The 288358-nt window shown below is 43.0% G+C and overlaps 5 protein-coding genes across 8 annotated transcripts; 3 read left to right on the plus strand and 2 right to left on the minus strand.

Moving 5' to 3' along the window:
• Positions 1-10245: 10245 nt before the first annotated feature.
• On the plus strand, positions 10246-70973 carry HCN2 (hyperpolarization activated cyclic nucleotide gated potassium and sodium channel 2). Of its 2 annotated transcripts, none has more exons than XM_075825458.1 (8): positions 10246-10745; positions 30232-30655; positions 40042-40203; positions 42335-42553; positions 47593-47739; positions 56244-56484; positions 61441-61605; positions 69181-70973. In XM_075825458.1, exons 1-8 carry the CDS (start codon positions 10288-10290, stop codon positions 70071-70073), a joined length of 2709 nt encoding a protein of 902 aa, XP_075681573.1. In that variant the 5' UTR covers positions 10246-10287; the 3' UTR covers positions 70074-70973. The 2 variants fall into 2 exon arrangements, with proteins under 2 accessions (XP_075681573.1, XP_075681574.1); XM_075825459.1 differs by lacking the exon at positions 10246-10745 and adding an exon at positions 10898-11306.
• Positions 70974-72946: 1973 nt separating this feature from the next.
• Positions 72947-147569, minus strand: POLRMT (RNA polymerase mitochondrial). Of its 2 annotated transcripts, XM_075825460.1 has the most exons (21): positions 147374-147569; positions 137744-137839; positions 135128-135699; positions 134828-134958; positions 122420-122603; positions 119544-119693; positions 94881-95048; positions 92253-92423; positions 90881-91120; positions 87334-88119; positions 87130-87252; positions 85963-86085; positions 85692-85871; positions 85460-85546; positions 84384-84497; positions 75917-75969; positions 74668-74766; positions 74484-74556; positions 73536-73621; positions 73341-73405; positions 72947-73186 (listed from the first exon to the last, which is right to left on the minus strand). In XM_075825460.1, the coding sequence occupies exons 1-21, from the start codon at positions 147471-147473 to the stop codon at positions 73137-73139; spliced, it is 3651 nt and encodes a 1216-aa protein (XP_075681575.1). In that variant the 5' UTR covers positions 147474-147569; the 3' UTR covers positions 72947-73136. The 2 variants fall into 2 exon arrangements, with proteins under 2 accessions (XP_075681575.1, XP_075681576.1); XM_075825461.1 differs by lacking the exons at positions 137744-137839; positions 147374-147569 and adding an exon at positions 126072-126225 and having other exon boundaries at positions 135128-135216.
• Positions 147570-179113: 31544 nt separating this feature from the next.
• FGF22 (fibroblast growth factor 22) lies at positions 179114-214931 on the plus strand. Its single transcript, XM_075855216.1, is given in 3 exon segments — positions 179114-179345; positions 190114-190178; positions 214735-214931. Coding segments are annotated over 3 exon segments (468 nt in total). The 3' UTR covers positions 214906-214931.
• Positions 214932-219480: 4549 nt separating this feature from the next.
• RNF126 (ring finger protein 126) lies at positions 219481-253563 on the minus strand. The gene is made up of 9 exons (XM_075825462.1): positions 253440-253563; positions 243946-244001; positions 239879-239936; positions 239542-239780; positions 233148-233216; positions 230121-230190; positions 229913-230006; positions 223913-224028; positions 219481-220068 (listed from the first exon to the last, which is right to left on the minus strand). Exons 1-9 carry the CDS (start codon positions 253512-253514, stop codon positions 219913-219915), a joined length of 933 nt encoding a protein of 310 aa, XP_075681577.1. The 5' UTR covers positions 253515-253563; the 3' UTR covers positions 219481-219912.
• Positions 253564-259597: 6034 nt separating this feature from the next.
• Positions 259598-285677, plus strand: LOC142741812 (derriere protein-like). Of its 2 annotated transcripts, XM_075851146.1 has the most exons (4): positions 259598-259764; positions 279767-279930; positions 281128-281302; positions 284021-285677. In XM_075851146.1, exons 2-4 carry the CDS (start codon positions 279886-279888, stop codon positions 284827-284829), a joined length of 1029 nt encoding a protein of 342 aa, XP_075707261.1. In that variant the 5' UTR covers positions 259598-259764; positions 279767-279885; the 3' UTR covers positions 284830-285677. The 2 variants fall into 2 exon arrangements, with proteins under 2 accessions (XP_075707261.1, XP_075707258.1); XM_075851143.1 differs by lacking the exons at positions 259598-259764; positions 279767-279930 and having other exon boundaries at positions 280739-281302.
• Positions 285678-288358: the final 2681 nt, after the last annotated feature.

Consider the following 288358-nt stretch of genomic DNA (forward strand, 5'->3'; position numbering starts at 1 on the left):
GCAGCATCAGCGTTTGCAGGTAAGTAGTTACATCGACTTACCTGCAAACGCTGATGCTGCTGCAGAATCAACTGTAGCCTCTGGTGACAGAGCCTCTTTAATAAGGCTTTGGAGCCCCTGGTTAGAGATTTGGCAGACATTAAACAAGATATGAAGCAAGTGGGGCAGCGGGTAGAGAAGTTGGAGGCTACTCAGGCGGCAATGCTAGATTTTAACACGGCAGTCACACACTGCTTCTCCTCGTGTCAAAAGCACTTTAATTCAGTATTCCGGGCCCTAGAAGACCAGGAGAATAGGAACCGCAGGAACAACCTGCGTTTTAGAGGTGTGCCAGAATCCATCCCTTCTCTGATGGAAACTATCAAGGGACTTTGTCGCTCGCTGATCGGCCCTAATACGCCTGCGGACATTGTTCTGGAGAGGGCTCACAGAGCTTTGCGCCCTAAACCAACAGCCTCTGATCCCCCGCGGGATGTAATATGTCGATTTCTGAACTATACGAATAAGGACGCTGTGCTGACTAAAGCGAGAAACACGGATGCTCTTACTTTTCACGGTTCTGTTATGTCTATATATCAAGATCTGGCATCTAGTACCCTTCAAAAACGTCGTCATCTGAAGCCACTTACTGATCATCTGAGGAATAAAAATATTATGTATCGCTGAACATTCCCGTTTGGATTATCATTCTTCTATGAAGGTCGTCGCATGCTTGTTTCGTCCACGACGGACCTGGAGTCCGTATATGCACACCTGGATATAGAGCCTCTGGATATAGAAGACTGCGATCCGGTCCTGGATTTGACGTCTCTCCCTGCTACAGCTCACTTGACACCATGGGAAGATGTTCCAGCTCCTAAACGTCAACGCAGCAAGAAGAAATCGGGACGATTGGGCTCACGCAGATTAGTAGGGGAGAGAGAGGATCTGCCTTGAATTGCGGCGTGGTAACTCACGCTTTATATTCCTATATTCTTTATTTGGCCATGGTGTGGACTGCTATGGCTAGATGAGCTGATTGTGACAATACATGGTTAACTTACCAGATTCCCCCCGGTGGAAGGTTCTGTGTGAACCGTTACTGTAATTGTTCTCAGTTTTGGGGTACTGTCCCCCATCTTTGTTATCTATGTTTGGTTTCCCCTTTCCCGTCATGTCATTGGTACTTTATGTCCTGTCCGCGTGCTTTGTCTATGGTCATGCAGTATTATGGAAAATGTGTAATATATCTCTCGGCTCGCCTTCATACGGTAGCAGAAAGATCATATGTTGTGTACTTGCCTGTCAGGTTTGGAGACGCGATAGTGTAACCTGCCTCTGCACTGTAATATGGCTGCTTTGAAGATAGTGTCATATAATGTGAGGGGCTGCAACTCCCCCTCAAAGTGATGCCAAATTTTTTCTTTTATGAAGAAAGCAAAATGTGATGTTCTTATGTTGCAGGAAACACACTTTAAGAAGGATCATTATCCGAATCTTTCCTTTTCTCATTTCCTGGTATGGTTTCATTGTGGCAGCAATAGTGGGGCCTCCAGGGGGGTTAGTGTGGGTTTTGGAAAAGCCGTACCATTTGTCTGTTTATCTACCACTCTGGACCCAGAGGGCAGATACATTATATTGAAGGGTAAGATAGGCACTCAAATGGTCACTTTTGTAAATTTATATGCTCCTAATGTTGGACAGGTATTGTGGTTGAGTAGGGTCCTACTGGTGGTGGATTCCGTGGCAGAAGGTATGACTATTATAGGTGGGGACATCAACCTGGTTATGGATCCTTTAGTGGATTCGTCTGTTAAGAAATCGGCTTTATCGTATAGAGCTCTGAGGAGGGTTAAGACTTCTTTGGAGGATCGTGGCCTGGTTGATGTCTGGCGATGTTTTCATCCAACGGAGGTGGATTACTCCTTTTATTCTCATGTGCATAATTCCTATCAAAGATTAGACCACTTTTTTCTGCACAAAACTAACCTTCAATACTGTAGAAACACAAGTATAGGTTCCAGAGTGCACTCAGATCACGCACCGGTTTTTCTGTCATTGCAGTTAGCTAACACACAAGGCAGATCGCCAAGGTGGAGGCTAAACGATTCGGTATTAGGGCGAGGAGACGTAAAGGAGAATATTAAAGGAAAGTTGGAGGAATATTTTAGACTTAATGCTTTACCAGACACTTCCCCCCAGGTAGTTTGGGATGCTCACAAAGCCTTTGTAAGAGGGCACCTGATCAGCATATGTTCTCATATAAAAAAGGATAGAGATAGAGCTGTAGAGGTACTTCTGTCCCAGATCCAGAAATTAGAAAAACTCCATAAACAGTCCCTGGCTAGCCGACACTTGACTGAACTGAATGACCTTAGATCCCAGCTTAAGAACTTACTTAACGCCTCGTCGGCTAAATACTTTGAGAGGTCCCGACAAAATTTTTACGCTCATGGCAACAAGGCCTCTAAATTTCAATCCAAAAGGGTCAAACAACGGCAGGTTAACAATCACGTCCATATGTTAAAGTCACCGGATGGCAGCTTGACTTATTCGGCCCCTAGAATCGCTACTCTGTTTAGGGACTTTTATCATAATCTTTATAATCTGGAGAAATCGCTACACTCGGAGTGTCTGGCAGAGAGACCTGGGCTCATATCCTCCTTTTTAGACTCTCTCTCTCTTCCGGTCATCTCCGAGACGCAGGGGGCAGAGTTGGCAAAACCATTTACTTTGGCGGAATTGGAGATAGCAGTTAAGCAGTCCCCAGTGGGTAAGTGCCCGGGGCCAGATGGTTTATCTATAGATTATTATAGATCTTTTGGAGAGATTCTCCTCCCTCACTTATTATGCATTGCAAATCTTACCACTGAAGGAGTGCCTCTATCTGTAGATATGTCAAGGGCATATATTTCCCTCATTCCCAAAGAGGGGAAGGACCATACGATCTGTGCTAACTTCAGACCCATCTCACTTTTGAACACGGACCTGAAGCTGATAGCAAAGATGCTGGCATCTCGTTTAAAACAGATCCTTCCGGACATTATTTCGCCATATCAGGTCGCATTTGTGATGCAGAGAGAGGGAAAGGACAACTCTACGAGGGTACTGCACATATTACATCACGCACAAAAAAACAGGGTTCCAACTGTCCTTCTCAGCACAGATGCGGAGAAGGCCTTTGATAGGGTTATCTGGAATTTTATGAGACAGACTATGCTGGCATTCCACCTCCCTACCCCATTCATTAATGCTGTTTTTTCAATGTATGCATCCCCCTCGGCGGTTATAACCGTAAATGGGGCCCTGTCCTCCCCTTTTGAAATTAGCAATGGCACCCGGCAGGGGTGTCCTCTTTCCACCCTGCTGTTTGTCATGGTTATGGAGACTCTGATGCAGTCTATACGTTTACAGTCAGATATAGCGGGTATGTGGGTAGGGGGGGTGGAACATAAGGTAGCAGCCTACGCAGATGATCTACTACTGATTGTCACGAACCCTATCACTGCACTCCTAAAAGTAAAAGAAGTACTGGACTCCTTTGGTTATATTTCTAATTTCTTGATTAACGCGAGTAAATCAAAAGCGATGGGTATAGCGGTGTCGCCGGAGTGTAGAGAAAAATTGAGGGCCAACTCGGCCTTTGACTGGTCGTCATCCCATATAACCTATCTAGGGATAAAGATGTGTGCAAATTGTGATGAGTTGTTCTCCTTGAACTTCTTACCGCTACTAGCCTCTTTCCCTGACTCGCTACAACGATTAGTACTGCCTTATCTGTCGTGGTTTGGTAGGAAGAACATTGTCATGTCCTATGTCCTGCCTAAGCTTACTTATTTGATGCAGACATTGCCGGTAGCTATTCCTCGGCTATATTTCTCACGTATAATCAGACTATTTGCTAAGTTTATCTGGAAGGGGAAAAGGGCACGTATTGCGAGGGCCATTCTGACTCGGCAAAAAATAGCAGGGGGCATTGGTTTTCCAGACCCAGAACAATATTATAGAGCAATACATTTAGCTAGAGTGCTAGATTGGGTGCGAGCCCCTGGACATAAACTATGGGTGTAGTTGGAAAACGCACTATCCCCGTCACCGCTTAGGACTCTAATATTAATGGACCCCTCCCTGCTTTCGGATAGCGGCCCCTCGAACCCCTTTACTCGGGCAACCCTCTCAGTCTGGAAAGGGTTTGTAGCTAGCTTAGGGGGACAACAGCTGCCATCTCCTCTGATAGAGGTAAGAGATATTATGGGGGCGGCCACAAAAGCAGTAAGGGATAGCGCTCCATTGCATGTCAGTAGCTCTCAGATGTCGCTGGCTCAACTGCTAGATGATGAGGGTTGTCCAATTCCCCATTCGGCTCTAATGTCTAAGTTATCAATTACCAAGGGACATTTTTTACTTCTTGCATATGTAAAATCTATTACTCTGTTATGTTGTAGGTCCACCTCGTTTCACAGAGAAGCTAACTGGTTTGAAACGCTATGTTCGCAGAATCGCACGCCAGTTAAAAGTATATCTCAGATTTATAGGAAGATCTCTGTCCCTCTTGCAACTAGACCTCCATACTTTATAGGATTGTGGGAAAGGGATTTGGGAAGGAAATTTACTGAGGCTGAAATATCCCGGATATTGATCGCCCCACATAAAGTGTCCAGATGCATTAAGATTCAGGAGAACAGTTATAAAATACTATCCCGTTGGTATAGGACGCCAGATAAGACTTGCATGTTTGGCTCCACACATCCGGATACGTGCTGGCGTTGCGGGAGGGACAGAGGCACTTTTTATCATGTGTGGTGGGAATGTGTCCCGCTGAAAGAATGGTGGGACAAAATTTTCTCAATAAGTAACTCCGTTTGCAAGGTAACAATTCCGGTATCACCGGAAATTGCGTTACTTTCTATTGCGGATTCTTCAGTCCCGGTAGTCCCATCTGCTTTATTCAAATTGCTGATAGTGGCGGCTCGCCTGTTAATACCCCTTCATTGGCTAACTGATACAGTTCCATCTTTAGATCACTGGACTGCGAGGGTGGATCAGATCTATAGGTTTGAGGAGATGTCTCATTGGAACTCGCATTAGAGGGACAAATTTCTCAAGATATGGCATCCATGGAAAGAGTACCGTAAATTTGTGTGATGTGATTTAATGTGAACTAAGAGGTTAAGTTATACCTTTGTATGTGGACAGTACTGCTTGTCGCGGATGTACCAATGTTTTTCCTTCTTTTTCCCCTTCCCTGGGTTTTTACCCTGTTCAATATTCTCTTCCCTGTTTCCCCCCCTTATGGTCTGTAAAGTACTTATAATATGGCATGAGATGTAATGCTTAACTGTTCAGACAAATGTCCTCTGTATTGTTGGAAAATTCAATAAAAAATTTAAATATAAAAAAAAATAAAAAAATAAAAAGAATTGGGATGTGAAAATAAGTTGATATCGCTGCGGGGCGGCTTGTTTTATGCGTGACAAACTGTGGTTTCTATTGGTACCATTCTGTGTTACTTGCAACTTTTGATCACTTTTTATTAAAAAATTTTTGAGACAAGATGACCAAAAAATAAAATGCTGTCATTGTTTTTTATAAAGGCCGTTCCGAACACGGCGATACCTATTATGTATAGTTTTTTTTTCATGTTTTCATTTTTTATAAAGGAGTTGATCAGGGAAACAGGGCAATTATTGTTTTTATTAGTTAAAACTTTTATTTATTTTTCTTTAATATATTTTTTTACCTATTTCACTTTTTTTTTTTTACACTTACCTGGGGACTTGAAGATCTGGTCCTTTGATCCCCGGTACAATATTGTAACTGTCATTCTTCATCTGACAGTTAGGCCTTATTCACATGAACGTGTATTACGTCCGTGATACGCGTGTGAAAATCACGCACGTCGCACGGATCTGTTAGTGAATGGGGGCGATCAGACAGTCCGTGATTTTCACGCAGCGTATGTCCGCTGCGTAAAACTCACGACATGTCCTATACTTGGCCGTATTTTGCACATCACGCACCCAATAAAGTCAATGGGTGCGTGAAAAATCGCGCACGGCACACGGAAGCACTTCCGTGTGACGTGCGTGATTCGCGCAACAGTAGATAAAACCACCTCCTTCATTTATTTTTCTAAACATCAAAACCGCGTGTCATAAGCATGGCATATGCGTGAAAATCACGCAGCCACGCAGCACATAATGATGACACACGCAAGTGCAACGCGCAAAAAATGCAGCGCAAACGTTCGTGTGAATAAGGCCTTAGCCTAATAGGTCCTGCCTTGGGCAGGACCTAATAGGCTTCTGTACCTGGACAACCATTAAGCCTAGCAACGGCTTCCTGGTTGCCATAGCAACCACCACCACCCGCGATCCATCGTGGGGGTGGCCGGGAGGGTACAGAGGGAGCCCCCTTTCTCTGTCAACCACTTCAATGCGGCGGACGATCGGAGGTAACTGCCATCGCTGCCGTTGCAGCGGGATATCAGCTGTATTACAGCTGATAGCCGCTGAAGATGAAGCGTGCACAGCTCATGTGCCGGCTTCATCTACAGAGCGTGACTGTACGACTGTGTGCGGGAATGCACTGTAAATCAGGACGTACAGTCACGCCCAATAGCGGGAAGGGATTAAGGTCCTAACCCGTAACAATATATCTACAATCATAGGGAAATCTAGTATGCTGTATGTAAATGATGCTTCCCACAAGTCACTGAGCCATGACATAGCAAGAGGTTTCATGTGTATGGCCCCATGCACACGACCATAAAAATTCTGGACCCATTCACTTATATTGACCACGAACACATTTCCCGTATATTTGCGGGAAGGTGCCCGGGCTGTAGAAGTGTATCGCAAAAAATAGGACGTCCGTTCTTTTGCTTTTTACAGGCTTAGGGCGTAATTGGTGCCCTGCTCCCTAGACTTGTTCAAAGTAGCAAATAAATTATTCTCTGAGTCTCACTGGCTGAATGAGTTTACATACACTGTAAGCTAAATTTGAGGCCCCTATCTGTTTTTCTAAATAGCAGACTAGTGAAGCGCTATGCTTAGTTTTGGGTTATTTTAAATGGGATTTCCATCTGGAATTAAAGAATCACCAGTATATATATCTGAGGAGGGGGATTGGTCCTATTTCTTTATATTAGAATTTTGGGGGGTACTGCGTTTTTACGTTGGAATTCATAGAAGGAACAGTCATAACAAAAAAAAATGGAAGAATAGAAAAATGGAGGGTTTTTATACATACTATACTGTATATATATATATACACACACACACCAGCAGAGAAGACAGCAGCACTCAACTAAGGAAAACCTTTACTTGTAAACGGGTGCCAAACAAGTAGTCCCGATGCAAAGACTATACCGATATCCAAAAATAAATCTTGCAGCACTACAGTAGGGTAGATGAAAAAAGTGTGGTTTATTTAGGCCAACATATGAAGTTGCAACGTTTCAGTCCAACATTAGGACCTTTTTTTCAAGCATGTCCTAATGTTGGACCTTGATATGTTGACGCACGCACACCACTTTACTAAAGACATCTGCCCTTTCATTATTGGAGCTTTCCTGTATGGAAATTAGACACATAACCCCCAGAGTGCAGCATAAAAATCAAGTGAAAATGAGCGATCTGAGTGACTTCAAACGAGGCGTGGTCTATTGGTGCTAGGGTCAGTATTCCAAAACTGACAAACTTTTGGGGGTTTCTCATGCAACATTGCCGAGACTAAACCGAGAATGGTGTAATCGAGGAAAAACATCCAGCGAAAGGGGATCCTGTTGATGTAAACAATTTGTTGACAAAAGGGGTCAGAGGAGGATGTCAGGAATCGTTGTGACAAACAGGCGGTGAACAGTCAAGCAAATTGCAGCTGAATACAACGCTGGTGCGCCAACTAGTGTCCGATCTCATTTAGCACGGTTGGGCTATAACAACAGATGACCAGTTCAAGTGCCATTACTGAGAAACAGAAAGGTAATAATCTAGTGAAGAAAAGAGCACAAAAGTTAGATCACTGAGCAGATGAATCCAGATTTCTGTTGCACCATGTTGATGGGAGGGTCAGAATTTAGGCGCAAGCAGCATGAATCAATGAACCCTTCCTGACAGTTGTCAACAGTTCAGGCTGGTGGAGATGGAATCATGGCGTGGAGAATGTTTTCTTGGCACACCCTGGGTCTTCTGATACCTGTAGATGGACATTTTAAAAGTAGGACTTAGGGCTCGTTTACACGAGTGTGTTATTCGTCTGTGCGACGTGCGTGAAACTCACGCGCGTCGTACGGACCTATGTTAGTCTATGGGGCCGTGCAGACAGTCCGTGATTCTTGCGCAACGTGAGACCGTTGTGTAAAACTCACATGTCCTATATTTGTGCGTTGTTCGCGCATCACGCACCCATTGAAGTCAATGGGTGCGTGAAAATCACGCATGCCACACGGAAGCACTTACGTGGGACGAGGGTGATTCGCGCAACAGCAGTAAAACTATGAATGTAAACAGAAAAGCACCACGTGCTTTTCTGTTTACAAACATCCAAACGGGGTGTCAAAATGATGCCGGCTGCGCGAAAATCACACAGCCACGCATCATACGCTGCTGACACACGGAGCTGTTAAGTGCCTTTTGCGCACGCAGAAAACGCACACGCTCGTGTAAACCCGGCCTTACCTAAACATTGTAGCCGACCAAGTTCATCCCTTCGTGGCAGCTGTTTACCCTATGGCAGGAGGAGACTTTAGAGGCAACTGCGAGAATCTATCCTATATGCATGGGCAGATTGCAGAACAATTTCAACACCTAGTGGAATCTATGGCCCCTGAGGAAGCCCCGTTTATGGCGATACGCGTGGGTCATCCAGACCTTTTATCTCCTCTTATTGGATACTCCATGATTTCACAGGATATATATACTTCATGGTTTGATGCAATATTCTTCCTATCCAGATCTACATTATTACATTTGTTATCTGAGGAGTCTTTGGGTAGGTCTATTGCTGGGGTTGTTTGTGTTTGGCCACTTATCAGGGTGGCATTCCCCAGGAGGCCAGCTCTAGCATGTATTTGCTTTATTAAGTGATTTTATCAATGTCCATGTGGTGTATTCATTATCCATACATTTATATAGACTTTTTTTGCCATATACCCTTGTGTGCGTTTTGTCTTGACTAATTGCTGCGGTTCTGAAGGTCAAAGTTGGTCCAACGCGCTACTAGATAGGCGTCTCTAATAAAGGGGCCATTCATTGTACATATACTGGTTTTTTGGGAAATAAAATAAATAATATAACTAACAATGTCTATGATGGGACAAGCTGGCCAAGAAATAATGTATGAACATGATGTCCTGACGGACATCTGCTGATAAGTCAGTGGGTCACGTTGGATTTTTTTGGCGTCTGCAATGGTACGTGTATGGCGTGGTTGGCAGAGCGCAAAAACTAGATCTTGTTTGTAAAAGGAGAATTACTACTAATACAATTCCCTCACAGGTGATATTCCTGGGTCTAGCACATTCAGTAAGGCAGTCTGTTACTATTCGCCTGTTACCTAAGCCCTCTGTACGCTTGGGCTACATCCACTTTTCTCATGGTTACATTTTAAATCTTTCTCAATTCTTTTGTTTCATACAGCATTCCCATAAATCCATTTAAATCCTCTGCAATCCACTTTAGCAAACATAACATAACATTACTAATGCAGCCACAGGATTAGTCTCTCCAGCCCAAAATCCAGGACAACACGTTCCCCCCATCACACACGAACTCCCGCTCCCCTCCCTGCCCGCACTCTTTATACATGTTTCCACTGACAAACCCCGCCCTCTGTATGACCACGCCCACAGCACCGCCTTACGCATAGTGACACCTCCTCCTTTGTCCCCATGCCCCGCCCCTTCATAAGTCCCGCTGTCTTTTTCTCCAGTCAGCCAATCCCTGACCGTCATGCTGTCATCTTCCGCTTCTTATTGGCCAGGATGCCTTGTTCCCGACCCCAAGCACGCTCCGTCCTATCATTACTGTTGTGTATAAAGTACACGGTTCAGGCTCAATATCTATCGGCCGCTGTGGTGGTGCCGTCAGGCTCTGCGTTCCAGCTATGTCCCCGCCCACAATACGATCGACTGGCGCATTTCAACCAAGTAATTTCCACCTATACGCCTTCTCTGCGTTCATTGGCCATTACCACAAAATACCGGCCCACTTCTCTCATCTTTGGCTTGCTCTTTAGACGTGACACGCCTACTGGAGTTCCCCCGCCCCGCGGTCCCTCCCACTGCTCACTCCGCAGGTCCCCGCTGCCATGGACGGGCGGGGAGGCGGCAGCGGCGGCGGTAGTACTGTTTCGGTGATGAGGGGAGTGGAGGCAGCTGCGACACCCGATGAGCAGCAGCCCCGGACTGCAGGGAGAAGAGGCACTCGCAGCCCTTGTAGCTCGGCGGGTACGCCCGGCACCGGGAAGGGCAGCCCGAATGGGGAGTGCAGGCGGGAGCTTTCCGAGGCGCCGCCCCGGGAACACAAGGTATCCTTCTCCACCGAGCCTCCGCGGGGGTCCTCACCAGGCAAGGACAATGAAGATGGTGAGGCCGGGGAAGACGAAGACCGCTCCGGGTTCATGCACCGCCAACTCTCTGCCATGCTCCAACCTGGGGTCAACAAGTTCTCTCTCCGGATGTTCGGCAGCCAAAAGGCGGTGGAGAGGGAGCAGGAGAGGGTGAAATCCGCGGGGGCATGGATCATACACCCCTACAGTGACTTCAGGTACATACCCTGTACTAGGGGTGGGGGCACTGCGATACTTGGACATAGTGATGGGGTGGGCGAGACATCAGGAAGGGGTGCAGTGCGAATGGGTGCCTGCCAATGACAATGTGGACGATAGTGCCCGTACAGTAGTGACGTGTGACAGCTCCATTCTAGTGCATGATTGCCCACCAAGGACCTTCTGCCCGCTCTTTATACCAGGCTGTGGCACTAGTACAGCTTTATATCCCCTGAGGTCGGAGTGGTGTTCTGCAGCAGTCCCACTTACATGTTCTAACTCCAAGGTTTTGAAGGGACACCAGAAGGTCATTGGGCTTGTCTTCTTTGTGTGGGACATATAGATGCTGGGAGAGGCGGCATCATCATGAGACGGCCTGTATGGCAACGCATGCCTACGTTTCATACCAACTTCCTTTCTGGCATGACTGTCCTTGCATGCAAATTCCTCTATCAATGCTGAAGCATGCCACCAGGCACAGGAGCAAGTTACATCTTGACATCACTAAGCAAAGTCCTTTATAGAACAGTTTGAATGGACACATGAGTGGTAAACCTATTGTAAGGAGTAACTATGTTTTATTTATAGCTAGGAAAGCTTCCAAGGCAAGACATAGAAGGAAGCCTGATGAGGGGTGTGCATCCTCTGCTGCAGTTAAGGCCTCCTCTACAGGTCCTTCCAGCATTGAATGGGTTAGCAGCTCTCTCCTCCCTCTCATGCCGCTGTTCAAGGTTGCGATGTACTTGATGTTTGTATAGGCTTCAGCCATGTATCACCTGGTTTCCAAGCTCCATCCTTTGCTTCATCTGTTGATCACCCTTTTTTTTTTTTTTTTAACAATGTGTTTTTTCTTTGGCTGGTGTAACAAACTGATTCAGGTTAGTAGGTGCCAGGGTCATTCATGTAGGGTAGAAATGTACCAGCACAAGAGACTTCTTATTCCGCCTGGGCTTTTTGTGAGTTTATTAGCCCAGTTATTACATTTGGTAACTTGAAGTCACCCAGCAGATGGCCGTAAAATGAAATGCTTGGCCGGTTATGTAACTTTGACTGAGATAATGTTATAACATATCCTGTGTTTGCCCCATCGCCCTTGCAATGTATATTTGTTAGTTAAACATATTTGTGTAATACTAAATGGTCTGAATGTCAAATATTATATTATGGAAACAATATGAACCATAAATATGGGCACCAGTTACATCTGAAGGCAAGACTGGGGTAATGCTGCCATTGAAAAGGGCAAAAAATGTGTGTGTTGATGATCAGAATTTATATCCATATTTCCATCCAAGCACATTTGTATCCTTGTTTGTGGCAGACCTGGCAGTACTCATGTTAGTGTTGTCATATTCAGAACCCTGTTCCATCCCATATAATTCTCTTGTATGTAATGAGATCCCATGTAACAGGATTTTGCTACTAATCCCTATACTTATGTGTAAACAAATATACATGTATTGGAGCTGTCCATGGTGCTGACTACAGAGGTAAACAGCTGAAAGCTCTAAGTGTGGCCTGGTGATGAAGTGACAGCTTAGTTGAGTCACTTCATATGATACCTAAGTGCCCTTAGGCTCCTCTACCACTCCGGTGTAAATCTGTAGCCTTTACAGCACGAGAACAGCAACTCTTTGTCTTATTATAAGTCATCCTCTAACCTTACCACTTACTGAGAACATTTCTGGAATTAAAAATATTCCTTTTAAAATCTCTTAAAGAAATGAAACACCAGCCAAGAGAAAGAGTAGTAGTTCCATACCACCCCTCCTCCATGGTAAGAATTAGTATAGGAGTCTTTAGTCTGGGGTCTTTTCATGGATTCAAAGTGGATAGTATAACTTTTATAACTAAAATGTAGCATTTCCTTCAATAAGGAATGTAAGCAGCAAACCACCTAATATTATCATAACATGTACCCAATAGAAATCACAAATCTCTCGCATGACCATAGTCATCTATGCTCAACACTACTCAAAGTGAAAAAAAACCCTGATATTCTAAGAAAGAGTGCATAGGTTTTACCGTGGTACCAATGTGTCCTCCTATATCTTCTACTGCCATGTATGGGAGGATTGGCAACATTTCTATTATGTAGATCAATTGGCGGTTTAATGTAATTGTGACTTTCTTGACACCGCATCTATGTACCAGGACCACAGTCAACCATGAACGATAGTCACACTCAAAAACTGTATGTCATCTATTACATACCTGATATTCTAACTTATTTCTCTGTTCGTGGTCTTTATGAAATCATAGAATCGGGGACTTTGGAGGAAACCGGTCGAGAGGCTAATATGACATTAATGGAGCAGTGAGTGTATGAGAGTCATCCGGATCTAGGGGACAGCTCTGTGTTACAGTGACAAGAACTCTCTGCTATGTTTAAGCCCTAAAGACCTATTGGTGTGCTGAAGAATATAAGCAGATCCAGTCTTTGTTTATGAGGAGATTATATTTTGGAGTGTGTGAAGGATATATTATGTATATCTCTGTGGGGGTGTTTGTCCAGTAATGTGTTCGCTTTATGTAGTAGTACGTGTTTCTGTACATGTCATGGTCTGTAGATGTCTTCAGCTATCTGCTTATGTGTTCATCACATTGAGTATATTGCTGCAATTCCACTCTCTTTATGGAGGTATCTTTGGCAGTATGTGTTGTCCTTCTGAAGTCAGCTAGACAAAGGTTTTCTCTGAACTGACCCATGAAGAGTCATGCATTCGGATATCATGAGACTCTAGTCTCCGACCTTGTAGGTCAAGTAACATTGGGAAAATGTTATTATTTGTATTCTATGTTCAATTGTGTTTGGCCCTGAAGGCATCTTATCCACAGTGTAGGTGATACATTTTAGATTGCTGGTAGCCCCACCATTGAGACCCCCACTAATCACTAGGACAGGGGGTGCAGGGGCATGCTCCACTGGGGATTCATACGAACTCCTCACTGCTTGTGTTGGTAAGAGAGAAAGGGGCACTAGGGACCCCATTACTAGAGATTGGTGGCGGTCCCAGTGATCTAGCATTTGTCACCTATCCAGTGGATAGATGATAAATGTTCACTGTTCGAAAACCCTTTAATGGTTAAACCTACTGCTGTACTTAAAAGGGCTTTCCCAATTGGACAACCTCTCCTTACAATGAAAACACCCAACAATCATCAGATCATTGTGCGCCTGGCTTCGTTCAACCGCTTCTTTCCCTTACATCGGCAATTTTAGATATACAGTTAGGTCCAGAATTATTTGGACAGTGACACAATCTTCATAATTTGGGCTCTGCCTGCCACCACATTGGATTTGAAATGAAACAACCAAGAGTCAATTGAAGTGTAGACTTTCAGGTTTAATTCAAGGGGTTGAACAAAAATATCCTATGAAACGTTTAGGAATTGCAACCATTTTTCTACACAGCCTCCTCATTTCAGGGGCTCAAAAGTAATTGGACAAATTAACATTACCATAAATAAAATGTGTTTTTTAATACTTTGTAGAGAATCCTTTGCATTCAATGACGGCCTGAAGTCTGTAACCCATGGACATTACCAAACGCTGGGTTTCTTCCTTTGTGATGCTTTGCCCGGCCTTTACTACAGCTGTCTTCAGTTGTTGCTTGTTTGTGGGTCTTTCTGCCTTAAAGATGCTCTGCCACAACATTATAAGTGCCCTGTCTCCTACATAAGGAGATGGGCGCTATAATGTAGGTGACAGTAGTGCTTTTTATTTAATAAAACGATCTGTTTTCACCACTTTATTAGCGATTTTAGATTTATGCTAATGAGTTGCTTAATGCCCAAGTGGGCGTATTTTTACTTTAGACCAAGCGGGCATTGTACAGAGGAGTGTATGACGCTGACCAATCAGCATCATGCACTCCTCTCCATTCATTTAGTCAGCGCATAGGGATCCTGCTAGATCCTTATGTGCGGTCTTATACAAACACATTAACGATACTGAAGTATTTAGACAGTGAATAGACATTCCACGGGATGTCTATTCACAATCTCTGCACTTCGTTACTGTTTTTGTGATGGTTACAGCAGAGCAAAGCGTAATCTCACTGTAACCTGTCATCTACCGCGTAATCTCGCGAGACTACGCTTCCTCTGCTGTAACTACGACAGACAGAGTAACGAAGTGCAGAGATTGTGAATAGACATCCCGTGGAATGTCTATTCACTGTCTAAGCACGTCAGTATCGTTAATGTGTTCGTATAAGACAGCACATAAGGATCTAGCAGGATCCCTATGCGCTGAGTAAATGAATGGAGAGGAGTGCATGAGGCTTATTGGTCAGCGTCATACACTCCTCTGTACAACGCCCACTTGGTCTAAAGTAAAAACACGCCCACTTGGGCATTAAGCAACTTATTAGCATAAATCTAAAATCGCTAATAAAGTGGTGAAAACAGATCGTTTTATTAAATAAAAAGCACTGCGGTCACCTACGTTATAACGCCAATCTCCTTATGTAGGAGATAGGGCACTTATAATGTGGTGACAGAGCCTCTTTAAGTTTTGTCTTAAGCAAGTCAAATGCAGCTCGATCGGGTTGAGATCTGGTGATTGACTTGGCCATTGCAGAATATTCCACTTCTTTGCCTTAAAAAAAACTCCTGGGTTGCTTTCGCAGTATGTTTTGTGTCATTGTCCATCTATACTGTGAAGCGAAGTCCAATAAACCTTGCTGCATTTGGTTGAATCTGAGCAGAAAGTATATCCCTGAACACTTCAGAATTCATCCGGCTGCTTCTGTCACATCATTAATAAACACTAGTGACCCAGTGCCTTTGGCAGCCATGCATGCCCATGCCATCACACTGCCTCCACCATGTTTTACAGAGGATGTGGTGTGCTTTGGATCATGAGCCGTTCCAAGCCTTCTCCAGACTTTCTTCCTCCCATCATTCTGGTACAGGTTGATCTTAGTTTCATCTGTCCAAAGAATGTTGTTCCAGAACTGGGCTGGCTTCTTTAGACGACGTTTGGCAAAGTCTAATATGGCCTTTCTATCTTTGAGGCTGATTAATGGTTTGCACCTTGTGGTGAACCCTCTGCGTTTGCTCTCATGAAGTTTTCTCTTTATGGTAGACTTAGATACTGATACACCTACTTCCAGGAGAGTGATCTTCACTTGGGTAGATGTTGTGAAGGGGTTTTTCTTCAACATGGAAAGGATTCTGCGATTATCCACCACTGTTGTCTTCTGTGGACGTCCAGGCCTTTTGGAGATCACCAGAGCACTCTCTTTCAAGAATGTACCTAACTGTTGACTTGGCCACTCCTAACATTTGTGCTATCTCTCTGATGGATTTCTTCATTCTTTTCAGCCTAACGATTCCCTTGCATTGAGAGCTCCTTTGACCTCATGTTGTGGGTTCACAGCAACAGCTTCCAAATGCAAATGCCACGCCTGGAATCAACTCCAGACCTTTTACCTGCTTAATTGATGATGGATTAACGAGGGAATAGCCCATGCAGCCTATTAAATAGCTTTTGAGATAATTGTCCAATTACCTTTGGTCCCTTGAAAAAGAGGCAGCTACATATTAAAGATCTGTAATTCCTAAACCCTTCCTCAAATACGGTGTGAATGCTCTCAAATGAAAGCTGAGAGTCTGCATTTTAAGCTCATATTGATTATATAACAGTATATTCAATATGTTTTGGTAAATCGCTAAAATTCCAAAACTTGTGTCACTGTCCAAATAATTCTGGACCTAACTGTAAATGATGTATATGGAATAGGGTTATTTCTGCAATAGGTCTGCCAGTGCAGCTATAATTACACATTTTTCACATGAAAATCCTTAAAATGTGATACATTAAGTCCGTCTTAGGGCCGACTGACCCATGTTCATTCATGGTTGCATTGAGTCTGCCAAAGCTCATAGGAGTCTTCGGTGGACCACCCCCCTCTATGATATTAATATGCCTTGTAAGGGCATATGGAAAAGGGTTGTCCTGAGGAGACTATCTTTTTTTAAAGGTAACCAGTCACCAGGATTCGTCCCTTTTACGTCTGAAAATATAATCCTGAGCTTGCCATGTGACATGTCCGGGGTTAATATTGGTGCTAACATCTTCTGGCCCTCTATTGGCAGTTCTAGGGGCCATTTAGTAGTTGCAATTGCACAGACTAGCTCAGCTATGATAGGATAGTGTACAGACAATCTAAATGAGGCCTATGATAGTGCTTTGGGCCAAGTATTTTGCACCATGTAGAATCGTAGGTCAGGTATAGAAATGCATATCCAAGGATATCTTAACACGTTATTGCCTAATTTGGCACAGATTGCTTGGTTACTAGAGAAAGTTGACTATATATTATGTGACTAAAAGAATATAAACACCATAATATCACAAGCATATTTGCTTGTTCAACATCTTATTATAAAACTAAGGACATTAACATTTGTGTTGGTCTCCTTTGCTGCTCCTTCTTCTTCTTCTTTTTTTTTTTTCAGATGGCTCTCCACTCGATAGTCCGTTCCACCAGAAGACTATTAGCCTGGATTCGCACGAGCATGTTACGTCCGTAATGGACGGAACGTATTTCGGCCGCAAGTCCCGGATCGAACACACTGCAGGGAGCCGGGCTCCTAGCATCATAGTTATGTACGACGCTAGGAGTCCCTGCCTCTCTGTGGAACTGCTGTCCCGTACTGTAAACATGATTACAGTACGGGACAGTTGTCCCGCAGCGAGGCAGGGACTCCTAGCATCGTACATAACTATGATGCTAGGAGCCCGGCTCCCTGCAGTGTGTTCGGTCCGGGACTTGCGGCCGAAATACGTTCCGTCCATTACGGACGTAATGTGCTCGTGTGAACCCAGCCTTAGTGAGGTTGGGCACTGATGTGGCAAATAAAGGCCCTTTTACACGGCACATACATAACAATATAGCATGTTGATTGGACTTTGTTTGTTCCATTCAAACAGAGCAATGATTGGAATTTATGGGGACGAACAATTGTTAATGTGACCTAAGGTACCCATACAGTTTGCACATTGTCAGAAGAACAAAACCCTGTTTACAAACGGAGATGTGCTGCAACAAGCGACCATTTTTCTAGCCACCTAAAGAATAGTTTGTCGGCTGATTGCTGCCCAATGATCAAGAACGAGAGCTTGTACAAATGCTTATTCGCTCAATCATTGGTCAGTGTTAAAGGGCCTATATCCATGTACTAGAAAATCATCAGTTTTATAGCCCTAGCAAAGTTTGGTAATTCTTTTATTTTTATTATGCGTTTTTTTTAATGTTTTGACAACAGGAAGTGAAGCCAGATTAGTTGTCATGTCTTAATTATCTTATAAATTGATGCTAAACTATCATTCTGTCAGCATCCTCAATAACAAAATTACAGTTTACCATCACAGGATAATTCATTCACTTTTTGTCACTATCTTTCAGCACTATCTTTAGTTTTTTTACCATCACATTCCGAAGAGTAAACTTGTATATTTTTATGTCAATATAGCCGTATGAGGGCTTGTTTTTTGCGGGACGAGTTGTATATTTTAATTGCATAATTTTTGGGTACACATAGTGTATTTAACTTTTTTAGAGGAGGGAATAAAAAAAACAAACAGGTATTCTAGCATTGTTTTTTGCGTTTCAAACTTTCACAGTTCACTATGCGGCATAAATAGCATGTTACCATTATTCTATGGGTCGGTACGTTTGTAGCGATACTAAATATGTATACTTTTTTTTAATGTTTTTACTATGTTTGCACAAAAAACCCCTTTAAAAAAAATACTTGTTTTTGCATCGCCGCATTTCAAGAGCCGTAACTTTTTTATTTTTCTGTTTATTATGCCCCCGGCTGCCATGGCAACCCATGGGCTGATGGGGTGACAGAGGGAGCTCCCTCCCTCTGTCAAACACCTAGATACCGCGGTCGCTATTGACCGCGGCATCTAAGGGCTTAAACGGCCAGAATCGGACTACTCTTCAATTCCGGCAGTTGCAGCAGGAGCCTGGCTGTGTAGAACAGCCGTGCTCCTGCTGCTGATCTCCTGGGTACAGTGGCAGTACCCACGAGATACGTGCGACAAATATATCCATCACGTAGCGGGAACCGGCACCTAATCGTAACAGATATATCCGTCGTTAAGGGGTTAAAAAACGGCTGCTACAACAAAACAGTAAAAAGTCGATGGGGCAGATTTAATATTAAACTTAGACAGCTTAAAGCGGCTCTGTCACCAGATTTTGCAACCCCTATCTGCTATTGCAGCAGATAGGCGCTGCAATGTAGATTACAGTAACGTTTTTATTTTTAAAAAACTAGCATTTTTGGCCAAGTTATGACCATTTTTGTATTTATGCAAATGAGGCTTGCAAAAGTCCAAGTGGGCGTGTATTATGTGCGTACATCGGGGCGTTTTTACTACTTTTACTAGCTGGGCGTTCTGACGAGAAGTATCATCCACTTCTCTTCAGAACGCCCAGCTTCTGGCAGTGCAGACACAGCCGTGTTCTCGAGAGATCACGCTGTGTCGTCACTCACAGGTCCTGCATCGTGTCGGACGAGCGAGGACACATCGGCACCAGAGGCTACAGTTGATTCTGCAGCAGCATCGGCGTTTGCAGGTAAGTCGATGTAGCTACTTATCTGCAAACGCTGATGCTGCTGCAGAATCAACTGTAGCCTCTGGTGCCGATGTGTCCTCGCTCGTCCGACACGATGCAGGACCTGGGGCAGGAAGTGAGTGACGTCACAGCGTGATCTCTCGAGAACACGCTGTGTGTCTGCACTGCCAGAAGTTGGGCGTTCTGAAGAGAAGTGGATGATACTTCTCGTCAGAACGCCCAGCTAGTAAAAGTAGTAAAAACGCCCCGATGTACGCACATAATACACGCCCACTTGGACTTTTGCAAGCCTCATTTGCATAAATACAAAAATGGTCATAACTTGGCCAAAAATGCTCGTTTTTTAAAAATAAAAACGTTACTGTAATCTACATTGCAGCGCCGATCTGCTGCAATAGCAGATAGGGGTTGCAAAATCTGGTGACAGAGCCTCTTTAAAGCCAGACCAGGCAGGCAGATGATGCGCCAAATTTATCACAGTGGTGCACACTGTAGGATAAGTTTGGTAGACAATGTGCATTTTTGTTGCGTTTTTAGCATGCGTTTTTTTTTTTTCGTTTTGGTAAAAAGTTCAACCAAAACAAAAACCAGCCTTAGGGCCCCATGCACACGACCGTATTTTTGTCCACTCGTAAATACTGGCGTAAATACGGGTCCTTGGTCACACGTATTCGACCCGTATTGCACCCGTATTTACGGGCACGTTTTTGGCTGCAAAATTGCACTGCATTAATCGTCAGCCCCTTCTCTCTATCAGTGCAGGCTAAAGAGAAGGGGCAGCCCTTTCCGTAATAAAAGTAAAAGAAATTCATACTTACCCGGCCGTTGTCTTGGTGACCGTCCCTCTCTTGACATCCAGTCCAACCTCCCTGGATGACGCGGCAGTCCATGTGACCGCTGCAGCCAGTGATTGGCCTGTGATTGACTGCAGCGGTCACATGGGCTGTAACGTCATCCCAGGAGGCCGGACTGGAGGAAGAAGCAGGGAGTTATGGGTAAGTATGAACGTCTTTTTTTTTTTTTTTTTTTTTTTTTTTTTTTTTTTTTTTTACAGCTTTATCTATATTGTGATCGGTAGCCACTGTCCAGGGTGCTGAAAGAGTTACTGTCGATCGTTTAACTCTTTCAGCACCCTGGACAGTGACTATTTACTGATGTCGCCTAGCAACGCTCTCGTAATTACGGGTGCACACACATAGTCACTTCTATGGGCTTCCCGTGCCGTAATTACTGCCTGAAACAAGACATGTTCTATCTTTTTCAACGGCACGAGCACCTTCCCGTAAGCATACAGGGAGGTACCCGTGGCCAATAGAAGTCTATGGGCCCGTAATTACGGTGGGTAGCGATAGACCATGCACGAACCAGTGTAGATATAGATGGTCCCGATGATGCTAGTAGTTCCACGTGTATGCAGCCGATGAAACAACGTCTTCCAATCTGGAAAAAAAAACCTTTGTCACCGATATGAAAAGAAGGAGAACAAATAGTGCAATACCCTTCAACACTGTGTTTGTCACGCAATTTTATTCCATACTTACAAAATAGGACAAATATTCAAGCTCCTAAAAATACGATAAAAGCATATGCGGCACGCCAAACTATCTCGTCCGACCCTGGGTTTCGGCCTTCTGGTTTCCTCTGGGGCATTTTTAGGCATATTTTGGCTATCTTACTTTACAATATTTTGTGCCAAATTTTGGTGCGCATTAAAGACGCCCTCTTCTTGCTAAGCCACTCCCCCTTTTCTAGACCCTTTTTAAAACTGTCTAGTGAGGCGCAAAAAGTGTAAAACACATAATAAATCTGGGACAAGGCATGTAAGCCAGTCTTTTGGCGCAAATTGAGCTAGAATTCTGGCGTTGGCTTAGAAAATCTCCACCAATAGTAAGTAAATAAATAATTTTGGCTATTGCTCTAGCATTAGATTTATGAATATATGATATTTTTTGTGAAAATGGCCTTTAAAGGTGGACATTAAATAAGTCTCCGCTTAACCAGCACGATCGGTCAAGTTATTTCTCCTAATTACCTCATAAACGTGCACACTTGGTCGAGCGTGCGTTTTTATTTTAATGGGGAGTTGGAATGAGTCGCTGCTAGATACCTCTGGCGGAAGCTTCTCTCCCATGGGACCAAGAGTTAGAGCATGTTAAAATCCAACATACCTGATCTATCTTTATCCCTACATGTCCCATTGGGGAAGAGACAGAAGGCATCCATTCACATACGATTGGTGGGTTCATATGGGCATCTTAAAGAGGCTCTGTCACAAGATTTTGCAACCCCTATCTGCTATTGCAGCAGATAGGCGCTGCAATGTAGATTACAGTAACGTTTTTATTTTTAAAAAACGAGCATTTTTGGCCAAGTTATGACCATTTTCGTATTTATGCAAATGAGGCTTGCAAAAGTACAACTGGGCGTGTTGAAAAGTAAAAGTACAACTGGGCGTGTATTATGTGTTACATCGGGGCGTGTTTACTACTTTTACTAGCTGGGCGTTGTGTATAGAAGTATCATCCACTTCTCTTCAGAACGCCCAGCTTCTGGCAGTGCAGACACAGCCGTGTTCTCCAGAGATCACGCTGTGACGTCACTCACAGGTCCTGCATCTTGTCAGACGAGCGAGGACACATCGGCACCAGAGGCTACAGTTGATTCTGCAGCAGCATCAGCGTTTACAGGTAAGTCGATGTAGCTACTTACCTGCAAATGCTGATGCTGCTGCAGAATCAACTGTAGCCTCTGGTGCCGATGTGGCCGTCACGATGCAGGACCTGTGAGTGACGTCACAGATCTGCACTGTCAGAAGCTGGGCGTTCTGAAGAGAAGAGGATGTTACTTCTCTTCAGAGCGCCCAGCTAGTGAAAGTATTAAAAACGCCCCGATGTACGTACATAATACACGCCCACTTGGACTTTTACTTTTAAACACACCCACTTGGACTTTTGCAAGCCTCATTTGCATAACTACAAAAATGGACATAACTTGGCCAAAAATGCTCGTTTTTTAAAAATAAAAACGTTACTGTAATCTACATTGCAGCGCCTATCTGCTGCAATAGCAGATAGTGGTTGCAAAATCTGGTGACAGAGCCTCTTTAAGTTTAATGGGGAAGTAAAACTCAACAACAAATCCGCAGCAAAAATCGCAAGTAGGGAAACAAATAAAGCCCTATATTCAGTTTAAAATAAAAAAAAATACAACTATACTCCTCTCCCCTGGTTTCCCATAGTGCTGCCGGTCTCCTGGGATGAAGTTTTGTCCCGTTTTGATAAAACGTCATCCCAGGAGGCTGGCAGCACAGAGACCAGCCGGGGGAGCAGGGAGGCATCGCTCCAGGGGAGGTGAGTTTTTTTTTTTTCATCTCCTCTTCTGCAGCGGCAAAACCAGCCGAAAATCTGAACCAAATTAAAACTATTTGGTGCAGACTTTTAGCTGGAATTCCCTGCGGAATCCGGGTAAGATTTTCCACAAAATTATCCGAAGCAAATCCAACCTGTATGAACATAGTGGCATACTGGAAAGGTGGTATCATATGAAATTGACACTTTGAATGAAACCAAGCTCTTTAGTGGGATTTAAAGCATTGATGGTACAAGTGCTCACCAGTGTGATAACATAGGAGTGGAATATTGAATTCGATGTGGTTGAGGCATACTGCCCATATGTAACACACAGCAATGATGCAATGTATGGTTGTTTTCTCCTTTTCTCGAAGACTGAATGTAGCAGCTCCCGTTGCTTTCCTCTTTAATCTCTCAGGGAAATGTTTCTAATTAACTAAGGTATCTAATTAATAAGATGCTAATGCAGGCAAATGATGGTGAAATCCAATTAGTTGAAGTGAACTGCTATGAAAACTAAGATCGTTTCCCATTGCACAATATACAGTGCTGAGAAAGTATTTGCCCCTCACCTGATTTCTTGTACTTTTGCTAGTTTTTCACATTTTAGATCATCCAACTAATTTTACTATAAGATAAAGACAACATAAATAATCACAAAATGAAGCTTTTAAATGATCATGCCATTTATTGGGATTAAAGATTTTAATCTATATCACCCATGTGAATAAGTAATGCCCCCTTAATACCTGGTTGTGCCACTCTCGGCAGTAACATCTGCAATCCAACGTTTGTGATAACTTGTGATGAGTCTTTTACGTGTGGAGGAATTTTGACCCCTTCTTCTTTTCAGATTTTGTTTTAATTCGGCTACATTGGAGGTTTTTCGAGCATGAACTACCCGTTTAAGGTCTTGTCACAACATCTCAATGGGATTCAAGTTAGGACTTTGACTCGGCCACTACAAAATCTTAATTTTGTTTCATTGTGCCATTAAGAGTTGGACTTGCATGGGTGCTTCATATCATAGTCCTGCTACATAACCTAACTGGGCTTGAGCTTTAAGTCATGAACTGACAGGCGTACATTCTCCTTCAGGATTTTATGATAGAGTCCAGAATTCATGGTTCCATCAATTATGACAAGTCCTGCAGAATCAAGGATTTATCAGTCCACAGAATATTATCCCAAGTCTTGGGGGTCATCTAGATGTTTTTTGGCAAATATGAGACGAGCCTTTGTGTTCTTTTTGGTCAGCAGTGGTTTGCGCCTTGCATCTCACCAATGGATGCCGTTCGTGCCCAATGTCTTTCTTGTTGTGGAATCATGTACATTAACTGAGGAAAGTGAGGCCTGCAGTTCTTAAAGAGGCTCTGTCACCAGATTTTGCAACCCCTATCTGCTATTGCAGCAGATAGGCGCTGCAATGTAGATTACAGTAACTTTTTTATTTTTAAAAAACAAGCATTTTTGGCCAAGTTATGACCATTTTTATATTTATGCAAATGAGGCTTGCTAAAGTCCAACTGGGCGTGTTTAAAGTAAAAGTCCAACTGGGCGTGTATTATGTGCGTACATCGGGGCGTTTTTACTACTTTTACTAGCTGGGCGTTCTGACGAGAAGTATCATCCACTTCTCTTCAGAACGCCCAGCTTCTGGCAGTGCAGACACAGCCGTGTTCTCGAGAGATCACGCTGTGTCGTCACTCACTTCCTGCCCCAGGTCCTGCATCGTGTCGGACGAGCCAGGACACATCGGCACCAGAGGCTACAGTTGATTCTGCAGCAGCATCGGCGTTTGCAGGTAAGTCGATGTAGCTACTTACCTGCAAACGCTGATGCTGCTGCAGAATCAACTGTAGCCTCTGGTGCCGATGTGACCGACACGATGCAGGACCTGGGGCAGGAAGTGAGTGATGTCACAGCGTGATCTCTCGAGAACACGCTGTGTGTCTGCACTGCCAGAAGCTGGGTGTTAACGAACAGAAGTGGATGATGCTGATTCGTCAGCATCATACACTCCCATTCCTAACGCCCAGCTAGTAAAAGAAGTAAAAACGCCCCGATGTACGCACATAATACACGCCCACTTGGACTTTTACTGTAAACACGCCCAGTTGTACTTTTGCAAGCCTCATTTGCATAAATACAAAAATGGTCATAACTTGGCAAAAAATGTTCGTTTTTTAAAAATAAAAACGTTACTGTAATCTACATTGCAGCGCCGATCTGCTGCAATAGCAGATAGGGGTTGCAAAATCTGGTGACAGAGCCTCTTTAAGATGTTTGTCTGGGTTCTTTTGTGAATTCCTGGATGAGTTGTCGGTTAGTACCTCATGCACAACAGTGTGAGCCGGCCGAGTCCCGTCAGTGATCCGAGGAAATATAGGACATGTTCTGTCTTTCCATAGATCGGAGAATCGGGTCAGTTTTCATGGACCCGATTCACCCGCTAAAGTGAATGGGTCCGTGAAGACTATCGGGTGCCACTCAGATGCTGTTAAAAACGGCCTGAGTGGCACATTGGTCGTGTGCAACTGGCATTAGTTTGGTAGATCGGCCACCCTTAGGAAGGTTCACCACTGTTCCTAGTTTTGTCTATTTGTGGATAATGGCACTTAGGCTAAGTTTACACAGGATGGATACGCTGCGTAAAAGCACACAGCATATCCGCCCTGGGTGCCGCAGGGAATTCCAGCCGAAAAACAACACTTAATTGTGGTGCAGTTTTTCGGCCAGAATATATCCGCTGCGGAAAACTGCACATAAAAAAAAAAAAGTTTCATACTTAAAGAGGCTCTGTCACCAGATTTTGCAACCCCTATCTGCTATTGCAGCAGATAGGCGCTGCAATGTAGATTACAGTAACGTTTTTTATTTTTAAAAAACGAGCATTTTTGGCCAAGTTATGACCATTTTTGTATTTATGCAAATGAGGCTTGCAAAAGTCCAAGTGGGCGTGTTTAAAGTAAAAGTCCAACTGGGCGTGTATTATGTGCGTACATCGGGGCGTTTTTACTACTTTTACTAGCTGGGCGTTCTGACGAGAAGTATCATCCACTTCTCTTCACAACGCCCAGCTTCTGGCAGTGCAGACACACAGCGTGTTCTCGAGAGATCACGCTGTGACGTCACTCACAGGTCCTGCATCGTGTCGGACGAGCGAGGACACATCGGCACCAGAGGCTACAGTTGATTCTGCAGCAGCATCGGCGTTAGCAGGTAAGTCGATGTAGCTACTTACCTGCAAACGCCGATGCTGCTGCAGAATCAACTGTAGCCTATGGTGCCGATGTGTCCTCGCTCGTCCGACACGATGCAGGACCTGGGGCAGGAAGTGAGTGACGTCACAGCGTGATCTCTCGAGAACACGGCTGTGTCTGCACTGCCAGAAGCTGGGCGTTGTGAAGAGAAGTGGATGATACTTCTCGTCAGAACGCCCAGCTAGTAAAAGTAGTAAAAACGCCCCGATGTACGCACATAATACACGCCCACTTGGACTTTTACTTTATACATGCCCACTTGGCCTTTTGCAAGCCTCATTTGCATAAATACAAAAATGGTCATAACTTGACCAAAAATGCTCGTTTTTAAAAAATAAAAACGTTACTGTAATCTACATTGCAGCGCCGATCTGCTGACAGAGCCTCTAAGTAACCACGGCGACGCGTCCCTCTGCCATCCTGCAGGCCGGCCTCCTGGCATGACGTTTCTTCCCATGTGATCGCTGCAGCCTGTTATTGGCTGCAGCGCTCACAGAGGATGAAACGTCATCCTAGGAGGCCGAGCCGGACGAAGAAGATCAGTATTCTGAGTGGGTATAAGGCTTTTGTTTCTTAAAGGGTTATTCCCATCTTCATAAATGTAGCTAGGAAGCTCACCCATCTAAAGTTAAGAAATTTTCTAATTACCTTTCTGTAGCCCAGCGATGTCGTTTTCTTGCTGTTGTTGATTGAAGTCCACGTCAGTCCCTCTGTTTGTAGCTCGTTGTCTAGGGATCCGGCCACCGCTATTTACCTTTAGCGGTGACGCGCATGCGCAATGACATCCTCTCCGTCCTCAGTAGAGGTTGTCATTAATCGCGTGAACGCGCATCTCGGCGCATGCGCAGTAGATGCAGGGCAAGGCACCCGTCGCAAGGAGAAGTCTGTGGTCCGCTGAAGGTACATGTACAATTGTATATGTGTGTGTATGTATATATATATATATGTTTGTGTGTGTGTTTATGTGTGTGTGTTTGTGTATGTGTGTTTTTGTTTGTATATGTGTTTGCGTATATGTGTGTGTTTGTCTGCTTATGTGTGTTTGTGTATATCTCGGTGTGTTTGTGTATATGTTTGTGTGTATATGTGTGTGTTTGGGTGTGTGTGTGTGTGTGTGTGTGTGTGTTTTTGTTTGTATATGTGTTTGTGTATATGTGTGAGTTTGTGTATGTGTGTTTGGGTATGTGTGTGTTTTTGTTTGTGTATGTGTGAGTTTGTGTATATGTGTGTGTGTGTGTGTGTGTTTGTGTATATCTTGGTGTGTGTTTGTGTATGGTTGTTTGTGTGTGCGTGTATATATGCGTGTTGGTGAGTATAAGTATTGGTATTGTTCACATTGATAACTTCTTTTTGATGTTGTTGCAGATTTTGATGTACCAATTGGACTACATCTTCGATTCTTTGGACTACTGCGTAGATCTACGTCGTTCTCAAATTTTAATAAAATGGTTAACGAGGGTTTTGTTGGGGATTTCTTATTTAAATAAAAAAAAATTGTATTTGTTTTTTTTTAAAAACTTTATTAGTGCCTAGATAATGTCAGTTGGCTGATTGACAGCGTCCATTATTAAGGCGGTACTTAGTGTTAGCCGATGCAGAGGCTAGCACTAACCACCCATTATTACCCCGGTACCCACCACCACCAGGGGTGCCGGGAAGAGCTTGGTACGATCCAGTACCCGACCATCTGTTGTGATGGTCGCGCACAGGGGCGGCCGCAGGCTGGTATCATGAGGCTGGGAAGGGCCAAAAACAGTGGACCTTTCCCACCCTTGTAATGCTAGGCTGCTGCTGCTGTGTTGTATCGGGCTGGTTATAAAAATGGGGGGGGACTGGGTCCGGGCACTGGGTCGTACCTGGCTCTTCCCCGCACCCCTGGTGGTGGTGGGTACCGGGGTAATAATGGTGGTTAGTGTTAGCCTCTGCACTGGCTAACACTAAGCCTCACCTTAGTAATGGACGTTGTCACTCAGACAGCGGCCATTACTAAAGTGGTAGTAATAAAAGTTGAAAAGAAAAGACAAAGATATAGATAAAATATTTTATTGAAATAAAGCACCCCCAACACAACCCTCATTAACCATTTTATTGTAGTAAAAAAAGCCATCATCAAAGTAGTCCTCGAAACCGACGTAGTCCAACGACCAAACCTGTAAAAAAAAAAACACTATAAAAAAAAAAGTGAATAAAACATGTCGTAGGCTTAGTTTCAGTTTCATGTGTGATACTGACTGTTATACCATGTATAGAAGCCTGCCGCAAAGTTGGCTTAGATACAGGGCGCCAGCAGACAGTATCATACATGGCCATACAGACATATATACAAACAAACAAACATACATACATGCAAACATACATACATATATACAAACGTACATACATGCATGTACATGCAAACATACATACATGCACATATATATATACATGCATACATACATGCCAACATACATACGTGCAAACTTACATACACGCATACATACAAACATACACATACATACATACATGCACATACATACATACATACATACATACATACACACACACACACATATATACATACATACATGCACATACATGCATACATACATACATACATACATGCACATATATATACATGCAAACATACACACATACATACATGACACCATATAGTCGTTATTCCATTGTCCATGCTCCCAGGTTTGGGGAATTCGCTCCAATGAAAATAAAAAAACTCACATAAGAAGTTCCCACGAAGATTGAACGGTCCCGTCACTTTTCTTCTTACTGCTCACATTCACAATAACAAAGCGGTGGGCACAGATGACGTAATCACGTAAGCGTGATATGATTACGTCATCTGCACCACAACGCATTGTTACTATGAATGCGAGCGGCGCCAAGTGGCAGTAAGATGGCAAGTGACGGGACCGTTCAGATCTCCGTAGGAACGTGTGGTGAGTTTATTTTTTTTATAGATTTTATGTTGTTCGCCGGGTGCTGATGCAGCACCGGTGCGGCAGCTAGAGAAATTACATGTAGTGGGTGGGTGGGGGGGAGAAGTGGCTTGCCGAAACGGGGTGAATATAGTGTAGTGTTGTTGACATTGCCCGGTTGAGACGAACATTCTCCCGATGTTGCTAGAACTACAGTATCTAGCAACGTCGGGAGCGCGCACACTGCAGAGCGGCTTGATTGACATCGAGCCGCTCACGCCCCTTTTTTTTAAAAGATAACTAGCACTAGCTGAGTTATCAAGTGTAAAAAAAAGGTAGTTAGGGAATGAATTTTTAACAGCAAATGTTTTAATATTAAATTCCAGCTTGGAATGTAAAAAAAAAAAAATTTGACTCAACTTGGGAATAACCCTTTAATTCCTGAGTTGCGATTTTTGCGGCGGAATCGCAACTCTGAGTCTTTCCCTGACTCTACGGTCCCAGAAGCTTTTTTACGGAACAGAACACCGTAAAACCCATTGAAACCAATGGGCAGATGTTTGTAGGCGTAATGGAGCAGTTTTTTCAGGTGTAATTCGAGGCATAAAACGCCAGAATCACGTCTGAAAACACTGCGTGTGAACATACCCTTAGATGAATGGGGGTCCAACCACTAATTCCCTGCTCCCGCCAGCTGCTTGCCAAGAGGAATAGAATGGAGTGGCAGTCGAGCATGTGTCCTGCCAATTAATTCAAACTTTAAGGCACTGCTGGAAAACGGACTGTTTCTGCCAGTCCCGTAGACTTTGAATGGGTGCCAAAGCGCATTCAGGTGTAGATTTAGATTTTTGCCGTATATACAGCCCAAGATGTGGCAAATTTATTATGACGGACTCTCATCCTATGGAAAGAACTCACCTATGTTTAAAATTTTTGGTCGGTAGTACTTGACTGTGTATGGTACAATCGCCCGTTACTCAAATGATCGCTCCATGATTAGAATGTTCCACAATGAAAGATCATTCATCCTTCGACAGGTGTCATTGACCATGTATGGCCAGTTGTAATGACTGTAATATCCAATACTGACTAAAATGTGTATGGCTCATCGGCGTAACAATCGTTTACAAGATTATCGTTCATTCAAAGGATGTTTAGCCATCAATCTACTTGTGTATTGCCATTGTATTTTTTACTTTAATGGCCACATTAGTCAATCCTGTTCTGGTTTTATATTCACGTTTTCTTGTCTGCTGATGTATTCTTGACATATCCCCCATAATGTGCGCAATAAGTGTTAAAATAAATGGGTTACAATTTAAGTTCACAATTGTTACTATTCTCTCTTCTGTAGGTTTTACTGGGACTTCACAATGCTGCTCTTCATGGTGGGGAACCTCATAATCATCCCTGTGGGAATCACTTTCTTTAAAGATGAGACAACCACACCATGGATCGTATTTAATGTGGTGTCGGACACCTTCTTTCTTATGGATCTGGTCATGAACTTCCGCACAGGTATTGTGATTGAGGACAACACTGAAATCATCTTGGATCCACAAAAGATCAAGCGCAAGTATTTTCGCACATGGTTTGTGGTGGACTTTGTATCCTCCATTCCTGTGGACTACATATTTCTCATTGTAGAAAAAGGTATTGACTCTGAAGTCTACAAGACTGCCCGTGCTTTACGTATTGTGAGATTTACCAAAATCCTCAGTCTACTTAGGTTACTTCGACTTTCCAGGCTCATTCGGTATATTCATCAATGGGAAGAGGTAAGTGCCATTATTTGATGTTATTTTGTACAACACTAGGTTTCGGTGCTTGGGTCTTGCGATAAACTGTTCTTAATGGAACCAATGTTCAGGTTTTGAGATGTGTATTTTTGGTGTAGAAATGCCTTTTGATAGACCAGAGTCTACAACACCAAACTCTTAGGCTCAGTCCAGAGGAGCAGAACAACATAAATACTGGAAGCGCTGGTTTCGTTGCACGATGGACAACACCGGTGGCCGACATAACCCAGCATTCTGATGATTTCGGATGATATTTCCACAATGCAGTAGAAATTAACCCTTGCATAGGTTGGAACCATAATTGATGGCAGCGCCAGGCCCCACTATGCTTTTACCATACGATGTTTCATACCATGGATCCCAGATAGGTATAACTTCGGGGTACAGGAGAAAATAGCCTTGGAAACACTTCTGTGCATATTACTAGGTTAAATGTTCTAATATTTAATATTTAGAACTTGGATTGAACTAGATACATTCATTATTGGGATCAGGTATGTCTGCCACAGGCTGGGCTGAAGCTTGCCCAGCTCATCAAAAATGAGCCAGCAATGGCATAAGATAGCCACATTTTATGTCAACGACTTTTAATCAGCAACTTTTTACATTAGTCAAAATAACATCTGCGCCCTCCTATGCGTGTCATTGTTGTCCCCTGCCGCGTTTCAGGAACTGTACACTTTCTATGTGTATGGTTTCGCTGCCTATAACTTTTTTTATATCGCTTGGCTTTGTCTGCACAGAGCGGGTTTATTATGGACACATTTTTGATCGATTTGATAGAGCAAGCTAGCCAAACATGAGCATCTAGAAACATTTCACATGTTAAAAGTGTTGAAAGGTAATAACTGTGAAGTCTACAAGACTGTCAGTGCTCCAAAATCTTCTGTCCACTTAGGTAACTTCGGCTTATCTGGTAGGGGGAAAACAAAACAACGTAATTGCTTCTGGGTTCCACAATTTCTTTTGTGTAATGGGGGGATGTTAACTCTAAAATATGTCCATTTTGATGCATTATTAGTGATCTTTAATGTCTTGTATCTGGAAGCCTGTTTGAGCATGGCTATGTTATTTTATTTTATTGTATCCTGTTGCCTGAAATGTTTCAATTATGTAATTGTTATTATCTTAATTACTCTCCAGGAGGTTGCTGCAATATAAATCATTAAATTACTTCATCTACAACAGAGCTGGCACTCATTAGAGCTCAGCCACTACATTCCTGTTTAGTCATGTGCTCAATCTGTAGGTTGCATCAAATATAGGAAAAAAAAGTCCATGGTTCTCATAAGCTATATAATAAAGAAAATTCTACTACAGTGATTTGTGCTTGTTTTATTGTTAAAGAGGCTCTGTCACCACATTATAAGTGCCCTATCTCCTACATAAGGAGATCGGTGCTATAATGTAGGTGACAATAATGCTTTTTATTTTAAAAAAACGATCTATTTTCACCACTTTATTAGCGATTTGAGATTTATGCTAATGAGTTGCTTAATTCCCAAGTGGGCGTGTTTTACTTTAGACCAAGTGGGCGTTGTACAGAGGAGTGTATGACGCTGACCAATCAGCGTCATGCACTTCTCCCCATTCATTTAGTCAGCGCATAGGGATCCTTTTAGATCGCTAAATGCTGTGTTATACTAACACATTAACAATACTGAAGAGTTTAGACAGTGAATAGACATTCCACGGAATGTCTATTCACAATCTCTGCACTTCGTTACTCTGTCTATGGTAGTTACAGCAAAGGAGGCGTAATCTCGTTGTAACCTGTCATTTACTGCGTAATCTCGCGAGATTACGCTTTGCTCTGCTGTAACTACCATAGAAACAGTAACGAAGTGCAGAGATTGTGAATAGACATCCCGTGGAATGTCTATTCACTGTCTAAACACTTCAGTATTGTTAATGTGTTAGTATAACACAGCATTTAGCGATCTAAAAGGATCCCTATGCGCTGACTAAATGAATGGGGAGAAGTGCATGACGCTGATTGGTCAGCGTCATACACTCCTCTGTACAACGCCCACTTGGTCTAAAGTAAAAACACGCACACTTGGGCATTAAGCAACTCATTAGCATAAATCTAAAATCGCTAATAAAGTGGTGAAAACAGATCGTTTTATTAAATAAAAAGCACTGCGGTCACCTATGTTATAGCGCCGATCTCCTTATGTAGGAGATAGGGCACTTATAATGTGGTGACAGAGCCTCTTTAAAGGTTGTGTCAAGAATTAGACAAACATGGCTACTTTCTTCCAAAAAACGTGCCACGTGCCCAACGTGCCAGCTCATCCACATTCACTCCAATAGAGCTGAGCTGCAATGCCAGAAACAACGTACGGACAGGTGTGGAGTTGTTTTTGAAAAAAAGCAGCCATGTTTTTTAATCCTAGACAACCCCTTTAAGCAGTTGGCTCAAATGAGGTGATATATTGAGGTATTACCATACAACTAATGACCTATCCACCAGATAGGTTATCAGTATATGATCAATGGGAACAAACCTCAGACTGATCAGCTGCCTCCGGGCACCGGACGTCCAGGCCGGAAGCAGATGGCTCCAGTTACAGAATAGCTGCCTTCTACCCCTATTCAAATGAATAGGAGCAGAGCTGCAGTTCTGCAGCACGGCTGCTATGCAATGTATGGAGCCAACTGCTTCCGGCTCCGTGCATTGCATAATGTGCAATGGCATCCTGTGCCCGCAGGTAGCTGAACCAACTGATCGGTGCGGGGTCCGGGTGCTGGACCCCCACCGATTGTATACTGATGACCTATTCGGTGGATAGTTGTCATCAGTTGTCCGGTAGTGGACAACCCCTTTAACCCCTTCAGGACACAGCCTGTTTTGGCCTTGTGGACGCAGGCGATTTTTTTCAAATCTGACCTGTGTCACTTTATGTGGTAATAACTCCGGATTGCTTTTACCTATCCAAGCGATTCTGAGATTGTTTTCTCGTGACATATTGTACTTTACGTCTGTAAAAAAATTTGGTCGATAAATTCAATATTTATTTGTGAAAAACACCAAAATTTATAGAAAATTTGCAAAAAATTGCATTTTTCTAAATTTGAATGTATCTGCTTGCAAAACAGATATTAATACCACACACAATAGTTACTAGTTAACATTTCCCATATGTCTACTTTATGTTTGCATCGTTTTTTGAACATCCTTTTATTTTTATAGGCCGTTACAAGGCTTAGAACTTTAGCAGCAATTTCTCACATTTTCAAGAAATTTCCAAAACCTATTTTTTCAGGGACCAGTTCACTTCTGAAGTGGCTTTGAGGGCCTTATATATTAGAAACTCCCCATAATTCACCCCATTTTAAAAACTTCACCCCTCAAAGTATTCAAAACAGCATTCAGGAAGTTTCTTAACCCTTTAGACATTTCACAGGAACTAAAGCAAAGTAGATGTGAAATTTACAAATGTAATTTTTTTTGCAGAAATTCATTTGTAATAGAAAAAATTCTGTAACACAGAAGGTTTTACCAGAGAAACGCAACTCAATACTTATTGCCCAGATTCTGCAGTTTTTAGAAATGTCCCACATGTGGCTCTAGTGTCCCAATGGACTGAAACACCGGCCTCAGAAGCAAAGGAGCACCTGGTGGATTTTGAGGCCTCCTTTTTATTCCAATATATTTTAGGCTCCATGTCTGGTTTGAAGAGGTCTTGTGGTGCCTAAACAGTGGAAACCCCAAAAAGTGACCCCATTTTGGAAACTAGACCCCTCAAGGAATTTATCTAGTTGTATAGTGAGCATTTTAACCCCACAGTTTTTTTTTGCTGAATTTATTGGCGTTAGTCTGTGAAAATGAAAATCTACATTTCTTCTGAAGAAACATAGACATTTTTTAATTTTTGCAAGCAATAAAGGAGAAAAAGCACCCCAACATTTGTAAAGAAATTTATCCTGATTACGGCAATACCCCATATGTGGTCATAAACTTATATTTGAACACATTACAGCCCTCAGAAGGGAAGGAGCGCCATTTGGGTTTTGGAGCTCAAATTTTGCTATAATGGTTTTCGGTGCCATGTCCCATTTGCAACGCCCTCGAGGGACCAAAACAGCAGAAACCCCCCAAAAGTGACCCCATTCACTATCAGAATCCAAGAGAGCAAATGCCTCTTAAGTGGTATATAACTTGCGTGCCATTTTTTTTTTTTACTTATTTTTTGTAACAGTTTTAATAAAAGTAACAAAGAAAAAGCCCACTAATCCATTGATCAATAAATTTATGAACAACCCTAAGGCCCTGGTCACACAGAGTTTTTTTCACAAGTTTTTCGGCGCGGAAACTCGTCAAAAACCGCCCGAAAATGTCTCCCATTGAATTCAATGGGAGTTGGATGAACTTTTTTACCGTGAGCAAAAAAAATGCATCGCGGTAAAAAGAAGCGACATGACCTATCTTGAGGAGGTTTCCGCCTCCAAAACCCCATTTCAATCAGTCAGAAGGGTAAAAAAAACACCTCGACGAGTGTTTTGACGAGTTTTTGGCAAACCACTGTGCAAAAACCGTCCGGAGCAGTTTTTGCAGGAGGAATTTTCCTCCTGCAAAAAATTCCGTGTGAACACAGCCTAACAATGAATCAATGTATTTAGAATTTACAGACGTGTAAAATATATGAAGATATTTATATAAGTATATGTGTGTATACGTATATATTACATGTACGTATATATCTATATGATGATATAGATATATAACATCCCTAATTATTTTTAGTATTAACAAATTTCAAATATATGTCTATATATAATCTATATTACGTGTGTGTGTGTGTGTGTGTATATATATATATATAATATAGACGTGTAAGTATATATATATATATATATATATATACACACACACAGTATATAAATATATATCTATATAATTTTATAGATGTAAATATATAGAGAGAGACAGATATATATCTGTCTCTCTCTCATATATATATATATATATATATATATATATATATATATATATAGTATGTGTGTGTGTGTGTATATATATATATATATATATACTTACACGTCTATATTATATATATATATATACACATACACACACACACACATTATAAGCCCTAATTGATTATTAACTAATTAATTGTCCTAGTCTGAGTACTATCTACCTAAACTATAGCTAGCTGCCTACTCTAAACTATGTGGAGGTGTTATTTGTGTGTGTTTTTCACAGTCGGTGTGTCTTTATAGGAGACACACAGCAGCTGCTCGGCACAGCTTCTTCTCCCCCACTGTCTCAGAACGATCTGACAGGGAGGGAGGAGAAACAGTGTAACAAACAGCACGAAAGTTTGTTGCTGCAACAAACTTTGCTGCTGCAACAAACTTTGCTGTGAACACCATGATAGCTTTATCATGGTGATCACGTCATAAGGACCGACACCAATCCGGTCCTGATGTCTTCTCTCAGCATTTAGGCTGCTAGTAGCAGCGTGTGCTGAGAGATTCAGAGCACAGGGAGAGCGCTGTGCACTCTGTTCTGGCACCACGTGAATTAACGGGCTGCAGGAGAAAAGCCCAGCACGGCAGCCCGTTAATCTACGTGGGCTGGTCGTGAAGGGGTTAAGCAAGAAAGCAAAACTATGACCCATGGAGCTTAGCAATGCGATGGGGTGCACCATGCAGCATAAGCTGCTGCTTTTTATATCACTGAGCATACCTACTGAGGTTTCCCATTTCTGAAGTAGTCCTGAACTAGGAAGACCTAGTTGTCATGGAAGATATTCTAGTCTCTATTGTGTAATGGCTTTTACGGTAAATGAAAATTGTCCGCCACAACTATGCTGAAAATTGGAGTTAAATTGGAAAAGCAGAGCCATGTACACGGAGCCTGTACGGCAATGCACGGAGGTAGTACACCCTAGTACGGAGCCGTATTTCCTTTGTGTGCTGCCATAAATGCCTGGTTTGGTGCTGTATGTACAGAGATTCTCCTGTAGAAGCAATGTTTCTATGAGAATACGTTTGTACATATGGAGTCCGATGGAAAATGCCTGTTTATTCTAAAATGTCTTGTCATTCCATCTTTGTGGTTGGACCCAATGAAGCAAGTCAGAATTGTTGCTAAATAGCTTATATATATTTTAGGTTCAGAATTGTGTGGTAAATGATCCTGATTTTTAATGACTCTGTAGCAGTAACCACAACATGCAGTCCATGAGCAGATGCTGTAATGGTCCCTCTGGCAGGCCCTTGATCTAGACTGTCAGTGTAAGCGACACATAGGGCCCCAAGGTGCCTGCTAGGATGTGTCAGCCAGCGCTCCGCAGGGAACTGCAGCATTCGGGTTATTAATCCACACACAATTTAGAGAGTCCGAAATCAGGAAGACAATAGCAGGAAAACAAGGGTAGGTTCTGAGCATAGCTACCTTACTGGGAGTTGGACATCTACACGGTACTGATGTACAATTGTATGTTGAGGGGCAGCGTTTTACTATCTGAGCCTGAGCTGCTGTCTATACAATTTGGCAGCCACACATACAAGTCGGAGCTTGCCAGTATCTTTTTGTGAACTCTTAGCATTTCGGGCTATACTGTTTTAATTATTATTTTTTTTTTACCAAACTGATGGGAGACCGTAGCCAAATTTCAATAACCAAGAAAGTACTTATTGTACATTCTTTTGACCGTAATTAGATATTCAGTAGAAAACCATTACTATAACAGGACATAGACCAAAATGGTTTTATCATTCCATAGTGAGAAGTTTATATGGAGTCCTATAGATTGTTTGGTGGCAAATAGTCACTCTGTCTAAAACAATATGAATATTCCTTTAGACATGCCTCTTAAAGAGGCTCTGTCACCAGATTTTGCAACCCCTATCTGCTATTGCAGCAGATAGGCGCTGCAATGTAGATTACAGTAACGTTTTTATTTTTAAAAAACGAGCATTTTTGGCCAAGTTATGACCATTTTTGTATTTATGCAAATGAGGCTCGCAAAAGTACAACTGGGCGTGTTTAAAAGTAAAAGTCCAAGTGGGCGTGTATTATGTGCGTACATCGGGGCGTGTTTACTACTTTTACTAGCTGGGCGTTGTGTATAGAAGTATCATCCACTTCTCTTCACAACGCCCAGCTTCTGGCAATGCAGACAGCGTGTTCTCGAGAGATCACGCTGTGACGTCACTCACAGGTCCTGCATCGTGTCGGACGAGCGAGGACACATCGGCACCAGAGGCTACAGTTGATTCTGCAGCAGCATCGGCGTTAGCAGGTAAGTCGATGTAGCTACTTACCTGCAAATGCTGATGCTGCTGCAGAATCAACTGTAGCCTATGGTGCCGATGTGTCCTCGCTCGTCCGACACGATGCAGGACCTGGGGCAGGAAGTGAGTGACGTCACAGCGTGATCTCTCGAGAACACGGCTGTGTCTGCACTGCCAGAAGCTGGGCGTTGTGAAGAGAAGTGGATGATACTTCTCGTCAGAACGCCCAGCTAGTAAAAGAAGTAAAAATGCCCCGATGTACGCACATAATACACGCCCAGTTGGACTTTTACTTTAAACACGCCCACTTGGACTTTTGCGAGCCTCATTTGCATAAATACAAAAATGGTCATAACTTGGCCAAAAATGCTCGTTTTTAAAAAATAAAAACGTTACTGTAATCTACATTGCAGCGCCTATCTGCTGCAATAGCAGATAGGGGTTGCAAAATCTGGTGACAGAGCCTCTTTAACTCCTCCACTTAGGAATCTTACTTTTCTTGATGCAATATTTCAAATTTGTCCCACATATGTTTTTATAGGTTACAATTTCCTGCCTTCACAATAATAAATTGTGCTTAAACATTCTTAAAGCATTTAAAGGGTTATTCCCATCTAATTTATGGAATATCCATAAGATAGTCCATAAATGTCTGATAGATGCGGGTTCTAGCTCTAGGACCTGCACCGATCTCGAGAACCAGGGTCACCCGACCTCTTCCCACCTGCTGAGGTGGCCACGGCATCCAGGTGGAGAGTCAATGGAGAGATGGCCGCGCGTCTCCATTTATTTTTATGGGAGTTATGGAAACTGCCAAGAAATTGTCTCTCTCCTATATATGCAGCACAACGGAGTTGACAGTGTAAGATGGCAAGTCAGCATAGACATTACACGTGTTACATTAAAGTAAGTTTTTTTTATCCGATGACAAATCCACAAGATTAATATAAATAGGTCCACCTACAAATAGTCTGCTAGGTATACTGGGTGTAGCAATAATGAAGAAAAGTGTTAATTTTTTTATTTGTTGCACTAAAACAGTATCCAGGATACGATCTTAGTAAAGCAGTTTGACTCTTCTCAACCTCCCAAGAATAGATGTCAATTTACACGGTTTAACTGCTGATTCCGCATGGAAAAAAACACCAGATTAGACCCACGTGGATTAGCTCCGTTGCATTGAATGGGGCTAATCCTCGTAAAGATCCATGGCACATCAAAATGCACATCCACGGCAGTAATCCTCAATTGGCCAAGATTTTTCTTTTCCGTCCTAAGAACAGAAAAACTAAATTAACGGAAGTACCGGATCTGTCAAGATAAACACCAACAGTACCTTCTGGAACCCATTGGGGTACATTTATTAAGATTGGCGTTTCATACGCCAGTCTTTAATATGAAGATAGCTGGAGTAAGATGCACCTAATTTAAGAAGAGGCACACGTCTTTAAATAACGGAGGCACATCTTTGGCCGTCCATGCGTCTGAGAGGGAATTCTAGGTCAGTTACGTGCTAGCGTAGATTTCCGCTACAATTTACGCCAGTTTCTAGTTTAAATTATAGTACTTTTTTTTGCCATGACCGGACACATCCCCTTTCACCAAGCCCCTACCACGTTTCGGAAAAGGCAAAACTTGCAAATTGCGACTTTTCTATGCCAGAAATCCCATGTAATTACCTTCCGTGTGCTCCCGTTCTATGCCGTCTGCTGGCAGAAAGCTCCACATTGTTAGCTGCTATATGTAGCTTCCTCCACCAGTCTCTGCTACCAGAGTACTAACGGGCACATTCGGTGGTGCCATTTCTGCTTAAGGGGTTTTCTGGTCTAAGCTGCACATTCTCAGGAGATGTTTTCAGTCTCTGAATGTAAACCAAGCAGAGATCTTGAAAATAGTGAAGAATTAAAGCATAAAGTATATAAGAACGTTGAATCATTTTTTATTATACCGTGATTATTATTTTTTTTAGAATTTATTGTAAAAAAAAAACTTGCATATTGATACATCTGCACGTGCTGTTTCATGCACTCAAGTTGTTTGTAAATGTTTTAGCTCTTATTCAAGTCTGTGACATTTTTGGTAATTTTATGAGTGTTTTCCTATTATGTTTTCAGATTTTCCATATGACCTATGACCTGGCTAGTGCAGTGATGCGGATTTTTAACCTGATTGCCATGATGCTCTTGTTATGCCACTGGGACGGATGCCTTCAGTTCCTCGTCCCAATGCTTCAGGAATTCCCCAGTAATTGTTGGGTGTCCATTAACAAGATGGTTGTAAGTAGCCCACTCAGATTTCATGTATTTGTGTATTTCTGACCACAATTTATTCCATAATTGTAAATTTTAAAAATAAGAATGACAGGCAAATGAAACATTAAAGGGTAACAAACTTTCAGAAAACTTCTGGCATGCCATAGTGACATGTCAGAAGTCTTGATCTGTGGGGAATCCAGCACTGAGACCCCCACTGAACGCTAAAACGAAGCGACAAAAGCACTCGGGTGAGCACTGAGCCGCTTTGTTTCTGATCGACTTTTCTCGCAAATCCGAGCAGTTGGTGTACGGACTCCTAGACTTTCTATTGAGCCTGTACACCAACTGCTCTGCTTTCCGAGAAACGCCGATCAGAGGCCAAGCGACTCAACGCTCATCCAATCGGTGGGGCTCTCAGCGCTTGTATCCTCACCGATCAAACCTTCTGACATGTCATTTTGACATGTCAGAAGTTTTCTGAAAGTTTAGTGACCCTTTAATAACTTGTATCAGATATCAGATCTTCCATTCTAGTTGATCATTCGTTTAAAGACTACCAGATACCTGGGCACAATGCCGGTGTGGCTCTTCTAGGACACACTTCAGCCATAAATCTCAATACATACTACTACTTCTATTTCTAAAATGGAAGGAACTTCGCACATAGTTTTGAATAAAAATATCTGATCGTTTTGTGTATACGTCTCCTATGCAGATTTCGGTCACTCTGTTACCAGGTTTTGCTCCCTGCTTATCATGGGTTCGGTGGCCAGGTATTTTTCTTTCTTGGATCCAGCTTGGATGCTGTCTCAGCGCTGTGTGCGCCTCCTGTATTGGGCGATGTCAGCATAGACTGATGCAGGAAGCAAAATACAACAGCTGGAATACAGCAGCACATGACTGCAGGAGGAGACTGCTCACAGGGACTGTTTGTAGTCTGTATCCATGGAGACACAGATTTGCCTAGGAGCTGTATACACAAAATGGTATGATATTTTAACGAAAACTGCAAATTAAAAAACACCTTGTCCTCACGTTTACAGGGTTAATCCAAGGGCATAACCCCATATTCTTACCTATTTACTGCATTGGATAACCGATATCTTCAGTTCCCTAGAATCTAGTACCATTTCTCATAAATGTTACATAATTTATTGTTAAACTGTATATAAGTGGAAGGGGTTAAGTCCTTGAAGCTCTCTCTGTAACTCAGCTTGGCACAGAAGGCCGGTGCCAGTTGGCCGCAAAGTGGCACATAAGAAACCACGGAGGGGCAGGAGAGAGGGATCAGTGACTTGGTGTGCGTGTCAGCTGGAATCGCATGGCTCAGCACAGGAATAATAATAGATTTTTCTCTCTTCTGTCTCTCTGCACTTCACCTCCTTGTTGCGTCCTTTCTGCTGTTGTATGTTCCTGTTTTCTATTTTTGGATTTTATTCCATTGTCTTGCCTTTGGTTTCTCATTCTAACATCTGCTTGTAGTCTCTTGAGCTGCCATTTCAGATCTCCGTCTCCTTCATTTTAATTTTCCACCATCACAGCCTTTGCGTTCGGTTTATTCCCTGTCTGTTCCACCGGTAACCTTTAACACCATATTTTTCTCCCGCGTTCACCGCCATATCTTAACCTGTTTATCCTTGCATGCACTGCTTACATCCATCTCACGGTCTCTACTTTCTCTGGCTCTCTCTTCTTACAGCCCAAGTGAGGTTTCTTCGTTCTGCTACTTTGGGTAACGTGTGTTCTAAGCAGTGTCTGTAGTAGGATCCTTTGATCTGTACGTATTTAGAGGGTTGTTTATGGGACACGGCTTAGAAATGCAATATAATGGTGCATGAATGTGTAGCACAGTGTTTGCACACGTGCGTGGGTGCACTTTGATGCTCGCTCCTCGAGGGTTGCAGCATGCATTGTTACTTAGGGACATGAAGCTCGTGTCCTTGCACAAAACATATATGTACACATCAGTGGCATGCTTCATCCATGCCACCTTTCAGCACGGGCACGAAAAATTGGGATGTGCACTGCTACTATAATTATGAAAAAGGGGTTTAAAACACTATATGAAGGCTCATTTTCAGCCTGGATAGCAGGATGGGGATGGGCAGCACTTAAGAGCGTGTTTAATCTTGCTTTTTGTGCTCTTGCACAGAATGACTCGTGGAGTGAGTTGTACTCCTTCGCCCTTTTCAAGGCCATGAGCCACATGCTGTGCATCGGTTATGGGCGCCAGGCTCCAGAGAGCATGTCTGATATCTGGCTCACTATGCTGAGCATGATCGTAGGTGCCACGTGCTATGCCATGTTCATTGGACATGCCACTGCTCTCATCCAGTCATTGGACTCTTCTCGCAGACAGTATCAAGAAAAGGTGAGTCTCTCTGCATGATTTACAACTCCTCTCTTCTACATGGCACATGTTTGTATGATGACTTCCTTCTGGTCTGTGTAGATTCCTGCTTTCATCTTACCAGTGCAGATTAGAAAGTGAAAGCCAAAGTCTCATTTCTTTTTGAGTTATGACCCAGTCTGTATTACCATGACTCTCAATCATCTAATTTTTTAACAGGCCTCCGCTTCAAATGTGCTCCAAAATGGGTGTTTCTGGGAGATTTTGTAGACTTTCCTGGGCAAATCCGGGATGGGGTTAAATATCCTTCCAACGGGGATTTAAATGTTGGGAGGTATGTGTATAGATCTAGGGCTCCGCAGCAACATTGGTTCTCCCATGAGACGCAGTAAAATTGCAGCATTGCTACGACTCCACTGAAGTCACTCGACAATTGAGAGAATTCTTACCTGGTTAGAACTTTTGCAAATCAAGGACACTCTCGTGTGGCGCTAATGCCATAATTTTACTGTGACTCATTGCCTCACCCTTGTTACTGTGGAGTCCTAGCCTTACTATTGCCATTTTTACCCAGCCACGATAGTCAATCATACTGGAAATTTCATGCTATGCAATCGTTGCCACTGGTCCTATTTCCTTTATTTGTTTTTCTTTAATCAACCTTTTTTTTTTTTTTACCTTTTGAGTGTTGTCATGTTCTAATGTCTGCATTACATGTAATGTGTTCCTCCAATTCATTTACACTAGTTAGTAGTAGGGCACAATGAGCAGCATAATCCTTAAAGGAAACCTGTCATCCACATTACGCTATCCTCGACCAGGGCAAAATAATGTAGTGACAGACACGCTGATTTCAGCGGTTTGTCACTTATCTGCTAACCCTTTTATGAGAATTTTTATTCAGGCTCTGAATGTAAGTATTCGGAAAAGGGTTCACATTAGCACATAAGTGACAGACCGCTGAAATCTGCATGTCTGTCACTACATTATACTGCCCTCAGTGAGGATAGCTTAATGTGGATGACCGGTTCCCTTTTAATATGCTATAGTAGTAATACACCAAATGCCATCCTTGTTACTCCACTAAGATTTTATTCTTCGGTTTGATTTTTTTTTAAGCGCCACTTCTGTATCTGTTCTCCTAAGTAAAGAGTCTTGCTAAACATTAAACGATCAAACAAAGCAAAGTTTATATTAGGGGGTTGCTGTTTATACATCTGTATAATATATTAGAAGGTTCACCACCTTCACTTTTAGAGATTAATGTATACAAATGTTGCTATAGCACTTTATCCCATGAGTCTCTTGCATAACTTAATGTCTGGGTCAGGGCCATTCATACTTTTTCAATTTCTATAATCTCCTGCTAGCTCGCTAATGCCAGTGGTGTTGAGTGTGAGATAATCCTTTGACAATATAATAGCTGGGAACATGGCCTACTGCAAAGAATAATGGGTGGAGCATGATGCCATTAATGGGTCAGAAACAATTGCAATCATTGCATATGGGGGGAAAAAAAGAAAAAAAACAGCCGACGTGAAATTCCTTAAAGGGAATGTATCATTAGAAAATGACATAATTAAAGTTTTTAGGTTAAAGAGGCTCTGTCACCAGATTATAACTTGACTATCTTCTACATATTGTGATCGGCGCTGCAATGTAGATTACAGCAGTGTTTTTTTTATTTCGAAAAACTATAAATTTTGACGGAGTTATCCCCTTTTTTAGATTTATGCTAATGACTTACTTTATGCCCAACTGGGCGTATTTTCGTTTTTGACCAAGTGGGCGTTGTAAAGAGAAGTGTATGACGCTGATCAATCAGCGTCCTACACTCCTCTCCATTTACTCAGCACATAGTGATCTTGCTAGATCATGATGTGCTGTCACTTACTCACACATTAACGTTACTGAAGTGTCTTGAGAGTGAATAGACATCACCTCCAGCCAGGACGCGATGTCTATTCACAATCCCGACACTTCGGTAACATTTGTGTGGGACTTACAGCACATTGAGATCACGCTGTGCTGTCATTTACAGCGTAATCTCGCGGCAAGATAGGCCACTTATAATGTGGTGACAGAGCCTCTTTAAACAATTGTTTTTGCATTTTTTTAAATGTTTTTAATTTTCCATGTCACTATCTGTGCAGACAAATTTAGAAATATTGTAGTTTTCCCTTTGGCCACTAGAGCATACACAATAGACACACTTCCTATTAGGTAGCTGAGTTTTCACTTGTGCTGTGTAGGCTAGAGTTGTTTTTTTCAGAATCCCCTTATCACTGGAGGGAGAGATATACAATGACAGATGACCGCTATATTGTGCTGCCCAGACTATACAGCAGAGGTGTATTTTATTTTTTAAACATATACAGTATAAAAACAGGTGCATTTTTGTATGTGCTCAGTATCTGTTTAATACTTCCCTACCTTTTTTTTCTTTTCTTTTTTTTTTCTTTCTTTAGATAACAGGAATTTTTTATTTTTTATTTTGGACAGGTGCAAAGCTATGGCATAAAAATAGAAACCAATATATACAGTACTGAGCAAAAGTTTTAGGCAGTTGTGGAAAAATGCTTCAAAGAAGGAATGCTTTCAAATATAGAAGTGTTAATAGTTTATTTTTTATCAATTAATAAAATACAAAGTGAATGAACAGAAGAGAAATCTAAATCAAATCAATATTTGGAGTGACGACCTTTTGCCTTCAAAACAGCATAATTTCTACTAGGTACACTTGCACAAAGTCTTGGATTTTGTATGATTATAGTCAGGTGTATGATTAACCAATTATACCAAACAGGTGATAATGATCATAATTTTCATGTGTAGGTTGAAACACAGTCATTAATGGTAACAGAAACAGCTGTGTAGGAGGCTTAAAACTGGGTGAGGAACAGCCAAACTCTGCTACAAAGGTGAGGTTGTGGAAGACTGTTTCATGTCACAGGTCCTGGCAAGACTGAGCACAGCAACAAGACAGATGGTAGTTATACGGCATAAGGAAAGTCTATGCCAGGCAAAAATTTTATTGCAGACTGGGGTTTCAAGATGTGCTGTTCAAGCTCTTTTGAAGAAGCACAAAGAAACAGGAAACGTTGAGGACAGTCGACGCAGTGGTCGGCCAAGGAAACTTTGTGCAGCAGGTCAAAGACACATCGTGCTTACTTTCCTTCTAAATATGTCCAGCAGTGCCATCAGCTCAGAACTGGCAGAAACCAGTGGGACCCAGGTACACCCATCTACTGTTCGGAGAAGTCTGGCCAGAAGTGTTCTTCATGGAAGAATTGCTGCCAAAAAGCCACACCTTTGACGTGGAAACAAGGCAAAACGACTCAACTATGCACAAAAACACAGGAACTGGGGTGCAGAAAAATGGCAGCAGGTGCTCTAGATTAAGGAGTCAAAATTTGACTGGAACAGAAGATACTTATTCATTATGCAATACCACCAGGGAGACGTTTGATTTGCTCCAAATTTATTCTGGAGCTGGACAACAACCCTGAACATACAGCCAATGTCATTAAGAACTATCTTCAGCGTAAAGAAGAACATTGTGTCCAGGAACTGATGATCTGACCCTGACAGAACCCGGATTTCAACATCATTGAGTCTGTCTGGGATTACATGAAGAGACAGAAGAATTTGAGGAAGCCTACATCAACAGAAGATCTGTGGTTCGTTTTCCAAGATGTTTAGAACAACCTCCCTGCGAGTTCCTTCAAATACTGTGTGCAAGTGTACCTAGAAGAATTGATGCTGTTTTGAAGGCAAAGGGCGGTCACACCAAATATTGATTTTGATTTAGATTTCCCTTCTGTTAACTCACTTTGTATTTTGTTATTGGATAAAACTATTAGGATCAATGCACACGATGCGTATTAGGTGTGGTTTTGCTTCGTGTATTTGAGTGCGGCAAAACCGCAGCATAATACAGTACCAGGATAGGCAATGAGATTCCAGGAAATCTCATGTACACGCTGCAGTATTTTCCCGCACGTAAATTGGCCTGCGGTGCGGATTTTAAAATACACAATGTGTGCATGTAGCCTTAAGGTTATGTTCCCACACACTGTATACGCTGCAGATTTTCTGCAACACAAAATCTGCAGCAGAATCTCAAGAAAAATGCTGGTAAATTTGTCACAAAAATCCTCACCAAATAATGTGTTTTTCTTGCTCATATTTCTGCAGAAAAGCAGTGGTTTTACCTGCGGATTTAGTATTAAACATTGGTTATAGCAAAGTATATGTGCACCTGCGGATTTCCAGCGGTTTTTACTGTGTTTTCACTGCGTAAACGCTGTAAAAACCGCAACGTTGCTGAATTGCTGCTCCCCATTGAAGTCTATGGGCCAAACACACAGCATCTCCGCACAGAACAGGCAGCGTAAATTTACATGCTGCGGAATTGAAAGTCAGACGGCAGAACATTTTCCACACAACTTTTCTGAGGTTTATTTCGGCACCGTGGGCATGAGATTTTATAAATCTCACTCACTTTGCTGCTACTGTACATGCTGCGGAATTTCCACACACAATTCCGTTGCGGAAAATTCCGCAGTGTTTACGCTACGCCTTACACTTTTATTTTTGAAACCATTCTTACTTTGCAGCCTTTTTCAACAACTGCCTAAAACTTTTAAACGGTACTATATATGTATCCTTTTTTTTTGTAGTCCCTATAGTAATAGCATAGCAGGGTATTCTATTCAATATAATTAAAAAAATGTCAGGTGCACCCATAGGTCACTAACCATTATGGGCAAATCTGTGGATGGCAATTATGCGGGCATCTGTGGATAGTCACAGATAATCCCATAGAAGTCTAGATACAGATGTCCCCATATATGTCCAGTAACCGTTAACCCCATAGGTATTAAGCCACTGATACCCCTATAATTGCCAGCCACAGTTTACCCCCATAGCCTTTATAGAAGGATGGCACGATGCATGATGGCCACTGTTGGAGGCACATTGTAGTATAATGTTGTGATTAAGTGATTGTCTTTTTCCTAATGTCTCCTAAATGATATTGGATCTGATCATATTCACAGTACAAGCAAGTAGAACAGTACATGTCCTTCCATAAACTGCCTGCAGATTTCCGCCAAAGGATTCATGATTATTATGAGCATCGATACCAAGGGAAGATGTTTGATGAAGACAGTATCCTGGAGGAGCTGAATGAACCTTTGAGGGAGGTATGAAGCTGTAGATGGATAAAGTAATTTTTATAAAAGAGGCTGGGACACATGTATTTCACTTCTATATACTAAAATGTGATTTAACATTTCGCTGCCAGGAGTTTCAGTTCAGTTTTCAGACTTTTGGCATTCAGAAATAAAACCTGAATTCTAAAATAAAAAATTATTATACCTCTATACCCATATATTTTCTCAAAGTAGACGCCTGGCACGTTGTAAAAATGCCACCCAGCACTTTACAATCATTGACGCCTTCATGCAATTTTGCATCAAACTGTACGGTATTGTTAAAAAATGAATCTATGTGAAAAGTCTGACTGACGCAAAGCCTAAGATGCACAACACATTTTAAAAATAATCGTTCAAGATGTGCAGCATTTACCCATTCAGCTTATGTCTTTGTCTACGTGCATATATTTTCACAAAATCATCCAAACTGAAGAGACCAGAAATCTCTGCGTTCCAGATGCCGGTAAACATTTGAGTCATGTTAAGTTAACAAATGTCCTGATTTGGTGCAGGGGGTATTTTAGATATGCAACAACTAATCTTCTCACCCCTCTCTCATTGGTAACGTGAAGAAAAGCTCCTGTATCACACCCCAGGTCACCGGAGGCTGTGCAGGAGGAGATGACCGTAAAGACCCTTTTACACGGGCCAGAGATCGGGTACATGAGCGCTCATATGAACACTCGTTCCCGATCACTGCACTGTGTAAACAGGGCATTGATCAGCCGATAAATGAGCTCTTTCATTGGCTGATCTGCTCGTTTATGCGGCCAATAAAATGGTGGCTAGGCGGCAGCACATGTCCCGGTGTACACAGGGATGTGTGTTGCTGACATGATGGAAATGTATGAGGGCGAACGATGGTAGTAACGATCGCTTGTCCCCAAAAATAACCGATCATTGTAAAAGTAGCAAACGAGCTCCGATTGGCAATCCATATTTCATGGATCAGTTGCTAAAGAAATGCACGAAAAAAAAGTAAAGTGAAACCAGGAATTGCTTGAAGAGGAGAAAAACGCGTGAGAAAATTGGATGACACACGGAAACCACGCGGACGCAACACAAACATTCATATGAATGAAAAACGTGAATAAGGCCTTACACAGATACAAAACCAAGTAACACTTCTAATACTGATCCCCAACTTAAAACAAGTGCTGCGCTCTGAATATTGCAGCTTTGATCCTGGTATCATTTGAAAGCTAAGATTCTGGGCTTTAGAATGTACACTAATCAAAGCCCTAGTCCTTGGCATTGAAAGGGTTAAAGGGTTATTAGTTTCCGCATGAATTACCTCATGATTTTTAGGATCTTTGCTTGCTGTCATTAAATGAGAACTTTCATTTTTCCAATGAGTACAGATGTCACTTTTGCTTACTTTAGTCCTTGTTCAAGTGTTTATTGGCAACAACATTAACAGATGCAGGCTTGAGAACATTCTGTCCGACATCCTGAAAAAAACACATCAAAAGTAAAGACTTGACCAAAACTGGTTTAATTAGAAAACCGTATGTTATAAAAATATTTTCAGATATAAACAATAGAAAAATAGATGTTGTTTATGGTTAACCCTAAGCCCTTATGCACACGACAGGGTTTCCCGGCCGTGTGACAGCCGGCTGCAGTAGGAACAATAGACCCGTAATGGGGTTATTCACACGACCGATTTTTTTGATGGCTCGGGAAACCCGTCGGTCAAAAAATGGGACATGCCCTATTTTCGGCCGTTCTCCCGGCTGCCCTGGCTCCCATAGAAGTCTATGGGGCCGGGTAATACACGGCCATCACTTGAATGTGCTCCAAGTGACGGCCGAGTCTTCCGTCTCTCACTCTCTCCTTCTCTTCCTCACAGTGCGAAGTGCATGTGAGGAGGAGGAGGGTATGTCTTTTGCTCCCTGTAGGAGCTTCGGCAACGCTGTGGCCGGGGATTGGGGATTCCGCTCCAGCAGAAGTCCCTGACATCACTGTGTCCATATATGGACCCAGTGACGTCAGGCACTTCTGAAGCGGAATCCCCGACCCTGTGGCCGGTGTCCCCACTCCAGGAGAAAGAAGTCCTATCTACAGACAGGTAGGGGGGGGTTTGCTGTGTAGAACTACCTGCAGGGGGCTGTGTGGCATTACCTACAGATGGCTGCGTGCCACTACCTACCGGGGGCTGCGTGCCACTACCTAGAGGGGGGCTGTGGCAGTATCTACAGAGGGAAGTGTGTGGCAAAAATTAATTTCATCCGATTTTTAAAACGGACAGGGAAAAAAACGGATGCAAAATGGGTCAAAATCGTGCGTTAAAAACGGCAACACGGAACGGAATCGGAACGGATGCAAACCGGCTGGGAAAAACGACCGATTTTATCGGCCGACACTCGGACCCTCTCGTGTAATGCCTAAAACAGCTCCGACCAGGACAGGCATATATATAGATATATATATCTATATAATGACAAACCAATATGAAAAAAAAAGTAGTTCGTCCGGCGATCAGCTGATTGCTGTGGGTCCTGACCTGGCGTCTGGCTATACATTTTCCCTGCAGCGACTCATGTAGCAGTCAAATGAATGTCCGTCTATGTAATGCATGGAAGCCTTCGCGACACTTTTTTTTATTTTTTTTTTATTTTTTTTACAGAATGACTCTGCTCTGGCTCATACGGTTGGTCCTGAGCGAGATATTAAAATATGACATAGCTATGCAAATTTTAATGCATGATTTGTTGAATTCATTTTAGTGGGAAAAAAGGAAGCCTAATGTTTGACATGTGCAAAACTTTGGGCACCTGTTCAGGTGGTCCGATACTTTAGGCTTTATAAGATTTAAATATATATATATACATACATATGTGTGAATGTTAGTGGTAAGATTTAGAGATACACCATTATATTACTCATAAGAATAATATGGAAGGTTATTGACTTTAATCTTTGGGCAACTATAGATGTGCAGATGTCTCATGAACTTTAATAGCCAGTGAGACATCCAAATATTCTAAAGGAAGGAATGGTGGCATCAGACGCAGACTTGTTAGAATACCTTCGTTATTGTTGGAAGTTTAGAAATAGTGATCTGTAATAGTAAAAGATATGGCACTGTATAAATAGTGGTAGATCTGTAAAAGTAAGGCTACATTCACACAAGCGTATCAGATTCACGCGTATGAATCTGGTTTGTATGTGTTGCGCTATGTATCGAATGGCATGCGTTTTTGTCGCACTCGCAAAGCACATCAGTTTGTATTTTTATTTTTTTTTCAATCTAATTGCTGCACAAATCACGCACCACACATGGATGCGCATACAGGTGAGTGAAAACGCACCAATATAGGACATGCAGTGAGTTTCACACAGCGGACTCTCGCTGCGTGAAAAGTCACTCCTGTGTGAACGGCCCCATCAATGGGTCAGTTTGCTGCGCGTGATTTCCATGCGTAGCACACGAACGTTATTCCCACTCGTGTGAATGGGCCCTAAAAGATCTGGCGCTGTAGCACTAGTAGTAGATTAGTAATAGATCTGGTGCTGTAGAAATAGCACTGGATCTGTAAAAGCTCTAGCGATAGTGGTAGATCTGTAATAGAAATAGATCTGGTGCTGTAAAAATAATAGTGGATCAGTAGTAGTAGTAATAGATCTGGTGCTGAAGAAATAGTAGATCTTTAATAGATCTTTGGCTGTAGAAATAGTAGTAGATCTGTAATAGTAATAGATCTGGCGCTGTAGAAATAGTAGATCTGTAACAATAATAGATCTGGCGCTGTAGAAATACTAGTAGATCTGTAACAGTAATAGATCTGGCACTGTATAAATAGTAGTAGATCTTCAATAGATCTTTGGCTGTAGAAATAGTAGTAGATCTGTAATAGTAGTAGATCTGGTGCTGTAGAAATCGTAATGGATCTCTAACCGTAATAGATCTGGCACTGTAGAAACTAGTAGATCTAATATTAATAGATCTTACGATGTAGTAGTTCTGTAATAGTAATAGACCTGGCACTGTAGAAATAGTAGTAGATCTTGAATAGATCTTTGGCTGTAGAAATAGTAGTAGATCTGTAATAGTAATAGATCTGGTGCTGTAGAAATAGTAATGGATCTTTTTAATAGTAATAGATCTGGCGCTGTAGAAACTAGTAGATCTGTAATATTAATTGATCTTACGATGTAGTAGGTCTGTAATAGTAATAGATCTGGCACTGTAGAAATAGTAGTAGTCCTGTAATAGTAATAGATCTGGTGCTGTAGAAATAGTAATGGATCTCTAATAGTAATAGATCTGGTGTTGTAGAAATAGTGGTATCTATGTAATAGATCTGGCGCTGTAGAAATAGTAGTAGTCCTGTAATAGTAATAGATCTGGTGCTGTAGAAATAGTAATGGATCTCTAATAGTAATAGATCTGGTGCTGTAGAAATAGTAATGGATCTCTAATAGTAATAGATCTGGTGTTGTAGAAATAGTGGTATCTATGTAATAGATCTGGCGCTGTAGAAATAGTAGTAGTCCTGTAATAGTAATAGATCTGGTGCTGTAGAAATAGTAATGGATCTCTAATAGTAATAGATCTGGTGCTGTAGAAATAGTAATGGATCTCTAATAGTAATAGATCTGGTGCTGTAGAAATAGTAATGGATCTCTAATAGTAATAGATCTGGTGTTGTAGAAATAGTGGTATCTATGTAATAGATCTGGCGCTGTAGAAATAGTAGTAGGTCTGTAATTGTAATAGATCTGGCACTGTAGAAATAGTAGTAGTCCTGAAATAGTAATAGATCTGGTGCCGTAGAAATAGTAATAGATCTGGTGCTGTAGAAATAGTAGTAGAATTGTAATAGTAGCAGATCTGGCGCTGTAGAAATAGTAGTAGATCTGTAACCGTAATAGATCTCGTGCTATAGAAATAGTAGTAGAATTGTAATAGTAGTAGATCTGGTGCTGTAGAAATAGTAGTAGCTCTGGTGCTGTAAAAATAAATCCACCGTCCACATTTGTGTATCTCTCGTATAATGCAGCTCATATACTCCTGTTCGCAGCACTTTGCCATAACTTCAATATATATATAGAAGACCTTTTGGGGTATGAGTCACCTAGATGTTACCGATGTCCGACAAGGATCTCCACTGGGTTATTCATGTCCGACAGTGGATTCGGTTCGCTGTTACCCTGGGATACATGTCCCCTTTAGGCACAACCCAAGCCACATGCTCAATATGGTCCATTATTGGTCTACAAATAAATAACACATCAGTATTTAGCTGTGTACAATACAAAATAGTCGACAATACTTAAAACTTAATTGTCCCATTAATAATTGAAGTTCTTCCGTGCGTGATAACATTATCATATATATCACGTATATCTTCTTCTGAACTTCACAATGGAGCTAATCTGGGTGTGGATCAGCAAGCCAATCCACATCAGAAATAAGCGTTTCAACGCGCTTTTCTGCCACACAATTTTTTACAAATCCACAGCGGATTTTTCTAGTACAAATTTTGACCGTGTGAACCTACGCTAATAGATCTGGTTCTATAGAAATATCAGTAGATCTTTTAATAGGTCTGGTGCTGTAGAAATAGTACATCTTTAATAGATCTGGCGCTGTAGAAATAGTAGTAGATCTTTAATAGATCTGGCGCTGTAGAAATAGTAGTAGATCTTTAATAGATCTGGTGCTGTAGAAATAGTAGTAGATCTTTAATAGATCTGGTGCTGTAGAAATAGTAGTAGATCTTTAATAGATCTGGCGCTGTAGAAATAGTAGATCTTTAATAGATCTGGCGCTGTAGAAATAGTAGTAGATCTTTAATAGGTCTGGCGCTGTAGAAATAGTAGATCTTTAATAGGTCTGGTGCTGTAGAAATAGTAGTAGATCTTTAATAGACCTGGTGCTGTAGAAATAGTAGTAGATCTTTAATAGACCTGGTGCTGTAGAAATAGTAGTAGATCTTTAATAGACCTGGTGCTGTAGAAATAGTAGTAGATCTTTAATCTGGCGCTGTAGAAATAGTAGATCTTTAATAGGTCTGGCGCTGTAGAAATAGTAGTAGATCTTTAATAGGTCTGGCGCTGTAGAAATAGTAGTAGATCTTTAATAGGTCTGGCGCTGTAGAAATAGTAGTAGATCTTTAATAGGTCTGGCGCTGTAGAAATAGTAGTAGATCTTTAATAGATCTGACGCTGTAGAAATAGTAGATTTTTAATAGGTCTGGCGCTGTAGAAATAGTACATCTTTAATAGATCTGGCGCTGTAGAAATAGTAGTAGATCTTTAATAGATCTGGCGCTGTAGAAATAGTAGATCTTTAATAGATCTGGTGCTGTAGAAATAGTAGATCTTTAATAGATCTGGTGCTGTAGAAATAGTAGTAGATCTTTAATAGATCTGGCGCTGTAGAAATAGTAGTAGATCTTTAATAGGTCTGGCGCTGTAGAAATAGTAGATCTTTAATAGATCTGGTGCTGTAGAAATAGTAGTAGATCTTTAATAGATCTGGTGCTGTAGAAATAGTAGTAGATCTTTAATAGGTCTGGCGCTGTAGAAATAGTAGTAGATCTTTAATAGGTCTGGTGCTGTAGAAATAGTAGTAGATCTTTAATAGACCTGGTGCTGTAGAAATAGTAGTAGATCTTTAATAGACCTGGTGCTGTAGAAATAGTAGTAGATCTTTAATAGACCTGGTGCTGTAGAAATAGTAGTAGATATTTAATAGATCTGGCGCTGTAGAAATAGTAGATCTTTAATAGGTCTGGCGCTGTAGAAATAGTAGATCTTTAATAGGTCTGGCGCTGTAGAAATAGTAGTAGATCTTTAATAGGTCTGGCGCTGTAGAAATAGTAGTAGATCTTTAATAGGTCTGACGCTGTAGAAATAGTAGATTTTTTATAGGTCTGGCGCTGTAGAAATAGTAGATCTTTAATAGACCTGGTGCTGTAGAAATAGTAGTAGATCTTTAATAGATCTGGTGCTGTAGAAATAGTAGATCTTTAATAGGTCTGGCGCTGTAGAAATAGTAGATCTTTAATAGATCTGGTGCTGTAGAAATAGTAGTAGATCTTTAAGGGTATGTTTACATGGCCTATTTTCGGCCGTTTTTCGGGACCGTAAACGCCCGAAAAATCGGAAGCAGAACGCCTCCAAACATCTGCCCATTGATTTCAATGTGAAAAACGGCATTCTGTTCCGACGGGCCGTTTTTTTACGCATCGGTTCTGAAAAACGACCGCGTGAAAAAGAAGTGCAGGTCACTTCTTGGGACGATTTTGGAGCCATTTTTCAATGACTCTATAGAAAACCGGTCCAAAAACGGCCGTGAAAAACACAGGGAAAATCGCGAGTGGCTTAAACTTCTGAAAATCAGGAGCGGTTTTCCCTTGAAAACAGCTCCGTATTTTCAGACGTTTTTAGTCTAGCGTGTGAACATAGCCTAATAGGTCTGGTGCTGTAAAAACACAGTGCCAGATTGATTGGATGAAGCTGCTCTTCGTACAATGTATGGGGAATGGGGCAGTAGCCATGTATGTACTGAGACACAGCCACAATGTTTTCATGAGGGGATGAGCAGCAGTAATAAAAAGGTAAAACATTTATAATTATTAAAAGACTATTTAAGAAAAATGCTAGCAACCCAGAGCAAGCACATCAAAGCATAAATCCGCAAATAGATTTATTTTCAATCAATTAAAATCTGAAAATCCAGTGTTTGGCACCCAACACTAAAATTTGACCTTTTTCTCTCGAGTTCCATGGGGTTCTTCCAGTAGGCCGCTACTGCAGCCTGCAAATGTGTCCAGGTTGCGGGAAGCTGTAGGGTATTTGCACACGATAGCTGCCTTTTACATCAGAAATTACAGACTGTTTTCAGGAGAAAACCGCTCCGTCGTTTCAGACGTAAATGCTCCTCCTCGCATTTTGCGAGGCGTCATGGACGCCCGTAATCTTGAGCTGTTCTTCATTGAATTCAATGAAAAACGGCTCAAATTACGTTTCAAAGAAGTGTCCTGCACTTCTTTGACGAGGCAGTCATTTTACGCGTCGTCGTTTGACAGCTGTCAAACGACGACGCGTAAATGACAGGTCGTCGGCACAGTACGTCGGCAAACCCATTCAAATGAATGGGCAGATGTTTGGAGCAGTATTTTCAGACGTAAAACGAGGCATAATACGCCTCGTTTACGTCTGAAAATAGGTCGTGTGAACCCAGCCTAAGCCCGTTTAGGATGTAACACTCTACTGGTAGGTCATAACCGCTGCCTGTCCGGGTAGCAGCCTGTAAGAACAATGCCATGGATCGACAGGGAAAAATGGAAGTCCAACTTTGAGGATGGGCACCTCCACTCTCGGCAAAAGAAGGGTTTTTTTAACTTAAGCCCAGAGTGTCACTTTAATTAAATTAAATCAAATAGAAAAAGTTGACATCTGAAAATAAATATTTCTTAGTAAAATGCATACTAACCTATATCCACATCCTTTTTCATCTCTTGCATTTCTGTTCTTAGGAGATTGTCAACTTTAATTGTAGGAAACTGGTTGCATCTATGCCACTGTTTGCCAATGCTGACCCCTGCTTTGTCACTGCAATGCTTACCAAGCTGAAATTTGAGGTTTTTCAACCTACTGACTACATCATTCGTGAGGGAACCATTGGCAAGAAGATGTACTTCATCCAACATGGTGTGGTTAGCGTGCTTACCAAGGGCAACAAGGAGGTCAAACTCTCGGATGGCTCTTACTTTGGAGGTGAGTGAGCACTATTTTTAAGCTAACATTTTTACTTCATTTAATACAGTGTTATGCTGAACTAGAAATCTTAATGCCGTTTTCAGGCACATTTTTTCAGCGAAAGCCATAAGTGTATACAATAGGAAGGCAACGTAAACTGGAAAGACTCGTTGGTATCCATTCCTGGCTTTGGATTAAAAAACTGCATCAAAATCCGCCCTTCCAACCATTCTTCTCTGTCAGTGACCATACCATATCTGCACAAGCGCATGCAGATCAGGTGATGTCACCCACAGACTGCACCGGCGCTTGAGAAGCAGCGGCCTAGACACTATTGGTCTGCTGACTAGCAAACAGCGCAGCTAAGAATTTAACCATTATTAATGTCTTAAAGAGTCTAATGAATACTTACAATGGGTTACTGTTAACCCATTAAGGACGTAGCCTATTTTGGGCTTAGAGGCTCTGTCACCAGATTCTGAAACCCCTATCTCCTATTGCATGTGATCGGCGCTGCAATGTAGATAACAGTAACGTGTTTTTTTTTTAAAAAAACGTTCATTTTTGGCCAAGTTATGAGCTATTTTATATATATATGCAAATGAGGTTTGAAATGGACAACTGGGCGTTTTTTTTTTTCGTTATGTCCAACTGGGCGTGTATTGTGTTTTTAACTGGGCGTGTTTACGTGTATGATGCTGACCAATCAGTGACCAGTCAGCATCATACACTCCTCTCCATTGATTTACACAGCAGCGATGTGCAGCCACATACACAGATTAACGTTACTGCAGTGTCCTGATAATGAATACACATGATCATCCAGCCTGGACGTCATGTGTACTCAGAATCCTGACACTTCTGAATCTTTTCTGTGAGATTTGCAGCAAGGGAAACTAAATCTCGTTTATCTCCGAAATCTCGCGAGATTTCGTTTCCCGTGCTAGAAATCTCAAAGAAAAGATTCAGAAGTGTCAGGATTCTGAATACACATGACGCCCAGGCTGGATTGTCATGTGTATTCATTATTAGGACACTTGATTAACGTTAATCTCTGTGTATGTGGCTGCACATCGCTGCTGTGTAAATGAATGGAGAGGAGTGTATGACGCTGACTGGTCACTGATTGGTCAGCGTCATACACGTAAACACGCCCAGTTAAAAACACAATACACGCCCAGTTGGACATAACGAAAAAAACACGCCCAGTTGTCTATTTCAAACCTCATTTGCATATATATAAAATAGCTCATAACTTGGCCAAAAATTAACGTTTAAAAAAAACAAAACTTTACTGTCATCTACATTGCAGCGCCGATCACATGCAATAGGAGATAGGGATTTCAGAATCTGGTGACAGAGCCTCTTTAAGATCGAAGCGATTTGTTTTTGTTTTTTCACTACCGCATTCAAAGAGCCATGACTTTTGTACTTTTTCATCTACGTAGCGGTATGAGGGCTTGTTTCCTGCGGGACAAGTTGTATTTTTTTTAATGGTACCATTTTAAGGAACCTATTTATTTATTAACGTAAAATTATTGGGGGAGGAAAAAAAAGAATACAGTAATTCTGACAGGTTTTTTTGTTTAATTTTTTTCTATGGGGTTCATCGTACAGTATAAATTATTTAACCTTTATACTATGCGTCATTACATTTGCGCCAATACCGAAAATATGTATAGTTCTTTAATTTTTTTACTACTTTTGCTCAACAGCATTTTTCATAGAAAAGTATTGTTTTTGCATCGCCACATTTCCGAGAACCATTATTTTTTATTATTATTATTAAGTCTGCATGAAGGTTTCTTTTTTGCGGTAACAATTATATTTTTCAATTGTACCATTGTTTAACTTTAATGATTTTAGGGGGTTAATAGAAAAAAAAAAAAAGCAATTCCACCATTGATTTTTGGGATTTTCTTTACCGTGCAGTATAAATAACATTTTAACTTTATTATACAGGTCGTTGACAATGCGGTGGTACCAAATGTTTTTTTTTTCTTTTTACATTTTATTTGTTTTGCTTTAGAAGTGGATTTTTAATGGAAAAATTGTTGTTTTCTTTTTTTAGTCCCACTATGGGACTTAAACGTGCAATCCTTTGATTGCTTCTACAATATTGATGTGTATTATTCCCTGACACCTCCCTCTGCTAAGTTCCCGTGGTGCTGCGTTTTCTATTGAACATGACACTTAAGGGGTTAAGCAGCCGGGATCAGTGTTATCTCAGATCCCGGGTGTTAGAGAGGGATGTTGTCAATAGAGCATGTCCCTACACACTGACACTTTCCAATGAGTGTCTGAGTGTGCATGGACAAACTATATTGACAAGGGGAATGGTAACACCACATTTCCTGGAGGAATAGCAGAAATGCAGCGTTCTAAGAAAAGATATTCTAGATTTGTTATTTCATGGGGATTGCAAGTATGTACTAAAAAGACATGCCAGGATAGGTGACAGGTCCTCTTTTTAAAGGAGTGTCCCTTTAATTGATGTCCTATTCTAATATAATAGACGACCTGCACTACAAGTGAATTGCGTCTAGGCTGGACTACTTGAACTCCCCTGTATCTGAATGTTTTTAATAAATTAACTGATCCGATTTTGAATAGAGATCTCTTTAAGGCCATTCCCACAAATGGAAACTCTTCTGGTCATGAAACTACCATTCGTTGTTCTTTATGTTCAGACTCCTTAATAATTTTAATCTCCTGTATGGCAATTATATTTGGATCATCCTTTATTTCGATAAACCATGTTGACACAGCAGTTGTACTACTTTGTCTAAGGCCTTGTTCACACCGTGCAGATTTGATCCAGATTTTGCGTGCATTTTTTTTTTTTTTAGACAAAACCAGGAGTGGAGACTCTTTTTAAGGCCTTCCTTTTATATATTTCTTCTGTTTAGGTTCCGTTCCTAGCTCAAAAAATGCATGCAAAATCTGCATCAAATCAGCACTGTGTGAACAAGTCCCTTTAAAGTGTTGTGGAAAAACATTTTTCTTAGATCTGTATTTGTGTACCTTGAGAGTTCGTTGTTAGCAGATTTCTTTACTGCTACTATTAATTTCAAGCCAGCAAACGAAAAAAGACCCCAAGGAATGCAATTGTCCTAGATGCATAAATATATCAATTAAATTTATTATTACATCCAGTATCAAAGAATGATTACAATATCACAATCCCTTAAAAGGAGAGAAAAATGGGCATTATGATATAGCCCACCCACTGAAAATCACAGAACGCACCTCTAAGAAAACCAAAACACAAAGTAAAGGTCAATATCTATGTATGATGTCATAATGGCATTGAATAGGTAGGTCCTGTAACTAGAAAATCAAATATAGGGTAACCTGTTAAAAAAAAAAAAAATAACACATACATATGAAGCCAGTATAGACATGTGGTGAATCAAAATAAGGTATAATATAATGGCGTTCAAAATTAATTGCCTAATTCATACGTGCACATAAAGTTGATGTACATGTATAATATAATCCTGACTAAGCTACTTGGCTAGCGAAACACGCGTCGAGGTGTTTGGTCTCCTGGAAACCATTCACAGTTAAGGAGGTTTAGGGGTCAGTTCCCTAGAGTTTTTAAAATCTTGTTGGTGCCTATTGGGTACTTACACTATTGGCGATGTATATTTATTTGTGATTTGTGTGGGCTAATTGCTGATATTTGCATATTGACCTGTTTGTACGGCCACATGCCTTAGGCCCCATGCACCCGACCGTAGAATTACGGACCCATTCACTTCTATTGCCCACGGACACCTTCCCGTATATTCACGGGAAGGTATCCGTGCCGTAGAAAGGCTCTGCAAAAGATAGGACACATCCTATTTTTTGCTTTTTATAGACCGTTCTCCCATACTTCATATGGGAGCGCGGCCGGCAAATGCGGGTGGCTGACCGCGGCCGGCCGTGCCCGTAATCACGGAGAGTGATTATGGGCCCGGTCGTGTGCAGGGGGCCTTTAGGCATTTCAATTTAAACGCTATTTTATAATTGATTGCCATGTCTATATATTTTTTTTTCTAACATGTGTCATTTTCTAGTTACGAGACCTACCTATTCAATGCCATTATGACATCATACATAGATATTGACCTTCACTGTGTGTTTTGGTTTTCTTAGAGGTGCGTTCTGTGATTTTCAGGGTGTGGGCTATATCTTATGCTCATTTTCTCCTTTTAATTTATTTTGATATTGTAAACATTCTTTGATATTGGATGTACTAATACAATAAATTTATATATTTTATAAACCTTGGGCAAGTGCATTCCTTGTGGTCTTTTTTTGGTTTGTCAGTATGTAAAGGAGCCTGCAAATTTTTGGCAAGGTTTGTTTTGTAGGTTGAATTTCTATTTTCAAGACCTGCTTTCTCTGACATGCCTGCATGTGAAGCTGCACGTTTAGATCACAGTGGGCGTTCTCTGTGAAGCATGCTATATCTCGCACTCAATGCTCTAGCCTGTATGCCTGTGTCTCCTTCTGCTTTTATCTCACTAATATGGCTGTGCAAGCTCTGATATCTTTGAGAAAATGCAGCTCAGCAGTCTCATTGGGAATGTATTACATGCTGTGTGTAAATAACACTAACCTGCTCTCTACACTGCTCAGAAGTAGGTTCGCAAGAAGTAAGGTAGAGGAGTAATATAGGACTAAAGGAAAAGACTACACACAGGGTTTGTTTGTAGTCTGTATTCATGGAGCAGCAGCTGCACCAACCTGCTGCACATAGATCTGCATAGGAGCTGTATACACAAAATGGTAGGATAATCAAGACTTAATTTTTTATTATTGTTTTAGATTCATTGAATTAAAAAAAAAACTTGCAAAAGTGAACATTGCTCTTTATTGACATACTGCAGGCGTGAGTTATCTTAGCCCACTTCCGTTACTAATACGTTGCGGAATTGTGTCCAGTTGTTTAGAAGACTTGCTTAACTAATTCTATCTTTGCAGAAATCTGTTTGCTGACACGAGGACGGCGCACAGCTAGTGTCCGAGCAGACACATACTGCCGTTTATACTCCCTTTCCGTGGATCATTTCAATGAGGTGCTGGAAGAATATCCCATGATGAGACGTGCATTTGAGACAGTTGCCATAGACAGACTGGATAGAATAGGTGAGATTATTTTATGCTTGACAAAGGTGGGTTTGCCTGCTAAAACGTTGCAGCTCTATATGCACTTTTTTTTGATGCACCGGTCTGAAATAAATCTACAGCAACCTTTTTTACACTGCTAAAGAGTCTCCGTGGTGCTGTGTCCTCCTTGACCATATTGAGATTATTTTACCATATTCTTAATTAAGCTACCCATACATATTAGATAGCTGTCGGCCGAACGCTCAACAGCTATTCATTTAGACCCTCCCATCCCATAATACACATTTTAAAGGAATCTGTGTTATGCTTTATATATATATATATATATATATATAAAAAATCTGATACAGAGATAAAGTATGGACCCAAAGCATGCTGTGGGTACCATATGTGAAACAGAATGAGGCTTAAATATGTGTCTAATATAGTATTTGTCTTCAAATGTTGCAGTATCTGCACTTAAAAGGGTACTGAGCAATGACGTTGCTTCCTAAATCGGTGAGCCTGTGTTCTTCTGGACACTAAGCATTGTGGAAATCACTGTAATTCCTCAAGGCTCTGGATGCATCACAAATAGGCCATATGTCTGGTGTGTACTCCAAAAAGTACACAAATGTATAATGTAACCCTCCCAAGGGATTCTATAATAATTAGATATAGTTCTGTTATTTAACTAGTGCTATTTGTAAATTAAATTAAATAGAAACGTGCTCACTCTAAGGGGCCTTTTATATGGGCCGCGAAAATGAGCGCCGATCAACGAGATTGGCGCTAGTTTGCTCCTTTCACAAGGAGAAATGAATGGTTAACGATCGCTCGTCCCTATACATTTCTATCATGTCGGTTTACACAGGGAGATGTGCTGCTGACAACGACAATATTTAATTCTGCATAAACGATACAATAAATAGTGCTGAGTTGCAATACCACACAGCCCATGGACCGATGTTATGTTCTTTCTGGAAAACACAATTCCTGAACAGAAAATCTGCAGCAGAATCTAGAAAAATGCTGGTAAATCTGTCACGGAAAGCCACACCAAATAATGCATTTTTCCTGCTCATATTGCTGCGAAAACTCTGCGTTTTTCCCCGCAGCGGTTTTACCTGCAGGTTTAGTGTTAAACATTGGTTATTGCAAAGTATATGTGCACCTGCGGACTTCCAGTGTTTTTTTACTGCGTTTCCGCTGTAAAATCCACAACAACCTAAATCCGTTGCAGAATTTCTGCTCCACATTGAAATCTATGGGTCGAACACGCAGCATCTCCGCACAGAACATGCATCATAAATTGAAATGCTGCGGAATTTAAAAACGCACCGCGGAACACTTCCCACACGATTTTTGTGCAATTTTTTTTCCGCAGCATGGGCATTAGATTTTCTAAATCTCATTCACTTTTCTGCTACTGTAAATGCTGTGGAGTTTCCACACAGAATTCCGTTGTGGAAGTTCTGCAGCGTTTATGCTACATGGGAACCGAGCCTTAGGTCTATACAACATAATAGGAGACTAACACCACGCACCCCATCCTTTTTGATATTTATCACGACATCCTCTATCCTTGTACGTTCATTTCTCATACAGAATAGCATTAATCATTGCCCTGTATTTAGAGACCGTCAGAAGCCTTAAATCCATCCATCGGATCTTTCTACCAATAAACAAGAATTCCCTCAGAAAGCTTCTAATGTGGTGTGGCCAAACCTCTTCCTGTAGGAGTCTAAATAATCAAATTCCTGGTTACAGTGGGAAAGAAACGATAGCAGATAAAGTATCGTTAGCGTCTTGCCAAAATGACGGAACATATGAGCATTCTCATATTATATGCCAGAAATCAGAAGGGATTGTAATGATGGCGTTCAGTCGAAGGCTACCTACCCATCCTGTGTAGCCTAACCGGAGTCAGATAACGGTTTGATTTTATATAACGGTATAAGTTTGGTGCCGGGGATAGATGAGGTCAAAATATCTGACCATCCCCCACTAGAATGAGTTGAAATGTTATATAATCACTTAGTTTCTACATATAAGGTGGAGAGAGTGAGCTTAGCCTGTAAAAGAAAGGTATACAAAACAAACACCAGCCCAGCATGTCTCACTTGCAAAGGCATATAAAATGCTTCTCTAGGGATGTCATCAGATTGCAACTGCTGAAACAATTGAAAGACTTTATCGGTATATGGATCACCAACAGTTAAGACCTGGAATGAGGACCAAAATACAGGGTCTAAGTTAGAGGTAATTTGGGGGAGAGAGCAATTATCCCATAAGGGAGTTTGTCATAGTTGCATTGTAAGATTGAATCTTTTTTGCCGCTATCCATACTTGAAAGGCAAATCAATGGAGCGGCAGAAGTTTCTTCGGGAACCTAGCCAACTTCACCTGTCGTAAACACAAACCCTGGTGTGCCACTGCAAACAATAGGGGCAACAGCGGACATCCCTGCCGTGTGCCTCTGCTCAGCAAAAAGAAAGGGGAACACACTTTATTAAGCAATACCCAAGCTCTAGGGGACCTATATTATTAATCCATTTTATAAAACGGGGCCCAAGGCCAAATGTATGCAAAGTTTCTAATAAATAGGGCCACTCAATGAAAGCTAATGCCTTGGCCGCATCATGTGAGACCAAGGACCACTCCGTTTTCCTATCTCATCCCTGTCTGGGTGACTACATGAAGAGTCCAAATTCTTTCCGGGTATAGAATGCCGGAAATTATTTAATTCATGCGATTGTCAAATATTTTAGTCAAGATTTTGTATTCTATATTCAACGAGGAAATGGGTCGATTCGACCCACAATCTTCAGGGTCTTTATCTGGTTTCAGAATTATAAGGGTAAAGGCATCATAAAGAGACTCTGGCAACCTTCCCTGAGAGAACGCTGTCTGGTCCGTTTTCAGGAGGAGAGGAATCGATAGATCTAAATATTTACAATAGAGCTCAAGGGGGAGGCTGTATGGCCAGGTGGTTTCCATTTTGCCATATCTATTAACACATCAGTAATCCTCTTATCTGTGACATTGTCCAGAAGCTGTATCTCTTCTGAAGAAAGTTGTGGAAACTGTAAACTATCCAAATATTGAACTAACTCAGAGGAAGCATAGGTGACTTGGAAAGTATAGAGATCCTGATAGAATTTCAGAAATCTATCAGCAATAGCCAAGGTGTGAGTATGAGGTCACCCGCCAAAGTTCTAATTCTAAGAATGAGGGGAGCGAATGAGTTTTGATGTACAATGTGGACCAATAACATACAAAATTGGTTGCTCAATTCAAAGTAGGTTTGTTTAGTAAAAAACAATTTCCCATGGGTCTTGTCTTGAAGGTACAATAGGTATTGTCGACCCACTGATCACCATTGTATTCTAAAAAGGGTCTTGAAAAAAATTGGGATTCTAAAAGGGAGCACTGGTCATCACTGGTCTTCTGACCGGGCGGATTCTTTTTTTTTTTTTTTTTTGACAACTTTTTATTGAGGTTTTTCATAAAGGCAATAATGCAATTACAATATGTGCAAGAGCGGCAGTGTACATAATATACAAATAATTGTTAGTATTCACAATTAGAGGACTTGTGTGTACAAAGCGGAATCTCTACATTAGACAATAAAAACAGACCAATAATGTATTATAACTATATGGTGTATGGTCTTGTCACAATCACCGAACGTCAGAGGAGGGGGGGGGAGCAAACCTACAAGGAGAGAGGTCTCCGACAAACACCAGGTCTGGTAGGTCTGTCAGACCTTAGTCCCGGAAGAGAAGGGAAGCAAAAAATCTATTGACAATATCAGACATGAGTGGGTCTTCACACCAAATATGTTTAAAGGAGTCATTTTTACAGAACGCAAACCAGGGTGCCCAATTCTTTTAGTATTTGGCATGAGAATGATACTCAAGATGTGAGAGCTCCTTCATTCTCGCAATAACCGGGTGAATTCTTAATGAAAGATATAGTGGGTTGAAGGCACCCTCTAAGGTTGGCCTTCAATGTGTCCCATAAGACTGTGGAGTCCTCAAAATATACATGATCGTATAAAAATACAGACCATTGATCGGGAATGCAATCATTTGGACCACTAAAATTGAGCCAAAATGGAAGAACCCGCCATTTTAAGGGACGAACTGACTGGGACAAGTCTAAAATAATGGGGGGGGATGATGAGAAATTCCTCTGGTTCTACATGACACTTCAGACACTTGGGATAATCTAGTATTTCCACACATTTTCTATCCTAGAGAAGGCTTGCCTTCCAATTGTGTGGAAGGAGTATTCTCAGTGAAGGATATTTATTTCTAAAGATATCTATGCAACCAGGAAAAGTGAGAGTAGTGGGTTTGTCGGAGTGGCGATTTCGTAGGCAAATCAGATAACTCCCTTGATAGATTTACGTCTAAGACCAGATTAAAGTCCCCCATACATAATACCATAGCATCAGGAAAGTTCGCTACAAGGGCTACAGCCATTTGGAGAATTCTAAGCGAGGCAGGACGGTTCAATATGACAAATAAAATATTGTTAATATAAGGCCTGATTCACACGAACGCTGTGCATCTCGGTCGTGCAAAACTGCAGTTTTTCACGTCCGAGGTGCATCCGTGCTCAGCACTGTGGGACGCGATGTCACGCATCCCCCATAGTTGAGTCTATGGAGTGATGCGTGAAAAGATAGGACATGTCCTATCTTCCCACGGACCCTTTACACGGTCCGTTGAAACAACGGCTATGTGAACAGCCACATTGAATTACATAGGTCCGTGGGACCGCTGCTGTTTCAACGGCCGTCCCACGGACGTTTAACATGTTCGTGTGAATCAGGCCTAAGTATGCATAAATATATAACCACCCTTAGGGTCATCCAATTTTTACTAGGTCTGGGTCCCAATGTAAGGAGCGATTAACTAGTATCGAGACACTTCTGGCATACGAGGAGCAACAAGTATTTTGCCTGTTGAATCCAGGGCCTGTTTAGTAGTTTGTTTGTCGGGTAAGAGAGGAGTCTCTTGGAGACCAAACGTGTGGATTAAATTTACGCATCTGAGACAATATCATAACTCTCATTCTAGGACTCCCTATACGTCGCACATTTCAGGACATAATCCGTAAAGTACAGAAGTGTTCTAGAATATACGGATAAGTAACCCGATATCCAGATGGTATATCGCAGATACCAACTGGGAACAAGAGATAGTAAATAATATAACTGTCCCCAAAACAATGAATAGAATCACCTCGCTGAACGTAGCACCTAAAGAAAACCAATAGGTAGTCCAAGGAGCAGTGAAGTAAACATCCTTGCTAATATGCACCAAAAATTGTAGCAACAAAACATATCTGGGTTGAGCCTGTGTCTCTGAAAAGAACTCTGCTCATCTCTTAACAAAAATAATCAAATAAATGTATATTAATACAGAAGTAATATAACAAGGAGCATGTAAATTAGAGTTCACCGGTAGGGATTATCCAGTTGAGAACGCAGCAGTCCAAACAGGAATCTCTTTAGCAGGGACCAAGATATGTTGAGACATCAGGGGCATCTCAGAGAATCAGGGGCAAGAAGGTCAACGCTGTCTGCTTACCCAATCATTTGCATCTTGTGGGGAGGTGAAAAAAAATCACCTCTCCATCTCCAATCTGTAAACAGGCTGGATGCCCCTTAAAGCAAGGGATATTTAAGTCCTGCAATCTACAGTTGAATAACATGGAGGAAGCTCTTTTCTTCTGCATATCCTCTGAAAAATGAGGGGGCAAGGAGACTTGCATTATTGAAGGTGATAGTGTCAGCCTTGTGGGCCCGTCGTAGGATCAGTTCCCGGTTGTTGCCGTTCAAGAGTCTAACTAGCATAGGCCTGGGGCATGCTCCAGTGGAAAGAGGTCTTGCCAGCACCCTTTGTGCTTGCTCAACTGCAAATGCAAGGGAGAAATCAGCATCAGGAAACGCCTTCAACCAGCGCTGCATAAAGTAGCCTGGCCTTCAACTTTCTCTGGGAGACTAATTATGCAAACATTATTCCAGTGTAATCGGTCTTCGAAATGGTCAGATTTTTGCTTCCAGAATTCTGCCGCAGTTACTAAAAAGACAATGGCTGCTGGTAAAGATTTGGTTCTATCAACTAGCCCAGAGACTCTGTCCTCTGTCTGGGTTATCCTTTCCCTCACGGCCTGGCGCAGGAGGCTCAAATCAATCTTAAATACCTCCAACCGTCCGTTCAGCGTGGTTTGGCGGGTAGGAATAGCAAAAAGCAGCTGTGTAGTTACCTTCTTCAAGGTAGGTTCAGTATCCTCTTCAGGGGTATCAGTGGCAGACAAACACTGTGGGTACAAGGGGGAGAGAGAGGAGAGTGGGCGCCATTTTGCCCGGTTCATGCTGTTCCTCATGTGCCTGCCTTTAGTTCTGGACCGTTGGAACGGACGTTTGAGAGCAAAGGTACTGTTTAGGATATTGAAAGCAAGGGCTCAGAGCGGAGCTACTCGGACAGTCATCTGCTCCACATTAGGCCACACCCCCTCATTAATTTATCAAAATTAGTCATGACAATGTGACAGTCTACACAGCAAAGCTAAGAAGAGAGCTGCGGAAAACAGGAAATGTCAGCCTATTGTGTGCGCTCTAGTGGCAAGAGTGAAAACTAGAATAATATAGTTACATAAACGGTACATTAAAAAAAATGGTCATTTTTATGATATGTCTTATTATTCTGAGCTTGTGTGCTTGAAACATATAAGCTTCTACTCGGATGATTTCCCTTGCTCAAGATACAATTTTTACTGCAACTGAAGCACTGGATTTCTAACTTTAACTTCCGAGCACCCGCAGAGGATCATGAAAGCATACTATAGAGTTGATAATTTACGGTCTTTGGCAGGGGCTGCGTCTACAGCAACAGCTTGGTCTGCTGCTACATTACATTTATAAAGGGGCACTCTTGGCATACATTTGACCCTTTTTGTGACGTGTATAGTTCACTAATAACTAGGGCAGCTGCATTGTAGCTCACGAGCCTATGAGGATTGCAAGCCTCCTCAACAAGTGTCTAGGACTTAGAGACCATCCTGGAACACCAGACATCTGCCAGACTTAATGCGTGACTGAAGTGACTGGCAGAGAGAAGGATTGCAAGAATTGACTGCCTGCTAGTTTTCTGCCCACATGTAAAATGCTGTAAGTAGAGAACTTTGCAGGAGTACCATGACGGAGACATATGCATTCTATTTATAGTTGGGCTCTGTCTGGCACATTTTAATGACCACTGAAATGTAATTATTTTATGGACTTTACTATGTGACTGGCACTGGAGTTTGCATGTTCTCCCCATGGGCTTCCCCTGGGTTCTAAAAGCTCCTACAGCATTCCAAAAAACACACCGATGGATCAATGGGCTTACTCTTAAATTGACGTGTGTGCGTGTGTGAGAGAGAGAGAGAGAGAAACAGGAATTATAAGGCTAGGTTCTCACGCTGCAGTTTTGAAGCGATCTTTGCAAAATCGTGGCAAAAACCACACCATGAACAGAGACAGCAGTGAGAGTTTTGAGTGTGAAATCATTATAAAATGTGTAATTGAACAGAAACATCTGTCTTTATCCACAGGGAAGAAAAATTCCATATTAATGCACAAGGTACAGCATGACTTGAACTCGGGTGTTTTCAACAACCAGGAAAATGAAATTATCCAAGAGATTGTGAAGTATGATCGAGAGATGGTACATCAGGCTGAGCTGAACCAGCTGAGTGGAGGGATGTATGCCACATGCAATCCTCCATCTCCACAACCACAAGTCACATCTGCTATTGCAACCTTACAGCAAGCCGTGGCTATGAGCTTTTGTCCGCCAATGGCGAGCCCATTAGTGGGATCTCCCCGAATCATGAGACGGCTCCAATATGCCCAAGGAGGGCCTGGAGCCTTTTCTGTATCCCCAGCTCTTTTCCAACCACCCCTGCAGCTCTTACAGCATCATCCACCTCCCTTCCAAGGTCCTCGTCGCCAATCCACAATTGTGCCCAGTCCTCCAAACCAATCACCAAGAGTGTCTCAGAACTTTGCCTACCCAGCCACACGTCTAACAGGCTCCCAACTTTCTCTCACCCATTCTGGGGCTACTGCCTCTCCACAACGGCTCTCTGTACACAAGAGTACACATTCTCTGCATTCTGGTACATTAACACGCGAGTCTCGTCCTCTTTCTGCTTCGCAGCCCTCATTGCCTCAGGGAGCATCACAGCTCCGCAGTCCACCAGCTCCCCCTCAAGTAACTGGCAGCTTGACCTCCACTGCGGCCAAGGGGGGCTTGGGGCCACAGGCAGGCTCAAGGGTGTCTGCCTCTGCAAGACTTGCCCTCTCCCACCAGTTGTCCTCTTCTGGTACACTTGGTGGTGTTTCGGACTATGCAGTGGGATCGTCATTCGGCGGTAGGAAAGATTCTGTGGTTAGTGCCCCAGACACTGATCCAGTTAGAGGGAGGCTGTCTGCAAACTTGTGACAGTGAGAACACTTAACTACTTCTGTTTTGGGTCGTACTTGATGGTACATAATTCTTGAGAAAGTAAAATGTGCACTTGTAGTCAGTAGCTCCTTGTCTTTTGCTAATTTCTTAATATTTCCACTGCTTCATGATGAGCAAAATGTTGAGCAGTGGAGGTATTAATATGTGAAAATGTCAGGGGAATTAGTAGTTAACTCAGTAAATGCCTCCTCTGACAGCAGTCTACCACATAACTCCTCTGCTGTTTACAAGAGTAGGAAAATGTGGCACTGTTCCATGTCAGAGATCTGTGAAGAGCTCTGCATGAAGTGGAAGAGTGTGTAAATCTTCAATTAAACGGGACCAAGGCAGCCGGCCTGCCTGCCTTTCATTAGAGAAGAGGCTGTTGGATGCTTAGGAGTTTTTGGTTAACAAAAATCTGCAAGTCAAAAGCTATAGCTCTTGTCTGCTTGATAGATCCTCACTCTGAGAACAAGAAATTAAAATCTACAAGTTTGTTACTAGTTAAACCCAAAACGTACTAAGCCAATAGTTCTGTGCAAACTGCAGGCGGTTTGTGTCAGCTATAGTCCTCCTGGACTACATTAATCCAGTGACAGTGTCACATACGGATATCATGTGAAGCACCTATATTTATATTATCTTGCATAAGCAATTTAATTTATCATTTTTATTTAAAGGGGGAGATACATTTCTATGTGATATCACATGTATGAACACTAGTTCTGCACACTTAGTGCTGCTTTCTCCCTTTGAGTCAAACTACCAAAATGCTATAGATCAAGGATAGGTACGGTAAGTCCTAGCGACATATTGTACTAATAACTGTATGCATAGCCACAATTCTGTAGGTGTGGTATTAGATGTATCCTTACAGCAATAATGCAGCCACTATCTACGGCTAACTCTTTCAATGGTTAACCAGTATAACTAAGAAGGCTGTGTCAACACTTGATTTAATATATAAAAAAAAAAAAAAGGCAAACAAACACTGGTGGCCAGTAATGACATGCATGCTCTGGCATTGCAGCTGCTAGTTTACAACTTACTCCAGGTTTATCTGTGGTGCCAAGCAGGCCGCCACCTCTCCTGGGCACTCCAATGACCATGGATCTGCCAGATCCCATGCACCAAAGGACCTGTGTGTGTTTATCAACTATGTAAAAGCTTTTTGTTTTGTTCTTTTTTTCCCTATATCTCACTGGTGTTTGTCAATTCCATGGATTGTATTTTAGAAAGCCATATTATGTATATCACAGCTGTATATTGATATATATAACTGTATAATCTGTACACTATACATCCTGTTATAAAACAGGAATGGGGGTTGAGTGTCTATCTTATAGCTGTAGAGTCATAGAAGCTCCACATACAGACTTGTCACGTGTCCTGAAGGACGAATGCTGCGGCAAAGCACATTTGGGACTTATTCACTTCTTGTGATTATCTGTGGGTTGGTGCCTGGGAAATAAATGATGGTCTAAGATGGTATTTGGAAAAATCTTCTATCGTGTTTCCATTTGAAAGCTGGTCATAGATGGGCTGTAGTTCTATTCTTTTCGGCCTGTTTTCACAATGGAAAAGTAGGGATTAAAATACAATAGTAGTCCTGACGTCACTGCAATGCTTGCTGGTAGAAGACGAAGCCGAGTACTGAGCCAGAGGAGGTCTCAGACAAGATGCGAGTGTCATAATCAGCTTTATATAGCATGTCCTCGTCATTCGAGTACACTGCAGGGTTCTTCCTTTTCCATGATAATTTACTAGGTGTCTGCACCTATTCTACAGGTAAACCACAATGTGGGAACAAGTCCTTACCACTGGAGTGTTGCTTTATTAAACATCCTAGCAAGGGGCAGTCCCATCCAGATGGCTGTATTTAGGTCCGTATCAGTATTTTGAAAGCCAAACCAGCAGTGGGTCCAAAACACATTAGTGCAAATCTTTCCATTCGAATTCTTTATGTAGGTTCCACTCCTGGTTTTGGCTTCCAAATACTAATGCATAATACGGCCCTAAACACTGCCGTCGGAATGAGGCCTAATACGGTTTGTTTCAGTGATTTGATTAACAGTAAAATTCCATTCTGCCGTTCACTGGCTTGTGGCTTTGTGACAGAATACAGCAGGTACTAGTGAAGCAGCAGCTTGTGTCAACATTGCATAGAACTAAAAATATTACAACTTTCCATTTGTCTCTAAATGTAATTAAATATGAAATATTTTTATTAAATAGCTTACCAAAACATTGTCCAGAGATGTGACATGTATTTTAAATGGGACTGCCCCTGTACGATAACACATGTAATGCATTTTAATTTATTTACGGAACGTTTCCCAATTCCAAGAAAGAAATATACATATTTATATCATTTGAAGTAGAAGTTACCCCTCTACTCCATGGTGGCAGTGCCACCATGAGTGGCTGGCAATGTCATTGATGAATGTATTTTGGAGGTGGGGGGGGGGGGGGGTTGATATAAAAGTGCAGAGTCTCCTGTCTCTGCAGAAGCTGCACTTTACTAAGAAAATGATTCCAGCTTCTCTGTGTGTGCAATAAACAGATATTTCTGAACTGCGTCTTGTTTTACTGGTCAGCAAGGAGATCATCTGGAAAATGACAAGTTATCTCCCCGTGTTTATACAGAACGCTTATGCCTTTTAACTGCAGCAATGAGGAGTGGGTCTGACGCATCAGTAATGGGTTGCTGATAGATGAAGATTACTCATAGGACACTGGAAGGAAGGAAGGAAGGAATTCTGCAGCGGAGGAGGGAAGATTGACATAGATCACTTACTAAACCTTAGGACTGATTACTTCATGAGCATGTCTCACATATGATGTACAAGTAGACAAAACCTCAAAGCATATAAAAACCAACTCATTATTTATTTATACACCAACTTCTCAGACCACAGCACGCAAGGCTCCTGAATAAGCAAATGGGGAAAGACGCTTCCACAGGAAGGATAGACAGTCAGGAACTTCTATACAGAACTAGATCAGGTTATTGAGCACGTCCTCTGCTGCGCTCCACCAATACTCCATGCAACAGTAGGATCAGCTGAAGAAATAGGTAGAATCCTTCACATGCTCAAGGTTAAATGTTCCTAGAGGGGGAAAAAAACAAAAAACGAAGGCATTGTAATTCATCTTAGTATTAAAACGGGACAAATGAAAAGGCGATTAGTTGCTATGGGCAACTGCTCCACTTTTCTGCACCAATTATGATAAATCTCTCCCTTTTTATCACTCGTTCCTTACCTGTCTCGGGAACATCCCTGAAGAGACTCAACATTTTGAGATTTTCTGTGTTAGTGGATTGTGCACTGGAAACCATAAAATGAGAATATTAGCCACCGCCAGACACTGGAATACTTTGCAAGGTGAAGAAAATGTCAACCACCATGGCCCATGAGACCGTATTCTCCCCAGCCCCTCTGTAGATACAGTACTTACTTGTGACAGTATTTTTGTATTAAGAAGTGTGAGAGATTCTGTAATATAGGCTGACCGTGCAGAGACACAAACTGTTCCCGGCAAACCTGTGGACAAGTACTATGGTTAGAGTTCTGATTCATCGGCTTTAAATGCTAGGGTACTCGTACACAAAAGCATTCCGCTGCAACCATGGTGACGGACTACAGAGTTCAAAAATACAACTACTCAATAACACAGACTGACAAACCAAACTTCACTTGAAAAGGAAGCAGGAGAAAATACAGCTCAAAACTTATCCCTGAACTGCTTCAATATGACAGTACTCAACGTGTTCCTTGGCATCGAGTGCCAGTAAGCCTATAGTAATCTTGTCATGAAGTGCTTGTAGTCAATTAATACAATGCTTATCAGCCATCAAAAGAAGAAAAAAAAAAATTAGGCCACTGTAGACTAAATGTAGTGCAGCCAGAAATGTGTCTTTTCTATTCCTTCTGCTGGTTTCTGTAAATGCATGGATTCTCTCTCCATGCTTTGTCTGGATGGGCTCTTGTTGGTGTGATGTAAGATCTGTGCTGTGTGCTCTGGTTGATCTAATGCCCCTCCCCTCCCAATCTGCTTCATTGAAACGAGTTAGAAATTGCAGCTGCATATCCCTCCTCCCTATTCTATTTATTGCTTTACACTAGACACATTTTGGGAACTTTTAAGACGACCTGCAGAGAGGGAAAGGTGAAGGTAAAGAAGATGCCACTTTCCCCTTAGATATATTACAAAGATTTATGTATTCACGTGTACCACGAATTGATTGAAAAAAGATATATATATATATATATATATACACACACACACACACACACACACACACACACACATACACAAGGATTTGTATTTTAGAGATTACTAAAAAGTGGTCATTTACATTGTCTGAATATTAAGTTAAATCAAATGTCAGAAAAAAGGTCCCACCTTGTTCATCATGTCCACAGTATCTGCATGTGTCCAGAAACAGTCATGAACAGACACAAACGTAAGTCCACGTCTGTAATAAATGAATAAAATGTTGAAGCATGACAGTATGTGCTGAAGAAATTCTTAAAGTCCAATAATATAAGTTTATCTACGGTGTGGCTTTAAATTATGTCAGGCCTACCTGTGACAGTGCAAGGCAGTGAGCATCATGTGTGTGGAATCCAAAGAGTGGATAAAGTTTGGGGGGAAAGCATTCTTCTGTTTCATGGTATCTGGTCGTCTAGAAAAGGAAACATTGAGAAGTTATTAAACATGGCATGGGATAACACACACACACACTTTACTAAAAAAACGACACCCAAAATACTTGAATACCAAAAGCATTTTCACAACTGCAGTTTAATTTTTATGGTACAGAGAGAATAAGGGTTAATCAGAACAAACATAAATTGGGCAGAAGTGAGTAATATTTTATTATTTTCTCAGGCTCATTCAAGTAAACCTTAAAGCAGATGCTGCATATTATAGACACAGATACGCTGGGCTATTACACCACAAGCATATTGTATACACCAGAACTATCCATCATTGGTGAGGAGGGGAAAAGGGAGCGCTCCTCTCACGAATGCAGCGGAATCAGAACTAGGAGTCCTCTGTATTCTTGCGTAGCTTTTTACCAAACAGCACAATATATATTTTTTTTTTGTGCCACTTGGTCTAATAGTAAAGCAGACCTGTCACCATAATGTGCTGCCCTTAAATAGGGCAGAATATTATTGTGGCAGATCCACCTCAACCATTTTTATTTTGGGTGGAGCCATGGGAAGGAGACTAGCTGGCTATGGTTAAGGGAAAGCATAACGGGATTTATGACTACAGCATTTCATTTATTCTCCTGATAACATTAAAGGGTAACTAAACTTTCGACAAACTTCTGACATATCATAGTGACATGTCCGAAGTTTTGATTGGTGGGGTCCGAGCACGGAGACCCCCACTAATCACTACAACGAAGCGACAGAAGCATTCGTCTGAGCACTCAGCCGTTTAGTTTCTGTTCGGCTTTTTCCAGAAAGCCGATGTAGCGGTGTACGGGCTCATAGACTTTCTATTGCGCCTGTACACCGCTACATTGATTTCTGGAAAAAGCCAAACAGAAATAAAAGAGGCTGAGTGCTCACACGAGTGGCGCTTCTGCCGCTTGATTTTAGCGATTGGTGGGGGTCTCAGTGCTCGGACCCCCACCAATCAAAACTTCTGACACGTGACTATGACATGTGAGAAGTTTGTTGAACGTTTAGTTACCCTTTAACAACAATTACATAAAATAAACTGACAATAAGTGGAGCAGGACAGCTAGTGTTAGCAGTGTGTCATAATATATTAGGGAGATACAGTATTAGAAGAAAAAAAAAAAAGTACAAACTCACTCATTCGCATCATGTTTATTTGCCATGGTCACCAACTGCAGGTTACTTTGGAACTGCAATGAATAACAGCATAACACAGTAAACCAACAGGTTGAGGTAAAGAGTTCCCCTAGGGGTAGTACAAAAGACTATTAGGCGAAGATATTTGTTGCGAGTCAGAATAAACCTAGAATTAAAATATTTATTGTAAAATGTTTATCTACAGTATATTCAATGATTATAGTTCTTGTTACTTCTACTCATCACAACTACAGTTCAAAAATGAGATAAGGGCCTATGCACATCACATTTTTTTTCTTCCGTCGGAGGAATGAGAGGAGGAATCCCAACTTATAACTCCAAGTGAAGGCAGCGACGTATCCCACTGTATAGGCATTCAGTGGAAATAGTCACCCAATCTCCCCAGGCCGACCGCTACTGGAAGAGATGTAACAAAACCTATAACTAGGAGTCTGACACACGAAAAATGGGTTAAAAGATATGAAAGTTTATTGAATCAATTTAAAATAAACACGTATATAAAATTTGTAGAGATGCAAACCACAAGAAAAAATGGACAACCAGAACACATGTCACACAGAACAGCACTGTGTGAACAGGCTGAATACACCTGTGTTAAGTAACAGTCATAATGGTGTTTAAACAGCCAACCATGGGTCACTGAGAGGTACTGGGAGACAAATGCATCAAAAAGTGTATACACATAGGTAATTAGTCTATACAATATGTCTAAAACAGTAGTACATCACAGTTCCAGAGGGAACAAGTATATCAAGTAACAGGAAATAGAGATATATCCTAATGAGCTGTGCATGATATGCACATGTCTCTTACCCATGGCAGAGTGCAAGTGACTGGCGTCCACCCCGACGCGCGTTTCGGCCCGGAAGAGATGTGCCCGGAAAAGTTCCTGACGTCACTGTCCCGGCCACAGCAAGCGCTCTGGCCGGGGACTACGATCCTGGGGAAGCCCTTGACGTAACTTCCTATATAAAATCTCCTATACAGCAGCGGCGGAACTATTATTTAGACACACCGCATTCAATTTTTAATAAGTGTAATTAAAGGGGCATTCCCATCTCTGACATTTATGGCATATCCACAGGAAATGTCGCTGGGCTCTGGCCGTTGGCTGACGAGATGGCCGGGTTTTTCCATCAACTATCTTACCAATCAGAGAGGATATGTGTTCTCTGCATCCTGCACATCTTGAACTTTTTCATTTAGGCGGTGTTGTATAAATAAGGCTCTGCATTAGTTAGACTTTAACCTCTTAAGGACACGGACAATTTTGGCCTTAAAGGGAAGGTGTCATGAATTATTTTTTTTTATATAATATTGCTTTTAGTATGATATTAAAATACGTTTTATTTATTGGTGTTCTACTTTTTTCTTACTTTTACTACTCTATGGGGGCTGCCATTTTTTTTTCCATCTCTGAATGTGTCGATTAACGACACATACAGAGATGGAATACGGCACATACATCCCCCATAGAGAATGCGAACGGGAGCCGTTCCATTCTCTGCAGCGTACGAAGCTCGTTAGCAGAGCAAAATCCGCGCCATTTTCATGTGGACCGGAAGCCTCTGATGACTACTTCCAGCCGCGGCTTCCGGCCATATGTTCAAGGAAGCAAAGGCGCAAGGCAAAGGAGCGGAGGCGGCAGGAGCAGATAATTTATGTTCGTGTTATACTGTCTGCTTAGTACTGTATATAATCCTCCTACACTGTGCAGTCGCTCAGAAAATGGCGGCACACAGTGTAGGCGCTTTGAATATTCAACCCCCTCCTTCTCCTGGCACTAGCCAGAATAAGGGAGGGGGGATTGTGTGAGGACACTAGAGCGAGTGTGTCTACCTCAAATTTGCAGCATAAAGCAATGAGGTTGCTTTACCACAGTGACCATGCTGCAATTTTGGGAACTGCTCCCTCTAATGACCAGCACATGGAAATGTTATAAATTAGAATCTAATTTATAATATTTCCTGACTTGTGAAAAAATGTAAAACGTTAAAACAATGTGCAATCACTTAAATAATAATTGTTTAACTAGAAAAAAAAAATAAAAAATTCTAGCGACACATTCCCTTTAACCCCTTAAGGACGCAGCCTGTTTTGGCCTTCAGGACACAGCCAATTTTTTCGAATCTGACGTTTACCTATCCAAGCGATTCTGAGATTGTTTTCTCGTGACAAATTGGACTTAATGTATCGAGCAAATTTTGCCAGTAACAAAGTATTTAATTGTGAAAAATACAAAAATTTAGCGAAAAATTAGCATTTTCTAAATTTATATGTATCTGCTTGTAAGACAGATAGTAATACCACACAAAATTGTTGCTAACTAACATCCCCCATATGTCTACTTTAGATTGGCATCTTTTTTTGAACATCTTTTTCTAGGACGTTACAAGGCTTAGAACTTTAGCAGCAATTTCTCACATTTTCAAGAAAATTTCAAAAGGCTATTTTTACAGGGACCAGTTTAGTTGTGAAGCGGATTTTAGGGCTTTATATATTAGAAACCCCCCCGATAAGTCACCCCATTTTAAAAACTTTATCCCTGAAAACTTTACCCCAAAACAGCATTTAGAAAGTTTCTTAACCCTTTAGACGTTTCGCAGGAATTAAGGCAAAGTAGATGTGAAATGTTCAAATTTCTTTTTTTTTTGCAGAAATTCATTTTTCAGCTATTTTTTTTTTTTAACACAAAGTTTTACCAGAGAAACGCAACTCAATATCGATTGCCCAGTTTCTGCAGTTTTTAGAAATACCCCACATGTGGCCCTAGTGCACTTATTGACTGAAGCACATGCCTAAGAAGCAAAGGAACACCTAGAGGATTTTGGGGCCTCCTTTTTATTAGAAAATATTTTAGGCACCATTTCAGGTTTGAAAGGCTCTTGCGGTGCCAAAACGGTGGAAATCCCCCAAAAGTGACCCCATTTTGGAAACTATACCCCTTGAGGAAATTATCTAGGGGTATAGTGAGCATTTTGACCCCGCAGGTTTTTTGCAGAAATTATTGGAAGTAGGCCGTGAAAATGAAAATCTACATTCTTTCAAAGAAAATGTAGGTTTAGCTAATTTTTTCTAATTTCCACAAGGACTAAAGGAGAAAATGCACCACTACATTTGTAAAGCAATTTCTCCCGAGTAAAACAATACCCCACATGTGGTCATAAACGGCTGTTTGGACACACGGCCGGGCTTAGGAGGGAAAGAGCGCCATTTGGCTTTTGGAGCTCAAATTTAGCAGGAATGGTTTGCAGGGGGCCACGTCGCATTTGCAAAGCCCCTAAGGGACCAAAACAGTGAAAACACCAAAAAAGTTACTCCATTTAGGAAACTACACCCCTTGAAGAATCCATTTAGGGGTGTAGTGAGCATTTTGAACCCACAGGGGTTTCATAGATTTTATTAGAATTGGGCAGTGAAAATTTAAAAAAAAAATCCTTTTTTTTCCCCAATAAGACGTAGCTTTAGCTCAAATTTTTCATTTTCTCAACAAATAAAGGAATAAAAGAACCCCAACATTTGTAAGGCAACTTCTCTGGAGTACGGCAATACCCCATTTGTGGTCATAAACTGCTGTTTGGGCACACGGCAGGGCTCAGAAGGGAAGGAGGGCCATTTGGCTTTTGGAGCACAGATTTTGCTGGATTGGTTTCTTGACACCATGTCACATTTGCAAAGCTCCTAAGATACCAGTACAGTGGAAACTCCCCATAAGTGACTCAATTCACGAAACTACACCCCTTCAGGAATTCATCTAGGGGTGTAGTGAGCATTTTGACCCCATAGGTGTTTCATAGATTTTATTAGAATTGTGCAGTGAAAATAAAAAAAATCCTTTTTCTTCAATAAGACGTAGTTTTAGCTGAAAATTTTTCATTTTCTCAACAAATAAATAAAAAAAGCACCCCAACACTTGTAAAGCAATTTCTCCTGTGTACTGCAATACCACATATGTGGTCATAAACTGCTGTTTGGGCACACGGCAGGGCTCAGAAGGGAAGGAGGGCCATTTGGCTTTTGTAGCACAGATTTTGTTGGATTTGTTTCTGGTCGCTATGTCGCATTTGCAAAGTCCCTGTGGGATCAAAACAGTGGATCCCCCCAGAAGTGACCCCATTTTGGAAACTACACTTCTCAAGGTATTCACCTAGTGTTGTAGTGAGCATATTAACCCCACAGGTGATTGGCAGAAATTGGTGTGCACTCGATGTTGCAGAGTGAAAATGGGATTTTTTTTCCATAAATATGCCAATATGTGGTGCCCAGCTTGTGCCACCATAACAAGACAGCTCTCTAATTATTATGCTGTGTTCCCCGGTTATAGAATCACTCTACGTGTGACCCTAATCTGTTGTCTGGACATTCGACCAGGCTCAGGAGTGAAAGAGTACCATGTAAAATTAAGGCCTTATTTGGCAATTTACAAAGTATTGGATCACAATTGCAGAGGCTCTGATGTGAAATAATAAAAGAAACTGCTGAGAAGTGACTCCATTTTGGAAACTGCACCCCTCAAGGCATTTAGTAAGGGGTGTAGTGAGCATTTTCACCCCACAGGCCTTTTCCATGAATGATTGCGCTGCGGAAGGTGCAAAGTAAAAATTAAAATGTTTCCCTAAATATGCCATTTCAGTGACAAATATGTCATGCCCAGCTTATGCCACTGGAGACACACACCCCAAAAATTGTTAAAAGGGTTCTCCCGGGTATGGCGATGCCATTTATGTGGAAGTAAACTGCTGTTTGGGGACACTGTAGAGTTCAGAAGGGAGGTAGCGCCATTTGGCTTTTGGAGCGTGGATTTTGCTTGGTAGTAGTTTTGTTTGGAGTCTTACTGGTGTTTCCGTTTATAATGTGGGGGTACATGTAAGCCGGGCGGAGTATATAAGGGGCATAGTCAGGTGGTATAATAATGGGGTAAAAAAAATAAAATAAAAAATAATCCATAGATATTTGTTACGCTGTGACACAATCCTTTCTGCACAGGCCGGTGTCGCACTAATAAATGGTCCTTACTTATCCCCCTTTTGGTCCACACTCGGCATCTTTGCAGTTTGCGGAATTTTGCTGGGAAGTGTTGTCCTGGTATAATACGGGCACCGTCGCTTCCAGCAGATATGTTTGGGCCATACCCTTCCTGGTTCCCTAATTTTAGGGGCCTTGATAATTCGCCACTTGAAACAGAAGAAATGTTCCCCTCGGGTCGGCACAACTGCATATTATTTCTTTCCTTAACTCATTTTATTTTTTCATAGACGTAGTGGTATGAAGGCTGTTTTTTTTGCGGGACGAGCTGTAGTTTTTATTGGTACCATTTTGGGGTACATACGATTTTTTGATCACTTGCTATCTTTTTTTTGGGAGGCAAGGTGACCAAAAAACAGCAATTCTGGCATATTTTTTTAGTTCTTTTTATACAGCGTTCACCACGCGTTATAAATTACATGTTAGCTTTATTCTGCGGGTCAGTCCAATTCCGGTGATGCGGAATTTATGTTTTACAACTTTTTGCACAATGAAATAACTTTTGTAAAGAGAATGGATTTTTTCTGTCGCCAAGTTGTGAGAGCCGTAACCGTTTTAATTTTTTAGTCGACGGAGATGTATGAGGGCTTGTTTTTTGCGAAACGAGTTCTAGTTTTTATAGGTACCATTTTTGGGTACATGCGACTTTTTGATCACTTTTTATTTAAATTTTTGGAAGACAAAGTGACCAAAAAATAGCAATTATGTCAGTATCTTTTAGTTTGTTGTTTTACGGCGTTCACTGTGCGGAATAAATAACATAATATTTTTATAGTTCAGGTCGTTACGGTCGCAGCGATACCAAATATGTATGGCTTTATTATTTTTTTCAATAATAAATGACTTGATAAGAGAAAAAGGGCGATTGTGTTTTATTTTATTATTTTAAACTTTTATTGTATTTTTCACAACTTTTATTTTTACTTTTTTTTTTACACTTTTCTTTAGGCCTCGTTTACACGAGTGTGTGCATTTTGCACACGCAAAAAATGTGGCGTTTTGCGTGCGCAAAAGGCACTTAACAGCTGGTGTGTCATCACCATAAGATGCGCGGCTGCGTGATTTTCGCGCAGCCGCCATCATTATGACACTCCATTTGGATGTTTTCATTCATCCTTTTCACTGCTGTTGCGCGAATCACGCTGTTCGCACGGAAGTCAATAGGTGCGTGATGCGCGAACAACGCACAAATATAGAACAGGTCGTGAGTTTTTTCAACTGACTCACGCTGCGCAAAAATCACGGACTGTCTGCACGGCCACATAGACTATTATAGGTCCGTATGACACGCGTGAAAATCACGCGCGTCGTACGGACGAATAACACGCTCGTGTAAACAAGCCCTTAGTCCCACTAGAGGACTTGAAGCTCCAACTGTTTGTTTGATGTTCTAATACATTGCACTACCTATGTAGTACAATGTATTAGAATTGTCAGTTGTTCACTGACAGCAAGCCGATCAGGCTCCGCCTCCGGGCGGGGCCTAATCTGCTTCCGTAATGGCAGATAGGAAGCCATTTTTAGGCCTCCTGTTGCCATAGTAGCAGTCGCCAGCCTTACCATCGCATGGCAGGCTGCCGATTTCATACAAACCACTTTGATGCAGCGATTGCATTGGACCACTGCATTGAAGGGGTTAATGGCAGGAATCGGAGCTAGCTCCGGTTCCTGCCTTTACAGTGGGATGTCCTCTAACATACAGCGGACACCCACTGCTGATGAGGCCGGCTCAGCTTCTGAGCCGGAAGCTGAGCCGGCGCCATCTTGCCGATGGTACCGGAAGCGTTTTGGGCCCCGACGACGACGGCGCATAGGAGGATTCCATTACTGGCAGACCGGGAGGTAAGTATTAGGCCTCCGATCGCCTTTGCAGCCACCGGCAACCTAGCGATTACGTTGCCAGTGGCTATAAACTCCTCACATGCTGCGATCTCTATTGAACGCAGCATATGAGGGGTTAATCGGTCGGATCGGAGGCTAGCTCTGGTCCTGGCCGATACCTTAGGGTGCCAGCTGTAACATACAGCGGTCACCCGGCGGTGATGTCGCTGGCTCAGCTCCATCTCTTTCACGTACAGTTACGTGGAATTGCGGGAAAAGACCAGTTCCCATCACGTAACTGTACGTGAAAATGCGGGAAGGGGTTAAGGACTGAACAATTTCTTTATATTTTCCTCTTTGCATCCCGGCGCTCATAACTTTTTCATTTTTTGTCCAACGTAGCTGTATGAGACTTTGTTTTTTGCAGGACGAGTTGTACTTTATGTAGGTACCATTTTTCTTACATTTACATTATCATCCTATTTCTATGCATTTTTATTTTGGCAAAAATGTAGGAAAAAAAAAAAAAAAAGCAGATCCGCTGCAGTTCTCTTTCTTTTTTTTTTTACACAATACACCGATCATAAATAACGATATATATTTATTGTACAGGTTGTTATAGGCATGGCCATACCAAATATGTGTATATTATTCCATGTTTTGGGACTTTTGTTTTGAAAAGTTTATTTATTGTAAAAAACGTGCATTTCTGTGTATGTTTTAAAAAAAAAAAAAATGTTATTTAACAAAAAACTTGAACATTGAAGTACTGGCATATATCTATATGCCAGTACATTAGCCTGTGTACTGATTGTACACAAGCAGTTGTTGGGACATACCTTAGTATGCCCTAACAACAGGAAATACAGTCAGGCAGACCTGGGGTCCTTCAATGGACCCTGGGCTGGCTGCCTATACCAAGTATAGCCATTGATCGCGTCACAGGAATTTCCTATGACGCGATCAAAGGGGAGACCCCCTCCTCACTTTAGCTTTAAATGATGCTCAGCTTTAATCGCGGAAATCAAGGGGTTAACGGTGGAGAGAAGGTTCTCTTCTCTCCGCCGATAGAGCGGGTCTGCGGCTGTGTATTACAGCCGTTGCCACGCGAACACTGGCTGTCACACAGGACGAGTATACGCGTCCTGATGCGCCAAGTACCCGCCGCTCAGGACGAGTATTCACGTCCTGTGTCGGCAACCAGTTAAGCCACAAACCTGAATTTTTTGCTTTGATGCAAAATAGTTTGAATGTGCACATGTGTGTAAAGTGCTGAGTAGCAATTTCATAACGGGCCAAGTGCTTATAGGAAATATCTGGGGGGGGGGGGGGGGGGGGGATTATTTTTTATTCAGGTTTTATTTGTGCATGTCAAAAGTGTGAAACTTGTCTCAAAAAACCTGCCAGTGAAAGGGCTAACAGAAGAATAGAAGTGGATTAGGGATTTACTGTAAATGCAATTCTCAGACAGAAAAATGTAGGTTCAACAAACAAATGGTTCTTGAGACTCGTATTAGCAGTGTGCTTACATAGCTCATAACACTTTTAGTCTAAATAACCTCAGTTTTTATAATACAGCAATAGAAGAGAACTCTCTCACCATGACATTCCTGCTACGGTGGTAAGGCTGTATGATGGGCAGTCCTAGAGGTGTCACCCACTCTACCGTGTTTCCAGACTTCGAGATCAACCGAGCACTTTCTGTCAGCCAGTGCTAAGTACAGGGAGAGAAGAAGTTGCAATTGGAAAATAAATAACTTACCTAAAATTGTCTATGTTGTAGAAGAAATCGCTTTACTTTCGGACAGAAAAACTGGCCTCTTTGCTATAGCAACCAACCAGATCTCAGCTTTCATTTCTCAAACTCGTTTGGAGAAATGCAAGCTGCAGTGTGATTGGTTGCTATGGTAAACAAGGTTAGTTTTTCTGTTGGACAGTCTTAAAAAATTAGGCGCATTGGCTAAGATTTACATTGAGCTGAATTTATGCCTAAAAACTGACACACACACACACACACACACACACACACACACACATTTATTGTGTTTGACACTTTATACTCCATTTTGTTATAGGCTAATTTTTTGGTGTAAAATACGCAAGTCATTAAGTGTCTAACATCTAGAAAGATGCGTCATACAGTGTGCATCACTGAGACTAACTTAATCCAGTTTTATCCTGTCTGACTAAGAATATATTAATAAATCTGCCCCATTGTTGCCGGTTTGTTCCTTCACATCTTATTCCAATTTTTTGGTACTTTTGTCCCATTGCAATATCCTACTTATATTATGCCCACCTTGTATGCATTATTGGGTTTGTTGGTTAAGCACACGACTCAGGAAAGTAGCGTCTTTAGCCTTGTAACGGCATTCCCGTAAACTCCCTCTACAGCCCCTTCTATTCACTTTTACAAAGTAGTCATTGGGATTTTCTATCAATAAATACAGACTTTATATGCACATTTCCTGATCACTCTAGGCAATCCATCAACTTGGCAGACAGATTGTAGTCTCTTGGGTCGTCCCTTATTATTTATTAACATTGACAAGTTTCTGGGAATGATATGCCATTTGCACACAATTATTCCTTCTGGTCACTAGATTTCTTTAAGGAGACGTGGTGGAGTACAACTTCTTTTGACCTTTACAATCTTTGATTGGAGGGTTATGGTACCTGAATGGATCTTGTGCCAGAAAACATTTCTTTTAGGCCGCTGAACACTTGCTGGACCAGATAATGGGAGGCCTCCCAGACATATTCCTAGTTGAAGAGAAATTATTTTAGTTTACCCATTTAACCCCAAACATAGGATTGTACATAGAATATGTGGGGCAAGTATATAAAATATAAAAAGAGGTCACCCTGAATGTTGTACATTACACCAGTCCCAAAGCACAATACTGACCTGTGGGAAAGATTCCAACTCTCGTAGCCTTTTTTCAATCTGAAGCCTCCCTCCATATCGAGTCACTCCGTACACCACCGTCATTACTGTCTGCTTTACCACTTTACGTCCAATGAACCCTTCAAGAACCTGAGCAATTTTAATTCCTTTCTTGGCATCAATTTTGCGGAATTCCTCCACCTGAGGACCAAAGGCAGAAACAGACAAATGAAACAACGTCCTCCAATTTTATGCATAGGACTTACATCACAACGGTCAAGTAGTATATTACCTGTTGAGCAACCCCACTATATACATCTTGAGGAATCTCACTGGGCATAAGGTTTACAGACCTGGCTCCAATTTCATCTCTTCCAAGAGCAGCATAATGTTGGAGACCATTACATGATCCATCCTACAGAAATGTTTTTTATATAAATTCACAGTCATGCAATCTTTAATGAAACGGTTTAAAACTTCAAGGAAGCCAGTCATGCAATATTGAGGATACACGGTTGTCGAACATAAGTACAACTCTACTTTATGAAAATTATTGAAGGCAGGGTTAGAAGATTTTTAGCAAATCTGACGAGTTAGGGGTATGGTCACAAAAAGTAGAAGTCAATAAAGTCAAATGCATGAATTTAATTGTATATTCTACACATACAGAAGGCATTTGACTCAAAGTCTCATGGGTTGTGTCTGGTACTGCAGATCCGTTCCATTAAAGGGGTTTTCTCAGAATCAAAAGTTATCCACAGAACAGGTGATCCTTTCCTGATCACTGGGACCCCCACCGATCGTGAGAACTTGGGTTCAGATTCCCCTTTTCTTCCTCAGTGCACCCCCTTTCCTCGCAGTGAGGAGGAGCTTGAATACAGTGGTGGTCAAGCATGCGCCCGCTGCTGCATTCAATGTCTACAAGAATGACGGAAACAGCCGAGCTCTGTACTCGGCTGTCTCCGTCACACCCCTAGACTTTGAATGGAGCTGCACGCGCATGCTCGACCACGGCTACACTCAATGTCCTCCTCACTTCGATCGAGCAGTGAGGAGAAACAGGGGGGGGTTCGGGGCCGCCGTTATTTTTGCAATCGGTGGGGGTCCCAGCGATGAGACAATTATCACCTATCCTGTGGATAAGCAATAATTTTTAATTCTGAGAAAACCCCTTTAAAGTAAAATGTGGCACTATTTTTTTAAAGAAACCAGCCATGGTTTTGTTATCATCTACAACCCCTTAAAGCAAGAACACAACTCTGTCTGTGAACTACTGCTTAGCTTTTTAACATGTTCATGACACTTTACTCAATGTTTTATGTAGCTCTGTCCGAATAAGATTATCTAAGATGACTAAGATGACACTGCCTTCCACAAAAGCAGCATAGTCACCTCCTGTGTCTCTGAATACAGACTGCTACTAAATGGGCTACCCAAAAGTCAGGGCTGTCAAAACTACCTGGTGAACAGGAAAAGAAGATATGTATTTAGTAGGATCTGAAGAGCGGGATGCATTTGCAACTTCCATGCAACATGCCAATGTTTGCCAAGGTTCATCTGCTTCCATCCACCATTTCTTCCCCTAAAAAAAAGAAGAAAAAAAGGAATATGAAAAATAGTAAGAGAAATGAGGTGATGGGAAACTAATTTTCTGAAAACTCACAGTTAGAGGTCTATCAGCAGAATCCAGTATGTCATCCATGATTTCATCTACATACTGCTTCCTTTCTTGGAGAGAGTTTTTCTTTTTGAGGCCAGTAAGGTTGATGAGATGAGTCTTCAACCAATCCAGACCATTTGGACCAAGGGGTCGGCCTTCGGCAAACAACAGCAAAGCACGGGTCACATCACTTCCTAAATGATTGAAATATGGAGGGCAAGGATAGGTACGGCCACGGAAGTCCATGTTGTGAGGGAACCAAAAAATTTGATCCCTCAGGTGATTGGCAATAGACAGTTTATAAAGGGAGTCCATTCGAAGACTAAACATTTCTGCTGCTTTCTTCCTGCATCGTGCCTGCTCTTTTTGATATGTCAACTTGTCCCAAGAGCTCTGTGCCCCAAGATTTTGAACTGGAAGCGAAGGAACTTCCGAGAGAGGTAGAGGAATGTCCAGTTTTTCACTGCCTTTATCATTGAATATGGACACAATGATATCAAGAACAGGTTGGTTAATCCGCCATGCACATATTCCAAGCTGGTTAAGAGAATCTAGCACTGGAAACAGTTGCCCAGGGGCACTTTTTTCCAAGAGCAATTGATGCTGTACTGCTCCCTCACTGCAGCGCATAAGTTTGGCAGGAGAAAGCAGGTAGGCTCCAAACTGGGGCGATGTCCAAGGTAATGGAGGGCACCGCATTGGCATTACAGCGGATTCAAAAGTAAGGAGTGTCTCACCGGCATCCAACAGTATTTGGCTGTAAATTGGGTGTGGTTTAATAAGGCCAATCTGTGGAAAGCAATATATGGGTATATCAGAGGGAAGAAAGATAACACAGAATAGGGGGAGAAAATCAGGCTATTCTAAGCAGCAAGTTTTTTTTCTAGAGTTTGGGGAGCATTCTATGAGTGTTATTTTCTATTACACATACTAGCTTAGTGTTATTAGGACATCTAATAAATCTGTTCTAATTTAGAGATCTAACTGCCTGTTAGATGAATTTGTTGAAGAAAATCGGTCAAGGAAGCACCTTTTTAAACAGCATGTAAGTACTTGTCCCCTCACCAAGAAACGGTTTAGAACTTTTGACATAAACATACGGTATACGAACACTACATATTGTAAGGTCAGATAATGGTGGATAGCATAATAATCTAGTGATATCAATAAAGGAGTAATCCCACAGATAACTTTTAAGGTGTATCGATTCGATACACCATAAAGTGTCTGATTGGTGGGGTCTAACCTAGTGGACCACAAGCAATCACTAGCATGAGGTTGCCTGGTCCTCATTTGCTGAAAATAATTGGCTGTGCATCCATGATCCATTGAGCCCTAAGGAAGATATGAGAATAGTCAAGTGAGTGCCAGAGACCTTTTTAGGTCTCCCTTTATGTAATGCCATAGGAGCTGGTCGAGCTCTCACATCTAAAGCAATAAATCACTAACGTATAAGGCGGCGTTGGATCAAGGTATTCTAAAAAGGCTACTGCGCAAATACATGTGAATGCATGTACATATAAATAATTTTTTTCTCTTTTAATACATAATCTGTTAAGATTATGGAAAAAAAAAACATACCTAGAGCATACTGGGTTTTGGAAAATAAAAAAAAATGCTTTGTGTAAAATCATTCCTAAAGTGATTTTTGTATTTTTTTTTTCGTGAAAGATACAGGGGCTTTATTTAAATAGTATAGTTGAAAAAATACATGTCCATCAAGATCAACCAGGAGAAGTTAAAGATTAGGGAACATTTTTTTATATTGTTAGCCCCTTGAGATACAGAGGAAGGCAAAAATAAACCCCATAAGGCATGACACAATCTGCCCTAAAATGGAACAATTTCCTTCAAGTGGCGATCACACTGGATCAACATTTAAAAAACAAAACAAAAAACAATTGACGATTACTGCTAAAACCAGCTTCTGAGGTAGACTATTCAACAGGTTTATAGCTTTTATGGTAAAGAAGGCTTGTCACCTCTAAAAGGTTGAACGTTTTTTTCTCCACATGGAACAACAACTTTTCACCATATTTTTGGTATGGGGCATTAATATACTTGTGTAGAATCATCATGTTCCGCCTTAGACATCAAGATTCTCCATGCACCTCATCAATTTTGTGACTCCTCTTTGTACCTTTTTCAACTCCAGGGCATCCTTTCTATGAACCGGTCCCTAGAACTGAACTGCATATTCCAGATGAGGCCGCACTAATGCTTTGTAGTAAAGCGGTAATATGTCCCTGTTCCGTGAGTCAGTCTTAATACAGGACAGTATCCGAATGGCTTTAGATGCAGCTGATTGACATTGCATGCTGTTTAGTTAGTATATGATCTACAAGTGCACCTAGATTCTTCTCTGCAAGTCATTATCCCAAATTGTACTACTCCTAGAACATATGGTACATGCAGATAAATATAAAAGTTATGCACCTGGCGTGCTAATTATCAACACAGAATTTAATTTGCCAAGTGGATTCCCAAACACTCTGTGTCCAAGTCAGCTTGTAACTTATGAACATATTTGACAGACTGTACTATATTACATAACTTGGTGTCATTTACAAACATAGAAAAACAGTGCTATTAATATCATTAACAAACAAGTAAAAAAATAGTGGTCCCAGCACTGAACCCTGGGGTACACCACTTATAACCGGGGACCATTCAGAGCAGTAATCATTGTCCACAACACTCTGGATACGGTCATTGAGCCAATTTTAAATCCAATTGCAAACCTTACTTTCTAAACATATATTGAATGTTTATTTTGATCTAGAACATATAGAACATGGCCTTGTTAGTGGAATTGCAGTTTCAAACATGTTTTTTCTGGGGGGGGGGGGGGGGGTTATTAGGGTGTTTTTTCTTTTTTTAAGTAGATTATAATATATTATGGTTCCTACCATCCCCAGATATATATGTAGGCTTAGTCCCAGTTCTGGGTGTATGTGCAGCGTAGGTTCCCACCTTACAGAGGTCGCCTTGTCGTGGCAGGTGGGCTAACACTTTTTGATCAAAATGTGCACTAAGAACCTCCCTATTTGTAAGTAGATTTAGCAGTAATGCATTTATATTTGTGGGTTAGGTGGCATTAGTGTTCGCAGTGTGCGGTTGCCATTTCTTTTTCATATGATGCCGACATACACTTCTATTCACAACGCCCAGCTAGTAAAACAAGTAAACACGCCCAGATATTACAAACATAATACACGCCCACTTGGAAATAAGAGAAAACACGCCCAGTTGTCCATTAGAAAGGCTCATTTGCATAAATATAAAATTGCTCATAACTTTGCCAAAAATGATCGTTTTTTAAAAAAAAACAAAAAACTTTACTGTTATCTACATTGCAGCGCCGATCACATGCAATAGGAGATAGGGATTTGATAATCTGGTGACAGAGCCTCTTTAAATGCAATATGAGACAGAATAGGATAGGGGAATATTGGGTGGGGAATTGCGAAGATAATTTTTTTTGTGTATTCTCTACATTACATTTTCACATAACAAATACTAACACAAGTACATTGTAAAATATACATACCTGGCGTGTGCTACGAAAAGAATACATGTGGTACAGTACTGGTATGAGTTTTGGTTCACTCCTAGGACTGAACATGTTGTTTTTCAATTTTATTGTTTGGACCATTAGCTCTACCAGGTGTGTTCCCAACTGCACTATCAGAGACCGAGGCCATTGGGAGTGTACACGTGGCGAACATGAGCCTCCAAATTTTTCGTGTTCCAAGTTTTCCCACAACTCCCTTGGAAGAAGGGAAGAGATCTGCATGTGAAACACAGGTATGACGTTAAAATGGGTTGTCCAGGAATACATTTTATTTCAATTTTAACTTAGACATATTTAATAACATTTCTAATGTAGTGTATGCTTACCTGTGCCAGCGTTCTCCTGTTCTGATCTGCGGTCACGTGTCCGCACTCAGGATAAATTTGTAATTTCCTGTGACGTTCCGTGTCTTTGCTCAGCCAGCACTTCCGGCTGAGAAAGGCATGGCATGTCAACTACATTTACAGGCAGTGGGCCGGGCGGATGTTTCATGAGCTCTTCAGAGCTCCGCCTCCTCTGGTCCCGCCGCCTGTAGACATTATTGATGGCGCGCCGTCTCTCTACACAGCAGCAAGTGCTGGCTGAGCAAAGACACGGAGCGTCATCAATCATAGTACACGCCGCCTCCTCCTCCTGTCTTGTTGTCCACGCCTCCTACTCCTTCACTCTTGGAGCTCCCGCACTGAAGTGCATGTGAGGAGGAGGAGCGGAATCCCTAATCCCCGGCCACAGGGCCGGGGATTCCGATCCGGGAGAAGTCCCTCACTTTACTGTCCCACAGGGGGGGGGCCGCGGGGCAATTGCCTACAGGGGGGGGGGGTGCGGGGCAATTGCCTACAGGGGGGGGGGCCGCGTGGCAATTGCCTACCGGGGGGGCCAAGTGACAATTGCCTACCAGGGGGGCCGCGTGACAATTGCCTACCAGGGGGGCCGCGTGACAATTGCCTACCAGGGGGGCCGCGTGACAATTGCCTACCAGGGGGGCCGCGTGACAATTGCCTACCAGGGGGGCCGCGTGACAATTGCCTACCAGGGGGGCCGCGTGACAATTGCCTACCAGGGGGGCCGCGTGACAATTGCCTACCAGGGGGGCCGCGTGACAATTGCCTACAGGGGGGGCCGCGTGACAATTGCCTACAGGGGGGCCGCGTGACAATTGCCTACAGGGGGGCCGCGTGACAATTGCCTACAGGGGGGCCGCGTGGCATTTTCAGAGGGCAGTGTATGGCAGAAAATTAGCAAATGAAATTCATCCATTTTTACAAGCATGTACCTTATGAATAGAACAGTAAAAGTATCTGTCTCATCAGAATTCCCATAAGTGGTCATCAGATGAAATACAACTTACCTGTCCCTCTTCGGATAACAACTTGCTGTACTCTTTATATAAACCCCGAATCCTGTCCATATGACTTCCCTGTAACTGTCTGCGGATCGAAAACCGATTGTAAATTTTCATTCCAAGATCTTGAGACAGCAATAAGAACGATTCTCCTGTAGGTGGAATCTTGAACAAGGTCTATGGAGAAGCAAACTTAATTTTAAGAAGAGATACAAATTACAAGGTACAAATTATATCTAGGTATAGAACTAGCACGGATTATGCTTTTAATGAAGCCTTTTTTCATAAAAGAATCATTTAGAGTTCATGTGTATTCCTAATGGTATATTCACACATGGCAGATTTGATACATTATCTGAATGGGACTTCCAGAAACCAATGCACGTGCTGCAGAAACAACCCCACACACATTTCTGCAACTAATCTGCCGTGTGTGAATATATCCTTATTGCAGAAGTATACCTCTTCTGCGATCAAATAGGCATGTTCCCTTATGTTGAGCAAAAATAATAGTACTAATAGTCCCACTCAAGATAAACATGTACAAAAAGGATATATGACCGAGAAGAGAACAAATGCCAATACACAAGAACATTTAGAAAAATGAGCAAAATATTTTATTCAAAATAACATATACATACAAGAATGATAAAAAGAATCCATGAACCAACAGGTTAAAAAGACCAAACCGCCATACAATGTATAAGGAAGGTAACGTCTGAAGTTGACGTGTAATAATAACAACCAAGAGATATGATCTAATAATCAGGGTACATACATGCATGAGTATGAAATGAAACATTAATGAAAAAATGCAAGAAAATATGTGAACATCAAGCACATACCCATAGATCAACCGGATGGAAGCACGGCGATGTGTCTGCCCCAACGCGCGTTTCGGCGCAACTGCCTTCGTCTGGGGGTAGCGAAGGCAGTTGCGCCGAAACGCGCGTTGGGGCAGACACATCGCCGTGCTTCCATCCGGTTGATCTATGGGTATGTGCTTGATGTTCACATATTTTCTTGCATTTTTTCATTAATGTTTCATTTCATACTCATGCATGTATGTACCCTGATTATTAGATCATATCTCTTGGTTGTTATTATTACACGTCAACTTCAGACGTTACCTTCCTTATACATTGTATGGCGGTTTGGTCTTTTTAACCTGTTGGTTCATGGATTCTTTTTATCATTCTTGTATGTATATGTTATTTTGAATAAAATATTTTGCTCATTTTTCTAAATGTTCTTGTGTATTGGCATTTGTTCTCTTCTCGGTCATATATTATGTTTTGGATGCCTTATGGGTATACACCCCTGGATCTGGTTCATATTTAACATGCTTGCTGACAGCCGCATTCTTACTTTATTTTGAACCATTCTGGATCCATGCTGTGCTTTTTGGTCATATCATGTACAAAAAGGAGCTCATGCACACAGCAATTCCATGTGCACACAGACCTACAGCACTGCACGAAGTACCCTACGGGTCTGCAGCACCGAACTGTATTTCACTACCTATGCCACCATATGTTGTCTCTGTAAGGAACCGTATTCTTCCCTGGATGCAATACCTCTAGGGTAGAATGCACTACATAATATGTATGCACGAACCTCTGAGGTTCTGTGTAAATTCGGAGGCACACATAGATAAAGTATGGGCCCATAATATCCTTTGAGAGTTGTATTCAGAATTCGTGTGAATGGAGCGCAAATGTGCATGCTACCATTGGTGCTTACATAACTGCAAAACATCTGATATGTTTTAGTACCTTCCTAAAGAATAGTCTATAACTTTACAGGGGTAGCTAAGGTAAAACATGTAACATAACCTTTATTCATTATTCAGATTAAGAGTAAGAGTAAGAGTAAGAGTAAGAGTAAGAGTAAGAGTAAGAGTAAGAGTAAGAGTAAGAGTAAGAGTAAGAGTCTATGTAAGAGTCTATGTAAGAGTCTATGTAAGAGTCTATGTAAGAGTCTATGTAAGAGTCTATGTAAGAGTCTATGTAAGAGTCTATGTAAGAGTCTATGTAAGAGTCTATGTAAGAGTCTATGTAAGAGTCTATGTAAGAGTCTATGTAAGAGTCTATGTAAGAGTCTATGTAAGAGTCTATGTAAGAGTCTATGTAAGAGTCTATGTAAGAGTCTATGTAAGAGTCTATGTAAGAGTCTATGTAAGAGTCTATGTAAGAGTCTATGTAAGAGTCTATGTAAGAGTCTATGTAAGAGTCTATGTAAGAGTCTATGTAAGAGTCTATGTAAGAGTCTATGTAAGAGTCTATGTAAGAGTCTATGTAAGAGTCTATGTCTTGATACACAAAAAAAATACCCCTGATTCAACCAGCGTTGAATCAAATAAGCAATGCACAATAATCACCTAGAGTAGCCAGATAATTATATCTAGATGGCGTGGTACCATACACTACTTATGGACAAACTCCAGGGATAATGAATAAAGGCTATGTTTTATTATGAGTTCCCACTCTGTGATACTACTTGTTTCTTAGAGGAACCCAAATATTGATTACAGTAATAAAGGTAAAACATGTACTGTATGTTGAATGTTCTCCTTCACAACCACAGTTTAGGCTTTCCCACTGCTTTTTATTTTTAAAATACATCTCTACTAACTTGTAGCATAATGTCTACATAATTCTCCTCATCCAACAGACATAGATAGGGGAATAGGTTTATTCTGCGTGAATTCTTGCTGATTTTTGCCAGGTGATTCTTTGAGTCATGGAAAGCATGGAGCAGGTCCTTTTGCCATCCAGAACGTAGACCATTCAGCACTTCCCTCTGAAAAATAGAGAACATCAGTGTTATAATCCATCAAAATGATAGTCAACGCTCACCAAATGCAAATCTGCACATTTTAACCAGAGAAACATTCTGAGGCGGGACACCTAGAACAGGCAATTGATAGACATTCTATAAATTAAGGCTTCCGATTGCCCAAATAATATACATGTTTGGCTCAGCAGGAAGATCGGAGATGTTGGTAAACTAGATAAAAGATAAAGAGTAGGTAGAATTGTTTTTTTTGTACTTGCTATAAAATATTTTTCTTGTGGAATTCATTTGGGGCCACTGCACCATGGGTGTAGGCCCTTGCCAGTAGGAGACGGACAATAGGTAGGAAAAAAAACTAAAAAAAAACAAAAAAACTGTTGGCACCGCCCATGCAGGCCATACTCTTACCACAGACAAGACTTATAGTCTGTATAGAAGCAGTAGAAGATCAAAGACCACCACCACATCCAGGTCCCGGGAGAATACAGCAAAGAACCAGAACAAGAGTCCGGGGCCCAAAAAAATTAGGGTGAGAGCTGTCCCCCCCCCCCCAATGAATTCAAAAGAAGAAATTATTTTACGCGGAGTACAAAAACATAATAATTTTTCCATAGAAGTCCCAGGGGACGGGCAGAAAAAAAATTATCTGCTGTGCCACCTGCCTAACGCACAGCAGCTTGGAGTACTTCGCAACTCAGGCTGGCATCGGAGGAAGCGTTTGTATGAATCTTGTAGAACTTCGAACGTATGCACCGAAGCCCAGGTTGTAGCCTTTCAAACCTGGGAGCCCGACGCTTGGTGCCGTACCACCGAGGATGCAGTAACGGCTGGTGTGGAATGGGGGAGTATCCTCAAAGAGAAAACCTTTACCCTTGCACCGGTAGGCTTAAATAAATGCAGCCAGAAGCCACCAAGCCAAAGAAGCATTCAAAATCGGCCAAACCCCTGCACTGCTCTGAGAATCACAAATAAAGTGTCATAGCATCTGAACCATGCATTTAGGTACTTGCAGCCGACCCTGCAGAGCGCGCTCCTGCAGATGGGAGGAAGAGGCGAAAAAGAAGCGGAAATGGCCTTGATCTAAAAAGGCAGAAACCACCTTCGGCACCGCACCATATCCATTTGGATATCTAGAATGGGAGATTTACAGGAACGTTCAGCCAGCTCAGAAACCCGTCTAATGTAAGAAATGGCCACAAGAAACTCAACCATCCAGAAAAGCTGAAGCAAAATGTCATGCAATGGCTTGAAGTGATAAGCCTAAAGTGCTTTCAGGATAAGGTTAAGATACCAGGGCTCAATGAGATGTTGACAGGGAGGGGCAGTATGAGCCACACCCTGCAAAAAGCTTTTTATCTAGGAAAAAAGCCAGCGTTCACTGAAAAAGGAAAGCGAGCGTAGACTTGGCCCTTGAGAGAGGCAAGGCCAAGCCCCTGATCCAGATCGGATTGCAGAAAGGACAAGATGATGGGGGTGGAACAGACCAATGGATGGAAACTGTGCTGCTCACACCAATGGAAAAAAGCCTTTCATGTGCGGTGATATACTTTGGCCGATTGTGGTTTACAGGCTTTGAGCATTGTCTGGATAACCGATTTGAAAAAAACGCTGACGCTTAACACCTTAGCATAGACAGCCATGCAATTAAACGCAACTGGAGTAAAGTGGGGTGAAACAGCAGATATCGCGTCCGCAAATAGATTGAAGAGGACGGCATTCCAGGCCTGATAAGTCCAGTATGGAGCCACCAGATCTGCGAAATGCCCTCTGTCTTGATCTACCCAAGAACCTTGGGCAGCTGCGGAAGAAGAGGGAAGAGATAAAGAAGGGAGAACCCTTTTCAAGGAGTGACCAGGGCATCTACAGCTAGAACCATGGATCCCAAGCCCTGGCCACGTGGAGGGGAACTTTGTGGTTAAGCCGAGATGGAAAGAGGTCCACATCTGGAGAGCCCCACTTCTGTCCGATTTGGTGGAAAATCTAGAAATGGAGCACATGGACCACAGAAAGAGCTGGGACATGATGCTCTGCGAGTGCAGAATCCTGGACTTCCACATTGCCACCTGGCTCCTGGTGCCATGATGGTTCAAATAGACGACTGCCGTGGCGTTGTTGGTCAGAACCCTGAACGGATGATCCTGGAGAAGAATGGCCCAATGTGAGAGGGCTAAAAAGATGGCCCTCAATTACAGAGGATTAATCTGTAACAGAGCTTCTTCCTTCAACCACCATCCCTGAAACGTGTTATGGTCGAACACTGCCCCCCCCCCCCCCAAACCGGAGAGGCTGGCATCCATCGAGATGACAAGCCAATAGAAAGGCAAGAAGTACCGGCCCTGAAAGATGATTGGGGAGGTTCTCCACGAGAGCAACTCCTGATGAACCTGTGGGGGCAGGAGGATTGACTTGTCCAGGGAAGTCTGTGATTTGTCCCAAAGTGCGAGAGTTTTCTTCTGGAAAGGCGCGTGTTAAGGCTGACACCAACTTGCCTAGCACATGCATGCAAAAGCAGATGGAACAGGCAGCATTCTGGCAAAAAAGAGCCACCTTTTGAACCCAGTCATCATTCACGTGAGCAAGCTATATCGCCTAATAGAAAATAGGTATTCCCCCCACACAAGGAGAAGGCTCGAGTGGGGAGACCGCTTCGGACTGAAGAGGTTTTGGAAGTAGAGACTTTCAGGGGCCTACATCCAAAATGAGCGGGTCGGCGAAACTTCCTCTCTAATGTCTGAGAGGAGGAAATACAAAAGGAACTAAGTCTCTGAGAACATTGGGAAGGCTGTTGTCATTGAGGACGGTTCGGAGGAAAAAGAAAATTTTTTTTGCCAGTGGTCTCAGATATAATTTCGTCCAGGTGCTTGCCAAAAAGTCTACCCCCAGCAAAATAAAAGCCATTGAGGGCCTTTAATGAGGCAGGGTCCGCTGCCCAAGATTTAAGCCACACAGAACGGCAGATAGCGACCTAGTTTTAACTGTTGCACTGCTGACAAAACAGGACTCCTCAAGGGAGTCCTCACACAAAAACTTTTTGAGGCATGTAGTACTGGAGAGGCTAGATCATTTAAGTCTTCCTGCGATGCTCCCTCAAGCTTTGCTGACCCAGGAAAAAGCCAATGCTGGGCGCAGGGTAGACCCTGCCACCACAAAAACAGATCTTAACAGTGAACCCGATCTTTATCGGGTGAAACACCGATGAGTGGTGCTGGAGGGCACTCTCTCCTCCAGTGGTTCCGAAACCACTGGAGGAGAGAGTGCCCAATTGGTGACCAAATCCTCTGGAAATGGGAAAAGCATATCTGTCCATTTGGAGACTGTTAAGTACCTTTCAGAGTGCTTCCATTCCTTTGAGAGGAGCTCCTCGAGTTAAAATGTAGTTTGCAAAAAACGAGGATGGCATCGGTGGCAAGATACTTCCTCCTGGGACGGAGTAGGGTAGTTATCCCTAATATGTAAGGTGTTGCTGACCGATTTTTGATCGTCTCATTTCAAAAGTTCAATAACTTTTTTATTTTTGTGTAGACTTAGCCGTGTGAGGCTTGTTTTTTGTGGTAGTATGTTTTTTGAAGGCACCATTTTCGGGATCATATAATTTATTGATTAACTTTTATTAAACTTTTTTTTGGGGGGGGGGGTAATGTAAAAAAAATAATAATTTTGCCATTCTTATTTGCATCTTGAATTTATACAGTTTACCATGTGGTATAAATAATATAATTTTATTGTGCAAGTCGTTATGATTGCAGCAATACCAAAATTTATAGTTTTTTTTATGTTCGACTACTTTTGCACAATAAATACACTTATTTAAAAAAAAGTTTGTTTTTGTGTCGCCATGTACTACGAGCCATACCTTTTTTATTTTTTCGACGTAGCTATATGAGGGCTTATTTTTTACAGTAGAACTTGTTTTTATTTATATAATTTAGAAATACATACCACTGGTTTTTTTTTGGAAGCAGGATGACCAGAAAAAAAAAAAGTAACTGGCGTTTACTTTATAAACGTAATAGTTCGGGACATTACAGATGCAGCGATACCAATAATGTGTAGCTTTTTACATTTTTTTCTATAATGAAGCCTTTTGTAAGGGGAAAAAGTGTGTTTTTAATTATTTTTTTTACTTGGGATTTTTTACTTATTTATTAGTAAATTTATGAACATTTTTTTCCTTTTTTATTAGTCTTACTCTGGGACTTTACTATACACTGAAGGCAGACCTGGAGACCCTTGTTAGGCCCCTGGCTGCCATTGATTTGCGGGGTTGCCAATGGGGTGACAGAGGGAGCCTCTTCTCTCTGAAACCAGTTAGATGCCACAGCCGCTATAGACAGTGGTATCTGAACTAACTTCGATCCCGCCCTTAACCCCTTAAGGACGCAGCCTAGTTTGGGCCTTAAGGCTCAGAGCCCATTTTTCAAATCTGACATATTTCACTTTATGTGGTAATAACGTCGGAATGCTTAAACCTATCCAAGCGATTCCGAGATTGTTTTCTCGTGACACTTTGGCCTTCATGTTCGTGGTAAAATTTGGTCGATATATTCAGTCTTTATTTGAGAAAAATTGCAAAATTTAGAGAAAATTTAGAAAAAATAGCATTTTTCAGAATTTAAATGCATCTGCTTGAAAAACAGACGGTTATACCACCCACAATAGTCACTAGTTCACATTTCCCATATGTCTACTTTAGATTGGCATCGTTTTTAGAACATTATTTTATTTTTCTTGGACGTTACAAGGCTTAGAACATAAACAGCAATTTCTCATATTTTTAAGAAAATTTCAAAAGCCTTTTTTTTAAGGTACCTGTTCAGTTCTGAAGTGGCTTTGAGGGGCCTATGTATTAGAAACCCCCATAAAGCACCCCATTTTAAAAACTAGACCCCTCAAAGTATTCAAAACAGCATTTAGAAAGTTTTTTAACCCTTCAGGCATTTCACAGGAATTAAAGCAAAGTGGAGGTGAAATTTGCAAATTTCGTTTTTATTTCTGAATTTCAATTTTATTCTATTTTTTTTCTGTAACAAAGAAGGTTTTACCAGAGAAACACTACTAAATATGTATTGTCCAGATTCTTCAGTTTTTAGAAATGTCCCACATGTGGCTCTAGTGCGCTCGTGGAATAAAACACAAGCCCCAGAAGCAAAGAAGCACCTAGTGCATTTTGGTGGTGCTTTTTTATTAGCATATATTTTAGGCAGCATGCCAGGTTTGGAGAGGTGTTGAGGTGCCAAAACAGTAGGAATCCCCCAAAACTGACCCCATTTTGGAAACTACACCCCTCAAGGAATTAATTTATGGTTATTGTTACCATTTTGACCCCGTAGTTTTTTCACAGCGCGTATTTGAATTGGGCTGTGAAATTAAAAGAATGACAATTTTTCCAATAAGATGTCATTTTTGATCAGAATTTCTTATTTTCACAGGGAACAAAATGCCCCATTTTGTTGCCCAATTTGTCCTGAGTGCGGCAATACCCCATTTGTGGTGATAAACTGCTGTTTGGGCCCATGGGAGGCCTCAGAAGGAAAGGAGCGCTATGTGTTTGTTGGAGTCCAGATTTTACTGGATTGGTTTTCGGGTGCCATGTCGCATTTGCAGAGCCTCAGAGGTATCAAAGCAATGGAAACCCACCAAAAGTGACCCCATTTTGGAAACAAAACCCCTCAAGGAATTTATTTATGGGTGTTGTGACCATTTAGACCCCACAGTTTTTTCACAGAACTTATTTGAATTGGGCTGTGAATTTAAAAAGAAAAACTTTTTTCCAATAAGATGTAGTTTTGGCTCAAAATGTCTTATTTTCACAACGAATAAAATACCCCATTTTGTTGCCAAATTTGTCCTGAGTGCGGCAATACCCTATTTGTGGCCATAAACTGCCGTTTGGGCCCATGGGAGGTATTAGAAGGAAAGGAGCGCTATGTGTTCTTTGGAGCACAGATTTTGCTGGATTGGTTTTCGGGTGCCATGTCGCATTTGCAGAGCCCCAAAGGTATCAAAGCAATGGAAACCCACCAGAAGTGAACCCATTTTGGAAACTACACCCCTCAAGGAATTCATTTATGGGTGTTGTGACCATTTAGACTCCACAGTTTTTTCACAGAATTTATTTGAATTGGGCTGTGAATTCAAAAAAATGAATTTTTTTCCAATAAGAGGTAGTTTTGGCTCAAAATTTCTTATTTTCACAAGGAATAAAATACCCCAATTTGTTGCCCAATTTGTCCTGAGTGCGGCAATACCCCATTTGTGGTGATAAACTGCCGTTTGGGCCCATGGGAGGCCTCAGAAGGAAAGGAGCGCTATGTGTTCTTTGGAGCCCAGATTTTGCTGGATTGGTTTTCGGGTGCCATGTCGCATTTGCAGAGCCCCAAAGGTATCAAAGCAATGGAAGTCACCCCATTTTGGAAACTACACCCCTCAAAGAATTTATTTATGGGTGTTGTGACCATTTAGACCCCACAGTTTTTTCACAGAATTTATTTGAATTGGGCTGTGAATTAAAAAAAAATTTATTTTTTCCAATAAGAGGTAGTTTTGGCTCAAAATTTCTTATTTTCACAAGGAATAAAATACCGCATTTTGTTGCCCAATTTGTCCTGAGTGTGGCAATACCCTATTTGTGGTGATAAACTGCCGTTTGGGCCCATGGGAGGGCTCAGAAGGAAAGGACCACCATGTGGCCTACTGGGAATTTTCTGGTGCTAAGTCGTGTGTGCAGAAGCCCCTGAGGTATCAGTACAGTTGAAACCCCCGAGAAGTGACCCCGTTTTAAAAACGACACCCCTTAAGGAATTCATCTAGAGGTGTAGTGAGCATTTTGACCCCACAGGTATTGTGTAAAAGATAATGTGCAGCAGTTGGTGCAGAGTGAGATTTGCAATTTTCTATATATATGCCATGTCAGTGTCCGATATATTGTGCCCAGCATGTGCCACCGGAGACCTACACCCCATAAACTGTAATGTTGGCTCTCCCGGGTACGGCAATACCCTACATGTGGCTGTTATCAGCTGCCTGGGCACACAGCAAGGCTCAGAGGGGAAAGATGAGGAGGGGTAAGCTGTGCGAAGTGGATCAGAGCGAGTAAAACTGGGGTAAATTAAAAATAAAGGGATGGATGATAAATTTGAAAACACTCTTTCATACAGAGCTCTGGTTTTTCGGGACACGCGTCACATTGATATATTGTGTCCTTCCTTATCCCCCTCTTATAGCAGACTCTGCACCTCTTTTGACTTTTTCCCTTCTTGCCAGTTTGGGGAACTTCTCCTAAAAAGTGTTGCCCTGGTACGATGCCTGTGGCCCCGCTTCCAGAAGTACTGTAAGGCTTCAGGACTTGATCTGACAAGTCCACCCCTCCCATGTACCTATTGTAGTCCAGGATGCAGTCTAGTTTGGGGGTCCCTGTACTGGTACCTCGTACAGGTACATGGGTACTGGTGTGGCATCTCCCTGGTCTTGTACTTGACACACAATATGTTGCTGCTAGATTTTGCCCTGCTCTCACCCCTTCTGAGTGTTTGCCCAAGCAGAGTCGTAGGGAGGCCTCTCAGGTTTCTTCTAGCAGTGCCGCATGCCGCAGGACTTCTGGAAGCGAGGCAGTTGAAGAGTGGGACGCTGGTATAAAAATTATCCAGGTAGAGGTGGTAACCCTGGTCCAGCAGTGGGTGCACCAAATCCCACACAATTTTTGTATTAACTCCCAGTAAGGGGGGGCATTCTGGGGGCTGAGAACTGGTGTCCTTCCCTTCATATATCCTAAATTTGTAGGTATACCCGGATGCACTCTCGCACAGCTTATACATCTTCACGCCATACCTTGCCCTCTTACCCGGCAGGTACTGGCGGAATTGAAGCCTCCCTTTCAATACACTTCTCGGGGGTGAATGCTGGGAAAACCGGGCACTGAAACGGTCTAATAGGGGTCTCCGTTTATACAAACGGTCAAAACTGGGGTCATCTCGGGGTGGGCACGGCTCATTATCAGTATAATGTAAGAAGCGAAGTATTGCCTCATTTTTATTTTATTTTTTAGTTTCCAGCTCAGTTCTGAAGTTGCTTTGAGGGGCCCATATATTAGACACCCTTATCAAACACCCCATTTCAGAAACTAGACCCCTCAAAGTATTCACAACAGCATTTAAAAAGTTTATTAACCCTTTAGGCGTTTCACAGGAATTTAGAGCAAAGTAGAGGTGACATTTAATTAATTTAATTTAATTTATTAGGCACCATGTCCGGTTTGAGGAGGTCTTGTGGTGCTAAAACAGTGGAAACCCCCCAAAAGTGACCCCTTTTTGGAAACTAGACCCCTTGAGGAATCCATTGTAGTTTTCTTGGGGTGCATGCGGCTTTTTGATCAGTTTTTATTCTATTTTTAGGTGGCGTGGTGACTAAAAAAACAGCAATTTTACTATTGTTTTTTATTCAATTTTTTTTACAGCGTTCACCGTGCGCTATAAATGACATTCACTTTATTCTGCGGGGCGATACGATTACGGCGATACCAGATGTTTATAGTTTTATTTTATGTCTTATGGCGTTTGCACAATAAAATACATTTTGTAAAGTATAATTTACTTTTTGTGTTCCCTTATTCTAAGAGCCATAACTGTTTTATTTTTCCATCAGGAAAGCCGTGCGAGGACTTATTTTTTGCGTAACGAACTGTAGTTTCGATCAGTACCATTTTTAGGTACATGCGACTTTTTGATCTCTTTTTATTCCATTTTTTGGGAGGTGAAGTGACCAAACAATTGTGATTGTGGTACGGTTTATTATTATTTTCTCTTACGGCGTTCACCGCGCGGGATAAATAACGACATCGTTTTGTAGTTCAGGTCGTTACGGACGCGGCGATACCAATTATGTATAGTTTATTTGTTTATTTATATATTTTTATTAATAATAAAGAACTGATAAGGGAAAAAGGGGGACTTTTACTTTTATTACTTTTAAATCTTTTATTTTCTTATTTTTACACAACTTTTTTTTACTTTTTTACACTTTTTTTACTTTGTCCCACTAGGGGACATGAGGGCAGGAGGCTCTGATCGCTATTCTAATACACTGCACTACATGCGTAGTGCAGTGTATTAGAGCTGTCAGCTGTTCGCTGACAGCAAGCATAGTGGGTCCTGATTTTGTCGGGACCCACTAGGCTTCCGTCGATGGCGTAGCCAGAGTCCATTGTTAGGATTCTGGTTGCCATAGTAGCCATCACGGCCCGCTATCGTGTAGCAGGCCGGCGATGGCAGCTTAACCCCTAAGAAGCCGCGATCGCTATTGAACGCGGCTTCTAAGGGGTTAATCGGCGGGGACCACCGCGATCGGTCCCTGCACACTAAGCTGTGATAGCCTGCTGTCGGAAACAGCAGGTATCACAGCTCAGACACGCGCCGGGGAAAGATGGCGCCGTGTTTACTCAGGTCAGTAATAGTACTGACCTGAGCGCGAACGTTCTACTTAGCAGGACGTACTATTACTGACCTGAGCGCGAAGGGGTTAAAAGCAGGTTCCTAGTGTCCTGTACTGGGCTTATGTGCTGTGGCACAAGTAGCCTTAATGACCGCCATGAAAAAGTGCAAGGACAGTCATTAAGGGATTAAAATAAAACTATGAAAATAGTAAAAAAAAAAAAATAATTTAGTATGGTCACGTCTGGAAAAGTCTGAACTATTAAAATATAACATAATTTATCCCGCACAAAGAATACAGTAAAAAGTTAAAAGCCAGAATTGCTATTTGTATTCCAATAAAAACGACAGCTCAAACCGCAAGAAACAAGCCCTCACACAGATCCATCGAGGAAAAAAATAAAACAGTTATAGCTCTCAGAAGATGCCGACACAAAACAACATTTTACTAACGGCTTTTATTTAGTAAAAGTAGTAAAGCATAAAAGTATGTATATTTGGTAGCACCAAAATCTTATTAACCCACACGTCATTTTTACCACACGGTGAATGCTGTAAAAACTAAACCCCCCCCAAAAAAAAAGAAAATTGGAGTAACAGCGTTTTTTTCCCATGCCATCCCACAGAATCATTTTTAAAAGTTTCTCAGCACATCATATGGTACCATTAAATAATAAAACTCATACTGCTAAAAACAAGCATACGGCTGTGTCGATGGAAAAAAATAATAAAAAAAAAAAGTTATGGCTCTCGGAAGAAGGGGAGGAAAGAATGAAAACGAGAAACCAAAAACAGGCCTGGTCCTTAGGACGTTATAGTGAATCTCCATCTTTTCTTATCAAGTTATTTTTGGTTTCAAAGATTTTTATTAAAGTATTTTTTTTGCATGCAATGATACAGTCCGTTTCTTCATGAAAATAAGATATGCCATCAAAATATGAGCACACGCAGGGGCAACATGTGGAAAAGCAAGCGATACAAAGAATTTAATACAGGATTGTATGTCTAAATGAACATTGCGTTAAAATATATAGTAAAAGAAAAAAGAAAGTAACATGTGGAAATGCAGAGCATAGTATGCAGGAAATTACCTGCCTGGAGAAGGTTTCTCTTGGTGGCATGCAGTGTACCCTCAAGAAATACGGTGAAAACAAGATTGTACACGATCGACCTTGACAACCTTCAGAGACCAAAAAACAGTAGGACAAATTTATGGGAGTGTATTCCAAACAGGACAGATTGAAAATCGCTTGTAAGATCCGTGGTGCTGTGATGGAAACGAGGAAGAAAAGCGTGTCAATCGCAACTCTCAAATGCCGCCTTGTAGTCAGTGGCTTTAAGGGATGTGTTGCAACCTGAAACCAGTTGCTTTGGCCAATCAAAGAAGAGGCTATTGTGGGCGAAAAAGAACAGGAGCTGGACCATTAGCCAGTGGAAGAAGGTTCTTTTCACAGACTAATCGAAGTTTGAAATATTTGGGTCAAAGAGACGAAAGTTAGTTTGTCGTGTTAGGGGATGTTCACTCTGGCTATTTGAAGCGGTTTTTCAGGCAAAAAACGCCCTGAAAAATGGCTAAAAATGCGGAGGCTGAACGCCTCCAAACATCTGCCCATTGATTTAAATGGGAAAAACGGCGTTCCGTTCCCATAGGGCGTTTTTTCCGTGGCAGTTTTTAAAAACGGCCGTGTAAAAAAAAAAAAAAGCCTCGTAAAAAGAAGTGCATGTCTTGAGCAGCTTTTCATTGACTATAAGAAAACAGCTCCAAAAACAGCCGTAAAAAACACCGCAAAAATCGCTAGTTGCTTAAGAAACGGCTGAAAATCAATCAGGAGCCGTTTTCCCTTGAATATAGCTCTGTACTTTCAGACGTATTTTGTTAAGCGTGTGAACATACCCTAACAGGTGAGCGCATGCTTCCTGCTCACATTCAGCCCACAGTCAAGCATGGAGGGTGTTACGCGGTATGGTCTGGGGATGTATCGGAGGTGATGCAGTTGGTAACTTACTAAAAATCGAAGGAATCATGGACTCCAAATGCTACCACAACATCTTTGTGTGCCATTCCATCCCTTCCAACCCCCGTTTTATTGGTGGTGGTTTCACACTACAGCAAGATAATGATCCAAAACATACCTATTGTCATTGTAAAAAGTACGTTCAGTCAAAAGAACGACGAAAGGTGCAGAAGAGCATGGTTTGACCACCACAGAGTCCTAATTGCAATTGAACTCCTTTCGGATCATCTGGACAGGTGTTGCTACAAGAGAAGTGTGCTGCAATCAGAGCTGAAGATTTAGGGTATGTTCACACGAGGGCGTCCGTAACGGCTGAAATTACGGGGACGTTTCAGCCTGAAAACATACCCGTAATTTCAGCCGTAACGGCACGTGCAGGCGCTTGAACGCCGCGTCCATTACGGACGTAATTGGCGCTGCTATTCATTGGAGTCAATGAATAACGGCTCCAATTACGGCCAAAGAAGTGACAGGTCACTTCTTTGACGCAGGCGTCTATTTATGCGCCGTTATTTGACAGCGGCGCGTAATTTACGCCTTGTGTGAACAGACAAACGTCTGCCCATTGCTTTCAATGGGCAGATGTTTGTCAACGCTATTGAGGCGCTATTTTCAGATGTAATTCGGGGCAAAAAAGCCCGAATTACGTCCGTAATTAGTGCGTGTGAACATACCCTTATACAAGTTAACCGACAGAATGCCCAGAATTTGCAATGCTATGATGGCTGCTAAGGGTGGATAATTTGTTGAGAGAAAACTTAAGGAAATCAATTAATTTGTAAACAATGTTTATGATAACAAAACATGTTTATTTGGCCAAATAAAGTAAATCCATATTCATCAACATTAATATTAAACCGCCGGGTGAACGCCATGCAAAAAAAAAAACACAAACCAACGGCGTAAATGCTTTTTTTTTCCATTCCCCCCCACCACAAAATAAAAGTTAATCAGTAAGTCCCATGTACCCCAAACTGATACCAATAAAAACTACATCTTGTTCCGCAAAAAACAAGCCCTCATTTGGCTACAGACAAACAAAATAAAAAAAAAGTTACGGCTCTTGGAAAGCGGCGATGCCAAAACAAAGAATTTTGTTTAAAAGGGTTTTAACTGTGTAAAAGTAGTAAAACATGTAAATCCTTTACATATTGGGTATCGCCGTAATCGTACTGACACATGGAATAAAGTTAACATGTTACTTATACCGCATAGTGAACGGCTACAGTTTGAAATGCGAAAAGCAATGCTGGAATAGCTATTTTTTTTTTCAAATCCTTCACTAAAAAAATGTATTAAGGTTAAGCAATAAAATATATACACCCAAAAATTGTGCAATTGAAAAATACAACTCGTCCCGCAAAAAACAAGCCCTCATATGGCTGTCGACATAAAAAGTTATGACTCTTGGAAGGAAAGGAAAAAAATGAAAAAGAACGCTAGGTCATTAACCCCTTAGCGCTCAGCGACGTAATATTCCGTCGCGCTGACCATCCCATTCGCGCTCAGCGACAGATTACCTCGCGGGAGTAACGGCCATTTCGGCCGTCTTCCCGACGCCTACAGGAGCTGTGACAGCTGCTGTCTCGTACAGCAGTTGCCGCAGCTCCTATAGCGGAGACCGATCGCTGTGTCCCCGCTGATTAACCCCTTAAAAGCCGCGTTCAATAGGGATCGCGGCTTTTTAGGGGTTAAGCTACCATCGCCGGCCTGCTACACGATAACGGCCGACGATGGTGACTATGGCAACCGGACACCTAACAATGGCGTCCGGCTATGCCATCGACGGAAGCCTAGTGGGTCCTGTAGTGCAGTATATTAGAATTGCGATCAGGGCCTCCTGCCCTCAAGTCCCCTAGTGGGACAAAGTAATAAAGTTAAAAAAAAGTTAAAAAAAGTTGTGTAAAAATAAGAAAATAAAAGTTTTAAAAGTAATAAAAGTAAAAATCCCCCCTTTTCCCTTATCAGTCCTTTATTAATAAAAATATATAAACAAATAAACTATACATAATTGGTATCGCCGCGTCCGTAACGGCCTGAACTACAAAATTATTTTGTTATTTATGCCGCGCGGTGAACGCCGTAAAAGAAATAATAAACCGTACCAGAATCACAATTGTTTGGTCACTTCACCTCCCAAAAAGTGGAATAAAAAGAGATCAAAAAGTCGCATGTACCGAAAAATGGTACTGATCGAAACTACAGTTCGTTACGCAAAAAATAAGTCCTCGCACGGATTTATTGATGGAAACATAAAAACGTTATGGCTCTTAGAATAAGGTAACACAAAAAGTAAATGATTTTTTACAAAAAGTATTTTATCGTACAAACGCCATAAGAAATAAAAAAAACTATAAACATACGGTATCGCCGTAATCGTATCGCAGAATAAAGTGAATATATCATTTATAGCGCACGGTGAACGCTGTAAAAAAAATAGAATAAAAAAACAATAGTAGAATTGCTGTTTTTTAGTCACCATGCCACTTAAAAATAGAATAAAAACTGATCAAAAAGTCGCATGCACCCCAAAAAAACTACAATGGATTCCTCAAGGGGTCTAGTTTCCAAAATGGGGTCACTTTTGGGGGGTTTCCACTGTTTTGGCACCACAAGACCTCTTCAAATCGGACGTGATGCCTAATAAAAAGAGGCCTCAAAATCCACTAGGTGCGCCTTTGCTTCCGAGGCCGGTGTTTCAGTCCATTACCGCACTAGGGCCACATGTGGGATATTTCTCTAAACTGCAGAATCTGGGCAATAAGTATTAAGGTATTAAGTTGCGTTTCTCTGGTAAAACCTTTTGGGTTATAAAAAAAATAAAAATGGTATAAAAAGGATTTTCTGACAAAAAAAAAAAAAAAAAGAAAATGTAAATTTCACCTGTACTTTGCTCTAAATTCCCGTGAAACACCTAAAGGGTTCATAAACTTTCTAAATGCTGTTGTGAATACTTTGAGGGGTCTACTTCAGAACTGAACTGGAACCTAAAAAAAAACTAGGCAATTCTTCGCTTCTTACATTATACGGATAATGAGCCGTGCCCACCCTGAGATGACCCCAGCTTTGACCGTTTGTATAAACTGAGACCCCTATTAAACCGTTTCAGTGCCCGGTTTTCCCAAGCATTCACCCGAGAATTGTATTTCTATTGATGTGTCCTTGGTACATTTTAACCCTTTCAAGACCTAGCTCCTTTTGGCATTCAGGACCAGCCCCATTTTTTCAAATCTGACATGTGTTACTTTATGTGGTAATAACTCCGGAATGCTTTTGCCTATCCAAGCGATTCTGAGATTGTTTTCTCGTGACATATTGTACTTTATATTAGTGGAAAAATTTGGTCAATAAATTCATTGCTTATTTGTGAAAAACACCAAAATTTAGAGAAAATTTGCAAAAATTATGCATATCATTTGCAAAGCCCCTGAGGTACCAAAACAGTGGAAACCTCCCAAAAGTCCCTTTAGGGGACTGGAACGAGCGATCATTAGGTCGCTGGTACAATACACTGCAGTACTAATGTATTGCAGTATAATATAATTTTTACAGGCTCCTGTAACAGCGCGGTCGCTGTTCCTGTCCATTAGTCCCGGGTGTCAGATGTAATATACAGCGGACACCTGCAGAATATGGCGCGGGCGCAGCGCATGAGCCCGCTCCATATATAACCCCCCGCACCACGACATGCTATTAAGTCGTGGTGTGCGAAGGTGTTAATGCGCAGCGGATGGTGCAAAGTGAAAATTTAAATTTTCCACTGATATGCCATTTTAACGCACAATATGTTGTGCCCAGTTTGTGCCACTGAAGACAAATACCTCATACAACGTTGAGCGGGTTCTCCCGAATATAATATATCATATATGTGGACGTAAGCTGGTGTTTGGGCACGCTGTGGGGCTCAGAAGGGAGGGAGCGCCATTTGGCTTTTGGAGCGCAGAGTTTGCTTGGTAACTGTTCTGTTTGGGGTTTTGCCGGTATTTCAGTTTATGATGTGGGGGTATATGTAAGCTGGGCAGAGTACATCAGGACATAATAAGAGGGTATAATAATTAGGTAAATAAATAATAATCCGCAGATATGTGGCCAATGTCGCACTGATAAATGGCGCCCGATCTTATCCGCTTTTGGACACTGCACAATTTCTGTCGCTATATTCTGAGAGCCAGAACTTTTTTTATTTTTTCTTCATCGGAGCCTTGCGAGGACTTATTTGTTGCGGGACAATCTGTAGTTTTCATTGGTACCATTTTAGGGTACATGTGATTTTTTTATCACTACTTTTTTTGGCAAGCAAAGTGACAAAAAAACAAATTCTTTTTTACACTTTTCACTGTGCGCTATAAATGAAATTTTACTTTATTCTGCGGGTCGATACGATTACGGCGATACCAGATGTACATAGTTTTTTTTATGTTTTGTGGCATTTGCGCAATAAAATCACTTTTCGATAAAATTATTTATTTTTTGTGTCACCATATTCTGAGCCATAACTTTTTTATTTTTCAGGCAAAAAAGCTGTGTAAGGGCTTGTTTTTTGCGGGACGGGTTGTCGTTTTTATTGGTACTATATTAGGGTACATGCGACTTTTTGATCACTTTTTATTCTATATTTTTGGAGGGTTGATGACCAAAAAAATTGTGATTCTGACATCGTTTCTTAATTATTTTTTTTGCGCCGTTCACCATGCGGGAAAAATAATATTATAGTTTGGGTCGTTACGAACGCGGTGATACCAAATATGTGTACTTTTTTTTAACATTTTCATTTTTTTCCTATAATAAAAGGAAAAAAAGCATTTTTGTTTTTGTAACTTTTATTACTTGTTTTTACACTTTTATAAAACATTTTTATTACTTTATTTTTTACTTTTTACTTGAAGACTGGCAGCACTGATGGCTGCTATAATACATTACACTACCTAGGTAGTGTAACGTATTATAAACGGTCAGTGTGACGCTGAGCGTCACACTGACAGGAAGCTTATGAGGACCGGCCTCCGGCTGGTTCTCATAGGCTGCTGTGCATGGCAGACCCGGGGGCCGTTGTATGGCCTCCAGTTCTGCCTTATAACCGATTGCAGAACCCGCAATCGGTTCCCGGGAAAGTTTGTTGTTCCAGTTCTTTGCTACAACAATCTTTCCCCGCGATCACATGACCGGGACTTGAACCAATTAGGTCCCGGTCATGTCTCCGGGACCAGAGGCAGGTGTTAACAGCGCGATCTGGGTGTCAGCGCTACTCTGAGACACCCGGATCGCGCTTTTAACACCCACAGTGAATTCACGTCGGCGCTGCACAGAGCCCAGCAAATGCCGACGTGAATATACAGTGGGCGGTCGGGAAGCGGTTAAAGGGAAGCTTCAATTCCGCCAGTACCTGCCGGGTAAGAGGGCAAGGTATGGTGTGAAGATGTATAAGCTGTGCGAGAGTGCATCAGGGTATACCTACAAATTTAGGATAAATGAAGGGAAGGACACCAGTATTCTGCCCCCAGAATGCCCCCTCTTACTGGGAGTTAATGCAAAAATTGTGTGGGATTTGGTGCACCCACTGCTGGACCAAGGTTACCACCTCTACCTGGATAATTTTTATACCAGCTTCCCACTCTTCAACTGCCTCGCTTCCAGAAGTCCTGCGGCATGCGGCACTGCTAGAAGAAATCTGAGAGGCCTCCCTAAGACTCTGCTTGGGCAAACACTCAGAAGGGGTGAGAGCAGGGCACACTCTAGCAGCAACATATTGTGTGTCACGTACAAGGACAAGAGAGATGTCACACCAGTACCCATGTACCTGTACGAGGTACCAGTACAGAGACCTCCAAACCAGACTGCATCCTGGACAACAGTAGGTACATGGGAGGGGTGGACTTGTCAGATCAAGCCCTGAAGCCCTACAGCGCCATGCGGTGTTGTATAAGAAGCTGGCCGTGCACATCATACAGATGGCATTATACAATGCGTATGTGCTACGTCGATGTACAGGCCAGACGGGAACTTTCCTGGAATTTCAAGAGGTGGTTATCAAGAAACAAATTTTTAGGGACCAGGAAGGGGGGCACCCAGTACTTCTGGAAGCGAGGCCACACGCATCGTACCAGGGCAACACTTTCCAGGAGAAGTTCCCCAAACTGGCAAGAAGGGAAAAAGTCAAAAGAGGTGCAAAGTCTGCTATAAGAGGGGGATAAGGGAGGACACAATATATCAATGTGACACGTGTCCTGAAAAACTAAGGCTCTGTATGAAAGAGTGTTTTAAGATGTATCATAAATCCCTTGAATTTTAATCTACCCCAGTTTTACTTACCCTGATGCCCTCTGCACAGCTTATCCCCCTCATCTTTCCCTTCTGAGCCCTGCTGTGTGCCCAGGCAGCTGATAACAGCCACATTGAGGGTATTGCCATACCCGTGAGAACCCACATTACAGTTTATGGGGTGTATGTCTCCGGTCAAAATGCTCACTATACCTCCTAGATGAATGCCTTAAGGGGTGTAGTTTTAAAATGGGGTCACTTCAAGGGGGTTTCAACTGTACTGGTACCTCAGAGGCTTCTGCATACATGACTTAGAACCAGAAAATCCCCAGTAGGCCAAATGGTGGTCCTTTCCTTCTGAGCCCTCCCATGGGCCCAAACAGCAGTTTATCACCACAAATGGGGTATTGCGGCACTCAGAACAAATTGGGCAACAAAATGGAGTATTTTATTTCTTGTGAAAATAAGAAATTTTGAGCTAAAACTACATATTATTGGAAAAAATTAATTTTGTTTTAATTCCCAGCCCAATTCAAATAAGTTCTGTGAAAAAACTATGGGGTCAAAATGGTCACAACACCAATAAATGAATTCCTTGAGGTGTGTAGTTTCTAAAATGGGGTCACTTCTGGTGGGTTTCCATTGCTTTGATACCTCTGAGGCTCTGCAAATGCGACATGGCACCCGAAAACCAATCTAGCAAAATCTGGACTCCAAAGAACAAATAGCGCTCCTTTCTTTTTGAGCCCTCCCATGGGCCCAAACGGCAGTTTATCACCACAAATGGGGTATTGCTGCACTCAGGACAAATTGGGCAACAAAATGGGGTATTTTGTTCCCTGTGAAAATAAGACATTTTGAGCCAAAACTACATATTATTGGAAAAAAATATATATATTTTTTTTAATTCCCAGCCCAATTCAAATAAGTTCTGTGAAGAAATTGTGGGGTCTAAATGGTCACATTACCCATAAATGAATTCCTTGAGGGGTGTAGTTTCCGAAATGGGGTCACTTTTGGGGGATTCCTACTGTTTTGGCACCTCAACAGCTCTTCAAACCTGGCATGCTGCCTAAAATATATTCTAATAAAAAAAGAGGCCTCAAAATGCCCTAGGTGCTTCTTTGCTTCTGGGGCTTGTGTTTTATTTATTTTTTTATCAATTCTTTATTTATAGAAAGAAAAATTCACAATAGTTTGCATAGCAAAGGAGATAGTGAAATTTTAGAGAAGCTCTACAAGTCATATGCCAGCAAATAACAGGTACATACAGCAATGTGAAGTACAGAAGAAACATAACCTAAATGTAAAAACTATGTACAGGGAGAGAGTGAGAATTGTGCTCATTAAAGACCATGCAAGTTAAGGGGTTCAGAGACAAATGGTAGAGAAACGGAAGTAAGCAAGGGAACGGACTAGGTACATGGGGGGGGGGGGGGAATCAATCCAAAGCAATAGCGTCCCTGGCAGCCCTCCAAGGACCCCAGGTCTTCTCAAATCTAGCATGAGTCCCATCTTCCCAACTAGCAAGCTCCTCCATTCTACAGAGATGATCAACCTTATCAACCCACATTCGAATAGAAGGTGGGTCAACAGACCTCCATTTAAAGGGGATACGTAGTTTTGCCGCGGTAATCATGAAAGTCACTAGATCATGTTTTGCGGGTTGAAGTGTTGGATCAGGTTTCCACAAGAGAACTAAAGCGGCTGACAAAGTCACATGTTTGTTGCATACAGCTAGGATGGAGGAGGGGATTGCCCCCCAGAAAGGAATAATCTTTGGACAGCTCCACCAGATGTGCAAGAGTGAACCGGTGTGGGCTCTGCAACGCCAACAGAGATCATCTGGTGAGAAACCTAATTTGAACAAAAATTCCAGGGTCCCATACCACCGAGTAAGGGTTTTAAAGGAGTTTTCTTGAACTCTCACACCTAGTGAAACCATGAGAGCCCCTAAGTATCTGGGCTAAGTCGGGTTCGTCTATAGTCATCCCCAATTCCACATCCCACGCCTGAATGAAATTCGGTTTTCCGCCTGCAGGAACTTTACGTATCATGATATCAGAATGAATTTTGGACAATAGTTTTTTAGGGGGTGAGGGAAAGCGGGTGAGAACATCTAGCCAGGAGGCTGCACGGAGCACAGGGAAGATATTTTTGAAAGTTTTACAGGAATGGTGAAAACCCAACAAATGCAAAGAGTTAGTATGGTGCGATGGTAAAATGGATGAGACATCTGCGGAAATCAGGTCATCAAAGACCTCTGAAATAGGGACGTTCCCCAATGAGTCCCAGATGCCCTCCAGTGGGGGTTTACGCCCAATATAATAGGGACCATACGCAAGGGGGCGTGCGGGGAAAACTGTGTGGGCGGATCTAAAGAGGCAAGATAGGAGCGGAAAGCTATTATAGTGCCTCTGGAGAGTGGACTGATGTTTTTGGGGACAGGAAGGTGCGGAAACAATCCCAACAACAGCGGGGAGTGTATATCACCCAATAAATGGCGTTCAAGTGCAACATGTGGGGGGTATTCACCTCTTCTGCACAAGGAAACCCATCTACTTAAATGTGCCGCCTGATAGTAATCAAACGGGTCCGGCAAACCAGCCCCACCCTGGGCAGTTGCAGAGACAGTGAACGATACGACAGCCTGGGATGTTTTTTGGACCACAAGAAAAGCGCGAACACTCTCCTTAATTTAATAAAAAAGGACCGGGGTAGGAAAATGGGTACTGCCTGAATTAAGTATATGAATTTGGGGAGAATGTAGGTCTTAAGAAAGTTTTTCCTACCCAACCAGGCCACAAAGGGTAAGGTTAGACCGTCCAAGTGTGTTTGAATGTGTTGAATGTGCTAAAATTGAGAGAATATAAAAGGGCCGGATCTCTAGGTAAGAGTATCCCCAGGTGTTTAATTGCAGTATCTGGCCATTTAAAGGGTGAGCTTCTTCGAATAGGATCTGGGGCTTGTGTTTTAGTCCACGAGCACACTAGGGCCACATGTGGGACATTTCTAAAAACTGCAGAATCTGGACAATACATATTTAGTAGTGTTTCTCTTGTAAAACCTTCTGTGTTACAGAAAAAAAAATTAATACAATTGAAATTCAGCAAGAAAAATGAAATTTGCCAATTTCACCTCCACTTTGCTTTAATTCCTGTGAAATGCCTAAATGGTTAAATAAACTTTCTAAATGCAGTTTTGGATACTTTGAGGGGTCTCGTTTTCAAAACGGGGTGTTTTATGGGGGTTTCTAATACATAGGCCCCTCAAAGCCACTTCAGAACTGAACAGGTACCTTAAAAAAAAAAGGCTTCAATGGGAGGCAGAGAAAGCGTATTTCGCGGCGTTTTATGCCCGCAGTGCTCAAAGGCCGCGGGCGAAAAACGCAGCGAAAATCGGCGTGCAGGGAGAGGAAAATCTGTCTCAAACTTCCAAACGGAATTTTGAGGCAGAAATTCCGCCCGCAAAAAAACACAGTGTGAACATATCCTAAGGTGACTTATTTATATATTAAAAAAAAATATTTTTTAAAAAATTACTTTGTAAGCAAGATACACCTTATACAAATAAAAAAAAAAAATATATATATATATATATATATATATATTATTTTTTTTTGCTACAAGCTCCGCCCCCAACGTTGTAGCAGACGTGACGCGTGGACGTCTGTTACGGGTACCGCCCGGCGCTTCCCACTAGAAGCCTGACGGAGGGAGAGGAGCCATTAACGCTGGGCAGGGTAAGTGTTTTTTTTTCTTTACTTTGTTAGCAGTTGTGTGAGAAATGGAGCCAGGGGAATGCCGGAAGTTGTAGTCCTCTCCTCTTATACCTCCTCCTGTAATGTCCTCTGATATCCCATAACAACAGCCTGGACATGCTGGTAGTTGTAGTCCTCTCCTCTTATACCTCCTCCTGTAATGTCCTCTGATATCACATAACAGTCTGGACATGCTGGGAGTTGTAGTCCTCTCCTCTTATACCTCCTCCTGTAATGTCCTCTGATATCCCATAACAACAGCCTGGACATGCTGGTAGTTGTAGTCCTCTCCTCTTATACCTCCTCCTGTAATGTCCTCTGATATCACATAACAGTCTGGACATGCTGGGAGTTGTAGTCCTCTCCTCTTATACCTCCTCCTGTAATGTCCATTGATATCCCATAACAGCCTGGACATGCTGGTAGTTGTAGTCCTCTCCTCTTATACCTCCTCCTGTAATGTCCATTGATATCCCATAACAGCCTGGACATGCTGGGAGTTGTAGTCCTCTCCTCTTATACCTCCTCCTGTAATGTCCTCTGGTATCACATAACAGTCTGGACATGCTGGATGTTGTAGTCCTCTCCTCTTATACCTCCTCCTGTAATGTCCATTGATATCACATAATAGCCTGGACATGCTGGGAGTTGTTGTTCTTATACCTCCTGATTTATTCCTTCCCCAGGAGTAAGCACACTTTCTCTCTGTGATGGTCACTTTACTAGAGGGGCAGATGGCCATTTTATCGGGGGGACCGGGGGGGACGGGGACGACGACTGAGACTGATGGTGGCTTTACTGGAGGGGGCTGATGGTCATTTTACTGGGGGGGGGCTGAGGCTGATGGTGACTTTACTGAAGGGGGCTTATGGTCTCTTTACTGAGGGGTCATTATACTTTGAGTGGGGGGCTGATGGTAATTTTACTGTGAGTGGGGGGCTGATGGTAATTTTACTGTGAGTGGGGGGCTGATGGTAATTTTACTGTGAGTGGGGGGCTGATGGTCATTACTGTGAGTGGGGGGCTGATGGTCATTACTGTGAGTGGGGGGCTGATGGTCATTACTGTGAGTGGGGGGCTGATGGTCATTACTGTGAGTGGGGGGCTGATGGTCATTACTGTGAGTGGGGGGCTGATGGTCATTACTGTGAGTGGGGGGCTGATGGTCATTACTGTGAGTGGGGGGCTGATGGTCATTACTGTGAGTGGGGGGCTGATGGTAATTTTACTGTGAGTGGGGGGCTGATGGTAATTTTACTGTGAGTGGGGGGCTGATGGTAATTTTACTGTGAGTGGGGGGCTGATGGTCATTTTACTGTGAGTGGGGGGCTGATGGTCATTTTACTGTGAGTGGGGGGCTGATGGTCATTTTACTGTGAGTGGGGGGCTGATGGTCATTTTACTGTGAGTGGGGGGCTGATGGTCATTTTACTGTGAGTGGGGGGCTGATGGTCATTTTACTGTGAGTGGGGGGCTGATGGTCATTTTACTGTGAGTGGGGGGCTGATGGTCATTTTACTGTGAGTGGGGGGCTGATGGTCATTTTACTGTGAGTGGGGGGCTGATGGTCATTACTGTGAGTGGGGGGCTGATGGTCATTACTGTGAGTGGGGGGCTGATGGTCATTACTGTGAGTGGGGGGGCTGATGGTCATTACTGTGAGTGGGGGGGCTGATGGTCATTACTGTGAGTGGGGGGGCTGATGGTCATTACTGTGAGTGGGGGGGCTGATGGTCATTACTGTGAGTGGGGGGCTGATGGTCATTACTGTGAGTGGGGGGCTGATGGTCATTACTGTGAGTGGGGGGCTGATGGTCATTACTGTGAGTGGGGGGCTGATGGTCATTACTGTGAGTGGGGGGCTGATGGTCATTACTGTGAGTGGGGGGCTGATGGTCATTACTGTGAGTGGGGGGCTGATGGTCATTTTACTGTGAGTGCGGGGCTGATGGTCATTTTACTGTGAGTGGGGGGCTGATGGTCATTTTACTGTGAGTGGGGGGCTGATGGTCATTTTACTGTGAGTGGGGGGCTGATGGTCATTTTACTGTGAGTGGGGGGCTGATGGTCATTACTGTGAGTGGGGGGCTGATGGTCATTACTGTGAGTGGGGGGCTGATGGTGATTTTACTGTGAGTTGGGGGCTGATGGTAATTTTACTGAGAGTTGGGGGCTGATGGTCATTTTACTGTGAGTTGGGGGCTGAAGGTCATTTTACTGTGAGTGGGGGGCTGATGGTCATTTTACTGTGAGTGGGGGGCTGATGGTCTTCGAGTGGTTCCCGCCTCTGACCTCCCATTGAAATTAATAGGAGGCAGAAAAAACCTGCGGCGCTCGTTTGGTGCTTTTTTTTTTTTTGTCTGCGGTTTTTGAATTCGCTTCAACGGCTTCAAAAAAATGTGGGCAAAAAACACAGCAAAAAAAAAAAAAAAGTCAAACAACGCTGTCAATTCAAAATCTGCCTCAAAATTCGTAAATGAATTCGGAGGCAGATTTTTAGTTTCTGCCTTACAAAAAAAACGTTGTGTGAACATACCCTAAGAGTGCAGTGCTTGTTTTTAGCCATTTTTTGTTGTTTTGTAAACAATTTTTGGTAGGGGTGCCCTGAGAATTTTTTTTTTTCCTGGGGTGCCTCGAGCCTGAAAAGGTTGGGAAACTCTATTCTATAGTGATGTTTACATTATGATAAGCAGAGCCAGTTCTTTATTTTAACTTAGTTGGCCTAACTACAACAGGTCTTAAAGTGTTACCTCAAATCTGGAGGAGCACAGAATATTATATTGGGAAACTGCAATTTCCCAGCAATTCCCTACAGTTACCAAACGATTCCCTTTAAACATCGAGCGGGACAAATAAAAAAAACACTTTCTGTGCAGACTGCAGACTTATTAGCAGCATATGTGCATGCATCGTGCCTCTTCCCTTGCCCTCTATGAAGACATCTTAACCTTTCAGTGTTATTGAAATGATAAACGTATTAAACTCCAAATGAACCTACTATATTTAGAGTATCAGTCACCGTCAGGTTGGTGGTTTATCTTACCGCTTTGGTTCTCCCCTCATGCACTGGTTTAACAGCCTCCACAGAGTTTATCGTCAATGTTTCACTGCTCTCAATTTTCAGCTGCTCTTCAAATCTTTCCTGCAAATCAGACACTGTGAAACCCATTTTTGGGAAGTAAGGAGGTGGTTCCTGCCAGAGAAAACAACATGTAGATTCAGACTTTACAAGCTCTGACAAACATAACGGACACATCTATGTGGCCATGCAGGCACTTTAGTTAGCTCCACCTCTGCCATAACCCAACCGCAGAGGGAGCAAAGGCGATCCTGTCCGCACACCCAATTTATATCCAAGTCACAGGTGGAGTTTTACTTTAATCAGAGTAGTCGGCAGATCATGATATTTTATATTTGAATAGCTTTTGTTGAAAAAACAAAAAACCCAATGTGAAATACATATTGACATAATAAATCAAGAAAATATAACCCCACTGTAGGGAGCAAGGTAGAGCACATAACAAGCAGAACCATATCTGTATAAGGAAAAGCATTTATGGACCACGTAGTTGTCTCAAAAACGACATAGAAAACATACACAGGAGCGGAAAAGGGAAAAAAAAAAAAAAAGACGACGTGGTGGGGAATGGAGGGAGGGGTCCAAGCACGGAGACCCCCACCGATCGTTAAAACAAAGCGGCAGAAGCGATCGGGTGAGTGATGAGCCGCTTGGCTTCTGATCGGCTTTTCTCGGAAGGCCGAGCGGTTGGTGAACAAGCCCAATAGAAAGTCTATGGACCCGTACACAAACTGCTCATCTTCCCAAAAAAAGCCGGTCAGAAACTAAGCGACTCAATGCCCACCGAGCACTTCAGCTGCTTCGTTTTAGCGATAGGTGGGGGTCTCAGTGCTCGGACCCTCACCGATCAAAACTTTTGACATGTCACTAGGACATGTCAGAAGTTTTCTGTAAGTTTAGTTACACTTTAAGTCAAGGAGAGCCCAAATAAAAATAATGTTCATCAGACCATCAAGCAGGACCAGAAAGAAATCTCATTTCCGCATATTAAATTATCCAGTGGGACCAGATCTCAAACAACTTATCCTAAAGAATGCTAGAAAGTTTCTCATTGACCATAATCCAGGAAAACTAACTTCACACGATCTAAGATAATCGAAGAAGTCTTTCATGCCCCCATTATCGTGATTCTGGCAGTCAGGAACTTAAGTTAGATACATTTGGTACTATTAATATATATAATTTAGTACGTCTGGAAATATAATATAAATATACTATACATGTTTATTTAGTAATGCTTTCGAGGGAGATTTACTATGAGAGATGTGCGTCATCAGATTGTAAAAGATAATAAAAGTGTATCCAGAAACAGTGCACACTGGGGCAAGTCCACCAGTAATTCAGCAGTGAACCCTCGACACTACAACCTCTGAAACAACGGGAGTAGGACTTTGTGCCAGCCTCTGAGGAGTTAAATACTATTTTATGAGAAGTTTATAACCGGACTCTGTCAGGGCCATATTGATATATAGCTTAGCAGTAGATTCCGCTATATCTTGCTAGTCCCGAAATGAACGCACATTTCCAAGAGCCTCCTCCCATTATCGAATATAAGAGAGTTTGTCCTTCAGGGAAATAAATTATTTTTATAAAAAAGGTAGATATTGCCACCCGGATTATTAGAACATATGTGTTCAAAATTCGTTTTAGAGTTAAGGTCACCATGCTTAACTGGTTCCCGACCACTGGCTGTGTTTTTACGGCCAGCAGTCAGGGTCCTTAAAACCTGCGCCACAGACTTTTTACGGCTCGGGTTTTAACTTGCTGCCCGAGCGATCGGGCAGCTCAATGTCGGGTCTCCGGCTGTCAGTGACTGCCGGGGACCCTGGGGAGAGGATAGAAGCAGCTTTCGCTGCTTCTGTTTTCTCCGATCTCTTTTACACAGCGCTCAATGAACGCTGTGTATAGGAATAGGCGCAGCGGCAGCGCCGCTGTGTCTATTGTTCCCGGTGATCATGTGACTGGTCACATGATCGCCGGGTGCCGTTAGTGGCAGGCTGCTGCTGGGTCTAACTAGACCCAGCACAGCCCTATTAGTGACAATCGTCACTATGAGAGGGCTGATTTCCCCTGTAACTGGGGCTGCTCCAGATGTTGTGGCTTACCGTCGAAGTTGAGCTTCGATGCCCAAAGATATCAAATATTCTAAGAACATTAGGGAAAGAAGTAATTGAAAGAGTAAACAAAACAGAATCCACGAAGAACGCACATTTGCGCTCGAGTGTACTTCTGAACACACCATGAAAATCAGGGTCCCTACGAAGGAGGTTGGCCAAGGGTTCGATCAACTGCGAGTATAGCGTCGGAGACAGAGGTCCCCCTTGTCTCTTACCGCGTTGAATAGAAAAGGTCAGACTTGATGTTCGGAAGATAGGCCAGCAATAATGTCAGGAAACAAGACTATCAGCAAAAGCTTGAGGGAAAAGTAGCAGAAGGGGCATACAATTGGGTATTAAAATTATTACAATTCTTTTAAAATGCGTATGGGGGTTTGAGTGAGGTCACCTCCCGAAGTACGCAACCTGGGGGGTGCCACCGGTCCTACTCTAAGAGAAGGCACGAGCGGGACAGGTATTGGGTTCATCTCTCAACATATAAAACCTAAAACTAGTCAAATGTAAGCGCTCTTCTGAATAAGTCACCAGACAAACATTCAGATCAGTGAGAGCCGCCTCAATGTCTGATCGCAAGTCTAAGAAAGTATCAGCCTTCTGTGACCGAAGTAAGTCTTTCAAATGAGATTCTTTTTTCAATATTAGAAAATTGCTACTTTTAAATCATGATATTTTAATATAGTTTCTAAGTGATATTCCTCCCTAAAAGTTTTGCCCCAGGCTTACTTTACTGTAGAAATTCTTGACCAATGGGGAGCTGCATACAATCTGAACATTAGGAGGAGGCATGAAGTCTGGTGTGACTCGCTGAATGGCTTTCAGAACCATATCCCGCTCATCCTCAACATAAGGCAGACCCTGAAAGAGCTTGTCAGCAGACATCCCTTCTTCTTCCATCTGATTCAAGCACCTATAACGAAACAAATAATGAGAGCAGATCAAAAGGCAACCCAAGCTCTAGAACATGCAATTCCACTTTTAAAGAAGACCTCCAGTGGTAACACAACTTTCCATTCTTGCACCCCCCCCCCACCACTGCCTGTCTGTATAAACACATTCTGCACTTCTTTTGTGTATACTGTACTTAACTTTTTCTACTGCTGCCCTTTCTATGCTTAGAAAAAGACACCATCTTGATTAGATTTCCCCAGCTTTCCCTTCCTCTCTGCTTTGCTATCAATCCCATGATGCTTCAGCACAGCGTCACATGACCAGCTAAAGATCATACCATTTGTGCATGCTGGGGGACATTGTGAATCTGTGGAAAACTAGTGTGGTACAGGAACTGCTAAAGCCTGTAGTGGGTGACACATAGATCTCCATAGACTCAAGTAGAGAAAGCATGTCACCGAGCCTGATTAACACTGCTGCTAAGCAACCATCCCAGTCTGATATATAGCTAGAGAAGTAGCAAGAAATATAACAGAGGAGTGACGCATGGAATACCATAATGGAGAACATGGGAAACGTTCGTTTTTGCTGGAGTGTTCCTTTAACAATATAAATAAAATAACTGAGAATTTACCAATTTCACATCTGTCTTTCTATATATTTATTAAAATAAATAAAAAATGTTTTTATAATATATACACACACACACACACACACACACACACACACACACACACACACACACGTCCTTCTCAATGAATTGGATAATCAAAAAGTTAATTTCAGTAATTCAATTCAAAAAGTGAAACTCCTATATTATATAGATTCATTACACACAGAGTGATCTATTTCCAGCATTTTTCTCTTTTAGTGTTGATGATTATGGGAACAGTTCATGAAAACCCAAAATTTTGTATTTCTGAAAATTAGATTATTATATAAGCCAACTTCAAAAATGATTTTTAATACTGAATTGTAGGCTTGGTAATACTTGGTCGGGGCTCCTTTTGCATGAATTACTGCATCAATGTGGCGTGGCATGGAGGTGATCAGCCTGTAGCACTGCTGAGGTGTTATCAATGCGGCGTGGCATGGAGGTGATCAGCCTGTGGCACTGCTGATGTCTAATGGAAGCCCAGGTTGCTTTGATAGCGGCCTTCAGCTCGTCTGCATTGTTGGGTCTGGTGTCTCATCTTCTTCTTGACAATACCCCATAGATTCTCTATGGGGTTTAGGTCAGGCGAGTTTGCTGGCCCATCAAGCACAGTGATACTGTGGTTATTAAGCCAGGTATTGGTACTGTTGGCAGTGTGGGCAGGTGCCAAGTCCTGCTGAAAAATGAAATCAGCCTCTCCATAAAGCTTGTCAGCAGAGGGAAGCATGAAGTGCTCTAAAATGTCCTGGTAGACGGCTGTGTCAAAGATATTTTAATTATCTTTATATGTGTGAACCTAAAAGTGCTATAGACAGTTGTCACTGGAGCTCACAGACCTGATGAAACAAGAGCCTACATGGGGGGATGGCTATTCTATTTCAAGTCGTTTAGTTTATGGCTTTGCATTTCAGCTGTTACAAAGGCAACGTGAGAAAACGTGCCGACATTGTATTTCTTATGGCTAAAGATATATGTGGAGTTTTGGGACATTACCATATTTAGAATGCTCATGCTTTGCAAGTATGAAGTTACCACCTACTCTCATTTCTTATAAATAAAGATGGATCCGCCCCCTGTGGGCAGAGACTGTTTGAACACTGAAGCTGCGTGTCATGGTCTCTCTCCGGCCGGCCTCTCTCAGATCCACCATTGAGAGAGCATTCATTAATTTGGAACTCATAGACAAATGCAGATAATGTCCAACGTTAATGGACAATGTAAATTCTGCAGCGACTGCTGCGTTGACTCTGGACTTGATATAACACAGTGGACCAACACCAGCAGATGACATGGCTCCCAAACCATCACTGAACACTTCACACTGGACCACAAGCAACTTGGATTGATGCCTCTCCACTCCTCCTCAAGACACTGGGACCTTGATTTCCAAATGAAATGAAAAATTTACTTTCATCTGAAAACAGGACTCTGGACCACTGAGCAGCAGACCAGGCTTTTTAAAGGCTTAGGAAACCTTTGCAGGTGTTCTGTGTTGATCAGCTGATTAGAGTGTGACACCGTGAGTCTACAATCTTCAACTTTTACCCAATATTAAAATTTTCTGAGAGCCTAAATTTGGGGTTTTCATTACATATTAGCCATAAACATTAACAGTAAAGAAAAATGCTGGAAATAGATCACTGTGTGTAATGTATCTCTAGACTATGTGAGTTTCACTTTTTGAATTTAATTACTAGAATGAATTAACTTTTTGTTCACTTTGAAAATAGTTGGAGTGTTGCCTGATATGTTGAAGTGTCTACGGTAGGGAGGAAAATACGAAAACAAAATAATGAATACCAGCCTGGTCCTTATACGAGCACTCCCAAGATAACATTCATGCCACATGGTACCACTTCAAAAATCATTCATGTTTGCAAATACAATTAACTTTCAAAAATGCCTGTGTCAAAAGATCTGAGCCCCAAAAGTAGCCCATCCTCTGAGATCTTCACCACTATGTCGGCATAGCGGGTCTCTTCCCCTCTATGTGTAGTGCGATGCAGCATGTGTGGCTGCGCCGTTCTTATTACACACAAGGTAAGCATGAGCAGTTCAGTAGTGCTTGCTTTCCCTGTATGGTCAGCTACCAGGTTTGTATGGGAAATGTAATTTTGAGTGGGGAAGTGGGTGGTCCTGTGCTACAGAGTGTTGTATTTCCCATTCTGCCATCCGAGGAGGGAGTCATGGGTGTGCAGATTAGGAAACAGAAAGCAGCTAGCAGTTGGTTGAACGAACATTTAGCGCGTATTTTAATATCTAAATGGTTATGTGACTTCGCAAAAAACATGTAAAGTTGGGACAACCCCTTTATGGGGTTAAGGAAGCAATCCAAGCAAAACGGTTACTGTATTATGCCTAGTACAGGCCTAAGTGTGTACTGCATGACTGTTTTAGTGCTCTTTGTATCACTGTGCCATGCACTAGTCACAACACAGTGTATTCGTTTTATGCAGAATGCTCCTTTAAAGAGTACTCCCACCTGAGACCTTTAGGCTAGGGCTATAAGGCGACTTTGGCCGAAACAGGTGGCGCGGCCAAAGAGGGCTGTGTATTACATCACACGTAATTAAAGTCAATGTGGCTGTGTTGCGACTTGTGACCGTGTTACCAGATTTCTTGCAACTGTCGGATCGGGGGTCGAAACAAACTGCAGGTCGCAACATAGCTACATTGGAGTAAACTGCGCAGCAAATGATAATATGCAATATTTTAGAGGTAAAACATCCGAATTTTCTGGTCGCTTGCCAAATTTGGAAAGCGAGGAGAAAAGTGGGAGGTCTCCAAAGGAGACAAAGTCAAAGGGGGTATCCCAAGAAAAATACTTCTCACCTGGAACCCCACCGATCACTAGAACAGGTGTCCTGAGCGGCCCGTTCCACCTCATTGCACGATCGCGGTGAGGAGTTTGAATAGAGCAGTGGTATCCCATCGATCATACATTTAGCGCCTGTGGATAGGTGATACATTTTTTGTGGGGTAACACCTGTAAGGCCAGAATTATATGTACAATTGTTGGAAATGGAAACATTTTTGGTGCAAATCTACGCTTGCTAATAGCAGACAGCGTGGGCCAACGTCTATTTCTTTAAACTCTTCCCACCGCCAGCCATTTTTCGGATTTTCACTTTTCTTTTCCCCACCTTACAAAAGCCATACATTTTTTATTTTTCTGTCAATATAGTCGTATGAGGGCCTGTTTTTTGCGGGACGAGTTGTAGATTTTCACGGAACCATTTATTGTACCATATAATGTAGTGGGAAACTGGGAAAAATTGTTAGTGGGATAAAAGAGAAAAAAAAACTAGCGATTCCTCAATATTTTGGAGGGTTTTGTTTTTACGGCGTTCACCATATAGTAAAAACGGCATGTTGATTTTATTCTGCGGGTCAATACAATAGTTTTTTTTATGTTTTACAAGGAGAAAAAATAAAATAAAAATCAAAATAAAATCTGAATTTTGTCGCCATATTCTGAGAGTCAGAACTTTTCTTTTTCCTTCGTTTGAGCGGTATGAGGGCTTATTTTTTGCAGGGTGAGCGGTTGTTTCTATTGGTACCATTTTGGGGTATATGATACTTTAAGATCACTTTTTATTCCATTTTTTGCGGAAGATGACGAAAAAAACTGCGATTCAGGCGTTTATTTTTTACCACGTTCACTGTGCGGACTAAATTATATATTGTAATAGTTCAGACATTTTACGGACACATAGGATATAAAAAGTCTATCAAAACTACAATAATGTGGTTGCATAAGTGTGAACACCCTCTTATAATTGGGGATGTGTTTGTGTTCAGAATTAGCCAATCACATTTAAACTCATGTTAACTAGTAGTCAGTACACAGCTGCCATTATTTAAAGTGATTCTGAGTAACCCCATATAAAGATCAGCTGTTCTATTAGGATTTTCCTGACATTTTCTTTGTTGCATGTGACAGCAAAAGCCACGGTCCGTAAAGAGCTTACAACACATCAAAAGGATCTGATTGTTGAAAGACATCAGTCAGGAGAAGGGTACCAAAGAATTTTCAAGGCATTAGCTATACCATGGAACAATGTGAAGACGGTCATCAAGAAGTGGATTACATTTGGCAAATTACCAAGAACTGAATGTCCCTCAAAACTTGATGAAATAAGACGAAAATTGAATTGAAACATTAAAGGAGCTGCAGGACTTTCTTACAGGTACTGGTTGTGTAGCGCATGTGACAACAATCTCCCGTATTCTTCATATGTGTGGGCTATGGGGTAGGGTGGCAAGACGGAAGCCTTTTCTAACAAAGAAAAACATCCAAGCCTGGCTATGTTTTGCAAAGACCTACATCAAGTCTGCCAAAAGCATGTGGGAAAACGTTCTATAGTCTGATGAGACCAGGGTTGATCTTTTTGGGCATAATTCCAAAAGGTATGTTTGGCGCAAAGCCAACACTGCACATCACCAAAAGAACACCATTCCCACAGTGAAGCATGGTGGAGGCAGCATTATGCTTTGGGGCTGTTTATCTGCAGCTGGAACTGGGGCTTTAGTCAAGGTGAAGGAAATTATGAACATTTCTAAATATAAGTCAATATTGGCACAAAACCTGCAGGCCTCTAGTAAAAAGATGAAGAGGAATTTCACCTTTCAGCACGACACCTACCCAATGCATACCTCCAAATCAACAAAATAATGGCTTTACCAGGAGAAGATCAAAATTTTGGAATGGCCCAGCCAGAACCCAGACCTGAATCCCATTGAAAATCTGTGAGGTAACCTGAAGAGGGCTGTAACAGGAGATGCCCACCCAATCTGACAGATTTGGAGCACTTTTGCAAGGAAGAGTGGGCAACAATTGGCAAGTCAAAAGGTGCCATGCTGATAGACTTCTACCCAAAAAGACGGGATGCTGTCAAAGGGTAATTCAACAAAGTAATAGTTTTAGGCCTCATGCACACGACCGTAGCCATGTGCACGGCCGTGATTTTTGGGTCAGCCGGCCGCGGAGTGACACCAGCGGGCCCTGCACATGACCGCGTGTATTATTTCCTATGAGCCTGGACCATGCGCGGACCATGAAAACCACGGTTGTGTGCATGGGCCCATAGGAATGAATGGGGCCGCAATTCTCCAGGGGCTTTTTGGGGGAATTGCGGCCGCAAAAGCACGTTCATGTGGGTGGGGCCTAAGCGTGTGAATTTTTACGCAACCACATTATTTTTGTTCTTTATTTTTCCCCTCTAAATTATTTTTGTTTTTCAATGGAATTGTACAGATTATGGGTCACATTAAAAGGTGGAAAAAGTTCTGAAATTATTCATCTTGTACTGATTTTTTGACATGACAAAAACCTGGCATTTTAACAAGGGTATGTAGAGTTTTTGTATCCACTGTGTTTATATACAGCGATAGATATATATATATTTATTAACCCCTTCCCGACATTTGACGTATCCATACGTCATAGCCGGGTAGGGGGAAGTATGGAACGGGCTCACGGAGTGAACCTGCTCCATACGATGCGGGTGTCGGCTGTATGTTACAGCCGACACTTTACAGTAGCGAGTGGGGTCGCGCTCGAACACGATCCCGCTCATTTAACCCATTAAATGCCGGTCAATAGCGACCGCGGCATTTAAATAGTTAGAAATAGGGGGGCGACCCACTCTAGCAGCTCATCGTGCCCATTGCAATGCAATCGCGGGGTGGCGATGGTTGCTATGGCAGCCTGGGGTCTAATGAAGGCCCCCAGGTCTGCTTTCGTTGTCCTCTTATTAACCCCTTAATGACGAGCCTATTTTAGACCTTAATGACCAGGCTATTTTTTACGTTTTTCCATCGTCGCATTCCAAGAGCTATAACTCTTATATTTTTGCGTCGACATAGCTGTATAAGGTCTTGTTTTTTGCGGGACAAGTTTTTTAATAGCACCATTTTGAGGTACATATTATTTATTGATTAACTTTTATTAACTTTTTTTGGGGGTGGGTATAGAAAAAAATCTGAAATTTCGCCACTTTTTTGCGTCCTAAATCTACGCCGTTTACAGTGTGGTATAAATAACACAATAAGTTTATTCAGCGGGTTGTTACGATTGCAACGATACCAAATTTGTATCGTTTTAGTATGTTTTACTACTTTTACACAGTAAAAACGCTTTTTTTTAAAAATGATTTGTTTTTGTGTCTCCATATTTAAAGAGCCGTAACGTTTTTCTTTTTTCGCCGATGCGGTTGTGTGAGCTCTTTTTTTTTGCGGGACCACTTGTAGTTTTTATTGGTACCATTTTGGAGTAGATGCAACTTTTTGATCACTTTTTAATCACATTTTTTTTAAAGTCAGGATTCACAGAAAATAGAAATTTTTTACGGCGTTCACCGTGCGGGTTAAGTAACGTAATAGCTTTATAGTCGGGGTCGTTACGGACGCGGCGATACCAAATATGTGTAACTTTTTAACTTCATTTTGTTTTTTTTAATAGTAAAGCAGTTTGTAAGGGGAAAAAGTGGGTTTTTCATTTTTTTTTTCACATTTTTTTTTTTATTAACTTTATTCAACTTTTTTTTTAACTTTTTTACTAGTCCCACTAAGGTACTTTAATATGCGATCGCTATTATAATACACTGCAATACTTTTGTATTGCAGTGTATTACTGCCTGTCCGTTTAAAACGGACAGGCATCTGCTAGGTCATGCCTCCGGCATGATCTAGCAGGCAGTCGCTCCAGGCAGACCTGGGGGCCTTTATTAGGCCACCGGCTGCCGTTGGAGACACAGACACTCGGCGATCGTATCGCCGGGTGTTGGTGGGAGAGAGAGAGCTCCCTCCCTCTCTCCAAAACCACTCAGATGCGGTGCTCGCTATTGAGCACCACATCTGAGGGGTTAAACGGGTGAGATCGATACTAATATCGATCTCACCCGGCAGAGCAGGGACGCTCCCAGCTCTCAGCTGCCTCTGGCAGCTGAGAGCAGGGAGATTTGACAGCTCCCTGCTCTGTTTACTTATTCCGATGCCACGACGTAAAAAGTCTATGGCATCGGAATAAGGCCCGTTAGTGGCCGACGTAAAAAGACTATGGGCCGGTTACTAACGGGTTAAGCCTCTGGCAGGGCTTAATAGAAGCTGGTCAGAAAGACTATATACTGCAATACATTAGTATATAATAAAAAAATATTAAAAGTTGAAAAAAAATATATATAATTTCCCCCTATTGTAAAAAAAACAAAAAAAATACATAATTGGGATCGCGGCATCCGTAAAAGTCTGAACTATATATCATTATTTAACCCGCATGGTGTACGCCGTAAAAAAATAAAAAATAAAAAAATGTAAACCGCCAGAATCGCTATTTTTTGATCACCTCATCTTCCACAATAAATGGAATAAAAAGTTAGCAAAACCTCGCATGTATCCCAAAATGGTATCATTAAAAACTACAGCTTATACCGCAAAAATAAGCCCTAATACCACTTAAATCGACAGAGAAATAAATTACATTTTTTACACTTAGTTTTTCCTTGTAAAATATAGAAAAAACAATATATATTTGGTATCACCGTAACCGTATTGACCCGCAGAATAAAGTTAACATGTTGTTTTAATTGCACAATGAATTCTGTAAAAACAAAGCGCAAAAAACAATGGAGGAATCGCGGTTTTTTTTTTTTTTTTCTACCACACAAATCATTTTTTCCCCCTTTCCTAGTACATTATATGGCAAAATAAATGGCGCTACAACTCGTCCTGCAAAAATCAATACCCTCATATCGGGTATTGGGTCCCTAACTAGTAATCTTTCACATTTCATTGACACTCACCTTCAACCTTTAGTAGTTAGCCTTCCGTCATATCTTAGGGACTCCACCCAAGTGATTAGAGAACTCCATTCATTAAATGTCACCAATTCTATGTACCCCATCAATTTCCTTACAGCTGACGTAACTGCCCTTTATAGTAATATTCCCCACTCTAAAGGTCTTGAGGTCATTAGGTCTGCATTATCTACCAAAACCTGTATGCCAGGGAATCAAACTGAATTTTTAATTAAATGTGTTGACTTTATTTGAAATCACAATTCTTTCAGTTTTGATAATAAATTTTATAATCAAATTAAAGGATGCGCCATTGGCTCAAGGTTCGCACCATCTTATGCCAATTTATATATGGGACAGTTTGAAGATGAGTATATTTATCATGATCACCCCTTTAAAAGCAAAATTTTATTTTATAAACGTTACATTGACGACCTCCTCTTCATCTGGTTGGGCAATGAGACTGAGGCTTCATCTTTCATTGAGCACTTAAATTTGAATATCTTAGGACTGTCTTTTACACACACTTTTTCTACTCTGTCTATCGACTTTTTAGACTTGACCATTTCATTTGATACCAGAATTAATAAATTTACAACAAAGACACATTTTAAATCTGTTGATGTAAATAGCTACTTAAATTTCAACAGTGCCCATTATCCCCCATGGATAAAAAATGTTCCCTTTGGACAGTTTAGAAGAGTGAGAAAAAATTGCACAACTGACTCGGATTTCACAGAGGAATGTAACCTATTAGAAAAAAGGTTCAGGGAAAAGAATTTTCCTTTGAGTCTTATTAAAGGGGCACGTCACAAAGCTTCTCTACTCTCACAAGTTTCATGCATTAAGCAAGATAAAGCAATTAAAAGTAAACAGAATTTTAGTAATAATTTTATTACAACTTTTAACAGTGGAAACAAAAAAATCCGAGAGGTTCTTGATAAGCATTGGTACATCTTGAAAAATGATCCTTTTTTAAAAACAGAATTACCAGATAGACCTACTATCACCTATAGACGATCTAAATCTCTTAAAAACATTTTAGCACCCAGCAAACTGAAAAATCCCATGGTACCTTGTTCCACTTTGCTTCCTAGGATTTTAGGTTCTTACAAATGTGGCCGACAGCGATGTATGTGCTGTACCAACATAACTCACAAAGCATCCACCTACACATCCACAGTAAGGAAAGAATCCTTCAATATCAATAGCTTTCTGAACTGTGGAAGCTCTTTTGTTATCTATATGTTGGAATGTCCATGTCATCTCCAATATATTGGCCGTACTACGCAATGTTTGCGGACAAGGATTAATAATCACAGATTTAACATAAATACTGGTTTTTTAAAACCTAGTGTTTCTCGACACTTCTCCACTACACACAATAGCCAGTTTAGTAGTTTACTCATTACGCCTATAGAGCAAATTCCGCTTAACATCACCAATCGATTCAGTAAACTCAAACAACGCGAAAATCACTGGATTTTTAAAATGAAAACTCTCCAACCTGATGGCCTCAATGATGTATCAGAGTCTACTCTTGATTAGTAAATGCCTTAATTATGAATATTATATATTCTTATTCTTTTTGTTAATTGATTTATGATTCATTTCATTATTATATTATATTACATTATACTATATTATATCATCACTGTATTGTTTTCCGACCCGAGACCATATATTGTTGGTTCAATACATTCTGTGCCATTTTGTTATGTATCATTAGTGTTCCTCTTTTCAGATCTTTGCTCATTTTAAGTTTCTCATCGTTTCTCTTATGTTTTATTAGTGTTCCTATTCTTCTGATATATGCACGGTTATGTTTCCCATTGAATTTATTCATGACATATGGCCTTTCCTTTTGGCCATTATTAGTATTAATAGTACCAACTGTTAATTACTACTTACCGTCTTCTCCAATCTTACATTTCATTACTTAGCCTTTTGTTACCCCTATTACACATAGCTTGGCCTTTTTATTTTTATTTTTATTTATTTATGGTATCTCCCCTCTTCCCCCCCCCCCCCTCTCCTTTTTCTGACATTCTCTCCCATAAACTTATTGCTCTTTATTATTTCGTTTTGTTACTAATTATCATTTACCGGCTGCCGACTTTACAATCGGCTACATAGCGTATTATAATACCATACCATACATATTTGTTCACTAGCTTCATATACATTATTGTTACTCTCACTCTCTTAGAATTGTTCACAGTTATGTTTTTGCATTCTAATTTTATACATGAGACATTACGGTTTTCCAATTTCGTTGAGCCATCAATTATGTTTTACCGGCTTTTGCCGACTTAGTTCTTTAGAGTATATAAGGATATTTCTTACTACGTCTCTGACATTCCTGATAATTGTGCTATTATGTGGACCATTTACATTTTTTATATTGTACTCTTTATCCTCAAAATCATTCTCACTATCTGCTACTCGGTCCTAATTTTTATTGAGTTATTACACTACATTATGTACATAGTTGTGTATATCATATTACATACTTTACGGTATTGGCTTGCTCACTTTGCCCAAAGTTCAGTCCATTGACGTTGCCACCCCTTTTATTCTCTTTTTATAGCTCTTTTATTCGTATCTTGTGGTTTTAGAACTGTTGCCGACTATTTGTCCTTCTTTCAAACGTCATTTTCTGCACCAAAAATTTTTATTCCCATACCACATATCCGTGTGTGTTGTATATCTATACATGTATCATTTACACTAGCATCTATTTTTATCTGTTTATTTCACGGGCAGCCATTCATCGGGTTTCGGCATCCTTTGTGATTCATTCCGTGTTATTACTTTCATTTGTTCTCATATCGCTTCCCATTTTATGTATTTTACCTTTCCATTTTTATCATTGCAACTATGTTTACCATATGTTCTAATCTCATTATCATTGTTATTTGTCATGTTTTAACCTTTGAACTCTGACGTCATTAGAACGCCCTGTCCTCGTTCACATTGGCGTTTTTTTTTTCAACTTTAACATTCTATTTAAACAGTGATTTGTGTGCTTTCCTTCATGACCTGATGAAGATGCCGGTACGGTATTGAAACGCGTAGTCATATTACCAATAAATTCTATTTATTATCATCACTCCGAAGTTCTTGCCTTTTCGGTCCTATCCGTGTGCAGCAGCGCCCTCGCAGACTCTTTTCCCAGCTCACCCAGCATAAAGTTTACGACGGGAAGGGGTTAAAGAAGTTATTTTATGGTATTTAAGTTTTTTTACTTGTCCCCCTAGGGGACTTGAACCAGTGATTGTAGAATCGCTTGCATGATATACTGCTATACTAATGTATTGCAGTATAGCATTATACTGACACTCCTATGAAGCCCTGAAGGCTTCATAGGAGTACAAGGATGGCCAACCTGGGGGCCTTCATCAGGCACCCCGGGATCGTGTCGCGGGGGGCATTGCAATGTTACAGGAGGCCGCGCCCCTGTTTCAAACTACTTAAATGGCGTGGTCGCTATTTACAGTGGCATTTAAGGGGTTAAAGAAGCGGGATCTCACTTGTTACACTGAAGTGTCGGCTGTTAGATACAGCTGGCACGCTCGTTCTATGGAGCGGACTCACGGGCTCCCACACCCGCCGTGTGTATATATACGGCGGATGTCAGGAAGGGGTTAAAAATATTATGCATACAAGACTAAAGTCAAATGTTTCAATTACATTTGTCAAAAAGGCAGGCATTAAATAAGAAATGGAGTCCTGAAAGCTTCGGAAATTCAAGCACAGATGATCAGAACAAGGTTTTATTATTTTTTTTACCTTTGAATGGCTTTTGTGTTGGAATTGGTGCGACCCATAGCCTCCAGCGCTGCAGCATAAGATCCTAAATTTGGCTTCAGGCTAGCCTCCTGCAACATTACAAATAGGCGCCCAACTTGAGCAAGTGCGGCCTGTTAAGGAGAAAAAGAAGAAATGACTGAATACTCTTGGTAGCCACGTTCTACTTTGTTCAGCGCGTCCACTTCCAATCTCCTTTGTCCCCCAGTGCTTTACTATTAACAGAACGTCATATAATCATTGTAGAGGACATTTTCTTCCCTCTTCCTCCCAGTTCCTCACCTCTTTGGCCCAGGCCCTCATTAACAGGTTGTACATGGAAAGATTTAGCAGACTTCTCCTTGAGTTATGCTGGTGATAATACTGCAAGCAATTCTGGGCTCTGCTCAATTCTCCTAAGAATATGGAGGTCTCCAAGTAACAGTGAATGATTTGCTGGACTCCTCCATAACGGTTTCCTTCCTTATCCTCCAGTAAAAGCCCATTGCCTTTATTTAGAGCTTGGTCTACAATCTCCATATCTTTGTGGGCTGGTATACGATGTGATGGATGCTTCTCCTCACTGCTTTTCTGCGGTCTCTTGGCGGTTTTTGGTAGCGTCTCCTGAGTTTGGTCAGCCTCGCTCTTGGCTGAAGTCATGTTGGTACTCTCCACACCATTCACTGCTTTCTGCTTCTTGTGTTTTGCAATCTGCTCATTTTTCAGCTTTTCCAGCCAACGTTTGGGAGAATTAACTATTTTCTTATTTTCTTCCACCTTCCTTAATTCTTGCTTTGGATGTAGTTTCTTGCTTTCAGCTTCGTGCAAAGGTAAAATCTCGTCTGCTTGCAGTTGCTGTACCCGAGTCTGCAGGACTTAAAAATAATATACATACATTTATAAGAAATATATATAAGCAGAGGGAAAATATGCACGCATTAACAGAGAAAACCCCTCCATTTTCTGCAATGATTATTCCACAATATTACAGCGCCTTGCGAATGTATTCACCCAGGGCCGATTCTAGCTTTTCTGCTGCCAGAGGCGAAAATTAAAATGACGCCTCCACCATAAAAATCCTAAGTAGGAAATTCTATTAGCCAACTGCTATTTGATCACTCAGGCTCGTAAATCTAAGCCAAAATTTAAATTGGTTGAGAGTTAAAGAGGCTCTGTCACCAGATTATAAATGTCCTACCTAATCAGATCGGCGCTGGAATGTAGATAACAGTAGTTTTTATTTTGGAAAATGATCATTTTTGACCAAGTTATGAACAATTTCAGATTTATTCTAATTCGTTTCTTAATAGACAACTGGGCGATTTTTTACTATATGACCAAGTGGGCGTTGTACAGGGGAGTGTATGACGCTGACCAATCAGTGACCAATCAGCATCATACACTTCTCTCCATTCATGCCCAGCTTATTTCACTGCACAGCGTGATCTCACGAGATCACGCTGTGATGGGACTTCCTCCCACAGGTTCTTCATTGGAGCCATGGCAGACATCTCCTTACGGCAGGTACTGATTATTTATTTATTTTTTTAATCTCATACAACCCCTTTAAAAAATGCACGTGCCTCATCCACTCACACGCCAGACACATGCACCCACTCATGATGAATGCATGCAAGTGTCACGCCTGCTGCGGTCACACAATTATTACATACACTGTAGGAAATATTTACCAGATTTCTTTTGACCAGCGCGGAACCCTGCAGAGTCAATGAAGGCAGGCAGTAGAGGGACATGCCGAGTTAAAACTCCATCTTCAAAATAGTAGCTCCGCCCACTCATACAATAATCTCCGCCCTTTGACACCACGAGTTCAGAGCTTCTACTCACTACTCCCCCTCCCTCCCTTACAACCTTCAGGTCCCTGTGCAGATGCTCTGTCCCATTTACACAATCCTCCTTTTCCATGATGCATTCCCTGCCGCTAAATCTTACTAAAAATCAAGAGCGACCAGCGGCTCCATTGATTGAGTGACAGCAGCAGCTAACATTACAGGCATGTCCAGTGCAGGTGGTGTAAGCTGCTACTGGAGTCACTCAATCAATGGCTTTGCCAGACTATGTTAATTTTCAGTAAGAGTCAGCGGCAGGGAATGCATCAGGAAAAAAGGAGGATTGTGTAAATAGTGCAGGGCAGCTGAAAACCATGTGCCTTTACTGCACTTAGAAGGGGGCACCTGTTTGCCACTGTGCCGCCCACTCAAACAGCGCAAGTTGCCACCTGAGGCGAGATGCTCATCCCACCTTTATGGCAGAGACAGCCCTGTATCCCCCCCCCCCCCCCTTGGAATTCTTTTTTTTTCTACCTACATTTCTATCATGCGCTGCCGACGATGGCGTATGGGGACGAGGGATCGTAGTAATGATTGCTCGTCCCCATACTAGCTCCTTGTGAAAGGAGCAAACGAAGTCCGATCAACGAGCTGTCTTGTTAATCGACACTGTGTAGCCCCATGTAGGGGGCACAAGAGCCACATGTAATTACTCCCTGGTGCCACTAGTGCGCAATAGTTACAAAGCTGTGCAGCGCCATGCAGGGTCACAAGAGCCACATGTAATTACTCCCTGGTGCGACTAGTGCGCAACAGTTACAAAGCTGTGCAGCCCCATGCCAGCGGGCACAAGAGCCATGTGCAATTACTCCCTAGTGCGCAATAGTTACAAAGCTGTGCAGCCCCATGCAAGGGGGCACAAGAGCCACATGTAATTACTCCCTAGGGCCACTAGTGCACAATAGTTGATGAGTCACTAGCTGGGGACACTGCCCTAACAGATATAAAAAGTATGCGGAAAAACATTGTGTGACCCTAGTCTTGAAATTATTTCAGAAGGCTCATGTAAACTTTTAGTGGCCACCGTTATATTTTAATTTTGTTTATCGTCTAGAAATTTGTTACAGACCTTCAACGAGTTCCAACCGACATCGGTCACTGGCACCAATCTCATCCTTGGGCTTGGCAGAAGATGAATGTCTGTGTGTGCTTCCCAGAAGGCAGCCTTTGGTCGTGAAAATTGAAGAAAAATATATTAGTCAAATGAATAATATACTTTTATATTTCCATGTCGCAGCAAATGTTATTTTCTAGGCTTATTTTATCAACACTATGGGGTGGGGTATTCAGTTTTCTAGTGTAGAAAAGTTGCAAATGAATCAAAAAAGTCGCAATTCACGACAATGTATTTACGCCGCTTAACTCCTTAACGCCGAAGGACGGATATATCCGTCCTCAGCAGCTGCTAGTTCGCGCAGGAGGACGGATATATCCGTCCTGTGATGGCGCGGGTACTGAGACTGTACCCACGCGATCAGCGGCAGGAGCACGGCTGTTATACACAGCCTGGCTCCTGCTGCAACTGCCGGAATCGAAGCGCGCTCCGATTCCGGCAGTTTAACCCATTAAATGCCGCTGTCAATAGTGACAGCGGCATCTAATGTGTTTGACAGAGGGAGGGAGCTCCCACTGTCACCCGATCGGCGCCCCCGCAAACAAATCGCGGGTCGCCGTCAGGTCAGGTTTCCATGGCAGCGGGGGGTCTAACAAAGACCCCCAGGTCTGCCTTCAGCATCTGCCTGTTAGGCGATGCCAGAGGCATGACCTAATAGGTTGCCTGTCAGTTTTACACTGACAGGCAATAATGCTTTGGTATACTAAGTATACCAAAGCATTATATATGCGATCGGCACATCGCATAGTGAAGTCCCCTGGTGGGACTAAAAAAATAAATGTCAATCAGTTAAATAAAGTTGGTGACAAAAAATAAAAAAATAATTACAGTGAAAATCAAATAAAACAACTTTTTTTGCCCAAAAAGTGGTTTTACACATACACATATATGGTATCCCCGCGATCGTAACAACTTGAACAATAAAATGAACACATTAATTAAACCGCCGGATGAACGGCGTCCAAAAAAAACGCAAAAAACAACGGCAAAATTCTCTCTTTTCTCCCATTCCCCCCATAAAAAATTAAATAAAAATTAATCTAGAAGTCCTATGTACCCCAAAATAGTACTAATGAAAACTACACATTGGCCCGCAAAAATCAAGCCCACATACGGCCACATCGACGGAAAAATAAAAACGTTACGGCTCTTGGAACGCGGCGATGCAAAAACAAGTGATTTTTTTCTAAACGACTTTTTATTGTGCAAACGTAGGAAAACATATAAAACCCTTACATATTTGGTATCCCCGTAATCGTGCCGACCCATAGAATAAAGTTAACATGTTATTTACGCTGCATAGTAAACGGCGTAAATTTGTAACGTGAAAATCAATGCTGGAATAGCTGCTTATTTTCAATTCTCTCCTAAAATAAAGTTAATAAAAGTTAATCGATATATTATAAGCATCTAAAAATGGTACAATTACAAAATACAACTCGTCCCGCAAAAAATAAGCCCTTATACGGCTATATAGACGGAATACAAAAACAGTTACGACTCTTGGAATGCGACCATGAAAAAACAAAAAATAATCCTTGGTCATTAACGTGCAAAATGGCCCGGTCATTAAGGGGTTAAGCTCATTTTTTATTTACATTTTTTTTATAAAAATGTGGTTTGGGCTTGGGGGAAGGGGTGGGGCCAGTTGGATCTCAACACATTTACTATAATTTTCTGTCGTAAGTTATAATGGAAACCTACGGCAGCTCATAGACATGAGTCACGTAAATAAAGACCGGCGCGGAACAACAGGAGCTTCAGCACTAGAGCAGCAGGGGATGTAACAGGTAAAGAAAGCGCTTTATTTTTTTACATATTCTGCTCATAATTATCCTCGGTTTCTGTTGTGCGTCTGCGACCACAAATATGTTATATAACTCTAGCGATTGTTCCATAATTAATCTCGAAAAACTTTTGTAACCTTGGAGTCTTAAGTCACGTAAAGCCTTTCCACGCGTCCCTGCCCCTAACATATTGGATATCGTCTCTATGACTACAAAGACAAATCCCCTACTAAACAAAGAGCCCTGTAATTGACCTCTATAGGCTTCCATAGTTATCCAATTTATAACTAGGTCTGCCGTACCCATGACAACAGGGACGCTCTCCATTCTCCATTTGAAGATTCCTCCAACCTAGTCTAACAAGTTAGCGACAGTTTCACTCAGCCGCCACTTAGTGTTGGACGATTGAATGGCAAAAGCGCTTCCTAAACGTTAGTCTTTCTGACTGACCTAGCATTTTCATCACTAGCGCCATATAAACCAATAACGCTATGCTAGGTCACCATAGCAATCCGATTCTCCCATTTACCCAGTACTTCAGACGCCATGCCAGGTTACCACATCGACACATGAAAAGTGAAAACAGAATGTTAGTAATCTTTGCTAATTTAATGAAAAGGAAAAACTAAAATATTGCGTTGACATAAGTATTCAGACCCTTTACTCAGTACTTAGTTGAAGCACCTTTGGCAGTGATAACAGCCTCCAGTCTTCATGGGTATGATGCTACAAGGTTTGCACACCTGGATTTGGGGATTTTCTGCCATTTTTCTCTACACATCCAGCTCTGTCAGGTTGGATGGGGACCATCGATAAACAGACATTTTCAGGTCTCTCCAGAGATGTTTGATTGGGTTCAAGTCAGGGCTCTGGCTGGGCCACTCAAGGACATTCACAGAGTTGTCCCTAAGCCACTCCTGTCCGGTCTTGACTGTGTGCTTAGGGTCATTGTCTTGTTAGAAGGTAAACCATCGGCCTAGTCTGAGGTCCAGAGCACTCTGGATCAGAATATCTCTGTACTTTGCTTTATTCATCTTTCCCTCAACCCTGACCAGTCTTCATGTCCCAGCCGCTGAAAAACACCCCCACAGCATTATGCTGGCACCAACATATTAGTATTAGGCAGGTGATGGTTTCCTACAGACATGATAACTTAGAATTGAGGCCAAAAAGTTCAATCTTGGTTTCATCAGACCACAGAATCTGGTTTCTCACAGTCTGAGAGTCCTTTAGGTGCTTTACTGCAAACTCCAAGTGGGCTTTGATGTGTCTTTTACGGAGCGGCATATTTCTGGCCACTCTGCCATAAAGCCCAGATTGGTGAAGTGCTGCAGTGATGGTTGTCCTTCTGGAAGTTTCTCCCATCTGCACACAATATCTTTGGAGCTCAGCCAGAGTGACCATTGGGTTCTTGGTCACCTCTCTTACGAAGACCCTTCTCCCCCGGTTACTTAGTTTGGTGGGATGGCCAGCTCTAGGAAGAGCCCTGGTTGTTCCAAACTTCTTTGATTTAAGAATTATGAAGGCCACTGTGATCTTGGGAACATTCGGTGCAATAGAATTTTTTTTTACCCTTCTCCAGATCTGTGCCTCCGCACAATCCTATCTCTGAGCTCTACAGGCAGTTCTTTCCTCCTCGTGGCTTGGTTTGTGCTCTGATATACATGGTCAGCGGTGACACCTTATATAGACAGGGGTGTGTCTTTCCAAATCATGTCCAATCAAATGACTTTACCACAGGTGGACTCAAATCAAGGTGTAGAAATATTTCAAAGATAATCTACAGAAATGGGAGGCCCCCAGAGCTAAATTTCAAGCGTCATAACAAAGGGTCTGAATACTTATGTCCATGCAAAATTTTAGTTTTTCATTTTTAATAAATTTGCAAAGATTTCTAACATTCTGTTTTCACTTTGTCATTATGGGGTATTGAGTGCAGAATGATGGGGAAAACCTGTTTTTTTTTATTTTAGCACAAGGCCTCAACATAACAAAATGTGAAAAAAGTGAAAGGGTCTAAAGACATTCCAAATGCACTGTAACACATTTAGTGCAAGACAGCAGGCATATTTAACACACTTATCTTCCTCACAGGGTCTTCTGGCTGTCATACATGTATGCTGTTATTTTGGGCTAAATAATGGTGCTAGTAACAATGATTTATTAGTACTGGTAGTAGAATACATTTGGTGCAAACATCACATGTTGTTTAGTCAAGCCTCTTTGATGTATCTTTGTAAGTTTGTTGCAAAAGAAGATAAAACATTGTTCATAAAGATGATGAACATAATGACAAGACACGATCACATCTGCGTTCAAACTTTTCGTTGCTCTGCTCCGTCAGAGGAGTACAACAACAAAAATACCAGAATCGCCAGTTTCGCTGCATGGCGGAATCCATCGCTACCCAACGAATCCGATTATCTTAAATTGACTTGACCATTGACTTGAATTGTCGGGTTTCCGTCATGGTGTCCGCAGTATTATGGGCCGAATCTGTGACGGAGGCGCCTAATGGAACAGGTCCTTCATCCATATTTGTAACACAAATCTCATCAAAATATCTCCAAGTGTGTTATGGGGCACAGTGGACTTCACCACCATGAAGAGCGCAATGTATTAGGTTGGCTCAGTGGCTGCCAACGTCACAGATGGAACAATGTATTATGGAGGCAAAGTAGCTGCCACTGTCCTGAAGTGAGCAGATGGAGGCAGATTGCTGCAACCACTATGAAAGATGCAGTGTGTTATGGAGGCAAAGTGGCACACTTATTAATGGTGCAGTGACTTGTGTAGGATGCAAGGACAGCCACCATTACAGATGGAGCAGCGTGTTGTGCGGGATGCAGGGGATGCCACCATTACAGATGGAGCAGCGTGTTGTGCGGGATGCAGGGGCTACCACCATTACAGATGGAGCAGTGCGTTATGCGGGATGCAGGGGCTACCATCATTACAGAGGGAGCAGTGCGTTATGCGGGAGGCAGGGGCTGCCACCATAAGGGCTTATTCAGACGAACGTAAAATACGCGCGTGCAACGCGCGTGATTTTCACGTGCGTTGCCCGTAGCTATATTAGACAATGGGGCCGTGCAGACATGGCAGCGTTTTTTGCGCAGCGTTGCTCCGTTGCAAAAAACTCACGACATGTCCGTTGATTCAGCGTTTTCAACGCATCACGCACCCATTGAAGTCAATGGGTGCGTGAAAACCACGCATGTCGCACGGAAGCACTTCCGTGCGAACTGCGTATTTGCGCAACAGCTGTCAAAAGGATGAATGTAAACAGAAAAGCACCACGTGCTTTTCTGTTTCCGAACATCCAAACGGAGTGTCTTTGCGATTAGCGAACCCCGACAACCGAAGCTAACTTCACCGGGTTCGGCCAAACTCGTTTTGGCCGAACCCGGCAAAAAAAATTCCGGTCCGCGACGTCGGGGGACATTCACTGTGCATGGTGCTGAAAGAGTTAAACTGTTTCAGCACCATGGACAGTGACTTGCGATCCCAAAATACATGAACCTGTAAAAAAAAACGAAGTTCTAACTTACCGATTACTCCTGTCTCCTTCCTGCAGTCCGACCTCCCGGGATGACACTTCAGTTCAAGTGACAGCTCCAGCCAATCACAGGCCAAGCACTGGCTGCAGCCAATCACAGGCTGCAGCGGTCACTTGGACTGCCGCGTCATCCAGGGAGGTGGGGCTCGATGTCAAGAGAGGCGCGTCACCAAGGACGCGTCACCAAGGCAACGGCCGGGAAGTTCTTGGTAAGTAGGAACTTTATCTTTTTTTTAACAGGTTTTTCGCTGTTGTGTTCGGCATTCACTGTCGAGGGTGCTGAAAGATTTAGCTCTTTCAGCACCTTGGACAGTGACGGGCGTCGACAAGCCTCATCTCTATGATGCCGGCTGCGCGAAAATCACGCAGCCGCGCATCAGACACGGATGACACACGCAGCTGTCAAATAGTGTTTGCGCGCGCAAAACGCTGCGTTGTTTGCGCGCGCAAAAACGCAACGCTCGTGTGAATCCGGCCTTAGAGGGAGCAGCGTGTTATGCGGGATGCAGGGGCTGCCACCATTACAGAGGGAGCAGCGTGTTATGCGGGATGCAGGGGCTGCCACCATTACAGAGGGAGCAGCGTGTTATGCGGGATGCAGGGGCTGCCACCATTACAGAGGGAGCAGCGTGTTATGCGGGATGCAGGGGATGCCATCATTACAGAGGGAGCAGTGCGTTATGCGGGAGGCAGGGGCTGCCACCATTAGAGGGAGCAGCGTGTTATGCGGGATGCAGGGGCTGCCACCATTACAGAGGGAGCAACGTGTTGTGCGGGATGCAGGGGCTGCCACCATTACAGAAGGAGCAGCGTGTTATGCGGGATGCAGGGGCTGCCACCATTACAGAGGGAGCAGCGTGTTATGCGGGATGCAGGGGCTGCCACCATTACAGAGGGAGCAGCGCGTTATGCGGGATGCAGGGGCTGCCACCATTACAGAGGGAGCAGCGCGTTATGCGGGATGCAGGGGCTGCCACCATTACAGAGGGAGCAGCGCGTTATGCGGGATGCAGGGGCTGCCACCATTACAGAGGGAGCAGCGCGTTATGCGGGATGCAGGGGCTGCCACCATTACAGAGGGAGCAGCGCGTTATGCGGGATGCAGGGGCTGCCACCATTACAGAGGGAGCAGCGCGTTATGCGGGATGCAGGGGCTGCCACCATTACAGAGGGAGCAGCGCGTTATGCGGGATGCAGGGGCTGCCACCATTACAGAGGGAGCAGCGCGTTATGCGGGATGCAGGGGCTGCCACCATTACAGAGGGAGCAGCGCGTTATGCGGGATGCAGGGGCTGCCACCATTACAGAGGGAGCAGCGCGTTATGCGGGATGCAGGGGCTGCCACCATTACAGAGGGAGCAGCGCGTTATGCGGGATGCAGGGGCTGCCACCATTACAGAGGGAGCAGCGCGTTATGCGGGATGCAGGGGCTGCCACCATTACAGAGGGAGCAGCGCGTTATGCGGGATGCAGGGGCTGCCACCATTACAGAGGGAGCAGCGCGTTATGCGGGATGCAGGGGCTGCCACCATTACAGAGGGAGCAGCGCGTTATGCGGGATGCAGGGGCTGCCACCATTACAGAGGGAGCAGCGCGTTATGCGGGATGCAGGGGCTGCCACCATTACAGAGGGAGCAGCGCGTTATGCGGGATGCAGGGGCTGCCACCATTACAGAGGGAGCAGCGCGTTATGCGGGATGCAGGGGCTGCCACCATTACAGAGGGAGCAGCGCGTTATGCGGGATGCAGGGGCTGCCACCATTACAGAGGGAGCAGCGCGTTATGCGGGATGCAGGGGCTGCCACCATTACAGAGGGAGCAGCGCGTTATGCGGGATGCAGGGGCTGCCACCATTACAGATGGAGCAGCGCGTTATGCGGGATGCAGGGGCTGCCACCATTACAGAGGGAGCAGCGCGTTATGCGGGATGCAGGGGCTGCCACCATTACAGAGGGAGCAGCGCGTTATGCGGGATGCAGGGGCTGCCACCATTACAGAGGGAGCAGCGCGTTATGCGGGATGCAGGGGCTGCCACCATTACAGAGGGAGCAGCGCGTTATGCGGGATGCAGGGGCTGCCACCATTACAGAGGGAGCAGCGCGTTATGCGGGATGCAGGGGCTGCCACCATTACAGAGGGAGCAGCGCGTTATGCGGGATGCAGGGGCTGCCACCATTACAGAGGGAGCAGCGCGTTATGCGGGATGCAGGGGCTGCCACCATTACAGAGGGAGCAGCGCGTTATGCGGGATGCAGGGGCTGCCACCATTACAGAGGGAGCAGCGCGTTATGCGGGATGCAGGGGCTGCCACCATTACAGAGGGAGCAGCGCGTTATGCGGGATGCAGGGGCTGCCACCATTACAGAGGGAGCAGCGCGTTATGCGGGATGCAGGGGCTGCCACCATTACAGAGGGAGCAGCGCGTTATGCGGGATGCAGGGGCTGCCACCATTACAGAGGGAGCAGCGCGTTATGCGGGATGCAGGGGCTGCCACCATTACAGAGGGAGCAGCGCGTTATGCGGGATGCAGGGGCTGCCACCATTACAGAGGGAGCAGCGCGTTATGCGGGATGCAGGGGCTGCCACCATTACAGATGGAGCAGCGCGTTATGCGGGATGCAGGGGCTGCCACCATTACAGAGGGAGAAGTGTGTTATGCGGGATGCAGGGGCTGCCACCATTACAGAGGGAGAAGTGTGGCAGGAAGCCACAGTCATGAAGTGTGCAGAATGTTATAGCGGTAGAGTGGCTGCCAGTGCAATTACAGAGGATGGCACACACTTATGTGGGTGCAGTTGCTTCCACTGTAATGGAGGGAACAATGCATTATGGGGGTACTGGCCAGTCATTATGCAAGTATTGATGAATACCTATATAGTTACAGACCAAACAGTAACGTTTCAATTTAACGTCCACATATATCTAAAGAATATATAGAATGAATACCTATAAATGTACATGTGGACGAATCATGCATCCACAAAGGACAAAAATGGAAACAAGTACAAGTATGTACATTGTAAAAATCACATCACTTTATTGAAATACATAAAAACATATTGGCCATCAAGACCTAAAATTAGACACACAGTTAAAATACAAAGAAGTGGGGAACACCCTATTATGACACAATAGAATATACTCAGAAAAACCCAAATATAAAAGGTAGTTCAAAAAGGCATACTATTAATGGAAAAATCCAGAAACCACTGCTGTAATATAAGTTGCCATGCCAATGCAATGACACAATCAATGAATGAGCAGCAAGTATACAAGGAAGGGAACATACAAGACACACAGGTATATGTGTGAAAGTATAGCAAGGGAGTAACCGAGATTCAAACCCGGTCCCAAAGAGTGTACCAACCAGTATAAGTCATAATAATCCTTAGGGTGAACACCACACCATGAGCCCCGACGCGCGTATCAGTACCCCTTGATAAAGCTACCGCGAAACGCGCGTCGGGGCTCATGGTGTGGTGTTCACCCTAAGAATTATTATGACTTATACTGGTTGGTACACTCTTTGGGACCGGGTTTGAATCTCGGTTACTCCCTTGCTATACTTTCACACATATACCTGTGTGTCTTGTATGTTCCCTTCCTTGTATACTTGCTGCTCATTCATTGATTGTGTCATTGCATTGGCATGGCAACTTATATTACAGCAGTGGTTTCTGGATTTTTCCATTAATAGTATGCCTTTTTGAACTACCTTTTATATTTGGGTTTTTCTGAGTATATTCTATTGTGTCATAATAGGGTGTTCCCCACTTCTTTGTATTTTAACTGTGTGTCTCATTTTAGGTCTTGATGGCCAATATGTTTTTATGTATTTCAATAAAGTGATGTGATTTTTACAATGTACATACTTGTACTTGTTTCCATTTTTGTCCTTTGTGGATGCATGATTCGTCCACATGTACATTTATAGGTATTCATTATGCAAGTATTGTTTACAATGAAAGGAGTTATTGAAAATTGGGCATGTACAATCTAAAGGTTCAAAAGTTGTGGGGGGATGGGGACATGTCTATAGACAAAGTATCTATAACTATTATATATATATATATACACACTTGTAGAGAGTCGGAAGTGAACACAGACACCTCATACTGTAAGTCATACAGTTATAAAACCAGTTTCGTTAATACCAGGGCACTAGTCCCGTCAAGGTGCCAGGAGATGTTAAGGTTAGAGGTCAAAGGCTCACGTGTCTCTGTCCCTATGACACTCACCTCTGTCAAGGACTCGTCGACAACTGAGACAAAGGCCAGTCCCAGGTGCCACCTGTTCCCGAAGAAGCCGGGACAGGGAACTAAGCCTTATTACCGACATCCCGGTGCCCCGTGCTTGTCTACACCGCCGCCATAACCACCCGGAACTGGGGTCAGGACGTTTGCTATTGCATCATGGGAAATGTAGTTCCTGCGAATGGTCCCTCCGTAGAGAAACAGAACTGAGAACTACCAGCACCATGGCGACTAGAACCGAGGCTGCTGGAAAATGTAGTTTGTGAGCAAAACTAGTTTATTACTCAGCTCATCATCTGATCGAATGTAGAACGTGAGTGGGACTTTGATGGTAGCCGTATAGACCCGTACTGTACCTCTCTTCTCCCCCCACCCCCACATCATAACCCCAGGGATATGTTTTATTGTCTTTCAACCAAAAACAATACTATTTCTTAATCTTCAACATGTTGTCGAGCCCGCTTCCTCTTCATTGCCTTTGTTAGCAAAGGCTTGTTCTTTGGCTGTCGAGCATTCAGTCCCATGGAACGCAATCTGCGCCACACAGTACTCGCAGTTGCGGCAACAGCAGTTGAGGCTTCCTATTCTTATGCCAATTCTCTGCAACTGCTGAAACGCTTCTTTTTGCAGATCCTGCGCAAAATATTGTCCTCCTGTGGTGAATACAGTCTGGGTGGGGAATTTATCAATCTTTGTGCGCCAGTTTTCTGATGTAGAAATGTCGCAAAATGGCCCAAAAGTCGCCATTTGAACTGCAAATTGCTACTTTTAGCCTTTTTACGCGGCCCTCGCCACTTTTGTGGAAAGAGGGCATGACTTCCTAAAAGGGGCCGAAGCCACATCGGCCAGACAAATTTATTATAATTATCGCCAGAAAACTGGTGTTAATTATAGTGGAAATTTACACCAGCTCCTGTGAGGCGTAGCAAGGTGGAGGCAGATCCCGGGCCCCGTACCTTGACCCCCGATTGGACTATCCCTCCTTTGGATAGATAAATCAAAAAATATATACTCACCATTCGTCTTCTCCCCTCAGGTTCCCTCCGTTTGTGGCAGCTCATACAAAGTGCTGGCGCCAGGCAACATCAGGACGTTGTATGTGACGCAGCACTGATGACGTTAAAGTGCTGCATCGCATATAAGGCCCTGACCGTACTTGGAGGGGAGAAGAGGAGTGGTGAGGTGAGTATACAAATTGTTTTATTTTATTTTCAGTGGGGATGGATGGTGCATGGTCGCGGTCGTTGCTCCACAACTGTGGCACACAGCTGCGGTCGTTGTGCCACACGGCCAGCGAAAATATGCAACAGATTTATTAAGAGGCATGTGCCTCCTAATAAATCTGTTGCATCTTCCTCCAGCCGAGCAGATAGCTGACTGGCATATGAAACGCCAGTCTTAGTAAATCTGCCACATTGCTCTTCTCTTTCTATCGTGTCTGTCAGTGTTTTCCCTCTTTAATCAGGCATTTTACCAGACGTGACATAGCAGGACGAGAACACTTCAACTTCTAGACAATATCTGTGTTATTGATAACCTTTTTATGTACCCTTTTTAAGGTTCCAGAGGATTTTAGAGGTCAATTTGGGCAGATGTGCATAAATAATCCACACCGTGTTAAACTTTTTCACACCAGTGTATATATATATATATATATATATATATATATATACATATACATACATACATACATACACCGTTCAGCCATAACATTAAAACCACCTGCTTAATATTGTGCAGGTCCCCCTCGTACGAAACAGCTCTGATCCTTCCGAGGCATGGACTCCACAAGGTCTGAGAAGTTGTCCTGTGGTATCTGGCAGATCCTTTGAGGGGGTTATCCGAGAGTTTTCAACGTTTTCAGAAGGGCCGGGGAGGGTATAAAATAGTAAACTAACAGGTAATCATCCTTTGAAACACCCCCTGCTCCAGCGCTGACATTTCGTTCGCCGTCGCTGCGGTCCCGGAAGATCCTGCAGCAGGTCACGGGCTCATCAGTCATGTGCGAGGTTTCTAAAAAAGAGAAGTTGCGTGTGGATCACTCAAAGGTAGTACATAACCATAGGAATAGTATGAAAATTAGGGCATGGGCATGATTGGATACAAGTGGTAGAGAGGTATACAACCGTCCAGTATGACAGTGAATAGTTGCAGCAAGCTGCTGTCTATCAAGTGTAAATCTCACTCTAATATGTCAATAACGGTCCAAAAACAATTCAGAAAGGTAGCCCCTTTCTCAAAAGTATATCCTACATATCCAGACAGCATCTCATAATGCTCAAAGGGGAAGACATCAAAAAAAGATCTAGATCTAATGTCAAAAAATGAATGTACCGTACGACTATCCCCAAAAAACAGAGTACCATCAAGTCCAAATGTGACTCCAATAGGTGTGCAGGGTATGCAAAGCTACTCATCTGGGATCACCAGAGAGAGCCAGAACAAAGTACACTCACCCATGGTTAAAGAGGTAAATTCGTGATCCACGTACAAGATAGATAACCACCCCAACGCGCGTTTCGCTGTATAAGCTTCCTCAATATGTTAGATGTGTATATTATATGTAATAAAATTTATTTTTTCTACTTTATATGTAGCTTTAAGACTCTTTTTTTCTCAATATATGCTATGCTATAAGTGATGGCACAAAAAGAAAAAAAGAGCTTTTGACGCCAATGTATCAATATATAAAAAGTTATAAATTTTATTTGGACAGACAACATATACATTAAAATTAGTACAAAAAGTATGACTCTAGAATGTTACGGAGACCGCACTCACAAGCTGCTACACACAATAGTCTATGGGCAAGTAAATACCCAACACTGTATAGACCACCCCACAGTTTAAAGTCAAAGACAATGCATAACATAGGGTTTAACTGGTCAGATCGAGGAACTTACCCATGTGTGAGACAGGAAGTGAAGGAGTGTCTGCTCCGCCGTATACGGCGGAGCAGACACTCCTTCACTTCCTGTCTCACACATGGGTAAGTTCCTCGATCTGACCAGTTAAACCCTATGTTATGCATTGTCTTTGACTTTAAACTGTGGGGTGGTCTATACAGTGTTGGGTATTTGCTTGCCCATAGACTATTGTGTGTAGCAGCTTGTGAGTGCGGTCTCCGTAACATTCTAGAGTCATACTTTTTGTACTAATTTTAATGTATATGTTGTCTGTCCAAATAAAATTTATAACTTTTTATATATTGATACATTGGCGTCAAAAGCTCTTTTTTTCTTTTTGTGCCATAACTATCTGTGTATGGAGCTGCCTATTTGATTTGTTGGGGGGACAGTGATACTTTAAAGCAGTCCCCAGCCATTAATACAACTCTGTTTAGAGTCTATATATTTATGCTATAAGTGAGTCTGCTATTCTGTGACATTTTTGGGGGTGCCTTGTACCAATGTTGGTCGTACCTAACCAGTTACCCTTCCCTGTGAGACAACTGTCTATAATCATCAGTCATGTGCGCTGCAGCCAATCAATGGCCTCAGTACACCTTTAAAGAGGCTCTGTCACCAGATTCTCAAATCCCCATCGACTATTGCATGTGATCGGCGCTGCAATGTAGATAAACGTTCATTTTTGGCTAAGTTATGAGCAATTTTATATATATATATATATATATATATATATATATATATATGCAAATGAGCTTTGAAATGGACAACTGGGCGTGTTTTTTTTCGTATGTCCAACTGGGCGTGTTTTTTTTCGTATGTCCAACTGGGCGTGTATTGTGTTTTTAACTGGGCGTGTTTACTTGTTTTACTAACTGGGCGTTGTGGAGAGAAGTGTATGATGCTGACCAATCAGTGACCAATCAGCATCATGCACTCCTCTCCATTCATTTACACAGCAGCATCACGTTCTTACTAGAACAATGTGCAGCCACATACACAAGTGTCCTGATAATGAATACACATGACCTCCAGCCTGGACGTCATGTCTATTCAGAATCCTGACACTTCTGAATCTTTTCTGTGAGATTCCAGCAAGCCACGCGTAATCTCGCGAGATTACGAGGTAAACGAGATTTCGTTTCCCTTGCTGGAAATCTCACAGATTCAGAAGTGTCAGGATTCTGAATACACATGACGTCCAGGTTGGAGGTCATGTGTATTCATTATCAGGACACTTGTGTATGTGGCTGCACATCGTTCTAGTAAGAACACTATGTGCTGTGTAAATGAATGGAGAGGAGTGCATGATGCTGATTGGTCACTGATTCGTCAGCATCATACACTTCTATTCACAACGCCCAGTTAGTGAAACAAGTAATCACGCCCAGTTAAAAACACAATACACGCCCAGTTGGACATACTAAAAAAAACACGCCCAGTTGTCCATTTAAAACCTCATTTGCATATATATAAAATAGCTCATAACTTGGCCAAAAATGAACGTTTTAAAAAAAACAAAACCTGTTACTGTTATCTACATTGCAGCGCCGATCACATGCAATAGGCGATAGGGATTTGAGAATCTGGTGACAGAGCCTCTTTAAAGGTGTATTTCTAACTCGAACATAAATCGAGCATGGCTGTTGCTGTAACTTCCAGATAACTGAATGGAGAGCGCCATGCAAATGCATGGCCACCTCACCATTCATTCTCCATCTGGATGTGGCAGTCTGCGGATGTGCTATAAATGTGTGAGATAGGAATACCCCTTTTAAAAAAATAAAGCGTATTTGTCTCGTCTTGTGACTTTTTAGAATAAGCCGCTTAAAGGGAATGTGAATAATTGTTTTCCTATGTTGGCCACCAGAGGGAGCACTTCCCAGAATTACAGCAAGGTGAATAAGGCAAAGCAACCTGACTCACAGCTGCCGTAAATATGGGAGGGAATCTCACCCCCCCCCCCCTCCTACAAGCCAGGAAAAGGTCTCTTCAAATTGCTAAGCAGTGACCGGCTGCCATTTTGGGTGTGATTCTGCAGCTGGCAGAAGTTATAAAACACACCAAAAGGCTAAGGGTATGTTCACACGCTTACTAAACAAAGGGAAAACAGCTCCTGATTTTCAGCCATTTTTTAATCAAACTCGCGTTTTTGGCTGCGTTTTTTACGGCCAATTTTGGAGCTGTTTTTCTATAGATTCAATTACAAACGGCTCCAAAAACGTCCCAAGAAGTGATATGCACTTCTTTTTGGCGGGCGTCTTTTTACGTGCCGTTTTTGGAAAACGGCCGCGTAAAAAAACGTCCCATTGGAACAGTACGCCGTATTTCCCATTGAAACCAATGGGCAGATGTTTGTAGGCGTTCTGCTTCCGATTTTTCAGCCGTTTTTCGGGACATTTACGTCCCGATAAACGGCGGAAAACACTGCGTGTGAACATACCTTTAGAATGATGAAAGTGAAGTGCACTACACAGACACACAGTCTGCACTACTACATGCATACACACACACACACACACACACTCAGCACTGCTACATACATACATACACACACACTCCGCTCTATTACACAGACACACACAGTCAGCACTGCTACATAAATACACACAGTCAGCACTGCTACACACATACACACAGCCCTACTACACAGACACACACACAGTCAGCACTGCTACATACATACACAGTCAGCACTGCTACATACATACACACACACTCAGCTTTACTACACAGACACACACACTCCGCTCTACTACATCTGACAAGCTTAGCTCCGCACACCGTCCACACTGAGAATACATCTAGCGACAGGGGGGGGTGGCCCGTCGGGTGTCACGAGAGCGGGGGTCTGTGAGAGAGAGAGAGAGAGAGAGAGGGACAGACAGAGGCACACACCTTACCTGCAGTGCAGCTGGTCTTCATAATGGCGCCTGCTATCTCCCTACAAACCGGCTTCTCTGCTGTGTGACTCTGACCTGCGTCTGCGCAGTACAGAGCCAGAGCGCAGAAGCAATGAACGGCTCACATTCATTGTGCCCTATTCCCTGTGCTGCCGTATTCCATCTGTGTATGTGTCGTTAATCGACACAGAGATGAAAAAAAAATGGCAGCCCCCTTAGAGAAGTAAAAGTATGAATACATTAACCCCCTTCCCTCTTTAGCCACTTTTGACCTTCCTGACAGAGCCTCATTTTTCAATTCTGACATGTTTCACTTTATGTGGTAATAACTCCGGAATGCTTTTACCTATCTGGCAATTCTGAGATTGTTTTCTCGTGACACATTGGACTTTATGTTACTGGCAAAATTTGCATGATACATTCAGTATTTAATTGTGAAAAACACCCAAATTTTGCAAAAAATTGCAAAAATTAGCATTTTTCTCAATTTAAATGTATCTGCTTGTAAGACAGGCAGTTATACCACACAAAATTGTTGCTAATTAACATCCCCCCATATGTCTACTTTAGTTTGGCATCGTTTTTTGAACATCCTTTTATTTTTCTAGGACGTTACAAGGCTTAGAACTTTAGCAGCAATTTCTCACATTTTCAAGAAAATTTCAAAATGCTATTTTTACAGGGGGCAGTTCAGTTGTGAAGTGGCTTTGAGGTCCTTAGATATTAGAAACCCCCAAGAAGTCACCCCATTTTAAAAACTTCACCCCTAAAAGTATTCAAAACAGCATTTAGAAAGTTTCTTAACCCTTTAGACATTGCGCAGGAATTAATGCAAAGTAGAGGTGAAATTTACAAAGTTCATTATTTTTTTCCAGAAATTAATTTTGAATCCATTTTTTTTTTGTACCACAGAAGGTTTTACCAGAGAAATGCAACTCAATATTTATTGCCCAGGTTCTGCAGTTTTAGGAAATATCCCACATGTGGCCCTAGTGTGCTACTGGACTGAAGCACCGGCCTCCGAAGCAAAAATAGCACCTAGTGGATTTTGGGCCTCCTTTTTATTAGAATATATTTTAGGCACCACGTCAGCTTTGAAGAGGTCTTGTGGAACTAAAACAGTGGAAACCTCCCAAAAGAGACCCCATTTGGGAAACTACACCCCTTATTTAGGGGTGTAGCAAGCATTTTGACTCGCCAGTTTTTTTGCAAACATTTTTGGAACTAGGCCATGAAAATCTACATTTTTTCAAATAAAATGTAGGTTTAGCTAATTTTTTTTCATTTCCAAAAGAAGTAAAGTAGAAAAAGCACCACAACATTTGTAGAGCAATTTCTCCCGAGTAAAACAATACCCCACATGTGGTAATAAACGGTTGTTTGGACACATGGCAGGGCTTAGAAGGGAAAGAGCGCCATTTGGCTCTTGGAGCTCAAATTTAGCAGGAATGGTTTGCGGAGGCCATGTCACATTTGCAAAGCCCCTGAGGGGACAAAACAGTGGAAACCCCCAACAAGTGACCCCATTTTGGAAACTATGCCCTTGAGGAAATTATCTAGGGGTATAGTGAGCATTTTGACCCCACAGGTTTTTTGCAGAAATTTTTGGAAGTAGGCTGTGAAAATGAAAATCTACATTTTTTTCAAATAAAATGTAGGTTTAGCTAATTTTTTTTTTCATTTCCACAAGGACTAAAGGAGAAAAAGCAACATAAAATTTGTAAAGCAATTTCTCCCGAGTAAAACAGTAACCCACATGTGGTAATATACGGCTGTTTGGACACACGGCAGGGCTTAGAAGGGAAAGGGCACCATTTGGCTTTTGGAACTCAAATTTAGCAGGAATGGTTTGCGGTGGCCATGTCACATTTGCAAAGCCCCTGAGGGGACAAAACAGTGGAAACCCCCAACAAGTGACCCCATTTTGGAAACTACACCCCATGAGGAAATTATCTAGGGGTACAGTGAGCAGTTTGACCGCACAGATGTTTTACAGAACTTCTTGGAAGTAGGCCGTAAAAATGAAAATCTACATTTTTTCAAAGAAAATGTAGGTTTAGGTATTTTTTTTTTCATTTCCACAAGGACTAAAGGAGAAAAAGCACCACAACATTTGTAAAGCAATTTCTCCCGAGTAAAACAATACCCCACATGTGGTCATAAACATCTTTTTGGACACACGGTAGTGCTCAGAATGGAAGGAGCACCATTTGGATTTTGGAATGGTTTCAGGGTTTCAGTACAGTGGAAACACCCCAAAAGTGACTCAATTTGGGAAACTGCACCCCCTGAGGAATCATCTAGGGGTATAGTGAAAATTTTGATCCCAAAGGTTTTTTGCTGAATTAATTAGAATTAAGCCATGAAAATGAAAAATATTTTTTTTTCCCAACAAGATGTAGTTTTAGATCAACATTTTTCATTTTTACAAGGAATAGAGAAGAAAAAGCCCCCCAACATTTGTAAAGTAATTTCTCCCGAGTACGATAACACCCCATATGTGGTTATAATCAGCTGTTTACATATATGGGAGCATTCAGAAGAAAAGGAGCGGTATTTATCTTTTGGAGCGTAGATTTTGCTGGAATGGTTTGCGGACGCCATGTTGCATTTGCAAAACCACTGATGTACCAAACAAAAGTGACCCTGTTTAAGAAACTACTCCCCTAAAGGCATTTATCAAGGGGTGTAGTGAGAATTTAGACTCCACAGGTGTTTTTCAGAAATGAATACGCAGTGGATGGTGCAAAGTGAAAATTGCAATTTTTCCACTGATCTGCCTATTCACCGCACAATATGTTGTGCCCCTAGAGAATCTTACCCCATAAATTGTTAAGCGGGTTCTCCCGGGTATGGTAATGCCTTACTTGTGGGCATAAATTGCTGTTTGGGCACACTGTAGGGCTAAGAAGGGAAAGACCGCCATTTTGAGCATGGATTTTGCTTGGTAGTTTTTCTGTTTGGGGTTTTGCTGGTATTTCAGTTTATAATGTGGTGGCATATGTAATCTGTGCGGAGTACATCAGGGCATAATAAGAGGGTATAATAATGGGGTAAATAATACAATTATCCATAGATGTGTGTTACGATGTGAAGCGATCCGTTATGCACAGGCCGGTGTCTCACTGATAAACGGTTTTCTTTCTTATCCCCTTTTGTAACACTCTGCACCTTTTGGGGACTTTTTCTCCTTCGTAGTTTGGGAAATTTTGCTGGGAAAGTTTTGCGCTGGTATAATACGGGCGCCCTCGCTTCCAGCGTATGTGCTATGTCCCTTCCCTTTCCTAGTTCCTAAATACTAGGGCCCTGAAACTGAAGGAATGTGCCCCTCCGGCCTGCGCATTGAGATGTTTTTCATCACCACATTACTAGTGCCATAACTTTTTTATTTTTCAATCGATTGAGCGGTGTGCGGGCTTGTTTTTTCCAAGACGGGCTGTAGATTTTATCGGTACCATTTTAGAACATATACGACTTTTTGATCACTTTTTATTTCATTTTTTGGTAAAGGAAATGACCAAAAACAAGCAATTCTGGAATAGTTTTTTATTGGGGTTTTTTTCGGCATCCACAGTGCGCCCTAAATTACATGTTAGCTTTATTCTCCGGGTTGATATGATTACGGCGATACCAAATTTATATAGTTTTTTTTATGTATTGCAGCTTTTGCACAATAAAATCACTTTTTTTTATTCATTTGTTTTCTGTGTCGCCATATTCTAAGACCCATAACTTTTTTATTTTTGCGTGCACAAAGCGGTGTCAGGGATTATTTTTTTTCGGGACGGATTGCCGTTTTTATTGGTACTATTTTTGAGTAAATGTGACTTTTCGATCACTTTTTATAGCATTTTTTGGAAGGAGATGTGACCTAAAAACAAAGATTCTGGCGTTGTTTTTCATGTTTTTTTTTACGGCGTTCACCGTGCAGGATAAATTACATAATAGTTTTGTAGTGTGGGCCGTTACTGACGCGGCGATACCAATTATGTATAGTTTTTTTAATTTTTACGTTTTTCCCCATAATAAAAGTCTTACTATGGGGAAAAAGTCAGTTTAGCTTTTTTTTATTTGAAACGTGTGTGTTTTTATTGTTTTACGACATTTTTATTAACTTTTTTTTACTTTTTTTACTTGTCCCACTAGGGCATTTGAGGGTCGCTACTCTAATACACTGCACTACATACGTATTAGCGCTTTCAGTTATTCACTGACAGCAAGCCTATGAGGACTCGCCGCAGGCGGGTCCTCATCGGCTCCCGTACAAGGCAGACTCGGACGCCATTATCTGGCGTCCGATTGCCACAGCAACCCAGCGATTGCGTCACTGGGTTGCCTGTGAGCGCAGCATCTGAGGGGTTAATCAGCCGGATCGGAGAATAGCTCCGGTCCTGGCAGTTAGGGTATGTGCACACGTAGTGACCAAAAACGTCTGAAAATACAGAGCTGTTTTCAAAGGAAAACAGCCCCTCATTTTCAGACGTTTTTTAAACAACTCGCGTTTTTCGCACCGTTTTTCGCACCGTTTTCGCGGCGTTTTTTACGTCCGTTTTTGGAGCTGTTTTCATTGGAGTCTATGAGAAAATAGCTCCAAAAACGTCCAAACAAGTGTCCTGCACTTCTTTTGACGAGGCTGTATTTTTACGCGTCGTCGTTTGACAGCTGTCAAACGACGACGCGTAAATTACAGGTTGTCTGCACAGTACGTCGGCAAACCCATTCAAATGAATTGGCAGATGTTTGCCGACGTATTGGAGCCGTATTTTCAGACGTAAAACAAGGCATAATACGCCTCGTTTACGTCTGAAAATAGGTCGTGTGAACCCAGCTTCAAAAACGCCTGAAAATCAGAGGCTGTTTTCTCTGAAATCAGCTCTGTATTTTCAGACGTTTTTTGTTAAGAGTGTGAACATGGGGCGTGGCTTGACGATGGCGGTGTGAGGACGCGTGTGCTCAGAGCTCCGGACCCGCATCACTCTCTGCACACTACCACGGGCACTACTTACCTGCTCCAGCGCCGGGATGACCAAGGGGAGACACCGCAAGTCTCAGTCGGTCACCCCAGGTCCGTCCTCAATGGATCGTTACCTTCAATCCGGCCGCGACGGTTCTTCACCGCGGCCCTCCTCCATCCCAGCAGTAGGCCGCAGCCGATCCCCGATGTCGCGTGGGGACTCTCTGCCCACCGGCACCGTAGTCCCGGCTGGATCTTCCAGAGGACTGCAGGACCGCTCCTCTGATGCTCCGTCCCCGGAGGTAGGTCCAGATGCAGGGATCGTGGCAGGGTCTGTGCCTCCGGGGAGAGCTGCCGCTCCCCTCCCCCAGCAGCATACACCTGAGACCGGACGGGAACATGGCCGCAGGGGAAAAATGGCGCGGTAGATAAGGCGCCACTCTCCTCCGCTGTCCCCCTGCATTACGACACAGAGGACATGTCATCATTGAGCCAGGGCACACCAGCTATACTAAGGGGCCCGCTCACCTCCTCCGCTGACCGGGGGGATCCCCACCTAACGACTTCTACTGGCCCCCCTCCTTCTATGGAACGGACCCTGGCAGAGTTATGGGAGATGGTGAGGGCACTGCCCACGAAATCAGATTTGGATGCTCGCCTAGCCCGACTGGAAGAGAAACATGACCGGGTCATAGGGGTGGTGACCCAGGACTTACGATCTTTAACCGCACGGGTAGACGCATTGGAGCGCCAGAACTCTGTTCACACAACGGACATTTCGGTTCTCTCTCAGTCTATGGACACCCAATCGACTCAAATGAGGGACTTCTCCCTGCACCTGGACGACGTGGAGAACAGGGGGAGACGGAACAACTTAAAGCTGAGGGGCATTTCAGAATCTGTACCGCCTGAGGAGCTATACGAGGTCGTCACCCATATCTTCAACAAGCTCATGGACAGACCACGCGATTTGGCCATTGAAATGGATAGGGTACATCGCTTGGCAGGCCCACGGATCAGGGAAACTAATCGTCCCCGAGATGTCATCTGCAGGGTGCACTTTTATAAACAAAAAGAGGACATTGCACGGCGAGCTTGGGAGTGGGGGGCCATTCCTTTCCAGGGTGCAGAGGTGACCATTTTGCCGGATGTCTCAAGGCTGACCCTACATATGCGCAGGGTGATACGCCCTCTGCTGGAGGCAACTAAAGGAGCAGGCGCTTCCTACAGATCGGGCCATCCTTTCCACGTCATCCTCCGCCGACAGGGGCAATCCTTTGCTGTCCGCTCTCCGGACGACATGGAAGCAGCCTTCCGTTTCCTCGAAATCTCCCCAGTGCGCCTCCCAGACTGGACGGAGCCGCCGCCGTCGCTCTTCCCCAGGGGGGGCCTGTACCCGGACTCTGTGCGCCCTTCTCTGCTTCCTCCTAGAGACGGTCCTCGTGAGCAATGGGCATCTGGACGGCGCTCGCCCCGAAGAAATTGAGCGGCCAGCGGCCAGAAGGCTAATGTATCACTGTACCCATGAGGATATCATTGGGGGGCTGTTTGTTATGAGTGTCTAACCCCCCCTTCCTTTTCTCCTCAGGTTTCCTCTCAGGTTTTTGCGGGAGGGAGTGTTGCCAGGCCAAAGGGGAATTTAGGTGGGCCAGGGGGTCTAGTCTGTGAGGTCTGGGGGATTGTCTCAGGGAACCTTTTTCCCCATCATACTGCGCTGCGGGGGGAGGTCAGGAACCTACATACACCCGTTACAGTAATCCGGCCGAGTCTGGGGTTCCGGCCTGCTCTTATTTGGGCTTATACAACCTTAGTCCCAATTAGTGGCGAGTCTCAGGGAGATCACCTCTTCACGCCGCTGTCCTTCTACGTTCCCCACTAGGTTTCCGCGCTGTTGTGTCGTGTTCAGGGGGTGTTTTCTCCCGGGCCCGACATAACTTGCAAAGTATTGTTTAGGGGATTTGTACTCCGCTGTTAGTGGGACGCTAGTGTCCCTTTTCTTGGCCCTTCCCCCTCTCTACGGGGGTGACCGTCCCTTTCCCCGCCTTTCTCCCCCTTTCTGTTTTCCTACTGTGGCTCCATATGTCTAACATTACGGTTGTTTCCCTGAATGCACAGGGCCTGAACGTTCCAGAGAAGAGATCCTCCGTCTTCTATGGAAAAAGAAAGCGCATGTGGCATTCCTCCGGGAAACTCACTTCCGGGCGGACAGCGTTCCACGGTTGACGGACTCTCACTACACTGAGGGGTATCACAGTACCTCACCGGACTCCAAGACCAAGGGGGTCTCTATCTTGATCTCTCGTTCTCTTCCGTGGGAGCACGTGGAGACTCGCACAGATGGAGCGGGACGGTATATCTTCGTGAAGGGTAGGTTGGCTAACTGTTCACATTGGCCACATGCTATCTCCCCAACACCGGTCAGGTCGCCTTTTTTGAAGAGGTCTTGACGGAGTTGGATGTTTTTTTGGAAGGCACTCTTATACTAGGAGGGGACCTGAACCTTACATTAGACCCGACTATAGACTCCTCACGCGGACACTCGTCGTTACCCAGGTCGGCACACCGCCGGGTGCGTCGGTTGTTACATGAACACCAATTGATAGACGCGTGGCGGCTTATGCACCCGACGACAAGAGACTACACCTTCTTTTCGGCCCCCCACAACACATACACCAGACTAGACTACTTCTTCCTGCGCCACTCCCATCTCTCCAACCTCTCCTCAGTCTCAATGGATAACATAACCTTCTCGGACCACGCCCTCATTACACTCTCTCTCTGTCTCCCTGCAGCCCACCCTCGCTCCTGGCAGTCGCGGTAAAATGATTCGCTCCTGCAGGACCCGACGGTAATTTCAGAAATACACAGAGACCTACGGGAGTATTTTGCTACGAATGTATCCCCAGATGTCAGTCCGCTCAGTGTTTGGGAGGCACATAAGTGCGTGATCCGGGGTTCCTTCATCCGGATCGGATCTAAACTTAAAAGGGAGCGGACGGCTCACTTGAGTGAACTGTTATCTCGTATACACCTCCTCGAGCAGTCCCACAAGGCTTCCTTGGACCGGGTGATGGGGGCGGAGTTGGGGCAGTTGCGTGTTCAGGTCCGTTCTCTTTGTCTTGCTAGGGCCTCCCTAGTAAAGTGTAGACTACATTTCTACGAATTCAGTAACAAACCAGGTAGGACTTTGGCACGGGCATTGCGGAAAACTAGGTCACGCACCTATGTCCCTCAGGTACAGGTCCCTGGAGCTAGGGGTTTGCACCACCCCCAGGACATCTCGGAAGCCTTCCGGGCGTACTACCACTCACTCTACAATCTCCCGCGGACCTCTCCCACCGCAGATGGGGGAACTAGACGGGAGCAGATGGAGGCATATCTCCGCTCCTCGGGGATGAAAAGTATCCCGCAGGAAGCTCTAGCGGCTCTGGAAGAGTCGATTTCGCCAGAGGAGTGGTCCTGGGCCCTGAAGGATTCCCCGGTGGGGAAGGCGCCGGGCCCGGATGGGCTCCCTATTCAGTACTACAAGGTCTGTTCAGATCTTCTTGCGCCTCATTTCCTGCAGGCCTATAACTCTCTCACAGACGGGTGCTCTCTCCCTCAGGATGCCCTGCGGGCATACATTACGGTTATACCCAAAGAAGGAAAGGACCCCACCAGCTGCCAAAACTACCGCCCCATTTCACTGCTTAATGTAGACCTCAAGCTGTTTGCAAAAATCTTGGCCCATAGGCTCACACCCCTCCTCCACAGTGTGATCCACTACGACCAGGTGGGCTTCATGCTCCTTAGGGAAGCCAGGGATAACACCACTAGGGCAATTAAAGGTAATGTGTCGCCAGAAAAACATTTTTTTTTTTTTTTAGCTAAACAGTTAGTGTATAGGTGATTAGACATTGTTCTAATTTTTTTATTTTTTTCACGAGTCAGGAGATATTATAAATTAGATTCTAATTTATAATATTTCCCAGCGCTGGTCACTAGATGGAGCAATTCCCAAAATTGCAGCATTGCATGTGGTAAAGCAACCACATTGCTTTATGCTGCAAAATTTGAGAAAACTCACTCGCTCTAGTGAGCTCTCAGAACCCCCCCTCCTTTATCCTGGCTAGTGCCGGGAGAAACGAGGGGATTGAACGGTCAAACCTCCTACACTGTGTGTCGCCATTTTTTGAGCTAACACACAGTGTAGTAGGTTAACATACAGTAGTAAACACACACTAAAACACGAACATACATAGAAATAACTTACCTGCTCCTGCCGCCGCCACTCCCTCCGGTCCGTCCGCTCCGTCTGCTACCGCCGCTCCAAGTGCACAAGTCCAGAAGCCGCGTCCGGAAGTAGTAATCTTACTGTCCGGCCGCGACTTCCGGTCCACAGGAAAATGGCGCCGGACGTCGCACAGTTCAACTTGGACTGTGTGGGAGCGGCGCATGCGCCGTTCCCACACAGACGGCGTACAGCATAGTGAATGGAACGGGCCCCGTTCGCATTCACTATGGGACTGTAGCTGCCGTATTCCATGTCTGTATGTGTCGTTAATCGACACATACAGAGATGAAAAAAAAAATAGGGAAGAAAAAGTGAAAAAATAAAAAAAAGTAAAACACAAACACACAAATAAATAAAAAAATGTTTAATAACACACTGAAGTCAAATTGATCGAAAAAATTATTTTTTCGTGACACTGGCCCTTTAATCTGATTTATCACGCGGCTGCCTCGTCTCTGCCCACGCTACTGCTGTCCATGGACGCGGAGAAGGCCTTTGACAGGGTAGACTGGGACTTCATGTCGACCACCTTGCAGCACATCGGGCTGGGTTCCCACATGATGCAATGGATTTCGAGCCTCTACTCATCTCCTTCAGCCAGGGTTAAGGTTAACGGTACCTTATCTTCTCCGCTCTCTATCTCCAACGGTACGCGGCAGGGATGCCCCCTGTCGCCCTTGATTTTTATTTTGTGCCTGGAGCCCTTTCTTTGTCGGGTTCGCTCAAACCCAGACAAAGCGTGTGTATCAGTGGGTGGAAGATCCCATAAAGTGGCTGCGTATGCGGACGACCTTCTGTTCTTCCTCACTGCGCCCAGGATCTCCTTGCCCAACCTCATGGCGGAGATGAGTAGATACTCGAAACTGTCAAATTTCAAAATTAACTATCAGAAGTCCAAGGCTCTCAACATATCACTGCCGCAGTCCCTAGTGGATGACCGGTCAGGGTCCTTCTCCTTTAAGTGGGTCAGAGACTCGCTTCAATACTTGGGGGTCCAGCTCTCCAGGGATCTCTCTCGCCTTTATGCAGTTAACTATCCTCCTCTCCTTCAGCGTGTAAAAGGCGATTTGGATTCCTGGACGAAGGGTACCTTCACGTGGTTCGGCAGATGTGCAATCTTCAAAATGAACATTCTCCCACGGATACTGTACTTCTTCCAAGCCCTACCGATCCACATTCCCCACACTTTCTTACGAGCTCTGTTGTCCTTACTCCACCGCTTCATTTGGGTGGGGAAACCGTCCCGTATAGCCCGCTCCACGCTTTTTCGCTCTAAGAGTGAAGGGGGTGTGGGGCTCCCTGACTTAGTTTCTTACCATCAGGCCTCGCACTTGGCGCACATCCTGGATTGGTTCCGCCACACGGAGGTCAAACAATGGGTGTCGATGGAACACTCTTATGGCTGTCCCCTTGCAGGCCCTACCTTGGCTGGGCAGGGATACCCCTCTACCAGCAAGGACACACCCGACGATAGGGCCCTCACTGGCAGTTGCGTCGAAGGTCTTCCCTCGGACAGAGATCTCCCCTTCCCCGTCCCCCATGTTTCCAATCCCGGGCAACCCGGCGTTCCCTCCAGGGCGGGAGGGGGGTCCATTTCGGAGCTGGTTGTCTGGTTATAAACTTGTGTCTTGTTTTCTGTATCCCTATGCCTGATGAAAGCGCCAGTTCGGCGCTGAAACGCGTTGCGAATAAAAGAGTTTATTCAAACTTAAAACTTGACTTCGGGCATTTAACTTGTCCACATCAATCAGCAGCGCCGATATAGATCCGCATGTTTATTTGCACTCTCTCGTACCCAAGCGGTCACCCTGGTGACCGGCCCGGATCTGGCAGCAGCTACCCTGTGGAATCCAGTGCTGAACTCCTCTAACCTCACGGTGAGAATATATATCCCCTTCCCTATCTCACCTCCAATTTCCTTGATCCACACCTAGTGGCGCCGTGGCTTTTTTCTCCCTATTCTACCCTCACTCCCTGGCAGGTCATTCAGCTGAGACACTTCCTGGTGTCCTTGCCTAACCCTGCGGAACATGCTCAGGTTAAAACTCAGTTTGAACTCCTCTGCGTGGGCACTGGCTCGATGCGTCACACACTATCCAGACTATACTCCCTATTGATCTCCCCATCTACCCTCTCCACACCCACATATTTGCTACGGTGGGAAAGGGACTTGGGAATCACGCTCTCGGCGGAACAAATAGATAGGATATACACAACGACACATAAATTGTCCATGGCCAGCAGGTATCAGGAAGCAGGTTTTAAAATTTTAACGCGCTGGTATAGGGTGCCTTCCAGATTACACGCTATGATTCCGGCGGTCTCACCGCTGTGTTGGAGATGTGGTGATCAGGTGGGAACGATACTACATGTCTTTTGGGAGTTCCCGCGGCTGGCTGCCTTTTGGTCAGAAGTGTCGCGTATCACCTTCAAATTCATGGACTTCCCGCTCCCGTGCACACCGGCCTTCTTCTTGTTCCATCTGTGCGAGGTCCCGTTGTTCTCATATCGTCGCTCTGTGGTCCGCCATCTGGTGAATGCTGCCAGGGCCTGCATACCAGCGCTTTGGAGACAATCGGCTGCGCCGTCGCTCAGCATGAGGTTCGATAAGATACAGGAGATCATGAGGATGGAGGATCTCACGGCTTCTATGAGAGGTACTCACGCCAAGTTCATCAAGACTTGGTATCATTGGGTCAGGTTTCAATCATCTTTGGAATTCAGGAATATCGTAGCCTCTTGATTTGCACTTCATACATGACACTTAACAACGGAACTCGTCCCTTCCTTTCCCCTCTCTGTCGTTCCTCCTTTCTCATTTCCTTTTTCATACTTCCTTTTAAGTTATGTTTCGCTGTGGGCCTTAATGCATGTCTGCAGGTTCAGGATGCAGGGGATTAGCCCCGTTTATTGCTTGACTATACTCTTTGTACATCTACCATACAGGATGACCACATATGTCGGCCTGCGTGCCGAAGTACTATATGGTTGCATATTCTTTTGGCATTTAACGTGATATGTTTGTTTGTAAAAATTGATAAAGAAAATAATTTATAAAAAAAGAGTGTGAATATACCCTTATGCACCGTTTTTTCCGAACTCAGATCCAGGGGAAGCAGTGACTAGTTGTGTTGCTGTGAATCAAGCACTTGGGTGACAATGTAGGAGATGTTGGCTTCATTCATAAATTGCAGATTTGTTCAGTATTTTGCATCAGTGCTTCTAAGCCAAAACTATGACTGGTTCCTAAACACAAGGGAAATATAATGGAAAGATTTATACTACGTCTCTTCTTTAGGCCCCATGCCCACTTCAGTGTTTTTCTTCAGGGTGCTAGCCGTTTTTCTGACGGCTAGCACCCTGACCCATTTATTTCAATGGGGCCATGCACACTTCAGTTTTTTTGACGGTCCCGTTGCTCCGTTCCGATCCAAAGTAGAGCATGTCCTACTTTGGTCCGAGATTCCGTGACCGTGAGGCCCATGCAAGTCAATGGCGCCGTCAAAAAAACTGAAGGCACACGGAAGGCATCCGTGTGCCGTCCGTGTGTGACGGAGCCGTTGCCTATCAACGGCCGGGCGGGCAGAAAAACATTACAGAAATATTACACTAATCGGGAGCCACTTGTCTCTATCAATCACTGATAGAGAAAAGAGGCTGCTGATTAAAAATAAATTAAAAAGCAGTTCATACGTACCCGGTCGTTGTCTTGGTGACGAGTCCCTCTTCTTCCTCCAGTCCGACCTTCCTGAATGACGCAGCAGCCTGTGTGCAGAGGCAGTCACGTGGGATGAAGCATCATCCCTGGAGGCCTGCCTTCTGATGTCATCCTGACGTGCGTGACCGCCACTACAGCCTGTGATTGGCTGCAGCGGCGACATGGATGAAATGTCATCGCTGGAGGCCGGACAGGAGGAATGTAAGTATGAACTTATTTTTTTATTACATTAAAATTGTATTTTACCGAGCATGGTACTATATAGCAATAGGGAATAGGTAGAAAAAAAGGAATTTCCCTCTGGCGCATCCTCAGTTGGAAATAATTATTTGCATTCAAAAGAGGTGATTCAGGCTAAAACGATCTTTATTCAGGTACAATTACGACAAAAAAAGTTTCAAGAGCGTACTGATCTCTTCCTCAGGTAGTGTACGAGTGCTTAACAGTGGATATCAGTCTCTGTTTTATAACACAGATGAGTAATTAACAAGGAAACAACTACCGGGTCAAATTGGCAGGTCAAACAACAGTTCAAGAGAAAGGTATGTATAAATAATTTGTTTTTCTATTAAAATACCAAATCAATTTAAAAATAATTTGTTTATACCTTATATGTTACATAGAATTATTTTGTTTTATTTTGCTTTGGTCTTGTACTTGTCCAAAGGTTCAAATATATTAATATACTATAATAAGAAACGATATCAATGATTAAAAGGAGACAGTACCACCTGTTATTTTAAAAGAGATACAATAAATATATTTTAAAATTACATAAACAGCTAAAATAATGTAAAATGGTAGAAATTTAATAACAATATTAATTAAAAAATTAAAATAACGAAGCATCACTTATAATATGAAAAAGATGAAATAATTCATTTTTAATGCGATTAAACAACTGTATAGTGAAAAAATATAAATTTTTTATTTGATCATATAATAGTACTGTATTTTTATTATCATAATTCGTTGACAGTAATAAGCTATTTTGTATTTATGATGAATATTTGTTCGATGTATAGAAGAAACCACTTGCCGTTAATGCGCTATTGTATAATTATGAAATGAATAGTCATATAGCTACAAAAAATCATCTTATTAAAGGTTTTATTATAAATAAATATAATTAAATAAAAGTTTAGTTATAATTATATGACTGTCTCCATTTTTTCGTTCAATCCTTCTGGAACTAATGTTTTTAATTTATAGATCCAGAAGTTCTCTCTATTACATAAAGTCGCAAATCTGTTGGTGTTGGACGCTGAAATTTGTTGAATGGGAGTAATTGTGAAACAATCAAAATTGTCACTATGTGCTAACATACAGTGTCTAGAGATACTATGTAGCATAAACTTGTTCTTGCAATTGAACCTATGTTTATTAACACGGCAGTGTAATTGTTGTGTAGTTCTGCCCACATATTGTAAGCCACATTGGCAGTTTATCAGATATATAACAAATTGTGACTGACAGTTTAAGTGCTTATCAATTTTATATATATTTTTTGTTTGATTTGATGCGAATGTATCAGTTTCAGTAATCATATTACAACATAGGCATCTTATTCTCCCACATTTCGAACTGCCTTTTTTGATATGTTTGACAATAGTGGTTACTTCGGTTTCATTCTTATGATCAGGAAAAATTACTCTGCTGGGTGCAAGTATATTTTTGATGGTTTTTGCTCTTCTAAAAGTAATTAACGGTTTTAATGGTAAATTGTGTTTTAAAATTGGGTCTTTTTGCAAAATGTGCCAATGTTTGCACATGATGTCCCTAATTTTTTTGTGTTCACTATTGTATTTAGTAATAAAATTGAACGAAAATTTATTGGTTTTTTCTTTACTTAATAATGCTTTTTTTTGGCTCAGCTATTTTAACACAATCCAGTTGTTTTAGGTCTTTTGTTTTTTTATATGCATCGGATAGAAGAGTACAGGGATAATTTTTCTCTCTAAAACGTTTATAAATAATACGGCTTTGTATGTTAAAATCTGTATTTGATGTACAGTTTTTCCTGATACGCATGTATTGGCTATAAGGTATGTTCTGGAGCCATTTGCGGTAGTGGCCGCTTTTGTAGTCTAGGTAGCTATTACTGTTTAAAGTGGGTTCGTGTGATGAAATTTTCTGTTGATTTAGTGATTACTAAGTCTAAAAATTTAATTTCTTTTTCCTGGATATTAAAAGTGAAACTGATGCCCCAGATATTATTGTTCAGGGACTGGCAGAATGATAGAGCAGAGGAGACATCTCCCTTCCAAATAATAAAGAGGTCATCTATAAATCTCCTAAAAAAAGTCAAATGGGTGGTTGCCCACATGTGTTGCCATATATGTACCTCTTCAAACATACCCATAAAAATATTAGCATAGCTAGGTGCTACACGTGTCCCCATCGCTGTGCCTCTCGTTTGATGATATATTTCTTTGTCAAAAGTAAAAATATTATTTTTGGGAATGAATTCCATGCCTTTGATTAAAAATTCATTTTGTGGTGGTAAAAGCAGTGGATCTCTGTCTAATCTTATTTTTAAGTTTTTCAGACCTATCTCATGCTCGATGTTACTATATAAGGAGCTAACATCTAGAGTAATGAGAAGTGAGTTATCTGTCGTGCTGATTGAACCAAGCTCCTTTATTAATTGTGTGGAATCTTTAAGGTAACTTGGGAATTCTATAACATACTTTTGGAAAAGTATATCTAAATAATGGGATAAATGACAGGTCGGTGATTGGATTCCCGATATAATAGGTCTGCCCGGTGGTATTTTTGCATTTTTATGTATTTTAGGCAGATGATAAAAGAATGGCATGTAAATATTAGAAGGTATTATATAGTTTTTTTCTTTTGTGTTTAGTATTTTATTTAGAAAAGCCTGATTGATCAAATGTTTGAGTTTTTCTGTAATTGTAAATAGAGGATTATGTGTTAATTTTGTGTAATAATTCGTATCTGATAGAATCCTGGTGGCTTCAGACTGGTAATCTGTAGTATTTTGTATGACAATACCGCCACCTTTGTCTGATGATCTAATGACTATATTTTTATTCTTTTTTTAGATTTTTGAGGGCAGATATTTCATTTATGGTCAAATTGTTATTCTTAATTGGTACTGTCCAGGGTGCTGAAAGAGTTACCGCCAATCAGTACAGCCCATTAACTCTTTCAGCACCCTGGACAGTACCATGCTCGGAAACAGAAACACGGGAGTGCATACGTGAGTGCACACGGCCGCTAAACCGGGCACGCGGATCCGTCAAAAACGGCAGTGTAAACGGTGTCGGAAGTGTGCACGAGGCCTTACATCCACTCCAAATCCTAAATGAGTGAATGAGGTCTGCCTAGATGCTCAGCGTCTCTGTGTGTCAGTGCCTCTATCTCTGTCTCTCTGCAGCTGCTCCCTTCTCCCCACCCTTCTCCATAGACTAATCGGGCAGCAGCTGTAACCCGATCGATCAGTAAAGACTTCTCTCTGCCTCACTCAAGATGGATTTTAGCAGTGAACTGAGAGTGAATGCAGGGCCGCCATCAGGGGGGTATTACTGGTACTCCCGTCAGGGGCCCGGCCACATGGATGAAGTAAAAGGGGCCCGCCGGGCTGCCGTTGCCCCCCCCCTCGCAACGCTCGCGGGCCCCCCCTCGCAACGCCCGCGGGCCCCCCCTCGCAACGCTCGCGGGCCCCCCCTCGCAACGCCCGTGTCACCCCCCTAGCGACACCCCCCTAGCGACACTCCCCTAGCATCACTCGCGGCAGCCCCTGCATACCTGTTGTAGCTTCACTGGAGGGGAAGATGCAGCATGTGCTGAAGCTGCGTGTGGAGATCCCGCCCCCCAGCTCCTCTACACTGCCGACAGGACATGCAGGCTGGTGAGTATGTTCCCCTATCCATTCTGATTCCCATCCCCCTGACCCCATTTGTAGATTGTATAAAGTTGGTTAAAAAGTTTTTTGGTATTTTTTCGTTTTCCTAGCGCTTTTTTGCCGCGATTTTCGTAATCGCGGCAAAAATGGCGCAGTTTTGCCGCGATTATATAAAAATCGCGGCAAAACCGCGTGATTTGTGCCGCAATTACGAAAATTGCATAAAAAAAAGATACAAAACATGAAAAGTGCTGTTAGGCTATATTCTCACAGTGCGGTCAAGTCAAGTTTTTTTGCAAAAATTGTGGCAAAAAAATGGGATTATACCGCACTGTGTAACTAGACTAAGGCCTTATTCAGACGGCCGCATTCGGTCCGTGACATACGGAGCGTGTATCGGCTGTATCTCACAGGCTGACCACAATTTATGGTGCCGGACTCCTAGCATCATAGTTATCAGTGTTGCTGGGAGTCCCTGCCTCTCTGCGGGAATACTGTCCCATACTGTAATGATGCTTTCAGTACGGGACTGGGGACAGTATTCCGATGGGAAGGGAGGGACTATGATCATAGATAACTGTGATGCTAGAAACCCGGCTCCCTGAACTGTGGTCGGTCCGGGAAATATGGCCGATACACGCTCCGTATATCACAGACCGAACATGGACATCTGAATAAGCCACTTACTTGCCTCATATTTTTGGTGCGGATTGTGCACTGAAAATTCACTACAAATGACAATATAAGGCCTTATTCACACAAACGGGTTATACGTCCGTGATACTTATTACGTCGCACGGACTTATGTTAGTGAATGGAGCCGTTCAGACTGTCAGTGAATTTCACGCAGCGTGTGTGCGCTGCGTAAAACTCACGACATGTCATATACTTGCCCGTGTTTTGCGCAGCACACACCCATTGAAGTCATTGGGTGCGTGCAAATCGTGCACGGCACACGGAAGCACTTCCGGGTGACGCGCGTGATTCGCGCTACACAGGGCTGCCATCAGGGGGGTATTAGGGGTACTAGTGTAGGGGGCATGGCCAAACTTAATTGAAAGGGGGGCCCTGCAACTGCCGCGACTTGCCTTTGGTAGAAAAAAACAGGCCCCTGCAATGGGGCCTGTTCTTTTCACCAAAACAATGTCGTGAGCTGCGGGCCCCCCTCTCGTCAAACACCACCGTGAGCTGCGGGCCCCCCTCTCATCACCGCCGCGAAACACCGCTTGGGCGCGCGAACGACCGCAAGCTCACACCCGCGCGCGCATGACCGCGCCCACGCGCGAACGACCAGGCGCGCCGCCGAGAGGGAGGCGGTGCGCCCGCAACACAAGTCCGATCTACGGGGAAGGACAGCCACACAGGGACAGCGGCGCACAGTTTACTTACCTGCTGGCCCGACTCCGCCTCCTCGTCCTCCGCCTCCTCGTCCGACTCCGCCTCGTCGTCGTCCTCCTCCGCCTCGTCCTCCTTCTCCAGAGCGTAGCTGCGTAAGGAGAGGGGGAGGAGTCTAGTTGTTGCGCGGCGGCAGGAGTTCTACGATCCCCGCCATTTTCTGGAGCCTGGAGGTCAAGGACGACATCTGGACCGAAGACATCGCCTGAAGAGGACTGGAGTGGGAGCAGCTCTTCTGACACGGTGAGTAGAGTGTCTCAAAGTGCTGTTTATGTATGGCCCTGTTCACACAGAGTATTTTGCAGGCCGAAAAAATCTGCCTCAAAATTCCTTAAAGAATTTTGAGGCAGATTTTGACTTGCCCACACTATCTTGCCGCGTTTTTTGCTGCGTTTTTTGCCCGCTGCGATTGAGGACAGCAGACAAAAAACGCAGCGAAAAATGCATTTTCTGCCTCCCATTGATTTCGATGGCAGGTCAGAGGCAGAACCGCGGCAAGAAAGGACGTGCTGCTTTTCCTTTTTTCCGCGACTGGCTCCCATTGATTTCAGATTAAATCAATGGGAGGCGGTTTTGGAAGTTTTTTGGTGCTGATTCTGACGCAGTGTCCGAGTCAAAATCAAGGCCCGAAAACTCTGTGAACTGGGCCTTATTGTTAGGGCTTATTCAGACGAACGTGTAATACATCCGTGCAACGCGCGTGATTTTCACGCGCCTCGCACGGACCTATGTTACTCTATGGGGTCGTGCAGACTATCAGTGACTTCCACTCGGCTGCGACTGTGATACGCTGCGGATTTTCCACAATAAAATGTGTTGCATAAAATCCGCAGTGTTCATGCCTAGTGTGTTCCTACCCTAAGGCCGGATTTACACGAGCGTGTGCTTTTTGCGTGCGCAAAAACGTGGCGTTTTGCGCATGCAAAAGGTCCATAACAGCTCCGTGTGTCAGCAGCGTATGATGCGCGGCTGCGTGATTTTCGCGCAGCCGCCATCATTATGACGCTCTGTTTGTATGTTTGTGGCACGTGGTGCTTTTCTGTTTTCATTCATAGTTTATACTGCTGCGGAAGTGCTGGGCATGATTTTCACGCACCCATTGACTTCAATGGGTGCGTGATGCGCGAACAATTGCACAAATATAGGACATGTCGTGAGTTTTACGCAGCGTACACACGGACACACGCTGCATGAAACTCACTGACAGTCGGCACGGCCCCATAGAGTAACATAGGTCCGTGCGAGGCGCGTGAAAATCACGCACGTTGCACGGATGTATTACACGTTCGTCTGAATAAGCCCCAACAATAAGGCCCAGTTCACAGAGTTTTTGGGCCTTGATATTGACTCGGACGCTGCGTCAGAATCAGCACCAAAAAACTTCCAAAACCGCCTCCCATTGATTTAATCTGAAATCAATGGGAGCCAGTCGCGGAAAAAAGAAAAAGCAGCACGTCCTTTCTTGCCGCGGTTCCGCCTCTGACCTCCCATCGAAATCAATGGGAGGCAGAAAATGCATTTTTCCCTGCGTTTTTTGTCTGCTGTCCTCAATCGCCGCGGGCAAAAAACGCGGCAAGATAGTTTGGGCAGGTCAAAATCTGCCTCAAAATTCGGTGCGCAGTTCGCGGGTGCGCATGCGCGGGAGTTTGCGGGTGCGCGTGATCGGTCGCACGGGCGGCAGTGTTTGACGGCCCCCATGACGACCCCCATGCTACCCAGGGCCGCCATCAGGGGGGGTATTATGGGTACTGATGTGAGAGGCCCGGCCAAACCTAATTGAAAGGGGGGCCCGCAGCTCACGACATTCTTTTGGTGAAAAAAACAAGCCCCATTGCAGGGGCCTGTTTTTTTTTTCTACCAAAGGCAAGTCGCGGCAGTTGCCGGGCCCCCCTTTCAATTAGGTTTGGCCGGGCCTCTCACATCAGTACCCATAATACCCCCCCTGATGGCGGCCCTGGGTACCATGATATGGTGCTGGACGGAGTACTGTTAACAGGCGGTGCCACGGTAGGGGGGCCCAGAAAATTTAGCTGTAGGGGGCCCTGAAATTCCTGAGTGAATGACCAGTGCTTGAGGCGGGGAGAGGGAAAAAAGAGTGATGAGTGAAGAAAGAGGCATTTTTTACGGAGTTTCTTAGGTTCGCTTGATTTATGTAAAGTTTGTTGAAGTGACACCTTAAAGGAACAGTGTCATCACAAAAAAAAATTTCATATGTTAAAGATGTTAGTGCTTTATTAAAAACGTTTATATTTATTTGTGTGTTTGTGTTTTACTTTTTCTTATTTTTACACTTTTTCTTCCCTATGGGGGCTGCCATTTTTTGTTCCATTTCTGTATGTGTCGATTAACGACACATACAGACATGGAATACGGCAGCCACAGTCCCATAGGGACTGCGAACGGCTCCCGTCCCATCCACTTCTGTGTACGCCGTCTGTGTGGGAACTGCGCATGCGCCGCTCCCACACAGTCCAATTTGAAATTGGCGCCGTCCGGCACCATTTTCCTGTGGACCGGAAGTCGCGGCCGGACAGTAAGATTACTACTTCCGGTCGCGGCTTCCGGACTTGTGCACTTGGACCAGCGGCAGCAGACGGAGCGGACGGGCCGGAGGGAGCCGCGGCGGCAGGAGCAGGTAAGAGATTTCAATGTATGTTCGTGTTTGTGTACGTTTACTACTGTATGTAAACCTACTACACTGTGTGTTAGCTCAAAAAATGGCGACACACAGTGTAGGAGGATAGACCGTTCAAACCCCTCGTTTATCCCGGCACTAGCCAGGATAAAGGAGGGGGGATGCTGAGAGCTCACTAGAGCGAGGGCTTTTTACCCAATTTTGCAATGCTGCAATTTTGGGAATAGCTCCATCTAGTGACCAGCAATGGGAAATATTATAAATTAGAATCTAATTTATAATATTTCCTGTTTCGTGAAAAAAATAAAAAATTTTTTAACAATGTTTAATCACCTACACACTAAATGTTTAATTAAAAAAAAAAAACATGTTTTTCTGGCAACACATTCCCTTTAAAGGGTATGTGTCGCGAAGTAATTTTTTTTTGTTTTAGTAAGTTACTTATTTACACTACCGTTCAAAAGTTTGGGGTCACCCAGACAATTTTGTGTTTTCCATGAAAACTCACACTTATATTTATCAAATGAGTTGCAAAATGACTAGAAAATATAGTCAAGACATTGACAAGGTTAGAAATAATGATTTTTATTTGAAATAATAATTTTCTCTTTCAAACTTTGCTTTTGTCAAAGAATGTTTGCAGCAATTACAGCATTGAAGACCTTTCGCATTCTAGCTGTTAATTTGCTGAGGTAATCGGGAGAAATTTCACCCCATGCTTCCAGAAGCCCCTCCCACAATTTGGATTGGCTTGATGGGCACTTCTTGCGTACCATACGGTCAAGCTGCTCCCACAACAGCTCTATGGGGTTGAGATCTGGTGACTGCGCTGGCCACTCCATTACAGATAGAATACCAGCTGCCTGCTTCTTCACTATATAGTTCTTGCATAATTTGGAGGTGTGCTTTTGGTCATTGTCCTGTTGTAGGATGAAATTGGCTCCAATCAAGCGCTGTCCACAGGGTATGACATGGCGTTGCAAAATGGAGTGATAGCCTTCCTTATTCAAAATCCCTTTTACCTTGTACAAATCTCCCACTTTGCCAGCACCAGAGCAAGCCCAGACCATCACATTACCTCCACCATGCTTGACAGATGGCGTCAGGCACTCTTCCAGCATCTTTTCAGTTGTTCTGCGTCTCACAAATGTTCTTCTGTGTGATCCAAACACCTCAAACTTCGATTCATCTGTCCATAACACTTTTTTCCAATCTTCCTCTGTCCAATGTCTGTGTGCTTTTGCCCATATTAATCTTTTCCTTTTATTAGCCGGTCTCATTAATGGCTTTTTCTTTGCCACTCTGCCCTGAAGGCCAGCATCCCGGAGTCACCTCTTCACTGTAGACGTTGACACTGGCATTTTGCGGGTACTATTTAATGAAGCTGCCAGTTGAGGACCTGTGAGGCGTCTATTTCTCAAACTAGAGAGTCTAATGTACTTGTCTTGTTGCTCAGTTGTGCAGCGGGGCCTCCCACTTCTCTTTCTACTCTGGTTAGAGCCTGTTTGTGCTGTCCTCTGAAGGGAGTAGTACACACCGTTGTAGGAAATCTTCAGTTTCTTGGCAATTTCTCGCATGGAATAGCCTTCATTTCTAAGAACAAGAATAGACTGTCGAGTTTCACATGAAAGCTCTCTTTTTCTAGCCATTTTGAGAGTTTAATCGAACCCACAAATGTACACAGTTAGCAAACACAATGTACCATTAGAACACTGGAGTGATGGTTGCTGGAAATGGGCCTCTATACACCTATGTAGATATTGCATTAAAAACCAGACATTTGCAGCTAGAATAGTCATTTAGCACATTAACAATGTACAGAGTGTATTTCTGATTAATTTAATGTTATCTTCATTGAAAAAAACTGTGCTTTTCTTGCAAAAATAAGGAAATTTCTAAGTGACCCCAAACTTTTGAACGGTAGTGTATATTAGATTTTTTTATTTTTGGTGTATTTTTATTTTACAAAATGGTATTAAAAATGAAATAATAATTTGACATGTTTTCCTATATTGGCCACCAGACGGAGCACTCATTATTACAGCAAGGTTAATCAGGCAAAGCAACCTGAGTCACAGCCAGGGCCGCACTGTTCATGAGGCGAGATAAGCTTCTCGCCTCAGGCGGCGGCCTGCTGCCCCTCTGAGGGGGCGGCGGCGCCACTAAAACCAGCCGCTTTTGCACTAATTGTTCCTGCGTCTATAGCACGCAGGTACAATTGCATAATTAGCGCTGAATGGCCTGGCACTTTCTGTGCCTGAACATTCAGCGTCTTACAATGATGCTGATTGGCGGGGCAAAATTACTAGCCCCGCCAATCAGCTCCTTTCAACGATGCTAGTGGCGCAATGACGTCATTCAGCCTCAGCAGACCTGCTCAGAAGAGAGGATCACACATGATGTTAGCTGGTGCAGAGGCTAACACTTACCCCCATTATTACCCTGGTACCCACCGCCACCAGGGGTGCCAGGAAGAGCCGGGTACGATCCAGTACCCGACCATCTGTAGCGATGGTTGGGTACTGGAGCGATTGCAGGCTGGTATTATTAGGTTGGGAAAGCCCAAAAACACTGTGCCTTCCCACCCTGGTAACACTAGCCTGGGGCCGCTCCAGTACCCGAGCATCACTACAGATAGCCAGGAGGTGGGTACCTGGGTAATAATGGGGGTTAGAGTTAACCTTTTCACTGGCTAACATTAAGCCCCGCCTTAGTAATGGACGCTGTCAAATCAGCCAACGGCCATTACTAAAGCGGTGGTAATACAGTTTAAAAAAATACAAGGAAATTTAAAAAAAGCACACAACCCTCATTAACCATTTTAGTGAAAATTAAACAAAACGCCATCATCGAAGTAGTTCTCGAATCCGAAATTCAACAACCAAACCTGTAAAAAAACACAAACAAAAAAATTAGTAACACATAAAAAAAACAAAGCAATTATTATCTTACCTTTCCTGTGTCCAGAGCCATACAGCCCCCCCCAGTAAATATTGGCACACCCTCCCCCTATCGATAGCACCACACAGCTCCCTTGTAAATAGTGCCACGCCCCTATAGATAGTGCCACACAGAGTGCCACCCCCCGTGTAGATAGCACTACCCCCCTTGTAGATGGTGCAAAACAGCCCCCCCTATAGATAGTGCCACACACCCCTTGTAGATAGCGCCACCACCCTGTAGATAGCACCACCCCATTGTAGATAGCGCTACACAGCCCCCTGTAGAAAGCGCCACACAGCCCCCCTTTAGATACGTAACACAGCCTCTCTGTAGAATGCGCCACCCCCCTGTAGTTAGTGCCACACTTACCTGTCCCCGTTCCAGCTCCATCCTCTTCTCCGACGATGCAGGCCTGGTGTCTTCTGACCAGGCCGCATCCAGCGGAGCGCCGCCTGCATCACACAAATGGCCGATGGTTCCCTTGCCTTGCCAGCCATGTGAATTGTAACACAGAAATCCGCACCTCGGTTTTACCTGCGGATTTAGTGTCAAGCATGATTATAGCAAACAATATGAGGTTTTTACTGTGTTTCCAAGGCGTAAAAGCTGTACAAATCTCAACAAAACAAATCTGTTGCAGAATTAATGCTCCCCATTCAAGTCTACGGGCCAAACACGCAGCATCTCCGCACAGAACCCGCAGAACTGACACGTTGTGGAATTTGTAGTGGCACCGCAGAACACTTTCCGCACAACTTTTCTTTAGTGTGTGGCTGAGATTTGCTGCTACTGTAAATGCTACGGGATTTCCTCTAGAATTCTGTTGCGGAAATTCTGCAGCATCTACACTACCTGGGAACCTAGCCTTGGGGTATGTTCCCACACACATGATACGCATACATTTTCTTGTACAATGGTGTTAAGAGTAAACTGATAATGGTGTGATCGAGGAAAAAAAAGCCAGCGGATCCTGTGGACATTAACAACTCGTCGAGGAAAGGGATCAGAGGAGGATGTCAAGAATTAATTTGACTGTCAAGCAAATTGCAGCCGAATACTGGTGCTCCAACTAACATATCAGAACACAACTCAACGTTCTTTAGCACGGATGGGCTATAACAACAGATGACCAGTTTGAGTGCCATTGCTATCTAAGGGAAACAGAAAGGCAAGACTCCAGTGGGCAGAAGAGCGCAAAAATTGGATCACCGAGCAGTGGAAAAACATCGCCTGGTATTCAATTGTATCTGCACCATGAGGATGCAGATACAATTGCAAGAAGTGGCTATTGGCATTTGCCTGTCACAAGGGACACCATATAATCCTAATGAAGGAAATAGGCGCCATTGAAATACAGTAATTCTTAGTCTGACGTAAAACTACCTGTGATATAGTTCTGACTCTGACGTTAAGTTTCAGTAATGCCATTAATTGTATATACTGTATACAGCTAGTGAGCCATATGCAGGGGGCCTGAGAGCCACTGGTTGGAGAGCCACTTAAAGCAGTATTTTAAGGAGTACTGTAATGACAGGGTAGGGAGACAGACAGGTGAGCCCTAATCTACCCGCCACTCAGTCCCTGCCTACTTGCAACGACCCGTCCTAAGCGATGGGGTACAACTGGGCGACGGTCCCTACGCTCAGTAAGTGCAAGACAGACAAACAGACAAGGGTACACAGAAGCTAGGGAAACGGGGCAGCTGCCCACGGAGACACCGTGAGCAACAAGAGTAGTGAACGAGCCGAGTCAAACCAGGAGAGAACGAAGTACAAAACGCTGAGCAGGAGAGTGGTCAGAAAGCCAAGGTCAATAACAAGCAGAGGATGAGTAGTACAAGCAGCAGCAGCAGCAAGCCAGGAAACAAGCATAGAAGAATCACAGGCAAAGGAGGAACAGGAAAGGCAGGTATAAATAGACCGGGCCGGGCTGTGATAGGCTCTCCCACTCCTAAGCCTGCCATCCTGAGTGGTGGAAAATGGAGTCAGTCTCACAGACATAGGAGCAGGTGCAGACTGATTGCCCACGGGCGTCGACACAGAAGCTGTGTCTGGCAAATCCTTTACAAGTACTTTAATAAACATAGTAATAATGTTATCTTGTTTCCCATCGAAAAGGTATTGATTTGGAATGCACAAGGCTCCTTTTCCAACTACTCCCTCTCTCTACTTGACATTCTGCATTTTGTTACTCTTTGCCGTTTCATCATTATCCCTCTCTGTGAAAGGGATTCGCCAGATTCACCGCTACAAGTACTTGGAGGGAGACGTACGATAGCGACGCCTCTTCTCTGCAACTTACTACTTTCTAACTATTGAACGGTCAGGGCAAGTGAGAGGAACACGAAGGTTCAACTCAAACAGTGAGTAAATGCAAGATAATTTTATAAAGTTCATCATTTCCAAAATGAAATTTACAGTAAAAAATAATTCCCAGGAATGCACATTTTAATTTTTAGTTGTGTGTATTTACAAATATTGTCAGTTTCTCAGGACCAAGTTTACTCTATTCATTGTTTACTGTGGGTGGATAAGAATCTAGTACATGGTCATGTGATGTACGTAAAGGTGCATGGCTCATTACAAGACACAGCTCTGAAACTGCACTGTAACAAGCCGTGCACCTGTGTGTCCATCACATGACCAGGACAGATTTTTATTCCCTGGAAGTAAGCAATGAAGGTTCATATTAAATTACTGCAAGCAGAGATCTTGAAACCCATGGAAAAGTGATACTGAAAGTGTATGGGAAAATTGCATACGTATTCTTTATACAAATAATAGCATTTATTTGCTGAAACTGGAATACCCCTCTGATCAAGGCCGCAGGGTAAAACATTGCACGAATAGGTGGCAGGGAAGTCGGCTGTAGGCTCCTTTTTTTTTTTCTATTTGAAGAGATAGAGAGAATAATCAAAACTGGCCAGAAATAAAGGAACAAAACTATAAAGCAACAATATATTGGAACATTATTACTGTAATAGTTCATAAAAACTACCAAATTGTGCACAAATAATACCATCATAATTCCCAAATAAGTATTTAGGCCTAATCTATTAATGTGGATTCTTCAAGGACTTGCTAACTATTGGAAATCGTATTGATTGGAGGTTCTGGAGGCCCATCAGAGGTGAGGGCCATGGGTACCCCAGGGCTGTCTTATCTGTAATCCTGCTGTTAGGGCACATTATGTGTTGCCCTAACAGCAGCCTGTAACACAGTGTAATGTATTAGCATACAGGAGTCTGCTAATACATTATAAGTAAAAAATAAAGTTGTTAATAAAGTAATCCCTTTATAGGATTAGAATTATTTTTATTTTTTTAAATATATTAATTTAAAAAAAAAGGTTAAAAAAAACCCTAGGTTTTTGTGAATACTCCCCGTAAAATCTTTTTCTTGAAAAGTTTATTGGGGGACACAGACCGTGAGTATATACTGTTGCCACTAGGAGGCACGACATTAAGAAATAAAAAAGTGACTCCCCCTACAGGAAATACCCTGCCCAGGGCCGTATTTACAAAAAAGGAGAGAGTGAAGTGTTTCCAAGTGCTTAATCTCTTCCCTAATTGGGAGATATATTGGGACATGTTAAGCCTATATAATTTACCTGGGTGTTTGGAGATTTGTACACCCAAATATGATAACACTGAAGAATTCCACCGGAACGGGAAAGCCGAGGACCACAGTGGTACAGATAGTGGTACACATAGCCGGACAATCTCCCCAGTCTATCCAGGTCCTAAAGGAGTGGGGCCAGCACCTGTTTAAGATCCGACACCACTAACAAGATATCATCCGCGAAAGCGGCTACCTTTAAGTCTAAATTGTGTGGTTCAATTCCCTTAAAAATCTGAGTTTGCACTAGATGACGTAACAAGGGATCGATGGAGAGATTAAAAAGTAAAGGGGAAAGAGGGCAGCCCTGTTTTGTGCCCCTAAATATATCTATAAGGGGAGAAGTCAGCCCATTGACCGTCACACACGTCGTCGCATCAAAGCGCAGAAACTGTACAAATTGAGAGAGAACCATGCCAAATTGTAATTTGGAGAGGACTGCGTCTATAAAAGGCTATGCCACTGTGTCAAAGGCCTTCTCGGCATCCAGGCTCATGAGCATGGTGACCATTTGGGCCAAAACATGGTGAACCGACTGTGCCAAAACAGTCGCAGCCACTGCCGTTCTAATATTTTGTATGCTGGTCCTACCCTTTGTGAGTCCAGTCTGGGCCCCACAGAGGAGACGGGGGAGAAAGCGTTGGAGTCTGTCCGTCAATATTCTAGCCAAAAGTTTATAATATTGATTTAGTAGTAATATCGGACAATAAGATTTTGGTAAGGATGGGTCCTTATCTGGTTTCGGTATAAGGACCGTGCGAGATTCTGTGAAGTGGTCACTTATGGGATTATTATGTATGAAAGTTTCATTATATAGACAATATAATGAACAGCGGTACAATTTGGGGGCCTTGCATTTTGTAATATTCTGCTGAAAATCCTTCTGGACCCGGCGTTTTCCCATTAGAGGTCAAAGAAATTGCCTGTCTCACCTCATCCTCCTGTATCTCAGAGTTCAACGAAACCTGTTGTTCTGAAGAGAGAGTGGGCAAACTAACCAAGTCCAGAAAGAAATCAATGTTAGAAAGAGAAGTCGGGATGGCCCTACAAAGATCCTCATAATATTCTGTGAAAATTTGTGCTATCTAAGTAGGGTCTGTGGAAATGGTTTCCGTGGAGGGGTTAAAGGTAATGTGTCGCTAGAAAAAAAATATATTTTTTTTTTAGTTAAACAGTTAGTGTATAAGTGATTAAACATTGTTCTCATTTTTTTTAATTTTTTCACGAGTCAGGAAATATTATAAATTAGATTCTAATTTATAACATTTCCCAGTGCTGGTCACTAGATGGAGCAATTCCCAAAATTGCAGCATTGGCATGTGGTAAAGCAACCACATTGCTTTATGCTGCAAAATTTGAGAATACACACTCGCTCTAGTGAGCTCACAGAATCCCTCCTCCTTTATCCTGGCTAGTGCCAGGAGAAAGGAGGGGATTGAACATTCAAACCTCCTATACTGTGTGTCGCCATTTTTTGAGCTAACACACAGTGTAGTAGGTTAACATACAGTAGTAAACACACAGTAAAACACATACATACACAGACCTAACTTACCTGCTCCTGCCGCCGCCGCTCCCTCCGGTCCGTCCGCTCCGTCTACTCCCTCCGCTCCGAGTGCACAAGTCCGGAAGCCGCGACCGGAAGTAGTAATCTTACTGTCCGGCCACGGCTTCCGGTCCACAAGAAAATGGCGCCGGACGTCGCTCGGCCGAAGACCTACAATTTGGACTGTGTGGGAGCGGCGCATGCGCCGTTCCCACACAGACGGCGTACAGCATAGTGGATGGAACGGGCCCCGTTCGCATTCACTATGGGGCTGTATGTGCCGTATTCCATGTCTGTATGTGTCGTTAATTGACAGATACAGAGATGGAAAAAAAATGGCAGCCCCCATAGACAAGAAAAAGTGAAAAAATAAAAAAAAGTAAAACACAAACACACAAATAATATTTTTTTTTTTTAATAAAACACTAAAAGCAAATTGATATAAACATTTTTTTTATCGCGACACTCGTCCTTTAAGCAAGGAGAGGATAGGTTTAAAGGGGTGGCTCTGTTTAGTATGTGTGGCCAGGAGTTTGCCTGTCTTGTTGCCACATCTATAAAACTTATTGTCGGTATTTCACACCTGCCAGTGAGATTCATCGTGGATAAAAATGTCCAAGAGGTGCTTAGCTGTCTGATATGCTAGATGACTTTCCGGGGTAGTATCATTAGCATGGGTCCTTTGAGTTGATAATAGAGAGTTATGTAAGGCAGTAAAACGATCTCTTCGTAATTTCCGCCTCCGAGCCTTCGATGCAGCCCACAATAGAGGGATATCATCGGACTGAGATATGTTGTCATCCAAGTAATTACCCCAGTGCAAGTGCAAGGTATAGTTGGAAATTAGAGGAATTTGTCAGGTAGGCAGGAAATCTCCAAAATTTAGATCTCTCAGTTGGGGAGGACAAGGCCATAGTCAAGGTAATCAGGGCTTGGTCCGAAATAGTAATTGGATAAATTCGGGAGCTAGTATGGAAATTAAACAATGATGTGGAGATTAGGAAATAGTCTGTTCTTGAAAATGTGCCATGTGAACTCGAGTGACACGTATATTCCCTTGCTCCTGTGTCAACTACTCTCCAGGGGGTCACACAAATTAAGAAAGTCAACGAAAAACTCTAAGGAAGACGCAGATATTTGGGATTGAGGGTTTGGTGGGGAGCGATCCATACAGACATTTTGGACTAGATTAAAGTCCCCGCCAATCAGTAAGTCACAGTGCTGGAGACCCAGAATTACCTGAAGAACCTCCGTGTGAAATACGTGTTGATCCCGATTAGGGGCGTATACATTAACCAATAAATAGGGAGTGCCTTCCACCGTGATGTGCAAGATAATATATCTGCCTTGGGGGTCACTAATGAATTGTTCTAGTTCGAATCGTAGGGTTTTTCTAAAAATAATCGCCACCCCCTTCGAAGAAGTAGAGTGCAAGGCAGAATGACATTCGCCCAACCAGGGGGCCGTCAATTTCCTTTGGGTGCCCAGCCTCCAGTGAGTCTCCTGCAGAAATATGATATCTGGGGAGAGTCTCTTGAGGTGGTTAAAGAGGCTCTGTCACCAGATTTTGCAACCCCTATCTGCTATTGCAGCAGATAGGCTCTGCAATGTAGATTACAGTAACTTTTTTATTTTTAAAAAACGAGCATTTTTGGCCAAGTTACGACCATTTTTGTATTTATGGAAATGAGGCTTGCAAAAGTCCAAGTGGGCGTGTTTAAAGTAAAAGTCCAAGTGGGCGTGTATCATCCACTTCTCTTCAGAACGCCCAGCTTCTGGCAGTGCAGACACAGCCGTGTTCTCGAGAGATCACGCTGTGATGTCACTCACTTCCTGCCCCAGGTCCTGCATCGTGTCGGACGAGCGAGGACACATCGGCACCAGAGGCTACAGTTGATTCTGCAGCAGCATCGGCGTTTGCAGGTAAGTCGATGTAGCTACTTACCGGCAAACGCTGATGCTGCTGCAGAATCAACTGGTGCCGATGTGTCCTCGCTCGTCCGACACGATGCAGGACCTGTGAGTGACGACACAGCGTGATCTCTCGAGAACACGGCTGTGTCTGCACTGCCAGAAGCTGGGCGTTCTGAAGAGAAGTGGATGATACTTCTCGTCAGGACGGCCAGCTAGTAAAAGTAGTAAAAACGCCCCGATGTACGCACATAATACACACCCAGTTGTACTTTTACTTTAAACACGCCCAGTTGGACTTTTGCAAGCCTCATTTGCATAAATACAAAAATGGTCATAACTTGGCCAAAAATGCTCGTTTTTTTAAAATAAAAACGTTACTGTAATCTACATTGCAGCGCCTATCTGCTGCAATAGCAGATAGGGGTTGCAAAATCTGGTGACAGAGCATCTTTAAGCTCCTTCCGTCTCTTCAGAGGTGTGTTTAGGCCAGCAACGTTCCATGATAGAAATTTAAATGTGGTGATGTGTGATAAGTGTCAGGTGTCAATGTATGTGAGGTACTCATCCTGAGTCTAGCAGGAAGTTCTGGATCAGTAGAGATGTAAACCAGTCGCCACTCCACGTAGTCCCAGCGAGCTGCATGTGTAGCCTAAATAGAGAGGTGTCAGCAATTTCTGGAGTAGTGCACCCAGGGGTCTGAAAGAGGAGAGAATACATCAAAGACAAGCAGTAAAAGCAATAAAGGCAAAACAGGTGAACAATTAGATGAACAACAGTAACAGCAATCCAGGCTAAGAACAGCGAGGTTACTGTCAATAAAACAAACTGAACGTTGTCTGCATCAGTTTGCAACTGTGGGCGAAACTTGCACATGTCCAATGAAATTCGACTCACCCGGGCTTGCTGTGGACGATTGTCGCCGGCCCACGGCTTCCCAAGATGGCGGCGGGAGGTCCAGTCACCGCTCCTTCCACAACATTACACCACCTGTGACTCTGGGGCTGAGATATAAGGGACACCCCCTCTAACACAGAGATATTCCGCCAGCAGCTCTCGGGGTCCGGATGTTTCCGATATTGCGGAGATTGAAGCGGCCGTTAGGAGCCGCAGGTAAAAGCGGCAATGCTCGATGCCCCACTCCCGGAAGTCAGCGTATTCAGGCTTCGTGCCTAGGGCAGCGTGAGCTGTAAAAATGGCCCTGACCCTGCCCACAAACACTGAGCTATTCAGTCTGTCTGCAAGCAGTAGGAAAAGCAGATACAAGGGAAGAATAGTATGTTAAACACTAGAGGAAAATCCCTCAAACTGACAATCTTGAAAAAAACATTTAAAACATGGGTGGGAGCTGTGTCCCCCCAATGAATTGCACAAGAAAAAGATTTTACGTTGAGTACTCACAAAATTCTGTTCTCTTGTTCACTACATTGGGGGACACAGACCGTGGTCGGTCCCCAGGGATGGGAACACACACGAACACACACACACACACACACACACACACACACACACACACAGGACATGGTCAGCTATTTCACAGATGCCTGCAAGACCTTGTGACCTAGGGAAGCGTCTGCAGAAGCAAAGGTGTGCACCTGGTAGAACTTGATAAAGGTTTCCAGGGAAGACCATGTGGCCGCCTTGCACAATTAGGGGCAGAGGCCTGATGGCGCACAGCCCAGGAAGCCTCAACCTCTCTGGTAGAGTGGGCCATGGCCCGGAATGGGAGAACCTTTCCCCAAACTCGATAAGCCTCGCAAATTATCACTCGAATCCACCGAACAATGGAGGCCGCCGAACCCTTCCTGGGACCCTCCAGGAGGATGAACGGTGAATCTGACCACCGGAAGGAAGCTGTGATAGAAAGGTCAGTCCACAGGGCGCGGACGACATCCTGATAGTGGAGGGAATGCTCCCTCGGATGACGGGAAGAAGGACAAAAAGATAGCAAGACAATATCCTCATTGATGTGGAAGGCCAAAACAACTTTAGGTAAAAAAGAGGGCACCGTTGGGCACGCTTGGAGCACCGCTTGGTCTAGGTGAAGAGTCAGAAACGGAGAGCGACAAGAGAGAGACACCAACTCTGACACCCTCTGGATAGAGGTCACCTAACAACCAGAGAAACCACCTTCCAGGACAGAAAACGAAGAGAGATCTCTCGCAAGGCTTCAAAAGGAGTAGATTGTAAGACATCCAAGACCAAATTCAGATCCCAAGAAGGGACCAGAGAACGATAAAGGGGGACCGCATGAACCGCCCCCTGCAAAAAAGTCTTAACACCAAATTTAGACGCCAAGGGGCGACCGAACAAGATTGAAAGAGGGGACACCTGCCCCTTCAGGGAGCTGAGTGCCACACCGTAATCAAGACCTCTTTGCAAAAAGGAGAGAATTCTGCACATGGAAAAATGCAAGGGGGGAAGCCTGCGATCCTCACACCAAGGAAGGTAGGCCTTCCATGTATGATAGTAAATTTGGGCTGAAGAAGGCTTCCTAGCCTTAAGCATAGTGAAGAAAACCCTCTCCAAAAAACCACGAGCCCTCAGAACAGCGGCCTCAACAGCCATTTAAGTGCCGTTAAACGTAGTGGCCTTAAATTCTGGTGGAAGAGAGGTCCCTGAGAGAGGTCGGGACAGAGAGGTAAGGGCACGGGACGTCCGCCAACAGGAACAAGAGGTCTGTGTACCAATACCTGTGGAGCCAATACGGGGCTACCAGAATGTCCGAAATCCCTTATGACTTGAGCCACCGGAGGAACTGCGGCAGGAGAGGCAGAGGAGTGAAGATGTACAGGAGACTGAAGACGGACCATGGCGCCTCGAGAGCATCCACGGCTCGAGAAAGGAAGTAGGGGACCTGTCAATTGAACCTGAAGGCCATCAGGTCCATGTCTAGAAGTCCCGACCTGAGGCATATTTGGTCTAAGACATTTTGGTGAAGAGACCTCCCTGGTATCCACTGAGAGAGTCCGCAACCCAATTCTCGACCCCTGGAATGTGAACCGCTGTGAGAGTCGGAACGTGAGCTTCCAACAGATTCATCAGAAGTGAGGCTTCCTGTGGAGACCATAGCCCCTGAGCCGTGAGGTACCAAAATGTGCCCCCCATGTCCTGGGACTGGCATCCGTGGAGAGGATTAGCCACGGCAGTGGGAGGAAGGAGCCCCCCCCCCCGGGAGGTAATCCACCACTGAAGCGAGCGACGGACTGAGAAGGGAAGGACGAACTTGTATAATCAATCGATTTTAAGGATTGTTCCCACCAGGAGACGATCGCTCGCTGCAAAGGGCACATGTGGAACTGTGAAAAGGGAATGGTCTCGATTGAGGCCTCCATTTTCCCCGAAAACCTGCTGGCAGAGACGGAGTGATGTCGCCACAGCTGTCTGTAATGAACAGATCCCATCCTGAAGAATCAAATGACACTCTGGAAGAAGGAAAACCTTCATTGAGCAAGTATCGAAAGCGACCCCCAAGAACATCTGTTGGGACCGAGACAGGCAAGACTTGGATCAATTGATCCAACCAAAACGACTCAGAGAGTGTCCAGAGTAATCGGGACAGCCATCTCGTTGTCCAGGTATGGGGTGACCGACACCCTCCTGGTGTGAAGGAGTGCCATTACAACAGAGAGAACCTTCGTAAAGAGTGTCGGAGCCGTGGCAAGGCCGAATGGAAGGGCCACAAACTGGTAATGTCGGGACTGTATAGGAAAGCGCAGAAAGCACTGGTGCGTAAGGCAGATAAGGCCGTGCACATACGCGTACTTGATGTCCATGGTAGAAAGAAATTCCCCCTGGTCCATGGATGCAACAACAGTCTGAAGAGATTCCATCCGAAAATGACGTACCCGAACATGCGCATTGAGGCGCTTGAGGTCCAGGATGGGCCCGAACGGAACCGTCCTTTTTGGGGACAACAAAAAGACTGGAATATAAAATCTCGGGACCATTGGCTCAGGGGCACCGGAACCATGACCTCTTTAAGACGCAAAGAGTTGATTACTTGATAAAAGGCAGTCGTCTTGGTGGGTGACTGCGAACTGAAAGAAACGCTCTGGAGGGAGGCTGACAATTTCGATTTTGTATCTGGAGGATACCACCTCCTGAACCCAGGCGTCCGAAATGTGAGAGAGCCAGACGTCCTAGAAGCGCAGAAGTCTGCCCCCAACCCAAGGTGAATCGAGTGGGGGTACACCTTCAGGCAGAAGTGACCTTGCCGGCTTCAGTCTCCGCCATCGGAGTTTGAGGTCGCCAGGAGGAGCGAGCCTTGAAAGAAGGTATGGCCTTCTGATCCTGCTGAGACTGTGGCCTGGATGATGTGTGGTTGGAGAACCCATAATAGGGCAGAAAACGCGGATCTTCTTTTTTGGCTGTAGTGCGCCTAGGCCTATTTTGAGGATGATGGGTGCTCTACCCACAAGTGGCTTCTGAGATTATCTAGGTCCAAAGAGACGAGAACCTGCAAAGGGGAGAGCAGTTAGGGAGCGCTTGGAGGCTGAATCAGCAGACCAAGCCTTGAGCCAGGTAGTCCTGCGAATAGTGACAGAAGAAGCAGAGGCCCGCGGGCAGCGTCAAGGGCAGCTTCACAGATATACTTGGATGCATTGGAGATAAGGTGAGACAAATCAACTATTTCCTCCTCCGGAGGACCTGAGAGCATGCCATGACGGTGTTTGTGTGCCCATTCAGTAGAGTAAAATCATCGGAACGCTGCAACTGCAGACTCCTGGCCTCCTGCCAGCGTCTCCTTCCTAAGAGATGCCAGCTCACGCGGCCGTCCTGCCCTGGACTGTGTGCTAAGGTGCGCACGCTCGTCCCCGGCCCTACAGGGCCAGCGCGCGCGCATATTAAGGGTTCCCTAACCAATTCCCCGATCACCCTGGACTATAAAAAGGGCTCCGCCCTTTCACTCCTTGCCTGAGCGTTGTTGTCTACCCATATTCGTATTGCAAACGGTACCTTAGCTGTATCCTGCTCCCAGTGTTCCCGTATCCTGCTTCCTGTATCCTGTTGCTGCGTTGTTTCCTGTACATAAGCCTTTAGTTGGAGTCGTGTGTATTATCTGCAAGGTCTGATGTCATCTGCCATGTCTGGTACCATCGGCCACGTCTGCTATCATCTGTCACTTCGAGCTCCATCCGAGCCAAAGCCTCTGCTACTGTCTGGACTTTGCATAGACTTTATATAGACTGTTATTTTGCCAGCTGCCACTCCGCTACGGCAGAGCAGCCTAGTGGTTGCACATACCCCTAGATAGTGACAGTACGCTTAGGCCATGGAATCCGCTGGCCAACCTAAGACGGCGTTGCAGGTGATGCAAACGGATATGCATGACCTGCGTGCACACCAGAATCAGCTCCTACTGGCTGTAAATTCTATCATCACCTGTCTGGATCATCCTCTTGCCCCTCCTGTGGATTCTGCTGATGTTCCACTGCCTGTTACCCCTCCTGCCTGTTATGGATCCACAGTTTCGCTACCTCTACCGCCTCGCTATAATGAAGATCTTAGAGCCTGTAGAAGCCTCATTAACCAATGTAGCATCCATTTTAGACCGCATGTTCATCTCTTCCCCTCTGATGAGGCCAAGGTAGCATTCATCATTTCTCTTCTCACTGCAAGGCCCTGGCTAGGGCGAACCCCATCTTGGAACGAGGGGCCCGGAATTCTCGGATCTAGCATTATTTTTAGAGACTTTTCGTACAGTGTTTGAAGAGCTGGGTCGAACATCCTCTGCAGCTGCCACTCTGCTAACCCTCAAGCAAGGGGAGTCGACGGTAGGAGAGTATGCCATCTCCTTCCATACACTGGTGGCGGAGCGGATGTGGAACAATGAGGCCTTGGTGGCAACCTTTTGGCAAGGACTTTCCACGCACATCAAAGACTAGCTAGCAGCTTGCGATCATCCTTTCACCCTGGATGCTCCTATCCTGTTGGCAACCCGGGTCGACATGAGTATCCAGGAACGCGCTCAGGAGGTTCGGTGGGAGAGGCGTTTCTACAGACTGGTCTCTCATTCCAGAGACCCCTATTGCCTTCCCTCGTCATTCCACCAGGAGAACCTATGCAGATGGACAAAGTCAAATTTCCGAGCAGGAGAAACAGCGCAAACGCTCTTCAGGTTTGTGTCTGTGTTGTGGCCTCAAAGGCCATTTTGTGCATCAATGTCCACAAAAGCCGGAAAACTCCAGCACCTAGGGTTGGTTGGAGAAACAACCCCAGGTGGAACGACGCCAAATACCAAATCCTCTCCCAAATTATCTATTCCTGCAACAATCGTCTCTGGAGCTAGATCACACTCCTCCTCCACCCATCTTGATTCCGCAGCAGCTGCAATTTTTATCCAGCAGGATCTAGTGGATCGCCTGCATCTATCCACGGTTCCTCTGGAGAGTCCTTTGGCCGTTTCCTCTGTGAATGGACTACCATTGCCCGATCCTATTGTGTCCATCACTGAACCGCTGACACTACAAGTCGCAGTTTGTCACCTTGGCGGTAAGGCAGCTGGCCAACAGGGAGCAGGTGAATGTTTATAGTTCTATAGGTAGCTGTGGCAGCTCAGACAGCAGCAGGGCAGGCTCGGCTGGGACTAGATAGTAGGCGGATGTCAGGCGAGGTGAAGCAGGTCAGACGTGGATGTAGCGCAGCACGACTTTGGCACAGGTCAGTGCTAGACCAGGAATGTATGGATTGCTAGGAACAGGAACCAGGTACAGGGACTGGAACAGGAAACACACTAGGAGGCCATCACAGAGAAACAATAGGGAACACAACAATGCTCAGGCATAGAACTAGGGGGCTGGACCCTCTTATAGTCCAGGGTACTCACAAGTCAAGGTCCGGTGCGTGCGCTGCCCCTTTAAGAGCGGGCACGAGCGTGCGTGTGCACCCTACGGGATACGGCTGAGGTGCTTGGATGCGAGCGCTCCTGAGGAGGAGGCTGGGGCCAGCGCTTGCCGACTCGTGGCTGCGGCTGTCAGGGGGAGGTTGGAGCTGACAGCCCGCAGCCACGGACATTACACAGTTCTTCATTTGGAACAGATTGCCTTTCTCGTCTTGTCTAAAAATATCAACCCTATTCTGCTGGGCCTGCCTTGGCTTCGTTTACATGCTCCGGATCTCGACTGGAGTTCCGTAGTAGTTCTCCAATGGAGGTCCAAGTGCCTTCACCGCTGCCTGCCACAGGTTCGTTCTGTTCTGCCTCCACTGCCTTAGTCTCCCTCTAATCTACCCTCACATCATGCCAGTTTTGCAGGCGTCTTCAGCAATTGCTTTCTAACATCTCACCACCCTGTGGATGAGTCTATCCTTTCTCCCTGCCAGAGACCCTACCCATGTCTGCTTACGTTAAGGAGAACCTTGAGAGTGGGTCCATCCGGAAGTCTTCCTCCCCGGCCAAAGCCGGATTCTTCTTTGTGAAGAAGAAAGATGGATCTCTTCGTCCATGCATTGACTACCGAGGTTTGAACCAAATCCTGGTCAAAAACAAATACCCCTTGTATCTCATCTCAGAACCCTTTGACAGAAATTGTGGGGCCAAGGTGTTCACAAAGCTGGATCTACGCGGGGCTTATAACTTGACCCGTATCCGCAAAAGTGATGAGTGGAGAACCACATTCAACACACGAGACTGTCACTACGAATATCTCGTGATGACCTTTGGACTGTGTAATGCTCCAGCTGTGTACCAGGAGTTTGTAAATTACATCTTCCGAGATCTGCTGTATGTCTGTGTGGTGGTCTATCTGGACGACATCCTGATCTACTCACCGGATTTGACGACGCATCGGAAGTACGTTTGCCAAGTTCTGTTGCGGTTAAGGGGGCACCACCTATATGCTAAACTCGAAAAGTGTGTAATCGAGAGGAACACTCTGCCCTTCCTGGGCTACATCGTATCTGACTGTGGACTCAAGATGGATCCAGAAACGGGGAAGTCCGTTTTAGAGTGGCCAGTCATGCCCATGGCCGCGGGCCACCTGGCTCACTCACCTCCCGACGCCCGCAGCCATGGAACTGTGAGCGCTGGTCCCCATCTCCTCCTCAGGAGACGCCAGCGCTCACTTCCGCATCTCCCGGCTGGGTCCCATAAGGTGCGCGCGCTCGCGCCCGCTCTTAAAGGGCCAGCGCGCGCACCTGAAATTAAGTCAAAATTAGCCCATGAGCCCCTGGACTATAAGAGGGGCCCAGCCCATTCCTCCCTTGTCTGAGCCTTGTTGTCGTTACCCTAGTCTGTCTATGCAAATGGCCTCCTACGTGTTTTCCAGTTCCCAGTGTTTCCCGTTCCTGCTACCTGTATCCCGTGCTAACCTGGTCAGGTGCCGTGCCGAGCTGAAGTTGTTCTGTGCCGAGTACCACGCCTGTCCTGCTACACCACACCTGGCGCCCGCCTGCTGCCTAGTTCCAGCCGAGCCAGTCCTGCTACTGTCTGAGCTACTACAGGTACACTATACGAACTATAGACTGTGACCTGTGTCCTGTTGGCCAGCTGCCATACCGTCAAGGCGGTATGGCCCAGTGGGTCCACGTACCCAATGTGACATGGCCACATCCACAGAGCCTTCGGTCCATTCAACGATTTCTGGGATTCACAAACTTCTATTGGCAATTCATCCCGAACTTCTCATCTCTGACTGCTCCAATCTCTGCCCTCACCAAGAAGGGGGTGAATGCCAAGGTTTGACCTCCGGAGGCAGAGTCCGCATTTAACAACCTCAAGAGTGCTTTCACCTCAGCCTCAGTTCTCCATCACCCTGATGCATCTCGGAAGTTCTTTCTGGAGGTGGATGTGTCTTCCATTGGCGCTGGAACACTACTATGTCAAAGAACTCTAAAGGCAAGATGGTGGCCTGTGGCTGCTTTTCAAAATTATTCTCTCCTGCGGAGCACAACTATTCCATCGGAGATCAGGAGTTGCCGGCTGTCAAGTTGGCCTTAGAGGAGTGGAAACACTTGCTGGAAGGCGCTATTCACCCTATTATTATTTATACGGATCACAAGAACCTCGTGTACTTACAGTCAGCACAATGACTAAATCCTCGCCAAGCTAGATGGTCGCTGTTCTTCGCTCGATTTCAGTTCTTGCTTCACTTCCATCCTGCAGACAAGAATGCTAAGGCTGATGCCCTATCTCGATCTTTTGAAATGAATGACTAAATTTCCCAATATATCATAGATCCATATAGGATTATTGCCGCTTAACCCTCTGCAAATTAGAGACATTCCTCTCGGAAAGACTTTTGTTAGTCTTGCACACAGGAAGAAAATTCTCCACTGGGGACACAGCTCCAAACTGGCAGGGCACTCTGGTGTCCGAAAGACTCAGGACTTGATAGCTCATCATTACTGGTGGTCCACGCTGCCTATATGTTATGGAATCACCAGTTGAGCAATTCCCAGGGTGGAAGTTTATAGAATTGCTAGGTGAGCGACTCCCCAAAGCTGGAAGTCAGGAATGAGCATGCAAATAAATCCGCAGCCCCAAATCCGTCACAACTCTGATCAACAGAATCTAAGGCTATAGAGGTGTATAGTGTAGGTATATCCAGCACTCAGAATAAAAGTTATAGGGTTTATTAGGTCATGTTTAAAACAAAAAGGTTAAAACAAAAAATCCCGGGACCACGCTTACGCGTTTCAGACCAGTGAGGTCCTTAATCATAGCTTGATTAACGGCCTCACTGGTCTGAAACGTGTAAGCGTGGTCCCAGGATTTTTTGTTTTAACCTTTTTGTTTTAAACATGACCTAATAAACCCTATAACTTTTATTCTGAGTGCTGGGTATACCTACACTATACACCTCTAGTGCCTTGATTACCTGCTGTCGACAGAGGACCAGTTTGGGAATATCTACAAGCACCTGCAGTATTTGGATACATTTATACCAGCTTGCACCATTTAAACGCATTGGAAACGCATTGGAAACGCAGTGGAAACACAGTGGAAATGTGGTGAGCGAGCTTTTTGTAACACTTCCCCTTTTTTAGAATCTAAGGCTACTCTATTGTTTTTGCCAGAACCCACCGCAAGGCCGGTTGGACTTTGCAGCATAGAACCTAGGTTGTTTTAACAGAGTTCGGTGTTGGATAAGAGGTGCAATGCAGGCAATACCAGAGCAGATAACAAAACAGCCAGAGGGTAAACCGAAAATCCAAATCACAAAGCTAGTGGATAACAGGAATAGCAGAGGCCAGAACCAGTAGAAAGTCCAAATCAGTAAGCAAAGGGTAATCTAGAGACAAGCCGAGGTCCAGTTCCAAAAAGTGCAAATAGTCAAAAGGTACCGGGTAAGGTAAGTAGCTTGACCAAACACATGGAGACAAGGAAAATCACAAGCAAAGAAAAGAGAACCAACCGACATTTAAATACTCCACCCTTCAATCTCATAGTAAGAAAGACAGAGAAGTGGAATAGGCTCAACAACTAAAACCAGAACCGCCCAGAAGCTGGACTAGTAGTCATGGCAATCTTAAAGGGACGGACGTTTTATAACGTTCTACTTCCCCTTTCCCATCCCACTTCCCCTTTCCCATCCCTTGGTTGAACTTGATGGACATGTGTCTTTTTTCAACCGTACAAACTATGTAACACTAGGGGGTGTAGTGAGCATTTTGACCTCCCAGGTGTTTCATAGATTTCATTACAATTGGGCAGTGAAAATGAAAAATTACATCACTTCCCAATAAGACGTAGCAGTAGTTCAAAATGTTTCATTTTCTCAACAAATAAAGGAGAAAAGGCACCCCAATATTTGTAAAGCAACTTCTCCAGAGTACGGAAATACCCCATATGTGGTAATAAACTACTGTATGAATACACATCAGGGCTCAGAAGGGAAGGAGCGCCATTTGGCTTTTGGAGAGCAGATTTTGCTGGATTGGTTTTTCTGCACCATGTCGCTTTTGCAAAGCCCCTTAGGAACCAGTGGAAACTACCCAAAAGTGACTCCATTTGGCAAACTTTACCCATTGAGGAATTTATCTAGGGGTGTAATGAGCATTTTGACCCCACAGGTGTCTTCATAGATTTTATTAGAAATGGGCAGTGAAAATGAATAATTACATCACTTCCCAATAAGACGTAGCAGTAGTTAAAACTTTTCTCAACAAATAAAGGAGAAAAAGCACCACAACATGTGTAAAGCAACTTCTTCAGAGTAGGAAAACACCCCATATGTGGTCATAAACTGCTGTTTGGATACACGGCAGGATACAAGGGAAGGAGCACCATTTGGCAGTTGGAGCGCAGATTTTGCAGGATTGATTCCTGGGCGCCATGTTGCATTTACAAAGCCCCTGAGGTACCAGTACAGTAAGAACCCCTGAAATGTGACTCCATTTGGTAAACTACACCCTTGAGGAATTAATCTAGGAGTGTAGTGAGCATTTTGACCACACAGGTTTTTGCTGAATTTTCTAGAATTGGGATGTGAAAATAAAAAAAAAATTACATTTTATTTGCGAAAAGATGTAGTTCTAGCCCAAAATTGTGCATTTTCACAAGGACTATAGGAGAAAAGCACCTCAACGTTCATAAAGCATTCTCTCCAGAGTAAGGCAATACCCCACACGTGGTCATAAACTGCTATTTGGACACACAGCAAGGCTCTAAAGGGAAGGAGCGCAATTTAGTATTTGGAGTGGAGATTTTACAAGATTCGTTTTTTGACACCATGTTGCATTGAGCTATAGTACCAGTACAGTGGAACCCCCGAAAAATTACCCCATATTGTAATCTAGATCCCTCAAGGAATTTATTTAGGGGTGTAGTGAGCATTTTGACCCCACAAGTGTTTTGCAAAAATGAGTACACAATAGATGTTGCAGATTGAAAATTGCCGTTTTCCACAGATATGCCATTTCAGTGCCCAATGTGTTGTGCCCAGCTTGTACCACCATAGACACACAGCCCATAAATTGTTAAGCAGGTTCTCCAGAATATAGTAATACCCCATTTGTGGTCATAAATTACTGTTTCGGCACACTGCCAGGCTCAGTTGGACCACCATTTGGCTTTTGAAGCGCAGATTTTGCTTGGTGTTTTACTGGTATTTCAGTTTATAATGTCGGGGCATATGTAAGCTGGGCGGAGTACATCAGGGTATATGTAATCTGTGCAGAGTACATCAGGGTATATGTAAACTGGGCGGAGTGCATCATGGTATATGTAAGCTGGGCGGAGTACATCAGGGTATATGTAAAATGGGCAGAGTACATCAGGGTATAGTAAACTGGGCAGAGTACATCAGGGTATATGTAATCTGTGCAGAGTACATCAGGGTATATGTAAACTGGGCGGAGTGCATCAGGGTATATGTAAGCTGGGCGGAGTACATCAGGGTATATGTAAAGTGGGCAGAGTACATCAGGGCATATGTAAACTGGGCGGAGTACATCAGGGTATATGTAATCTGTGCAGTGTACATCAGGGCATAATAGGATGATGTAATAAGGGGGTGAATGAATAATCCATGGATTGGTGTGGTACGCTTTGAACCAATCCTTTATGCACAGGCCGGGTTTATTGGGTATTATACAAAATATCTGCGCTCCAGTATTGCCTAATCTTTGACTTCTTCACTAGCCCTATAAGCAGCACAAGGCCCAAAAGTTTCCTCATCTCCGCTGCATCTACAGGGCCCACCAGTGGGTTCCAGCAAATGACGATGTGGGGTATTTAGTGACATTCTACTGGACCTAAAAAAAATAGTATGGGCAGTGATATAGCATCATTACATTTTGAAAGTCATAACATGTTATTTTTCCGTTGACGGAGCTGTGTGAGTGCTTGTTTTTTTGTGGAACGAGCTGTAGTTTTCATTGGTTTCATTTTGTGGTACATGCGATTTTTTTTTTTTTTTTTATATCACCGTTTATTTAATTTTTTGGTAAATGAGGAAACCAAAAAACAGCAATTCTAGCACGTTTTTTTTTTATTTTTTACAGTGTTCACCGTGCAGTATAAACAACATGTTAACTTTATTCTGCGTGTCGATACGATTACAAGCGACACCAAATTTATATTGCTTTTTTACGTTTCACTACTTTTCCACAATAAAAATACTCTTTTGTAAAAAAAAATCATGTTTAAGGGTATGCTCACACGGCCGTAAACGCCCGAAAAACAGCCGAAAAATCGGAAGCAGAACGCCTCCAAACATCTGCCCATTGATTTCAATGGGAAAAGGGCGTTCTGTTCCGACGGAGCGGTTTTCGCAGCGTTTTGTTACGCGTAAAAAAACGGCCGCGAAAAAGAAGTGCAGGACACTTCTTGGAACGTTTTCCAGAGACTCTAGTGAAAAAAGCTCCAAAAACGGCCGTAAAAAACGCGAAAATCGCAAGTGGCACAAAAAACGTCTGAAAATCAGGAGCGGTTTTCTCTTGAAAACCGCTCCGTATTTTGAGACGTTTTTGACTCTGCGTGTGAACATACCCTTATTGTCGCAATTTTCAGGCTTAACTTTTTTTTTCATTTATTATGTTTTTTATAAAAAAAAATGACGGTGTTCAACGTGCGGTAAAAATAATGTGATATTTTTTTTTTCATGCTTTCATTTTTTTTCTAATTATAAAGGAGTTGATCAGGGAAACAGGCCGATTATTGTTTGTATTTATTTATTTTTCTTTAACTTTTTCTTTTACACTGACCTGGGTACTTGAAGATCTGATCTTCTGAACCCTGGTACAATACACTGCACTACTTATGTAGTGCAGTGTATTGTAAGTGTATGTTCACACGCAGAGTCAAAAACTTCTCAAAATACGGAGCTGTTTTCAAGGGAAAACAGCCCCTGATTTTCAGACGTTTTTTGAGCAACTCACGTTATTCGCTGCGTTTTTTACGGCTGTTTTTGGAGCTGTTTTCAATGGAGTCTATGAGAAAACGGCTCCAAAAACGTCCCAAGAAGTGTCCTGCACTTCTTTTGACGAGCCGTCATTTTAGGCACCGTATTTTGACAGCGATGCGTAAAATGACAGCTCGTCTGCACAGAACATCGTAAGACCCATTGCAAGCAATGGGCAGATGTTTGCCGATGTATTGGAGCCGTCTTTTCAGGCGTAATTCGAGGCGTAAAACGCGTCCATTACCCCTGAAAATTGGTCGTGTGCATGTACCCTAAGGGTATGTTCACATGCACTATTTACGGATGTAATTCAGGCGAAAAACGTGAGTTGCTCAAAAAACGTCTGAAAATCAGGGGCTGTTTTCCCTTGAAAACAGCTCTGTATTTTCAGACGTTTTTGGTCACTACGTGTGCACATACCCTGAGAACACTTTTAGCATATGGTTTCTGTTGCCACTTTCTTTTTTCATGCACCATCATACAAAATCGAATGCAGGCTCTGTGCATCGCATCACAGATCCGTACAATGTGGATCAATATAACATAGATCCAAATTACAGCAGTGCATGAGGCTTTACATTTCTTTAACCCCTTCCCGCTCCTGGACGTACTATTAGGTCATGGTAGCTGTATCGTTCGCGCTCAATGACCTACTAGTACGTCTCGGGAGTAACGGCCGTTTCGGCTGTCCTCCCGACACATACAGGAGCTGTGACAGCTGCTGTCTCGTACAGCAGGTGTCGCAGCTCCTACACCAGGGACCGATCGCTGTCCCCCCGCTGATTAACCCCTTAAAAGCCACGTTCAATAGAGATCGCTGCTTTTTAGGGGTTAAGCTGCCATCGCCGGCCTGCTACACAATAGCGGCCGGCGATGGTGACAATGGCGTCCAGCTATGCCATCGACGGAAGCCTAGTGGGTCCTGACAAAGTCAGGACCCACTATGCTTGCTGTCAGTGAGTAGCTGACAGCTCTAATACACTGCACTACGCATGTAGTGCAGCATATTAGAATAGCGATCAGGGCCTCCTGCCCTCAAGTCCCCTAGTGGGACAAAGTAATAAAGTAAAAAAAAAAAGGATGTGTAAAAATAAGAAAATAAAAGTATTAAAAGTAAAAATCCCCCTTTTTACCTTATCAGTCCTTTATTATTAATAAAAATAGATAAACAAATAAACTATACATAATTGGTATGGCCGTGTGCGTAACGGCCTGAACTACAAAATTATTTTGTTATTTATCCCGCACGGTGAACACCGTAAAAGAAAATAATAATAAACCGTACCACAATCACAATTGTTTGGTCACTTCACCTCCCAAAAAATGGAATAAAAAGAGATCGAAAAGTCGCATGTACCGAAAAATGGTACTGATCGAAACTACAGTTCGTTACGCAAAAAATAAGTCCTCGCACGGCTTTATTGATGTAAAAATAAAAATGTTCTGGCTCTCAGAATAAGGTAACACAAAAAGTGAATGATTTTTTACAAAACGTATTTTATTGTGCAAACGCCATAAGACATAAAAAAAAAACTATAAACATATGGTATCGCCGTAATCGTATCGCCCCGCAGAATAAAGTGCCTGTCATTTATAGCGCACGGTGAACACTGTAAAAAAACAATAGTGCAATTGCTGTTTTTTAGTCACCACGCCACCTAAAAATAGTATAAAAACTGATCAAAAAGCCGCATGCACCCCAAGAAAACTACAATTAATTCCTCAAGGGGTCTAGTTTCCAAAATGGGGTCACTTTTGGGGGGTTTCCACTGTTTGGTATATTTTAAAGGGAGGCTTCAATTCCGCCAGTACCTGCCGGGTAAGAGGGCAAGGTATGGCGTGAAGATGTATAAGCTGTGCAAGAGTGCATCAGGGTATACCTACAAATTTAGGATATATGAAGGGAAGGACACCAGTATTCTGCCCCCAGAATGCCCCCCCTTACTGGGAGTTAATGCAAAAATTGTGTGGGATTTGGTGCACCCACTGCTGGACCAGGGTTACCACCTCTACCTGGATAATTTTTATACCAGCGTCCCACTCTTCAAGTGCTTCTCTTCCAGAAGTCCTGCGGCATGCGGCACTGCTAGAAGAAATCTGAGAGGCCTCCCTAAGACTCTGCTTGGGCAAACACTCAGAAGGGGTGAGATCAGGACACAATCTAGCAGCAACATATTGTGTGTCAAGTACGAGGACAAGAGAGATGCCACACCAGTACCCATGTACCTGTACGAGGTACCAGTACAGAGACCCCTAAACCGGACTGCATCTTGGACTACAATAGGTACATGTGAGGGGTGGCCTTGTCAGATCAAGCCCTGAAGCCCTACAGCACCATGCGGTGTGGTATAAGAAGCTGGCCGTGCACATCATACAGATGGCATTGTACAATGTGTACGTGCTACGTCGATGTGCAGGCCAGACGGGAACTTTCCTGGAATTTCAAGAGGTGGTTATCAATAAACAAATTTTTAGGGACCAAGAAGGGGGGGCAACCAGTACTTCTGTAAGCGGGGCCACACGCATTGTACCAGGGCAACACTTTCCAGGAGAAGTTCCCCAAACTGGCAAGAAAGGAAAAAGTCAAAAGACGTACAAAGTCTGCTATAAGAGGGGGATAAGGGAGGACACAATATATCAATGTGACACGTGTCCTGAAAAATGAAGGCTCCGTATGAAAGAGTGCTTCAAAATGTATCAGAAATCCCTTGATTTTTAATCTACGCCAGTTTTACTTACCCTGATGCACTCTGCACAGCTTATCCCCCTCGTCTTTCCCTTCTGAGCCCTGCTGTGTGCCCAGGCAGCTGATAACAGCCACATTGAGGGTATTGCCATACCTGTGAGAACCCACATTACAGTTTATGGGGTGTATGTCTCCGGTAAAAATGCTCACTACACCTCTAGATAAATGCCTAAAGGGGTGTAGTTTTTAAAACGGGGTCACTTCTTGGGGGCTTCAACTGTACTAGTAAGTCAGGGGCTTCTGCATACATGACTTCGCACCAGAAAATCCCCAGTAGGCCAAATGGTGGTCCTTTCCTTCTGAGCCCTCCCATGGGCCCAAACATCAGTTTATCACCACAAATTGGGCAACAAAATGGGGTATTTTATTTCTTGTGAAAATAAGACATTTTCAGCCAAAACTACATATTATTGGAAAAAAATAATTTTGTTTTGAATTCCCAGCCCAATTCAAATAAGTTATGTGAAAAAACTATGGGGTCAAAATGGTCACAACACCAATAAATGAATTAATGGATGAAACATGGAGGGTTAGTGTGTATGTCATGAGGCACGTGTATAGCCAGGTATCCCTCCATGTTTCACACACTTGCACCCCATTATACATTTATTTCTATTGAGGCACTTCTCATTACTGCCCCCTATACTACACTTATAGTATTACACTTGCACACACACTATTCATTTATTATTTCTTACTACACATCCCATACACCACACACACCACTCCCCTCAAGACTAGTGGGAGTGGCCATTATTATTTAAAGCACCTGCTCACTCTCCTTCATCAGCGTTTCTGACCTGGCTGTGTCCATTTGTAAGTATGGCCTTTTTCGGTGTTTTTTTTCTTTGAAACGTAATTTCAGCCATTCTTCATTGAATTCAATGAAGAACAGCTCAAATGTTCGGCCGTCAAAGATGCCTCACATAATGCGAGGAGCTTTTACGTCTGGAACGACGCAGCTGTTTTCTCCTGAAAACAGTCTGTAATTTCAGACGTAAAAGCCAGCTAGCGTGTGTACATACCCTTATAGTTGTTTGAAAGTTTTTCATCCTTCGTGAAGGGGAGAGGTTCAAAACTGGTGCAAAGAAAAGCGGAGCAACAATGGCAACCCATCAGTTCACGGCTTTTATTTTTCAGAGAGCCTCTTAAAAGGAAAATGTGATTGGTTGCCATGGAAAACTACTCCACTTTTCCTTCGTAACAGTTTACATCTCTACTTTACACAGATATTATGATGAATACTTTACATCTTAAACCAGATTCGAGGAAAAGCTTAGTTTGAGCATTCTGATCAGTGTCGGTCTTAGACATTGATCACACAGCTTGTTTTGCAAGCGGATTCTGAGAAAAAAAAAAAAAAAAGGCTCCTGACCTTTTTAGGTGCCAAATCTGCCCAAAAATTCCTAAAGAAAAGGCACCGTTTCGTGAGCTGGAAAGCACCAAAAACAACGCATTGATTTTAACCCCTCCCCGCTTCGGCCACTTTTGCCCTGCCTGACAGAGCCTCATTTTTCAAATCTGACATGTTTCACTTTATGTGGTAATAACTTTGGAATGCTCTTACCTATCCAAACGATTGTGAGATTGGTTTCTCGTGACACATTGGACTTTATGTTAATGGAAAAATTTGCTCGATGCATTTAGTTTTTCATTGTGAAAAACACCAATATGTAGCAAAAAATTGCAAAAATTTGCATTTTTCTAAATTTAAATGTATCTGTTTCTAAGACAGGCAGTTATACCACACAACATTTTTGCTAATTAACATCCCCCATATGTCTACTTTAGATTGCCATAGTTTTTTGAACATCCTTTTCGGACGTTACAAGGCTTAGAACTTTAGCAGCAATTGCTCACATTTTCAAAAAAATGTCAAAAGGCTATTTTTACAGGGGCCAGTTCAGTTGTGAAGTGGCTTTTAGGGCCTTATATATTAGAAAACCCCAATAAGTCACCCCATTTTAAAAACTTCCCCCTCAAAGTATTCAAAACAGCATTTAGAAAGTTGCTTAACCCTTTAGATGCTTCACAGGAATTAAACAAAGTAGAGGTGAAATGTACAAATTAAATTTTTTTTGTTGCAGGAATTCATTTTTAATCCATTTTTTTTTGTAACACACTAGGTTTTACCAGAGAAACGCAACTCAATATTTATTGCCCGTGTTCTTCATTTTAGTAAATATCCCACTTGTGGCCCTAGTGTGGTAATGGACTGAAACACAGCCCTCAGAAGCAAAGGAGCACCTAGTGGATTTTGGGGCCTCCTTTTTATTAGAATAGATTTTAGGCACGCACCGTGTCAGGTTTGAAGGGTTGTTGCGGTGCCAAAACAGTGGAAATGCCCCAAAAGTGACCCCATTTGGGAAACTCCACCCTTCAAGGAAATTATCTAGGGGTATAGGGAGCATTTTGACCCCACAGGTTTATTGCAGAAATTATTGGAAGTAGGCCGTGATAATTAAAATCGACATTTTTTTCAATGAAAATGTAGGTTTAGCAAACTTTTTCTTATTTCCACAAAGACAAAAGGAGAAAAAGCAGGGCAAAATTTATAAAGCAATTTCTCCTGAGCAAAACAATACCCCACATTTGGTCATAAAGGGCTGTTTGGACACACGGCAGGGCTTAGAAGGGAAAAAGCGCCATTTGGCTTTTAGAGCTCAAATTTAGCAGAAATGGTTTGCTGAGGCCATGTCGCATTTGCAAATCCCCTGAGGGGACAAAACCGTGAAAACCCCCCTCAAGTGACCCCATTTTGGAAACTACACCCCTTGAGGAAATTATCTAGGGGTATAGTGAGCATTTTGACCCCACAGAGGTTTCATAGATTTGATTAGAATTGGGCAGTGAAAATAAAAAAAATTCCCTTTTCTTCAATAAGGCCTCATGCACACGAACATATTTTTTTCCTCCCGTAAATACGGGTCCTTGGTCACACGTATTCGACCCGTATTGCACCAGTATTTACGGACCCGTGCCCGTAAATACGGGTCCGGTGTCATCAGTATTCACAAAAAAATTGCACTGCACTAATCGGCAGCCCCTTCTCTCTATCAGTGCAGGATAAAGAGAAGGGGCAGCCCTTTCCGTAGTAAAAGTAAAAGAAATTCATACTTACCCAGCCGTTGTCTTGGTGACGCGTCCCTCTTTCGACATCCAGCCCGACCTCCCTGGATGACGCAGCAGTCCATGTGACCGCTGCAGCCTGTGATTGGCCGCAGCGGTCACATGGGCTGAAACGTCATCCCGTGAGGCCGGACTGGAGAAAGAAGCAGGGAATTCTGGGTAAGTATGAACTTCTATTTTTTTTACATGTTGATCTATATTGTGATCGGAAGTCACTGTCCAGGGTGCTGAAAGAGTACCTGCCGATCGTTTAACTCTTTCAGCGCCCTGGACAGTGACTATCGCCTGACGTTGCCTAGCAACGCTTCCGTAATTACGGGTGCACACACGTAGTCACCCGTAATTACGGGAGCCCCATAGAATTCTATGGGCCTGCCCATGCCGTAATTACGGCCTGAAATAGGACATGTTCTATATTTTTCAACGGCACGGGCACCTTCCCGTAAGCATACGGGGAGGTACCCGTGGCCAATAGAAGTCTATGGGCCCGTAATTACGGGCGTTTTTACGTTCATGTGCATGGGGCCTAAGACGTAGCTTTAGCTCAAAGTTTTTCATTTTCTCAACAAACAAAGGAAAAGAACCCCAACATTTGTAAAGCAATTCTTCCCGAGTAGGGGAATACCCCATTTGTGGTCATAAACTGCTGTTTTGGCACACAGTAGGGCTCAGAGGGGAAGGTGCGCCATTTGGCTTTTGGAGTGCAGATATTGCTGGATTGGTTTCTGGGCGCTATGTCGATTTGCAAAGCCCCTGTGGGACCAAAACAGTGGAAATCCCCCAGAAGTAACTGCATTTTGGAAACTACACCCCTGAAGGTATTCACCTAGGGGTGTAGTGAGCATGTTAACCCCACAGGTGTTATGTAGAAATTAGTGTGCACTCAATGTTGCAGGGTGAAAATGGGATTTTTTTTTTCATAGATATGCCAATACATGGTGCCCAGCTAGTGCCACCATAACAAGACAGCTCTTTAATTATTATGCTGTGTTTCCCGGTTTTAGACATGTGGCCCTAATCTTTTGCCTGGACGATTGACAGGGCTCAGGAGTGAAAGAGTACCATGCGAAGTTGAGGCCCAATTTGGCGATTTACAAAGTATTGGTTCACAATTGCAGAGGCTCGGATATGAAATGATAAAAGAAACCTCTGAGAAGTGACCCCCTTTTGGAAACAACACCCCTTCAAGGCATTTATTAAGGGGTGTAGTGAGCATTTTCACCCCACAGGTCTTTTCCATAAAATGATTGCGGACGGTGCAAAAGTAAAAATGTTGAATTTTTCCCCAGATATGCCATTTCAGTGGCAAATATGTTGTGCCCAGCTTGTGCCACTGGAGGCACACCCCAAAAATTGTTAAAAAGGATTTTCCCGGGTATGGTGAAGCCATATACAGTGAAGGAAATAAGTATTTGATCCCTTGCTGATTTTGTAATTTTGCCCACTGTCAAAGTCATGAACAGTCTAGAATTTTTAGGCTAGGTTAATTTTACCAGTGAGAGATAGATTATATATATATATATATATAAAAAATTCACATAGTCAAAATTCTATATATTTACTTGCATTGTGCACAGAGAAATAAGTATTTGATCCCCTACCAACCATTAAGAGTTCAGCCTCCTCCAGACCAGTTACACACTCCATATCAACTTGGTGCCTGCATTAAAGACAGCTGTCTTAAATGGTCACCTGTATAAAAGACTCCTGTCCACAGACACAATTAATCAGTCCGACTCTAACCTCTACAACATGGGCCAGACCAAAGAGCTTTCTAAGGATGTCAGGGACAAGATCATAGACCTGCACAAGGCTGGAATGGGCTACAAAACCATAAGTAAGATGCTGGGTGAGAAGGAGACAACTGTTGGTGCAATAGTAAGAAAATGGAAGACATAAAAAATGACTGTCAATCGACATCGATCTGGGGCTCCATGCAAAATCTCACCTCGTGGGGTATCCTTGATCCTGAGGAAGGTGAGAGCTCAGCCGAAAACTACATGGGGGAACTTGTTAATGATCTCAAGGCAGCTGGGACCACAGTCACCAAGAAAACCATTGGTAACACATTACGCCGTAATGGATTAAAATCCTGCAGTGCCCGCAAGGTCCCCCTGCTCAAGAAGGCACATGTACAGGCCCGTCTGAAGTTTGCAAATGAACATCTGGATGATTCTGTGAGTGATTGGAAGAAGGTGCTGTGGTCAGATGAGACTAAAATTTAGCTCTTTGGCATTAACTCAACTCGCCGTGTTTGGAGGAAGAGAAATGCTGCCTATGACCCAAAGAACACCATCCCCACTGTCAAGCATGGAGGTGGAAACATTATGTTTTGGGGGTGTTTCTCTGCTAAGGGCACAGGACTACTTCACCGCATCAATGGGAGAATGGATGGAGCCATGTACCGTCAAATCCTGAGTGACAACCTCCTTCCCTCCACCAGGACATTAAAAATGGCTCGTGGCTGGGACTTCCAGCATGACAATGACCCGAAACATACAGCCAAGGCAACAAAGGAGTGGCTCAAAAAGAAGCACATTAAGGTCATGGAGTGGCCTAGCCAGTCTCCAGACCTTAATCCCATCGAAAACTTATGGAGGGAGCTGAAGATCCGAGTTGCCAAGCGACAGCCTCGAAATATTAATGATTTACAGATGATCTGCAAAGAGGAGTGGGCCAAAATTCCATCTAACATATGTGCAAACCTCATCATCAACTACAAAAAAAGTCTGACTGCCGTGCTTGCCAACAAGGGTTTTGCCACCAAGTATTAAGTCTTGTTTGACAAAGGGATCAAATACTTATTTCTCTGTGCACAATGCAAATAAATATATATAATTTTGACTATGTGATTTTCTGTTTTTATATAATCTATCTCTCACTGGTAAAATTAACCTAGCCTAAAAATTCTAGACTGTTCATGTCTTTGATAGTGGGCAAACTTACAAAATCAGCAAGGGATCAAATACTTATTTCCTTCACTGTATATGTACTGAGCTGTACTGTATGTGGAAGTAAACAGCTGTTTGGGCACTCTGTACGGTTCAGAAGAGAGGGAGCACCATTTGGCTGTTGGAGCATGGATTTTGCTTGGTAGTAGTATTGTTTGGAGTTTTACTGGTATTTTAGTTTATAATGTGGGGTGTACATGCAAGCTGGGCAGAGTACCTCAGGGGCATAGTCAGGTGGTATAATAATGGGGTAAAAAACAAACAAACAATAAAATAATCCATAGATGTGTGTTACGCTGTGAAGCAATCCTTTCTGCACAGGCCAGTGTCGCACTGATAAATTGTGTCCTTTCTTATCTCCCTTTTGGTCCACACTCCGCACCTTTGCAGTTTGGGGAATTTTGCTGGGAAGTGTTGTCCTGGTATAATACGGGCACCGGCGCTTCCAGCAGATATGTTTGGGCCCTCCCCTTCCTTGTTCCCTAATTTTAGGGCCTTGAAACTGAAGAAATGTTCCCCTCGGACCTGCACAACTGCATATTTTTTATTTCCTAAATTATTTGAGCCTTAACTAATTTTTTTTCATAGAAGTAGGGGCATAAGGGCTGTTTTTTGTGTGGGACAAGCTGTAGTTATTATTGGTACCATTTTGGGGTACATGCGACTTTTTGATCACTTTTTATCCTTTTTTTTTTTTGAGGCAAGGTGACCAAAAAATAAAATTTTTATAGTTCAGGCCGTTACGGGCGCGGCGATACCAAATATGTATGTTTTGGTTTTTCAATAATAAAGGACTTGATAAAGGGAAAAAGTGCGATTGTGTTTTATTTTATTACTTGAAACTTTATTTTACAACTTTTTTTCTACACTTTTTTAGTCCCACTACTGGAGTTGAAGGTCCAACGGTCAGATTTATTTTTTTCTAATACATTGCACTACCTATGTAGTGCAATGTATTAGATCTGTCAGTCAGCCAGTCATTCACTGACAGCAAGCTGATTAGGCCCCGCCTGGGGGCAAAGCCTAATCGGCTTCCGTAATGGCAGAGCAGGAGGCCATTGTTAGGCCTCCTGTTGCCATAGCAGCAGTCGGCAGCCCTGTGATTGCACGGCCGGGCTGTCGATCTGCTACCCACCTCTAAGATGCATCGATCGCTGCATCTAAGGGGTTAATGGCACGAATCGGAGCTAGATCCGGTTCCTACAGTTACAGGTGGATGTCAGCTGACAACCACCGCTGATGATGCCTGCTCAGCTACTGTGCCGGCGCCATCTTGCCGGCGGCTACAGAGGCGGGGCCTGAACTAGGCATACTGGGAGGCTAGTGTTAAGCCTCCGGTTGCCTTCGCAGCCACCAGCATCCCGGAAATTTAATTGCTGGGGTGCCGATGAGCTGCAAACCCCTTAAATGCAGCGATCACGTTTGACCGCTGCATTTAAGGCATTAATGGCGTGGATCGGAGCAAACGTCGGTCCCCCCCATTACCCCAGGGTGTAAGCTGTATACAGCCGACCGCCGACACCCGGGGATGGTGGCACCGACATAGCTTCTGAGCCGGTGTCCACCATTTGTCGTATGGATATGGCAAAATGCGGGAAGCACTAGTTTTCCACGACGTATCCATATGACAAATGTCGGGATGGAATTAGAGTGAAAACCTCAATTTGGCGGTTTGAAGAAAAAAAAATAAAGTGATGAATACCAGCATCAAAATCAGCTAGCATTTTAAAAGGAGTTCAAAATGCATCTGGAAAACGTACTGATTTTGGAGGCGGATTCAGCGTCTGATTTTTCAGCCTCAACGCGAGGCTAAAAGCAGTTGCTAGATCTACTTCCAAAATCAGCCCATTATCCATGCCGATTTCAAAATACAGTTTTTGTTGCTTTTCAGCACGCAAAACAGCGCTAAAAAAGTTTTTTCTATTTTCCCATTAATTTCATTGGGAAGTTTCAGGCAGAGTCTGCCCTAGACAGGTCAAAAACTTTTTTCTCAACACCGCTGATTTTAATTCAGTGCGCTGAGATTTCAGCATCATAAACGACAGCGTGGAAAACAATTGAAAACATGGGGAGGCAAAATAGTGGCATTTTCAAAAGCGGATTGTGTCACTGAAAAAGCGTCGGAATTAGCTTGCAAAGAAAAAAAAAACAAAAAGGTGCGTAAACACACCCTAAATCCAGAATAAACTCCGTCAGTAGCTGAATTATTTTACATTTTTGAGACATGAAAACTTCTACAGAGTCATGTCCCCATCCATTAGGGAATTGGGAGGGTTCAGAGCGTTACTGTAACATTTCAGAAAATTTTATGCTTTTCATTTTTTTTTTACCCTTTTAAAGGGCATTTTCCATTCCTGATCCACTATATTGCAGAAGTTATCGCTGCTTTAGCCCATGTCCAAACCCTCAAAAGGTTGTTCCATAAAAGGATTTGGTCCAAGGTTGCATTTCTTTCTCTAATCGGATTATGATTTCCAAGTTCGGTGTTTCTCACTTGATCAAGGCTGCCCCTGAGCCAATGTATCTTTGCAAGAAAAGAGTTTTGTCGGTGCAATGGTAATCTCCATTTTGCAAAGTAATTACCGAATGGTCAACTCATTGTTCCGTAGGCAAAGTTGCATTAAAAGCTTTGGCTTTAAGACTTGCCAATAGAAATATTTAGCCTATCTCTAGATAGACATATCTTCTACTGCAGACTAAGTAAATTTCTTTTAGATCCACCACCATAAATAAATTTTATAGTGTTATAACTGGTTTTAACAGAGTGCCGAAATAAAAATAAAAAAATCAGTTAGGTCCAGAATTACTTGGACAGTCACACAATCTTCATGATTTGGGCTCTGCATCCCACCACATTGGATTTGAAATGAAACAACTGAGATGCAATTGAAGTGTAGACTTTCAGGTTTAACCCCTTAATGACCAGCCTATTTTAAACCTTAATGACCAGGCCATTTTTTAAGTTTTTCCATCGTCGCATTCCAAGAGCTATAACGTTTTTATTTTTGCGTCGACATAGCTGTATAAGGTCTTGTTTTTTGCGGGACAAGTTGTATTTTTTAATAGCACCATTTTGGGGTACATATAATTTATTGATTAACTTTTATTAACTTTTATTTGGGGGGAAATAGAAAAAAACCTGAAATTTTGCCACTCTTTTTCACGTCTTAAATCTACGCCGTTTACCGTGTGATATAAATAACACAATAACTTTATTCAGCGGGTTGTTACGATTGCAACGATACCAAATTTGTATAGTTTTTGTATGTTTTACTACTTTTACACAGTAAAAACACTTTTTTTTCAAAATTATTTGTTTTTGTGTCTCCATATTTGAAGAGCCGTAACGTTTTTATTTTTTCGCCGATGCGGTTGTATGAGGGCTTTTTTTTTGCAGGAAGACTTGTAGTTTTTATTGGTACCATTTTGGAGTAGATGCGACTTTTTGATCACTTTTTATCACATTTTTTTAAAGTCAGTATTCACAGAAAACAGCAATTTTTCCATAGTTTATTACATTTTTTACGGCGTTCACCGTGCGGGTTAAATAATGTAATAGATTTATAGTCGGGTCGTTACGGACGCGGCGATATCAAATATGTGTAACTTTTTAACTTTATTTTGTTTTTTTAATAGTAAAGCATTTTGTGAGGGGAAAAGCTGGGTTTTTCATTTTTTTCACAATTAACTTTATTAAACTTTTTTTTCACTTTTTTACTAGTCCCACTAGGGGACTATAATATGGGATTCTGCGATCGCATTTATAATACACTGCAATACTTTTGTTTTGCAGTGTATTACTGCCTGTCCGTTTAACATGGACAGGCATCTGCTAGGTCATGCCTGCGGCATGATCTAGCAGGCATTCACTCCAGGCAGACCTGGGGGCCTTTATTAGACCCCCGGCTGCCATTGGAGACACAGGCACTCGGCGATCGTATTGCCGGGTGTCGGTGGGGGAGAGAGGGAGCTCTCTCCCTCTCTCCAAAACCACTCAGATGCGGTGCTCGCTATTGTGCCCCGCATCTGAGGGGTTAAACGGGTGAGATCGATACGAATATCGATCTCACCCGGCAGAGCAGGGACGCTCCCAGCCCTCAGCTGCCTCTAGCAGCTGAGAGCAGGGAGATTTGACAGCTCCCTGCTCTGTAAACTTATTCCGATGCCGCGACGTAAAACGTCTATGGCATCGGAATAAGGCCCGTTAGTGACCGATGTAGAAACACGATGGGCCGGTCACTAACGGGTTAATTCAAAGGGTTGAACGAAAATATTCTGTGAAATGTTTAGGATTTGTAACCATTTTTCTACACAGCCTCCTCATTTCAGGGGCTCAAAAGTAATTGGACAAATTAACATTACCATAAACAAAAAAAAATGTTTTAATACTTTGTGGAGAATCCTTTGCAGGCAATGACTGCCTGAAGTCTGGAACCCATGGACATCACCAAAGGCTGGGTTTCCTCCTTTGTGACGCTTTGCCTGGCCTTTACTGCCGCTGTCTTCAGTTGTTGCTTGTTTGTGGGTCTTTCTGCCTTAAGTTTTGTCTTAAGCAAGTGAAATTCATGCTCGATCGGGTTGAGATCTGGTGATTGACTTGGCCATTGCAGACTATTCCACTTCTTTGCCTTAAAAAACTCCTGGGTTGCTTTCGCAGTATGTTTTGTGTCAATGTCCATCTGTACAGTGAAGCGACGTCCAATCAACCTTGCTGCAGTTGGTTGAAACTGAGCAGAAAGTATATCCCTGAACACTTCAGAATTCATCCGGCTGCTTCTGTCTTCAGTCACATCATCAATAAACACTAGTGACCCAGTGCCTTTGGCAGCCATGCATGCCCATGCCATCACACTGCCTCCACCATGTTTAACAGAGGGTGTGGTGTGCTTTGGATCATGAGTCGTTCCAAGCCTTCTCCAGAATTTCTTCCTCCCATCATTCTGGTACAGGTTGATCTTCGTTCCATCTCTCCAAAGAATGCTGTTCCAGAACTGGGCTGGCTTCTTTACATGTTATTTGGCAAAGTCTAATCTGGCCTTTCTATTTTTGAGGCGGATTAATGGTTTGCAACTTGTGGTGAACCCTCTGTACTTGCTCTCATGAAGTCTTCTCTTTATGGTAGACTTAGATACTGATACTTCCAGGAGAGTGTTCTTCACTTGGGTAGATGTTGTGAAGGGGTTTTTCCTTCACCATGGAAAGGATTCTGCGATCACCCATCACGGTTGTCTTCCGTAGACATCCAGGGCTTTTGGAGTTCACGAGATCACCAGTGCATTTATTTATTTTTTTCAAGAATGTACCAGACTGTTAATTTGGCCACTCCTAACATTTATGCCATCTCTCTGATGGATTTCTTCATTTTTTTCAGCCTAACGATGGTCTGTTTCACTTGCATTGAGAGGTCTTTTGACCTCATGTTGTGGGTTCACAGCAACAGATTCCAAATGCCACACCTGGAATCAATGCAAGACCTTTTACCTGCTTAATTGATGATTGATTAACAAGGAAATAGCCCATTAAATAGCTTTTGAGTTAATTGTCCCATTTGCTTTGGTGCCTTGAAAAAGAGGCAGCTACATATTATTGAGCTGTAATTCCTAACCCCTTCCTCAAATTAGGATGTAAATACCCTCAAATTAAAGCAGAGTCTGCACTTTAAGCCCATATTGATTATATAAGTGTACTAGTCCTTCTCAATGAATTAGAATATCAAAGTTAATTTCAGTAATTCAATTCATAAAGTGAAACTCCTATATTCTATAGATTCATTACACACAGAGTGATCTATTTCCAGCATTTTTTTTCTTTTAGGGTTGATGATTATGACTAACAGTTAATGAAAACCCAACATTTAGTGACTCAGAAAACAAGATTATATAAGACTAATTAAAAAAATTCAGGCGAGTTTGCTGGCTAATCAAGCGCAGTGATACTGTGGTTATTAAACCAGGTATTGGTACTTTTGGCAGAGTGGGCAGGTGCCAAGTCCTGCTGGAAAATGAAATCAGCATCTCCATAAAGCTTGTCAGCAGAGGGAAGCAGTATCTGCTCTAAAATTTCCTGTTAGACGGCTGCGTTGCCTCTGGATTTAATATAACACTATATTTTGGGTTTTCATTAACATGGGCAAAAACGCTACGGAATACGCTTTCTCTACCTCCCATTGATATCAATGGGAGGTCAGAGACGTAAAACGCCCGAAGATAGGGCATGACTGTTCTTTTTACTGGGAGCGTTTTTTTTACCGCTCGCGGTACAAAACTCATCCGCCTCCCATTGAAATCGGTTTTAATGGTTTCCGCATCAAAAACCTGTGTGAACAGGACCTTAGGGTAAGTTCACACGGACGTTTTTCGGGCCGTAAACACCCGAAAAAGCAGAAGCAGAACGCCTCCAAATATCTGCCCATTGATTTCAAAGGGGAAAAACTGCGTTCAGTTCCGACGGGCCGTCTTTTTACACGGCCGTTTTAAAAATAAAAAAAAAGTGCATGTCACTTCAGCCGTTTTTTGGAGCCATTTTTCATAGACTATAGAAAAACGGCTGTGAAAATCGCAAGTGGCTTAAAAAAAAAAAACCACGTCTGAACAGCAGGAGCCGTTTTCCCTTGAAAACAACTCCATATTTTTAGACGTTTTTTGTTAGAGGCTGTCACCACATTATAAGTGGCCTATCTTGTACATCATGTGATCGGCGCTGTAATGTAGATTACAGCAGTGTTTATTTAGAAAAACTATTATTTTTGACCATTATGAGTTATGACCTATTTTAGCTTTATGCTAATGAGTTTCTTAATAGACAACTGGGCGTGTTTTACTTTTTGGCCAAGTGGGCGTTGTGGAGAGGAGTGACCAATCAGCATCATACACTTCTCTCCATTCATTTACACTGCACTAGCGATATAGTTATATCGCTATGTGCAGCCACATACAAACACTAACGTTACTGCAGTGTTCTAACAATGAATATACATTACCTCCAGCCAGGACATTATTCAGAATCCTGATACTTCGCTAACGTTTCTGTGAGATTTACAGCAAGGCAAGCGTAATCTCACGAGATTACGCTGTAAACGGTCATTTAAAACGAGATTACACTTGACTTGCTGTAAAGTTCACAGAAACGTTAGCAAAGTGTCAGGATTCTGAATAGACATCACGTCCGGGCTGGAGGTAATGTATATTCACTGTCAGGACACTTGAGTAACGTTATAGTGTGTTTATATGGCTGCACATAGTGATGTAATAAGATCACTATATGGTGTGTAAATGAATGGGGAGAAGTGTATGACGCTGATTGTTCACTAATTGGTCAGCGTCATACACTCCTCTGTACAACGCCCACTTGGCCCTATAGTAAAACACGCCCAGTTGTCCATTAAGAAACTCATTAGCATAAAGCTAAAATAGGTCATAACTCAATGGTCAAAAATGATCATTTTTCTAAATAAAAAACACTGCTGTAATCTACATTACAGCGCCGATCACATCACGTACAATATAGGCCACTTATAATGTGGTGACAGAACCTGTTTAAGCGTGTGAACATACCCTTCGCCATAATCCTCAACATTAAAAGAAAAAAAAATGCTGGAAATAGATCACTGTGTAATGAATCTATATAATATGAGATTCACTTTTATTTCAGTAATTCAATTCAAATTTACTTTTTGATATTCTAATTCATTGAGAAGGACTAGAATATTCAAGAAGTTTTGGTAAACCGCTAAAACGTGTGTCACTGTCAAAATAATTCTGGACCTAACTGTATATACTGTATGTGTGGCCTATACAAAATAAATATAAAAACAAAAACAGTCCGAGCTTATTGAAGACTTTCAAAACATGTGACAGTATCACATCAGCAATACACAAGTTGAACACCCATTAGTTTAGGCCATGCTATGTAAACCAACTGTATGTTGCCTAAGGATATGAGGTATCATGCATCAGATGGAGTTATGAAAACGCATTTCTAACAATTTTTGCCTTTGTGACTTTACAGAAGGAATATGGCCCCAACTGTGAGTTCCAAGAGCGAATTGAGGAAAATGGTCACAACACCTACTCTTCTGTAAAATGGCATCACAACAGACATTTCATGTACCTGGCAATAAGAGGGAATGGACTTGCAAGACTGGGTAGCAGGACTCGTCACACCCATTCCTTACCCTGATCAATAGGATTAACCCCTTAAGGACGCAGCCTAGTTTTGGCCTTAAGGCTCAGAGCCCATTTTTGAAATTTTGACATATTTCACTTTATGTGGTAAGAACATCAGAATGCTTAAACCTATCCAAGCGATTCGGAGATTGTTTTCTAGTGACACATTGGGCTTTATGTTAGTGGTAAAATTAGTTTGACATATTTTCTTGGACGTTACAAGACTTAGAACATAAACAGCAATTTCTTAAGAAAATTTCAAAAGCCTTTTTTTTTTCAAGGTACCTGTTCAGTTCTAAAGGCTTTGAGGGGCCTATATATTAGAAACCCGCATAAAAAGACCCCATTTTATAAACTAGACCCCCTCAAAGTATTCAAAACAGCATTTAGATTATTTTTTTTTAACCCTTTAGGAATTTCACAGGAATTAAAGCAAAGTGGAGGCAAAATTTGCAAATCATTTTTCTTGCTGAATTTCAATTTTATTCAATTTTTTTCTGTAACACAGAAGGTTTTACCAGAGAAACACTACTAAATATGTATTGTCCAGATTCTACAGTTTTTAGAAATGTCCCACATGTGGCTCTAGTGTGCTCATGGACTAAAATACAGGCCTCAGAAACACCTAGTGCATTTTGGGGCCTCTTTTTTATTAGAATATATTTTAGGCAGCATGCCAGGTTTGAAGAGGTGTTGAGGTGCCAAAACCGTAGGAATCCCCCAAAAGTTATCCCATTTTGGAAACCACCCCTCAAGGAATTCATGTATGGTTGTTGTTACCATTTTGACCACACAGTTTTTTCACAGCACGTATTTGAATTGATCTGTGAAGTAAAAAAAAAATGAAATTTTTTCCAACAAGATGTCATTTTTGATCAAAATTTCCTATTTTCACAGGGAACAAAATACCCCATTTTGTTGCCCAATTTGTCCTGAGTGCGGCAATACCCCATTTGTGGCGATAAACTGCCGTTTGGGGCCATGGGAGGTCTCGGAAGAAAAGGAGCGCTGTGTTTATTGGAGTCCAGATTTTGCTGGATTTGTTTTCGGGTGGTATGTCGCATTTGCAGAGCCCCAGAGCTATCAAGGCAATGGAAACCCACCAGAAGTGACCCCATTTTGGAAACTGCACTCCTCAAGGAATTGATTTATGGTTGTGACCATTTTGACCGCAGTTTTTTCACAGTACGTATTTGAATAGGGCTGTAAAATTAAAAAAATGAAATTTTTTCCAATAAGATGTCATTTTTGATCAAAATGTCTTATTTTCACAGGGAACAAAATACCCCATTTTGTCCTAAGTGCGGCAATACCTCATTTGGGCCCATGGGAGGGATCAGAAGGAAAGAACCACCATTTGGCCTACTGGAGCTTTTCTGGTACTAAGTCATGTATGCAGAAGCCCCTGAGGTACCAGTACAGTTGAAACCCCCGTGAAGTGACCCCATTTTAAAAACTACACCCCTTAAGACATTCATCTAGAGGTGTAGTGAGCATTTTGACCCCACAGGTATTGTGTAAAAAGGTAATGCACAGCAGATGGTGCAGTGTGAGATTTGCAATTTTCTATATATCTATGCCATTTCAGTGTCCAATATATCGTGCCCAGCATGCGCCACCAGAGATATACACACCATAAACTGTAATGTGGGTTCTCCTGGGTACGGCAATACCCTACATGTGGCGGTTATCAGCTGCCTGGGCACACAGCAGGGCTCAGAAGGGAAAGACGAGGGGGATAAGCTGTGCGGAGTGCGTCAGGGTAGATGAAAACTCTAAGGGATGTATGGTACATTTTAAACCACTTTCATACAGAGCCCTGGTTTTTTGGGACACGTGTCACATTGATATATTGTGTCCTCCCTTACCCCCCTCTTATAACAGACATTGCACCTCTTCTGAATTTTTCCCTTCTTGCCAGTTTGGGGAACTTCTTCTGGAAAGTGTTGCCCTGGTACGATGCATGTGGCCTCACATCCAGAACTACTGGGTGCCCCCTTCTTGGTCCCTAAAGATTAGGTTCTTGATAATAATGTGCACGGCCAGCTTCTTATACCACACCACATGGCGCTGTAGGGCTTCAGGACTTGATCTGACAAGTCCACCTCTCCCATGTACCTATTGTAGTCCAGGATGCAGTCTGGTTTGGGGGTCTCTGTACTGGTACGTCGTACAGTACGTGGGTACTGGTGTGGCCATGCATTGTTGTCAATACAAGGACATCTCTCTTGTCCTTGACACACAATAGGTTGCTGCTAAATTGTGCCCTGCGCTCACCCCTTCTGAGTGTTTGCCCAAGCAGTGTCTTAGGGAGGCCTCTCAGATTTCTTCTAGCAGTGCCGCATGACTTCTGGAAGCGAGGCAGTTGAAGAGTGGGATGCTGGTATAAAAATTATCCAGGTATAGTTGGTAACCCTGGTCCAGCAGTGGGTGCACCAAATCCCACACAATTTTTGCATTAACTCCTAGTAAGGGGGGGCATTCATGGGAGCTGAATACTGGTGTCCTTCCCTTCATATATCCTAAATCTTTAGATATACCCTGATGCACTCTCGTACAGCTTATACATCTTCACGCCATACCTTGCCCTCTTACTCGGCAGGCACTGGTGGAATTGAACCCTCCCTTTAAAATCTACCAAGGACTCATCAATAGAAATACACTTCTCGGAGGTGTATGCTTTGGAAAACCGGGCACTGAAACAGTCTAATAGGGGTCTCCGTTTATACAAACGGTCAAAACTGGGACCATCTCAAGGTGGGCACTGCTCATTATCAGGAAGCGAAGTATTGCCTAGAAACCCCTATGAAACACCCCATTTTAGAAACTAGACCCCTCAAAGTATTCACAACAGCATTTAGAAAGTTTATTAACCCTTTAGGTGTTTCACGGGAATTTAGAGCAAAGTAGAGGTGAAATTTACATATTTTTTTTTGTTATAAAAACAATGGTATAAAAAGGATTTTCTAACAAAAAAGGTTTTACCCGAGAAACGCAACTCAATATTTATTGCCCAGATTCTGCAGTTTTGAGAAATATCCCACATGTGGCCCTAGTGCGGTAATGGACTGAAGCACCGGCCTCCGAAGCAAAGGAGCACCTAGAGGATTTTGAGGCCTCTTTTTTATTAGGCACCATGTCCGGTTTGAAGAGGTCTTGTGGTGCCAAAACAGTGAAAATACTCTTTGTAAAAAATCATTTACTTTTAGTGTTACCATATTCTAAGAGCCATAACTTTTTTATTTTTCCATGAAGAAAGCCGTGCGAGGACTTATTTTTTGCGTAACAAACTAGTTTCTATCATTACCATTTTTAGGTACATTCGACTTTTTGATCTCTTTTTATTCCATTTTTTGGGAGGTGAAGTGACCAAACAATTGTGATTCTGGTACAGTTTTTCTTTTTTACGGCGTTCACCGCGCGGGATAAATAATGAAATACTTTTGTAGTTCAGGCCATTACGGACGCGGCGATACCAATTATGTATAGTTTGTTTGTTTATATATTTTTATTAATAATAAAAGGACTGATAAAGGAAAAAGGGGGGATATTTACTTTTATTTTCTTATTTTTACACATTTTTTTTAACTTTGTTCCACTAGGGGACTTGAGGGCAGGAGGCCCTGATCGCTATTCTAATACACTGCACTACATGCGTAGTGCAGTGTATTAGAGCTGTCAGCTACTCACTGACAGCAAGCATAGTGGGTCCTGACTTCGTCAGGATCCACTAGGCTTCCGTCGATGGCATAGCCGGACGCCATTGTTAGGTGTCCGGTTGCCATAGTAAGCCAGCCGTTATCGTGTAGCAGGCCGGTGATGGTAGCTTAACCCCTAAAAAGCCGCAATCGCTATTGAACGCAGCTTTTAAGGGGTTAAAACAGTGGGGACACAGCGATCGGTCCCCGCTATAGGAGCTGCAGCAACCGCTGTACAAGACAACAGCTGTCACAGCTCCTGCATGTGTCGGGAGGACGGCCGAAATGGCCGTTTCTCCCGTGACGTACTATTCCTTCATGGAGCGCGAACGGGATGGTTTCCAAGACGGAATAGTACGTCACTGAGCGTTAAGGGGTTAAGCTCCATCAGTTAAGTGCTCCCCTTAGTCGGGACCAAGTCATCATTTTAAAAAGACAAAAGAAATGCCCAGAGAGATTGTGTTATTTCCGATGCAATCTAGGTGTATGCTCTTTGAAAACTAAGCCAGAAAAAAAAAAAATTATATATCCATCTATCTATACAAAGAATATTTTGTACATATAAGAATCCATATTACTATATAATAAAAAAAAAAAAAAAAAAATAGAATGTTGTGCATTTGCCTTTATCCAATAAGGAACAAGCAACACATCTCAGAGAAACTAATCTCAGGAAGGGAAATTATTGTAGATTGATTTACACTGGAATAAAATTGAGACTGAATAATGCAAGATGCACGGTAACACATTACTGTAATATGGCCCAAACTGTATAAATAACAAATGATAGGATAGCGATCTGAATTTTTTCAACCATGTCCTACTCACTTAAAAGGATGGCACACTCTGCAGGTATTCTCCGTCAGGAAACAAAACGCTTTCAGTCAACATTGTGCAGTAACTGCTCACGCCAAGAGCAGTATTAATCATACATGTTTAATTTAAAGATTAAAAACCTCAAAGCATTAAAAAATAAAAAGGATAAAAAAAAAAAAGGAGTTACCGCACCTCTTTTTTTAAAAGAGGGAACCCAAACCCTTTACAAACAAAAAACACACCCACACAGTCTCTTCCATGCCAGATGTCATTCCAGGGAGGGGGGGGGCAATGAAATTATGAACAGTTTGGTTCCCAGCTGATCCACTTGGGAAGGAGGAAGAGACACTTAGACTTAAACCCCATTAATCTAAAAGTGTCCGGTTTAGGAACTCCTGGGCAGGGATCTCTTTTCGGCTCTGAATGCAGTGTTTAGAAAGCAGCAGACGAGAGGGTGGTGTAGGAGCTGGTGCCCAGCAGCTGCTCCCCATCCCTATCTCTGGTGCTCAGGAGTTATTGGCAGAATTATTTTCATCAGTAGGAGAGGTGGACGAGGAGGATGAAGCAGAGGAAGCAGAGAAATTCATGTCTGTGAGTCCTGGGGGATTGGTGGCTGTGTTCTGACCACTCAGACTTTTCCTACATACAGGACAAGTATCATGCTGTGGGGAAGAAAACAATAGTAGTTATGGCTCATTATTTCCCTCCTGGAAAATATCTTCAAATATGTACTTAATATATTTGGTACTCATTTATCAAAACTGTCAAAAACTGCCCTTAGCAACCAATCACAGTGCAGCCTTCAATTTACCGGGGCAGTTTTAAAAAAAACTAAATCAGCGCTCGGATTGGTTGCGATGGGCAACAACGCCAGTTTTTCCTGTTGGACAGATGTGTTAAATGAGGCCCATTATTTATTTAAAAAAACCAATATAAAGTGGATAAACATATGAAAAGAGGAATCGTGACAAGTCTTTTATTTACGCAGCAGAGCAGCATTTAACCTGCCGTGATAAAGACATAAAATGCAGTGGACACCCATCCATTCATACTTTACATCAATTTTTATAAATGGAAACATGGCTTAAAGCAAGTTGCCTGTAAGGCCTCATTCACACAATATATTAAGGGCACAAATAGTACAGTTCAGAACTACAATAGTGTAGCATAAAATAAAACAGCAAAAGACACATAACACCATCTAAGTCAGGGGTCTCAAACTCGGCCTGGTAAGTGGGCCGCATATAGAAAAAAAATGTGAAGTGGTCAGGCCGCATGAATTTCAATTTTTTTTCCATACAAAATTATTGTTAATCAATTAGTTATTTGAACTACTATAACACTATATTACTATAATAATACCGCTAGGTTTAAAATTTGAGAAATTTCTCCACGTGCTTATTTCAACAATCCAGCTTTCCAGTTTAAGTGACACTAAATGCAGTCCGGCGGCTCACTTAGCACACATGTCAAGATTGGGCAGCCCCTTTTTAGATAGTGCCCCCTATAGATGCCGCCACCGCAGTGCCCCCTGTAGATGCCGCCACCGCAGTGCCCCCTGTAGACTGGGACTCCAGCTGTGCTCCTGACATCACTGGGACTCCTGCTCTGGGGAAGCCCCTGACATCATTGTCGATGTATGGACAGCGATGTCAGAGGCTTCCCCAGAGTCCCGGAGAAGAGCAGATGATAGCGCTCTGCCCGGGACTCTGCTCTGGGGAAGACCCTGACACAATGTCCATATATGGGCAGCGATGTCAGGGAATTCCACAGCGTTGCGGAGCAGAGCCGATACTAGCGCTCTGCCCGGGACTCCACTCTGGGGAAGACCCTGACACACTGTCCATATATGGGCAGCGATGTCAGGGAATTCCACAGAGTCCCGAAGCAGAGCAGATACTAGCGCTCTGCCTGGGACTCCGGCTCTGGGGAAGCCCCAGACATCGCTGTTCATACGTGGACAGCGATGTCATGGAATTCCAGAGTCTCGGAGCAGAGCCGATACTAGCGTCTGTGTGCCACGGGCCGCAGATGACTGCCCCAGGGGCCGCGTGCTTGAGACCCCTGATCTAAGTAGTATGAGAATGCATGTGAGCAAAGAAAAGTATACTTTAAAAATGTCTAAAAGTGCACTTTGAATAACATCCCACGTATAAAGGAGAAAAAAAAAAAAAACTTTTCCGTTCCCATTTGTCCACAATCACACATGAAAAGCTGGGCCTAGCTTAGGTACACTTAGGCCCCATGCACACAGCCGTGCCCGTAATCACAAGCCGCGATTGCAGGCACGGCCGGCGACAGCTGCCCGCATTCTCGGACCGTGCTCCCATACAGAGTATGGGAGCACGGCCCTTTAACCCCTTCCCGACATTTGATGTATCCATATGCCAAAGTCGGGTAGGGGGAAGTATGGAGCGGGCTCATGGAGTGAACCCGCTCCATACGGCTGTTTGTTACAGCAGACACTTCAAAGTAACGAGCGGCATCGCGCTCTAGCACGATCTCGCTCGTTTAACTTGTTAAATGCTGCGGTCAATAGCGACCGCAGCATTTAAATTGTTAGAAAGAGGGGGGCGACCCCCTGCAACAGCTCATTGCGCCCCCCTGCAATGCAATTGCAGGGGGACGATGGTTGCTATGGCTGCCTGGGGGCCTAATGAAGACCCCCAGGTCCGCCATCTTTGTACACCTATTAAGCCCTGCCTCCGGGAGTGCTTAATAGTTGCCTGTCAGAATCACAATATACTGCAATACATTAGTATTGCAGTATATGGTGCAAGCGATCTAACGATCGCTGGTTGAAGTCCCCTAGGGGGGACTAGAAAAAAAAAGTGGTTTTTTTTTATATGTACATTTTTTTTAAAAATTAAAAAAAAAAAAAAAAGTTAAAACAAAACACCCTTTCCCATTTTCCCCCTAGAGCATAGTAAAAAAATAAATAAATAAAAAAATATATATATATATTATATATATAATTGGAAACCCCAGAATCTATTTTTTGGTCACCTAATCTCCCACAAAAAAAAAAAAAAAAAAAAAGTGGTCAAACCGTCACATGTACACCAAAATGGTATCGTTAAAAACGACAGCTTATCCCGCAAAAAATAAGCCCTCATACCACTTAATCGACGGAAAAATAAAAAAAAGTTGTGGCTCTCGGAATTTGGTGACACAAAAATTAATTCTTTTTTACACTTCGGTTTTTACATGTAAAAGTAGTAAAATATAGAAAAAACTATCTATATTTGGCACCGCTGTAATCGTATTGACCCACAGAATAAAGTTAACATGTTTTAATTGCACAGTGAATTCCGTAAAAACGTCGCGCAAAAAAACCATGGAGGAATTGCTATTTTTTTCATTTTCTACCCCACAAATAATTTTTTTCCAGTTTCCTAGTACATTATATGGCAAAATAAATGGTGATACGAAAAAAAAACAACTCGTCCCGCAAAAATTAAGCCCTCGTAGGACTATACCGACGGAAAAATAAAGACGTTATGGCTTTTGGAAGGTGGGGAGGAAAAAATGTAAATGAAAATATGAAAAAGGGCTGCGGTGGAAGGGGTTAAAATGCAAAAGATAGGACATGTCCTATCATTTGCGGTACACTTTTACGGCCCAGACACCTTCCTGTAAATAAATGGGAAGGTGTCCGTGGACAATAGAAGTGAATGGGTCCGTAATGGCGGTCCGCAATTACGGACGATTTTTCTTGTCGTGTGCATGGGGCCTTACTAAAATATGCATGTTGTACTGAACACAAGTGGCAGCCCAATACCATAATTATTTTGCATTTCTATTTTATTAGTCTGCATATAATGATGCAATATGTTATTCACATTACCTGAACCTTAGGCTGAATTCAGACTACCGAGTGCAAACTCGTACGCGAAAAACAGCTGTTTTTCACGTCCGAGTTGCACCCGTTTTCACGGCTCCCCATATACTTGAGTCTATCGAGGAATCTGTGAAAACGGAAGAAAAGACGACGCTCTCTTTTTCTACGGACCCTTCACATGGTCCGTTAGAATGGCCCCATTGAAATACATGCGTCCGTGTGACTGCCGTTGTTTTAATGGCTGTCACAGGGACGAGATGTACGCTAGTCTGAATTCGGCCTTCGGGAAAAGGCTAATGCATACAGAGGTATTACAGCAAAGGATGGGATTGGATTACATCCTATGAGATCAGGAAAGCTTTTGACACAGAACTTTAAGAATCAATTCAGTAAAAGGATATTGAGCCTCTACTTACTGCACACAACTGTGGTATGGGCCCATTTATAGACATTTTTGTCTTAATACGTTGCAATACTGTTAAGTAACTTCTGGTAATCACAAAGTCATAATAATTTACAGATATTCTTGGTTTTGTCCTGGGAATGTGGAACAGTACATCCAGTTTATCGGCACAGCTATGTCACTGTTGTGGGCAGTGAGCCAGCGTAGACCATGTTGTGCCACATCTAAGAAGAAAAGAGACGTGAATGCATTTCATACTGACCTGCTCTAACCAGGGGATGATGCAGTTATTATGAAATAAGTGATTGCAAGGAAGTTGTCTCACATTTTCACCAACTGTATAATCCTCCTTACATACTGGACATTCTAATCCTGAGCCTGGGGAGTACAGAAACATAATGAGCATCACTTCAAAGAAAAGAGCATGTTCATGGTTAAATGGCGCCTTTGTAAATCTTGACAAATTAATATTCATTTACCACAGCCAACAAGAATTTTAAGGTGTACACAATTGCGAAGATCAATAATAAATCTTAATAATAATAATAATTTTACCACAATTTTGTAATGCGGTTTTCGGCTGTGCAGTTTTACAAGTGAAGCACATTGAAGCCATGTGCCTCAACTGTTATAGTGGCACTGCCGAAAACTGCATTGCAAAACTTTCAGCAAATCATTGTACAACTTTTTTTTTTTAATAATGCATTTTTCAAAGGAATTAAGAAGAACTTCAAAATTGCAATAAAAACAGAATTAAAATGCGGTAAAAGCGCCCTGTGGAAACCCAGCCTTACACTGTGTAATAGTTTATGAGAATGATGGAAACAGCCAAGCGCTGTACTCGGCTGTTTCCATCATTCCAATTGAACGGAGCGGCAGTACGCATGCTCGACCGCTACTCCATTCAATATCCAGAATCTGGGGGTCTGGGATCCCAATTCTCACAATTGGTGGAGCCCCCAGCGATCAGAAAATGATCCCCTATCCTGTTGATCGGTGAAAATTTATGATTTTGCGAATACCCCTTTAATGAATGCAAACATCATAATAAAGTAATGAGCAAATTTGACCAATACTATGGGGTTAAATGGCCAGGATTGGAGGTCTTTCCAATCACCGGCATTGCTGTGTGTGCGGCTGCCGATATCAGCCACACCCTACATTTTCCATACACCTTAACCCCTTCCTGAGCCAGGACGTACATATACACAGCAGTAGCTGTCGCAGTGAGACAAATGTATACAGCTGGGTCCAGACATTTGGACTAGGGATGCACGATGCATCGAAACTTCAATACTGTTTCGATACTGTGCATCCCCAAACGGTTCGATACCGCTATTTCATGTATTTCGATAAGAAAGCTGTGCGGCCGCACAGCTCAGTATAGTAACACATGAATGTATGAGAGCGGGGATGTGGCTGTGTAATACAGCCATTGCCCCACTGCTGACAAGTGCGTGCCGTCAGAATGATGCAATGAGGCCAGCGCTGCACTAATGATTGCCGTCAATGAAGACAGAACATGGTGGGCGCACTGCAAAACACTACCATGTTCTGTTCTCCGTGCCTGCGCCGCTGATTAGTGCAGCGCCAGCCGCATTACCTCCTGCTGATCGCGCATGCACTTGTTATCAGGAGCTGGGCAATGGCTGTATTACACAGCCGCAGCCCCGCTCTTTAGCGGCGGCGATCAGAGAAACCTCTTATCTTTGCCTCTATTCCCCTGAATACTGCGATCAAAGCCGACTGCAGCATTCAGGGGAAAATGAGAAGGGGGATGCCACTTGGATGCCCTAACAACTGCCTGTATACTATCCGTACACAGGCTAATGTACTGGGATATAGATATATGCCAGTACATTCAAGTTTAAAAATAAAGTAAAAACAAAGTAATATTAAATGTAAAAAAATAAATTTTTTTTTACAACAAACATTAAAATAAGCCTCAATACATAAAATATACACATTCGGTATTGGCGCGGCCGTAATAACCTTCACAACAATTTTTTTGCGTCATTTATGATGTGTACATTGTAAGAAAACAAACAAAAAAAACGGCTTTTTCACATATTAACCCATTATGACGGAGGAACATGATGAGTTTTGAATGTGCCTCACATCAGATAAATGGAAGATTTTTTTATTTATTATTACGGTTGGCAAAGTATCGTTTTGGTATCGAAATCGCAACACTACACAAAAGTATCGGTATCGAAGTCCAAATTCTGGTATCCTGACATCTCTAATTTGGACAGCGACACAGTTCATCATTTACACTATCACCACTGCAATGGATCTAATAACAAATCAATGAGGATGTGTAGACCTTCAGCTTTAATTCAAGAGGTTTAACAATAAAAAATATTAAGCTATTTAGGAATTCCAACCATTTTCAGTCTCAAAAGAAACTGGAAAATTCACCGATAAGAAGTTTCATGGCCGGGTGCAGCCTGTTCCAGCTTTATTTCATGACAAATTCAAGGAGCGATAAAAGGTTTAGAGTCGATTCCATGTGTTAAAGGGAATGTGTCGCTAGAAATTTTTTTTAGTTAAACAATTTGACTGATTACACATTGTTTTAATTTTTTCACAAGTCAGGAAATGTTATAAATTAGATTCTAATTTATAACATTTCCATGTGCTGGTCACTAGAGGGAGCAATTCCCAAAATTGCAGCATGGTCAATGTGGTAAAGCAACCTCATTGCTTTATGCTGAAAATTTGGGGTGGACACACTCTAGTGTCCTCACACAATCCCCCCTCCCTTATTCTGGCTAGTGCCAGGAGGAGGGGTTTGAATCATCAAACCTCCTACACTGTGTGCCGCCATTTTCTGAGCGACTGCACAGTGTAGGAGGATTAGATACAGTGCTCAGCAGACTGTATAACACGAACATAATACACACATCACATACACAAACATAAATTAGCTGACGCCTCCGCTCCTATTCCTTGCGCCTTCGCTTCCTTGAACATATGACCGGAAGCCGCGGCCGGAAGTCGTCATCTTACTGTCCGACAGCGGCTTCCGGTCCACATGAAAATGGCGCCGGATTTCGCTCCGCGAACGAGCTTCGTTTTGGTCTGTGTGGGAGCGGCGCATGCGCAGTTCCCACACAGACGGCGTACGCTGCAGAGAATGGAACGGCTCCCGTTCGCATTCTGTATGGGGTTGTATGTGCCGTAATACATCTCTGTATGTGTAGTTAATCGACACATACAGAGATGAAAAAAAATGGCAGCCCCATAGAGAAGTAAAAGAAAGTAAAAAAGTAGAACATGAGAACACAAATAAATAAAATGTATTTTAATATACTAAAAGCAATAGAATATTAAAAAAAAAAAAAAATGACATGACACCTTCCCTTTAAATTAGCATTTTTTTTTTAGGGGTTAATGGAAACTCAATGTGAGATGCAAAGAGGTTTCAATGCAAGTGAAGGAAGCCATCATTAAGCTGACCATACACATTAGATATATGTCAGCCGAACCCACCGGCCATCTATTGTATATGGCTGTGTTCCGACTCTTCTCCATCAGCAGATGTCGGGGGAGAGAAGGATTGGGCTGTTAATCTTTAACATGCCCGATTCTTTTGTGGTTAGTAGATAAGCCGCTGCCAGAGGAGTCTGGCAGTGGCTTTCTCCCCCCTACTTCCCATTGAAAACACATGCACGCTCAGCCAAGCGTGCAGGTGCACGGGGAAGTAGGGAGGAATAGCTGTCTACTGCATGATCAATCAGCCCACAGCTATCTAAAGTGTATGGCCAGTTTTAGGCTTAAAACAAACCTTTTAAAAAGATAGCAGAATCTTTAGGAGTGGCCAAATCAACAATTTGGTACATTCTTAAAAAAGGAATGAACGGTCGAGCTCCGCAACACCAAAAAGGTATAACAGACCACAGAAGACAACTAAAGAGGATGATCGCAGAATTAGTTCTCTGGTGAAGGAAAACCTCTGGACAGATAAACCCAAGATAAACCTGTATCAAAATCATGGGAAAAGAACACTATGAAGAATACCACATCTGTCAAACAAGGTAGAGGCAGTGTTATGGCATGGGCATGTATAGCTGCCAATGGAACTGGGTCATGGGTTTTTATTGAGGAGAATGCATATAGAAGGTTCAGGAAAAAAAACATGTAGTGTATAGAGCGTTACTTTCTGTTCAGACTCAAATGCTGCAAAACTGATCGGATGGCATTTCACAGAACAGATGGATAATGACCCAAAACATACAGCAAAAGCAACTCGCCATCTGAAGTAAAAAAAAAATGAAATAGTCAATGGCGAGTCAGTCACCTGACCACAACCAGACCGAGCAAGCTTTTCACTTATGCCTCATTCACACGACAGGGTCCGAGTGTCCGCCGATAAAAATGGCCGTTTTGGGCAGTTTTTCCCGGCCGGTTTGCATCCGTTCCGTGTTGCTGTTTTTAACGGCAGATTTTGACCCGCTTTGCATCCGTTTTAAAATCGGATGAATTTAATTTAAATTTGTTGCCACCCAGCCCCCGGCAGGTAATGCCACCCAGCCGCCTGTAGGTTGCACCCATCCCCCCCTTCCAGGAGAAGTCACTGACTTCAATGTCCATATATGGACAGTGTAGTCACTGACTTCTCCTGGAGAGGAATTCCCTGCCATAGGTCGGGAATTCCGCTTCAGAAGTGAGTGACGTTACTGTCCATATATGGACAGTTTGGTCACACTTCTTCTGTAGCGGAATCCCCGGCCACGGAGTCGGGGATTCCGCTTCAGAAGTGAGTGACGTCGCTGTGTCCATATATGGACCGTGTAGTCACTCACTTCTCCTGTAGCAGAATCCCCAATCCCCGGCCAGGGATTGGGGATTCAGACTCCTACAGGGAGCAAAAAAAGACCCTCCTCACATGCACTCTGCACTGTGAGGAGGAGGAGGAGAGAGAGCGCGAGCGACGGAATACATGGCCATCACTCGGGACACATTCCGGTGATGGCCGTGTATTACCCAGCCCCATAGACTTCTATGGGGGCCGGGTAAACGGTCGAAAATAGGGCATGTCCCATTTTTTGACGCACAGGTTTCCTGGGCCATCAAAAAATCGGTCGTGTGAATAGCCCCATTAGGGGTCTATTGTTCCTACTGCAGCCGGGTGACGGCCGATTTATAAACGGCTGTCACCCGGCCGGGAAACACTGTCGTGTGAATAAGGGCTTACTGAAGACAAAACTGAAGGCAGAAAGACTGATCAACAAGAAGCAACTGAAATTGGCTGCAGTAAATAACTGGCAAAGTGTCTCAAGGTAGGAAGCTCAGCATTTGGTGATGTTCATGTTTTTCAGACTTCAGGCAGTCATTGGATGTAAATCCTTTGCAGTCAAGTATTAAAAATAATCCGTATAATTAAGTTAGTATGTCCAATTACTTGTAAGCCTGTGAAAATGGAGGAACTATTTAAAAAATTGCTGTAGTTCCTAAAAAAGGTAATGCAGTATTTTTGTAAAACACTTTACTAAAGCTGAAAGCCTACACTTCAATCACTTCTTCATTGCTGTGTTTCATACCTATTGTGGTGGTGTACAGAGGCGGAATCATGAAAATTGTGTCACTGTCCAAATCCAGCTAATGGCACAGCTAATGGTAGAAGTCACAAGCCTCTGTTATATGTATACCTCGGGAAGCTCCAGTGACGTCATTGTCCATATATGGACATGATCATTGCAGCATCCCCAGGCAGAGAAAGCAGCCAGTCCCCGGCAGAGGAGTGCTCTGCCGAGCTCCCTGCAGGGCGTGTTTTCAGGGATCTGTTCTGGGGGAGGGCGGTGCGTGTGCGTACCCCCCCCTCCCCTCCCCTGAAGCCTCCTGTTCTCTTAACCATAGAGGCATATGCAGCCATGCTGACATAGTGTAAGTGAAGTATGTCAGTGTGGGGAGAGAATCCAGCAACTGAAGGGTAAAGCGAGGGCTGTATGGGAGGGGGCTGTATGGGAGGGGGCTGTATGGGCAACTAATCCCACGGTTTGCCTTTACAGTGGGACATGTTGCAGACGGAAGACTCAAAATGTGACTTGCACAGGCTTTAAAAGGAGTTACGTTGTATAAAATCAAAGCTCATTTACCTTTTAGGTAAAACCACATGAGTCAGTATGACATCATTTGAGGATTCACAGAAGTCACCATTGTCAGAGATGGACATTCCAAAAAAATAAAAAAAGATAAAAGAAGGTTCCTCTTATAAAATATACAAGTTTAAAACAATTTGTAACGCTCATACACTCACCCACATGTTCATCTGTTATTTGGATTGTGGGAAGGGCTTGGATCTTCTCATTATCAGCAGGAGGTGGTCCAGTGTTTTCAAACTGGTTAAGTAACTAGTTTGGGACATTAAAATTAATATTTATTGAACATGAAAAAGTACAAATGTTCAATAAACAAGGTTTACAGGTATCTCACAAATGTACAATCATCTACCATGAAAGTAGTACCTGTGTGATTATGGTGTCCAGGCCATTAGCTCCCCAAGCATAATCCATTGGATTGGAATGAAGAACTCCCCTGGAAAAAAAAATATATCACTAGTTAGACAGGACTACTGGCATTTTCTAGAATTGATAATAAAAACATTTATTCCAAACTGAACTTGAGAAAAACAGCAAGCTTTCCAACACAAATAATGCCACATAAAAGAAAGCAATATATTTGTAATAAAAATAAAATAATCCACATCTTAACCCCTTCAGGACCGAGCCTGTTTTGGCCTTGTGGACACAGATTTTTTTCAAATCTGACACGTGTCACTTTATGTGGTAATAACTCCGTAATGCTTTTACCTATCCAAGTGATGCGGAGATGATTGTTTTCTCGTGACATATTGTAATTTGATCAATAAATTCAGTATTTGTTTGTGGAAAACACCAAACTTTAGAGAAAACCTGCAAAAATTAGTTTTTTTCTAAATTTAAATGTATCTGCTTGTAAAACAGATAGTAAAACTACACAAAATAATTACTAGTTAACATTTCCCATATGTCTACTTTATGTTGCCATCGTTTTTTTGAACGTCCTTTTATTTTTTTTTAAAGGTTTCGAACTTTAGCAGCGATTTCTCACATTTAAGAAAATTTCCAAAACCTATTTTTATAGGTACCAGTTCAGTTGTGAAGTGGCTCTGATGGCCTTATATATTAGAAAGTCCCTATAAGTCACCCCATTTTAAAAACTGCACCCCTCAAAGTATTCAAAACAGCATTTAGAAAGTTTAACCCTGAGGGTATGTTCACACGCTAGACTAAAAAATTCTGAAAATACGGAGCTGTTTTGAAGGGAAAACCGCTCCTGATTTTCAGACGTTTAAGCCACTTGCGATTTTTGCGGCGTTTTAGACAGACGTTTTTGGAGCTTTTTTCAACAGAGTCAATGAAAAACCGCTCCAAAAACGTTCCAAGAAGTGTCCTGTAGTTCATTTTCACAGCCTTTTTTTTTTTTAAAGCGGCCGTGTAAAAAAACAAAAAACGGCCCATCGGAACAGAACGCAGTTTTTCCCATTGAAATCAATGGGCAGATGTTTGGAGGCATTCTGCTTCCGATTTTTCAGCTGTTTTTTTGGCGTTTACAGCCCGAAAAATGGCCGTGTGAACATACCTGAAGCGTGAATCACGTCCATGTGTTGTGAGTTGAAACAACGCACAGCACACGGACTCATTGATTTTCAATCCCCATTGATTTCAGTCTGCTGCGTGAAACTCACTGCATGTCCTATATTGGCACGTTATCACGCACCCCTTGAAGTTAATGGGTGCATGAAAACCACACACGGGTGCACATGAGGTGCGTGATTAGCGCATCAATTCAGCTGAAAAAAAAAAGGTGCTTCGAGAGTGCATGAATAACACATGTCCCTCGCAAAGCACACCGATGCATAATGCAACACACACTGACCCGATTCACGCGCATTGAATCGGATCCGCTCGTGTGAATGAGGCCTTAAGTGTTTCACAGGAATTAAAGTGGAGGGGAAATTTACAAATTTATTTTTTTTGTCAGAAAATCCATTTTAAGCCATTTTTTTTCTGTAACAAGAGGTTTTACCAGAGAAACGCAACTCAATATTTATTGCCCAGATTCTGCAGTTTTTAGGAATATCCCATATGTGGCCCTAGTGTGCTAATGGAATGAAGCATCGGCCCCCGAAGCAAAGGAGCACCTAGTGGATTTTGGGGCCTTCTTTTTATTAGAATATATTTTAGTCACCATGTCAGGTTTGAAGAGGTCTAGTGAGGCCAAAACCGTGGAAAACCCCCAAAAAGACACCATTTGGCAAACTACACCCCTCAAGGAATTTAGCATGGGGTATATTGAGCAGTTTAAACCCACAGGTTTTTTTGCTGAATTTAGTGGAATTCATCCGTAAAAATAAATCTAAATTTTTTCCAATAAAACTTAGAAATCAATTTAAAAAAAGCGCCCCAAGATTTGTAAAGCAATTTCTCCTGATTACAGCAATAGTCCCTATGTGGTGATAAACGGCTGTTTGGACACACAGCGGGGCTCAGAAGCGAAGGAGCACTATATGGCATTTGGAGCTCAAGTTTGCTGGAATGGTTTTCGGGTGCCATGTCGCATTTGCAAAGCCTTTGCAGGACCAAATCAGTGGACACCCCCAGAAGTGACCCCATTGGGGAAACTACAGCCCTAAAGAATTTGTCTAGGGGTATAGTGAGCATTTTGACCCTATAGGTTTTTTGCTGAATTTAATGTAATTAGGCTGTGAAAACTTCTATTTTTTTTTTACGGCATTCACCGTGCATTATAAATGACATATTTAATTTATTCTTTGGGTCGATGCGATTGCAGCGATACCATATGTATGTACGTTTTTTGTGTTTTACGGTGTTTGCACGATAGAATCAGGGTTTTAAAAAAAAAAATTATTGTTTTTGTGTCGCCATATTCTAAGAGCCACAACTTTTTTATTTTTCTATCAGGAAAGCTGTGTGAGGGCTTGTTTTTTGCAGAACTGTAGCCTCTGGCAGGACCTAATACAGTCTTCCATAGATGGCAGACCGGAAGCCTTTGTTAGGCTTCCGGTTGCCATAGCAACAATCGCCCCCCGCCCCCCCACAATCGCGTAACGGGGTGCCGATATTATAACAACTTAAATGCAGTGGTTGCTATTGACCGCCGCATTTAAAGGGTTAATCGGCAGGGATCACGGCTGTGATCCAACACAAAGTTTTCTCCCAGTACTAAGGCTGCTATTAGCAGCCTGTACTGGGAGATGCTGTGCATAGAGGGGGGGGGGGGGCGGAGTGGGGAACACCTGTGTGCTGTTAGGAGTAGATTAACGGGCTGAAAGCACAAGGACCAGTGCTGCAGCCCGTTAATCTACGTGGGGTGGTCGGGAAGGGGTAAATGTGCGCTACAAAGCATTTATTTATAGAAGGTCTCCTAAAATGACAGCATTTCATGGTTACATGTAAGAAGAATTGGTAGACACAAGAGGACAGACTCACCATGGTCCCACTCCTAAGTTTGGCATTGCAGTAGGTGCGATGATCCCATTTACCAGTTGTTGAATGATTCTGCCAATAAAAACAAATATAGTAAAGCCAAAGTCATTGTAAAACTGCTAACTATTTCAAATGTCTTATAGCGGACCTCAGCTCCAAGAAAACAATATTTTTGTTTTCTAATGTACATAAACTATATAGAGCATGTTATTTTTTTAGGTACAGTGGCATGTGAAGCAATTGGTGGTTAGGTGAGGGGCAAAGGCTTTCAAGCAATACCTCTGGATACTAAGCTTTCAGTTGGTGTGGACCCTAAGCACACATCAACAATCATCTTGTTTCTATGGGAAGGAGAGTCAATTTTTGGCAGATTACCCTCCTGTACATGGCTCGCACGTGCTCAGTACACTGTACCTGGCAGTTCTTTTTAGTCAGGGTAAGGAATAAGGTAAAGCTGCATTAGAGCTAATGAATGAAGCCCTTTCCAGGTCCGTTTTTGGTCATCTACGAGGCAATTTGCAGGACAACTGTCTTCCAAAAAGTGGAGCTTAACACCTATTGCCTTATCTGAACCATTAGGTTCCTCACACAAAAGAGTTTATATTAATTATAAGGGAGACGAAAGATCTTCTGGATAGGCCAGTGTAAGCAAACTGGCTTCGCAGAGTGTTGTCAACAGCTTATAATATATCTAAATTTAGAAAGTTGGCCATAGACATAAAAGAATTGTTCACACAAAGTGTCAATTATATGCTGTGGAACGAATGGCACTTTTACACTGGCCAATTATCTGGCAAATGAGCGTTCATAGAACGCTCATTGCTGATAATTGCCCTGTGTAAACAGGGCAGCGATCAGCAGATGAACGAGCAAACTCTGGATCATCTGCTGATCGTATAATTTTAAAAAGTTAAATATCATTGTCGGAAAGCACATTTCCCTGTGTAAACAGGGGGACGTGATGCCGACCTGACAATATATGCGGACGGGTGATCGGAGTAACAAGCGCTCGTCCCCATACATCGCTCCTTGTGGCAGGAGCAAACAAGCAGTCTCGTTGATTGGCGCTCATTGTACCGGCCAAAATTGGCCGGTGATAGAGGACCTTAGCCTGAAATAACTCAGTCAGCATGTGTTGAATGAGGATTTTGTCACGGTTTACAACGGAGATTTTTTATTGCATTGCAATGGGTGAAATCCCTGGCAGAAATACGCGGATCTGAAAAGAGACAGCATGCTTGGAATCTGCTTCAGATTGTTTTACGTGACTTATGAACAGTGTTCGTTAACCCCTTCCCAACATTAGACGTACATGTGCATCATGTATGGCACAGGCTCACAAGCTAAGACCGCTCCATACACAACGGATGTCAACTGTATATTAAAGCTGCACCTTGCTTTAAAAACCAAGATCGGAGAGGACTACAATGCTGACCATTTAATCTTTTAAATGCATTGGCCAATATCAACTGGGGAATCTAACAGACAGCAGGAGGGGGTGCTTTTGTCACCCCATCGCGCTCCCCTGTGACACAATCACAAGGTGCCAATGAGTGGTCATGGCAGCCTGGGGGCCTAATGAAGGCCCCCACGTCTGCCATCTTGGTCCCCGAGACAGCAAAAACAAGTTTTTTTTTACTCACCGTAAAATCTATTTCTCATTTAATCCATTGGGGGACACAGCACCATGTGACATCCTAAAGCAGTCCCAGAGGTTGGGAAAAATAAAGTAAAAATACAGCCATGAGACCCACCTAACATACAGCTGCTTGGAACGCAATCTGCGACCCAGACTGGAATCAGCAGAAGCCAAAGAATGAATTCGGTAAGACGTAGTGAAAGTGTGCACAGAGGCCCAGGTAGCAGCCTTGCAGAACTGAGCAACTGAAGCTTGATGCACGAATGTCCAGGAGGCACCAACAGCCCTTGTAGAATGGGGAGTACCCCAAAAGGGGAAGAACTTTATCCCTGGACTGATAGATTTCCAGAATCACAGACCGTATTCGACACGCAATGGTGGCTCTGGATGCTGCTAAAACTATGAGCGGCTCCAAAGAAAAAAAGAAAAAGATTGGTTCGCCGAAATGACTCAGTCGCAGCCAGATCGATTTGGACTACTCTTACCTAATCAAGGCAATATAAACCTTACCTTCGGCAGGAATGACTGAACAGGTCGTACCACCACCTTATCCATAATAATGACCAAAAATGGTGACTTGCAGGACAAAGCAGCAATTTCCCAGAAAACCCGATTGATGAAGGTGACAGCCACCATAAAAGCTACCTTTCAGTAAAATTGGGTGCAGCAAAATGTCTCTCAATGGCTTGAAAGCGGCCACCTGAAGAGCCCCGAGAACAAATTTAAGATCCCAAGGCTCAATAGGATGTCTGAAAGGAGAAACTGCATGAGATTCCACCTGCAAAAAAAAAGTCTTCATAGCAGAATGAAAAGCCAAAGTTCTCTTGAAAAGAATTGACAGAGCAGAGACCTGACCCTTCAGGGAAGAAAAGCAAATCCTTTGTTCAAGGCCTGATTGCAGGAAGGACAAAACTAGGTGTAGAACAATTCATAGGATGGAAATTCTTACATTAACACCAGCGGAAATTCCACGTATGATGGTACACCTTGGCTGACTGAGGTTTTCTGGCTTTCAACATAGTCTGGATGACTGGTTCAGACCCTGTACCCTCAAAACCTCGGACTTCAACAGCCACACCGTTAAAAGCATCTGAGAGAAAAGGGGGTGGAATAGCAGACCGTGGCAAAGGAAATCGGGACTAGGCGGAAGACGCCAAGGCGCGTCCGCGAGAAGGTTGATTAGGTCTGTTTCAGGCTCACTAGGGCCAGTCTGGAGCCACCAGAATTGCAGGAACGCCACACCTATTGAGCACTCCGGGCAAGAGAGGAAGTGGAATAGAGATACAGGAGAGAGAACTCGCTCAATTGAGTGACCAGCGCGTCAATCCAGACAGCCCTGAAGTCTTGTGTCCTGGCCATGTATGCTGGAACTTTGTGGTTGAGATGGGTGCGCAAAGAGATCCATATCCGGGTATCCTCACCTCTGGCACATTAGATTAAATATGTTTGTGAAGAGACCACTCTCCTCGGATCTGGTCTTTCTCGGCTGAGAAAATCTGTGGCATGGTTGTCCACTCCTGATGTGTGGACTGCTGACAACACTGGAATATGCTGCTCTGGTCACAGCAGGATCCGAGAGGATTCCAACAGTCACCAGACTTCTGGTGCTGCCCTGGTAGTTGTTGGTCTGGATCCTGACTGGCCGACCCTGAAAAAGAAGAGCCCAGTAGGAGGGGGCTAGGAAGACTGCCGTCAATTCAAGCGGGTTGAGCTGTAAGGACATCTCCTCATGCAGCCAAGTTCCCTGAACCATCTGGGGACCAAAAACTTCACCCGACCCGGACAGACTAGCATCCATTGAGCCGAACAGCCACTAGAGGAGAGAAAAAGACAGATTAAACGTGATGGCTGGTGAGCTCTCCCACATCACAACTCCTAATGAACCCAAAAGAGCAGGAGAATCAACTTATCCAGCAAGTTCTGAGACTTGACCCAGCAAGGGGATTGGGCCGTGGAAGGACCTGGAGTGGAATTGTGCATATGGAAATCCCTCGAAGCTTGATCGCATCCTGCCAAACACTTGGACACAGAAGCAGATAGATAAAGGAGTGTCCTGGCGAAACGCACCACCTCGGTTCGAATGGAGGCTACCGGGAGGACTTACTGTCCTGGTGTCTAGTATCATTCCTAAAAACTTCATTCTCTGAGTTAGGTTCACTGAGGATTTCTCTTCGCTGATGATCCACCCGATTGTCCTGTCTGGAGAGTGCATCCACCAAGAAGTCATCCAGGTAAGGAACGACAGCAACTCCAGTGATATGGAGAAGCGGCATGAGAGTCGCCAGAACCTTGGTAAAAACTCGAAGAGCCTATAAAAAGGAGTGACAATTTGGAGCTAGAGACCCCAATGCGAAACGAAGGAAATGTTGGCGGGTCTTTGGGATTGGCATAAGGAGGTATGCATCATGAATGTCGATTGAAGAGAGGACCACCGATTCCATGCGACACCTCTGAACGCAAACAAAGCAGTTCAACTTCCTTAAGTCCAGAAATGGATTACCTTGAAATTGTTACAGCTGATGAACTGGGACAATAACCTTCCGCAGGAGAAGGGAACGAACAGGCTGGGAAAAAAGCAAAAGCTCAATTTGGAGTAAAGGTAAAGAATCTTCCAGGAGGAAGCTTTAAAAAGCTTGTATCCAGTAGACACCACCTATCGAATACAGGAGTCGTTCATATGATTAAGCCATCTGTCCTGAAAGGAAAGTGGCGGCCCCCCCCCCCACTCGGACATCTGCCTGAAAACTTCAATGGGACCCCTAGAAAATGCTTTGTGAAAAGGAACCTGTTCAAGGCCCGTCGACGCCTCTTATGGGATCTACCGGAAGAAGTAGACCGTGTTGTCCAAAGTAGAAGGAGGGCCCCTAAACACAATTAGAGAAGGGAAATGCTCCAAAGACAACCATAATTTAGTGGTCAGGAAATGTCCCCTAGGGCCGGAGCAAAAGACATTGCCACATCGTAAAGGGGGATCCAGATAGCAGGCACCATGGGGTAGGCTGTCCATGTGTAAACTTTACATCATATCTGCCAAAAGTATAAAAGGTAGCCTTGTCCACCTATATAAGCTGCTTGGTAGCCTCCTCCAGAGGAGAAGATATGACAGGAGGGAAAAAAACAAAACAAACAAGCAGCAATGTCTGAGGGAACAGTAAACCACTGAGGAACTTGCAAAAAACAACAAACAATACAGTCAAAAAGGCTGTCTTACCAGACATCTGGAATGGTGTACCCCTGGAGCTGAAGACAAAAGCAGCATAGCCACAACAGATGAGTTGCAGCAGAGCAGAAGTCCTGAAGCCCATTTAAAACTGTCTCTAAAGCCCAAGCCCCGACCCTAAACCCTGCCTACAAAGAAAACTTCCCTCTAATGAAAAGAAGACACAGAGGGAGGCAATAGGCCAAAAGAGAACATGTAACAGGCCAGAGGTGGAGCAAATCCAAAGCAAACTGAGGCCTAGGCTAGGAAAAGGGGCAGGGGCTATATTTAAAAGCCAAGGCCGCAGCACAGCATACCACAAGAAAGGGATATTCACCTGGCAAGTCTCTAGATAAGAAACTTCACCTCCCAATAAAAATAGCCCCTATAGGGATAGGGACTGCCAATCACCTCACTGAGAAACCTGTGCAACAGGATCCCCTTGTGTGGGGAATACAAACTTACCCTCAGGAGTCTTTGGGTGTACGCAGGGTCACCTCAGTAACCTCGCACATATAGCGGGGTTACTGGCACCCGTCTGCGAAAGCAGAAGAGACAGGTTAGGTGACTGGCGGTGAGGGAAATACAGTGCAGAGGACTGACTGGTTTCCCTACAACCACACGGAGATGACTAGGCTGACAACCCACCTGCAGCTAATGAAAAATAAATAAAATAAAAAAATAGCAGCAGATCGGAGTATCAGGTCACGCCTGCCTCCTACGACACTAGGCTAAAAACTGAGCTAGCCTGGACAGTACCAAGACTGTCTCCTAACTAGTATCAGCTCCGAGTGGCAGGGGCCTAGACCCATGTTGCTGTGTCTCCCAATGACTAACGTAAAAGTACAATACACTAGTGGACACAAAAAAATAAAAAAAAGTTAAAAATTAAAGATTTTAGGAATATAGAAAAAATTTTACAAATAATTTTAAACATTTTCCTCTAAAACAATACTAAAATCGCCTTTTTCTGGGCATTTTGTATGCCAAAAAAGTTTGATTAAAAAGTGATCAAAAAGTCACATGTACCCCAAAAATTGTATTAAAAACTACATCTCGTCCGCAAAAATTAAGCCTTCACATCTCCATTGACGGCAAAGTTTTTCTTTTTAACAAATGCTTTTTATTTTGTAAAAGTAGTAAAACAATATATATATATAAAAAAAAAAAAAAGTTATGGCTCTTGGAAAGCGGGGAGAATAAAAACGGAAAATCGAAAAATGGCTGTGGCAGGAAAGGGTTAAAACCTCATTCACTTACACTGTACTGTACTTTGTGTTGGGATATTGGTGCTGATTCGGCAACCAAATGTTAAGTGTCAGATTTCCCCATTAACATGTTCACCATTTGCAAGAAGCAGAGGAGATAGTCAGCTGCCAGACACTTCTTTTGTTGCTTATCTTGGGAAAACAATAGAATCAGACATGTAAAAATCCAGCCTGTAACTATTTTTCCCATCTATAAGTTGTTGGGGGAGGGTCTGACAGCTCTCATCTAAAAGGTTATTAATTAAAAGGATACCCCGTCCCCATACCTAACTCTGCTCAGCTCCTTCTCACCCTTCTAATGAAGGCACACCCTCATGCCTCCCTGCAGATCTTCTTGTGCTCAGCCTGGCACGAGGTTGCCTTGCACTGTATCTATGCCGTGATTGTTGCTCTCTCCTGCTTTCCCCTTCACGGTTCTCGTCGTCTGGTCCACTTGTACCAAAGATGGGGAACTCCAGGCCCTCATTGAAAATTCCAAAAGTGACTTGCCCATAGCCAGGGGGCAAGGAAAACGGAGTTGGTTCAAGGCCCTTTTAGAATAAATTAAAAAAAATTGGGAGAAAGTGTTACTGAAAGGATGAGAGAAGGGTCAAAACAACAACAACAACAAACATACTAAGTTCCTTACCTCAAACGGATGCCTGTTTTGATCTGTACCAGAAGTGTTGCTGCTATTTTCTGTGCTCCTACAGAAGACAGAGCAAGATAACAACCAAACGTATGTAGGAAACGCAGTTTAAAACAAAAGTAGTGGGATTAATGGCTGCCAGCATATAACGCAAGAAACAACTTAGGGCCTGTTCACATCACCGTTCGATTTCCATTCCGGGGTTCCGTCGGAGGTTTCCATCGGGTGAACTCCGCAACGGAAAATGAAACCACAGCGTAGTCGACTCCGCTATTAATTCCGTCGGAAAAATCTGCCGGAATGGTGACAAACGGAAACCATTAGCAATGTTTCCGTCACCATTGATATCAATGGTGACTGAAACGGAAGCTGTGGTTTCACTTTCCGTTGCGGGGTTCACCCGACGGAAACCTCAGAAGGGAAAGCGAACGGTGATGTGAACAGGCCCTTATTACAACTACCAGACTGTTGGTGGTGATTACAATTGTGGCGCACAGCCAGCAGAAAGGTGCAACACATTTATTAAGAGGCGTTCGCCAGTCTTAATTAATCTCCTGCACAGAAATGTATTTATTAAGGTGTTAATCTGGTTAAATGACCTCCAGTCACCAGTGGGAATTACTTACAGGGTATTATTTGCCCACTGCTAAATGGACCATTTAAGATTATATGTGGGATCGGCATTTCAACCACTCTCCACAGAGATTTATGGAGCCATTGGAAACAAGCGAATGTGAGCACTAAGCAGTTTTTCTTCAATGGACCCTCAGCTCTCTGCACACAATAGTTATTGTATCACAGGGTATCACCGTAATGCTGACAAAGGGTCATCCCCATTGTATTCCTTCCTCTTGATGCGGCATTGAAGGGGAGCTTTCCATGATCCCTGCAATCGGTATCTATTCATACGTTGAGGTCAAATAGGTTTTATTTTTCCACTCCTAACTTGAAGTTGCAGAAAAATGCTGCGGTTTTCCATAAATTACAGCACAAAAATGGTATTTAAATACACAGTTTGAAAAGACCCTTCGAGCAGGAGTGGAAACCACACTCTCGCTCATATATGCAGTTTCCGTACCCATATGATCTCAGGGCTGTAATAGTATAGCACTGTACAAAAATGTACCCTTGTCAGCGTTGTATTATGTGATTAAGGGTTAATAGGTGATGCATGCTTTCAACTACTAGATGTAACTAAAAATGTTCCCATCAGAGGTTGCAATAACGCCTCTACAGGCATCATTGATGCCAGTAAAGGCTCGTGAACGCTTAGAAAACAGTCTCAGGTGGCGCTGGCCGAATCTGGAACTTGGAAGGGCAGAGAAGGAGGAGGGAGACAAGTCTCTGCTGTGGCAGCACCTGGGTCAGAACCCTCACAGAAGGTAGAGCTGAAGGTAAGATCGCCAGTCCAGGACGGCTGTGGTCCCTTTTCCTGCACCATCAATCCCATTTCTCCTCTGCCACCTCCTTATTTATCACCCTCCCCTTAACCCCTATGTTTGAGCCTGTGTGTATTGTCCAAGGTTATTTGCCCCTCCTTCACGTCTGCTGCTGACCCCATCTCTGTCTCCACTTCAACCATTTGCTCATGTATTCTTATCTTGGTTCGGTTCACAGGTCGCAGTGAAAATTCATATTTTTGCCATTAACCAGTGCAAAACTGCACCAATTTGCCAAGATTTTTTGCAAAATTGCATCAAAATTGTGCAGTTTGAAAACAGTTTGAGGCAAAAAAAGAAAATTTTTACCATCACGTGTGAACCCAGATTGACTGGAATAGGATCTGTGCAAATCCAACTTGACATTGCTGCACATTGAAAAACTTCAAAAAAGTAGATGAAAAATCCTTGTGTATATGCAAGACATTCACTATATTTGGACTACAATTTTATTTAGACTGCACATTTTTGTGTTTTGGGGAGCGGCTGTATAGTTGTGCTTATATTAAGAAGTACTATACAATGCTCCTCCCCTCGGAACCACAAATTTGCACAGCGCAAATAACAGTCTCTAGAGGCGACAGACGAAGCGGCACACACCTTATTTGACAAGCACCACTGTTCGGCTGAGTTCACACGCTGCGGATGTGGTGCCTAAAAGCACGCAGCGTATCCGCCTTGTACACCGCAGGGAAATTCGGGACAAAAACCACACCAAAAGGTGGTGCGGTTTTTCACCCGGAATGTCCGCTGCGGAAAACTTCAGCATTTAGCCGGCCTACTGGGATGACGTTTCATCCCAAGAGACTTTTGCAGCCTGTGATTGGCTGCAGCGCCAGTCACATGGGATGACAGCGTCCCAAGAGGCTGACCCTCTGATGTCATCTAGGCCAGCCTCCTGGGATGACGTTTCATTCCAGGTGACCGCCGCTACAGCCTGTGATTGGCTGAAGCACTCACATGGGATGAAACATCATCCCAGGAGGCCGGCCTGGAGGAAGAAACAGACTTCTGGGTAAGCATGAGAAAAAGTTGCGATTTTTGTGGGGGAATCGCTGCGACTCCGCCGCAAAAAGAACGCAACAACTATTTGTTGCGGGTTTTACCTCATTGAATTTAAAGAGGCTCTGTCACCAGATTTTCAAACCCCTATCTCGTATTGCAGCAGATCGGCGCTGCAATGTAGATAACAGTAACGTGTTTTTTTTTTCAAAAACGAGCATTTTTGGCCAAGTTATGACCATTTTTATATTTATGCAAATGAGCCTTTCTTATGTACAACTGGGCGTGTTTAAAGTTATGTACAAGTGGGCGTGTATTGTGTTAGTTACATCTGGGTGTTTTTACTTGTTTTACTAGCTGGGCGTTGTGAATGGAAGTGTATGATGCTGACGAATCAGCATCATCCACTTCTCTTCGTTACCACCCAGCTTCTGGCAGTTCACAGAGACACAGCGTGTCCTCGCTCATCCGACGCGATGAAGTTCCTGTGGGAGGAAGTGAGCGACGTCACAGCGTGATCTCGCGAGGACACGCTGTGTGTCTGTGCACTGCCAGAAGCTGGGTGGTAACGAATAGAAGTGGATGATGCTGATTAGTCAGCATCATACACTTCCATTCACAACGCCCAGCTAGTAAAACAAGAACGCCCAGATGTAACTAACACACTACACGCCCACTTGGACATAACTTTAAACACGCCCAGTTGTACATAAGAAAGGCTCATTTGCATAAATATAAAAATGCTCATAACTTGGCCAAAAATGCTCGTTTTTGAAAAAAACAACACGTTACTCTTATCTACATTGCAGCGCCGATCTGCTGCAATACGAGATAGGGGTTTGAAAATCTGGTGACAGAGCCTCTTTAATGGGGGAAAACCTGCAACAAACAAGCAGCTTTTACGCAAATACAATTTACATGCTGCGGAATAAGATTCTGCACCGCATGTCCGTTTGAGCTTTTTTTTTCCTTTCAGCATTTACGCAGCGTGAATGAGATTTGTTCTCTCTCATCCACTTTGCGGCTACTGTATTATGCTGCGGATTTTCTTCAACTAATTCCGGTGAAGAAAATCTGCAGTATTTACACAACATGTGAACTGACACTTCCTGTTCATCTTTTTTTGCTTTGACTACGTCCATTCACACGATCTTCTGCCCTGGTCCCAGAGTAACAGGTACCGTGCATCAAGAAAGGTAGTGTTCACACTTATGTTCAGTGTGTAATATAAAAACAGGTTTAGAATGACCTAAACTCACTATTTATGCATGAAAGCAATATTATAAAAGCTATAGAAATGTTTCTCTGCATAAATAGCGAGTTTTTACCACCACGTATCCCTACGTATTATTAATTTGTATTCCTGCAAATTACATACTCCTCCTTGGTTAAACATACCCCTCAAAAATGCTAAGAGGTGTATTTTTACTCTGCTGGAAAATACGTAATGCGACCTCGGGCTCCCATTCACTGACCGATAATGAAAAGGACGAGGAATTGAAACAAACTATATAAGAAAGTTGTGTAGCTGTTCATTATAGAATGACTACACTATTTACATAAAACAGGTAAAACCAATTTATGTCAGATACAGAGATCCAAGTCTACCTGCATTAAAAGAGTTACCTTATTTCAGGAAGTTCCTCAATGAATCCTGAATCACATCTCGGACAGGTATACTCCTGCAAGGAAATAAGAAAATGAAAGCAAACATTTTCTAGTGGGAATAAACAGGTGTCCGTGCGGTCTCTTAGAAAACCGCATATTTTTACAATTCTGTTATAGTATTGTGTTCAATGTTTTTTATCAGGCAGAAAAAAAATAAATAAATAAATAAATCTTCCTCAAAATTCCTTTAGAACTTTTTAGGCAGATTTTAAAATACCAGCGTTTATGCTTTTTTCTCTGCCTCCCATTGATTTCAATGGAGGATCAGAGGCGGAAATCGCTTATCTAAACCAAAAAAACGCCTCTACTCCCCCCTTGAAATCAATGGGGGAGATCGGTGCAAAAAGCCTTCATGTGAACTGGGCCTTACTGGTAGATGCTGCAACAAAGATAATATACAAAATATTGAGATCTCTTAACTCCTTAATGACCACCCACCGTCTTTTGACGCCAGGCGGTGCATGTCCTAAGTCTACAGTAAAGTCTTTTGGCGTCTCTAGATTAGGCTGATGAGCGCTCATCCTCTTCTTCCTCCAGTCCGGCCTCCCGGGATGACGTTTCATCCCATGTGACCGCTGCAGCCAATCACAGGCCAATCACTGGCTGCAGCGGTCACATGGACTGCTGCGTCATCCAGGGAGGTCGGACTGGATGTCAAGAGAGGGACGCGTCACCAAGACAACGGCCGGGTAAGTATGAATTTCTTTTACTTTTTCTGCGGAAAGAGCTGTCCCTTCTCTTTATCCTGCACTGATAGAGAGAAGGGGCTGCCGATTAGTGCAGTGCAATTTTGCAGCGAAAACGTGCCCGTAAATACTGGTGCAATACGGGTCGAATACGTGTGACCAAGAACCCGTATTTACGGGAGGACAAAAATACGTTCGTGTGCATGAGGCCTTAATGGAATTAAAAAATAAAGTCCAAAAAAAACATTTTGCATAAAATATATTTTATTGCCCCTACACTAAACAAAAAACCTACACATATTGGGTATCTAAACGACCATAATAACCTGAAGAATTAATCTAACAGGTTATTTAGCGTGAAACGTGAATGGGATAAAAATAAAGAAAAACTATGCTGAGAAAAACTATTGCAGGAAATCTCCATACATAGAGACTGCACATGCAGCATTACTTACTGACCAAAATCACAATTTCTATTAAAACTTCATTCATGTCATTTAAGTTCTGTATTGAAGGGGTTCTCCGGTACTTTTATATCAATTGTCGAGGATAGGTAATCAATATCAGATCTGTAGTTATAGGACTTCTGGCACCCCATGATCAGCTGACAAAGGACAAACGCCGCAGCTTCTACACAGTTTAACAGGCACAGCTCCATACACTTCCATTCACTTCAATGCCGCAGTCCCTTCAGTCAGCTGATCGATGGGATGCTGGGAGTCTGACATGGATGACCTATTCTAAGGATAGGCCATCAATATAAAAGTCCTACTATGCCAGTCACCGCATGGTCAGGGCATAAAGCACTGTTCATCCATTTTGTATATACTAGTACTTAATGAATTAGAATATCAAAACATTAATTTCTGTAATTCAATTCAAAAAGTGAAACTCCTATATTATATAGATTCATTACACACAGAGTGACCTATTTCCAGCATTTTTCTCTTTTAATGTTGATGAATATGGCTAACTGTTAATGAAAACCCCAAATTTAGCATCTCAGAAAATTAGATTATTATATAAGAACAATTTCAAAAATGACTTACAATGCCCCATAGATTCTCTGTGAGGTTTAGGTCAGGCAAGGTTGCTGGCCAATCAAGCGCAGTGATACTGTGATTATTACACCAGGTATTGGTACTGTTGGCAGTGTGGGCAGGTGCCAAGTCCTGCTGGAAAATAAAATCAGCATCTCCATAAAGCTTGTCAGCAGAGGGAAGCATGAAGTGCTGGAAAATTTCCTGCTAGACGGCTGCGCTGAGTCTGGACTTGCTAGAACAGTCCACTCCCGGACCGACACAGTCTAGTCACCTGACTTCACGTAAGTGACTGGACTGGTCTACTCCCATCACAGCATGCCCCGACCTCACTGACCGCCGTGTCATTCCCTCCTTGGCTCTGTCCACCCTACTCCCTCACATTAGAGAAGGGCGAACGAAGCCAAGTTTGGCGGCGGCCTGAGTGAGGTAGTGATGTGAGGTCAGGTGACTGGACTGGTCCACTACTGTCATAGAATGCCCGGACCTCAATGACCGCCGCTGTGTCATTCTCTCCTTAGCTCAGTCAGCCCTACCCGCTCACATTTAGGAGCAGGAGGAGGGCGACGGTCTGAGTGGGCCAGTGCGTGCCAGCTCGCGAGTGGACCAGTCCAGTCACCTGACGTGAGGTCAGGTGACTGAACTGGTTCACTCCCGAGCCAGCACGCACTGACCTGCTCACTCAAACTGCCGCATACGCAGTACTTGGCTCCATCTGCCCTTAGGGGTGAGTTAATGCAATGTTTGACCATATATAGCAGGCTAATTTTTAAGTTGATAATTTTGTATGGCCCGCTAATGATGTTCGAAATATCCTAACGGCCCTTAGCAGAAAAAAGGCTCCCAACCCCTGGCCTATAGCAAAGGCATATATCATGTACAAAAACTCAGGCCTTTTTCCATCAAATCTTTGGTTCTTCCCATTATAGAGATGTATAACAAGTAAAGGGTCTGTATCACCAGCTGTAGTCACCTATTAGAAGAGGTGCAAGGTCTGTATTACCAGCTACAGTCACATATCAGAAGGACAGGGTCTGACACCAGCCAAACTCCCATATTATTAGTCCCAATGAGCAATACTATGATAATTCTTTTCTGAGGGCTCACCATACAGCTAAACAAGCGGTTTGTGTTGTTCGTGTGGGGAAAAAAAGACCCTTCTGACAATATCCATTGTGCTACATACTTCCCTTAGTCCACTCTCGTCATATTCATAGCTTGACCCTTTCCAGGTGTCCTGCTTCTTTTCTTGCAATAGTTTCTCTCTTCTGAGGAGGGTATATACCGTCCCTTTGCTTCTCGCATTAACCAGCAGGAATATCAGTTTTGTGGGAATACCTCCATAGAAATTTCTTGCTCTCATTTCTGAGCCTCAGAGGGGTTCACATAAAGCAAGGTACTTTCCAGTCGCCTTGCGTGCTGCAGTTCATCTATATGACCACCACCATGCAGGTCATGATTTATTACAGAAGTCTGGTCAGTGTAATCTGAAGTCTACGGTATACAGCAGTAACAGTCATCCCTGGTCTACGATAGGGTGTTCCTACCGTTACACAGTATATATCTGATAACACAGATTAAACGAAATATTAACTGTGAGAGAAGAGATGTTCCTAAGTTAGGCCTCGTTCACACCTGCATGCATTGGGGTCCCGTTCCAACGGAGCTTTCCGTCAGAACGGGACACAAACCAGAGGTTTCCGTTTCCATCACCATTGATTTCAATGGTGACTGATCTGGTGCCCATGGTTTCCCTTTGTCTCTGTTGTGCACCGGACCCATCATTTTGCCGAAACCAATAGCGTAGTAGACTACTCTATTGCTTTGCTATTGCTTCCGGCAAAACAACGGGTCCGGTGCACAACAGAGAAACGGAAACCATGGGCATCGGATCCATCACCTTTGAAATCAATAGTGATGGAAACGGAAACCTCTGGTTTGTGCCTGTTCAGGCTCCCGTTCTGACGGAAACCTCCAACGGAACGTCAGAACGGGACTCCAACGCAGATGTGAACGAGGCCTTAAAGTCACAAATTAAAATCACTCGGCAAGATCTACTGCTGTCTTACTAGAAATAGATTTTCCAGCATATTAGAAGACCAATAACAGGAATTATGCAGTCCTACCTACTAACCTCATGATAGCATCAGTCCCTCACCTCTACCATTACCCTCATGACACAGACACCGCCAAATTTCCCACATCTTCTCGCCCAAGTAATGCCTATTTCATCTTGCAGTCTATACTAACCCCCACCCCCAGCATGAAGGTGTAGTATGAAATCTCTACTCTAGCCATTCAACATTGCCATGCTTTACTTTCTCAACATCCTCTCATACAGCCGCCATCATACCAGACAACGAAGGGCTAAAACGCAATGTGAATGAGGCCTATCCTGAATCTATGTTTTCCAGAGAATAGGTCCATTTGTATTTACAGACTTTATCGGATGTCACTCTTGATTGGTCGCATCTGTGTGACAAATGTCTAGTCTTGAGGCAGTTATAACTAGCACATAGAACGTGTGAATGATCAGTGCGATCTCCGCTGTTTCCATAACTCCCGACCACCTCATAAGGAAGTGGCCGGGAAGAAGCAGGAGCCGACAAAGCTAGAATGGGGTTCAGGGGACCCCGTTCTAGAGATAGGTGCAGGTCCCAGAGGTGGGATCTACATCTATTGGACATTTATGGCATATCCTGTGGAAATGTCCAAGATGGGAAAACCCCTTTAAAGGGCTGTGCACCAGAATTAAGGCAGAAAGAGTTACAAATTTAGGCACACGCCTTATTTGCTCAAAGATCTAAGCTTTTTCCATTGCTCACTACCTTTTTCTAAATGGTGGGTGGGGCATAATGGAAGGTGTGGGTGGCCAGAGATGCACCCCATTTAAGAGGCATGCATCTCTAAATAAACTAAGTGCATCCTACACAAGCACTCTTTACATTATGTAAGGCCAGTCATAATAAATTCCCCCCATTGATTCTAAGCTTTCAGTCACTATGATCAAGAAGCATAAGGGGTAGTTCAGATATTTTTGGCATGGATTTTGACACGGAAACCTCGTCAGAATTAGCCCCAAGAAATTCTCCAAATCGTCCCCCACTGATTTCAATGATCTTATAGGGGTTGTCCACTACGGAACAACGGATTACCTGTCCACCGGATAGGTCATCAATATATCATCGGCGCGGGTCCACCACCCAGACCCCGCGCCTTTAAGCCACTCCAGAAGCCTCTGGGAACCAGAACTTATGGCCCATTATGCAATGTTTGGAGCCGGAAGCAGTTGGCTCTGTGAATTGCATAGAAGCCGTGCTGCAGCTCGTCCACTCTTCAGTGGCAGGAGCCAACTGCTTCCGGCATGTACGTCTAGTGCTCGGAGGCAGCCAGAGCAGCTTAAAGAGGCTCTGTCACCAGATTTTGCAACCCCTATCTGCTATTGCAGCAGATCGGCGCTGCAATGTAGATTACAGTAACGTTTTTATTTAAAAAAAACGAGCATTTTTGGCCAAGTTATGACCATTTTTGTATTTATGCAAATGAGGCTTTCTAAAGTCCAAGTGGGCGTGTTTAAAGTAAAAGTACAACTGGGCGTGTATTATGTGCGTACATCGGGGCGTTTTTACTACTTTTACTAGCTGGGCGTTCTGACGAGAAGTATCATCCACTTCTCTTCAGAACGCCCAGCTTCTGGCAGTGCAGACACACAGCGTGTTCTCGAGAGATCACGCTGTGACGTCACTCCCTTCCTGCCCCAGGTCCTGCATCGTGTCGGACGAGCGAGGACACATCGGCACAAGAGGCTATAGTTGATTCTGCAGCAGCATCGGCGTTTGCAGGTAAGTCGATGTAGCTACTTACCTGCTGATGCTGCTGCAGAATCAACTGTAGCCTCTGGTGCTGATGTGGCCGACACGATGCAGGACCTGGGGCAGGAAGTGAGTGACGTCACAGCTTGATCTCTCGAGAACACGTGGTGTGTCTGCACTGCCAGAAGCTGGGTGTTAACGAACAGAAGTGGATGATGCTGATTCGTCAGCATCATACACTCCCATTCACAACGCCCAGCTAGTAAAAGAAGTAAAAACGCCCCGATGTACGCACATAATACACGCCCAGTTTTACTTTTACTGTAAACACGCCCAGTTGTACTTTTGCAAGCCTCATTTGCATAAATACAAAAATGGTCATAACTTGGCCAAAAATGCTCGTTTTTTAAAAATAAAAACGTTACTGTAATCTACATTGCAGCGCCGATCTGCTGCAATAGGAGATAGGGGTTGCAAAATCTGGTGACAGAGCCTCTTTAAAAGGGAAGTTGTCATGATTTATTTTTTTTTCTTTATTTTGCTTTTAATGAAATATAAAACAAAAATTTTATTTTTTAGTGTTGTCACGTTCTAATTTTTACTGTGTTCAAACTTTTACTTCTCTATGGGGGCTGCCATTTTTTTTTCATCTCTGTATGTGTAGATTAACGGCACATACAGAGATGGAATACGGCACATACAACCCCATACAGAATGCGAACAGGAGCCGTTCCATTCTCTGAAGCGTACTCCGTCTGTGTGGGAACGGCGCATGCGCCGCTCCCACACAGACCAAAACGAAGCTCGTTCGCAGAGCGAAATCCAGCGCCATTTTCATGTGGGCCGGAAGCCGCTGCCAGACAGTAAGATGACGACTTCTGGCCATATGTTCAGGCGCAAGGAATAGGAGCGTAGACCAGCGGAGGCAGGTAATTTGTGTATTATGATGGTGTGTGTGGATGTGTATTATTTGTGTGTGATACGGTCTGCTGAGCCCTGAATCTAATCAAGAAAAGAAGAAAGCCTCCAGCTCACCTTGTATTGCTAGTTCATTAGAATAACCCCGCACGGATCCTCGTGTCGGTTCACGATGGTGTATAGCAGCAAAAGGGGGGAAAGATGGATCCAGCGTGGATGCGTTTAAAATGGAACGAGTTCCAAGTTTAATTAATCAAATAATTCTAAAAAGAATAAGACTTGGTTGAAAGTGTAAGATCCTGGAGTGTGAGGATAATATCCAGTGTAGAAAAAGCCTACGCGTTTCTTAATGTACCAGCCATGACCAAGGATGCAGATAGCGTCAGAAACGCGTAGGCTTTTTCTACACTGGATATTATCCTCACACTCCAGGATCTTACACTTTCAACCAAGTCTTATTCTTTTTAGAATTATTTGATTAATTAAACTTGGAACTCGTTCCATTTTAAACGCATCCACGCTGGATCCATCTTTCCCCCTTTTCCCTGTATCTAATCCTCCTACACTGTCAAGTCGCTCAGAAAACGGCAGCACACAGTGTAGGAGGTTTGAAGATTCAACCCCCTCCTTCTCCTGGCACTAGCCAGAATAAGGGAGGGGGGATTGTGTGAGGACACTAGAGGAGAGTGTGTCTACCCCAAATTTGCAGCATAAATCAATGAGGTTGCTTTACCACAGTGACCATGCTGCAATTTTGGGAATTGCTCCCTCTAGTGACCAGCACATGGAGATGTTATAAATTAGAATATAATTTAGAATATTTCCTGACTTGTGAAAAAATTAAAACAATGTGTAATCACTCGAAAACTAATTAACAGAAAAAAATAATAATAATTCTAGCGACACATTCCCTTTATCGTTGCAGGTTCCGGGTGTCTGACCCCCAGAGATCATATACAGATGACGTATCCAAGGGATAGGTCATCAGTTGTCCAGTAGTGGATAACCCCTTTAACCCCCCATGGATGTCAGCAGCGCTTCTTTGAAAACCCCCCCTTTATTTCTAACCTTGCTGGAATTATCTGGAGTATGAAGAATATGGGATGGTAACGAAGGCATTTCCCATCTCGAAAATCCAATTATTATCAATAGGAACATTACAGAAATATTTCTCAACGCAACTTAAAATAATGACAGAAAAAGGCAAGTGTGAATGGAACCTAATCGCCAGTTTAAGAAAACCTATATAAACACCTTGTTGTCCATCTAAATTTTTTTGGCCTACAAGACATGAGGTAAACCAACAAGTCTCAATAAGAAACATCCTTGAGCCTGGATGTGTCCCTGGGAGACAAGTTTCTTCACTTTCAGGGTAAAGTCCCACGTATTCCGAGAAGAACCCCTACATTTAGGGATTTAGGGTATGCCCTAAATATCCGATGGATGTGGGTTCCACCTCTAGGACTCGCACCTATGTCTAGAACGGTGCCCCCTGTCCTACCTGCTGCCACTGGGCCCCGGTAATGCCTTACTTGGTGGCCTGCTTTTCCAGAAACAACCGAGCGTATTTTGCAACGCTATTTCCGGAACGCCCATAGAAGTGGATGGGAGTTACAGAAACGGTTTCCATAGCTCAAGTTCTAAAAACAGTGCAGCTCGCTGGGCTCTGCAGTTTTCATAACTTCCTTATACAAAACAATGGTCAGCTCGCCCAAGTCACACACATCGGGTACTCCGATGGACTGGTGAACCTCAGAACGAAAACACAAATACTAAAAGGAGCAACAATCCAGCACGTCCAAGTCAAAACCGAGTCCGCACAGCTCAAAACGCATAAGCGACTATTTGCATCGCCGACAAGACTAATTGCACAATGCAGAAATAAAAGTGAAACCTTTTTAACAGAGGACGTGCTGGATTTTGCTACTTTCTAGATTTCAATTTCATAACTTCCAGTCATTTCTATGGAAGTCCTGGAAACATCGTAGTTAGGATCCATTCACATCACATGTTGCAGTCAAGATTCAGTTACAACCGCATGAAAAAACTGCATCCGAAGACCGAGAAGCATTTTTTTTACCACAATTTGACACATTTTTAAACACAACTGTATTGAAAAATGCGCCAAATCAGGGTAAAAAAGGTTTTCAACCACAACGTCTGAATGGAGCCTAAAATGCACTTGACAGTTTCAGAAAAACAAAAGCTGGCCACCACGTCAGTTAGTGGCCGAAGCCCATTAACAGCACGTGGTACGGGGGTCAGGAGGTCCTAGAGGTGGGACCCGTATCCATAGAACATTATGTCCAAGATCTGAAATGCCCCTTTAAGGCTATGTTCATAGGTTCAAGATTTGATAAGGATTTAGGACGAGATTTTGCACCTAAACCCTCATGAAACCTGTACACATTTTGCATTTAATGCAAGTGAATAGGGACACCTCATTTTAGACCTCATTCACATACAGAAAACCTGTGCACGTTTTTTTGGGGGCCAATTCATAAGTGGATGCTGTGACACAAATGAGCATCATCCTAAAATTTCTGCTGCGGATTTTGTTCAGGACTTGCCTATGGCAAATCCTGACTGTGTGAACATAGCCCTCAGGGTCTACACACAGCACACAAGGAAAAACATTACCAATGCGTCAATACGATTTTACAACAAAAACAGCAAATAACGTGAGAAAACACCGTTTATTACACCCAGCCCCGGTTTATAAGGTTATGTTTAACGCCACTACACAAGCATGGGCCCGGTGAAACCAGCACAATGCCGCGGCGTGGTGTGCTAGGGGGTCAGATGGAGCCATGCACACGGGGTGCGGTGCCGCCATGGCGCTGTGAGGACACCCGGCTATAAAGGAGGGGAGTTTATTCCTCCCCCTTCAGCAGATCCTCCCGCACATTTGACAGGAGCCATTGCTAGGTTTTTCTCGCTTCGAGTCTGAAGATTATTGCTTTTCGCCCACCAGTACCCTCCGTTTCTCTTCTTACCGGGAGACGAGGACTGATCTCTGCCGAACAGCTATGACAGAAGTACCGTCCGGCCTCCGGTAAAGCCTCCGCCATTTTCCGCTGCCCTGGGGATGACGCACAGCTACGTCAACACGCTGCGACCGAAGGACGGCGCGCAAGAAGGATCAAAACGCGTTGTGTAGAAGGTGCGAGATAATAAAGGGTCAGTCCTGTGACGAGATGTCAGCGCAGGTCAGGTTCAGATAGCGCTAATGATGTGGCTAACGGCTAGAGGTTATGACGGCTATTGTTATAAAATGGATAAGCCCTATTTTCCAAATAATGACTATGTAAACCTGTGAAGACTTTTTTTTTTTACTAAAGCAATGTATTATAGTGTTTAGTGCAACTTTGTAATTGTTTTTTATTAAAAATTTGTTTTAATTTTTGAGATGTGATCGATAACAGGTGGATCCTGCGTACTAGAGACATGCAGGAACCGCGGTCACCGAAGCCGTCAGTATCTCAAAAAGTAAAAACATTTTTTAATAAAAAAAAAATTACAAAGTTGCACTAAACACTATAATACATTGTTTTAGTAGAAAAAAAAAAAGTCTTCCATGGTTTGCATAGCCTTTAACCCTTTCCCACCACATATATTTTTCGGATTTTCACTTTCGTTTTCTCATCAATATTGCCGTACGAGGGCTTGTTTTTTGCGGGACAAGTTGTAGATTTTCATAGCACCATATAATGTACTGGGAAACTAGGGAAAAAATATTTGTGGGGTGGAATCATAGTTTTTTTGGTCACCTCATCTCCCACAAAAGAATAAAATAAAAAGTGATCAAAAAGTCTCATGTACCCCAAAATGGTACCAATAGAAATAATGGCGGATCATCATAGGGCCCAAAGTACAATGTAGTTTTGGCATGTTTTTTCCGCTATTTTGCTGCGAATCGCAGCAAAAAACGTGACGAAACGGCATTGTATATGTCCTGCAAAAGGACCTTTAGACATAAGGTCACATGACCTCATCTCTGAAGTTCTTACTACTGTTTAGAGACCTGCTGGTCACATGACCGCAGCAGCAAGACTCCACAGAGAAGACTGAGGTGAGCTGCAATGTAAGTATAAGGGGATGGATTTGTTTAACCCCTTAGCGCACCAGGACGTACCGGTACGTCCTGCATTGAAGTGCTTTAAGGCACAGGGACGTACCGGTGCGTCCTGGCTAAAAACTGTCACCCTGTCAAAGGACAAGGTGACAGAACTGTGCCGTCAACTGTTTATGACAGTTGATCGGCACAGTAAGACGGCAGGGGACCATTCACAGCGGTCTCCTGCCGGCGATCGCTGTGATTGGTCAGTCAAAGCAGACTGACCAATCACAGCTCTATGACGTGTGTATGTGATGACGCTGGCTCAGAAGCTGAGCCAGCGTTATCACCGCCGGGAATCAGCTGCCCGACGCCCCTCTGCAACGGCCAGGACCGGAGCTAGGCTCCGATCCGGCCGATTAACCCCTTCGATGCATCGATAAACGTGATCGATGCATCGAAGTGGCTTGTAGCCCTGTCGGCAACCACGATGGTTGCCACGGGCGCGGGTGTCAGCTGTTTGTCACAGCTGACATCGTGCCCTAACGGCCAGGACCGGAGCAAGGCTCCGATCCGGCCGATTAACCCCTTAGATGCAGCTATCGCTGCATCTAAGTGATTAGATCGTACCCTATGGTTGCTAATAACAACCATCGGCACCCGCGAGTGTTCTGATGGTTGCTATGGCAACCATAGCCTAACAATCGCTTCCTAGTACGGAAGCCTATTAGGCCCCGCCGGGAGGCGAAGCCTAATAGGCTTGCTGTCAGTGAATAGCTGACAGCTCTAATACACTGCACTATGTAGGTAGTGCAGTGTATTAGAATAGCGATCAGGGCTTCATGCCTTCAAGTTCCCTAGTGGGACAAAAGTAAAAGTTAAAACAAGTTAATAAAAATGTTGTAAAAAAGTAAAAAAAAAATAAGTTTCATGTTAAAAAACACTATAACAGCCTTTTTTCCTATAATAAGTCTTTTATTATAGGAAAAACCAAAAAACATAAATAAAAGTACACATATGTGGTATCCCCGCGTCCGTAACGACCCAAACTATAAAAATATCACGCTATTTTACCCGTACGGTGAACACCGTAAAAAAATTTAATAAAAAACTATTCCAGAATCGCTTTTTGTTAGTCACTACCCCTTGCAAAACAGAATAAAAAAAGGGATCTAAAAATTGCATGTACCCCAAAATTATACCATTAAAAAACGCAGCCCGTCCCGCAAAAAACAAGCCCTCCCGCAGCTTTTTTGACGGAAAAATAAAAATGTTATGGCTCTCAGAATCTGGTGACACCAAAAATAAATTATTTGAAACAAAAGTGATTTTATCGTGCAGACGCTGCAAAACTTAGGAAAAACGATATATATATATGGTATCGCCGTAATCATACCGACCCGCAGAATAACGTAAAATTGTCATTCATAGCACATGGCGAACGCCGTAAAAAAAATAATAATAAAAATCATCAGAATTGCAGGTTTTTGGTCACCTTGCTTGCCAAAAAAATTTAATACAAAGTGATCAAAAAATCGCATGTACCCCAAAATGGTGCTAATGAGATCTACAGATTGTCCCGCAACAAATAAGCCCTCACCCAGCTCCAGTGAAAAAAAATAAAGACGTTTTGGCTCTCAGAATATGGCGATGCAAAATGTGCAGAGTGTCCAAAAGCGGATAATATCGGGCGCCATTTATCAGTGCAACACCGGCCACGTCTGCGGATTATTATTTATTTACCGCATTATTATACTCTCTTATTATACCCCTGATGTTCTCCACACAGCTTACATATGCCCCCACATCATAAACTGAAATACCAGCAATACCCCAAACAAAACAACTAGCGAGCAAAATCCACGCTCCAAAAGCCAAATGGTGCGCCCTGCAGCGTGCCCAAGCAGCAGTGTACGTCCACATATATGGCATCGCCATACCCGGGAGAACCCGCTTAACAGTTTGAGGTATTTGTCTTCAGTGGCACGAACTGGGCACAAAATATTGTGCACTAAAATGGCACATACCTGTGGAAATTTGCAATTTTCACTTTGCACCATCCACTGAGCATTCATTTCTAATAGAAAAAAAAAAAACCTGTGTGGTCAAAATGCTCACTACACCCGTTAATAAAATGCCTTCAGGGGTGCAGTTTCCAAAATGGGGGTCACTACTTGGGGGTTTGTTTTACTATTTGACCCCAGAGCCCTGCCGTTGTGGGCTAATGCTGCGAAAATCACCAAAATTGGTCTCACATGCGCCTTTCACTCCTAAGCCGTCATATGTCCAGGCAAATGATAAATGCCTTGAGGGGTGTAGTTTACCAAATGGGGTCACTTTTGCCGGGTTTGCAGTATTTTGGCCCCTCAGTGGCTTTTCAAATGTGACATGGGGCCGCAAACCATTCCAGCAAAACTTGAGCTCCAAAAGTCAAATGGCGCTCCGTCCTTTCTAACTTCCGCCATGTGTCCAAACAGCAGTTTATTACCACATATGGGGTATTGCTGTGCTCAGAAGAGTTTGCTTTACAAATATTGGGGTGTGTTTTCTCCTTTATCTGTTGTAAAAATGAAAAAATCTGAGCTAAAACGACATTTTATTAGAAAAAATTTAGATTTTCAATTTCACGGCATAATTCCCATAGATTCAGCAAAAACCGTGTAGGGTCCAAATGCTAACTATACCCCAAGAAAAATTCCTTGAGGGGTGTAGTTTCCAAAATGGGGTCACTTTTGGGGAGTTTCCACTGTTATGGTCCCTCCAGGGCTTTGCAAACACGGCATGGCACCGAAAACCATTCCAGCAAAATCTGCGCTCCAAAATCCAAATGGCCCTCCTTCCCTTCTGAGCCCCGCTGTGGGTCCAAACAGCAGTTTATTACCACATATGGGGTATTGCCGTAATCGGGAGACATTGCTTTACAAATGTTGGGGTGCTTTTTCTCCTTTATTCCTTGTAAAATCTAAAACATTGTATGTTTTTCCAGAAAAAAAGTAGATTTTCATTTTCACAGACCAGTTCCAATAAATTTAGCAAAAAATCTGTGGGCTAAAAATGCTAAATATACCTCTTGAAAAAATCCTTGAGGGGTGTAGTTTCCAAAATGGGGTCACTTTTGGGGAGTTTCCACTGTTATGGTCCCTCCAGGGCTTTGCAAACACGACATGGCACCGAAAACCATTCCAGCAAAATCTGCGCTCCAAAATCCAAATGGCCCTAGTTCCCTTCTGAGCCCTGCCGTGGGTCCAAACAGCAGTTTATTACCACATATGGGGTATTGCCGTAATCGGGAGACATTGCTTTACAAATGTTGGGGTGCTTTTTCTCCTTTATTCCTTGTAAAAACGAAAACATCGTATGTTTTTTCAGAAAAAAAGTAGATTTTCATTTTCACAGACAAGTTCCAATAAATTTAGCAAAAAACCTGTGGGCTAAAAATGCTAACTATACCCCTAGAAAAATTCCTTCAGGGGTGTAGTTTCCAAAATCGGGTCACTTTTGGGGGGTTTCCGTTGTTTTGGCACCACAAGACCTCTTCAAACCTGACATGGTGCCTAAAATATATTCTAATAAAATAGAGGCCCCAAAATCCACCAGGTGCTCCTTTGCTTCTGAGGCCGGTGTTTCGGTCCTTTACCGCACTAGGACCACATGTGGGATATTTCTAAAAATTGCAGAATCTGGGCAATAAATATTGAGTTACATTTCTCGGGTAAAACCTTCTGTGTTACAGAAAAAACTGTATTACAAATGAATTTAGTAAAAAAAAATTGAAATTTGTAAATTTCACCTCTACTTTGCTTTATTTCTTGTGAAATGCCTAAAGGGTTCAAATAATTTCTGAATGCTGTTTTGAGTACTTTAAGGGGTGCAGTTTTTAAAATGGGGTGTTTTATAGGGGGTTTCTAATATATAAGGCCCTCAAAGCCACTTCAGAACTGAACTGGTCCCTGAAAAAATAGCCTTTTGAAATTTTCTTGAAAATATGATAAATTGCTGCTAAAGTTATAAGCCTTGTAACGTCCTAGAAAAATAAAAGGATGTTCAAAAAACAATGCAAACATAAAGTAGACATATAGGAAATGTTAACTAGTAACTATTTTGTGTGGTATAACTATCTGTTTTACAAGCAGATACATTACAATTTAGAAAAATGCAGATTTTTGCAAATTTTCTCTAAATTTTGGTGTTTTTTACAAATAAATATTGAATTTAACGGCAAAATTTTTTCAGTATCATAAAGTCCAATGTGTCACGAGAAAACAATCTCAGAATCGCTTGGCTAGGTAAAAGCATTCCGGAGTTATTACAACATAAAGTAACACATGTCAGATTTGAAAAAATAGGCTGTGTCCTTAAGGCCAAAACAGGCTGTGTCCTTAAGGGGTTAAGGGGTCTGTATTTAGGGGGCCTTGTTTGGGGACTGTATTTAGGGGGTCTGGTCTGTATTTAGGAGGTTTGCTGTCTGTATTCGTTTAAGGGGTTTAGGGTCTGTATATTTAGGGGTCTGTATTAGTTTAAGGGGTCTGGGGTCTGTATTTAGGGAGTCTGTATTAGTTTGACGTCCGGGGTATGTATTTAGGGGGGTCTGGTCTGGGGTCTGTATTAGTCTGTATTAGTTTATGGGGTCTATTTAGCGGGCCTGTAGGGGTCTGGTCTGGGGTCTGTATTAGATTAGGGGGTCTGGTCTGGGGTCTTTATTAAGGGAGTCAGGTCTGGGGTCATTAGTGTGGGGGGTCAGGTCTGGGGTCTATATTTAAGGGGTCTCTATTTAGGGGTCTGGGGTCTGTATTAGTTTAGGGGTCTGTATTAGTTTAGGGGTCTGGTCTGGGGTCTGTATTAAGGGAGTCAGGTCTTGGGTCATTATTAGTGTGGAAGGTCTGGTCTGAGGTCTGTATTTATTTAGGGTGCTTGTTCTGGGGTCTGTATTTGTATAGGGGGTCTGGTCTGGGGACTGCAATAGTTTAGAACGTCTGGGTCTGTATGTATTCTATGTTCTAGTCAGGGGTCCAAATTTATTAGTCTGAGTAAAAGGGGTTGTCCAGGCACATCGATAGGTCATCAGTATAAAAAACGGTCTGTGCCCGGACAACCCCTTTAATGTATGGGCCTGGGCCTTGGTGTCTAAATTTGTGTGTTTCTATAGGGGCTGGAAATGGCTGCAGAAGTGATGGGCAAAGATGTCTCATCAGGAGATGTCGCATAATGGTCTGCGTTAAATGGAAAAGAAAAGAAAACGACTCCCATCAGAGAAGACATCACTTGTGAGTCACTAGATTTATAGGAGATCTGTCCCCTCTCCTGACATGTCTGTTGTAGGAAATCCTTGTATTCTACATATCTTTGTGTACCCAGGACTAATAGACAAATGTGTGTTACCATTCCCATTGTCAAGAGGATGTGTCCCTACACAGTGTGATACTGTCAGCGATGGTTGGAGACTGTCAGTATGTAGGGACACAGCCCTTTGACAAGGGGAATCGTAACAACCATTTGTCAATGCTTGCACAAAAAGGTGGTGTTCACTATAGACATGGCAGAGCGGCGGTGGAGAGGGGGGCCCAAGTTTGGGGAATATCCCAGGGCCTATGGTCTACTGAATAGAAACTACATCTCAAAAAATAAGCCCTCATACCGCAAAATTGGTGGAAAAAACAAAAGTTATGGCTCTCAGAATATGGCGAAAAATCTAAAATTGTATTTCTAACAATCAGTTTATTCCTTGTAAAAGTAGTAAAACATAAAAAAATCTATATAAATTTGGTATCGCTGTAATCGTATTGACCCGCAGAATAAAGTTTACATGCCGTTTTTACTGCACGATGAACGCCATAATGACACAAGATTCAGGAATCACAGTTTTTTTCCTATTCTGACGTTTTTAATTGTTTATTTTGTACGCTGTTCACAGTGCGGACTAAATAATCATATACCTTTATAGTTCCGACTTTTACGGAAGCATCGATACCAGTTATGTTAAATTTTTTTTGTCTCACATTGTGCTTGAGGGAAAATATGAAAAGGTGTTTTTTTTTAAAACTTTTATGCTCGTTCTATGTAGTGGGCTCAGCCCGACATGTGCCGTATATATATATATATATATATATATATATATATATATATATACATATATATATAGCAGATGTCAGGAAGGGGTTAAAGGCTATTAAAATATTTTAAAGTGTTTTTTTGTTGTTTTTTTTAAACAAAAAGGTGTATTAATGTGTGTTAATAAACTTTGTAAATACATTTTGTTAAAAAATATTTTGAATTTTTGAGATACAGCTGCTTTGTAGTCTCTATACAGAGCAGCTGTAACTAGCGCTATTCACTGAATCCGTCAGTCCAGCGGACCTGACAGCTTTAGTGACAGCAGGTCCTGCGTGTCTCTGACACGCATGATCCACCTATAAACTATCAAATCCAAGTTCATAACTTTCAACTTTTAAGGGAACTTTCAACTTAAGGGGCCTCAGGGCTCAGCAACCAATTAGATCGAGGTACTAAGTGTCAAGTTTCCTAAGGCGATTCATCTGTGGGTGAATTGCGGCCCCATTCATTTCAATGGTTTCCACGGTCCTTGCATTGCCCGGGAGCCTGGACTGCAAAAAGATAGGACATGTCTTATTACGGCCGTATTTTGCTGTCCAGGCTCATTGAAATGAATGCACACGACCATGTGCATGGCCAGCGAATTGCGTGACACTCTGCGGCCGTCCGAGCTGCAAATCACGGGCCATGCACACCACTACGGTCGTGTGCATGAACCCTTAGGCTTTACCATCAGAATCCTCTGGCACCACTCTTTATAATTGAATAGCAGAAAAAAAAAAAAGTTCTAGCATTTGGTTAGGTCTCAACCCTAAAGCCGGTTTTAAACAAGTACAATGCGCCTCTATTATGGCCGGAAATCCCGGCACAACCGAAACACCAAATTCTGTCCCGATTGAAACTTACGGGGGTGTCTGTGACTAGCACAGCTGCTGGTTTGGATCTAATAGTAATTATACAGTTTAACACACCCCCATATGACCCATTGATCCATCCACCACCCATATGACCCATGCAAAAAGTAACTGCCCCTTATTAACTAATTTCACCATCTTTAGTAGCAATTGTTGCAACCAAATGTTATATTCTTATAATTTGATCAGATTTCACATCACTCTTGACACGTTGTATCCCAAGCGTTGCACAACTGATTTATTTCAGTTTTTTATTTTATTTTTTACATCAACTTCTTGTTTCAGGTATTGAAGATACGTACATAAGTTTTTAAAAGGTCTTCAGTCCTTAAAAGAGCCTTACCTTCCCTGACGGATATGTAATAAAAGCTAAATTACAACATATTTACACCGTGGAAAGCTTGACAGCAAAACTACCTGCATTTAATGTTAAATGGTCAATAACATTTCAAAAACTTTGCATAAATGAATAGTACAAGCGAATATAGAAAACTTTGTAATATATTTTATTAGAGAATAGCTCTTTCCCTGCTAATCAGGCTCCTTTCTTCCCCCTCCCTCCTAAGGGGGCAAACATATGTGGTTTATTTGCCTCTTATTTCCGCACCCTAAATATTCATTCATTTGGAATTTAATGCTAAATCCGTCTCCTTAAGACATGACAGACCACCAGCTCACTGAGGGATCCAATTACAGCTGCCCATAGAAGTCTATGGAAGGGTATAACGGTTCTCACCGGTTTGTTCGTGGATCCTCGGTGTCGTCTGGGAGATGGTGCTTGGAACCCAGGCAACGCTTGGCACAGCGGGTAGAGGCGGTCGGATGGATAGGCAGAAGTCAGGACAGGCAGCAGACGTCATAACGTGTATGGCAGCAATAGGTCAAGGCAGGCGTCGTAACGAGTATGGATAGCAATAGGTCAAGGCAGGCGGCAGACAAGGATAGTCAAGTTCTGGCAGAGGTCAGTAACGGGAAATCCAGACAAAATGCAGAAGGGACAGAAACGGAACCAGGGCACAGGGAAACTCACGGGGAACTTGGTTGAACAAGGATGGATGCAAGGAAGGAGGAACCTTAAATAGGAAGTCTTAGGAATTAAGGTGCGCGCTGGCCCTTTAAGACAGGACGAGTCAGCGCGCGCGCCCTCTAGTGACTGCAGTCGCACATCGAGGATGACGGCCGCAGAGGGAGGTAAGCGATGCACTTACCTGACGCCGTCTAGGGCCAGCAGAGCATCCGGATCGGGTAAGTGGAGCTCGGGACGAGCATGAGGTAATGGAGAGCGCAGGAACCGGAGCAGAGGCCGTGGGGAAGACGGGGAACGGCGCGGCAGCCGTTATAACAAGCAGCGCAAATGTCATAAAGATATAAATAAAAGGCATACTTCCCTGTTCAGTGACGATTTCTTATTGATTCCATGAAAAGTAATTGTATAAAAGATCCCCAATGGAGTACTCCAGGTCACTTCTAGAATAGCAAGGACTTGTAGATGCAAGGAAACCAAGAGCCAGGAGGACTATCAAAGCGGCATGTTAAGAGAGCAAGGTGAAACAAGATGGAGCAGCCGGAGCTTTTTCCGCTGTGAAGCGGAGCTATATCCCCAACACTGGCAGTTGAGGGAAACCATGCAGAGTAACAGCGCAGCGAAGCAGCACAGAGAAGCCGTGCAGAGCTCAGGGAAGCGGAGGTAGGAGGGAGGTCAGAGCGGAGCGACGGAGGCTGTGGCAGACGTCGCCACTCAAATGACCGAAACCATCCGATCATTTGCAGATCTTAGCGACACCTGCTACTTCGATTTGCATAACCTTACGGCTTTTCCTTCTTGGTGTAGCAATTTCAATGTTGAGAAGTGTATTATCACATACATTGCAAAATATATTTTCATTGCTGTAAAATCCATGTTGATATCATAACAATCACACATGTATCCAATATCACAATTAAAATATTTAACCTATTAAACATAGGAGAATGGCACTCACTCAGAAGATCTAACACTGCATATGTTTGTGTGTTTGTTAATGGCGCTATTGCGCCTGTGTCCCAACCTATCTCCAATAGGTGGAATCTATCACATGTTGCTGATAGCCAAAAGACACATATTAGCGCGTAAGTGCACTCTATGAAAGGACCTGAAGACATCACCTCCCTGTCTGGCATGCCTACATCAATGTAATGGGCGTTACCAAGAGTGCATCACTAAGGGTATGTGCACACACACTAATTACGTCCGTAATTGACGGACGTATTTCGGCCGCAAGTATCGGACCGAACACAGTGCAGGGAGCCGGGCTCCTAGCATCATACTTATGTACGATGCTAGGAGTCCCTGTCTCGCTGCAGGACAACTGTCCCGTACTGAAAACATGATTACAGTACGGGACAGTAGTTCCACGGAGAGGCAGGGGCTCCTAGCGTCGTACATAACTATGACGCTAGGAGCCCGGCTCCCTGCACTGTGTTCGGTCCGGGACTTGCGGCCGAAATACGTCCGTCAATTACGGACGTAATTAGTGTGTGTGCACATACCCTAAGTCACATTACAGTGCCGCCTCAAACAGGGTTTACCCTATGCTCGTTTCCAGACGTCACAAAGTGCTTATAGCAGTGCAGTTCCCTTGGAAGGCTCTAATAGGGCATCTGCGGTGTCAGGGCCTGCCTTAGGTTGGAAGGCGCTCTGTGCAGGATTCTCTATTGCTGCCTTCCGCAAACCAAAAATGAACCACATATATAGAGACGCACATAATGGAACATATCTACTGTACATAAAGAGACATATTTATACAAACTGGCAAATATATATACACACATTCTGGAATATATACATACATAAAGGTAAATATATAGACATACAGACACATAAATACACAGACAGGAACATATACAAATACATAAAGGCACAAATAAACAAGCACAAAAGAAAATTCACATACAGACCCATATATACCTACACAGGCACATATGGACACAGTGCAGATAATGTAGTAGATGTCACCTGCAGTCCTATGTAATACCACAGATAACACACAGTGATAACACTGAGTACAGATAACACTAATGTTACCTGTAGTCCTATGTAACACCACAAATAACGCACAGTGATAACTCTCTGAGCCCAGATAATGTAGTAGATCTCACCTGCAGTTCTATGTAATAACACAGATAACACAGTGATAACCCTCCAAATAGAGATAATGTAGTAGATGTTACCTGCAGTCCTTTGCAACACCACAGATAACACACAGTGTGAGTTCAGATAATGTAGTGGATGTTATCTGCAGTCCTATGTAACACTACATATAACACACAATGATAACTCTCTGAGTACAGATAATGTAGGAGTATTAAGGGGGTTTTACACTGGGCGATTATCGTGCAGACGAGCATTCATATATCGCTCGTTGCCGATTATTGCCCTTTGTAAACAGGGCAGCGATCAGCAGATGAATGAGCAAACGCCGTCATCTGCTGATCGTAAAATTTAAAAAAAGTTCAATATTATCGCTGTCGGCAGCACATCTCCCACATCGACATATATGATAAAGTATGGGAACGAGTGATCGGAGTAACGACCGCTCGTCCCCATCCATAGCTCCGTGTAACAGGAGCAAACGAGTGCCGATCAGCGATGTCTTGTTAATAGGCGCTTGCTGCACTGCCCAGTACTATCCATCTATTGGTATATTGTCCTATTGAGGCAAGTATTGTGACTGTAGTTTTGCCCTCTTTATCTACACATGGGCTTCTGTCCATACATGTTTTTATTTGTGTGTAATATATATGTTTTGGATCAATAAAAGTTTTTTCATTTTTCATACAATTTGTATTGGGAGTGCGCTATTTTGATCGTGCTATCTTTTCTTGCTTTCATCAACTATGTAACACACAGTGATAACTCTGAGTACGATAATGTGGTAGTGTTACCTGCAGTCCTATGTAACAACAGATAACACAGTGATTACTATACCCACACAGGCACACGCACACACATACATATACACATACACACTCAAACATACACACACAGAAACATACATACACTAACACAGACATGTATACACAGGCAGACACATATATAGACACACAAGCACGCATACGGTAGTGTTAAAACAAAATAGCAGTCCAACAGCATTAAACTGATAAATCAATTGTAATGACAGGGATTGGGAAACAGACAAGTGAGCCCTAATCTACCCGCCACTCAGTCCCTGCCTACTTGCAACGACCCGCCCTAGGCGACGGGGTACAACTGGGCGACGGTCCCTACACTCAGTAAGTGCACGACAGACAACCAGACAAGGGAACACAGAACAAAAGGGAAACGGGGCAGTTGCCCACGGCAACACCGTGAGCAACAAGAGTAGTAAACGAGCCGAGTCAAACCAGGAGAGTACGAGGTGCCAAACGCAGAGCAGGAGAGTAGTGAACAAGCCGAGTCAAACCAGGAGTGTACGAGGTACCAAACGCAGAGCAGGAGAGTAGTCAGTAAGCCAGGGACAAGAAGTTCAGGAAGCTGCAGCAGGGCCAGGAAATCAACAGAGAAGAATCACAAGCAAGGAGGAACAGGAAAGGCAGGTATACATAGACAGAGGGCGGGAGCTAGCTCCGTCTGGCCAGGCTGTGATAGGCTCTCCCACTCCTAAGCCTGCCATCCTGAGTGGTGGAAGATGGAGTCAGTCTCACAGACATAGAAGCAGGTGCAGACTGATTACCTATGGGCGTTGATACAGGAGTTGTGCCTGGCAGATCCTTTACATCAATGGTTTTGATAGAAGAGATATTTCTACATAGCAAATAATTTACTTGTAAGTGTAGTAGAGTAGTAGGAAAAAAACAGAGCCAACAATTAGGACAACCATGCCGCTCATTCTGTGTAATTGAATCATTCATTGAAAGGGGCTTGTTCAAAATAATAGCAGCAAGGAGATAAATTGGTGAAGTCATTCATTCTGTAGAATAACAGGTGTCAATTTTGGCCCTAATTTAAGGTAGTAGGGCGGCACATATTGGTTATAGTGCATTTCCTTCTGAAATACTGGGGAAAATGGGTCATTCCAGACATTGTTCTGATGAAAAACGTACTTTGATTAAAAAGTTGATTGGAGAGGGAAAAACATATAGAGAAGTGCAACAAATTATAGGCTGCTCCGGTAAAATGATCTCAAATGCCTTGAAGTGGCAACCAAAACCTGAAATACGCGGAAGGAAGCGGGGAACTACTGTTCGAATGGATCGAAGAATAGTCAAAATGGCAAAGGCTCAGCCAATGATCACCTCCAGAAAGATCACAGAAGATCTGAAGTTACCAGTGAGTATTGCTACAATCAGAAGACGATTAAGTGAAGCCAAGTTACCAGCAAGAACTCCCCACAAAGTCCCGTTGTTGAAAAAAAGACATGTCCTGAATAGGTTAAAGATTGCCAAGGAACACATTGACTGGCCCAAAGAGAAATGGCGCATAATTTTGTGGACTGATGAAAGCACAATTGTTCTTTTTGGGTCTAGTGGCTGCAGACGGTATGTCAGACAACCCCTGAGCACTTATTTCAAGCCACAGTACACTGTGAAGACCGTAAAGCATGCTGCTGCAAAATCATGATATGGGGATGTTTCTCATACTATGGTGTTGGGCCTATTTATCGCATACAACGGATCATGGATCAGTTTGAATATATCAAAATACTTGAGAAGTTCATGTTGCCCTATGCCGAAGAAGAAATTCCCTTCAACATGACAATGAGCCAAAACAAACCAGTAAGCGAACATCCTCTTTGTTACAGACAAACAGGATTGAGGTAATGGAGTGGCCTGTCCAATCCCCTGACCTCAGTCCCATAGAGAACTGTGCAAGGTCGTCCAATCTTCCTGGACTGGAATACCTGTTCAGAGGTGCCAGAAGTTGGTCAACACCATGCAACATAGATGTCAAGCAGTTCTCAGAAACCATGGTTATGCCACTAAGTATTAGTTCAGTAAAGTGAAATCTGAAACATTTTTTTCAGTTTATCCATTACTTTTTTGAGTTTTTAAAGAAAAATGCTGGCACTGCTATTTTTTTTGAACAGCCAAATATTCCTTTTTCTTTACTTTCTGTAAAGGATTAACACAAACTGGATACATTTTGTTATTTTGATTTGGAATTGAATGTGTAGTATTTCCAGTGCATTTACATTAAGACAAATAATAGTTATTATAATGATTTTACGCTTTATTTGCTTTTTTAAACTCACTGATATTTTTTTAAACACTACTGCATATACACACATAGGCACTTACCATCTCTCCCGTATATATCACATTATATCAACTTATATCTATTCTAATCTTAACCCTATATATGTGTAATGATGGGGTAGGGAGACAGACAGGTGAGCCCTAATCTACCCGCCACTCAGTCCCTGCCTCCTTGCAACGACCCGCCCTAGGCTATGGGGTACAACTGGGCGACGGTCCCTACACTCAATAGGTGCACGACAGACAAACAGACAATGGTACAAAGAAGACGGGGAAATGGGGAAGTTGCCCACGGAAACACCGCGAGCAACAAGCGAGGTGAACGAGCCGAGTCAAACCAGGAGATGAGCGAGGTACAAAACGCAGAGCAGAAGAGTGGTCAGTAAAGCCAAGGTCAATATCAAGCAGAGGGTCAGTAGTTCAAGAAGCTGCAGCAGGGCCAGGAAACCAACAGAGAAGAATCACAAGCAAAGAAGGAACAGGAAAGGCAGGTATAAATAGACAGAGGGCGGGAGCTAGCTCCGTCTGGCCAGGCTGTGATAGGCTCTCCCACTCCTAAGCCTGCCATCCTGAGTGGTGGAAGATGGAGTCAGTCTCACAGACATAGAAGCAGGTGCAGACTGATTACCTATGGGCGTTGACACAGAAGCTGTGTCTGGCAGATCCTTTACAATATGATAATCGAATAACCTGCGGTACCACAGCACTCCAAGTTAATGTGTACTGCATTCACCGCTACAACCAATGTCAGACCCTTGTCGCCTAGTTTCACGAAGAGTCTGTGGACCCACTTGGCCGTACCGCCTTGTCGGTAGGGCAGCTGGCCAACAGGGCGCAGGTGAATGTCTATAGTTCATATAGGTACCTGTGGTAGCTCAGAGCAGCAGGGCAGGCTCGGCTTGGACTAGGCAGCAGGTAGACGTCAGGCGAGGTGAAGCATTTCAGACGTGGAATACAGCATGACACGACTTTGGCACAGCACAGTGCTTGACCAGGATGGTATGGAATGCAAGGAACAGGAACTGGAACAGGTACAGGAAAGGGAAACAGGAACACACTAGGAGGCCATCACATAGACAAACTACGTAACTTCAACAACGCTCAGGCATAGAAGCAGGGGGCTGCACCCCTCTTATAGTCCAGGGTACTCACGGGTCAAAGTTCATCAAAAGTCCGGAACGCAAGCTGCCCCTTTAAGAGCGGGCATGATCGTGCGCGCACACCCTACGGGATTCGTCTGAGGTGAGTGGAAGCGGGCGCTGGCGTCTCCTGAGGAGGAGGCTGGGGCCAGTGCTTGCCGACTCGTGGCTGCGGCTGTCAGGAGGGGATTGGAGCTGACAGCCCGCAGCCACGGACATTACACCTAGTATATGACAGGATAGACATCAGGAAATGTTAAAAAAGCATCGTACTCCATACTAATAATAATGCCCAATCTACATGTCTGCCATGAAGATGTTTAATTCAGAGTCAAAATAAACATAACTGTGCATATATATTCTTTGTATCCTTGGAAATTAGCAACATTGGATATAAACTGCTTCTCCTCAGTGAATGCCTCCTCAAATTCAATGTTGTACCACCTACAATGAAAATAAGTTTTTTTGTGTGAGTGTAAAGTGCATAACGACATCATAACACATATAAAAATCCTTGCTACAGAGAGAGACGGAACTAAAATCATAGAGCGACAATCTGGGTATTTAATTCATAAAAAAGCCCCCAATGGGGCTCATTCATTGGCTGATTGTTGCCCTGCTTACACAGGGCAATGATCAGGAACGAGCATTCATTGGCCAGTGTAACAGGGCCTTAAGTGTATGGGATCTTATTCGTTTAAGGGGTCTAGTTTGGGGTCTGTGCCTAAAGGTTCTGGTCTAGTGCCTGTATTCGTTTAGTGGGTCTGGTCTGGGGTCTATATTTAGGTGCTCCGTCTGCAGTTTATTTTAGTTTTGAAGGTGTGGTCTGGGGAATCTGTATTTAGGGGTCTGGTCTGGGGTCTCTATTTAGAGGGTCTGGGTTTTATTAAATATAATAAACCCAATAAAAATAATAATTAACCACCCAGCTTCTGGCAGTTCACACAGCGTGTCCTCGCTCGTCCGACGCGATGAAGTTCCTGTGGGAGGAAGTGAGTGACGTCACAGCGTGATCTCGCGAGGACACACTGTGTGTCTGTGCACTGCCAGAAGCTGGGTGGTAACGAAGAGAAGTGGATGATGCTGATTCGTCAGAATCATACACTTCCATTCACAACGCCCAGCTAGTAAAACAAGTAAACACACCCAGATGTAACGAACACAATACACGCCCAGTTGGAAATAAGATTAAACACGCCCAGTTGTCCATAAGAAAGGCTCATTTGCATAAATATAAAAATGCTCATAACTTGGCCAAAAATGCTCGTTTTTGAAAAAGAAAAACTTTACTGTTATCTACATTGCAGCGCCGATCACCTGCAATAGGAGATAGGGATTTGAAAATCTGGTGACAGCGCCTCTTTAAAGGAACAGTGTCATCACAAATTATTTTTTTATATGTTAAAGATGTTAGTGCTTTATTAAAAACGTTTATATTCATTTGTGTGTTTGTGTTTTACTTTTTCTTATTTTTACACTTTTTCTTCCCTATGGGGGCTGCCATTTTTTGTTCCATTTCTGTCTGTGTCGATTAACGACACATACAGACATGGACTGCGAACGGCTCCCGTCCCATTGACTTCAGTGTACGGCGTCTGTGTGGGAACTGCGCATGCGCCGCTCCCACACAGTCCAATTCGAAATTGGCGCCGTCCGGCGCCATTTTCCTGTGGACCGGAAGTCGCGGCCGGACAGTAAAATTACTACTTCCGGTCGCGGCTTCCGGATTTGTGCACTTGGACCAGCGGCAGCAAACGGAGCGGACGGGCCGGAGGGAGCCGCGGCGGCAGGAGCAGGTAAGAGATTTTAATGTATGTTCGTGTTTGTGTGTGTTTACTACTGTATGTAAACCTACTACACTGTGTGTTAGCTCAAAAAATGGCGACACACAGTGTAGGAGGTTACACTGTTCAAACCCCTCGTTTATCCCGGCACTAGCCAGGATAAAGGAGGGGGGGATGCTGAGAGCTCACTAGAGCGAGGGCTTTTAACCCAATGTTGCAATGCTGCAATTTTGGGAATAGCTCCATCTAGTGACCAAAAATGGGTAGTATTATAAATTAGAATTAATTTATAATATTTCCTGACTCGTGAAAAAAATAAAAAAAATTTGAACAATGTTTAATCACCCACACACTATATGTTTAATTTTAAAAAAACAAACATGTTTTTCTGGCAACACATTCCCTTTAAATGTTGTGCTTTTTTCTAAGTCATTCATTTGTAAACTTGCCAGAAGAGGGAGCCTGGGTGTTTTGAAAGCTTACATATATAATTTTTATGGTTAGCCAATAAAGGTATCATCAGTGGCGGACACAGACTGCAAAAGGCCCCTGTGCAGATAATGTGCCAGGGCCCCCCCGCCCCCCCCCCAATACCGACAAAGTTACCTAAACATATATATGCATATAAAAATAAACCTTACTAATAAAAATTATGAAGGAAGATTTATATTGTACATTTTATTACCAGTTTAGAACACAAGTAACACATTTTTTTCCGGGTTAAATTCTTATCTAAACTAAGTCCCTAAATGTGGGCAAAGAAAATGAAAAACCTATACTCACCTCCTCCGGCGCCTCCGTTCCCCCTCCGCAGCCCCTATCCCTTTCTGTGTTTACAAAGCTGCTGTGGTGACGCGCGGTCGATGGCACATGACCGCTGCAGCCAATCAATGCCCTCAACAGCGATTTGCTGTGGAACTACTGTCCTCAGCAGCACACCAATGAGGAGTTATTGGCAGCAGCGGTCACGTGCCATCGGCAGCGCGTCACCAGTGCAGCCTTGTACACTTGTAACACAGACCGAGACAGGAGGATGGGGGCTGCGGCGGGTGAACGGAGGCGAGGGAGGAGGTGAGTATAGTTTTTTTATTTTCTTTGCCCACATTTTCTTTGCCCAGCTACTGTCCACGGGGGGCCCGCTGATGGGCTCGCAGCTACTGTCCACGGGCCTCTGTCTCAGTCCTCAGCATCGCGCAGCTGAGAACTGAGTCGGCCAGCAGAGGAACGGGCCCCCTTCCCACGCGGGGCCCTTGTGCAGCTGCACCGGCTGCACATGCGGTATGTCCGCCCCTGGGTATCATACCTTCTATACTTTTGTCTTTTTTGACACAAAAGTATTTAAGATTGCATATTGTTTCTGGCTAATACGGTACTGCACTATTTTTTTAACTGTGCTTCATATGTAGGTTGAAACATAGTCATTAACTGTAACAGAAACAGCTGTGTAGGAGTTTTAAAACTGGGTGAAGAACAGCCAAACTTTGCTACAAAGGTGAGGTTGTAGAAGACATTTTTATTTCACAAAGAAATGGGTAACGTTGAGGTCCGTAGATGCAGTGGTTAGCAAAGGAAACTTAGTGCAGCAGATCAAAGACACATCATGTTTACGTCCCTTCTAAATTGGATGATGTCCAGCGGTGCCATCGGCTCAGAACTGGCAGAAACCAGTAGGACCCAGGTACACCCATCTACTGTTTGGAGAAGTCTGGCCAGAACTGGTCTTCATTGAAGAATTGCGGCCAAAAATCCATACCTTTTGACATGAAAACAAGGCCAAGTGACTCAACTATGAGCGAAAACATAGGAACTGGGGTGCAGAAAAATGGCAGCAGGTGCTCTGGACTGATGAGTCAACATTTTAAATATTTGGCTGTAACAGAAGGCAGTTTATTATCCATCATGCAATACCATCAGGGATTTGTCTGATTGGCTCCAAATGTATTCTGCAGAAGGACAAACGACCCCAAACATGAAGCCAATATCATTAAGAACTATCTTCAGTGTAAAGAAGAACAAGGAGCCCTTGAAGTGATGAGATGGGCCCCCACAGAGTTCTGATCTCAACTTCATTGAGTCTGTCTGGGATTACATGAAGAGACAGAAGGATTTGAGGAAGCCTACATCAACATCTGTGGTTAGTTATTCAAGATGTTTGGAACAACCTCTCTGCCGAGTTCCTTCAAAAACGGTGTGCAAGTGTACCTAAAAAAATATATATATAAATGATCTCTTTAACAATCTGTACAATCAAGTTATCATACTATTTATGGTAATCGGTGATGGACATAAGAAAATAAAATTGAAACCAATGTCTGAATTACTATTTTTATGCCTTTTACCCATAAAAAATTAATATGAATTAATTTCTAAATTATATGTACTCTAATATATACATAAAAAAAACTGCAAATTGTCCTCCAAAAAACACAAGGCCTAATTCAGCCACGCCAATGCAGAAATAAAAAAGTTATGACTTTTAGAATGCTGTATGACAAAAAAAAAACAATAAGAATGTTATGGCCCTTAATGCCAAAATTGGCTTAGTCCTTAAAGGGAATGTGTTGCCAGCAAAACATGTTTTTTTTTTTTTTAGTTAAACAGTTAGTGTATAGGTGATTAAACATTGTTCTAATTTTTTTTTTTTTTTCACGAGTCAGGAAATATTATAAATTGGATTCAATTTATAATATTTCCCAGCACTGGTCACTAGATGGAGCCATTCCCAAAATTGCAGCATTGCATGTGGTAAAGCAACCACATTGCTTTATGCTGCAAAATTGGGTAAAAATCACTCGCTCTAGTGAGCTCTCAGAATCCCCCCCTCCTTTATCCTGGCTAGTGCCGGGACAAACGAGGGGTTTGAACGGTCTAACCTCCTACACTGTGTGTCGCCATTTTTTGAGCTAACACACAGTGTAGTAGGTTTACATACAGTAGTAAACACACTGAAACACGAACATACATAGAAATCACTTACCTGCTCCAGTCGCCGCCGCTCCCTCCGGTCCATCCACTCCGTCTGCTGCCGCTGCTCCATGTGCACAAGTCCGGAAGCCGCGACCGGAAGTAGTAATCTTACTGTCCGGCCGCGACTTCCGGCCCACAGGAAAATGGCGCCGTACGGCGCGCATTTCAAATTGAACTGTGTGGGAGCGGCGCATGCGCCGTTCCCACACAGCGGCGTACACGATAGTGGATGGAATGGGCCCCGTTCGCAGTCCCTATGGGACTGGAGCTGCCGTATTCCATGTCTGTATGTGTCGTTAATCGACACATACAGAAATGGAAAAAAAAATGGCAGCCCCCATAGGGAAGAAAAAGTGTAAAAATAAAAAAAAGTAACACACAAACACACAAATTAATCCAAACGTTTTTAATAAAGCACTAACATCTTTAACATATTAAAAAAAAATTTGGGGTGACACTGTTCCTTTAAAGACGGAACACGGCACATTAACAGTCCTAAACTCCCAAAATCATTTGGGGGATTAGATATAAAATGACACTATTACAACTATCGTACATTCAAGGATCTATTTTGAATGACTATTAATATAATTCTAGTAAAGCCGTTCAGTAGGACCATCTACATGTAACAATAAAATAAATGAAACTGTATTTTTATGCATGAATTTCACCAATATAATCTACCTTTATGTAATATTAGATTGTTTTATTTGTTAATACTGTGAGATTATGGAAAGATTAGTGTTAGCAGATCCAGAAACACAGATAGAGTAATGGTAATCTGCAATAAAAGGTGTTAAAAAAAACCAAAAACATTACAAGAAAAAGAGAGAGATGTTTTTGTTTGCTCAAAACAATGAGAAGTGTTAGTTTCACATTCAGGTCAACGAGCCATGTAAAAGTGTCTGGTGTCTGGTGTCAGCGGGAGGTCACAATTCTAACACCTTTGGAGTGTCTTATTTGGTGTGAAACTCAGTGGCCTGGGCTCAGAAATGATCGGTATCAATAGAAGTGACATGCTAACAGCTGCAGGGAAACAATAAGGGGATTCGTTTACATCCTTCTTTTTAAATAACCAAATTAACACCTTTTTTATTAATGAAATTCACTTATAAAACTGATAATCCCATCAACATATATTTAGGAAAATACTTTTCTTCAACAGTTTCTACTTTTCCGGCCATTAACAAGTAGGGCTGAGCGAAATGATCTGCCTGTTTCTGGTCTTCCCCCCTGTTTAGAAATATTGGAGGAATCAATTCAATGTGTTTTTGATTCAAATCTCAGACAAATAATTGACAAAACTATGAGCCCATTGGATTGGCCAAATCAGCTGAACATATTTGTAGATATTATCACATTTTAGACAATTTTAGATGCCCCCATACCTGGAAACGGGATTGCGTCCCAGCGCTTGGAGGCTTTCATATGGAACTTGAACCATTTTATCCTGTTATAAATTAAGATTTATCACCATGTCCATCGAATTACTTGATCTCTGGTGTATTGTAGATAGGCACAAGATAAGTGAGCTACAAGTTGGCTGTGATGTACCTACTGTGGTAGCGTTGGAGGGGGTAGCCCTAGTTAAGGGGGTGCATAGCCATCTGAGTAAACTTGTTGTATGCTTCTCAAGCCAAGTTTGGAATAGACAGGAGGCCCACATAGAGCAAGTGGGACAATTATGGGGCCTGAAGGCGAGAGATCCATGTCCCCCACCCAAAGTACTCATTCCACATTCTAAGGCCTCATGCACACGACCGTAGTGTTTTTCTGGTCCGCAAATTCCAGGACCGTGTTCCGTGAAATGTCATCCGCAGTTCATCCGTATGTCCTCCGCAGTTCATCCGTATGTAATCCGCAAAATGCGGATGAAAAATAAAAAGCCTAGGTAAAACATGATGACGACAGAACTCATTCCCGGTCGTCGCCTAGCAACACTTCCGCAAATCCGCAAAACTGCGGATGACACACGGCGGTGTATCCGCAATTTCCACGGGCCCATTGACTTCTATTGGCATGTCCGCACCGCATTTGCGGCCCATAATAGGACATGTCCGTAGTTTCTGCGGCACGGATGTGCGGACATGCGGAGAGCCGTGAAAACACGGATAGTGTGTATGGGCCCATAGAAATGAATGGGTCCGCAATTTACCCGTGGATTTGCGGTTGAATTGCGGACGCAAAAACACGGTCGTGTGCATGAGGCCTAAGACGTGAGAGGCATTTCAACACCAGCCAATTCCCTCCTACAGAGTTTTCATTGTCTTAAGAGTTGTCACCAATTGGCAGAGAGTGGAATTTAAGGTGACAATTCAGCTTTTTGTTATTGCTGAGATAAAACTGGAGCCAGAGCATGATACCCCTTCTAATCTATGACATTATAGGCCCAATAATAAAAAACATGATACATTCAGTTAGTAAAGCTATTCTTTACACTTTAAATGTGGTTTCCATCTTTATTTTAATAAAGCTAGATCGCTGTCTGAATGAAAAGTTTTACAACTTCCTAATATACTTCAAGTTTCAATTCCTCACTATTTTCAAGATATATGTTTGCTGTCAGTGAATGGGAACACTGTTGTTTACATTCAGAGGAAGCAAATCCAGTACATGTCTTTTTACGCTCACAGCTGAGAAGTGAATACTGTCTAGACAATCTTCTGTGAGCTAAAGTGCCTGGACTCAAGACTAATACATTGTAGCAAACGATCAGTGAGAGATCAGTGAACATAACTCTAAATTAAAGGGGTTATCCGGAAGTAAAAATGTTTTTGGTTGTTTACATGCACGTAGCATGGGCGTATCAGCGGGCTCAGCGGGTATATGTTGTATTTCTGGTATTATGCCAGAAATACGATTTGTCAACACAGAGTCCTGCTAAACCCTCTGATTGGCTGCAGCGGTCACATTTTACTTCCATGTAAACAACCAACGGGAGTGCCGTCGGAGCCTCAGCGCTGGATCGCCGAAGCAAGGATAGGTTTGTATTGCTTTTTTGGATTATGTATTTAATTTGCAGCCCCTACTAAAAAAAAATCACTTCCTGTATAACCCCTTTATTAAACTATAGAGAGGCATTCTAATAATCATATATATATATTTGGCAAGGACGTTGTGTCCGAGGCACAATTAGCACCGCCCACAGCTCGACCTGCAAGAAGCCTGTGAGGAAGGAGATGTGAGTTCTCAGTCTGTCTGTTGTTTGTGCCTCTATTTGTCTGTGTGTCACTGTGTTTGTGTGTGTATAAGTTCCAGTATGTGTACATGTGTGTATTTGTGTGTGTGTATTTGTGTGTATAAGTGCCTAAATATGTATCTGCACCGTGGCGTAGCCATAGGGGTCGCAACGGTCGCAGCTGCGACCAGGCCCTCAGGCCTGGGGGGCCCACAGGGCCCCAGTTGCCACACAGCGCTGACCACGCTTCCAACTGTATTTGCGTACTCAGGGCGTAAATACAGTTCAGTGCAATTCTGGAGCCTGGCTCCAGCATTTACTGTGCCATGAGCTGCTCAGCGCAGGCGAGCACGATGTAGTGACATCATCTCGCCTGTCTGCGCCGAGTCACTCACAGCACAGACCGGAGAAGGATTCTCCACCCGTCGTGGGAATGGGGATAGGTAAGTAATTATGTTACTATTTTTCTATTAAGCACGTACATATGGAGGAATTATACTGGGTATGGGGGGGACTCATATGGTTGCTGCTGAGGGGGCATTATACTATATGGGGGCATTATACTGTGTAGGACAGCTAAGGGGGGCATTATACTGTATGGGATAGCTATGGGGGCATTATACTGTATGGGGTAGCTATAGGGGGCATTATACTGTATGGGGGCATTATACTGTATGGGGCAGCTATAAGGGGCATTATACTATCTGTGGCAGCTATGGAGGTCATTATACTGTATGGGGGCATTATACTGTATGGAACAGCTATGGGGCCTTATACTGTATGGGGCAGCTATGGGGGAATTATACTGTATGGAACAGCTATGGGGCCTTATACTGTATGGGGCAGCTATGGGGGAATTATACTGTATGGGACATTATGGTGTATGGCGCAGCTATGGGGGGCATTATACTATATGTGGCAGCTATGGGGGGCATTATACTGTATGGGGGCATTATATTGTATGGAGTGCATTATACTGTATGGGGGCATTATACTGTATGGGGCAGCTATGGGTGGCAATATACTGTGGGGGCAGCTATGGGGGCATTATACTGTGGGGCAGCTATGGGGGCATTATACTGTGTTGTGGCATATTTGGGGGCATTATACTGTGGGGTCAGCTATGGGGAGCATTATACTGTGGAGGCATTCATGGGGTCTGTCGGGCAAGACGGCTGGGCACAGGAGTCTGGTGATGTTGGGAAGGGGTAGGGGGGCCCAAGCAGAATTCTTGCACCAGGGCCCATGAGCCTTTAGCTGCACCCCTATATCTGTATGTGTAAATATTTCTGTGTGTGCATTTACTACATTATCTGTACTCAGAGTTATCACTGTGTTATCTGTGGTGTTACATAGGATTGCAGGTAACACTACTACATTATCTGTACTCAGAGTTATCACTGGGTTATCTGTGGTGTTACATAGGACTGCAGGTAAGGCTTCTTTCACATCTGTGCCAGGGTCCCGTTCCAACGTTCCATCTGAGCTTTCCGTCGGAACGGGACCCTGACTGACACAAATGGAAATCAAAGGTTTTCGTTTCGATCACCATTAATTTCAATGGTGACAGATCCGGTGTAACAGTCGACTATGCTATTGATTTTGTCAAAACGACAAAACCCTTGCACAACTGAGACAAACGGAAACCATTAGCACCGGATCCGTCACCATTGAAATCAATGGTGCTGGAAATGGAAACCTATGGTTTTCGTTTGTGTCAGTCAGGGCTCCATTCCAATGGAAAGCTCCGACGTTCGGAGCGGAGCCCTGGCGCAGATTTGAACGTAGCCTAACACTACTACATTATCTGTACTCAGAGAGTTATCACTGTGTGTTATCTGTGGTGTTACGTAGGACTGCAGGTGACATCTACATTATCTGTACTCAAAGGCTGGGTTCACACGAGCACATTAACGTCCGTAATGGACGGACGTATTTCGGCCGGAAGTCCCGGACCGAACTCAGTGCAGGGAGCCGGGCTCCTAGCATCATAGTTATGTACGACGCTAGGAGTCCCTGCCTCTCTGCAGGACAACTGTCCCGTACTGTAATCATGTTTTCAGTACGGGACAGTAGTTCCACGGAGAGACAGGGACTCCTAGCGTCGTACATAACTACGATGCTAGGAGCCCGGCTCCCTGCACTTAGTTCGGTCCGGGACTTCTGGCCGAAATACGTCCGTCTATTATCAAATGTCTAAGATGGGAATACCCCTTTAATTACAACAGTAAAATCTGTTCTGGTCTACATATGTATGTATACATGTATTTATGACCAAGGCTGCATTCAGACTCATGTATGGAGCTGTATATTAAGTTTTAAGAATGTGATCAGATCCCATCAGGATAAAGCAAGCAAACCATACCCAAATAAAACCTTTGAGATAGGTTATCCTTCTTTGTTTTGGAGCCAAATAAATGGCTCTCATACAAAGATGCATTATGCAGATCTGAATTGTGAATTGGAATCTCTGTCTTATTCACATGGCCATATTATGGATCTGTGAGGTACAAACTGCAATATGGCATCCATTTCCTGCTATGGGTCCATACTGCACAGATATATCACTAAGGGCTTCTAGTGTATAATACGGTGCCTTACAATAATGGTTTTAATGAGAACATCCAGATGAAAATGATATGTACATCAAGTCTATGGTCCACTGCGTAGACACATATCCATTAGACAGGTCGATAGACTTGCTCTACAGAAGTGGTTATGAGGAAAGTATCCACACGCAGAGTGTCAGACTGAGGTTTTTTGAGCCCATCAGAGGAAATAATTGCCAGCTCCCAACCATCCAGCTATATAGCTCATATCCCTTTAATTGTATATCACTTTAATGTTATCATTGCGCCCACAGGACATATCATTAATAGATTTGTAGCTTTGTGAATCAACCCATAAGAAATAAACCTTGTAAGTCAAATCATAAGAAATATACTCTTGAAGTAAGTGATAGGCTCAAAAGTCAGCACTTACAGTTGTTTTTTTTTCAGGTCCTGTTCGATTAGGGGCCCATTACTCTGTTAGAAATTGGGCACACTGGAGGATCCTCTGGTACACCAGTCCAACCATGCATACAGCAAGATCCTAAAATCTTTGCACAGGAATCATAATGCATTACAAAGATTTAGCACTTTATATGCTGAAAGAAATGACAGTAAGTGAATATCCCATCTACCTGGACTGGAGATACACCTTGTTCTGTGTAATAAATATAGAACGCAATATTGTCAAAGTCAACGTAGCTTTTGAAAGTATCGGGCCTCGCTGACTTAATTCATGTTCTCGGTAATCCAGTTTATCCAATTATGGAGAAGGCAGGCAGATGATTGTAAATTTTATTAGATGTGCCTGCTAAACCACTTTTTGTAGTGGACTTGCTAATGTCTTTGAATATGGAGCGCGAACTACCATCTTTTACCTTTAGGCTGGCTTCACACGAGCATGTTCGGTCCGTAAAGGACGTAACGTATTTCGGCCGCAAATCCCGGACTGAACACACTGCAGGGAGCCGGGCTACTAGCATCATAGTTATGTACGACGCTAGGAGTCCCTGCCTCGCTGCGGGACAACTGTCCCGTACTGTAATCATGTTTTCAGTGCAGGACAGTAGTTCCACGGAGAGGCAGGGACTCCTAACGTCGTACATAACTATGATGCTAGGAGCCCGGCTTCCTGCAGTGCGTTTGGTCCGGGACTTGCGGCCGGAATACGTTCCGTCCTTTACGGACCAAATATGCTCGTGTGAATCCAGCCTAATCGATAATGGGAGGAGGGAAATGGTTGTCTAATGTCACGACTGAATTTGAAAATAGTGGAATCTTCTTAATGTGAGAATTTTCCTAACATTTTACATATAAAATACAAATTGAAATTATATTTTAGTAAAATAATCTAGTAATGGAGGTAGAAAACAATTCAAATAGTTTTTTTTTTTTACAAACAACAAACTATAATCATATACATTGATCTTATATTTTCCAACATGAGATGAGTTTCTGTAAAGACACAATTATTTGGGGGGATGTTTCTACAGAAAGTAATGTATGTACATGTAAAAACATTTCTGAGGTGGATGGAACGTATTTTTCTTTTAAGAATTTGTAATTGACTTCTGGAATGTGATTATTTACATAAAAAAGGAGGAGACAGGACGATGGCTTGTTAACACCTTCTCCTGACTCCCAAAAGCTGACAAATTTCACACATGGCTGTTTTAGAGGGTATTTATCAATGTGTTCTCCACCAAGCCAGTAGACCACTGACCGAGATCACCATGGACACATCTGTGCTGTTCATTTCTATTCTGTTATCCTATTCCTTGCTGGTTGACTGCTCTGAGCTACCATTCCAGGAGAGGATGCTTCTTAAAGCCTTGGGATTGAATGGACGACCGAGACCTGTTGCTCCAGGCCCTGTACCAAAAACTCTTTGGAAAATTTTTGAGAAGGGCATTAATGCAGACAATCCATGCAGGATGGAAGGATTTCAAGTACCTGGAAATATTGTTAGATCCTATAGAGATCAAGGTGAGTTGAGAGGATGGAGGATATATATATACACTTGAAGTAATAACCTGATATCGTAACCTCATAATGTATTGTATGTATATTTTTTACATTGATTACAACATTGAAATTATATGATTAGATGATAATGTTTTTATAGCAGAATATATATATATATATATATATATATATATATATATATATAAATCCTTCTATAAATTCTTATAGAAATGAATTAGAACTAGGAGTTCCGACACCAGATACAGTATAGACATCTGCCCAAAATTAAGTGTATTATACAGTTCATGGAGATCTATGTCAACTTCTAATTTCGGTAATTGTTCATAGTCCTTTTTAACCACAGTTTGCCTAATAATTGTGAAGGCAAACACATTGAATCTCAAAGTTTATGTCTCATTAGTATTATTTAGGCATTGAAACGCTATAATGTTATATCAAGGGTCTTGTATAATCTAAAATAGCTGATGGCTTGCATATTGGTGTTGAATTAGCATGTACTAGTAATGAATCTCAGCATGAATTCCAGTGTATGAAGTGTGCTGTGAGTTTTTAAACAGGTTGAAATGCTTTTTGCCTTGGGTTTTAATGTCGAATATATCCCAAAAGTATAGTCATCTGAATACTGTAATAATACATTATTATAATACACGATTGCATTAATTTTACATTAAACAATTTAAGGGTTTGTTCACATCAGCGTTAGGTTCCATTGATGGGTTCTGTCAGACCTTTCGTTTGCATTACCATTGATTTCAATAGTAAGGGTATGGTCACATGCTTAACAAAAAACGGCTGAAAATACTGAGCTGTTTTCAAGGGAAAGCAGCCCCTGATTTTCAGCCGTTTTTTAAGCAAGTAGCATTTTTAACGCCCGTTTTTGGAGCTTTTTTTCTATTGAGTCAATGAAAAACGGCTCAAGAAGTGACATGCCCTTCTTTTTACGGGGCGTCTTTTTACGCGCCGTTATTTGAAAATGAGGCGTAAAAAAACGCCCCGTCGAAACAGAACGGCGTATTTCCCATTGAAATAAATGGGCAGATGGTTGTAGGCATTCTGTTTCCGATTTTTCAGCCGTTTTTCGGGACATTTACGGCCTGAAAAACTGCTGAAAATAGCCCATGTGAACATACCCTAATGCTGCCGTTGCTAATGGTTTCCGTTTGTCTCCGTTCCGTAAGGTTTCCATTTTTTTTTCACAGAAACTATAGCATAGTCGACTGCGCTATTGATTCTGCCAAAGCAACGGAAACGCATAAGCTTTTACCGCCATTTGCAAAACTTTTTCTTCTTCATACTACTAACTTATTTTTTTATGTTGTTGATTCATTGGAGTACTACGATGAACTACGTTTTTTTTTGCATAAAATGGTGAAATAATAATGTTTTCTTATGTCCCTGTGTTTTTTAATTAGCTCCTTAGTAATGGCAGTTGTCTGTTTGAAAACATCCATTACTAAGGTGGGGCTTAGTGTTAGCCAGTAAAAAGGCTATCACTAACCCCCCATTATTACCCTGGTACCCACCATCCCTCCAGATGGTCGGGTACTGGAACGTACCCGGCTTTTCCCGGGTACCCCTGTCAGCGGTGGGCACTGGGGTAATAATGGGGGGTTAGTGCTAGGCTTTTTACTGGCTAACACTTAGCCCCACCTCAGTAACGGACGTTGTCAAACAGACAAATGCCATTACTAAGGCGCTAATAAAGTATTAAAAAACACACCGAGACATAAGAAAACATTTTTTTATTGAAATAAAAACCACAGAAACCCAAAAAACCCCGTAGATCATGAAAGTAGTCCAACGAGTCTACGATGCACTCCAAACGGTCCAGCGGAACATGCAAAACAAAAAAAAACAACTTAGTAATATGAAAAATAAAAAACGTATACTCACCTTCAGCAGACTTTTGTCTTCTTTCTTCTGCCCTGCGCTGTAATAGAAACTAGAGGTCAATGAAAAATAATTCCCCTTCATGTAACTCTGCTACCTATTAACTGAAAAGTCATCCACCTCAGGGAAAAATGTTTCCCCATCGTGTCTAATTCCCAGGTGTTTCTTTGTGGTACTCTGTCATGTGGAGGCACTTTTCCCTATGGTGGATAATTTTCCCGTTGGCAGGTAGCAGAGTTACATTATGGGGAATTATTTTTTCCTGTAATATCTAATTACTAGGTGACGCCTTTATTGTACTTCTCCATAAGGAAACATTTTTCCCTCTGGCGGATGATTTTTCCCTTGACAGGTAGCAGACATACACGACAGAAAAAAATAATTTCCCATTATGTAACTCTGCTACCGGTCAACTGAAAAATCATGCGCCACAGGGTCTACCTCTTGACTTTCATCGTTGTTAGCTTTATGGTGTCTTGTAGCTGCTGCTGCCGTGATCAGCACGTCCTACCATTGTACAGTCACTCACAAAATGGGGCTGAACAGTGCTAGGCAATTTGAAGACACCTCCCCTGGCTTCTAGCCAAAAACAGGGAGGGGTGGTCACTAGTAGGAAGTGTCCCTCCCACATTTACAGCAACTGGTGGCCAATTATTATTTAATTTTTTATATTTCTCACCTTCTGAAAGAAAAAATACACGAAGAAAACAAAAAAAAAATGATAAAAATAAGTAACGTAATAATAATAAAAAAAAAAGACACATTTCCTTTAATATATTACTAATAAAACCAGTTATGTAGCCTAATGTCCTCTTTTCTCTTTAACAGGGCCTTTGAGCTCTAGCGATATGTCTCATGGATCCTTATGCTTCAAAAAACCTCTCTTTTTTGACCTTTCTGTGGTGGAAAAAAAGGAACAAGTAACACTCGGACAACTGGAGATTAAGTTCAAGCACAACACATATCAAGGGCAGGAATTCCAGCTTCGATTGTACCGTCCCTTGCAGATGGCCTTAAAGAGCATGAGAGAGCACAAGATAAATAGAAAACTTCTATTTGCCCAGTCTTTCCGTCTTCATCATAAGTCTCTTTATTTCAACCTTACAAAAGTGACACAAGACTGGACCAACACAAAGAACAACATGGGGCTCATTTTGGAAATATTTGCAGATGGTAATACTAGCATGGAGAATCATTTTTCTTCCTCTTGTGAGCAAATCCAATCTTTCCTCCATGCCTCTATGCTCACAGTTTCGCTTGACCCCACCAGTTGCAAAACCTCACGTATCAAAAGAAGTACAGAATCATTACCAACGCCAAGCAATATTTGCAAAAAGAGGCGGCTATACATTGACTTCAAGGATGTAGGATGGCAAAACTGGGTTATTGCCCCTCGTGGTTACATGGCCAACTACTGTCATGGGGAGTGTCCTTATCCTCTAACTGAGATGTTGAAGGGTACCAACCATGCTGTTTTGCAAACACTGGTGCACTCTATAGAGCCAGAAGTTACACCCTTACCTTGCTGTGCTCCCACCAAGCTCTCACCCATCTCCATGCTTTATTACGACAACAATGACAATGTTGTATTACGACATTACGAGGACATGGTAGTTGATGAATGTGGCTGCAAATGAGGCTTTATTACTCTTAGACTGCTAAAACATCAAACCTAAATGCTCCTTCATAAACAGTTGGATTTATTTAGGAGCACTTTATTCCATTCTTGGATAGCACAAAATCCACCTATTCTAAAAAGACAAAGGAAAACAATTATTATGTGTATTCCCTTGTCTGGAGCTGCCCTCTATGTTTGCACTAAACATTTTATTTTCTGTAGCACTAAGAAGCCAGCTGCAAGGACAAATACTCCACTTGGTATATGGGCTTTACGCAAATGAGCATTCTCAACAATTGTATTGAAATAACATATAACAAAAATAGAAGTCTACAGCATATACCACAGTTTATTAAAGGGGTTGTCCACTACTGGACGACTGATGACCTATCCACCGGATGATCTGTGAGGGTCCAACTCCTGGACCCCGCACTTTTAAGCCGATCCGGCTGCCTCCGAGCAGCGGACGTGCACGCCGGAAGCAGCTGGCTCGGGCCATTGAATAGCGGCGAGCTGCCGTACTGCAGCTCTGCTCCTATTAAAGTAAAAAGGAGCAGAGCGGCAGTTCGGCAGCACGGCCTCTATGCTATGTATGCAGCCAACTACTTCCGGCTCCGTACATAGCATAATGGGCTATAGCATCCAATGCCCGGAGATAACCAGAGTGGCTTAACAGTGTGAGGTCCGGGTGTCGGATCCGCACCGATTATATACTGATGACCTATCCGGTGGCTAGGTCATCAGTTGTTCAGTAGTGGACAACCCCTTTCATTTCAGTATACACCACCCAAATCATTAACTTTTTTGAAAATGAACAAAATAAGCTACTTTATGATGAATATGGATTTACTGTATTTATGCAAATAAACATGATTTGTACTCATGAATATTGTTTAGAAAATTAATTGAGCCTTTATTTCCTTAAATTTTCCTCTCAAAGTATTCACCCTTAGCAGCGATCACGGCAGTTCAAACGTGGGGTATTCTATTGGTCAGCTTGTCTAAATTTTCAGCTCCGATTGCAGCCCACTTCTTCTGTAGCAGCACCCAAAGGTGATTTTGTCTTGTAAATTGGACATTTCGATCACACCTGTCCAGATGATCCCAAAGGAGTTCAATTGGATTGCAAATCGAGACACTGGGGTGGCCAAACCACGCTCTTCGGCACCGGTTGTCCTTTTCACTTACCTCCTGTCTTTGCAAAAAAATACGTTATGTTCTGGGTTGTTACGTTGCTGTAGCGGGAAACCACGACCATTAAGACGGGTGTCGGAAGGGATGGCATGGCGCACCAAGATGTTGTGGTAGCACTTGGAGTTAATGTTTCCTTCAATTTTTAGTAAGTTAGCAACCACGCCAACTCTTAACCCCTTAGTGACCAGCCCATATTAGGCCCTAATGACCAAGCTATTTTATTCGTTTTTCTATAGTCGCATTCAAAGAGCTATAACTTTTTTATTTTTTTGTCTAAATAGCTGTAGGAGGACTTGTTTTTTGCGGGATTAGTTGTACTTTTTAATAGCACCATTTTAGGGTACATATAATTTTTTTATTAACTTTTATTAACTTTTTTTGGGGGGATTATAAAAAAAAACCTTAAATTCCACCATTGTTCTATGCGTTTTTAAATTGACGCCGTTCACTGTGCGGCGTAAATAACATGTTACCTTTATTCTATGGGTCGGTACGATTACGGCGATACCACATATGTAGAGGTTTTTTTATGTTTTACGACTTTTGCACAATAAAAACACTTTTGAACTAAAATTATTTGATTTTGCATCGTTGCTTTCCAAGAGCCGTAACTTTTTTATTTTTCTATCAATGTAGTGATTTTTTCGACTTGTTTTTTGCGGGACGAAACGTAGTTTTGATTTGTACTGTTTTGGGGTGCGTGGGACTTATTGATTTATTTTTATTATGACTTTTTTGGGGGGCAATGGAAAAAAATTGCAATTTCGCCATTGTTTTTTGCGTTTCTTTTTACAGTGTTCACCTTGCGGTTTAAATTACATATTAACTTTATTAATGGAGTCATTACGGTCACGGCGATACCATATATGTGTACTTTTATTTATTTTTTACACTTTTACTAAATAAAACCACTTTTTATGGAAAAAAATGTTTTGTTTTTTTTTTTTTTACTGTACTTTTTATTAATAATCTTTATTTCACATTGGTGACTTATTTTATTAGTCCCACTAGGGGACTTTACTGTGCGATCTTCATATCGCTGCTATAATGCTCTGGTATACGAGCCCGTCAGGCAATCTGTTAGGACGTGCCTCCGGCGCGTCCTAATAGGAATATGTCCAGGGCAGACCTGGGGGCTTTTATCAAGCCCCCGGCTGCCATGACACCCCATCGGAGACCCGCAATTGCATTCACGGGCCGCCGATGGGTGACAGAGGGAGCTCACTCCTTCTGTAAACAAAGTTAAATGCCGCGGTCGCTATTGACGGCGGCATTTAACGGGTTAAACGGCAGCAATCGAAGTAAACGTTGTTGGAGCAGGAGCTCAGCTGTCATCAGAAAGCAGAGCCCCGGCTCCTGCCTGCACGGGACACCCGTGCAGGACTTAGACTAGGCTCACGTGACAAAGGCGTCAGCCTAGCCTAAGGCCCCTTAGTGACGAACGTTAAAAGGCGTATTGTTGGTCACTAAGGGGTTAAACACCCCCAGTCCATAATGGAACCTCCTCCATGCTTGACTGTGGGCTAAATGCAAGCATGTGCTCACCCGTCGAACATCCATTCGTATTTTAAACCCAGGCACCTCAAACTTCAATTCGCCTGCGAAAAGGACCTTTTTCCACTGATTAAAGGGAATGTGTCGCTAGAAATTATTTTATTTTTTTTAGTTAAACAGTTAGTGTATAAATGATTAAACATTGTTCTAATTTTTTTAATTTTTTTCACGAGTCAGGAAATATTAGAAATTAGATTCTAATTTATAAAATTTCCCAGTGCTGGTCACTAGATGGAGCAATTCCCAAAATTGCAGCATTGGCATGTGGTAAAGCAACCACATTGCTTTATGCTGCAAAATTTGAGAAGACACACTCGCTCTAGTGAGCTCACAGAATCCCCCCTCCTTTATCCTGGCTAGTGCCAGGAGAAAGGAGGGGATTGAATGTTCAAACCTCCTACACTGTGTGTCGCTATTTTTTGAGCGAACACACAGTGTAGTAGGTTTACATACAGTAGTAATCACACACTAAAACACTTACATACACAGAAATAACTTACCTGCTCCTGCCACCGCCGCTCCCTCCGGTCCGTCCGCTCCCTCCAAGTGCTTGCATTAGAACACAAGTCTGGAAGCCGTGACCGGAAGTAGTAATCAAGAAAATGGCGCCGGATGTCGCTCGGCCGAAGACCTTCAATTTGGACTGTGTGGAAGCGGCGCATGCGCCGTTCCCACACAGACGGCATACAGCATAGTGAATGGAACGGGTCCCGATCGCATTCAATATGGGGCTGTATGTGCCGTATTCCATGTCTGTATGTGTCGTTAATCGACACATACAGAGATGAAAAAAAAAATGG

Source organism: Rhinoderma darwinii, chromosome 1, assembly GCF_050947455.1.
Source record: "Rhinoderma darwinii isolate aRhiDar2 chromosome 1, aRhiDar2.hap1, whole genome shotgun sequence".
Taxonomy (NCBI): domain Eukaryota; kingdom Metazoa; phylum Chordata; class Amphibia; order Anura; family Rhinodermatidae; genus Rhinoderma; species Rhinoderma darwinii.

Bases quoted from the DNA above. Each gene is read 5' to 3' on its own strand.
- POLRMT (XM_075825460.1), bottom strand. From the start codon at position 147,473: ATGTCGGTAATAAGGCTTAGTTCCCTGTCCCGGCTTCTTCGGGAACAG. The intron at 92,424-94,880 runs GTTAGTAGAGAT...GCTTCTCCATAG, and splicing joins ATGTAGACATTATGCTACAA to ACCTTGTTCAAGATTCCACC. The intron at 74,557-74,667 runs GTAGGCCTGACA...CATTTATTACAG, and splicing joins ACTGCCTTGCACTGTCACAG to ACGTGGACTTACGTTTGTGT.
- LOC142741812 (XM_075851143.1), top strand. From the start codon at position 280,981: ATGGCTGTTTTAGAGGGTATTTATCAATGTGTTCTCCACCAAGCCAGT. The intron at 281,303-284,020 runs GTGAGTTGAGAG...TCTCTTTAACAG, and splicing joins TAGATCCTATAGAGATCAAG to GGCCTTTGAGCTCTAGCGAT.
- RNF126 (XM_075825462.1), bottom strand. From the start codon at position 253,514: ATGGCGGAGGCTTTACCGGAGGCCGGACGGTACTTCTGTCATAGCTGT. The intron at 230,191-233,147 runs GTGAGTCTGTCC...TTTTTTTTCCAG, and splicing joins AACTTAGGAGTGGGACCATG to GGGAGTTCTTCATTCCAATC. The intron at 220,069-223,912 runs GTCAGTATGAAA...TCTTCCCCACAG, and splicing joins TCATCCCCTGGTTAGAGCAG to CATGATACTTGTCCTGTATG.
- HCN2 (XM_075825458.1), top strand. From the start codon at position 10,288: ATGGACGGGCGGGGAGGCGGCAGCGGCGGCGGTAGTACTGTTTCGGTG. The intron at 40,204-42,334 runs GTAAGTAGCCCA...GCTCTTGCACAG, and splicing joins TGTCCATTAACAAGATGGTT to AATGACTCGTGGAGTGAGTT. The intron at 56,485-61,440 runs GTGAGTGAGCAC...CTATCTTTGCAG, and splicing joins GGATGGCTCTTACTTTGGAG to AAATCTGTTTGCTGACACGA.